General features: G+C 43.2%; 7 protein-coding genes across 14 annotated transcripts; 5 read left to right on the forward strand and 2 right to left on the reverse strand.

Annotated features, from left to right (window-relative positions):
• Positions 1–982: 982 nt before the first annotated feature.
• Positions 983–3,457, reverse strand: med10 (mediator complex subunit 10). The gene is made up of 4 exons (XM_056411908.1): positions 3,217–3,457; positions 3,047–3,130; positions 1,671–1,773; positions 983–1,180 (listed from the first exon to the last, which is right to left on the reverse strand). Exons 1-4 carry the CDS (start codon positions 3,336–3,338, stop codon positions 1,085–1,087), a joined length of 405 nt encoding a protein of 134 aa, XP_056267883.1. The 5' UTR covers positions 3,339–3,457; the 3' UTR covers positions 983–1,084.
• A 2,357-nt stretch (positions 3,458–5,814) lies between these two features.
• Positions 5,815–16,596, forward strand: ube2ql1 (ubiquitin-conjugating enzyme E2Q family-like 1). Of its 2 annotated transcripts, XM_056411905.1 has the most exons (3): positions 5,815–6,159; positions 6,196–6,641; positions 14,732–16,596. In XM_056411905.1, the coding sequence occupies exons 1-3, from the start codon at positions 5,883–5,885 to the stop codon at positions 14,861–14,863; spliced, it is 855 nt and encodes a 284-aa protein (XP_056267880.1). In that variant the 5' UTR covers positions 5,815–5,882; the 3' UTR covers positions 14,864–16,596. The 2 variants fall into 2 exon arrangements, with proteins under 2 accessions (XP_056267880.1, XP_056267878.1); XM_056411903.1 differs by having other exon boundaries at positions 5,815–6,641.
• Positions 16,597–27,752: 11,156 nt separating this feature from the next.
• nsun2 (NOP2/Sun RNA methyltransferase 2) lies at positions 27,753–44,634 on the reverse strand. Its single transcript, XM_056411892.1, has 19 exons — positions 44,412–44,634; positions 43,548–43,705; positions 42,721–42,825; positions 42,535–42,640; positions 42,328–42,399; positions 41,732–41,816; positions 41,446–41,638; positions 40,784–40,858; positions 40,537–40,667; positions 39,760–39,833; positions 38,652–38,782; positions 37,179–37,275; positions 36,749–36,972; positions 36,503–36,595; positions 36,260–36,395; positions 35,334–35,414; positions 28,853–28,991; positions 28,680–28,719; positions 27,753–28,506 (listed from the first exon to the last, which is right to left on the reverse strand). The coding sequence occupies exons 1-19, from the start codon at positions 44,475–44,477 to the stop codon at positions 28,128–28,130; spliced, it is 2,385 nt and encodes a 794-aa protein (XP_056267867.1). The 5' UTR covers positions 44,478–44,634; the 3' UTR covers positions 27,753–28,127.
• A 589-nt stretch (positions 44,635–45,223) lies between these two features.
• srd5a1 (steroid-5-alpha-reductase, alpha polypeptide 1 (3-oxo-5 alpha-steroid delta 4-dehydrogenase alpha 1)) lies at positions 45,224–58,123 on the forward strand. 2 transcript variants are annotated; one of them, XR_008831339.1, is made up of 5 exons: positions 45,224–45,593; positions 48,987–49,153; positions 50,596–50,697; positions 51,075–51,317; positions 51,900–52,241. XR_008831339.1 is itself a non-coding variant. In XM_056411907.1 (5 exons), exons 1-5 carry the CDS (start codon positions 45,283–45,285, stop codon positions 56,150–56,152), a joined length of 798 nt encoding a protein of 265 aa, XP_056267882.1. In that variant the 5' UTR covers positions 45,225–45,282; the 3' UTR covers positions 56,153–58,123. The 2 variants fall into 2 exon arrangements, 1 of the variants encoding a protein (XP_056267882.1); XM_056411907.1 differs by lacking the exons at positions 51,075–51,317; positions 51,900–52,241 and adding exons at positions 55,868–56,018; positions 56,086–58,123 and having other exon boundaries at positions 45,225–45,593.
• A 2,160-nt stretch (positions 58,124–60,283) lies between these two features.
• On the forward strand, positions 60,284–77,630 carry tent4a (terminal nucleotidyltransferase 4A). 3 transcript variants are annotated; one of them, XM_056411862.1, is made up of 13 exons: positions 60,285–61,487; positions 65,728–65,851; positions 68,512–68,558; positions 68,641–68,761; positions 69,544–69,651; positions 70,329–70,457; positions 72,911–73,124; positions 73,195–73,321; positions 73,650–73,738; positions 73,944–74,107; positions 74,225–74,371; positions 74,450–74,632; positions 75,049–77,630. In XM_056411862.1, exons 1-13 carry the CDS (start codon positions 60,613–60,615, stop codon positions 75,205–75,207), a joined length of 2,487 nt encoding a protein of 828 aa, XP_056267837.1. In that variant the 5' UTR covers positions 60,285–60,612; the 3' UTR covers positions 75,208–77,630. The 3 variants fall into 3 exon arrangements, with proteins under 3 accessions (XP_056267854.1, XP_056267837.1, XP_056267844.1); XM_056411869.1 differs by having other exon boundaries at positions 60,286–61,487; positions 74,450–74,503; XM_056411879.1 differs by lacking the exons at positions 74,450–74,632; positions 75,049–77,630 and having other exon boundaries at positions 60,284–61,487; positions 73,944–74,144; positions 74,225–74,314.
• Positions 77,631–79,162: 1,532 nt separating this feature from the next.
• sh3bgrl3 (SH3 domain binding glutamate-rich protein like 3) lies at positions 79,163–83,464 on the forward strand. The gene is made up of 3 exons (XM_056411909.1): positions 79,163–79,268; positions 81,014–81,181; positions 82,055–83,464. The coding sequence occupies exons 1-3, from the start codon at positions 79,224–79,226 to the stop codon at positions 82,118–82,120; spliced, it is 279 nt and encodes a 92-aa protein (XP_056267884.1). The 5' UTR covers positions 79,163–79,223; the 3' UTR covers positions 82,121–83,464.
• Positions 83,465–84,310: 846 nt separating this feature from the next.
• trappc9 (trafficking protein particle complex subunit 9) lies at positions 84,311–233,032 on the forward strand. 4 transcript variants are annotated; one of them, XM_056411827.1, is made up of 24 exons: positions 84,311–84,373; positions 86,086–86,668; positions 87,422–87,452; positions 88,480–88,625; positions 89,522–89,647; positions 91,512–91,538; positions 92,451–92,572; positions 94,265–94,390; positions 95,557–95,773; positions 99,898–100,041; positions 103,816–103,942; positions 104,612–104,757; positions 110,278–110,363; positions 113,437–113,563; positions 113,657–113,789; positions 118,125–118,288; positions 128,417–128,569; positions 135,938–136,056; positions 152,658–152,800; positions 159,217–159,327; positions 173,139–173,291; positions 179,998–180,089; positions 230,660–230,883; positions 231,926–233,032. In XM_056411827.1, the coding sequence occupies exons 2-24, from the start codon at positions 86,086–86,088 to the stop codon at positions 232,103–232,105; spliced, it is 3,480 nt and encodes a 1,159-aa protein (XP_056267802.1). In that variant the 5' UTR covers positions 84,311–84,373; the 3' UTR covers positions 232,106–233,032. The 4 variants fall into 4 exon arrangements, with proteins under 4 accessions (XP_056267802.1, XP_056267820.1, XP_056267812.1 ...); XM_056411845.1 differs by lacking the exon at positions 87,422–87,452 and having other exon boundaries at positions 86,086–86,669; XM_056411837.1 differs by lacking the exon at positions 91,512–91,538.
• The last annotated feature ends 5,133 nt before the right edge of the window (positions 233,033–238,165 follow it).

Consider the following 238,165-nt stretch of genomic DNA (forward strand, 5'->3'; position numbering starts at 1 on the left):
TTTTAAGCTGTATTATGTTTCTGTATATGAACAATAAGAGGAAAATAACTACATTTGTCAGCTAATTATAATAATTAAAAGAATAATTAGCTTTATTTTCTACTTGATATGTTACGAGTAATTCGATAAGATTTAATTTGCGTGACACGTGATTTCAAACAAAGTCACAGAACCGGTCCAACAAGGATCATTTAATAACAAAACAAAACCAAAAAAAAGTATTATAATACAAACGAAGTTCCAAATAAAAGAGAATCCCCATCAGAGAGCGCTTTGCATTCGATCGGCGGCGTCGTTTACAAACCTGCGCTCGACGAACATCGTCATAAAACCGCGTTGCCGTGGTGATAAACGCAGGTTGCGCAATCGTTTAGGAAGCGTTACAAAACAAGTGTAAAGAGTATAAATATACTGTATGTACATCTGAGGCCCCGCCCAGTGGCCGAGCCCCAGAGGGACGTCAGAACCAAATGACCCGGTGGCGAGGACCGTTTCCTCTTCTCTTCAGCGATTCACGTGTCTTCAAATTAAAAGTGTAAATGGAGAGAAAATGAAGGAACCGGATTGGCTGAGAGGAAATCCAAATCTCCTCCTCCTCCCTCGGCAACAGCGGCACAATATTTATGAGAAATAATAATAAATTGGGTTTTCATCATATTCGGGCTTTTCGATAAGAGGGTCACAGACTGCCGGTCAGAGGGGCGGCGGCGGCGTGGTGGTGGCGGCGTAATGGCGTGTAAGCGTGGTGGCGTGGGGGCATGGTGGGGCGGCAGCGTGGTGGTGGTGGCGTGGTGTGGTGGCGTGGTGGCGTGTAAGCGTGGTGGCGTGGTGGTGGTGTGGTGGTGTGGTGGTGTGGTGGTGGCGTGGTGGTGGCGGTGGCGTGGTGGTAGCGTGGTGGTGGCGTGGTGGTGGCGTGGTGGTGGTGTGGTGGTGGTGGTGGTGGTGGTGGTGGTGGCGGCGTGGTGGTGGTGGTGGCGTGGTGGTGGCGTGGTGGTGGTGGTGGTGGCGTGGTGGTGGCGTGGTGGTGGCGTGGTGGTGGCGTGGTGGTGGTGGTGGCGTGGTGGTGGCGTGGCGGTGGCGCTCACTAGGAGGGGCCGTCCTCCCCGTGGATGGCCTTGTACTTCACCATCTCCTCCGGGAACACTTTGCCCAGCTCGGAGATCAAGAGGCTCTTGAATTTCTGGAATAAAAATGTAAAAAAGACAAGTGAGTTTAACACAACAACAACAACAAAAATCGGCCTTGAATTAGCAAAATAAAAAGTGAAACATAAGACGCATCTGAATAAATGTCTCAAATAGTTGAGCTTCTACTCAAACAATAAACCATTTAAGCGCCGTGTCCCGTAACAATGACTTCATCAGCGAATCAACAGAGAGGATTAACTGGTGGGCGTCGCTCTGTATACTGAAGATTATCCTTTTGTTATCTTTTAATAGATTTCTAAATACGGTGTGGAGCTTTAACTCAGTGAGACGGTTTAGTCTGTTTGTTCTTCATTTATATAAATCTTTATTGTTGTCATCAAACTGTGTGAAGAACATATGAATACAACTAATTTACAGGACTTTTTCAAAACTTTTTTGGATTAAATTAATTTTTTTTCAATGACTTTTCCTGGAAATAACCATTTTTTTATTCCAGGACTCTTCCATGTTTTCCGTGCTCACCGTCATGGTGTCGATCTTCCCCTTCACCTGCTCGTTCCTCGCCAACGCCCTCTCCAGACACTCCTTGGTGTACAGCTGAGGGTTGCGACCTTGGTCAATGTATCTACGCAGCACACGGGGAAACATCGTCATGGGAACGGTCGTAGATCCAGATGTGTGTGTAGAAACACATATATATATATGTGTGTATATACAGGACTGTCTCAGAAAATTAGAATATTGTGATGAAGTTCTTTATTTTCTGTAATGCAATTAAAAAAAAACAAAAATGTCATTTCTGGATTCATTATTATCAATCAAAATATTGCAAGCCTTTTTATCTGATTTATTGCTGATTATGGCTTACAGTTTAAGAAAAACAAAATATCTATCTCTAAAACATTATAATATCAAAAAAAAGTAACAGTAGGTAGTAAAAATCACACTTGAATTGTCTAATTAACTTCAAACACCTGGTTTCTTTCCCTTGGAGTGACAAACAACACTCATTTATTTTAATTTTTTTTTTTTGGTTTGTAATAATATATAGGATAAATTTATTTTCTTGTTTTTTAGAATAAAGCCAGTATAAGCAATAATAAAGAATAAAATATATTTCAAATTAATGTTGATTTTAATTTTTCAGTGAATTACAAATAATTTTAATTGCATTACAGAAATTCTATATATATATCGTATGTAGATATCTATATATAGTATGTATGTATACATATATATACACACACACACACATATATATATACATACATACATAGATATATATACACACATGTATATATATACATATATATATACATACATACATATATATACACACATATATATACATACATACATATATACACACATATTTATATATATACACACACATGTATAGCTATATATATATAAGTACAGTACATATGTCTGTTTGTGTACACAGACATATATATATATATATGTGTATATATATATCGTATGTATATATCTATATATAGTATGTATGTATACATATATCTATATATACACACATACATATATATACATACATACACACAAACATATATATATATACACATATTTATAAATATATACATACAAATATATACACACATATTTATTTATATATATATACACATAATTATATATATATATATACATATATATACACACATATTTATATATATATACACACACACATATATAGCTATATATATATACAGTACATAAGTCTGTTTGTGTACACACACAGACTTATATATATATGTCTCTGTGTGTGTGTGTGTGTGTGTGTGTGTGTGTGTGTGTGTGTGTGCGTGTGTGTGCGCGCGCGCGCACAAGTCATAAACCCGGACAGGCACCAGACCAGAACAGCTCCGTGACGTCACTGGACTCACTCGAACACCTCCAGCGGGACGTTGATCTCGTGGAGCTGCTGGCGGCACTTCTCGATGTCCTGCAGGCCGGAGATCATGAAGTTCCTTCGGGGGAGGAAAGAAAAGAAAAGTGAGGAACCCAGCAGCCGGTCGGCGCGCGACGCTGCGCGCGACGGCCCGGCTCCACTCACAGCTTCTGGTTGAGCCCCGTCTGGCTGCTGGGCTGGAAGTCGCTGACGATGATCCCCAACTGTCGAATGTTCTCGATGAATTTCTCCAGGTGCTCTTCGAGGTTGTCGAATTTTTCCGCCATCTTGTTCTTAAACTACTAAAATAAATATAAAACGCCCCCCCCCCTTTTTTGTCAAATGAATCTGTATTTGCCTCTTAGACCGCTGACTCCAATGGCAGGCAAAACGCCGAAGTGCTTTACGGCAAAGGACTGACCAATCCCTGTTCCGCTGCCGTGGCAACGACCAATGACAGAGTGTCGTAAACCGACTATTAAAGACTCAAAGTGTCGCGCTGCCAGTTAAGCGGAAGCTTCTTTGTCAAAAAACATAAACTCAATTGAGTTAATGACCGTTTGAGACTTTATTGCATCTAAACTAGTATTGTACGATTACTATGCCAAATGTTATCTGTTTAATAATTTAAATAATAATAAAAGTGTCTGTTAATATGTGCCAAAAATCGAGAAAAAAAACCACTTGTTGTTTTATAAAGTCGCCGTTTTATACACGTGAGGGTGCATTTTACACATAATATAAGAAAATATAACATATTACTACAATGCAACTCGACATTAAAAATCATACATCTCATGAAGGGAAATTAAAGATGATATGCCTACATGTTGGCTTATTGTATGTGTATTCATTCATAGATATATAAGGAGAAGACTCAAGTATTTTCCAACGGACCCTCCAAAATAAAGCTGTGCTCTGCTCACCGTGTACAGTACTTTTTACTCTTTTACTTTTATTCTGTAAATTCAAATAAATTTGCAGACAGCTTTGGGGTAAATGGGAGACTAGTGAAAGTTACTATCAGTGACGTTGAGATTACATTCCTCCGGCATCATCTTCCCTGGGAGCTCTTGAATAGTCTATTCTCTACACAAGAAGGTCAAGCTGCATGGACTGAGCCAGAATAAACCCGGAAATACACCATGGAATTTCAAAGTAAAAGTTTCATTAAGATTATAATAAAAAATATACTATTTATTTCAGTAAACCTTTGTTCAACTTCTGTTGAACTGCTCATAATGTCTCATATTGTTTAATATTTGCATTATTTATCGTGGTGCATTTTAACCATTGGTTGTGTTATATACCTTCTGCTAAAAGCGAATTGTATTCTTCTGTTTTCCTTGATATGAATCATATCTTATTGTGTTGTTTGTTTATATTTTCTTTATAAACCCAATAGTTAGTACATACACCGTGGGCTATATTCCGTGTGACGTGTCACCGTGAATGTATCCATTTCGCTGCTTGGTTTTCCTTGAATGCAACTTCTGGGCTTTTATTTTGAAAAAACCAAAAGGCTTATATACGTTGCAGAGCTTCACCGGTGAGAACAGACTGGCTAAGAAGGATTACCGGGAGCTGGTTTGTCCTCGGCTGCATTAATACCGGAGCTGCCGCAGCTGCACACACATACACACACACTCACTCACACACACACACACACACACACACACACACTCACTCACACACACACACGCACATCAAAGGCTCTCCTTCTCCCTCCTCGCTGCAGCTCCCACGTCCGACCGCAGCTCTTCTTGGATGGTGGAGCCGTTTCTGCTTTCTGCTCACAACGGGACGACGTTCGCTCTACATAACGGGATATAATAATAATAATAATATATATATAGAGAGAGAGATGTTTTTTTTTAAACGGACATACTTTGACTCTCGCTCTTCCACGGTAAGCACGGGCTGATATCGTGTGTGTGTGTGTGTGTGTGTGTGTGTGTGTGTGTGTGTGTGTGTGTGCGTGTGCGTGTGCGTGTGCGTGTGTGTGTGTGTGTGTGTGTGTGTGTGTGTGTGGGCGGCACGGAGAAAGGAGAAGATCATGATAAGCATATTGTTTGGTGCATATGCTATTTATGGCATTTTAATTCCCCCATAATAATATAATCCATCGTGTTTTCATGGTGCATGCACCCCCGAAGCCTTTAGTGGCCTTATGTGTTTTAATATAGTGTTTCTTATACATGTTTCCGATAGTGTGTCTCATCATGAGTGAGAGGGTCATTTGTTGAAACAACCTTGTGATGCATTATGGTGTGTGTGTTCCTCCATTGACGTTATATGACAGCCCTGAATATGCATGTCTCTTATTAAGAGAGCCAGTTGTGAATATGTTTTACAGTGATACCCAAAATGCTCGCGCGTTATGTATTGACCTCTCGTTGAGCAACTGCAGTGACAGTCACGGTGTCTGTCGGTCCACTTGTGGGAGGAGAAGAAGAACAACATCATCATAACTTGATTCATATGTAGACAGTTTTTTTATTATTATTATCATTATTATTATCATGTGGTTAATAATTGACAGCTAAACTCTCATTCTACTGTGTTTGTGTCCTCCAGTCGAGGCGCGTCGTCGTGATGATGCTCTGAGGAGAACACCGGACAGCCTCCCCCCCCTCTCCCTCCCCCTCTCCCTCCCTCCCTCCCCCTCCCGCCGGTTCGTGTTCATCCCGCGGCTGCAGTGGGTGTTGCGGTACCCGGGTTGATCGTCAGCATCCAGGAAACCGACTTTAACGGGTGATTCTTACCCCTGTGTTGGGGGGGGGGGGGGGAGGTGAGGGGTTGGAGGATAAACAATAGATCTCTAGAAAATTATGGCCACCTTACTGCGGAAGATCGGTCTCATCCGCCTGCACGACCGAGACACCGAGGACCCGAAGCACCACCAGGGCTCGCTAAAGGGGACTAAAGGGAACCAGAAGAACCACGCCAACAAACACTGCCAGACCGCCAGCGACGCCAACATCCTGAGCACCCCGGAGATTAAGGCGAGGAAGCTGGACCAGCAGGGCAAGGACAAGCCATCCGGCAAGGATAAGCAGGGCAAGGAGACGAAGGAGAAGCAGCAGACGGGAGGAGGAGGAGGAGGAGGTGGTGGAGGAATAGGAGGAGGAGGAGGAGGAGGAGGAGGCGGAGGGAGTAAAGCCACCAGCGCGTCCTCGATACCACCGCTGGCGCCTCACCGGCAACACTGCACCCAGGTGCGGACGCGCCGGCTGATGAAGGAGCTACAGGAGATCCGCAGGTTGGGGGACAACTTCATCTCGGTGGAGCTGGTGGAGGACAACCTGTACGACTGGAACGTGAAGCTGCACCAGGTGGACAAGGACTCGGCGCTGTGGCAGGACATGAAGGAGACGGGCACCGAGTTCATCCTGCTCAACGTCACCTTTCCCGACAATTTCCCCTTCTCGCCGCCGTTCATGCGCGTGCTGACGCCCCGCTTGGAGAACGGCTACGTGCTGGACGGCGGCGCCATCTGCATGGAGCTGTTGACCCCGCGCGGATGGTCCAGCGCCTACACGGTGGAGGCGGTCATGAGGCAGTTTGCGGCCAGCCTCGTGAAAGGACAGGTGAGGGGGGAAGGGGAGAGGGGGGGGGCATCAAACCATACAGCATGGTAATCGTGTCTAGATTCATGTGCAGCCATGACGCGCACTGGATGTGACCAAAAACCAGTTTGTGCGTCATGCGTAATAAACGCGTAAAACTGCGATTATTACGCATGGGCATGCCCACCACGGTGAGGTGTTACAGTCTAGTTTAAAGCAGGATACATATATAAAAAGATGTTGTTGGCAATGCTATCTATGTTGATCTACTTTCGTTTATACTTTGTCTGGTTTTCTTTGGACACCAGTGATCTTTCACATCAACATGTTCACGAGTTTATCCGAATTGAAAATATGCCCCAATGAGAGACAGCTGCTTCATCCAAATCAAAGTGTAGCCTATTCATCTTCATGAATGCTCAATGTGAGCTATATAGTGTTAGAGTTTAAAGCTGTTATATGATAAATATATGAACATGTGTATCTATCTTTATATACTTTCATTTGTACTTTTGTTCACAGGAAAATTCACGAGTTTATCCAAAAATATGCCCCAACGAGAGACAGCTGCTTTATCTAAATCAAAGTGTAGCCTATTCATATTCATGAATGCTCAATGTGAGCTATATACTGTTTAGAGCTGTATGTCCTTTAATACAAATGGAGAAACATATGAGCATGTGTAACTATCTTTATATACTTTCATTTTATACTTTTGTTCATAGGAAAATTCATGAGTTTATCAAATATGAAATATGCCCCAGACAGCTGCTTTATCATCAAATATATATCACAGTCGAGCCTATTTATAGCATTCATGACGCTCAATGTAGATGCTGTCTTCACGTCACAGGCCCGTACAGGCTCCTCCCCTTCCTCCCCGCCGAGAGCACAACCCGACGAATGTGAACGTTATTAATCTTCATGTGACTCCGCCAGCAGCCATTTCATGCAGCGCAAAGCCTCACAACCCCCCCCCCCCCTCCCCCCGCCGCACCGGTCTGCTCTCCTTTTTTTTTTTATTGCCTCCGTAAATCAGAATCGGTTGACAAAACAAAGAGGGCGGGCCGGTCCCCACGCGGCCGGCCTCGCGGCCTCTGTGCGCCGCACACTGCAGATTATTTTTTGGAGCAAGTTATTCAAAGTGATGACGGAGACGGATTGTTGATCGAACGGAGGCAGCAGGAGGCCCGAATACAACAGGCGTCTCTGTTTTATGGATCACGTAATCCCGTCAAATCCTGTTTTCCGCGTCCTCAGTGCACTGCAGCAGCAACTCGGAGAGAGAGAAGCTGCACTCGGGGCTCCGATCGGTCAACCTCTGCATCGACCGTCTGCTTCCCTCCCCGGCTCCTCGTATCCCGTTGTCATCTCTGAGGAGAGATTCTCTCTCCTCCCCGGACTCTCCCCCAGTCTGACGTCAGCACGCATGACAGCGCCGTGACGTGACCCCCCCCCCCATCCCCCGACCCCCTCGCTGCTTCTCTTTTGGGGGCGTTGGGGGTGATAGAACTGAGCGTTGTTCCCACGAGGCCTCTCTGTTGTCAGTCAGCATCTGTAACCAAGCGAGGGCGTGCAACAACAACCCAAACTCTACACCCACGTCTGAGAGAGAGAGAGGGAAACGTGTGTGTGTGCGTGTGTGCGTGTGTGTGTGTGTGTGTGTGTGTGAGCATGTGTGTGTGTGTTCATCTTGATTTGCTGCTCGAGGCGATGAGCAGGCAGCTCCGCAGTGCTCCCTAATTATGGTGCAGTGTCTTCCCTCTCAAGTTTGCTAATGGAAACAATATTGATTAATTATTCCACTGTGTGCGTGTGCATGTGTGTGTGTGTGTGTGCATGTGTGTGTGCATGTGTGTGTGTGTGTGTGTGTGTGTGTGCATGTGCGTGTGTGGGCTTCATGTCTTTGTTCGTCTTCTTCGGTGGTTTTCGTGCCCACGCATGCGCTCCCACGTCCCGATTTTCTGGCCCGACGTCCTCGCAACAAACGAGGAACTATTTATATTTAAAGCTACACACACACACACACGGGGTGGATGTATTATTATGGGATGTGGTTTGTTTTAGACGCTTCCCGCCTATTTTTAGTGCGAGAGGAAACACGAGGTGACAAAGCGGCGAGGTGATAGTCAACAGAGACTCCACCTGCAGATGTGAGGACACACACACACACACACACACACACCAAACGAGGAGACAGTACAAAAGGTAACCACTTGTCTGGCTTTCGGATGCTTACCTTCCTATTTTTAGACGGTCACTGGCACATCGCAATCTATCTTGTGAATGAAGTCTCATTGGCGCTGTGACGCCGGTGGTCGGGCATCAGGAGGCGGGGCCACCAGGCAGGGGGCGGGGCCACCAGGCAGGAGGAGGGGCCACCAGGCAGGAGGCATCAGACCCAGCCAGGTCCGATGGACCCTATGAGACGTGGAGTCACAAGGACTCCGGGGAGGAATTAGAGTTAGTAATGTGTGATGGAGAGATGAAAATTCATCCATAAGTAGAGAGAGAAGAGGAGATAGGAGCTCAGTGTGTCCTTAAACGAGGAGATAGGAGCTCAGTGTATCCTAAAACGAGGAGATAGGAGCTCAGTGTATCCTAAAACGAGGAGATAGGAGCTCAGTGTGTCCTAACACAAGGAGATAGGAGCTCAGTGTGTCCTAACACAAGGAGATAGGAGCTCAGTGTGTCCTAAGCGTCCCCCAGCAGCCTCTCTAGGGGCTGGACCAGGTGAACCTGATCCAGAGGAACGTCTTCCGTCTCCTCTACATGTGATGATTCTGTCAAACCAGTTGCAGCCCGAGCCGCCATCAAGTGTTAGAGACGCCACACGGGGAATAAGATGAGACACTGCCCCCCCCCCCCCCATGACATTACCAGTTATTTAAATGTCATTACGCTGTTTAAGCTTCCCTTAATGTTCCCGTTTTTCGATGATTTAATTGCTCCGTCGAAAGCCGTGAACATCGTGCGCGAGGATGAACGAGAGCGGCGCGCGGCGCCGACAGGAAGCTCAGCCCACGACACCGACTTACAAAATAAAACCCCGCGGTGTTATCCCGTCATGACCCCTCCGCCGGCCCCCCGGGGCCCCGAATGATCGGGAGAGGATGACGATGACATTGATCCCTGTTTGTTTATCCCGACCCCGTGAAGCACATGTCTGCGTTATGCAATTCATTCACACACACACACACACACACACATCCTAATGCCACCAGAGCCGCTTCCCAACATGCACTTGGGCCTCCTCTGCCCATTGACTGATCTTCTCAGTTCGCACGATTACCCAGCAGCCACTTCACAGTGTGTGCCTTTCAACTTAGCTGGAATAGATAAACACTGACATGGCACTGTATCGGCCCGGGGCTCCCACTCAGCTGGCACACACACACACACACACACACTCATTCTTTCTCTCATTCTCAGATATTTTGTACTCTCTCTCTCTCTCTCTCTCTCTCTCTCAGAGCCCCTTCTCAACCAATGGCACCAGTTATTGCTCAATTTCCCCTTTTCATGCTGAAGTCATAGACTCTGGAGCAGGCAATAAACACACACACATATACAAATAGAACAAATTTGTCCACACACACACACACACACATACAAATCGAACAAATTTGTTCACACACACACACACACACATATACAAATAGAACACATTTGTCCACACACACACACACACACATACAAATAGAACAAATGTGTCCACACACACACACACACATATACAAATAGAACACATTTGTCCACACATACAAATCGAACAAATTTGTCCACACACACACACACACACACACATATACAAATAGAACACATTTGTCCACACACACACACATACAAATAGAACAAATGTGTCCACACACACACACACACATATACAAATAGAACACATTTGTCCACACACACACACACACACTTTTTAAAGTGTTTCCCTGTGAGTCGCGTGGCTCGTTTGCGGCGGCGGATGTTTATTGCGGACGGTCGATTTTCAATATCGATTTAAATACGAGTGGGAAAAAACAATAGAGCACGGATCTCCATTATGCATGAGAGCGTCGCTAAGCCCCCCCCCCCCCCCAAAAATCCCTGTCTAGTTCAACTGACAGCAGCTTTTTCTCTTCTTTTTATAATTAATATTTATTTAAATGCATCACTAACGCTTCCCCCCTATTGGCTATAATGTTAAAGATTATTCAGATACTCTTATCTCCTTTAATCTCTCATAGCCTTCATCTAAGTCTGTTTTATATTTTTATAATATATTATTAGACAAGAAGTTGTAAGAATAATAAACATGTGAGCTGATTCGTTTTTTCATGGACATTAATTGTATGTCCTTAAACCACGAATCAGTAGTTTGCTAATCTTTCTGTATTAAGCTTGCAGGGTTGTTGTTGTTGTTGTTTTACCAGGTATCAGCGATTAATACAAATCAGTGTCTTTATAGATTATTTTTAAGAGAGAATCGACCGTATTGAGGAAAAAACGGCCGATTCATAAGCAAATAGCTTGTTTTTGTTTACTAGATAAAGACAACAAAGGTTCTGACTATTTCGTGATGTTGACGGGAATGAACTCGTAGTCCCAAGAAACGGTCAAGACGGACGTAACATAACATAAGCTAGCAGTTTCCACCTGCTGCCAGTCTTTATGCTAAGCTCAGCTCACTGGCTGCTCGCTGTAGCTTTACACACACACACACATGAGAGTGATGTCTTCAATATCACACGTCACAAAATGTCTTCAAGCACCGGATGGAAAATGAAAGTGCTGTTTTTGTGTGTGTATGAGACTTTGTGTCACAATGGCCGACCTCAAAGCGGCTCCACCCACCCGGAGCCCCCCCCCCCCCTCCTAACACACCAGACGTGGATCGCACGGCTGCAGGAGTTGCGTGCAGACCGTGGGCGTCTCGCAAAATGAGGCTATTTATCTGCACTGCAGCAGGCGGAGGAGCTAAGCATGTCAAATAATGTCATTAGTGGTGGTTTCAGCGGCTTCTCATTCCTCCCTGCCAAGATGCATTCTGGGTAGAGGGGAAGTGGTGCAGTGTGGCGATGGAGCGCATGTACAAACAATTACAGGAAGGTACAAGACATATTACATCTGTGCTCATAGAGTATATATATATATATATATATATATATATATATATATATCCCATCGAGTTGTGGACGGTTTTCCTGAAGCTTTGAGTTTGAAGTTGTAACCGTCGCCATCTTGTTTTTAGGGAATACTGAGAATAAGAAATGTAGGTGACCAAACATTTTCCAATTCATTCACATTGAACTGAAAACACACTGGATTAAAGTGTTAAAATTGTAAGAAGGAAACACTCACAACTCATAGACCGGAAAAAAGACCACGTTGTAGCGACCTGTCAATCACAAGGTAGCCCCGCCCTAAAGCATAAACGCTGCTTTATGGCCTATTTGACTCTAAATGGGACCATAGTTTGCTCAATGAACATCACTCTGTACTGAAGAACACTTGAAACTAAAGAATAAGATCATAAACTCGTGTTTATAATGTGTAGAGAAGTAATAAAGTGAGAATTAGGGTCATTTGGCTTGGATTTGGCTCTCTCCGAAGGCGGTCGCATTTTTCTCTCCCTCTCCTCCCCATGACCTTCCCCTCCCTGCTTGGCTTCTCTCGTCATGTCTTGTCTGTCTCTATACTTGAGAGACTCTCTCCGCATCGCTCTTCGAACTAAAAACCATGGACGTAATCAACTGGTCCTTAAACGCAACTGACACCATCTTCTCGACGAGAAGCTCGGGTTCGGGGGAACCTGCCTGTCCTGCTGGGACGAGTGTTGCTGGTTACACGATGGGCGTGGGGGTGGCATGTCTTGTGCCTAGCAGCCCTTTCCGTGGAGGCGTGAAGACATCTACCTATTCGGAACTTTGATTACAGGATTTCTGCTGTTTGGATTTGGCGCTGCCCTGGCTTATCGGAAAATTAAGGAAACGGTGACAGCTGTTAAAAGCCCCCTAAGGCTGCCCGACATGATTGACGCGTTGGGCAGAGTTGTTGGCACTCAGACTTTGGCATTAAACCGTCAGAATGACAACATCGTGGAGAAGCTGACGGCTCTGCAAATGAAATTGGATCGATTTGAAATCCTATTGGCAAACAGGAGGAAAATGGAGGAATAGTGGGTGCGCAAAATTGAATTGCAGCTACTGGAAGACCAAACAATCCCAATCTTATCTGCTTTCGGCTCCCTCTACCAGGACGGGCCTTGGCCAAGGCCGTGACTGGAACAACAACTCCCCCGAAGATCACTGAAGCGAGACTCTCTCATTCCCTTCCCCCTATCCACAGACACCTGTGGTTGTTTTCTCCCCAGGACCCTTCAAGGCCATCTCCATGGCAACGACCATCTTGTGGACTGAGAACTTTGTCTGTTGTGGACTGGGGGAGGACGATACATCAGGCCACTTACACACACAACCATCACACTGAAAAAGCACTCACTACCCCCCATCCCACGCCTTCGCCTGCTTTGCCCCCCCAGGGTGACAGGACGGGGTCTGCGTCCGGCGCCGTGGCGAAGGACCGGGCTGGCTGCTTGTCGGTGCTGGTTACCTTCTGCCCCCAATGACGGGGCTATCGCCCAGTCTTTGGATTACCTCCCCTCCCCCCCTTCCTACTCGTTGCAAGTCATGTCTAAGATGTATGTGCTTATGTGCAATGGTGTTTTTTGTTTCTCCTGCTCCCACACTGTACCCCTCTAGGGGCATAGTCGGGGGGTGGCTTTTTCTTTTTCTCGCCTCTCTTCCCTCATGTTATGCTGTCATCTTTCATCCACCCTTTCCTAGATGGCGCCGCGGACGGCGCCTCGGTGTCTTGGTGCGCGATTCTTGCACCTTCCGCCAAAAAAAGTTCCTCGTTTGTTTGTGAAAACATTCTTTGGCAATAAACCTGTTTCTGATTCTGATTCTGATTTTCTCATACACTTCTATACAATCGGAGCGGAGGAGTCGCCCCCTAATGGCCATTAGAAAGAATGCAGGTACAAGCGGCCTCAGTGTAGCTGCAATTTACATTCCATTTCTCATGTTTCTATCATTCTGAGGTGGTTTTTATTCTACATTTCTCCTTGTTGTCATGGCTCTGTGTCTCTCAGGGAGTTCAATGGGAAGCTTCTCCCACAGGCTTTTCTCTTTAAGGTTTAGAGTTAGCCAACAGAATACGGAATAAGCAGCTTTATCGTCACGCCGCTTTTCTCCATTCCATTTGATTAAATTTGTGTAGCCCGTTGTCATCCCACGCTCCATTATTAGCTCCAGTGTGTGAAGTAGGAGGAAGAGGAGGAGGAGGAGGAGGAGGGCTTCATCGAGGTGTTGCCCCGGCTCAAAATGTCCCTGTGAGATGTCACGGTGCCCCGAGTGTGAGAAGCTCTTCACGGTCACACGCTCACGTATTTATTTTGATCATTCAGTGCAGTAAGAGGTGGTTCTGGTCCTCACTTCAGATTGGACCCGAGGTCTTAAAAGCCCTTTAAACATCGATTTATAACATTAAACTGTCGGCTATCGTGATCCCTTTAAGTCGGACACACACTGTCTCTTTAAGTCACGATCCTACACACTGTCTCTTTAAGTCATCCTACACACTGTCCCTTTAAGTCGTACTCACACTGTACCTTTAAGTCGTACACACACTGTACCTTTAAGTTGTACACACACTGTGTCTTTGAGTCATCCTACACACTGTCCCTTTAAGTCGTACGCACACTGTCCCTTTAAGTCCGATATACTGTCCCTTTAAGTCATGAACACACTGTCCCTTTAAGTCGTACACACACTGTCCCTTTAAGTCGTACACACACTGTCCCTTTAAGTCGTACACACACACTGTCCCTTTAAGTCATGAACACAATGCCCCTTTAAGTTGTCCTACACACTGTCCCTTTAAGTTGTGAACAGACCTAATGAATTAGCGTGTTAAACATTAGGTATGAACGTGTTCAGACTCCGAAACTTAAAGACAAGCTGCTGTATTTTGTTTATTTTTGTCTCACAATCCTAACCTCATCGCTCCCCCCCCCCCTCTCTCTCTCTCTCTCCCCCCCCCCCTCTCTCTCTCTCTCACAGGGGCGCATATGTAGGAAATCTGGGAAGTCCAAGAAAGCTTTCAGCCGTAAGGAAGCCGAGGCCACCTTCAAGTCCCTAGTGAAGACCCACGAGAAGTACGGCTGGGTGTCCCCGCCCGTGTCCGACGGCTGAGCGCTCGACCTCCGACCTCCGACCCCCCCCCCAGCCCCCAGCGAGCCGGAAACAAAACCCAGCTCGCCCCGACACGCTAACTCAACAATCTCCCATCTTTGTCCGTTTTTTGATTTTTATGGTTGTGTGTGTCTTGTGTTATTGTTATTTTTTGGGGGGAGGATTTATTTTAATTTTATTTTTTTTGCCCTCATCTCCCTAAAACTCAAAGATGGCCGCCATCATCCTCCTCCTCCTCCTCCTCCTCCTCCTCCACCAAGAAGACACTTTTATTCCCCTCCCTCTCGCCCAGGGAGATACGTTCCCCCATTTTGAAAAGACCTGAGAGGGAGGTGTGTGTGTGTGTGTGTGTGTGTGTGTGTGTGCGTGTGTGTGTCAGACTCGGGGTGTGTGTGCGTTACTGTCGGTGGATATTTAGTTGTTGTCATAACACACACCTCTACGAGCGTACAGGAAGAACATCGGACTTCTCCACCCATGTGAAAGACTACTGATTGAAGGAGACTCATCCCCCTCTTTCTCCCATCCCCCCTCTCTCTCTCTCTCTCTCTCTCTCTCATTTACATATAAATGGAGGTGTTAATGTTTAATAGACGGCAGCGTTGGCACTCATTCACTGCCTCTTTGCTTTTCCACTGTGTCGTTGCTCATAGTTCAATGCAACGAGATTGTAACTTACATGGAGCTGTGCTCTCTCTCTCTCTCCCTCTCTCTCTCTCTCTCTCCCTCTCTCCCACTCTCTCTCTCTCTCTCCCTCTCCCTCTCTCCCTCTCTCTCTCTCTCTCTCCCTCTCCCTCTCTCCCTCTCTCCCTCTCTCCCTCTCTCTCTCCCTCTCCCTCTCTCTCTCCCTCTCTCCCTCCCTCTCTCTCCCTCTCTCTCCCTCTCTCTCTCCCTCTCTCTCTCTCTCACTGTTGAGTCGATGGATGTTGATGATTTCTAACGGAGACGACGTGTAGCTACGATGAATGTAGAGGGGCGGTCGATCACCTCTCTTTTCTCTCTCTCTCTATCTCTACTTGGATGTTATCGTGTGTGTGTGTGTGTGTGTGTGTCTGTGGAGGAGAGGATGAAGACTATTTCCTATGATTTAGATACCAGATGTCAAGTGGCTCGTTGCAAAATGGCCGAAGACAGATTATTATGCGCTCTGACCCGCTGTGATTTACTTCACACACACACACACACACCCACACACACACACACACACCGTTACCCGAGCTCCAACCTTTTTAAAAAAGGACATTCTGAATATCTAATATCAACCCGGCGGTCTCCGTCCGCCTCCTCGCGCGTCTTGTTTTGCCGCCAGCCCGTTAAATGTCAGAGTGGAGGCCGCTGATTGGTCTGACCTTTCAGGCCGAGCTTCATTAGAGAGAAGGAGGAGGAGTGGGAGGAGGAGTGGGAGGAGGGCGGAGGACGGCTCTGACCTCTCGGCGCTGACATTTCCTAAATTTTTCCGACTCCCTGCCCTATGTTTTTTTTAGGATGAGGAGGTGGGGAGAGTGCAAAGGGCAGACGGTGGGTTGGGGGGAGGAGAGACGGGGGGGGGGGAGTCTCAGCTCAAGCCCCGCCCCCAAACCGACCATACCTTAAACCACTAAGCTGGAGGCTGAGCGTGTCAAAGCCCCCCCCCCTCTCTCTCGTGTGTGTGTGTGTGTCATGTTGTGGCTGATAACAAATGTCCGTGTGTGTGTGTGTGTTACACTCACATCATGGATAACAAAAAAGAAGAAGCAGAGTTTAAAAAAAAAAAAAAAAACATCTGGTTTGTGATCATGTGCATTAGTCCTCTTTGAACTTTCAGGGTCGATGGTGTATACACATATATATATATATATAAATATATATATTTATATATATATACATATATATATATTTATATACAGTATATATATATATATAAATATGTATATATATGTATTTATACATATATATATGTTTATATATTTATTTATATATATATGTATATATATGTATATATACATATATATTTATATATATATATTTATCTAAAAATATATATATTTATTTATATATAAATATATATATTTATACATATATATATATATATGTAGAAGTCTGTAAACTGAATTATTAGCGAGACATAAATATCTCAAACGCCGTATTGATTGTTTTTCTGGTTTTTGGGGGGAGAGTAATCGTGTGACATAGTTTAGGTAGTTTGCAGACACTAACTGGGTGAGCTGATTCTGTTGTATTATATCTGCATGTGAACACGTGATTGGTAGCTAGCTACTGTATATCTTTTTTCAAGAAAAGCCAAGAAAAAAACTTTTAAAAAACTAAAACAATGCAAATGCTTCTTTTCCTTCTTTTCTTTATTTAAATTTCCTGGTTTTCTGGTATTTTACGTGTATTTCTTTTAATTGTATTGAAAGCGTCCTGAAAAAAAATGGTCACATTGTGGTTATATGAATGTTTTGTGTTTTTAATTAATTTGTGGTTTGCCAAAATGAAGATTTGAAGCATGTTGCAGGTGTTGTGAAAAGAAAAATGAGAAGAGGGAAAAAAAGGATAGCCTATGTATTTGTGTGATGGGGGAAGGTTGTTATGGGGGGGGGGGGGGGTAAAGAAGCCTCAACGTCATACAAGGGAGTATTTTCTTCATTGAGAGTGGAATCAAAATGTCTCCGCTCCCTTGAATACTTTCCTAGTCCCCTCCGTGATGTCACTACTGTCCCTTTCCCCCGATTGGTCCTCTGCTCTAGACGGTGAAGTGGCTTGTGGGTAATTGCGGTGAACACACAGATCTAGGATCAGTATGACCTTCAAATATCACTCGTAAAAAAAAAAACATTTAAAAAGGGGGAAACGTGCACATCTGACCTGTGATCGGTTACTCCGGGGCGACTCGGTCCCGCTCCAGAGGTCAAAGGTCAAAGGTCACGTGCAGACCAAACAGGAATGTGCAATAAAAATTACAGCTTATTCAAACTCTGACGCTTCGTTGTGGTTTTTATTTCCGTTTCACACCTGAATTTATTTGAATGACCTCCGGCAGCCGTGTCCTCCGAGGTGTCTGCTGTCCTCGGCCTCCACTCTTTTTTGGGGCTTTTTTTTTTTTGGGACGGCCTCCAGCTCGATGGGAACGCCGTGTCTCGGGAAGTCGTTGCTCCGGCGGTAAGTGCTGAGAGATGACGCTCGGTGTACTCGCTCTACTCGGGCCGGGAAGGTCAGAGAGATAAGGGGCAAACTGTGAAGACAATACAAATGAAGAAGAATGGAAGATTGGGGGGTCACATGACTTGTTTTAACTCAAAAAGACAGAAGAAGAAGGAGGAGAAGAAGAAGAAGAAGGAGAAGGACAATACGAGGAACGCCGTCTTGGTAAAAGCCGTATACGTCTGACGTGATATTAAATATTGTGTGAGAATGAATTATATATATAATTATTAGTTCTTTTGTTATTATTTGAATCTTTTATTTATTTATTTACTCACTTTGATTTTTTCTCACACACAAAAAAATACTTAGATCCCTGTTGATCATATTGTGCATTATCATCAATAAAGTATAAATAGAGTATAGATACATATATCTCTACTGTCCCGGGGGTATATGCAGCATGCCCAAATACACCGAGGGTACGGTGGTAAATAATGCATTTAATGATCACAGATGTTTATGGATGAGGCAGATTGTTGTGTGTGTGTGTGTGTGTGTGTGTGTGTGATCCTCTTTTCACTGCTCTCTAACCCCCGCGGTTATTTCATCACTTCCAATCACACCGAGTGGATCGTTTTCATTCATAAAGAAGCCTCTTGGTCCTCAGCGTTGATATCAAGGGTGAAACCCGACCATCACGCGCAGGTTGTACCATTCCGCTGCAGGAGACAGCCACGGTCAATGTGAGATTATTATATTATTAAAGAAATTACATTATTCAGATATAAATATTGCAGCGGGAACATATAATGGTGCTCAGATATTTGAATAATGTATTATTAGTAGCTATGGATGTTTTCTGCATGATATATTTACAAGGGTTTCCCATTTTGGTGTAAAAAACCAGTATTTTCTAATTAGTGAGACGTGTTTTCACCCTTAAAGATGTTCGGGAAATATTTTTCCAGGGACATTATTATGAACAATTTTTTTTCATCACCATCCAAGCTAAACACGTCATATATCTAACTGTAAAATATGTTTTTGTATTAATACATGCAAGACAAAGATCCAGAGTCTGAATCAGGGCTTGGTGGATCATTCCTTTACGAATGTGGCAGGCACTAGGACCCAGGTGTAATTTCTCTTCCATCACAATCCAAGCTAAACACTTAATATATGTAACTGTAAAATATGATTTTGTATTAATACATGAAAGACAAAGATCCAGAGTCCGAATGAGGGATTGATGGATCATTCCATTAGGAATGCGGCGGGCACTAGGACCCAGGTGCAGTTTTTCAGAGGCTGATGAGGTTCAGGTGTCTCTGCTTTGGTCCTCAGACATTTGAAAAAGGTATTGTTAGTAGGTATGGATGTTTCCTGCATGCTATGTTTACAACGGTTTCCTTTGTGCTGCATATTCACATCCATGTTTAAAAATATATATATTTTCTAATTAGTGAGAAATCTTTTTCCAGGGACTTGATATTAAATAATTTCTCTTCCATCACCGTCCAAGATAAACACATAACATATGTAAGTGTAAAATAAATGCCCATTCAAGTGTGTGCATTCATTCGAATGAGGGCTTGGTGGATCATTCCTTTAGGAATTCGGCGGGCACTAGGACCCAGGCGGGCACTAGGACCCAGGGGGGCACTAGGACCCAGGCGGGCACTAGGACCCAGGTGCAGGTTTCCCCAATGAGAGCCGCTCCACCTGGAGGAGGCTGACGGGGTTCAGGTGCCTCGGCCTCGTTGACCAGGTGGAGCAGCAGCTGGTGGCCGCTGAGCTCTTTGTTCATCACGCATTGTTTTATTTATTTATTGTGTAGCCGCTGAGCAAAAACTGAAGTCCTTATTTATATATTTATTTATTTTTCTTTATATTGTATGCTTCAACTGACTCTTTTTGTTTGCACCAGTGCAAATAAAATAATGTTGGGACATTAAAAAAGAAACGATGCATTTATATTTCTAGAGAAAGAACAACAGAGTCGAGCCATCTCTCTCTTTTAAACTTCTCTCGTTCTCTCTCGCTCTGTCTCTCTCTCCTGTTCTCTCGTTCTCATTCTCTCGCTCATTCTCTCGTTCTCTCTCATTATCTCTCGTTCTTGTTTACTCTTGTTCTCTCTCATTATCTCTCGTTCTCGTTTGCTCTCGTTATCTTGCTCATTCTCTCGTTATCTCTCGTTCTCTCTCTCTCCTGTTCTCTCTCGTTCTCTCGTTCTCATTCTCTCTTGTTCTCGTTTGCTCTTGTTCTCTCGCCCACTCACTCACTCATTATCTCGCTCTCTCGTTCTCATTCTCTCTCATTCTCTCGTTCTTGTTTACTCTCGTTCTCATTCTCTCTCGCTCACCCTCTCGTTCTCTCTCGTTCTCATTCTCTCTCATTCTCTCGTTCTTGTTTACTCTTGTTCTCTCACTCTCTCTCTCGTTCTCTTGCTCACTCGCTCACTCTCTCGTTCTTTCTCGTTCTCGTTTACTCTCTCTCTCTCTTCCGGTCTGTCTTTAACCCCATGTATGTGTGTGTGTGTGTGTGTGTGTGTGTGTGTGTGTGTGTGTGTGTGTGTGTGTGTGTTAAACATGGATAGAGAGAGAGTGCAGTCATCTCTTATGTAAGCTCTGGAGTGGAGGCTACACCAGCCATGCGTTGGCAGGCTCTCTCTCTCTCTCTCTCTAACATCTCTGCCATCCTTAGCAGACGGGGTGGCTCACTATAAATATGTTATATGGCACAGTGCATGTGGGAAAAAGTTATTTTTAGCCCGGTTCAGCGCTTCCACGAGGAGGAAAAAAACCCAGACATGTTTTTTCCTCGTCTGTCAGCAGGTGGACTAATCCGGGTCGGTCCAAGATGATTGAACCGGTCCCTTCTGACCCCACGAGGCCTCTGGGGGCCCCTCACGATCAATAACGTTCCCATTTTAAAGACGTTTCCTCCCACCGGGCGATCCTTCTAGAGAAAGATGGAGAGACACCGATGATGAGGGGATGAAGAAATCTACGAGCGGGAAGCGAGAGAAAAGAGAAGAAGGGATGCGTTGTTAAAATGCAGAGCACGCCTCCCCCCGGCCTCCGAGACACACACACATGAACATGAGCGGCAGACAGCGGTCACACACACACACACACACACACACACACGGCGGTGCGTCCTTTAGCTTCTGCTGATAGACGAGATAATAGAAGGCTGTAAACACACACACACACACAGAAACACACACCATAAGCTCATTGGACACGTCGGTGATGCGATGTGTGTGTTTGTGTGTCTTGTTTCTCTTGTTTTTACACCTCATCCAGGAGGTATTCTTTTAACAAGGCTGCAGGTAACTACACACACACGCACACCTACACACACACTTACACACACCTCAGTCTCACCTTGATCACGGCTCCAGAGGGGTCATGATGGGATGGAGGCTGAGCCTCCTTCGTCTTTTTAGCAGCTCTCCGGTAAGACGGCTGCATATGTGTGTGTGTGTGTGTGTGTGTGCGTGCTTGTGAGTGTGTGTGTGTATCCAACTGCAGGACACACACAAAAAACATTGAAGAAGTGTAACGGAGCAACAAATGCCATGGCAACAACCTCGGTGGATGTTTTTCTCTCTCCTCGGTGTCTCTACTTTTTCGTCCCGGAGTCATCTCTCTCTCTCTCTCTCCCTCTATCTCTATCTATCTTTCTCTCTTTCTCTCTCTCCTTCCTCTCTCGCCCTCCTTTTTCCTCCCCACGACAAGGAGGACCGCCGCCGTCCTGACTGCTAATGAGGGACGGGGCTTTTGTTACGCGTGTGTGTGTGTCTGTGTTTGTTTGTGTGTGTTTGTTTGTGTGTGTGTGTGTGTCTGTGTGTGTGTGTCTGTGTTTGTGTGTGTGTCTGTGTGTCTGTGTGTGTGTCTGTGTTTGTGTCTGTGTCTGTGTGTGTGTCTGTGTGTGTGTCTGTGTGTGTCTGTGTGTGTGTCTGTGTTTGTGTCTGTGTGTGTGTCTGTGTGTGTGTCTGTGTGTGTGTCTGTGTGTCTGTGTGTGTGTCTGTGTGTGTGTCTGTGTTTGTTTGTGTGTGTGTGTCTGTGTGTCTGTGTGTCTGTGTTTGTGTCTGTGTGTCTTTTGATTGATTGATTGATTGATATATTTATTTGTCGTTTGCCAGAGTACAGGTACAAAAGCATCGAAATTACAAGAAAGGGTGGATGAAAGATTACAGCATAACATGAGGGAAGAACGCAACCCCGACTATGCGAGAGGTACAGTGTGGGAGCAGGAAAAAACACCTTAGCACATAAGCACATACATTTTAGACATGACTTGCAACGAGTAGGAAGGGGGGAGGGGAGGTAATCCAACAACTGGGTGATCTAAGCCCATCCATTGGGGCAGAAGGTAACCAGCACCGACAAGCAGCCAGCAGCCCCATTCGTCACACTGGGGTTAAAAGCAGGCGAAGGCGTGGGATGGGGGAGGGGTAGTGAATGCGAATCAGTATTATTGAAAGTTCGTGTGTGTGTTCTGGTATGTCGTCCTCCCCCAGGCCACAACAGACAGAGTTCTCAGTCCGCAAGATGGTCGTTGCCATGGAGATAGCCTTGAAAGGTCCTGGGAGAAAACAACAACAGGTGTCTGTGGATAGGGGAAGGGAATGAGAGATTCTCGTTTCAGTGATCTTCGGGAGTTGTTGTTCCAGTAACGGCCTTGGCCGAGGCCCGTCCGGGTAAGGGAGCCGAAAGCAGATAAGATTGGGATTGTTTGGTCTTCCAGTAGCTGCATTTTTTGCGCAACCACTATTCCTCCATCTTCCTCCCGTTTGCCAATAAAATTTCAAATCGATCCACTTTCATTTGCAGAGCCGTCAGCTTCTCCACGATGTTATCATTCTGGCGGTTTAATGCCAAAGTCTGAGTGCCAACAACTCTGCCCAACGCGTCAATCATGTCGGGCAGCCTTAGGGGGCTTTTTACAGCTGTCACCGTTTCCTTAATTTTCCGATAAGCCAGGGCAGCGCCAAATCCAAACAGCAGAAATCCTGTAATCATAGTTCGAATAGGTAGATGTCTTCACGCCCTCCACGGAGAGTGGTGCTACCGAGCTTCTCGTCGAGAAGATGGTGTCTGTGCGTTTAAGGACCAGTTGATTACGTCCATGGTTTTTAGTTCAAGAGCGATGTGAGAGTCTCTCAGTATAGAGACAAACAAGACGAGTGTGTCTGTGTTTGTGTCTGTGTGTGTCTGTGTGTGTGTCTGTGTGTGTGTCTGTGTCTGTGTTTGTTTGTGTCTGTGTGTCTGTGTGTGTCTGTGTGTGTGTCTGTGTGTGTCTGTGTGTGTGTCTGTGTGTGCGTAGGTGTGTAGGTGTGTGTGTGTGTTGGGATGTTGAGGGTTCGTCCAGGAGCAGAGAGATAAAGAGAGAGATGATCTCTCCGTCTCTCTTCCCTCGATCTGTTTCCTCTCTGTTACTAGGCAACACCTTCAGACATGCACTAAATAAAGCCTTGTACCCACGACTCCTCCCCTCCTCTCTCTCTCTCTCTCTCTCTCTCTCATCATCGGCCTCATCCATCTCTCCTTTTCTCCCCCCCTCCCTCAACCCTTCACCCCTGTCATCCGTTACTTCCCCCTCACACATCCTGGTCCTCTGTCATCCACACAGCGGTTCTGGTTCTGGTCTTGACACTGAACAGGACCGACGGCGCTCCTTCAGGTTCAGCGTAGACAAACAGAGGGTCGGGTGTGCGTCTCCAGATATTTAGAGATCCACTTGCAAACGGGTACACACAGAAAAATTATGGTTCTTAAATGGTTCTTTAAAAGGCTTTGTGGTTCTACTGAAGAACCATCACCTACTGGAGAACCACTTGGGAAATGGTGCCTTAAAGAACCATTTGTTGAAGGTTCTTTGAGACACCTTTATAGGTTCTTTGAAGAACTCTTTAAGGAGTTGGTTCTTTAAACAACCCTGGTTTGAAAGGTTCTTTGAGGAACCAGAAATGGTTCTTCTTTGGTATCACTCTGAAGAACCTTTTTTGGTTCCGTATGGCACCTTCATGGTTCTGTGTAGAAACTTTCACATTACATCTGTTTAGTTTAATGTACGCGTCGAAACTAAACCTCCAAGTAACCACGGTGACCTTTTTTGGGGTCACTACAGTGACAATTCATCATTTGTGAGAACCGGTTTGTGAGTCATCACTGAGTCAACACTCCTGAGCTGATGCCACCGCCTCCCGCTCGCCGGTGGCTAGCTAAGCATTTCCGAGGAGGCCTTAATGAAACCCTCGGGCTCTGACTCACCAGCACATTTCGATTGCCTCTGGGAAGCTGCAGTGAGGGCTTCAGAGCACCTTGTGCAGCAAAAAGCCACGAAGACGCTTTTATTGAATGGCTAATAAGAAGTAGAAGTGGTCTTCATCATGGCGATGAAGTGTGTGTGCATGTGTGTGTGAAAGTCTACAAGCTTTTCTTTCGGAATGGGAATACAGGATTCTTTTATTCTACTTGTGCAATATTATTATCTTATTATTCCATTTTTACAAAAAACATCCAGTAATCCAATAATTTCATTTATTTGTTTGTATTATTATTTTAAATTATTATTATTTATTTTATTATTATGCTATTGTTTATTAGTATTATATCTGTGCTACTGCCTCTTGGGCATCATTGTAAATGAGAATTGGTTCTCAATTGATTTTAACCTGGTTAAATAAAGGTCATATATTATTTCTAATGTGTATTTTAATTATTATTTGTCCCGCCGTGCAAAGATCCTCGACATAAAATCAACAAACACACTTCTTTCCCTTTTTTTTTTACCCTTTTGAGTTACTGGCCCTTTAATTCAATCTGCTACATGGAGCATGTCATGCATTCTTAACGGGTTCTGCGGCGGTAAAAAGCCTCCAGAACCGTTTTCTGTGCAGCAGCACGTTGATTTCATGGCATTTGCCACTTAGTGAGCAGTAAAATGCAGAAAGTTGAGCGGTGTGAGTTTTATCTGTAACGTGGACCAGGATGGAGCGTTAACGGGCGAGAGCCATGAAGCCCTTGTCATGTGCAGCAGGAGCAGGAGGCCCTCACCTGGATTCCATAATAACCCCTCGATGCATCTGCCTGGAGAATAGTATTCCTCCTTTGGTGGTTACGGCCACGTTTACAAATAACCCCAAAATGTGATCCGGACATATCGCCCAATCGTTGAGGAAACGACCGTTGGACCCGGATGTGAGATGACAGGACAGAACGGTTGGTCGTAAAAGTAAAACCTCAATATATACAATTTAAAAAATCCTATTCATATATATCATAATATAGTGGTGCACATTATGATACATGACATTTGGTGGAGTTGTTCTCCAGAGGTATTTGGTCAAATCTGACAAATTGGCCATTAAAAATAGCCACCATATTGGATTATTTTATGGCCAATTGGGTCTCCAAAAAATTAGTTTTCTTCATAAAACTGTTTGTATTCCACCCCATCTCCAGTGTAACATTGTGTTATCGCCTTAGAAGACTAATGGAGGGGTAGAAAACCCTTTTTATGTGAGCGCAGCTGAAAACAGTTATGCTGCTGAGAAGCTATAAAACTGGCCTTCCTTTGAGCCACAAGAACAACATTAATATTTACAATAAAAATCATTATTTATAACCTCCTCAATGTCTTGACTAGATTTTATATTCATTAAGAAATTAATTTGATAAACTAAAGTGAGTTTTCATGGAAAACACAGAATTGATTTGAATTTGAATCACATTGGTGTCTATTCATAGGTAATAAAATACGCTTTAATAATTATCCAAAATTAGAGCACTAGAATAATGAATATGTTGATGTAATTGGACATTTAGTGGAAACAAATTACAACTATAAGTGTCAATTGATCATTAAAAAAAAAAAAAAAGATTCCTTCAACTATGTTCAAATTGAACATCACAAGAATATGACGTCAAACTGAACAAAACAAACTGACACCTAATTCATAACAATAATATATTATTTTATATTGAAATGTAAATGTGTAACATTGCCAGACTAGTGCAGTCACGAAAACCTTAAAACATATGTAATGTGGGGAGAGGACTCGAGGGTCCCTCTTGTCTTTAATTCAGCCTCTAGGGTTAAAGCCCCCCGATGCAGTCCTGGTGGTGCCTTGACACACACACACACACACACACACACACACACACACACACACACACACACACACACACACACACACACACACACACACACACACACACACACACACACACACACACACACACACACACACACACACACACACACACACACACACACACACACACACAGGCTTTGCACAATGACCAGAGATTTACAAGCAGTTTTTTCAAAGGGCGAGCAGTTTGTGTGCGTAACAGCTTGATTACATAATCCCGAACATATATGCATGTCCACGAAAAAAAGGCCAGAGTGCCAGAGAGCATGAATCCACGCGGAGCGACGGAGAGGAGAACAGAGGAGAAGGGTCAAAAAAAACACGGCGCCGAGGGTTCACCGGGACCACGGTGTAGTATTATAATGTGGTTATTTTTGGACACACACACACACCACATATACACGCATATATGGACACACACGCTCGCTCACACTTTAAACACACACACACTTCCATGCAAACACACACACATCTCCCAGTCCCACACACACACACTGATATGAAACAATGAAACACCATCAACACATCTTTAAAAATAAATCTCACTCTTCTCCTCTCCTTCCCTCGGCCCTCTGGCTCCCTTTAGAGGTCAAAGGTTATAAAAGGGAGCGAGGTGACATCACAGCATCGAGAGGCACGTGGTGAGAATAAAAAGAGGAGCGACGCTCCCTCTCTCTCTCCGGTCCCCCACCGTCACCGGAGAGAGGGAGCAGGTTGTCATGACGGCCGTCGTCATGACAGCAGGACCGGGTGATCAACAGGAGGAGAGGACATCCGTCCGTCCGGTGACGCTGCCGTGGCAACCGCCGGCGAGGTTCGGCAGATGGAGGCGTCACGGTTCAGATCTTCACTTCAGGGAAACCCACGTCTGATAGATAATTAAACAGATCGATTTCCACAAATAATCAGAGAAAAACCCCACGATAAATATCGTGTTCATGTTTTAGTTTTTTAAAAAAAAAAAAAATTACGAATTATTCGACTCATGGATGCAGAGGAAGTTGTTTGACGCGTTCCTCTCTTATTGGTTATAAATGAAATACAAGACAATAAGTGCCTGAGGAGACGTCGTGTGGTAACTTTGTGTAACAGACGTCTTTGAACTCACCTCATCGTCAATAGCAAAAAAATATACATCACTGTTGCCGGGTAGATTTATACGTTTACAGCTTAATGCACTTCTTTAAATAACTCTGACGTCATCGTCGTGCTCCGAGGGCGTACGGACGCACCGCCGTGCAGCCGCTGTGACGTTTACTAGAATAACGAAATAAAGTATATTTTTTTATATTTGGGGGTATATTTCTATATATTTAAACACCATTTCTGTCTCTTCACCTTCATTTTTCGGTTTAGTTCTATTAAAAAAAGGCAAATCCGATCCCGTGCCCACTAATCTTATTCAACTATTCCCTTGTTTAAAACACTGAACACTAACATGTATTTAATATTGTTTTCACTTTAATTTTGGTGTGGAAAAAACCCACTTCATCCCCCTTTAGGGATTCATGTTTCACATCTCATAACCCGTCACGACGCCTGATGAGTTGACGAAGCTTCGTCTTTAATACTTCAGATCAAGAATGAAGTCAGATCCTCTGAACTCGGTCACGCTTTTAATCGACTCCGTTACAGGCGGAGGGAACATGTGAGTTGTTAGAAACTTCTAGAAACACGACGGAGGAACAAACTAATTATTCGACGCCGCTTGTTTGAGTGGCGTAAATTTGGTAAAAGAAAATTTTTTAAAAAGAAAAAAAAACATCCCAAAAAAAGGAGTTTGTCTCTGTGGTGAGCAGAGAAACCCGTAGAGGAGCGTCGTCCTCCTCTTCCTCATCTTCCTCCTCTTCCTCCTCATGACGCTGTCTTGGACCTGGTCCACAGCTCTCGGAGCTCCGATACGTCTCCAGTCCTCTTTTCTCTCTCCCGCCTCCCTGACAAGCTCTGCCTCCCCGACAAGCTCCGCCCCCTCTACTCCTTTGGTTCCAACGATGTGTTTTTGTCGCCGTTCTCCAAGTCCATCTCGGCCTCTTTCTCCAACGCCGGTGCCGTTTCCTCCCCGGCGACCTGTCCCGGCTCTTCCTTCTCTCCATCCTTGCCTCCGTCCTTCCCTTCCTTCTCTCCGTCCTTCCCTTCCTTCTCTCCGTCCTTCCCTTCCTTCTCTCCGTCCTTCCCTTCCTTCTCTCTGTCCTTCGCTCCCTCCTTGCCGACGCCCTGCTTCTCCCTGAACACCTCCACGCCGAGCAGCCGCAGGTAGTGGAACCGCTCGTTGCGCGGCACGAAGGCTCGGATGGACGTCTTCCCCCTCCAGCCGCACAGCTGGATGGGGCACTGGGGCTCCTCTGTGTTACTGACACACACACACACACACACACACACACACACACACACACACACACACACACACACACACACACACACACACACACACACACACACACACACACACACACACAAGTGATATCTTAATTTTTTTAAGAGAAAACATGCATGCACATAAAAAAAGAGGGAGAAACAACTCACTTTGGGTTGGGGACGTACTTCAGCACGATGCTGCCCATCACTGTGGAGACGAGCAGAACATTCAGAGGGGGGGGGTCAGTGCCTTGCTCAGGGGCAGCTCAGCACCTGTTATCGAGCATTACTCGTTCACATAACCCAGCTCCCTGACCCCCCCCCCTCTCTCAGAGTCTCACCCAGCTTCTTGGCCTGAGCGTAGGCGTCCTCCTCCAGCTTGCTGAGGTACGGGTTCTCCTGGGTCAGCAGCACTTTGATGTCCGCCACGCTCACCCGGATGATCCGGGAGCGGATGTACAGCTGCAGCGTGTAGATCCCCTGGTGGACAGAGGGGGGAGGGCGCGGGGCGACGCGCGCGGTGAATACAGGATCCTTCGTGTGTTCACGGAGCGCACCAAATGAATCCATGACGCGAGAAGAACTACGAGCTAAAGTTTACATTTAATAACATACAAGGCATTAAAGTCCGTCCTAAAACCATCAGCATGCATATGAGCATGCATAAAGGCATATGAGCATTAATATAAGCATGCATAAAGGCATATACGCATTAATATGAGCATGCATAAAGGCATATGAGCATTAATATGAGCATGCATAAAGGCATATACGCATTAATATGAGCATGCATAAAGGCATATAAGCATTAATATGAGCATGCATAAAGGCATATGAGCATTAATATAAGCATGCATAAAGGCATATGAGCATTATTATAAGCATGCATAAAGGCATATGAGCATTAATATAAGCATGCATAAAGGCATATGAGCATTAATATGAGCATGCATAAAGGCATATGAGCATTAATATAAACATGCATAAAGGCATATGAGCATTAATATAAGCATGCATAAAGGCATATGAGCATTATTATAAGCATGCATAAAGGCATATGAGCATTAATATAAGCATGCATAAAGGCATATGAGCATTAATATGAGCATGCATAAAGGCATATGAGCATTAATATAAACATGCATAAAGGCATATGAGCATTATTATAAGCATGCATAAAGGCATATGAGCATTAATATGAGCATGCATAAAGGCATATGAGCATTAATATGAGCATGCATAAAGGCATATGAGCATTATTATAAGCATGCATAAAGGCATATGAGCATTAATATAAGCATGCATAAAGGCATATGAGCATTAATATAAGCATGCATAAAGGCATATGAGCATTAATATAAGCATGCATAAAGGCATATGAGCATTAATATAAACATGCATAAAGGCATATGAGCATTAATATAAACATGCATAAAGGCATATGAGCATTAATATGAGCATGCATAAAGGCATATGAGCATTAATATAAACATGCATAAAGGCATATGAGCATTAATATAAACATGCATAAAGGCATATACGCATTAATATGAGCATGCATAAAGGCATATAAGCATTAATATAAGCATGCATAAAGGCATATGAGCATTAATATGAGCATGCATAAAGGCATATGAGCATTAATATGAGCATGCATAAAGGCATATGAGCATTAATATGAGCATGCATAAAGGCATATGAGCATTAATATGAGCATGCATAAAGGCATATAAGCATTAATATGAGCATGCATAAAGGCATATGAGCATTAATATGAGCATGCATAAAGGCATATGAGCATTATTATAAGCATGCATAAAGGCATATGAGCATTAATATAAGCATGCATAAAGGCATATGAGCATTAATATAAGCATGCATAAAGGCATATGAGCATTAATATGAGCATGCATAAAGGCATATGAGCATTAATATAAACATGCATAAAGGCATATACGCATTAATATGAGCATGCATAAAGGCATATGAGCATTAATATGAGCATGCATAAAGTCATATGAGCATTAATATAAGCATGCATAAAGGCATATAAGCATTAATATGAGCATGCATAAAGGCATATGAGCATTAATATGAGCATGCATAAAGACATATGAGCATTAATATGAGCATGCATAAAGGCATATGAGCATTATTATAAGCATGCATAAAGGCATATGAGCATTAATATAAGCATGCATAAAGGCATATGAGCATTAATATAAGCATGCATAAAGGCATATGAGCATTAATATGAGCATGCATAAAGGCATATGAGCATTAATATAAACATGCATAAAGGCATATGAGCATTAATATGAGCATGCATAAAGGCATATAAGCATTAATATGAGCATGCATAAAGGCATATGAGCATTAATATGAGCATGCATAAAGGCATATGAGCATTAATATAAGCATGCATAAAGGCATATGAGCATTAATATAAGCATGCATAAAGGCATATGAGCATTAATATAAGCATGCATAAAGGCATATGAGCATTAATATGAGCATGCATAAAGGCATATGAGCATTAATATAAGCATGCATAAAGGCATATGAGCATTAATATGAGCATGCATAAAGGCATATGAGCATTAATATAAGCATGCATAAAGGCATATGAGCATTAATATGAGCATGCATAAAGGCATATGAGCATTAATGAGCATGTGAGGCGAGACTACTGACTACTTGGATCCTGCTAAGTATCTTCTTTAAACTAGTTTTATCTGCTAAAGTTACTGTTGTATTTGTTGTTTAAAGCTGCTAGATTGTTAGTCTGTCCTGTTTTAAGGAGTTGTTTTGGTAGAGAGGTGTGTCCTGTGTTCCGACACCTGAATCTTCACTGATTGGACGAGCGATCGTCACCTGGTTTCTATTGAGTGTCATTTGAATACCAAAAGCCAAGGGGCGGTGTCAACGCGGCTGGAGGTAATTGGCACTAACTTGGGCTCATAACCGGGTGGGGTTTTCACGTCAGCTGTAGCGTCAGCGTGACTCATCGGACGAAGACTCGGAGGACAAAGACATAGGAGTCTTCCGTTGGAGTCGAGACTCGGAGGACAAAGACATAGGAGTCTTCCGTTGGAGTCGAGACTCGGAGGACAAAGACATAGGAGTCTTCCGTTGGAGTCGAGACTCGGAGGACAAAGACATAGGAGTCTTCCGTTGGAGTCTTGGGTGGCTGAGTATTTCCCATTTTTGAATATGTGTATTTTCCATACCTGTGCGTATCTCTACTCGTAGTTACTATAGGACTCGTTCATTCATGTGCGGAACCCCTCCTCTGTTATCCTTCCTACCCGTTCTACTCACACCCAGCACCTGGTCACAGGAGGCCTCTGGAACTGTCAGTCAGCCAACCGCAAGGCTGACTTCATCTCTGGCTTTGCTGTGGAGCAGTCGCTTGACTTCCTGGCTCTCACTGAGACCTGGATCACAGCAGACAACACGTCTACCCCGGCTGCTCTCTCCTCTGCCTTCTCCTTTAGCCACACACCCAGACCCTCTGGTCGGGGTGGAGGTACAGGTTTACTCATCTCACCCACATGGTGTTTCTGTCCCTACCCGCTTCCACTCTTTATCCCACTGACTTTTGAGTTTCATGCGGTGACCGTTACTCATCCGGTTCAACTACACATTGTTGTTCTCTACCGTCCCCCTGGTTCTTTGGGAGATTTCTTGGGCGAGCTAGGCGTCCTCCTGTCGAACTTCGCGGAAACACGGCCCCCGCTCATCCTTCTGGGTGACTTCAACATCCAGACAGAGAAGTCATGTGATCTCTTACTCTTACTGTCTTCCTTTGACCTCTCACTCAGTCCCTCCCCTCCTACTCACAAAGCCGGCAACCACCTTGACTACATTTTCACAAGAAACTGCTCTACCTCTAACCTCACTGTGACTCCTCTCCATGTCTCTGACCACTTCTTCATCTCTTACTCTCTCTCGCTCTCTGGTACTGACAACCCACCCATATCTACAGACTCTGCACCTGTACGCCGCAACATTCGCACCCTCTGCCCCTCCTCCCTGGCCTCCTCTGTCCTATCTGCTCTCCCCTCAACTGACTGCTTCTCACTCATGCATCCTAACTCTGCCGCAGACACTCTCCTCTCTTCCCTGTCTTCATCTCTTGATTCTCTTTGTCCTTTTAAGACACGACCGGTTCGAAATCCTCTCCGGCTCCGTGGTTGTCGGACTCGGTCTTGGCGCCGAGAGAGCCACCCTCTGCGGCGGAAAGAAAATGGCGCAATCGAATCTAGCGGAAGACTTGCTCTTCTATCAATCTCTACTCTCCTCCTTCTCTTCCTCTATCTCTGCAGCCAAAAGCTCGTTCTACCTGACCAAAATTCAGTCTTCCTTCTCTAACGCCAAAAAACTCTTCTCTATCTTTTCCAACCTCCTTGATCCCCCCTTGGCCCCTCCTCCTTCCACCCTTTTGCCGAGCCACTTTGTCGACTACTTTACAAACAAGATAGGCGACATACGCTCCTCCTTTACAAATCCATCTTCTATCACCTCACCAACACTAACTTCTTCATCCCCCTCTCTTTCCTCTTCCACCCGCTTGTCTCCCAATCAAGTTCTTAGCTTGGTGACCTCCGCCCGACCGACCACCTGCGCCCTTGACCCCGCCCCGTCTCCCATGCTCCACGCTATTGCCCCTGACCTTCTGACCTTCCTCACCCATCTTATTAACAGCTCCCTCTCAACTGGCTGTTTCCTAACTCTCTGAAGGAGGCGAGTCAACCCTCTCCTGAAGAAACCCACGCTCGACCGTCTGAAGTCAGCAACTACAGACCGGTCTCTCTTCTTCCTTTTCTCTCCAAAACTCTGGGCGAGCTATCTTGAGCCAAGTGTCCTCCTATCTCCACAGTAACAACCTTCTTGACCCTCACCAGTCTGGATTCAAGGCCGGCCACTCGACAGAGACGGCCCTCCTTGCTGTCTCTGAGCACCTTCACACTGCTAGAGCAGCCTCTCTCTCCTCTGTCCTTATCCTTCTCGACCTTTCTGCAGCATTTGACACCGTGAACCACCAGATCCTGATCTCTTCTCTTCAGGACCTGGGATCTCAGGCACTGCACTCGCTCTTTTCTCTTCCTACCTTAAAGACCGCACCTACCGGGTAACTTGGAGAGGATCTGTGTCTGATCCTTGTCCTCTCACTACTGGGGTTCCTCAAGGCTCCGTCCTGGGTCCCCTCCTCTTCTCTCTGTACACAAATTCTCTCGGCTCTGTCATTCGTTCGCATGGCTTCTCCTACCATAGCTATGCTGATGACACCCAACTGATCTTCTCGTTTCCACCGTCCGAAACACGGGTGGCGGCACGAATCTCTGCCTGTCTGACTGACATCTCTCAGTGGATGTCTGCTCACCACCTGAAGATCAACCCTGACAAGACTGAGCTACTATTCCTTCCAGGGAAAGGCTCCCCACCCACGACCTGACTATCACCTTCAACAGCTCTGTGTTGGCCCCTACCCGGACTGCCAGGAACCTCGGGGTGACACTCGACAGTCAACTCTCCCTGACGGCCAACATCGCTGCGACGACGCGTTCCTGTAGGTACATGCTGCACAACATCAGGAGAATACGTCCTCTTCTTACTCAGAAGGCGGCGCAGGTTCTGATCCAGGCTCTGGTCATTTCACGCCTCGACTACTGCAACTCCCTCCTGGCTGGTCTACCTGCTAAGGCCATCCGACCCCTGCAGCTCATCCAGAATGCAGCAGCTCGACTGGTCTTCAGCCTCCCGAAATTCACCCACACCACTCCGCTCCTCCGCTCTCTCCACTGGTTACCGGTGGCTGCTCGCATCCGCTTCAAAACACTGGTCCTGGCGTACCGTGCTCTAGACGGATCGGGCCCCGTCTACATCCGGGATATGGTCACACCGTACACCCCGGCACGTTCGCTCCGCTCTGCAACAGCCAATCGACTTGTGACTACTGCACCTCGAGCTAATCACTCGAAATCCAGACTGTTTGCTGTCCTGGCTCCTCAGTGGTGGAACGAGCTCCCCACTGACATCAGGACAGCAGAAAGTCTCTACATCTTCCGTCGGAGACTGAAAACACACCTTTTCCGACTATATCTGGATTAAAACACAGATTAGCACTTCAGTGGCACTTAGATAGCACTTACTTATGGTACTTTTGTAGTTCGACTATGTTGAGGAAATGTTACTTCCTGTATTCTTGTTGTTCTTAGTTTGTACTCTAGGTTGAAATGCACTTATTGTAAGTCGCTTTGGATAAAAGCGTCTGCTAAATGACATGTAATGTAATGTAAAATGCATAAAGGCATATGAGCATTAATATGAGCATGCATAAAGGCATATGAGCATTAATATGAGCATGCATAAAGGCATATGAGCATTAATATGAGCATGCATAAAGGCATATGAGCATTAATATAAGCATGCATAAAGGCATATGAGCATTAATATAAGCATGCATAAAGGCATATGAGCATTAATATGAGCATGCATAAAGGCATATGAGCATTAATATAAACATGCATAAAGGCATATGAGCATTAATATGAGCATGCATAAAGGCATATGAGCATTAATATAAACATGCATAAAGGCATATGAGCATTAATATGAGCATGCTTATATGCATATATGCCTGCATCTCTGGGCGTCGCCCTTCTAGTCACCAGGTGCATTTGCATACAAAAAGAGGATTTGGGGAAAATGTGTTTTCACAAGACAACTTTGGATTCACAACACACTGCTCAAGTGTGTGTGTCTGCTGTCTGTGTGTGTCTCTGAGAGTGTGTGTGTGTGTCTCTGTGTGTGTGTTACCTCCTGAGCCAGTCTGAAAGGACAGCCGAACTCCTCTCCGTCACTGTTGCGGGACCACACCTTAACGCCCGTGTTGATGACCTGAGGAGAGGGATAACACACACACACACACACTGCGATCACAAAACATGGCCGACTTTAACGGCACCAATCAATATCCTAAAAGGTAGTGATGTTGGATTTATTTATGAATAAAAAAAAGGTGCTATAATCTAGTGAGGAAGTGACAATGACCTTCAGTCAAGGGAGGAGCACGCTGTGATTGGCTCTCACGCTGTACACACACACAACGATCAATAACACATCAATCAATCACCGGGAAGTCATGGATCATTGATTTGTTGCATCTATTTGTTATCGCAGTTTAATTGGAGGAAATACTTCATCATCATCATCATCATCAATGTGAGATTATTTTAACACTGTACCAGAACACACACACACACACAGAGACAGCAGACACACACACACAGAGACAACAGAGACACACACACAGACACTCACACACACACAGACACACACACAGAGACAGCAGACACACACACAGCAGAGACACTCACACACACAGAGACAGCAGAGACACACACAGCAGACACTCACACACACTCACAGAGACACACACACTCACAGACACACACAGACAGCAGACACACACACTCAGACACACTCAGAGACACACACACTCACAGACACACACAGACAGCAGACACACACTCACAGAGACACACACACTCAGACACACACACTCAGAGACACACACACTCACAGACACACACTCACAGAGACACACACACTCAGACACACACAGACAGCAGACACACACAGACAGCAGACACACACACACAGACAGCAGAGACACACAAACACACACAAACACACAGACAGCAGAGACACACACACACACACATACACACTCACACACACACCTTCATGCGCTCACTGTTGTTGAGCAGCACGTTGCGCAGCTCCTTGGAGACCATGTACAGGTTCCTCTTCTTGCCGTCGTGGGTCCGGGTCAGAACGTTGAGCTTCGGGAAGTCTGGGGACAGATCGTAGAACGACCTGCAGGAGGAAGAGGAGGAGGAGGAGGACGGGGGGATAAACAAGTTGTTGTTTTATTGGGGGGGGGGGGGCACCCAAACAATGCAGAATGTCCTGGAGACGCGTACTGTATGGTGATGAAGACGGGGTCTTCCTCCGTGAGGAACACGAAGGGGTCTTCTTTATACCCAAACAGCTTCATCTTCTTGGAGGCCGGAGGCCTGAGAGGAGACGCTCCGTTAGGACCCACATTATTTAAATGAACACAAACACACAATTTATTTGGGTTGTGTAAACATCTTAAAACGTGCAGCGTCCTCGGGGCCGACGGCCGCCCGTTGATCTCTCATTATAACGACGCCTCATGCGCTCACCTGCACGCTGCCTCTCGTCTGGCGGCGCGCTCCTGGAAAGAGGACACTCCGTTGGGCGCCTCCTCCTCCTCTCCTTCTCCCTCCGGGCCTCCTCCTCCTCCTCCCCCCTCCCTCTCCTCCTCCGCGGCGCTCTCGGGGAGGCGGGGGGGAGCGTCCGCGGGGGACGAGGCCGCCGGGGAGCCTTCGGCCTGGACCGCCGAGCCGGACGAGACGTCCTTCCTCATCTGGAGGCGACGGACGGGGGGGGGAGAGAGGGAGGAGAAAGAGAGAGAGAGGGAGGGAGGAGGAGAAGTCCCAGCTGTGGTTAGTAACAGGTGAATGATGCATTGAATTCTGCTTCATTTCCCTCAAGTGTAGTTAATCATCCATTAGGTGTGTGTGTGTGTGTGTGTAGGTGTGTGCGTGCGTGTGTGTGTGTGTGGTGAGGTACCTTGGGATATTGTCTGTTCCAGGGCATCGGGGCTTTCTTCACCAGCACAGCCACAAAGAAACCACCAGTGTTCTGGTGATGGGGCAGAATCCTCATACTGAAAAGACACACACACACACACACACACATTGAGTTTGATAGTGCCACCTACAGTGATAATAAACAAGGATAGATTTTTTCCCCCTCCCCTCCAGGATTACATAAAAAAGAAGAAAGATGGCAGACAAGGCGTGACGGTGTCACCCTCTGCTGGCCGTCGCCGAGTAGAGATGACATCATCATTCACCATTAGGGAGAGTGCAGGTGTGTGTGTGTGTGTGTGTGTGTGTACATGCATGTGGGTATGTGTGCCAAGAAAATAAATCAAACCACATTACTCAGCTAATGAAGTTGGAGTCAATGAAAAACAGAAGAGTGTGTGTGTGTGTGTGTGTGTGTGTGTGTGTCTCTGCTTTCATGAGAACAAAACAGCGTCCAGAAATTAAGTTAAATGAGAGATGGTTTTAGGGGGGAAGAGTTTGTATCGCCAGAAAATAGATTTTTTATTTATATAGAAAAACAAAAAATGTATCAGAGGAATACATAATATCTATACTTATTTTTAGATAACAGAGATAACATTAAATTAATCATAAATACTCTCTCTACATCCCATGTGTCAAACACAAGGCCCGCGGCCCAAATCCGGCCCGCCGCAACATTTTATGTGGCCCCTGTTGGCTTGAAAGACACGTGATCCCCTTTTCTTAAAGAAATTGGAGAAAAATTTCCCGTGCTTTTATTTTGAAGGTTTCAAATTAAATGGATTCATATTGTAATATTAGAGAGATTTTCTTATGTACAAGATTTCTACACTCCAATAAACAATAATCAAATGCAAAGAGAGTTATTTAACAATATGTTCGAGTTTATTAAGTGTTTCCGGCCCTTTAAGAGGGCGGCCATGATGCTGATGTGGCCCACGGGGAAAATGAGTTTGACACCCTGCTCTACATATTTAATGTGTCGATGACTATTCTCTGGTGTTTAATGAAGTCTCTCCAGAGGTGTGTAGAGGCCCATCTCCAGTGTTCTAGTGGTACATTGTGTTATCGCCTTCGAAGACTAGCGGAGGGGTAGAAAACCCGTAAAAAAACTTTGTATGTGAGCGCAGCTGAAAACAGTTATGCTGCTGAGAGAAGCTATAAAACTGGCCTTCCTTTGAGACACAAGAAGAAAAACATTAATATTTACAATAAACATAACTATTTATAACCTCGTCAATGTCTTGACTAGATTTATATTCATTTTGCATTTAATAAATAAAAGTGTGAGTTTTAACGGAAAACACCAAATTGTCAGGGTAGAGTAAATCGCCCAGTTGTTCCTGAACTCGCTAAAAAGAGCTCAGATTATTTGGGCTCTCAACCGGGCCGTTAAGCCGCCCCACGCCTTCAGAACCGACTCGGACCGTTCCACCGTAACGGGTCGTACCATCTCTCCAGATGCATGCCGGCGAGTTTCTCCGGCTCCGTGGGCGGGAACATGGTGGGGCGGATCTGCGTGCGCCGGTGGCTCGGAACCTCGGCCCAGTCGGAGAACCAGTGGCCCTCTTTGGTCATCAGCTGCAGGGAGACGGGCGACCCACGGAGATATGAATAATAACAATAACAATACTAGAACATTTCACAAGAAATTTAGATGGTGTGGCTTCTACCGAGAGGTGTTTATATACATGTATATTATAAACATGTATATTATAAACATGTCTGGGAATGAGATGTGTTCCTGAGGTCAGTTTGCTCCTGTGTGGGGTGGGGGGGCATAGAGCGAGCACAGGGGAGGGGGGGTCCTCCCTTTCTTTCCTCCTTCATGCCTATCTTTCTTTTCTTCCTTTCCTATCTTCCTTCCTTACTTTACTTCATTCCTTCCTTCCCTTCATTCCTACCTTTCCTATCCTCCTTCCTTCCTTTCCTTCATCCATCCATATCTTTCTTTTCTTCCTTTCCTATCTTTCTTCCTTACTTTCCTTCATCCCTTTATTTCCTCCTTCATTCCTATCTTTCTTTTCTTCCTAGCTTCCTTCCTTACTTCATTCCTTCCCTTCATTCCTTCCGCACTTTCCTTCCTCCATTCATTTCTACCTTTCTTTTCTTTCTTTCCTTCCTTCCTCCCTTCATGCCTACCTCTCTTTCCTTCCTTCCCTTCATTCCTTTCCTTTCTCCCTTCCTACCTTTCCTATCTTCCTTCCGTACTTTCCTTCCTCCATTCATTTCTACCTTTCTTTTCTTCCTCCCTTCCTTTCCTATCTTCCTTTCTTCCTTCCTCCCTTCATGGCTACCTCTTTCCTTCCTTCCCTTCCTCCCTTCCTAATCTTCCTTCCGTACTTTCCTTCATCCCTTCCCTTCCTCCATTCATTTCTACCTTTCTTTTCTTCCTTCCCTTCCTTCCTTCCTTCATTCATTCCTTCCTTCCTCCCTTCATGCCTACCTCTCTTTTCTTCCTTTCCTCTCTTCCTATCCTCCCTCCCTCCCTTTCCTCTGTCCCTCCCTCGTAGTTTCTGTAGAAGAAGACAACATGGCGTGGTGTGATCTCTCCGTACCTTCCAGGCCGAGACCCCAGCCATCCTCCTGAGGCCGGGCAGATCCTCGGAGCAGTCCACCAGCTGCAGCGCTCCTGGCGACGGGGGCAGACGAGAGACTCAAACTGATATCTATAAAAAGCCGTTTGACTTAGCGACGCATTAAACTGGACCTCCTGCTGACGCGTTTCACCGAGCAGAGCGATGAGAACACGGCGCTCCACGGGACGGACGTCTCAGAGTCTCATCAGCTCTTCATCGGTCCCACACCCGGCCCTCGCAGCCATCAAATGACACCAGAAACATACGCTCACAATACTTAAATCTGCTTTTCTAAAGTAGGATACTTTTAAACTTACAGACACTTTGAACTCAAAGAAAACAAGACAGAATGTTTTGAATTGAATTGAATAAAAAGTGCCTCTTTAAGAAATCAAATTTCCTCTTTTAGAACCAAATTTTGTCTTTTAGAAACCAAATTCATTCCCATAATGAACTGAATATTGTTAGTTTTATACAAAAAGAGCGACGTGAAGACGTCACAGTGGAATAAAACCAGAAACCTACTTTTACAATACTCTATGTGCATTTCTAAAATAGGACACTTTTAACAGACAGATATACTGAACTTGTACTTAAAGCCGAAAGAAGACATAAGAACAAAGTGTCCAGGGCCTGAGATCTAGAGCTTCTCATTGAGATAATAAACTGAATATTGTTGGTTTGATACAAAAAGAGCTGAAGACGTCCCAGTGGACCGTGTGTGTGTGTGTGTGTGTGTGTGTGTGCGGTCGCTACCTTCGCTCTTCTCCAGCAGCGCGGCGATGACGGCTTCGTCCTCGATGGGGTTGAGTGAGCAGGTGGAGTACACCATGCGGCCGCCCACCGCCAGCTGCTCCACGCCGCGCACCGCGATACGCAGCTGGAGCCTGGTGAACACACACACACACAAACTCTCTGTAGTACCGCCAACTTTCTTACAATTAGGAGCAAGAAGAACCCACTCCCTCCGACCACACGGCGGCGTAGAGCCCCCCCCCCTCACCCGTGGAGGTGCAGGCTGTTGCTGGTCGTCCATTTCTTCCACACGTCGATGTTCTTCCTCATGGTGCCGTCACCGCTGCAGAACACATACAGAGCAGCGGTCACACACACAACCCTCCTCATCACCACCAGAGACAAGCCCCCCCCCACCCCACAAGAGACCCCCCCCCCACCAGACACTTTCTCGGAGGGCAAAAAATGTCTGCCAAGCCCAAACTGTCTTAACGTCTCTCTCTCTTTCTGTATGTGTCTCTGTGTGTGTCTCTCTCTCTGTGTCTGTGTGTGTGTGTCTCTCTCTCGCTGTCTGTGTGTGTCTCTATTTGTGTGTGAGTGTGTCTCTGTGTGTATGTCTCTCTCTCTGTGTGTGTCTCTGTTTGTGTGTGTGAGTGTGTCTCTGTGTGTGTGTGTCTCTCTCTCTTTCTGTATGTGTCTATGTGTGTGTGTGTGTGTGTGTGTCTCTCTCTCTGTGTGTATGTATCTCTCTCTCCCCCCCCCCCCCTCTCCCTCTGATGTTTTACCACTAACCCCCCGTACCCAAACATTATCTACAGCCCTTAAATACGCGGCCTTTGACAAAGACAGGGGGGGGGGGTCTCGTCTCCGGCCAAACCCCCGGAGCGTCATCGGCCGTGTTTCTTTTCATCCTCCTCTTCCTCCACAGACCTGCAGGGCACGTCGCACAGGATGCGGTCGTAGAAGAGGTGGCCCTTCTTGCCGCCCGTCTCGATCTGCAGCGTGGGGATGCAGGTGGCGTCGTGGTTCACCACCATGATGCACGGGCTGTTGAGGCGCTTGGCCTGGTGCACCAGCAGGTAGCAGCGCTTGTTGTCCACGTCGTTGGCGATGACGAAGCCCTCTGGGGAGGGGGGGGGGGGGACACACGGCATTAGAGGACAGGGAAGAAGAAGAAGAGATAGCGCTCCCTTTTGTTTCCCCCAAGCGGCGTTACCTGGAAACGGCACATCCATGTCGGAGTGGAGCATCTCGATCAGCTGGGCCGTCTTCGACCCGGGAGCCGCGCACATGTCCAGGATCTGAGCGGCAGAACACGTGCACGTCAACACGGGGTTCATCCCCATGGTAACCAATAAACAGGGTTCATCCCCATGACCAATGAACAGGGTTCATCCCCATGGTAACCAATAAACAGGGTTCATCCCCATGACCAATAAACAGGGTTCATCCACATGACCAATAAACAGGGTTCATCCCCATGACCAATAAACAGGGTTCAACACTTCAAAGCGAAAGCGTTCTACAAAAGGGGAGAAGAAGTAGGAGGGGAAGAAGAAGGAGACGACGGAGGTGGGGGAGAAGAAAGACTAGTAGGAGGAGGAGAAGAAAAAAGAGTAGTAGAAAGAGAAGAAAAAGAAAGAGTAGTAGGAGGAAAAGAAGAAAAAGAAGAGTAGGAAGAGAAGAAGGAGGAGGAGAAAGAGTAGTAGGAGGAGAAGAAGAAGACAGAGGAGTAGTGGGAGGAGAAGAAGAAGACGGGGGAGGAGGAGAAGAAAGAGTAGTAGAAGAAGAAGAAGAAGAAGCGTGTGTTACCTTGTGGTGCGGCTCAATCTTCAGGAGGAGAGGTGGGATCATGCTGACCGCTTCCTGTCGGCTGATGTTTCCCTGACGGGACGGACACAAACACATTTTTATATAAAAGGTGAATTTTGTGACTGCATCCAAAATGTAACATTATTTAGGGCCCAGATCAAAGTCCCGGGGGGAAACTTTCCTTCTTCTTCTTCTTCTTTAACTCACCGACTCAGTCTCGCTGACCAGAAACTGGTGGAATTTCTCCAGCAGGGGAGACTTCCTGATGATCTTCCTGCTCATGTTGGTGTGCCAGGCCTGCTCATCGGGGTACCTGCGGAGGACAGACGGCGTGAACTCAGCTGCAGGTCTGAGTCTGTTTCGTTCAGCCTGGAGTGAAGCAGCAGAGCGTACCAGCACAGAGGCTGCGGAGCCTCGATCTTCTGACCGTCGATCTCCACCTCCTGGATCTCCTTGAAGTACTTGTCCTTCAGACAGTGCAGGATTTCCTTGGCGTGGCTGGAATAAGACAGAAAGGAGGACAACGACAACAAATATCTGGATCAGGGAGACGTAGTCATGGTTACAATGAGTTCAAACCCCTGACCTCACACATCCAAATTGGAGCGTGGATCAAGGCGGTGATTATTTCACATCTAACATCATACACATTGTTTAGAAGCACTTATAGTTAAATAACAAGGGCCAACTGATAATAGTAAACACATTAGACATACATATACATATAATTTTTTTTCAATTATATATATATATTATAACAATTATAATTATATTATAAAATATATATATATATATATATTTTTAATGTCCCCACTGTGGGACAAATAAAGGAATATCATATATATATACATACACACATATATACATATATATCAAACTTTTATTTCAGACTCAATGTTTAGATAGTACAAAACATGAAATAGAATAAAGTAAAATACATAGATCCTTTATAAATAGACAGCTGTACCAATGTCTCCACAGCTGGGACTCGTAGCGTGTAGTACTAAACTACTACATATATATATATTTATATACGTTTTCGTGAGATGGAAGTTGGGAAAATATTTTGTGTCCCAAAGAAATTTGAATTAAAATAGTTTAAAATGTACAAAAGATGACGTTTTCTCCAATTTCTGGGGGAAATATGCCGGGCACTGCTTTGAGGAAGACACGTTGTTGTTGACAAATGAGTCTGAATCCAGGTGATGACTCGGCCTCACCTCTTGTACCCGGTGATGCGGATGGTCGCTGGCAGCGGCTCCCTCATGGCATCCATAAACTGATCAAACTCTCCCCCGGGCACCAGGCCCAGCTCCGTGTAGTAGTGCTCAAACAACTTATTCTCCTTGACAATGTCGGCATAGCCAGTCCCCCAGTCCTGAAGACACACACACACACACACACACACACACACACACACACACACACACACACACACACACACACACACACACACACACACACACACACACACACACACACACACACACACACACACACACACACACACACACACACACACACACACACACACACACACACACACGGTCATTGTAAATGAGAATTGGTTCTCAATTGAATTTACCTGGTTAAATAAAGGTCATATATACTGAATATTAGACTAGATAAGCACCTACTCATGCAGATGTGAATTCCTATTTTGCATAATAATATAGTTAAATCAAATGTAATTCAAACATTAACCCCATTACATGTTTAGTAAAGACCTGATCCAATTTAGTGTCTTCTAATAATCCAAAATCCTAGCTTCTAAGAGGGTAAAAAACAGTGTCCTGTACCTGCACCCATGAGCACAACAACAACGATATTAAACTAACATGACAAACATAGCTTCGTGAAATAGCCACGTAGCTCGCTAACAGCAGAGCTATGTGAAGATGCAGCTGTTTAGCTTAGCAGCATGGCTGCACACGTTTAGCTTGAGGAAGGAAAGCCTCCGGGAAACTCGTCCTAGCTGTATTTTGCATTTATTTAGTCAATAATAATAAACAAACGTAATATAATAATGTCTTGTTGCGCACGTTACATCAAACATTAGCTACACACAGCTGCATGACTCTTACTGCGTTGTCTCTGTCGTCCTTTCCAGTGTTCTGGGTTTTCTGCCGCTGCCTGCTTCTCTTCCCCATGTTGTTGTTGTTTATGTTGTTGTTGGTATAGCAGACGACTCTGGAGAAAAGTCTGCGGAACGTCGTGGTGAGGAATGTAGTCTGTAACTCCGGGTGAAAAAAAATATACACCGCGAGTCCCGCTGAGGATGAAGTGCGACGCTGCGTATCCGCGCAACGTGTTGCGACCGACTCACGTGAACCAGGACCCAACCAACCGCCCTCTCGAGGTGGCCATCAAACGTGCCTGAAATAAAGTAAACGTGCGATTCTTTTATGAATTATAACACTTAAATAAGACTTTGGATTGTGTATTCCTTTAGTGCAACGTACAAGTATTACGCTGTTGATAAAACTCACTGAAAAATACTCGCTAATTTCGTTTATTTCTTTATTAAAAAAGGTATAAATAGCCCAACCAGCTGCTCGGTATACACTAGTTACAAGTTACAAATGCATTTATTCCCGCTTGAATGGCATATAACGTTAAAAAAAGCCTACATTTAATTATAATCTAAAACCCAAGTGCCCATTGTGATGTATTCAAATTAATCTTTAATATTTATTTTAATATTTAAATGAATCTTAATATTTATTTTAATATTTAAATGAATCCTACTGTTTACCGACGACGTCAGACGTCACACCGTGTCGATTAACTCCTCCTGCGTGCGTTCTGATTGGCTCGGACCTCATGCGCGTGTGTCCGTCCGCGGACTGCGATTGGTCCTGGAGCGAGGAACCACGTGACTCACGTGTATATACAGTGTCCACTGTTTGTATTTATTTATTTGTGTTGTTGTAGTTTTGTAGCGCTTCTCCCGCGATGGACGCGCTCCTCTCCCGGCTCTTCTCCTCGGAAGAAGAGGAGCTGCACACGTTGGACTGCATGGCTTACGCGATGGTCCTCATGGCAGCGTGCACTTGTGTCACGCTGCTCTTCGAGAACGTCCCGTACGGCCGCTACGCCACCAGGAAGTACGGGTTCCCGGTGGATGCCCGACTGGCCTGGTTTATCCAGGAGCTGCCCGCCTTCATGCTGCCCCTGGGTCTGGTGTTCTGGACGTCCTGTGCGAGAACCTCCATGCTGCCCAACCAGCTGCTCATCGCCATGTACTTCTGCCACTATGTCCAGAGGTAACACGGTCAATTACTACGTCATGTGTTTACAGCTGGAGGTGAACTAAAGTGATGGCCATGTCACTTTGTCAAATATAATAATATCATCTTACACAATAAAGGACACAGGAGAGTGCATTACATTTCATTTTGTGTGAACTAATCTACGTTAGTGTAACATGTGTTTTGGTGTTGGAGATGATATGACCCTTCGGGGTTGCCGTAGAGAGGACAAGTAAAAGGGAATCCGTGGGCTGAATCTCTCTGCGTTTCTCAACATGCGTACTTGTGCGTACTTTCCTCTACTTGTGAAACGTCATCAGTCTCAGCCCGAGTACATGTTAACATCAGTGGCGGCTGGTGACATTTTTGGGGGGGGGGGGGCGCAGTTGGGCGACGTGGTTTAAATATCACTCAACAATGAGAAGAAGAGAGGTTTTGAGTAGAATATTGTAAAAAACAAAGCTTTATTTCAAGAACACAGCGTGCTCAACACGGTCCAATAACAACTATCAACACACTGTAACTTTGGGCATGGGAGGTTCAGAGCAGCTTTAAGGAACATTGGGTTGGGTTTCAGAGGTTTGCAAAATAAAAGAGTTTCACCCTCACATGAAAGAGGTTCAGAGCAGATGTAACTGATGTGGAACGGGCATGGAAGAAGTCGGCTCAGATGGTGGATTTTCCCAGCACTTATTTATTCTGCAGAAGACAACAGAACACACACATTTGCCTTGTGATTTGTCTCTGCACTTCCACTTCCCTCAGCAATAAAAAAACATTGTCCATGGAAGACAGGACCACATTAAATCTAAATAATAACAATTCTCATCAAAAACCATGACATGTAACATACAAGGGGAAAACAGAGACCCCTAATGGACAAAATAAATAACTACATGAGCTAGAAAGTGGCTCAATGAAACCGCCACCAAACGTATTTTTTGACAGTCTAAATGACACGACAGCTGGACGCCGGGATCGTATTAACATTCCATTACTGTATGTAACATAAACGGTTAATTTTTATTAAAGAATATAGCCAAAATAGTGCAAAATCGTTTTTCACTCAACTCACCCTCGGCAATCTAAAACCATTGTGACGGAAAGACGGACTCAGGAGCAGGAAGTGCAACAGATGGAAAGCAATTTCCGCAGGAAACAGATTTTTAAAAATAACGCTAAATAAAAATAGCTCATTAAAATAAAATTCACAAACACTCAATAATATCGTTGAACAACAAACTAAAATACAATACAATGAAAACAAGAAATGACAGTGCATTTCTAACTGTTTGACAGAGTAGACCCACTATATGTAAAGAAAAGTAGCCTCCTCTCTTTAAAGTGGTCAAACTTCTCAATAACTCTGGTTAAAGTCAATCATGTCTGTAACCAGCCTGTTTCCATTATTCTGGAGGGAATGTGTCTGTTTTTCAGAACTTCTTCGTTGTGTTTTCGATGCCAGTTCGGTCTGCAAACAGGGTTAGCTTCATGCTGTTAGCGAGTTAGCTCCATGTTCTTAGCTAGATAACTGCGGCAAGATTCGTGCTTTCCACTTGTCTGAAGCTCTGTAGATCCCTCACCCCGTTGTAGTCCAGAGAGTTTCCGTCCCAGGACTTTGGAAAACAGACAGGGGAAACAAAAAACGAATTACTCATGGAGCATTCAGCTAACCAGCTCCGGTTAGCATATCGGCTTGAGGAGCACCTCCGGGTGTACGTCCTCCCGCGGTCAGCGCTTTGCTGCACAATTTTTAAATCCGGATGTTCGGGTCCCAACTCTTTCAGCCTCTTCTTGTCAATATCTGACCGTCGATTGAAAGGTGTTTGGTGTAGAGATACCAGAGTGTTCAGTCGCCGACGCCATACTAACATAAAGCTTCTGCTAGCTATGTTGCTCGCGTACCTCCGTGGAGCTCTGGGCAGCAGGGTTGCCAGGTCTGTGTGACACAACCAGCCCAAAAACCAGCCCAATATCAGAACTCAAAATATGCCCGTGCCAAACCATATACACTGCTTTTAAAGTCCAACAGCATTGCTATCATTGCCAAATGTATTGTAATATCTACAAAGTAACAACATATGTTTAGTTTGCCAGCATTAAAAGCAGTTTTCCCTCGAGTTATTTCACCTAGGTCCTAAAATGGCCTTGTGTAATTAGATACAGTATATTATCATAAATAAAATGTGTATACGTGCTGATCTGGAGTCAGTTTGGTAGGATTTGGGTATGAATAAATTATTTCATTTAAAATATGGATTTTTATTGAAAGATATTCATGTAATTTGCATGCAAAATAGGTCTACCCGAACCAAGGACAACAAATTCAACCCGCGCAACACTTCAAAAGTGGCCCGATTCCGCAGGAAAACCGCGGACCTGGCAACACTGCTCTATGGGCTGAGGGAACATACGGGTCTCTGATCTGCCGAATAATCCAATCGCGTGCGCACATTTGTGCGCCCCAAGATTCCCGGTTTCATCCGCCAATGTGAAGCCGGTCATTGCCAAAACGACTGACATGTTGTATCGATGCCGTACACACACGTTAGACCAGCGCCTCGGAAAAGGGGAGGGGCTTCTCCGTGATAATGGCGATATATTATATTTTTTCACATTAACTTAAGTGGTTGTTGACAGGGGCTTCCGGTCTCCCACACACATTTAGCGCGTCAACACGGTATATTTACTATTTAAATGATTTGGCATATAATGTTTTTTGACAGAATTTTTTTTCTTCTTTTTTTTTCATCTCCAAATTTTAAGAGGGGCGGCGCCCTAGCGCCCCCTATGGACGAACCGCCACTGGTTAACATTCAAAGTTCGCTTCTCGCAAAGCACGGTCAAAATGCCCGGATGTGACTTGATCCTCCCACTTTCCGGAGGATGCATCAGAGGAGATTTGTGCGTACTCTGGCCAGCATATATCCCAGAATGCATTTCACCAGCAACCGGAAACAGTAGCGGAGGAGAAAATAAACTACTGACTGTTGACTTTTTATAAATACGACTGTTGTTGAGTCAGGGAATGTAATTTTAGGATGTTTTGTTTATTTGACTGTAAAAAAATAATTTACAGTGAATAATTAGAGTAAACCCAGGAGCAAGAACATTTGAGGTGGTGACGTCATCAAGTCAGCTGCTGTTCCAATCGCAGAAAGACCGTCCTCCGGAGTCTGGACTCCCAAGACCAGACTCAAAAGAACACAAGTCTGTACTCGTGTACTTTGAATTGAGAAACACCGTCCTTTTATTTATTTTGTCCCCCTCTACGGCAACCCTGAAGGGACATATCATCTGCAATATCAAAACACATGAAACGGTGTGTTACATTAGTGTGTCAAGCGAGTATTTGAAATAACTAGTTTGTGTTATTAATATATATGTTCTTCATTCTCTCCGCTACAGATCCCTTATTTATCCATTATTAATCCGAGGAGGTAAACCGACCCCGTTCATCTCGTTTGCCCTGGCCATCGTGTTCTGCACGTATAATGGCTTCATGCAGGTGAGGTACCTGAGCCATTATGCAGACTACCCTGCAGGTTGGGTGACACGGCCGTCCTTCATTGCAGGTTGGTGCTCCGAGTCTGCAACCGGGAATTTTTTATTAATGCATAAGAATTTATCCTCTTGTTTAACATTAATCTGTTTTGTGTGGACGCCTCTCAAAGTTATTACTTGGTCTCAAAAATCAAAATAATTAGTTGGTATCTATAATTACTTTATATACAAAAAATAATGAGTTTGTATCTTCAAACTAATAAGTTAGTAAATCAAAATGATGGCGTTGTATCTTAAATATAATGAGTATCATAAAATAAAGATTTAGTATCTTAAAATAAAGTGTATCTTAAAATAAAGCGTTAGTATCCCAGAATAATTTAGTATTTCATAATGATGACTTATCTTAAAATAAGGAGTTCAAAATAATTCTTATTTATAGTTAATCTGGTTTGTATGGATGCCCATTTCTTTAAATCAAAATGAGTGAAAGTACACGTTGCCTTGTGATTTAATCTAGTTTAGTGTAAAACTCTATAAAATAGCAGTGGCTTAAACATGTTTTATTAGTTTATATTTTAAATAAATAAAAGGGCAATTCTTTTCTTAAATTCATAGCTTTTACCTCTGGCTCCCCTGCAGGTGTTTTCCAAACCTCAAAGTTTTTTTTGGCTCCCGTTCAAACTAACGCAGGAAACGTGGTTCACTGACTGTGCAGTTTGGGTAAAATGTGCAATAGAAATGTATTATTATAAACTGTATGTGTGTGTATATATATGACTCTTACCGAGCTAAAGAAAACATGTCATTAGAGCCTCACGGTTAGACAGAGTCGCCGTTTTGTACCCCAGAGAAAATGTGAGGTTTTGGTGTAAATTCAGAGTTCTGTACCCAGGCTGCCAAGTGTGTATGTATATTCTATTTAAAATATATACTTTCTAATTTTTTTAATGAAAAAATAAATACATTAAATATGTATTTTTTCATAACAAATGAAATTAAATAATATATATATTTTAAAATAAATAATATGTGTATATATAATATGTATGTATATTTTATTTATAGATATAAAACATTTGATAATTATATACATGCATTTATTTATATTAAATATATATATGTTAAATGTATATATATAATAATACATTATTAAACGTATATAATATTATTAAACATAATATTTATTATGCATATATGTATAATTTTTTTATGTCAAAGACACTCAAGTGTTTACAAAAAATATTGTATAACTTTATTCATGCAGTGTGCAATGAGTTGAATTTATTGCAGGCTAAAGTACTGCAATGATACTGATGAATACTTTGTGTACTTTTATATAAATGTGTAAAGACACATGCTCATGAGCTTTCTTTTTGAAGCTGGAAGGCAGTAGGCCGAGTTAAGGATAGAGATTTGAACCAGGGGTTTTCCATCTGCTCATTTCACTCGGCATGTCAGAAGTATTTCTTCATGACTCGGTGACATGTGGTCCTAAAGCGGCTCTCTCCAGGGTCCGTGCTGTGGCTGCTCGGCTGGCTGGTGAATCTGCACTCTGACCACATCCTGAGGAACCTGAGACAACCCGGGGAGACCGGCTACAAGATTCCCACAGGTAAAACCGCAAACACTCGTCTTTACTCCTCATGCGGAGCGTCTGACCTTAAAGTGGAGAGAACCTGATGAGACGTGGTGTATAGTAACGAAGTAGAAGTACTTCGTTACTTTACTCAAGTAGTTTTTTTGGGTATCTGGACTTTATTTTACTACTTATATTTCTTTGTACTTTTACTTCACTACATTTTGCAATGAAAACTTGTACTTTTACTCCGATACATTTCCCCTGAAACAGTATCGTTACTCGTTACTACGGAAAAAAATAATCATGAGAAACATCGGGGACTGTTGTGGAACACACCGCAGCGCACCTGAACGCAGCACGAGCACCAGGTTGGGGATCAGTGGTCCTTGCCGCGTGTTTTCTCTTCCCAGTGATGCCCAGGATGCTAGCGAGCGAGCGGCTACAGATACGACTCATTTCATGTGGAGCAGCAGTGGAAGCTACTCGAACAACCACGGGGACCAAGATCAACGTCCGTGGCCATATTTGGGCGAACTCTTTTCTTTTGTCGGAGTGAAAGTTCCTTCCTCCCGGATGAAGTGCCTCTTATGCCGACCGAAAGCTACGGAGATACTGGCCTTCAAAAACTCACCAACCTCAGGAAACACATTGAGGTAAATTAAGATTCATCCCATGAGCCGCAACGTTAATGTTTAGTCATCATAAACCTGTTAACATATCTAGCAGTGTTGTCCTCAGGATTGGAGTAAGTTATATCTTTGGCAGGAGAGGGGGAGGCAGGTGTCTGATTGTCCTCCGCATGTTGTACGTTAGGCGAACGTTCGCTAGCTATCGTCAATTAAATGAGACAATCAGCGTGAGTGGAGTAGACGGATCTCTAGCGAGTTAATGAGCTGAAGAAGTGTTGACAGTTGTGAGAATTTGTTGATTTGAGTCGTCTTAGCTATAATATAATGCTAATCATTACAGCATTATTATCATTATTTGTATTAATATTATAAGAGTGACGGTCCAGTAATGGCGACGATATTGATTTGGGACTGTTGTTGTGTTTAACTACAGAGATACAAGTACATATTCACAAATCAACTCTGGATGCACGGACAGGGCATGAAACTAAATGTATAAACCTCAAATTAAAACAAATTATTTAGTACAAAACTGTTGGTTGGGGTCATGACATGTTAGGAAGTGTTATTAATTCTATCATGTCTGTAATACTCACTTTATTTCAGGAATGGACTACATCACGCAGCACATGGAAGAACCCTCCCTGCAGGTAGGTGATGCCTCCAGGTCCAGTTCAACTGATGAAGAGGACTTCTTCTTCGTCATCTCAAGCCGTGACAGCAGCAAACAGCTGGATGGAGACGTGGATCACGTTGACTTGCTGAAATGCTTCCCAACTGTGTGCTGCTGTCTGTGAAGCTAGACACACTCTACCTGCACCAGGGCCTGTGAAGCTAGACACACTCTACCTGCATCAGGGCCTGTGAAGCTAGACACACTCTACCTGCACCATCAGGGCCCGTGAAGCTAGACACACTCTACCTGCACCACCAGGGCCTGTGAAGCTAGACACACTCTACCTGCACCATCAGGGCCTGTGAAGCTAGACACACTCTACCTGCATCAGGGTCTGTGAAGCTAGACACACTCTACCTGCACCATCAGGGCCTGTGAAGCTAGACACACTCTACCTGCACCAGGGCCTGTGAAGCTAGACACACTCTACCTGCACCAGGGCCTGTGAAGCTAGACACACTCTACCTGCATCAGGGCCTGTGAAGCTAGACACACTCTACCTGCATCATCAGGGCCTGTGAAGCTAGACACACTCTACCTGCATCAGGGCCTGTGAAGCTAGACACACTCTACCTGCATCATGGCCTGTGAAGCTAGACACACTCTACCTGCACCAGGGCCTGTGAAGCTAGACACACTCTACCTGCACCAGGGCCTGTGAAGCTAGACACACTCTACCTGCATCATGGCCTGTGAAGCTAGACACACTCTACCTGCACCAGGGCCTGTGAAGCTAGACACACTCTACCTGCACCATCAGGGCCTGTGAAGCTAGACACAATCTACCTGCATCAGGGCCTGTGAAGCTAGACACACTCTACCTGCACCAGGGCCTGTGAAGCTAGACACAATCTACCTGCATCATGTGAACGGCTCTTCAGCACTCGTCTTGAGTCCAAGAAGAGCGACACTGAAATCTGTCCATTTTGAAAATCAACTTCTTTTGAAGATGAACAATACATTTTTCACTTTAAAGTGATGATTCTTGTTGTTACTTTTGGTTCTGCTTTTTTCTGTGTTAATCGTGTTTTTATATTTTAGTAATTTCATAGTATTCATATATTGCTAAGTTCATCCTAGCTCATACTCCTTGTTCATGGCGGCCACTGCACCCAAACAAATAAACTTCATAATTCTCAAAATTCTGACCCTTTGTTTTTTTTATTAACATTTAATATCAGAAAATTACTTTTGATACTTAAGTTAAAAAAAAATCAGATACTTTTACTCAAGTAGTATTCTCATAGGTGACTTACTTTTACTTGAGTAATTTTCCAGTCGAGTATCTTTACTTTTACTCAAGTAAGACTTTTGGGTACTTTACAGGACTGTCTCAGAAAATTAGAATATTGTGATGAAGTTCTTTATTTTCTGTAATGCAATTAAAAAAACAAATGTCATGCATTCTGGATTCATTACAAATCAACTGAAATATTGCAAGCCTTTTATTCTTTTAATATTGCTGATTATGGCTTACAGCTTAAGAAAACTCAAATATCCTATTTCTAAATATTAGAATATCATGAAAAAGTATACTAGTAGGGTATTAAACAAATCACTTGAATTGTCTAATTAACTCGAAACACCTGCAAGGGTTTCCTGAGCCTTGACAAACACTCAGCTGTTATAAATCTTTTTTTTAACTTGGTCTGAGGAAATATTAAAATTTTATGAGATAGGATTTTAGAGTTTTCTTAAGCTGTAAGCCATAATCAGCAATATTATAAGAATAAAAGGCTTGCAATATTTCAGTTGATTTGTAATGAATCCAGAATGCATGACATTTTTGTTTTTTTAATTGCATTCCAGAAAATAAAGAACTTTATCACAATATTCTAATTTTCTGAGACAGTCCTGTATACACCACTGCTGATGAGACGTGTAAAATAACAACAGTGCTGCGTACACATTTCACTTTCACGTCAACAGCCCGTATATCACGACACGGCATGCTATCATAAAATATATACCTACATACTCTATATGCAAATAACAGATGGGTTGTTTACTTGTGTGTGAATTAAATACTTAACGACTATAAAAATGCTTATTTTATGTTATCAGTGAATAAAATTAATGCAGACATAGTCTATCTTTAAATATTTCTGACGGTTGTGTTACTCCTGTGTTAATTAAATTCTATATAAATGGTTATTTTATGTCACCTGCTAATAAAACAAATGCACACATACTCTATATTTAAATAACTGATGGTTTTGTTACTGTGTTAATTAAATACAATATAAATGTTCATTTTATGGGTGGAAAACTCCTTCCCCCCCCCACACACTTTTCCTCCCACTTAAGTGTTTTCCAGCGCGGCCTCATGATTATACAGAATCTCCCCGTGAGCAGAGAATCACAGGTTGTCAATAGTCCTCGTCTTCTCTCGGCCTCTCTGAACCCTCACATTAGCGTTTAAAAAAGGATCTCGCCGCCTTGTCTTGTTCTTTGTGTGTGTAGTTTATCTTGTGAACCGCACGGTTCATGGTAAGTTAAGTAGTGGGAACATGGACATTATGTGTGTTAAATAAAGCACTCTTTACTTATGTGCTCCATGTGACGTGTGTGTACAGCAGAGATGAACCTGCAGCAGCTTAGCATAAACACAGGAATCAGAGCAGTGTGCCAACCAGCGGAGCTAAACACGCCCCGATGCTATGTGGTATCTCGTTTGTTTATTCCACACACATTTTAAGTTTCCGTTAAGCTAACTGGCTCTATATTCGCATCCAATTACTTTTAAATTTCTGCAAAAATTCCTAAAACGAGTCGATTTGAACCAGATTTTGGGCCGTCTCCAAATTGCTTTTCGCAAATAACTTCAGGTTGAATCTGTTGGAGAAGCAAAAATTTTGTTTTTTTGTTTAATCACATAATGGAAATAAATCCCATTTGATGTCTGAATTTATCAAATTGAGTGAGTACTCCTAACAGGTTCCCGACTGAGAACACAGAGGACGAGGTAAATGAGACTTTTGTCCGTCTCTAGACAAATAAACTTCAAGCTGAAAGTTTTCTTTCTTTTTTCGCATGACTTAATAGGAATAAATCCAATTTACTGTCTGAATTCCCCCCCGACTAAGAACACATAGTCCCATCACTATAGCACCGTGAGCCTGAACTTGGGGTGAACCCGTATAAACAAGCCGCCCCCCGGGGACCCTCGAGGGACAATAGAGAGGGGGCTGGAGAGAGGGAGGGCGAGAGGGCGAGGCGGGGAGGAAGCCGTGAACTTCCAGGCACGGCCGGAGTCTCCTGGGCCAAGAATGTCACTTTCACGATGGGCTGCAGAACCGAGCCGAGAGGGTCCGGCCCGATGCGTCTCCTAGTTCACCGGTACCGCTTTTCCTATTTTTATCGGGCTCCCCGAAAGCCTCCGAGAAACTGACTGACGCATTTAAAAAAAAAAAATTATGTAGGAAATAAGTTTCCCTGCATGCACAAGCAGAACAAATCCTTAAAAAAGACTTAATAATAATAATTTAGATTAATTAAAAAGACTTAATCATAATTGATCTTAATTAAAAAGACTTGATAATAATTTAGATTAATTAAAAAGACTTGATGATAATTTTGACACATTAAGTATTTTTAAAATCATTTTCAGGGATGCACAATATGGATTTTTAATATGTAATTAAATTTTTCTATTGATAATCGCCTTCTCCTTACGCCCATTCTAATAAGATCACTGACCATCTTCATCTTCTCCTTCCGCCTTAATTTTTCTTCTTCTTCTTTCTTCTTCTTCCATCTTCTCCGCCTTCCTCCTCCTCCCATCTTGATCATCGTCTTCTTCTTCTTCCATATACATTCATCTTCTCCTCCTCCATATGTAGCACAATAAAACAATCCTTCTTCTGCTTCTTCCCGTGTCTCCCCCCCCCCACCCCAGGAGGACTCTTTGAATACGTGTCGGGGGCCAACTTCCTCGGGGAGATCGTGGAGTGGGTCGGCTTCGCTCTGGCCGGCGGCTCCGCCCACAGCTCGGCCTTCGCCCTCTTCACCGCGGTGGTCCTCAGCAGCAGGGCTCTGGCCCACCACAAGTAGGAACACACACACACACACACACACACACACAGAGGTTTTCAGGTACTTTCTCTCCTCCTTCAGATGGTACCTGGCGAAGTTCGAGGACTACCCTCCACGCAGGAAGGCGCTGATTCCCTTCCTGTTCTAGAAGCTCCACGGGAAGCCTGAGCATGTCTCCTGGTTCTGGTTCTCCTGGCTCTGACAATGCCAGCTTAGAAGAATGCCACAGTGCTTTCGTGTAGTTTTTGACTAAATGACATTTAAAAAGGTCCGGTCTGTTATCGCTGCAAACCAAATGAAACTCATCTGACAAGCAACACATAAAAAGCCTTAATCTCGCATATATATATTTTTACGTGTGTGTGAATGTACTGGGTCTGCTGGTGATGCAACATTTAGTTGCCAGGAAATGCAAAGCAGACGCTTTAAGTGTCTCCTTCTTTCAAGCGAGTCGTCCGGTGCGACCGCATCGCTTTCCAGGAGGCGGATTCCCCCACACATTTTTCTTTTATCTTTCTTTGGGTGGCATCAGAAAGACTTCTCATCGCCTCAAAGTCCAGAGAGGAGGTCAAGCGAGGAGCTCAATAACTCACTGTTACCTGAAATGACTGAGTGTGTTGAGCATCGCCAACGTGTGTGCGTGTGTGTGTGTGTGAGACTGAATGAAAGACGAGGGACAAAAGATGAGAGAAACACTGCAATCGATCTTAACAGCTCTCTTCTATTCCGTTATCGTGTCATAATCGCGTTTACATGTAACCGGATCACTGTGGGTCAGGACTCTTCTGGATATATATATATTAGGGCTGTCAGCGTTAACGCGTTAATCTATGCGATTAATGTGGCCGCGTTAACACACTAAAATATTTTAACGCAATTAACGCAATTTTTTATTTTTTAAATATACTTTATTAATCCACAAGGGGAAATTAGTTCTCTGCATTTAACCCATCCTTAGTTATTAAGGAGCAGTGGGCTGCAGTGATGCAACTGGGGGTTCAGTGCCTTGCTCAAGGACACTTCGACTTGCTTCCGGTGTGCCTTGAAGTTTTTACACTCCTCTGAGTGTCAAACCGCGGCAGTGCGGTTTGACACTGTTTCCGTTTTTAAAACAATTATTTCTCCGCGAAAATAAGGAGCAGAAATCAGTTTAACTCGTGGATGAATCAGTCGGGTTTCCTCCTGCTCCTCCTTCCTCCCGTCTCCCCCTCTGATACACAGAGGAACAGAGGGGCGACGTGTCGGGTGACGCGGCGCGGAAAGAACCGTGTCACCGTGATTGGTCAATCCGTTTGTCTGTCAACATTTTGGGAAAAAACAACCAATGAACACTCAGTAAATCACAAAGGACCTCCCACCTCACAGGTGAGGCTCATTTAGCAGCCTGTCAGTCAGAGAACACGGCACCAGGACAATGAGCCTAATTACAGAGCTGAGATTGTTCTGGAATGTTTGATGTATAACACGTGGGGGTGTGTCACATGCAAAAGACTTTAAACGGTGAATTTAATTTATTTTGTAAAATGTATAAAATGAGCCCAGCCTCCAGAGGGTTAACGTGACATATGTGAATGTCAGTCAGTTACCAAGGCCACTGGTTCTGCTGTTCAGTGTTAAAGATGACAGGACCAATGGGGTCTCAATATACTTCTTTTTTTTAACTAATCTGATGTTTCACTGAAGAAACAATTTATCATCCACGATATTAAATACCTCGCTGGCACTTTATAGGTAGGAGCCTCTTTGAAACACAGCTCTGTATGAAGTTTTGTCTTTAAAAAGAAGGAACAAACTTTTAATCGCGATTAATTAATCGCAATTTCAAAATGTGCGATTAATTAGTTACATTTTTTTAATCGATTGACAGCCCTAATATATATATATATATATAGCGTCTTTATACTATCCAAGCTAACGATGTGATCTGCCTCATATTCAGTGTGCCTTTTAAAAAAATAGATTTAGACGGGAAACAAGTGCAATTAGTATTAATGTTGAAAATTAAACTATGAATAAATGATGTCATTGCGTGTTTATTGAAGTGTTTTTGAAAAGATTTTGGTCATCATTTTATTTTTTTCTTCCAATAAACAATCGGAGGTCTTCTCCCTGCATCCTCTTCGTCGGACGCCTTTTTGTTGTAATTGCATCATTATATTGCACAGCTGAGATTTACTGAGCCATCTGAGGATATTTCCCTCATCTTCAGGCCACAGTGGGTTTTTATTTTCTTGTGTGAATTGTGTTGTAACCATAGAATGTATATTGGGTAATGTGTTCTGCAGTTGTGAGGCCTCTGTTTTGCTGTTTTTGCAACCATCATGTGACAAGGGGCGGAGTTAAGCACAACTGAATGCTGAATAAACACCAATTATTAAAAACAAACTTTATTGAGCAATGTATTGGATGCAAAGAAGTAAGAACTTGGTCAAATGTTCAATTAATCTATTTTGACCATTTACTGTATTTGTAGAAATTCAGTAAAAGGTGTGAATTCCATTATTTCACTGGAAAATATCCTCCAGTTAAGACACGTGTTGCTAGTTTTAAATGTGTAAAAAAGGCCGAACTCTATGCATTAAAACAAACGTTCAGCTCATCGCCTGCAGGTGGTGCAAGTGTTAGAATGTAAGGAGGTGTGTTTCCCCATTACCCGTGAACGTCACACATCAGCATGGCTGCAGCTTCAGGCCCGAACAGCTGCTGCCGCTACGCTCCTCTTGCATGTCGGCGTTCTGGACCTGCAGCTCCACGTGTGGAGCTCCGCTTGCTTCATATTTGAGAAATATTAGAAGTCAAAACAGAAGAAAAACACGCAGCTCTCCACTAATGTGGGTTAAATATCTGGAACATGCTGCGGCCTCATTAACATTCAAGCCGCGTGCAGTCTCAGACTGCCTGAGAGCTGTACTCTTGACTTCTCCTGCGCGTGCGCGAGTGTGTGTGTGTGTGTGTGTGTGTCGGGGGGGGCATCTGTCAGTACACGGTCTGGTTGCCACCAATGTGGTAATCCTATAAAAAGATGACAATGAGGCAAACCAGCCTTGAAATGGTACCCCCACCCCACCCCACCACACACACACGCATACAGTCAGTGCTTGAGCCGACACTGACATGATATATATATATATATATAAAACAAATATATATATATTATATATGTATATATATTTTTTATTTCACTCTAACGCCTGTGTTTCACACGGTGTCGGATGGAGGAGGAGGAGGAGGAGGAGGGCGTATAGATGCATACAGGCGAGCAGCTGTGTGTGCGCGCGCGTGTGTGTGTGTAAGTGTGCGTGTACATTATGTCTGAGTGTGTTGTACAGAGAGCTGCACGTCCTGGCTGGCACATAGATTGCTCTGTTTTTTTTTCTCCCTTGACTGTCACATGCTGCACGTGAGTAGGAGGTGGGGGGGGGGTACATTACGCAAGACGCGCTTTTCTTCGCTCTCTTTTTTCTTTTTACGTGCACACCCATCGCAGAAGGTGCCGGTTGCGCCTGTATGCGCGGCCACGCCCCCTCCGTCACAGACCCTAATGGGCTGGGGGTGAGATGGGGCTGTTGCTGGGGCCGGGGTGGTTTACAGAGTCCGGGGTGATCGGCACCACCTGCTGCGTGTTGAATATGAGCGTTTTGGATGTATACGGGGCCGCAGAGTACATCTGAAATAATAAACAGAAGAGGGAGAAGAAGAAAAAATAAAATAAAAGCCCTGTGTGTGTGTGTGTGTGTGTGAGCGAGCAGCCTCTCAAGGGCCAGCGGTTGTGATTATGTCAGTGAGTGAGATGCCAGCTGACAACACAATGTGGTCACCCTCTCTGTCTCATGTAAATTGTATTTGGTTGAAGAGTAATGTTTCCTTAAAAACAGATTTTATTTGACTTCAAATGTTTACAGCATAGGTATGTTCTAGTATTGGTCAGGCATATTCCCTTAATGGACCTCATATTTCACAGCTTTAAATATTCATATATATATATATATATTTCATTTAAATATGTACAAATACTGGAATTTAAACAGTTAATATGCCCTGCCGCATGTTGATGGGGGGATGCCCTATGAACCCACTCACCCCTTCCCGTTGGAGATATAGGCTTCACAAGGACCTCTGGCCCTGCTTCAAGACCCTTAATCATGATTGACGAGGACTTCAATAATTGTTATTTTATTATTTATTAAGTGCTTATGAAATGAAAACTAAATACAAATATATATTTGTATTCCGTGTAATTCATCGACCCGTCGTCGGGATGAAGGTGTGGGCGTATGGGGGGGGGGGGGGGCGCAGTCGTTGTTTAAGAAATCCCTCGTAGTGCGCATGCGCATAGATTTGAAGCGAATACGCCATATTGAATTCCCGTAGGAAACGGCGAGCATTTTTCACCCCCCCCCTCCCCCTCCCCTCAGCTAGCGGTGTAAAGGGGGACACTTCATCAATGGTCCCGATTCGGTTTCATGTTTAAACATTTCTCTTCTCGTCGGAGCACGCTGGGGTACAGAGGCAGCGGCACCGGCTCACCACGGGCTCGGTAGAGACTTGTAGTGAGGGGGGGGAGAGGGGGGAGGAGGGGGGGGGGTGTTACCAGAGAAAAGAAGTTGAATGGATCCGAGGGTCGCTTGGATTCAGCCCGAACAGAAAGGACCTGCGAACGCCTTATGGATGCACGTCTGGGAGACCTCTCAGGGAGTGCGGACGCTCTCCGCGCAGCACCAGCTCCTCCACAACCAGAACCGCAACCAGTGCGTGAGTTACGCGGCGCTGGACGTTTTAAAAAATGTGGCGGCGGCCGCGGTGGCATCGAGCAGGAGCGTCTGCGGCAGTAACGGTATCCTCGCGGCTGCCAGTTCGAGCAACGGCGGCGGCGGCCATCGCGGCGGCGTCATGAACGGAACCGCCGCGATGTCCTCGCTCGGTATCGCGCTGTCCAACGGGAACGTACGGAACTCTTTCAGCGCGACGAGCGTGGCCGAGCCGGGCGAGGGAAAGACCCCGACCCAGAAGACGTCGGGACCCGTGTCCTCCTCCTCCTCGCAGGAACCCCGGGCCGACAGCCCCCCTTCCGGCTGCTCGCTCGACAGGACTCCCGGTGGAAATATGCCGGGCGCCGTTCTTAATAATAATACTAACGTCGGTGCTGCCGGTTTGCTCTTCAACGCGAGGGACGTCATGGACAATAATGTCAACCTCTACCATCTCCACCATCTCCACCACCATCACCATCACCACCACCACCACCGTCACCTACAGGAGCAGCCGGCTTTCAATCTACAGCAGATTTGTGTGAAACGCCATCAGGTCCAACCGTCAATTTTACCCGTAAACCACACACACAATCACCACCCGGGCCGGAGGAAAAGTGACAACAAGGCGAGCACTTATGGGATGAATTACTTGCTTTCAAACTGCACTAACGGCAACTACGCGAGCACTTGGACGCCCTGGAAGACGAGGAAGTACAACCCGGGGGTCCTCGGGTGAGTGGAGCGCTGCGTTTTGACATCAGCCGTTGCGTTGGTTCGAATTGTTAAAAAGCCGTTGGTCTTTTTTAGCAATTTTTTAAAATTGTAATTTCCTGCGTGATTTTTTAAAAATACATGTCAAGTGTTCTTTTACATGGCCTTACGACATGATGTAGCTATTCCTTTTCCTAACGTAGTTTACGTAAGGCAGCGTAAACTGGAGTTCGGCTGTTAGCTTTAAAAAAAAAAAAAAAGGAGAAAAAAGCTGCCGTTAACGTAAAGCGACCGGAAGTGCTCAGATTTTTTTTGTCTGCTCAAGTTTGAACTGGGCCGTAAAAAAAAAAGAGAGATATAAATGTACAACAAACGATTTTTTAGTGAGATTAAAAGACAGGCGTTGTTGGGAAAGTGTAAATGAATATATCTACTTAGCGTTAATCTCAGCCTCGTTCGTCGTGCTTTCCTTTTATCACCTGGTGATTTATTTAGAAGGTTTTGACCGGATATGACGATTTCCTCCTTTTTGTCTCCACATGGAAGTTGTGGAAAATAGCAATTTAACAACAAATAAATGTAATAATCGATAAGACGAATTAACGATAACATGCTAAATACTTATAAAATACTCCAACCTGCCCAGATGTTAGCTTATAGAGGTTGGATAACACTAAACGTCCGTTAATCTTGGGTGCATTTAACTGACCTTTGGATCCCAGTGACTTGACTTATGAAAGTGACGTTAATCAGTCTGCTTAAAGGTGGAGCATTGCGAGAGAATGTTTCAGTATATAGCAATCCGTCACATTTTAATTATTATTACAACCTTAGGTTGTGCAATCATTATATCTACATATTTTGGCCTGGTTAAACCCTGGTTATTCTGGTACAGTTATGGTGTAGGTTACTCTTTCACAGGGTGACATGACAAACAGGCTGGCACTGACTGCAAATAGTACTACATCGTATTATTGCTAAAATCGTTTAATATACTTATATGTGCACACTGAGTCCAGCTTTGCTGGAGCATATATTTGAGCTTGAACCAGACATTTTTGTAGTTGTTTCTGAATGATTATACCGGGACCGGGTGTAACTGAATATATTCACATTCTTTTTACATGTCATACGGGTGGGTATTATGCTCTGGCAGATCCATCTCCATGCAAGATAAATGACAGAAGACCTCCTCAGATGTCTTGCGGGACCTTGTGATATGTGTAATGGCCGGTTGCTCTCATCTGAGAATGTTCTGGACATGGAATCGGTGTTTAACACAAAAGCACTTCTACATGCTCGATGTTTAGTTTCTCGGAAAATCGTAGGTTTCGTAATTAATACTAAATCCTGCAAGTGGTGAATTCATGTTTCACTTTCTCTGGGTGTATTTGTGTTTTGTACTAGTTTTTTCTTCTTCCTGATGCAAGTGTGGGCCCTGACATGTCTTGCAGTAGGTTGCCTCCAGGGACTCTGTTTACGTCCCACCCAGAGGAATTTGCCCTTTCAAAATTGGAAATGCATACGATTGTGTGTTCGCGCTCTCTTGAAATCGTGAAGATCAGTCCGGGTTGATAGGCAGGGTTCGTACGGTCATGGAAAACCTGGAAAAGTCATGGAATTTTAAAATGGTAATTTCCAGGCCTGGAAAAGTCATGGAAAAAACTTAAATCACAAAAGTTTAGGAAAAGTCATGGAAATGTGTTATATCCACGTGTTCATTTACGTCGAGTTTAAAATAATTCACATGTTTTTGAAAGGAAGACTCTCAAATTATAAGCCGGCATACGCCAAGTCCAAACCGATTTGCACATAAAGGATAGAATAGAATAAACATTACTATACATTTTTATTCTTAGAAACACTTATATAAATGTTTATTCTTTTAATCAAACTATTGTCTCATTAGTTTCATTTAAGGTATATTGTATGCTTTGTAATTCTCATTGTTTGAATACTACATTGTCACAAAGTTTTCATGTACACACCGAGATTTCAGTTTGGTCATGGAAATTTGGTTTGAAGCCCTGGAATTCCATCGGTCAACATGCGTACGAACCCTGAAAGGGAACTGGTCGTGGACTGCACCTTTTTTTTTTTACAATTTCTTTTTTAACACCTTTGACCCTGCAGTTGTTGAAGTGACATCTGGCCCCAAACTAGCTTTTCAGCGACGGCTGCGACGCCCGTTCATTATCCTGACGGTCGCCGTGCCCTCTGTCCGCCGGCCGACGGCTTCCACCAGCGAGCGGGCCCGTCGTGGCGCCGACCGCGTTTCCTCCAGGGCTCTGGTAACTGATTGCGACAGCCTCCCTGTTCTGTGTTTCACACTAACTCGCATTCCAAGAAAACGAAAGACAGAATGGCTGCAGGGGTTGAACAGAGTTCCTCTGTTGTGAGGCATTTGACTGCTCGGCGATCATCACATGCACCCCCCTGTTACCAAACACAACATCCCATATGGGAAAAACTTCTTCCGGCGCCCTCCGGTTGACCCTTTGCATTAGTAAAGTCGAGGTGAAACACTAAAGGCCTCTGTCATGGAAAACCTGGAAAAGTCATGGAATTTTAAAATGGTTATTTCCAGGCCTGGAAAAGTCATGGAAAAAACTTATCATAAAAGTTTTGGAAAAGTCAGGGATGTGTTATAATCACGTGTTCATTCACGCCGAGTTTGAAATAATTCATATGTAAAAAAAAAAGAAGAAAGACACTCAAAATATAAGCCGGCGTACTCTCTCAATACGCAAAATGTTCTATAGTTTTAATGTTTATACCGAGATTTCAGTTTGGTCTGGGAAATTTGTTTTAAAGTCCTGGAAATCCATTGGTCAACATGTGTAAGAACCCCGCTCTGTGAGGTTTAAAATCCTCCAGAAGACCTTTTTAAGGTTTGTGTTGTCGTACCGCTCTCTTGATGTAAAATAAGACTTCTACAAAAACTCCCTCCCCTCCCCCCTCCTTTTTTTTATTATCATTTGTAAAAACCACGACCACTTTTGTTCCGTCTTATTTCTAGCTTAGCGGTTTTGTTTAAGCTCCTGCGGTTACGCTCTCGGTTCTGAACAGGGCAGAGTGTAGTATTACGGGTTGGGTTCGAGGAAGAAAATAAAAAAGGCCCGCGACTCGAATGCCATGCGATCCTCACAAGAACAACGTGTTTGGATTCTCAGCGGGGAAAAAAAAACATGTAGTTCGAGGCTGTAATTACAAATGTAATTATACAGAGTCGTTTTGTTTCCCTGGGTTCCCCCTTTTATTTACTTTAAAAGTGACTGAAATAAAATAATTAATGTGGGCTGGGCGATACGCGACGAGGTGCTTGGGCCGTCCTTTGATCGGGAGGTCGTGGGTTCGATCCCCGGCCGTTTGCACGTCACGCTGCTGACGGAGTAAGAAACTACAAGCCAAGTTTCCTCCCAGTCGGCCGGCCAGTCACACAGTCTGACTGGGTGATGGAGAGGTCAATTGCAAAAAAAAAGTGCACTGTCCAGTCAGTTAGAAAAAGAAGACGCTACCGAAATGAACTCCATTAATGTATTTGATAAGTCTCGTGTACTGCGATGCGTCTTGTCCAGCAGGAAAGCAGAAGCTACTGACACTCACAGACTTTCATGTGGAGCAGCGTGCGCTGGAGTCGCTCTGCTTCCTGGAACGATGGGTGTTAAACCGGCAGTGATGAGGATGCATTATGGGTAATCTGGCGGGAGGAGAGATATCGTCATGCGGTTGTTGTCAGGGTTGGAAAACGGGCAAAGGGCAAAACTGCCCCGAAGAAATATATAATGTTGCACCCTGATGTCACTAGAGGGGCGACAGACGCCCCGTAATTTAGATGATGTGATAGCATGTTGTTGTCGTTGTTGTTGTTGTTGTGTCTGTCCTGGCTGTATTGCCTGTACTTGGTAGGTACACACAAATAAAATCAATAAATCAATTTAAAAAAACAAAAAAAACAAAGAAATAAGTTGTTTATGTTTATTTAATTTTTTAAAATAAATAACCACAAAGAAATAAATTCAATATGATTGTCTGATTTATGTTTTCAGTTTAAAATTCTTTTTATTGCTCATATCCTGAAAGCCTAAATAAGTATATTTATTATTTTTGAACAAAGGTTGAATGTTGTTTCACAAGTTTCAAAAAGGCTCCCCAATTTTCAAAAATGTACATCATACAAGCGCCCCTTTCTCAATGCAGGTGTCCTACTGCTCTGTGTGAAGCATATCCTTACCTGTCCTCTTCCTCCTCCTCTCTCCAGACTCCACGAGGAGGTGATGGACCTCTACAACTTCATGTCTCCTCGGCCAGAGGAAGCGGCGATGAGGAAGGAGGTGGTGAACCGGATAGAGACGATCATAAAGGAGCTGTGGCCCACTGCAGATGTAAGAGACACACACACACACACTCACACTCACACTCACACTCACACACACGCCTCTGTTTATTTCAATGAAGGGGATGAATTATTGAATTTAGGGCTACAACTAACGATTATTTTGATAATCGATTAATCGGTTGATTATTTTATCGATTAATCGGATAAAAAAAACTTTAATTTTCAACCCTTTATTCAAAACAGGGTCCGTACGGTCATGGAAAACCTGGAAAAGTCATGGAATTTTTAAATGGCTATTAGCAGGCCTAGAAAAGTAATTGAAAAAAATAATGCAAATTTGATTCATTCAAATGTTAATTTACACGGTATATATACGGTATGCTTTGGAATTCTCATTGTTTGTTTAAATACTACATCTTCTCACTTTGTCAGGTATCGACAGAGTTTTCACAAAATGCTTAATCATGGAAATTTGGTTTAAAGTCACGGAAAGGTCCTGGAGACCCACTGGTCACCATGGTGATGAACCAGTTCACTGGTCACCATGGTGAGGAACCCGTCACAAACAGACTGACAGCTCTCCTCTCCTGAGCAGTGGTCCCCATGTGGCTCCGCCCCCTGAACAATATCAGAGACGCGTTCCCATTTATTATTGTGTTCACCTGGCCCGCTGCCGTTGAGATTGCAGTGAGACGTGGAAAAAATGTGAAGTGGTGCTCCTCACAATAAAACATCTTTGATGGACGTGTCGCGTCTCGGCCAATCAGCGTTCAGATGTCCACAGCGTTTGGGAAGTTAGGTTAGCTTGAATGTTAGTCCGCTACATCTGCTGCTGTCACGCTGCACGGTGTAGCGATACTAACAAAGTACCCGTACGTTAAAAACGATGTGATTTAGCATATTTTTAGTATCGATACTTCATTAAAAGAGCGATCAGAGCGCACGCGCTGCTCCGCTCCGTTAAATGTTGTCTGCACGCGCAGCGCAGCGCTCACAGCGAGTCGTGGCTTATCTCCGTTGCCTTTCTCCGCGGAAAAATATTTTCCGCTATCCGCCACGGAATAAATAACCACGTTTTCTACGTTATACTCTTGTGGAAATGCCACACACGTGGTGACATGTAGCGCCCTGGTGTCTGGGGTCATGACGTCACCCGGAGGCGCACTTAGCTCCGTGAATGTCTCCGACGACGTGAAGGACTTCCGCTTCCAGCGCCACGTGAGCAGCAGCAGCCAATTAGATTCATCAACAGAGGAGCAGCTCAGCGCTGATTGGCTCTCACAACGCAGCGTTCCTCCGCTCTGGTTTCTCCTGCGCCGCTCTGCGCTCAACTCAACTTTGTTTATACTCCGTGACTTATTGAGCGCCGTAATAATCGCGCGACACAACGAATCGAGAATGAAATTCGTTGCCAACTATTTGAATAATCGATTTTTATCGATTTTATCGATTCGTTGTTGCAGCCCTAAGTGAAATGTGATCTCACATTGCTCATAACTCTTTGTTCAACACTGTTTTACTTATTCTACATTATTTACTGTTGTTTGGTCACATTTCGTATTTGTTTGTTTTTAATAAACCTAATTATGGTAAAGAAGTAGTTTAGTCCATCTGGAGTCGGACACGTCTCTCTTCTATAGCTTCTGGCATTTTTGTGGAAATCCGCCTGTTTGCTTGAATGGCGGATGTTGGAGGAGCTAAGCATGAAGCTACATCCGTTAGCCGGATAACTTAAGCTGTTTTGTCTAATAACAAAATTCACATTGTTTCACGGGGGTCCAGACTGCTTCACGGTCAGTGACCTCCTGGAGGCTCGACCGGTTCCCCTGGCAACCACGTCTCAAAGGAACACGTCTGCCACTTAAATATGAATAAAGTTAAAGTCTTCGCGGAGAGGACGCCTCACCGACGCCGCGCTGACGCTTTAAGCTGCTCCTCGCTCGCTTCTCATTGGTTAAAGGCATCGACCAACGTTTAAATGGACTCAATGAACAAGTCGTGAAGCTAAAGTCATGATTTGATTTGGATGTTTATTGTCATTGTAAAAATATACAATGACATTTATCTGGCGACTCATCAGTCAGTCCAGCAGTAACGGGTAAAAACATGAGTACGAATATGAAGACGGGACATTCTGATTCAAAACAAGACATTTAAGAATAAGTGAGAATAAATAAAACGTAAAACACATCAGCGGCTTAACTGAACGAGTGGCGTTTAAATAAGATCATTTAGATTTAGAGGTGCGCCCCCTAGTGATGGAGGACCGTAGTGCTGATGCAACGCCCCTCTTTTCTTCTTCCTTCCTTCCGTTCTTGTTCTTGCTCTTCTCCTCCTCCTCCTTCTTCTTCTTCTTGTTCTGCTTCTACTTCTTCTTTTCCTCCTCCTTCTTTTCCTCATCCTTCTTCTGCTCTTCCTCCTCCTTCTCCTCCTTATCCTATTCCTTCTTCTTCCTCCTCCTCCCCCTTCTTCTTCTTCCTTCTCCTCCCTCTCTTCTTCTTCTTCTTCTTTATCTTTCTTTCTTCCCTTCTTCTTCCTTCTCCTCCTCTTCCTTCCTTCCTTCCTTTCTTCTTCTTTCGTACATGACAGCATCTGGAACACGTGGTTTTGTGATGATGCTTTACGTATAAAGTGCGATCTGAATGAATGGAAATCACTTTCCGGTCATCGTTTTCATATTCCTTCAACATTTTTATTTCTTCCCAGGTTCAAATATTTGGCAGCTTCAGCACCGGCCTGTACCTTCCGACCAGGTGAGAGCGTCACCGACGCCACGCCTTCCGCCCGCCGCATCTCGCCGGTATTCTAACCTCTCGCGTGGTTCTCCGCCCTCAGCGACATCGACCTGGTGGTGTTCGGGAAGTGGGAGCGCCCCCCGCTGCAGGAGCTGGAGCAGGCGCTCCGCAGGCACAACGTGGCGGAGCCGTTCTCCATCAAAGTGCTGGACAAGGCCACCGTGAGTAACCGGGGGGGGGGGGGGGGGAAGGTGATGTCACATCCCCCGTCTCCAGGCCGATGACTCATGATCTGGGAGGAGTCTGACGGCGTGTGTCGGTGTCATTCCCCAGTCGGTAATGGAATAAGTCTCCGGTACACGGAGAGACGATTGTAACGCACTCAGCCAAACAGATTTGCAAACAATATAAATTATCTTGCATATAAAGAAAAATAGCAGGCATAATAAATATAACGCATTCACAAAAAAATAAAGTAAAAGTAAACAGAGGTAACCTGTTTGGTGATTCATCTCCATGATCTGAGGCGGTCAGGTGGATGAAGCATTTACTCTTTATCTCCATGGAAACAAGGGGGGGGGCTCTCAATTAGTGTCGTCCATCTGCGAGCGCACGATGTTTCCTGTCGACCCGTCGGAGAACAGTTCACCCTAAATATTAAAGAACGACTCCTCGACCCCTCAGGTCAACGATGCTCCTCCGTTTACTATTTGTAGTTTTTTTAAATTTTCTTCACTCCATTGTTTGAAGTAAAAAAACATTTATTTCGCAGCTAATGGCTGAACTTTTTTTTATTTTTATGAGCGATTCGGTTCTAAAAAAGGCTGACGCACACACACACGCACTAATACAGCCTCTCTCTCTCCCTCTCCCTCTCTCTCCCCCCCTCTTTCTCTGTCTCCCCCTCTCTGCCCCCCCCCCCCCCTCTCTTGCTCTCTCTCGCTCTCTGTCTCTCCCACTCTCTTTTTCTCTCTCTCTCTCTCTGTCTCTCCCCCCCCTCCAGGTGCCCATCATCAAGCTGACGGACCAGGAGACCGAGGTGAAGGTGGACATCAGTTTCAACATGGAGACGGGCGTCAAGGCGGCGAGCTTGATCAAAGATTATGTAACGGTGAGGTCTGCCATGTAGAAATGGAGGAAGAGGAAGAGGTGATGAAGACTTTATTAAAAACCCAGAGGAGTCTCATCTTTTACTTTCGGGGTCTGAGTCCAGCCCTTTGGAAAGTCGCCCCGAGAGTCAGCGAGCCAGCAGTTCATAAAGCGTGACGCTTTACCTGCCAAATCCACTCTGAAGCGGGCGGGGCTTAAACGCACTCGAGGAATTCCAGGAGCCGATGTCCCAGTCGTGACCCGTTGTGCGTCGGTTGTGTTGCGGTTGTCGTGTCCCGACGCGCCGGCTGGGCGTGGGCGCCGCTCTGGGTTTCTAAGGCGTGTCGACGGCCCCGCTGCCGTCGAGGGGTCACCTGAGTGTTCATCCTCACACGTCTCCATGGAGACGGGCGTTGGGCTCGGCTCATTGAATTCTCTCATCTCTCCGGAAACTTTTCCCTCCGTGACCCACAGCGAGTCACTGAGGTCGACTTTATCTCCAAGGACGATTAGAGATGATGATGATGGTTCTCTTTTGAACTGCTCGTTCTCTCTCTCTCATTCTCTCCATCGTTCTCTCACACTCTCGTTCTCTCTCTCGTTTACTCTCTCTCTCATTCAATTTCTTATTCTCTCTCTCATTCTCTCTCCCCCCCCCCCCCCCCCCCCGTTGACCCAGCGTCTCCTCCTCTCTTCCAGATGTTCCCCGTGCTGCCGTACCTGATCTTTGTGCTGAAGCAGTTTCTGCTGCAGAGAGATCTCAACGAGGTTTTCACCGGAGGGATCAGCTCCTACAGCCTGATCCTCATGGCCATCAGCTTCCTGCAGGTACACACACACACACGCACAGACACACGCACACACGCACGCACGCACGCACGCACGCACGCACAGACAGAACTAGACTAGAGAGTGTGTGTAGACTAGAGGATATGTGTGTGTAGAAAAAGGGTGTGTGCTTGTGTGTGTGTAGAATAGAGGGTGTGTGTGTAGAAAAATGGTGTGTGTTTGTAGAATAGAGGATGTGTGTAGACTAGAGGAGGTGTGTGTAGAATAGAGGATGTGTGTAGACGAGAGGTGTGTGTGTAGACTAGAGGAGGTGTGTGTGTGTGTAGAATAGAGGAGGTGTGTAGACTAGAGGAGGTGTGTAGAATAGAGGAGGTGTGTGTGTGTAGACTAGAGGAGGTGTGTGTGTGTAGAATAGAGGAGGTGTGTGTGTGTAGACTAGAGGAGGTGTGTGTGTGTAGACTAGAGGAGGTGTGTGTGTGTGTAGAATAGAGGAGGTGTGTAGACTAGAGGATGTGTGTGTGTGTAGAATAGAGGAGGTGTGTAGACTAGAGGAGGTGTGTGTGTGTAGAATAGAGGAGGTGTGTAGACTAGTGGAGGTGTGTGTGTGTAGAATAGAGGAGGTGTGTAGACTAGAGGAGGTGTGTGTGTAGAATAGAGGAGGTGTGTAGACTAGATGAGGTGTGTGTGTAGACTAGAGGAGGTGTGTCTGTGTGTGTGTAGACTAGAGGTGTGTGTGTAGAATAGAGGATGTGTGTAGACTAGAGGAGGTGTGTGTGTGTAGAATAGAGGATGTGTGTAGACTAGAGGAGGTGTGTGTGTGTGTGTGTGTATACTAGAGGAGGTGTGTGTGTGTGTGTAGAATAGAGGAGGTGTGTAGGTGTAGACTAGAGGAGGTGTGTGTGTAGAATAGAGGTGTGTAGACTAGAGGATGTGTGTGTGTGTAGAATAGAGGAGGTGTGTAGACTAGAGGATGTGTGTGTGTGTAGACTAGAGGACGTGTGTGTGTAGAATAGAGGTGTGTAGACTAGAGGAGGTGTGTGTGTGTGTGTGTGTAGACTAGAGGAGGTGTGTGTGTGTGTGTAGAATAGAGGAGGTGTGTAGGTGTAGACTAGAGGAGGTGTGTGTGTAGAATAGAGGTGTGTAGACTAGAGGATGTGTGTGTGTGTAGAATAGAGGAGGTGTGTAGACTAGAGGAGGTGTGTGTGTGTAGAATAGAGGAGGTGTGTAGACTAGAGGAGGTGTGTGTGTGTGTAGAATAGAGGAGGTGTGTAGACTAGAGGAGGTGTGTGTGTGTGTAGAATAGAGGATGTGTGTAGACTAGAGGAGGTGTGTGTGTGTGTGTGTAGAATAGAGGATGTGTGTAGACTAGAGGAGGTGTGTGTGTGTGTGTGTGTAGAATAGAGGAGGTGTGTGTGTGTGTGTGTAGAATAGAGGATGTGTGTAGACTAGAGGAGGTGTGTGTGTGTGTAGAATAGAGGATGTGTGTAGACTAGAGGAGGTGTGTGTGTGTGTGTGTGTAGAATAGAGGAGGTGTGTGTGTGTGTGTGTAGAATAGAGGATGTGTGTAGACTAGAGGAGGTGTGTGTGTGTGTGTAGACTAGAGGAGGTGTGTGTGTGTGTGTGTGTAGACTAGAGGATGTGTGTGTGTGTGTGTAGAATAGAGGATGTGTGTAGACTAGAGGAGGTGTGTGTGTGTGTGTGTAGAATAGAGGAGGTGTGTGTGTAGACTAGAGGAGGTGTGTGTGTGTGTGTAGAATAGAGGATGTGTGTAGACTAGAGGAGGTGTGTGTGTGTGTGTAGACTAGAGGAGGTGTGTAGACTAGAGGAGGTGTGTGTGTGTGTGTGTGTGTGTGTAGAATAGAGGATGTGTGTAGAATAGAGGATGTGTGTAGACTAGAGGAGGTGTGTGTGTGTGTAGACTAGAGGAGGTGTGTGTGTGTGTGTAGAATAGAGGAGGTGTGTAGACTAGAGGAGGTGTGTGTGTGTGTGTGTGTGTAGAATAGAGGAGGTGTGTAGACTAGAGGAGGTGTGTGTGTGTGTGTAGAATAGAGGAGGTGTGTAGACTAGAGGAGGTGTGTGTGTGTGTGTGTGTAGACTAGAGGAGGTGTGTAGACTAGAGGAGGTGTGTGTGTGTGTGTGTGTGTAGAATAGAGGAGGTGTGTAGACTAGAGGAGGTGTGTGTGTGTGTGTGTGTGTAGAATAGAGGAGGTGTGTGTGTGTGTGTAGACTAGAGGAGGTGTGTGTGTGTGTGTAGACTAGAGGATGTGTGTGTGTGGTCCTGGGTGCTGAAACAGGCATCTTAGCCGTGTTCTTTGTCTCATACTCTGGCGTCGGCTCAGCCTATTAATGTATTATTAAATAAAAGCCAATTAATGACCTCGCCTCCTATTCGCCGTCACAATTAATTGATTTAACTGAATTATCGTCTGAAGGGAAGCAGCTTGAGACGAGCTTCAGGTGTAGAGGTGGTGTAACCCCCCCCCCCCCTCCAGCTCCACCCTCGCATCGACGCGCGGCACCCCGGGGAGAACCTGGGCGTGCTGCTCATCGAGTTCTTCGAGCTGTACGGGCGCCACTTCAACTACCTGAAGACGGGGATCCGCATCCGGAGCGGCGGCGCCTACATCGCCAAGGAGGACATGATGAGGGCCATGACCACGGGCTACCGGCCCTCCACGCTCTGCATCGAGGACCCGCTGCTGCCAGGTGTGTGTGTGTGTGTCCGTGTGTGTGTGTGTTCTGGCCTGTGACGCCATGTTGTTTCTCCTCGCCGTAGGGAACGACGTGGGCCGCGGCTCGTACGGCGCCATGCACGTGAAGCAGGTGTTCGACTACGCCTACACGGTGCTGAGTCACGCCGTGTCGCCGCTCGCCCGCTCCTACCCCAACAACGACGCCGAGAGGTCGGTGACCCCGCGGCCCTCTGTTGAACTCCTATCTCGTTCTTTCTCTCGCTCTCACTTTCTTTTTCTCGCTCTCGCTAATCTCGTTCTCCCGCTCTTGTTTTCTCTTGTTCTCTCTTTCTCTCCCGTTCTTTCTCTCTCTCTCTCTCCTTTGTGTTCTGAAGGACTCTGTGCTGTTGTGTTTTCTTGGTTTTGTTTGTGTTTGCGTGATGAAGCTTTGGAGGTTGTTGATGACACTTTAACTGAGAAATAAAGACTCTCTCTCCCCTCTCTCCCCTCTCTCCCCTCCCTCTCCCTCGCTCCCCCCCCCCCGTCCCTCCCCCTGCAGCACCTTGGGGAGGATCATCCGGCTGACCCAGGAGGTCATTGACTACAGGGAGTGGATCATCAAGAAGTGGGGGGGCAGAGACAACCGAGGTACGGGTCCACACACACACACACACACACACACACACACACAATAAGCCCTGGGTTCAGAGTTTCATCTTCACATCTTAACGTCTTCCATTCGACCGCTTCCAAGAATCTGGAGTCGGTCATTTCTATTAAAAGAAGCATTTTTAAAAAAGTACTGAACCTTTCATCTTTGTGTGTGTGTGTGTGTGTGTGTGTGTGTGTGTAGCGGCCCCTCCCAAGGAGCCGGAGCCGGAGCCCGGCGTGCTGGGCGGCGTGGAGGAGCAGAGGGACTCGGCCTCGCCGCACAGCGCCGACTCGCCCATGTCCGTCTCCAGCCCCCAGCAGCACTCCTCGGCCTCCTCCGTGTCCTCGCTGTCTGGGTCGGACAACGTGAGGAACACACGCACACGCAGGCACACACGCACACGTGTGTACGATCAGCAGATGCAGGCTCCCTCTAGTGGACACATTGGGTACTCGTGGCTCATCGCGCCTCCTCTTTCCCAGGACTCTGACTCGGCGGCGCCGCCCCCCGCCATGCCGCCGTACCCCTCCTTCCCCCCTCTGGGCCTGGCGTTGCCGCCGGGCCTCAACATGGCCGCCTGCAAGCCCGGCATGGGCGGACCCCACCTGCTGCTGCACCCAGGCTCACAGGTGAGCACGATCAGACCCGACGGATCAATAACCAATCAGTATGTTATTGATTGTGAGTCTGGTTTTCTCGTCCTCCAGGCTCGCGTCTCGCTGCCCGGTGGTCTAGCGATGCACTCCATACCTGGCAGACAGGTGTGTATAGACACCGGGCTCCCCCCCTTCTTCCACATGCCCCCCCCAGCCCATATTTATGCCCCCGCCCCCTCGAGCCCCCAGGCTCCGCCCAGCCCCCACCACTCCTCCTCCGGCCACGCCCACAAGGTAAGGCGCCGGACGCCACCAAGAAACGCTACTCGTGTCTTCTCTTCCGTTCTCTGGGATGTCGTTTGTTTCTCTCTCGTTCTTTCTCTCGTTCTTTTTCTCTTGGTCTCTTTCTCTTGTTCTTACATTCTCTCGCTTTCATTCTCTCGTTCTCACATTCTCTCGCTCTCTTTTTATCGTTCTCACATTCTCTCGCTCTCTTTTTCTCGTTCTCACATTCTCTCGCTCTCTTTTTCTCGTTCTCACATTCTTTCGCTCTTTCTCTCATTCTCACATTCTCTCACACTCATTCTCTCGCTCTCTTTATCTCTCTTTCTCTCTCTCTCGGCATGAGATGGCAAAGTCGTGCATCATCAGAAAAGAAGATGGAGGATAATTATTATATCCCCCCCCCCTCTCTCTCCTCCCCCCCTCAGAACGGAGCCAAGTTCAACGTGAAGGGTTTCCACAGCCCTCCGCTGGTGAACAACCCGGTGCTGGTGAACCGCGGACACACTCACAGCCACACTCAGTACCACCGCAGCACCTGGCGGCGCCGGAAGAGGGAAAGCCTCCCGGTCAGCCTCAGCAGATAGAACACCCCCCCCCCCCCCACACACACCCTCTTTAGCTCCGCCTCTTCGGTTGCAGAACCCATATCTCTCTTCCTTTTTCTCCTGCATGACTTCAGTCCATACTTTAGTAGTTTCAGTCGTTTGTCCTCTTTTGTTTCAGGTCTTTTTTGGGGGGTTATTTTTTGTCAGACTTGGTTGAGACGCCATCGCCAAGGTCACGAGACCTCATCTTGACCCCTAGTCTTGACCTAGTCTTGACCTAGTCTTGACCTTGTCTTGACCCTATCTTGACCCCTAGTCTTGACCCCTAGTCTTGACCTTGTCTTGACCCCTCACAGCCGAGCTGTTTAAACACTTAAGAACAAAAATGTTTTTCATTTTTTTCATTTGTGCAATAATGTTATTTTTCATTTTTTGGGGGGGAACTAAAGTAAATGCTTATTTAATTTTGTGTGTTTGAATGTAAAAGCATTTTTATACAGTTTTATTTTTGTAGAGTTTTAAACTTTTGTTTACGAAACATTTTCCCCAGGCAGCACATCTCTGGAGTGTGTGTGTGTGTGTGTGTGTTGAGAGAGACGCCCCTTCCCCCTGCCATCTTTTGACTCCCTTCCTTACTCGTGTTGTTGGGTTTGATAAAGAGAGGCGGGGCCAGGAGGGGAGGCGGAGCTCTTCTCCTCCATGGATGAGTCGGGTTGACTGAGTTGAGGATGTAATCCCCTCGCGGCCCACCAGGGGGAGCTCTCCAGTGGTTTGTGTGTCGTGTCCCTCGTGGCCTGCTCGTTTGTGTCTTTGCCAACTTTCTCTGCGCGGGCGGCGAGTTCTTTTTAAAAGAACGGCGTCCAGAGCGCAGAGTTAAAAAGAAAAAGAAATATATATATATATATATATACCCGCTCGTGTCCTTTAATTTACGTCGTCGTCTTCCGTGACGCATCGGAGGAGGAGGAGCGGCTCGAAGATGAAGAGTTAAAGGGGTGGCGTGGCGGAGGAACGAGGTCAGCTCATCAACACGCGACACGGTTTCCTCCTCGTGTTCCTGGACAGAGGGAACGAGGAGCGCCGGTCTTCCTGAGCGTCGGACCCTCGCGATGAGAGGAACTTTCTCTTGATTCCTCTCCGGAGTCTCGTGGACATTTTGATCGCCAGGTACTTCCGCCAATTGTTTCCAACGCCTTCCTTTGTGTGTTTTACTTGGAGAGTGTGTGTGTGTGCGCGTACACACGTCCACGAGCACAACGCGAATTACACACACACACACACACACACACACTGGTGTTATTACTATGCAAGTGGATTATTCTAATTATTGTGTCAAATTTTTTTTAAATGACAAACTACTTGTTGGACTGAGGTCATGTGACTGACTGTCTAGACTTACACAAGCCAACTTGTGTGAAGCTACAAGTCCATCCACTGACCCCCCCCCCCCTCCCTTAGTATCTCTAAGAAGGTCCTGCTGTGCTTCAAAAGTCTAGTTTTCTACATCAGTCAGTCAAACGTGAGGAATGCTTGTGTAAGTGGTCTGGGGTCTGTGTAGTGAGTGTGTGTGTGTGACAAAGTGAAACGCGTGTGTGAGACCTTTTAATTAGACCCTCGAGTGTGCGAGTGCACCCCCCCAAGAGAGAGAGCGACTTGCCCTCTGCAGGTGCACTTCAGCAGGGCCCCCCCCCCATGTCATCTCCCCATCTCTTTGTCGTCTTTTCTTTCTTTTTCCTAAACCATGGCAACTCTGACCCCCCCCCAGTCACAACTGCACCTCCCGCTTCAGTCACATCTCGATGAGTGAGTTTTGTTTTTGACCAGCGGCTCAAATCAGACGACGAGCTCATCGTCACGCCACTCTCACCTTTTAAAGACTTTGACTGGGAAGAAAAACATAACAATAAAATCATTTTGGACCCTATGGGGGGGGGGGGGGGGTATTCCCATCACGTTGGCGCATGAAATGCTCCGTCACAAGAAATCCTACGTATTATAAACGAGGTTAAATGTAGTTTCAGGCCTTTTTCACATCTGGCTGAATTCATAAAAAAAAAAATATTTAAAAAAAAGGAGATTAAATTGTTGATGGGAGGTTGTTGACTGGGTTACGAGTTGCCTGCAGCAAAACACTTGCAGTAATCCGAAGGAAAGTCTGTACGGCATTCCCACGTACATATAGATGCAATGTAATATTACTCCCCCCCCCATCCCTTTGCAATGAGGGATTTTAAAGTGGCGGCTGCTGTTTAGCGAGAGGTGGCAGCCCCTCGTTGTCCTGGCTGATACGTGTGAGCAGTGGCCCCTCTGGATGAGCACGGAGCTACCGGTGCCAGAGGGAGACGCACTGCCCAGCTTGTGGTGGTTGTTGTTGTTGTTGCTCTTTTTTTCTTTTTTTGGACATTTTTATGTAAATATATTTTTTTCTATTTTATTTTTTAATAAACATTTAAAAACTGCCAGTCAAGTGTGTGTGTGCGTGTGTTGATGGATCACATTAGCATTTATTGTTGCATTAATACTTTATGTCCTCTTTTTGGTGCAAAAGTAATGTTAAAAATATCTATAGATCTACATTTTTAATTTATATATTTTATATATATATATATCAATTTATATATATATAATTTTTTTTAATTTTTAAAAAAAATATTATATAACATCAAATATAAATATAAAATACATCCATTCGTGTCTCCAACTCATCAGCCTGTGATTCCTCTCATCACCACTAGGTGGTGCGCATGTGCTGCTGGTGGGGCTGAATTAGGAGGACCTCTAAAAATCAATGAAATAAACAGGCTACTGAGCTCTCTGGTGTCTCCATTACACTTTGACTGATTCACGTTATCAAAGTGGTGCATTTTCACAGGAAATCAGAAAAATGAAGCAGTATTAATTATTGTAGTCAATAATAATGTAATATTATTTCAAATATATATTTTGAAATAAACTGGACAGTGTAAAGCAAATAGGTTCAAATTAACACAATATTGACCGAAGAAAGATCATAAGAAGAATATGTGTTATAAAAAAACAAAAACATCTGAGTTGGATGGAGCAGAAACAACAAAATGAGTCAAAAGTTGTCTGACGAGAAGAAAAGAAAATAAGTAATAGTTGGACAATTATCAAAAGTAAATTAATTATTATAAATATATATTAGTTTATGAGGAGTTTTTTTAAAGGCAATGAAACATCTCAATAAAGTTGTGCGCTATCTCTTTAAACTGAGCAGCCTAGTACACTTTTAGGAGAGAAAAGTCAAGTTTCCCAGAACACAACCAGCCACTTCCGGTCATTGTTTCCAATTTCAAACATGTTTTGAAGGAGAGGAGAAGTAAAGTCTAAACTGATGAGCTCATGTGATAATTCTTTATATTCCGGATTGATTACATGAAACTTAACTTCAACAATCAATGTATTATCGTAACGGTTGTCTTCTGTTGATCGAGTTACAATCACAGAATAGTTTGACGCTACTTATTTCTAATTATTATTACAAAATAAAAAACATAGTTTGTTTATAGACTGTCCAACAAGTGTATTTGTCTCGAAGCCCTCCTGAAACACCACTGTATAAATATGTGTTTATTTGTCTTATAATGAATTAGCTTTGTTTGGGAATATGGAATTATATGGTTTTAAAACACAATATCAACATCCGGATGTTTCCTTCTTTATTTAGTGGTCCTTCTATGTCCTCATTTCTTGAAGAGGCTTCCGGTTCCAAAGTGTAGACTTTTATTATTTAGCTTCTCACTATAATGACTTACAACTTAATGTTGTGTCAGTGTCAGACATGAGTTTCCATAATTAGTGCCGTGTTTGCTTTTTAATTGTTTTCCCTCCGTGTTTTTGACTTTTGTAATCCAACTTTCTATTCGATCTTCCTCTAGCTGTGAAAAAAACTCCGGTCTTTTATTTTGAAAATACCGTTTGACTTCCTTCGCATTTTTATTGTTTAATTCGATAACGGTCGAGCTTGACGCGAGAGAGGAGAGCGACTCAGCGAGCAGAGAACACACGAAAAGGGAGCGGAAGAACCTGCGGCCATGGGAATCAAACTGTATTACACCACCGTCACTGCCTCGCGGACGGTGAGTCGATGTCGCCCCGGAGTTACTACTATATTTTATTTGTGCTCCGAGCTCCAGCGGCGGCGGCGGCGGGCAAACAAAAGCCCCGTCCAGCCGACACACCCCGCGCGCGCTGTCAGTCCCCGCTGAGCGACGCGGCGCGCGGGCCTCAATGTGTGCTCGTCAACGGCTGTAACTGGAACGTCGGCGTTGCCTAGTTACCGAGCGGTCAAACGAAACGTAAAGTGTTTGCAATGGCGTGCACGAAACATTGCAATACCAGTTAGCTAACTAACGAGCCGTTAGACCGACAACAAAACACATTTGTTATTATTAAAAATTAAAAAAAGATGACACTAAGGCACACATTTTGATTGTATAGCTAATTAAAAACGCAACGTTATATCGTAAGTAACGGATATCGTTACTGTTCTCACGGCCTTTTTGTTTGAAAAGCCTTTCAGCGCGAGGGAAGTTGTTTCTATATAGCGTGTTTTTGCTAGGTCAGCTCGTTTTGTTGTTGTAGAAATGTCCCCTAAAAATCTAACGTTAGACCGTAATATACACATATACATATAATAAAACAATACAGTTGTCGTAGCGTCGTCTTGGTAATGTGTCGCGCTTCCTGTACGACAAACGTCAGTTTAAGGGTTTCACGTGTATTGTTTAATTCACGACAACGGTAAAGGCGTTTTTTTACACGACATGCACCGAGCAATACTTGTTTTATGATAATTTTACATATTTGCAAAGTAGCTCACTTTCTTAAACCTTCTTGTTTTAAGTTCCTGTATTTTGGTGGTAAACGTGCACGAGCACCGTGACTCGGAAGAGGAACTCGAGTAAGAGCTGCGTTGTCGTACTTTTTAAAAATTCAGGAAAATGTTAATTATTTGATTTATGTGCTGAGTTTTAAAGCAATAAACTGAGGTTGTAGTTAATTATTCAATATATAATCAAGTCTGCAGATGAACTAACATATTAGCGGTGAGGCAAAGCGCATGCGCAAACACATCTGGAACCTATTAAGTGGGAGGAATCCACCACGGAGTGAACACAGTGCAGCGACGTGCACGAGCGCGTAACTCTCACGTGCACCAGCGCGGCGTGGTAACCCGAAGAAGTCTGTGATCGATGACGCGTCTCTCTGCCTCATTGTTCCGGGCTGTCGTTTTATCCTGTCAATTCTATTCTTTCTTTTCTTTTTTAATTAGTTTAAAAATCAGATTCACTCTGGAAAATGTATTTATTATGTTTTTAATGTGTTTTTAAACATGCCGGCCTTTTTAATCCCCATTTTTTTTTAAATGTGCTCCCTCTCTTCATGCATCTCAGAGAAGTTTAATATTCGCTTCCCACGGCGGCACTTCCAGAAGGTTTTTCCACTCCGTGCCTCAGACATAAAAACAAAATACTTTGTCGACTCCAATAACTTTGTGCTTCACACGATTCAGCGACTTTTTGTGGAAAGCTATTTTTTTGTTTTTGCGAGGGTGTGGTGACTGAACTACCCCCCCCCCCCCCCACACACACACACAACCAACTTCCTCATTCGCCACCACAAGATAGCAGCATCACAGCCGAGGTCAGTTAATCATCACCGTGAGGCGGATGACACCGCCGCTTTTTAAAGGCACAGCCTCAAGAAGTACTCACGCCATTTCTATTGCGCCATGAAAAAAAAAAATGTTTAAATGACCTTGAGGAGACGCGACATTGACAGTTTGACCTTCTTCTCATGATCGATGTCGTCGTCTGTCCAGGTGAAGTCCCAGCAGGCCGACGTGATGCGGATCCTGGAGAGCAAGAGCATCCGGTACGAGCTCATCGACATCTCCGTGGGCCGCGAGCTGTGCGACGAGATGAGGAGCAAGGCGGGGAACCCCGCGGCCGTCCCCCCCCAGCTGTTCAACGAGGACCAGTACTGCGGGGTGAGGGGCGCACACACACACACACACACACACACACACACACCTGCGGGCGGCGCCCGGCGGGGCGAGCCGTCACGGTATCGGCGCGAGCGTCGGACCGCCGAAGATCAACGTTCACGAGACACAGAGACGACACCGCTGGATCTAGAACTGAAGAAATCCTTTAGTTGACTTCCTCTGCTCACGACAGACGAAGAAGAGTTCCTGTTTATGTTTACTGTGTGTGGGTGTGTGTTTGCTTTGTGTGTGTGTGTGTGCAGTTGTGTTTGTGTGTGTTTGTGCGAGCGTGTGTGTGTTTGCGTTTGTGTGTCCGCATGTGTGTTCGCGTGTGTATGTTCATGGTTGTGTGTATTTGTGTGTGTGTGTGCATGTGTGTTCGCGTGTGTGTGTTTGTTTGCAAATTTGTGTGTGTGTTTATTCTTGCGCGTGTGTGTGATTGTTCGTGTGTGTGTGTTTGCGTGTGTGTACGCGCGTGTGTGTTCATGTGTGTATGTTCATGGTTGTGTGTATTTGTGTGTGCCTTCATGCGTGTGTGTGTGTGTTAGCGCATGTGTGTGTTCGCGTTTGTGTGTGTAACGGTCAGTCTTGTCCCCACGTTGTTGCACACATGACCTCTTGTGGTTCCAGTGTGATGTCTCTCTCTCTCTCTCTCTCGCTCTCTGGTCTCAGATCAGTTCTGCTGAACGGTGACGACTTGAAACGGTGAAACTGTTCCTGAGCTCAGTTTCCAGAACATTTGCAAACCAAACCTCTTCTGAGGCGACGCAGCCGTCCAATCAGAACGCGTTTGCCTGACGCTCTCTCTCTCGCTCTCTCTCTCTCTGCCTCTCTCTCTCTCTCTCTCTCTCTCTCTCTCTCTCTGCCTCTCCGCAGGACTACGGCATGTTGTCCGAGGCGGTGGAAGACGACACGGTGGACCAACTTCTGAAGCTGGCGTGAGGAATGCGGCGCGTGACTCTCAGTCTTACCCCCCCCCCCCCACACACACACACACACACCCGCACGCACACACACACACACACACAACCCTAATGGAGGCCCTTCTCTTTCTCCACCACTGTTGGTTTCCACTCACTTTCAATGCCATAATGAAGAATGCCAAATATCAACACGACCCCCCCCCCCCTCCTCCTGCACCATGTAGACTGAATCTGTTTGTTTCTTCCTCTTCTTCTTGCTGATCCTTTTTGATTTTGTTCTCTCCGTCTACCAGACTAGCGAATTATGAAACTTAAAGATGTTTTTTTTTGGCCTGTCGCTTCACGCAGTATTTGAGGAACGGTTTGGTTCTGAGGTGGGAACCCACTGACGGGTTTCGAGGGGCGATGATGCCAACGGAACAAAAAGGACAAACGTTAAAGAGTAGAAATTACATCGATTAAGACACAAAAACGTCTCGGATACATTTCCTTCCTCACTTTAAATCATGTATTGTAGATGGTAGTTTGTGATCTTTTAGGTTTACACCAAAAGGAATCAGTGTACTTTGTCATCACCCACAGTGTCTTAAAATATATATATATATATATCTAAATATGAATATAAATATATAATATAAATATGTATATAAATATATTTATATAAATATATATATAATATATATATATTCCCATATAATACCGCCTGAGATCTCATACCGCCTTAAATCTGACATTTTCAAATTGTTCTCACTGTTGCTCTCAAGGTTCAGAATGTGGGACTTGGCGCCATCTAGTGGTGAGGTTTGTGAATTGCAACCAACTAAAACTCAGAGGCTGACTGCAGTGGTAACATAAAAAGGATGTGAACTTTTTTTTTAGCTTTCAAAGTAAAGGTCTTACTCGCCGCAGGGAAACATGAAGGCTTCACTTATTGGCGCTGTCATGTCTGCACATTAATTCAGTTATAAATATACATCACGTTCATGTTGTTGAGTTACTTGTGTTGTTTTTTTAAATATCGAGAACCTCATGTTTACCTTTTTATCACTCTTAACTTCTTTCCAACCCCCCACCCTCCCTCCTTGCAGACGGCCTTCACACACAATGTTTGCGCTCGGTTTAGTGCGTCGATGGTTGTCGACGTTCGCCTGTGTCTGTTCACTCTGAATCATGTTTTACACATTCCATATCTCTCTCTCTCTCTATCTCTCCATCTCTGAGCTCCTACTTTGCTTTTGGACCAACTCCCCGTGACCAAAAAAAAGTGAAAAAGAAAAATGGGGGACTAAAATGCTGTTGTCTTCCAAGAAGATTCTGAGTGATTGATTGGTGAATGCAAATTAATAAAATGGAGTTCAAGCTACATGTCTGGAATATTTGTTTTTACTTTTTAAATGTTTTTATCCGTGGGACTTTGAATACAAAATAAGTGTACAAATCAACTGTGGCCCAATACAAAGGAAAACTATACTTAGTTAAAATGAGTTTTTTTCTATTCCTAGTCCTTGTTTTAATGGAGGATTCACCGAGCTGGTCACGAGGGCGTCACTTTCTATTTTTGCAAGCCAGTGAAATATTCTGCCAATAAAAGTCACATGAAGGACGTCTTACACTCTGATCTTCAGTGTCAGCACTTTTATAATGCTCCATGTAAGCGTCACATTATTTCACAACTGCAATGCAGACTATCATTAATATGTTCTGTGTAGTGTAAAATATGACTGCAGGTTTCTAGAAATGGATCTAGTTTGCTAGTTTAAACTTAAATTCATACAAACTAGTTAAATATGATTGGATAATATGAGGTAATTCATATGAAATATGTATTCTAATTAAGAATAATCCGTAATTATATCATCATGCATGTGAAGAACAACTTTAATCAATATTCTGCTCCATCGCAGTACCTCATTTGTTCGTTAGGTGGTGCTGTTGTGGTTTCTTCTTTTACAGAAGAAGAAGAGATGCAACCGGAAACCTTGATGCTGATTTCAAACTAAAACCAAAACGTCGTAGTATGTTGAACACGACATTGCATCTTGCTTTAGTTTCACGAACAAGATACACATATAAAACTCCACAAAATCGTGGACATACTACTTGGTAAAAGTTGAGAAAGAAACAGCTCGCACCGCAGCTTTGTCGTCACACGTCCCCCGTTATGGTTTTACTTTGAAAATCCCCACCGGATGTTCCGCGGTTGATTAGCTTCAGGTGTTGCAGAACATCCGAAGAAGGAAGCTGTAAACATTTTTGACAGGTTACGGCCGAGGTAAGCTGAATATATTAATGTATTTTTGTGTATGGAAGACAGAAAAAAAAGAACAAAATACGTCACCGAGCTGATTAATGACGTAGTTATTTCAGTCTGCGTGACAACTAATTCATATGTCAGCTAGCTAAGCCAAGCTAGCTAAAAAAACAAACGTTTTGAGACTAATATAACGTTAGTTAACGTTCATTAAGACATGTCTCACGATATTAAATTATATAAATACACCTTAACGACACGGGGGGCACATTTAGCCACTGTAATAATGTAAACTGCCAAATTTAGCTGTCATTTCTTGGTTGTTTATATCGGCAAAGACAGCAGCAGGTGTAACGGTGACGTTGTCTTTTATGTTAACAAAACCATACAGTTTGTAAATAATTATTTAGGAGTCGCTGGAACCATAGTTTCCATCCTCTACGCTTTATAGTCTCCAAGCAGCACTTCTTCATTCAAACGTTAAAAGGAGACACATCAGGTGTTGATCACCGGAAGTAACCATGGACCAAAACATATTTAACTAGAACGGGCACTCGGTAGAGCGCATACCTTCGCATATCACAAGATTGGGCATTGAATTATGAACATGTTGGCATTAGTTGCATGCCAATTGGATAAAAATGGATCGTGCTATGGTAAAAAGAAGATTTTGACCTTTTCTTGACCTTGACCTTTGAGCCGATCGATCCCAAAATCTAATCAAATGGTCCCCGGATAATAACCAATCATCCCACCAAATTTCATGCGATTCGGTTTAATACTTTTTGAGTTATGCGAGTAACATGCATACGCATAAATAAATAAATACACAGCGATCAAAACATAACCTTCCGCATTTTCAATGTGAAGGTAATTAGTGTATTTATATCTCTGCAATGTGTTATTCTTTTTTAATTAGATGTCTCACTGCTCAAGGATCGGTGCACAAAAGAAATCAGATAATTTCTACTGCCTAGCTCTAGAAATATTGACTCCTAAACGTCCCTAAACAGTGTTGATGATTTGCATCTCTTTGATGTGATGCTATTCATCTCTTAGATAGAAATGAATATAAAATAAAGCTGGCAGCCTTTAAGCCAACATGTTGGTTATCAACTGGAATTCATGATGGACGGAGTTTGAAGACAGACGCTCGATACAAACTTGGTAAAATCGCTCTTCAAGTCGAGGATCTTTAAACGTATCGATCCTAAAAAGCTAAAAGTCATAAACGTCTAGAGAAATCTAAAAGCACACGCCGATACCAATTTCCTGTTTTCTCCTGAGTAAGTTGTTCTGCTTTTATTGGAACTCCTTTATTAGAATTAACAGGGTTCGTACGGTCATGGAAAACCTGGAAAAGTCAAGGAATTTTAAAATGGTCATTTCCAGGCCTGGAAAAGTCCTGGAAAAAACTTAAATCATAAAAGTTTTGGAAAAGTCATGGAAATGTGTTATAATCACGTGTTCATTTACGCCGAGTTTGGAATAATTAATACGTTTTTTTAAAGAAAGCCGCTCAAAATATAAGCCGGCGTACGCTCTCGATACGCAACATTTTCAAACATGTTCATGTTTATACCGAAATTTCAGTTTGGTCATGGAAATGTGGTTTAAAGTCCTGGAAATCCATCGGTCAGCATGTGTAAGAACCCTGAATTAAGTTGCGTTAATAAGACGCTCAGAGTGTGTCTCGGGTGAATACGATGACGCTGTTTTTTCTTCTCCCGCAGATGAGCGTGCCGGACTACATGCAGTGTGCCGAGGACCACCAGACGGTCCTCGTGGTGGTCCAGCCGGTCGGCGTCGTGCCGGAGGACCAGTTCTTCAAGATCTACAAGCGGATCTCCAGCGTGAGCCAGGTGAGCATCCGGGACTCCCAGCGGCTGCTCTACATCCGCTACCGCCACCACTACCTGCCGGAGAACAACGAGTGGGGCGACTTCCAGACGCACCGCAAGGTGGTGGGCCTCATCTGCGTCACGGCCTGCGCCTCGGCCAAGGAGTGGCCGCAGACCGCCGAGCGCTTCCACGGCCAGAAGGAGGTGTACGGCGCCACGCTGTACGACTCCCGCCTGCTGGTGTTCGGGCTGCGGGGCGACGTCGCCGAGCAGCAGCGCACCGACGTGGCCTTCTACCCCGGCTTCGAGGACTGCCCCGACGTGGAGAAGAGGGTGGACGACTTCGTGGAGTCCATCTTCATCGTGCTGGAGTCCAAGCGGCTCGACCGGGCCACGGACAAGTCCGGGGACAAGATCCCGCTGCTCTGCGTGCCCTTCGAGAAGAAGGACTTTGTGGGGTTGGACACGGACAGCAGGTGAGCAGTCAGAGGAGGCTTTCGCGATCTCCACGGGCGACGGGATCGGCTGCGTTTGCTCGTTACGGTGTTCCTACGCTCATGGAAAACCTGGAAAAGTCATGGCATTTTACAATGGTCATTTCCAGGCCTGGAAAAAACTTAAATCATAAAAGTTTTGGAAAAGTCAAGGAAATGTGTTATGATCACATGTTCATTTACGCCGAGTTTAAAATAATGAATATGTTTTTTAAAGAAAGACGCTCAAAATATAAGCCGGCGTGCGCTCTCGATACGCCAAATGTTCTATATTTTTTATGTTTATACCGAGATTTCAGTTTGGTCTGGGAAATTTGTTTTAAAGTCCTGGAAAAGTCCTGGAAAAAACTTAAATCATAAAAGTTTTAGAAAAGTCATGGAAATGTGTTATAATCACGTGTTCATTTACGCCGAGTTTGAAATAATTAATATGTTTTTTAAAGAAAGACGCTCAAGATATAAGCCGGCGTACGCTCTCGATACACAACATTTTCAAAATTTTGCATGTTTATACCGAGATTTCAGTTTGGTCATGGACATTTGGTTTAAAGTCCTGGAAATCCATCGGTCAGCATGTGTAAGAACCCCGTCGTTACGTCTCAGCCTCGCCTGCTCTAAGAATTCTCCTCTCAAAAAGCATCCGTCTCTTCAACATTTTTTGCTGCGTTCAATTTCATTTATTTACCTTGCTTTGTGTGTGTTTCTTCTTCTTCTGTTTTGTTTTCTCTCACACTGCCCCGTGAGTTTATTGTTGGGTGCGAAAAGGTGAGACGTCAGATAAGTCGAGTGAACCCACGTCCCGATCCCGTCGGCTCGAGCCCGACCTCTGCGCTGTTGTGCATTTTGCTCACGATTCCAAAGCCAAAAATTCATCGCTCCTCCTGCAGCTTTCAATTCACACACAAACTCACGGAAATATCCCGACGGCTTGTGTTAAATTCCCGCTTGATGAGTAAAAACTGTCGGCTAAACGGTCCGTTTGGCCGTAGGTACTGGCCACGGATCATGGATCTTTTTTGAGACGTTGCCTTCCCGGCGACTCATTAAAAAAACACATTCCTTAACGGCCTCCATGTCCAAAGATCCAGTTTAATAGCTGAGGATCGGCCTCCTTTTCATTTGACTGTCGACTCTCTGAGCTGCGTTCTGAGATGTTGCGTATGGCTTATTGTCCGAATGTTGAAGTGGCTTTGCACAACGGGGTTCATATACCCCCCCCTCCCCTCTTATCCTGGTGTAGCCGCTCCTCCCTTAGTCCCCGTGTCTTTTGGGGTCGTAGGTCGGCTCCGGCTCCGCCCCCTTGTTTCCGTTGCTCCGCCCTCGTGCTCGTGCTTTCCCCCCCGCTGCGTACATCTCCTTCTGTCGCCGACCGGTAGGACTCACTCGAGTCTCCTCTCCCGGCTCCCTGTGCAAGTCGCAGCTGTTTTCGTGAGAATAGATTCACGATATGAATAAAACCAAAATCTAAGTCTGAAAATATGTATATAAATATATATATATATATATATACACACAAATAAATACACATATAAATATATATTTATTTATAAATAAATATGTATTTATGTATATATATATATATTTATATACATATATTTATATTAATATATATTAATATATTGATAGATAGATATAGATGTATAAATATATATACATATTTATATACATATATATATATATATATTTAATATATATAATAAATATATATATATATATAATAAATAAATAAGTCTATCTACACTGCCGTTACCTGAACATGTCCCCCCCCCCCCTCTACCTGCTGCTCTCTCAGGCATTATAAGAAGCGTTGCCAGGGCCGGATGAGGAAGCACGTCGGAGACCTGTGTCTCCAGGCAGGCATGTTGCAGGACGCCCTGGTCCACTATCACATGGCCGTGGAGCTGCTCAGGGGCGTCAATGACTTCCTGTGGCTGGGGGGTAAGTCGGGAGGAGGGCGGCTTGTTTGGACTTCATTGTTGTTGACGGTTTACTACATGTGTCAGCGCCTGACCTTTAGAGGTCAATGCCGGTATTACGATTTTATAGTTAGTTTTTTTAACGTTTTTAAAGTTTGGTTAATCAAGATTTGTGACACGATTTTACAGTTAATAAAAAATAATCTACATAAATACCTCCAATGCAGCGTAGGAAATGTACATATTTTTTAGCGGTAAATTGTTCCCCCACTGACTGAAACCCAGGAATTAAAAAATAAATTGGGGCACTTTTTGAAACTTATGAAATAACATTTAACCTTTTTTCAACAATAATAAATATACTTATTGAGGCTTACAGGATATGAGCAAAAAAGACTATTAGACAATAATAAGACTATTAGACAGTACAGAATACACATTCAAAGTGTTTTCTTCGTTTCTTTTTACAAAAAACGTAAATCCGACAATCCTATTCAATTTGATTCTTATTTCTTTGTGGTTATTTATTAAATTTTTCAATTATAATATTTCTAATTAAGAATTTTTTTATTATTTCTTTGTTTTTTTATAATTCAAAATTATATTTATTGAATCTTTTGTTTACTCACCCAGTACAGACAATACAGACAAGACACACAACAAAGAACAAAACACTATTAAATTATCTAAATTATGGGGCATCTGTTGCCCTCCTGGTGATATCAGGGGCAATATTATATTTCTCAGGGGCAGTTTTGACCTTTGCCCTCGTGTGTTTCCGACGCTGCTCAGTGGTGCAGTTCCACCTGTGCTAAGCCAAGAAAGACCAATACTTTGACCGCGTCAATTTCCAATTTTAGCTTCCGATCTATAAGAGAAGGAATGATGGGAGCTTCTGTTCCTCTGTTCCCCTTCCAGCCGCGCTGGAGGGTTTGTGTTCGGCCTCCGTCATATTCCACTACCCAGGGGGCACGGCGGGGAAGACCGCGGGCCGGAAGCCGAGCGTCTCCCAGCCGGCCGACGCGGGGAAACGCCACAGGCCAGGTGAGCGTCGCTCTGAAGCTTTATTTTGAAAAACGTCGCCCCGGACGCGACGGCGGTCGCGAGAGCGTCGCCGCCGACTCCAACGCCGCGCCGCTTCCTTTGTGTTCACACGTAACTTCATCGAATCTTTTCCCTGTTATTAACACGCTGTGACTCGCTGTGTGAGGCCGGCATGTTTCTCTGAGGATCAGTTTAAGGTTGCTCGTAATAATTTATTGCATCATTAATAATGTACTACAGGTGGTTATTGTTGAAGTGTTGTCAGCTTCTACTTAACCAGGTTGTGCCCGTGTTCTATTTTTAAAATGTAGATATACACTTATTTTTATATATTTAATTCATGGAATTTGTATCAATATATATTTAGAAATGTGTATATATATATATATATATTATTTTTATTTTTTTTATTTTTATTTATATGAATAAATATATTTATTTATATATATTTATATATACATAATTATTGATATATAAATGTATTTATATATTTATATTAGGGCTGTCAATCGATGAAAAAAAATTAACTAATTAATCGCACATTTTGAAATTCATTAATCGCGATTAAAAGTATTTTTTTCTTCTAAAGACTAAATCTTCTAAATGAACGAGTAATCCCTTCAGACAGCGTGCATTTTAGACACTTGTTTAATTGAATTCTTTTTTAAAGACAAAACTTCACACAGAGCTGTGTTTTCAAAGAGGCTCCTACATATAAAGTGTCAGTGAGGTATTTAATATCGTGGATGATAAATTGTTTCTTCAGTGAAACATCAGATTAGTAAACAAGGTGTATTAGAGACCCCATTGGTCCTGTCATCTTTAACACTGAGCAGCAGAACCAGTGGCCTTGGTAAACTGACAAATATGTCACGTTAACCCTCTGGAGGCTGGGGGCATTTTCTCGATTTTACAAAACAATGTAAATTCACCTTTTAAAGTCTTTTGCATGTGACACATCCCAGTGTTTCCCCCACCATTCTATCAGGGTGAGGCCCCGCCCCCCTGTCATGTTCTCTATAGCGCCAGATTACAGCAGAAGTAATGTACGGTTCTTTCCTTAAAGACGTCTTTGTTCTTTTATTAAACTAAACGTCTGTTGTTGGTCGTCTCTCCAGCAGCATGTCATTCTGTCTCCACGTGTCGGTCACTCTTCTCGGCTCTCCGTCTCGCCGCAGAGCTCCATGCCGGCGTGTCTGCTCGGGGCGGAGAAGAAAAAAAAAGTCCCCTTTACCTTCCGCCCCGCGTCACCGACACGTCGCCCTCTGCTCCTCTGTGAATATCGAGGAGCAGACGGGAGGAAGGAGGCGGACTGCCGCGGCTTGACACTCAGAGGAGTGCAACAACTTCAACGACACCGGAAGTAAACAAAGTTGCGTTAATTGCGGTAAAATATTTTAGTGCGTTAATCGCGGCCAAATTAATCGCATAGATTAACGCGTTAACGCTGACAGCTCTAATATATACATATATATATATATATTTATTTGTATACATACATACATTGATTTATGTGTATATTTTTATTTATTTATATATACACACTTTAAGCGATATCGACGCCGCCCCTTTGCTCCCTCTTTGCCCTGTGTGCACTCTGAAACCATCGGCTGGACCGTTTATCGCACACCACTCGTGTGTGTGTGTGTGTTCTCCTGCACCTGCCAATCAAAATCCAGGACGGCCTCCTTCAAAAACGAAGCCACTAGAGATTTATTAAAAAGCGTTCCTTTTTGTTTTGCGTGTCAGGAGTTTCTCGTGACTCTCGATTAGTTTTCTGGGAGAGCGTCTGCAGCCACTCGGCTCCCTGTGGGACTAACACCGCGTCACCCAGTGAATCTGCATTCTTTGTCTCCACCTATAGGAGCTCAGGAGGTTCTCATTGACCCAGGTATGGTATGCCTAACCCACCTGTAGCTCTTGTAGACAACAACCTGCCTCATCTTGTGGTCACGTGTTGCCCTGTGTTTCATCCTCCATCATCAGCTTCCTGATTGCTATGGTTTATTATTTTCTTTTTCGAGAAGTGATTGATGTGTCCCCCCCACACACACACACACTTCTCCAGGTCGTGTTCCCTCCTGTGTTGGTTTCCTGTCACCTTTTTATTTTTTCTTAACTCACCTGCTCTCTCTCTCAGCCATGCATTTGGGGATCAGTATCACACGACTACAAATAAAAATGCATGAAATAGTCACTCTGAGGAGCCTCTATTTTTATAAATATTATTATCTGACATCCTCTTGATTTATTATGATTATGAAAAAAAAATCTGACATTTAATGTTTCTCCGTTGCATGTCTCTCAAACCACCAGCAGGTGGCAGCACCAGCGGTGCATACTTTAATTTCCTCACTTTCGTAATCTAAAGAAATTATAATCGTACTTTATTATCGGCGCAATCATCGCCTGAAACTGGCCTAAAAAGTCGTGCAACGCGGCGTCCCAGTAGTCTCATTTCGGAGGCCTCCAAAATAGTCATGACATCTCTTCCTGCTTGCGTCAGGGAGGGAGGGGGGGGGGGGAGCGAGGGACGATTTTGGTGTTTATGATTTTTAAAACATTTCACAGTTTCATTCAACATCATAAACGTTAACAGTCTTCTTGTGAACACCATTTTATATATACATTTATATATATATGTGTGTATATATAAAATGCATGTGGCGTGGTCGTAATTGGTGGATTTAAGTTTCCCCTCCTTCCCTTCGCCATTCGTTTCCTTTCCTTTTGTGAAGGTCCGGTCACATCAGTGGCGTTCCAACGCTGACCGCGTGCCGCTCTCTTTTCTCTCCGAGTGCAGGCGCCCTCACGGCCAACGGCATCAGCGCCGACACCAGCACCGAGATCGGGAGAGCCAAGAACTGCCTGAGCCCCGAGGACATCATCGAGAAGTACAAAGAGGCCATCTCCTACTACGGGAAGGTAATTACACACGCACACGCACACACACACACACACACACACACACACACATGCTGTTGTTGATTAACTCAGTGGTTCTCAAATGCTGAATTATTATTTAAATAACAAATGTTTGTGACTCCTCCATCTTTGCTTAAAAAAAGAATATAATTATTTTGTAATCACTTTCAATTAAACCAGTTTCCTCCGTCAGGCAAAAAACGAATACAACTCTCCAATCACTTTATGAGAATACAAATACAGTTTATATATATATATATAAATATATTTTTGTCTTTATATAAATAAATAAATAAATATATGCTTACTTATTTATATATTTATTTATATATATATATGTATAAATATATTTTTGTATTTATATAAATAAATAAATATATATTTATTTATATATATAAATATATTTTTGTATTTATATAAATAAATAGGTATTTACTAGTGCTGTGAAAAATAACGCGTTAATTAAATTACAGGTTTAACTAGTTTTTTTTTTTTTTAACACATTTAACGCATGCGCAGAATGAGCTTCCAATCCGTCTGTTGTTGGTCGTCTCTACAGCAGCGTGTCATTCTGTCTCTAGTGTCGCGTTAACACGACTCCGATCTCCGTCTCGCGTGCCGCAGAGCTCGGATGCCGGCGTGTGCGCGCACATCGGGACGAAAAAAAGTCACTTGCACCCCCCCCCCCCCTCCTCCCGTCAACAACTCTTCTCGGAGCTCTTGCCTGTCTTGAGAGCCCTGTAAATGTATATATGTGATTAATCATGATTAATCCACAGAAACCTGTGATTAACCTGATTAAAAATTGTAATCGTTTCACAGCCCTAGTATTTTCTTATAAAATAAGCTGTATTGTTTTATACTGCTGGGGATCTCTGGGAGAAAAGGGTAAATATAAAATAAAAATTAAGATGTATACATTTTATTTTGTTATCATCCACTTTTTGATTTTTAATCATGCTTCCACAGTATTAAATAGATAAATGCTCCATGACGGTGTGAGGAGTTTGTGTGTGTAGTACTCACCCGTGCCACCAGGGGGCAGTGTTTGATTATGTTTGAGTGCAGAACTAACTTGTTTGAGCGGCCTCAGACCACCACGTGCTTGTTTCTGAACGTTGGGACTCATGAACAGGCACGAGAGCTTGTGTAATCTCTGGAAATAATACAACTTTATATTTTTGATACACTATATCGCAGAAAACATGAATAATGTAATCTCGTCAAAGACACAAAGAATATTATTGACGTATCCTTAATGCTCCGGGAAGGAACCCTGTGTTTTATCTCCATTATTATAATTGACCTTTTTCTTTTTTTTCTTCTTCACACTGACCTCCCTCGGCCCTTATTACCTAATAACCGGCTCATTCATAATTCAATTACCTCTCATAGCCACTCAGATATTAATTGAATTAGCGGACGCAGTGAGTGGAAGTTTAAGGGACTGTGGGATAAAAAAAGAAGAAGAAATAAGTGCTTTCAGTGTTAAGAAGCCTCAGCTCAGGTTATTAAAAAAAATCTATGGAAGGAAATCCCTTAAAAAACAACAACACTGGACAGTGAGTGATGAGGCTGCTCGCATGTTAATGAAAACACATTCTATCTGATCACGAGGTCGCAGGAGTCAAGGCGACCCTCATCGACTTCGTTTTTCATAAACCGAGCACCCCCCCCTCTTATCTCCCTCAGTATAAGACCGCCGGCGTCATCGAGCTGGAGGCGTGCGTGAAGGCGGTCCGGGTGCTCGCCATGCAGAAGAGGGCGAGGGAGGCCTCCGAGTTCCTGCAGAACGCCGTCTACATCAACCTGGGACAGGTGAGGCGGCAGGAAGTCGTACACACAACCCTCGCCCAGGGATTTAAATCATTATATTTCTTCTGTAGCTCGAGAGTTTCATCCTTCAGGTCTTCTTCTTGTGTGTCATGTGACCGACGGCACCCAATTAGAAAAATATACTCTGATGTGTTTCCCCCCCCCCCTCAAAACTATTTTTTCCCCCTCATACAAGAATCCATAATATATGAACATGTTTGAGTTAAACTTCTAGACATCAGGTAATAATACTGACAACAAGTACGATAATATACATTTATATGAACAACAATAATATTGTATATTTGGAATTCCTCCTCTTTTTCCAATTTAATCGATAGGCCAAAAATAAATGTATTTATTGTTGCATTTATGTATATTTTATTGGTATATTAAACAAAAAGTGTATGTAGCTATTGATACAAAAATGTCCGTTTATGTTCAGATTTTTAAAATGTATGTAATGAAATGCATCCAGAAGAAGATACGCGTATAATAATGAAGTCCAATACACAGGAGGCAAGGTTATATTATTAATAATAATAATAATAATAATAATGTATTATATTTGGAATTCCTTCTCATTTTCCAATGTAATCTATAGGCCAACAGATGACATTTAAAATGCATTTATTGTTGTATTTGTGTATATTTTATTGGTATATAAAAACATTTTATTATGTAGCTATTGATACAAAATGTCCATTTATGTTCAGATATTTCAAATGTATGTTGCACGTGGGCCTAATAGATGTAATGAAATGCATCCAGATGAAGATACACGTATAATAATAATAAAGTCCCATACACAGGAAGTGAGGTTATATTAATAATAATAATAATAATGTATTATTTGGAATTCCTTCTCATTTTCCAATTTAATCTATAGATCAACAGATGACATATTTAAAATACATTTATTGTTGCATTTTTCTACATTTTATTGGTATATAAAAACATTTTTATATGTAGATATTGATAAAAAATGTCCATCTATGTTCAGATGTTGGCAATGCGTGTTGCATCTGTAATGAAATGCATCCAGATGCTTTAGAAGATGTGCGTACGATAATTAAATCCAAGAGCAGGAGGCGAGGTTATATTAATAATAATAATGTATTATACTTGTCACTAAATCCTGCTTTACGTGGTCTCCGTTGCCCCCGCAGCTCTCGGAGGAGGAGAAGATCCAGCGCTACAGCATCCTGTCCGAGCTCTACGAGCGGATCGGCTTCCGGCGCAAGTCGGCGTTCTTCAAGCGCGTGGCGGCCATGCAGTGCGTGGCGCCCAACATCCCGGAGCCCGGCTGGAGGGCGTGCTACAAGCTGCTGCTGGAGACTCTGCCCGGATACAGCCTGTCGCTCGACCCCAAGGACTTCAGCCAAGGTACCGGAGACAGCCTTAAAGGGCCGGGTCCTCAAAGAGTTCTAAAAAACATGGCTCTTTAGGCACCATTTCTGGTTCCACAAAGAACCTTTCAAACCAGGGTTCTTAAGAGAACCTTTTCCTTAAATAGTTCTTCAAAGAACCTATAAATGTGCCTCAAAGAACCTTAAAAAAATGGTTCTTTAAGGCCCCAATTCTGGCTCCAATAAGAAGCTTTTAAACCAGGGTTCTTTAAGGCACCATTTCTGATTCCACAAAGAACCTTTCAAACCAGGGTTCTTTAGAGAACCATTTCCTTAAATATTTCTTCAAAGAACCTATAAAGGTGTCTCAAAGAACCGTAAAGAAAAGGTTCTTTAACCCTCCTGTCGCCTTCGGGTCAATATGACCCGATTCAATGTTTAACCCTCCTGTTACCTTTATATTTACTAACATATTTTACCCTTGAGGTCAATATGACCCCAGCTATTAAAATCTCCAGAAAATTATTAGAATTAATATTGTTTTCCAAGTTTAAGTGTGAGGTACTTTATGTTTGTTTGTTGACTCAAAGAAACACGACATTAAACATTGAATCTTCAAAGACCCAAAGACAGGAGGGTTAAGGCATGATTTATGGTTCCTCAAAGACACTTTCAAACCAGGGTTCTTTAAAGAACCATCTCCCTAAAGAGTTCTTCAAAGAACCTCTAAAGGTGTCTGAAGGAACCTTTAACAAATGGTTCTTTAAGACACCTTTTCTTGTTTGTAGACTTCAGCCAGTTTGACGTGTGGTATCAGAATCAATAACATTTGGTTCTGGTTCTGGTCCACTGAGTTCTAGTGTTACTCATACCGTAACAACACACACACACACACACACACACACACACACACTCTACACACACTCATACGCTCTGTGGCTCGTCCTCGGATAAGAACCTTTTATCTCTCTTTCTGGACTCGTGCGTAGACAGCGGTCGTAATGAGATTGAAATCCTTCCGCCGGAGAGCGAGTTACCGTATTTATTATTTTAAGAGCGGCGGCTGATTTAATATCAGCGAAGAGAAGCCGTGTGAATGTCACGGGAGTATTATCATTTTATTCTATTTCTTTATGACGTCCTCTCGCATGAACCCGGCGGTGTGCGTGGCATGAAGAAGACTCCTCTCATAGACGGGGGATGAAGAGCGTCCCGTGAGTCCGACTCGAGGGCCCTTCCACCGCCTTCGGGGTCTTTTGTGGCGAGGTCCTCGTGGTGAGCCTCTCGTTGGGGGTCGTCGTCTCTCGAGGTTAAACGTTCGCCCGTTTGACAGTTTTCTTTATGCAGGGTTTATACGGTCATGGAAAACCTGGAAATGTCCTGGATTCTTTTCAATGGTTATTTCCAGGCCTGGAAAAGTCCTTTAGCTATTTTTATTTCCCAGAAGTTTTGGTAAAGTCCTGGTTATGTGTTATATTCATATCTTCATTGACGCAGTTTGATTAAAAAATTTAACTTATATAAATATTACAAATATTTAAAACATTTTGGGGTAAATTTGGTTTAACGTCATGGAAAGGTCACAACAGGGTAATTGAAAGGTCATGAAAACGTCATGGATAGGTAATTGAAAGGTCATGAAAAGGTCATGAAAAACGTCATGGAAAGGTTATGAAAACGTCATGGAAACGTCATTGAAAGGTCAAGGAAAGCTCATGGAAATCCATTTGTCCACATGTGTATGAACCCTGTAACTAGGCACCCGGAGACGGGCAGGAAACACACAGAACCCCAATACAACATTTCTATTGCGTAACGCTATCTAATATCCATGAGAAAATGGGCGGAGCCACCCCCGTACGTCAGTCGAGTTGGACTCTTCCAGTTTGGCCAACCTCTCCCCGTACGAGGCTGCGCCCGCCTCCATGAGAGGTCGTTCCAGTTTAATCCAGTCGGGCCTCTTTGTGGTTTTCCTCGTGGAGTCGAGCTCTAAATCGAGGACATCCCGTTGTGCCGGCGGCGGATCAATAAACTAAACGGCGCCCGGGACGGCGGCTGGAATTAAAGTATCGAGTCGTTCGGCTGCTCCACCGACCGGTTTGACCCCCTCGCTCCACAGAGTCGCTCTCAGAGAGGATTGTGGGTCAGAAGGGAAGTTCCCCTGGAGGCCTTTCTGCCACGAAGACTTCATTTGATCCCAGAACTGTGAACCCCCCCCGAGGGGGGACTTCTCCCGTGTGCTCGGAATAAACCTGCAGCCGGACATCCCGGTGCTTTACACAAATCCAATATTTAGAAACCGGCTGCATCAGAAGAGGAGCTTTTGGTTTGGAGGTCGTACATCATGTAGACGGGACACTGTTTCATACGAGTGGTTTCTGGGACTGGAGTTTAAAGTTATTTCCAGGCCTGGAAAAGTCCCTGGAAATTTTATTACAGCCTGTGTAGAGGTCATGAAGAGGTCATGGAAAGGTCATGGAAATCTATTGGTCAAGGTGTGTATGTATATATATATATATATGTGTGTGTGTGTGTGTGTGTGTGTGTGTGTGTGTGTGTGTGTGTGTGTGTGTGTGTGTGTGTGTGTGTGTGTGTGTGTGTGTGTGTGTGTGTGTGTGTGTGTGTGTGTGTGTGTGTGTGTGTGTGTGTGTGTGTGTGTGTGTGTGTGTGTGTCCTCGCTTATTATCTCGGCGACGCTGTGACACCTCAAGTTCAGGTCTGAAAATACCCAAATGATGTAATTCACCCCCTCCTCCTCCTCCTCCTCCTCCTCGTGTTGGAGTGAGAGAGCGACAGTCTGAGAAAATCCAAAGTGCCCTTTTGGATTACTGTCCTCCAGATAAGCTCTGGGTTGTTTTGGCAGACGGGTGGAAAGTCGGCTATTTTTAGACTTCTTCGTGGGTGCAGTTTCAGGACGGGGGAAGAAAAAAATGAAGGATATGCATCTCCAGTTGGTTCCGAAGAAGAAGAAGAAGAGATGAAGAATAACCGCGGGAGAGAAGACAACGTTATTTGGAAAGTGGTGTTTAAGCCGAGTGTTTACCAAAACATCCTCCCTCTCGTCCCTCCGGGCCCCCGCGGCCTCCTCCGAGCTCGTCTCTCCTCTGGTCCTCTTTCCCACTTAGTGAGTCAACAGTGGACAGCTGGGGGGAGGAGGACGAAGAGGAGGAGGAGGGGGGGGGGGGTCTCGTAGGGGGGGCTGAGGGTGTTACGCAAGACCTGGTGTCAGGGAATGCTATTAAGATGTCTGGTGGAGCTCCGCAGTGCAGAGAAGATGAAACTTTCTAAATTAGTAATCACTGAATTACTTACATTTATGTTTTTATTTATATATTGTTTCCAATATCAGGATGTATTACAATGTGCAGAGTTGGTCGAATTCATGTAAAGGTATTTATTTGTGTCTATTTATCATTCACATCAGATGACGTGTTAAACTATAACTTCACGAGGCTACTTTATTATTATTACAACCTACTAAAATTATGTATTTATTTATTTTTTGCCATAATATTAATATTATAAAATTAAGCTAAAAGTTCAGTTTACTTTTTTTTTTAGTGATTAAAAAAGTTTGATAAAAAAAAAGTGACAATTTATTTTGAGACAGAAAACAACCTCCAAATATTTTGTTTACTTTCACTTAACACAAAGAAAAGCAACAAATCCTCGTCGTTGAGCCTTAATATTGATCATAAACTGATCAAATTACTGAATTTATTACAGTTAGAAATGATAAAAAATAATTGCAGATTGTCGACAAATTAATAATGTAATCGACTCGGCATTTCAGCTTGAATATGTATTTATTATTTATTTATCAAAAAATGTAAATGAAAAGGTAAACTAATGACTTTGACATTAAATACAAATATGAAAACGTGCTTCAAAGTTTCCATAAATAAATAAAATAAAATAAATTAAATTTAAATAAATAAATAAATAAAATAAATAAATAATATAAAATATATAAAATAAAATATATAAAATTGTTCAAAAGTGCATTAGGATATATATGCACATCAATACTAAAGTGGTGAAGCAGCATTGGCTGCTACCTCCCCAACATCAGAAAACACGGGGACACAAAGTATAAATATCCTCCTTCAGATGGTTTCTACTCATCTGATGTGAAACATTAAATGTCCCCCTCCTCCTCAGGTACCCACCGAGGCTGGGCCGCCGTTCAGATGCGCCTCCTGCACGAGCTGGTGTACGCCTCCCGTCGCATGGGCAACCCCGGCCTGTCGGTGCGCCACCTGTCCTTCCTGCTGCAGACCATGCTGGACTTCCTGTCTGATCAAGGTGGGCTCACAACAAAGTGACATGACACTTACATTTTTTCATTGGTTGAATTTTTAAACCCGTATGTCTTCATGAAATTTTAATTAAAAAACAAACAAACCCAATAAGAGCACAGCCTGCCTTTGCTCTGGCGATAGCAGCGTTACACTTAATAGTATGTGACGCACAACAAAACCAGTTTTCTCTTGGCAGCAACAGTGAGCTGCGACCAGAAATCCTGTCAGCCAGGAGATAGTTTCTACTGATGGTCCACTGGCCACACAATAGAGGCCGGCGTAATCCTTCGTTGGCTATGAAGCATGAGAAGGGAGAAGGGAGGAGGGAGGGAGGAGGAGGAAGGAGGAAGGAGGAGGAGGGCAGATAAAAAAAAAAGAGACTTAGACATTTACATAGTTTTAAGGGTCAAATGTTTACCATCATACGACATATCAAACAGTTAAATAGGATGAATTTTAAAGTAATACTTCACCAAAGAAGAAAAAACAGAGCATCCTCTGACACTTAAGAAATAAACCAATTGCACATATGTTTCAGCCAATGGGGTATTTACACTTTTTAAATATGTATTTGTATTATGTATATATATATATACTTAATTATTATATTTATATATTACATATATATAATAAAATATATATATATATTTTATATATATGTGTATATATATTTGATTTCTGTATATATTCTTATTTCTTATATATAAAAAAAGATTTATAACAGCTGAGTGTTTGTCAAGGCTCAGGAAACCCTTGCAGGTGTTTTTGTTAATTAGACATTCAAGTGATTTTGTTTAATACCCTACTAGTATACTTTTCATGATATTCTATATTTTGATATTTATAGATATTTTTTTTTCTTAAGCTTGTAAACCAAATCAGCAATATAAAAAAAAAAAAAAGGTGCAATATTTTTGATGATTTTTTCAGAAATGCAATTGCATAATTTTTTTTTTTTTTTTTTAAACAAAAAAAAGAAGACAGTATATATATAATTCATTAATTATTACATTTAGATATTACATATATAATAATAATAATTCAAACTTCTATAGCGCTTTTCTAAGTACACAAAGACGCTTTACAGGGGACATATATAATAAATGAATAAATAAATACATATATATATATATTTGCGATGCCTTCCTGCTACTGGGTCAGGAAAAAGCCCAAAAGCTTTTTAAACTCACAAAAATAGCAAAGAATACGATTGCTTACTGTTTTCGTCGTGAATCTTCCTCCCAGAGTGGTTCTCCTCTTTCAGTTGCTCAGCTTCTACTCTACAAGGAGTATTGCTGTTGTTTTTATGTGTTTTTTTCAAATTTATGCTCTTGGCATCCTCCTTTTTTAAAACAAGCCGGAGACGAGCTCTAAATTATTCATACGTGAATGTAAATGTTCTGTGTGTTGTTGGTTCTGGAGTATTGCTGTTCTTTTTATGTGTTTTTTTCAAATGTATGCTCTTGGCATCCTCCTTTTTTAAAACAAGCCGGAGACGAGATCTAAATTATTCATACGTGAATGTAAATGTTCTGTGGGTTGTTGGTTCTGTTCATTTCACAACACGACGTGATGGATCTCCCTTCGTCGTTCAATACACTTGAAGCTCGAGACTCGCCTCTTCTTCCCGGTAGTGTCTATAAAATAGTGTCTCCAAGCACAGCCAATATAGAGATCTCTGGGAGGCGGGGCCTTAACTGCAGTGCTGAGTTTCTTTCTTTTTTAACATATTAAAATATCTCATAACATTTCAGTGATCAATGCCTGCTTTTCCATTGGTTACTGCGCCGTCATTCACTCTGCCGTCAGCTTCTTGTTTACATTGTTTTGATACCAAAATTACACTGACTGATTTATTGTGCTCCAGCATGTTATCGTTCTACTCTATAGCGGTTGTTTGCATTAAAAACAAGTACATTTAAATTATTAAGGAATAAAAGATTGTGTTTTTATTTAAATACTTTAAAATCCTGGCATTAGTAGTTTTGTTTAGATTTTTGGAAGTTAAACGGGTCACGGTTTCATCTTGTCTATTTTAAATTCCTTTTTTATATTATATATATTTATATATATACATTTACATATATGTTAATATATATATTAAATATGTATATTAAATATGTATATTTATATTGTATATGCATATAATACATATATTTGCATTTATATTGTATATATGTAAATATATATATGTTAATATATATATGTATATATGTAAATATATATGTATATATGTAAATATATATATATATGTTAATATATATATGTATATATGTTAATATAAATATATATTATATATGTCGAATATATATATTTTATATTATATTTGTGTGTGTGTATATATATATATATACATATATTGTGTGTGTATATATATATATATAAAATAAATGTAAATAATATATTTTGGTTTATTAATTGTCCAGCGCTCGTAGCTTGAAGGCATCATAATGCAAGTCAATGCAAACCTCTGCTAACGTTAGCTGCTTAGCTCGGTGCGAGCGGCGCGATGTGAATGAGTTGCAATATATTAATGATCAGTTGTTCCTCCAGTCGAATTTCATTTTAGTTGTGAAAGACTTTGTTTTAGTATGTTTAAATTTTTTTTTTTAATACTAAGAGTAAACTCATTCAGCTCAAACCATTTAGAAATTTCATTCCACAGAGCTTAAGCTTGCGAAATAGCCCCCAAAAATGGAAAAAAACTCAATTGACACCTGATGCCTTTCGTTTTATGTCCCATCTCGCCAAATCGAACAACATCAATATTATGAAGTAACCAAAATACCCCCCCCCCCCCCCCCAATCGTATAACATAGTGACGTAAGCTCAGTTTCATCCACCCTTTTATTGTTATTCTTCCCCTCTTTTCGTCAAGTGTAAGACACAAATAAACCCTTTTTTCCCTCTGCTCATCCGGACGTGTGTTCCAGCCGTCGGCCCCGTGATGCGCTCCGTGGCGTTTCCCTCTCGTGGGTTTGATGATCCGAGGGCCCCTGACTCGTGAAGCTAAAAGCATTTCCAAAAATACAAACTGAACCAACTGCACCTCTTCTCACCGGCGCTCCGGTTTCATTGGCCCCCTGAAGAAGATGTCACGGCCAGATATAAAAAATTTCAAAAGAGATCGCACTCCACTGAGCAGCCTGTCGAAGGAAATTTAAAAAATGGCGTCCGCCAGCGATCGCTCAGACGAGAGAGAAGCGGACGGATCGCGAGAAGCTTCGAGCCGTCGCGTGTTCACCCCCCCGTGCTTGATCTGCTGGTTCCTGCCTCCCAGTCCGTATCAACACGGTCACGCTGGTACATTACACATATTTGATGTTTTATTTTCCACTGTTGCTAGGAGACGAGAACGCCCCGGGACTCTAAACCCCGTCTCCTCTCGTGCGGATGACGCACATCTTTTGGATTTCGACTTATAAGGACGCGTTCTCTAGTTAAGTCACATAAATACACAAAAGTCTTGCCCTCGTAGGACTTTTATATTTCTGCGTCGCGTCCTTCTCCGCTTGATCTGCTCTCAGAGACCGAAGCAGATTGTTTGGCTGGCTGAGCAGTAATGTCCCCTCCAAGAAGGTGTTAATGGTCCTATAAAACCTTCACTTGAAGGCCGGGACGGTGACATTAAAGTACATTTATATCACGGGCACGATGTCGAACTCGGGCTTCGGATTCTTTGGCTCCAAAGGGAATTGAGCGGAGTCATAACTGAAGTGTGTACTTTAGTTATGTTTCCCCGTGCTCATTGTGTTCTCCTCTTGTTCGACATCTCTAGAGAAGAAAGAGGTGACCCAGAGTCTGGAGAACTACACCGCCAAGTGCCCCGGGGGGATGGAGGTCATCACGCTGCCCGACGGCCTGAAGCTGCCCCCGGTGCCCTTCACCAAGCTCCCCATCGTGCGGTGAGGCAGCCATCTTTGTTTTCATGTCAATTATTGGTTGATAAAATCTGTATAATGTGTGCCGCTTAATGTCAATTTTTAAATGTATGCTTCTTCTTCTTTTTTCCCCCACAAAAGTCTGTAGCATCGGGTACATTTGAATTATTATTTTTTTCTTTCAAAATGGTTTGAAAAACATCCAAATGTTTGAATTTAATTCAAAAATTAATTAGATTTTGTCAACAAATGCGCTAGAAAGACAAAACAAACAGCGTTGGTGAAACTCCCCCTGTGGGACGGGTTGGTACTGCACTCCCGCAGGTTACCGATGATGATGATGATAATAATAATAATATTATTTATATAGGATCTTTAAAAACAAAGTTTACAAAGTGCTTTACAGAGAGTCAAGGCAAAACAAATAAAATAGTAAGAAACTAATGTATAAAATATAGACAAAAAATATTTATATATATTACAATTAAAATAAAAAAATAAAAACAGACAAACTAAATTAGGGGAACCAAATTTCTGCATAAAAGGTCGAGATCTCTTAAAAGCTGTTCTATAAAAATGGGTTTTAAGAAGTGATTTAAATGATGAAATGGTCCTTTTTTAAATCCGTCTAACTCGTATCATTGTTGTGCTTCTTCTTCTTCTTCTTTTGTTCCTTCCTTCCCGCCACGCCAGGTCGGTGAAGCTGCTCGACCTGCCCGTCAGCCTGCGCCCGCACAAGCTGAAAGGCCTGCTGGAACAGAACATGTCCACCGCCAGCCCGTTCATCTACTCGCCGATCATCATGCACAACCGAGGGGAGGAGCGCTGCAAGAAGATCGGTGAGCCGTCGCCAGGAGTGCCCGTATTATTCATTATAAACATACTTTAAATATGTTATGATCTGCTCATAGAACTGTGAGTAAAGATAGAAGCACTCGGACATATTCATATTGCTTCATAACTATCACAATGCATTATTAAGCATATTTTCAGAATCAGGGTTTGTACGGTTGTGGAAAACCTGGAAAAATCATGGAATTTTAAAATGGTCATTTCCAGGCCTGGAAAAAAATTAAATCATAAAAGTGCGAGTTCATGGAGTTTGAAATAATTAATATGTTTTTTAAAGAAAGACGCTCAAAATATAAGCCGGCGTACGCTCTCAATACGCTAAATTTTCTAAATTGTTCATGTTTATACCGAGATTTCAGTTTGGTCATGGAAATTTGGTTTAAAGTCTTGGAAAAGTCCTGGAAAAGTCCTGGAAAATTCATTGGTCAAAATGTGTAAGAACCCTGCAAAATAACTCATAATTGCAAGAATTTTGCAGGCGTTTTTCTGATTTTTCATAGTTGTAATGCATATTAAAATTGCATTATAACTTGATTTATGAGTTAGTCTTATTGGTCACTGTTTGCTTGAAGTAAACATCTTTACAACGTGCTTGTATGAATTGATTACTTGATAGATTATTTAAATCCAGACGTTCACGAATCGATAACTTCTTCTTTCTTCTTCTTCTGAACAAATAATATAGACCAAGGGACGCTGAAAATTAAAAGCCTGGATAATATGTTGAACTGCTGATTACTCCCCCCCCCCTCTCCCCCGCTGCAAGTTAAAGAAGTCCCGATTATCCTTTACCTGTAGAAGGAACAGGTGTCAGCGTGATGGATGGACTGTGCAGAGCCGCCCGTTAACGGTCCTCACAGCGGGGGAGCGCCCAACCTGGAACACAGACATGTATTCCTCTTTAGTCTGGCGTCCCCGAGGACTCCGATGTGTAAACACTGAGAGCCACTTCCCACTCGTTCATCTCACTGATGGTCAAACACTAAAGGAATCCTTTGGAAATGAAGACGTGGTTTTTATTTGGGCTTTTTATTCCAGTTCCATACGGGCGTCGAGGGAGGCAGAGCGTCTGATTTTAAATGTTGCCGACTTTTTGGAGGCGTCCGGCCAGAAGGAAACGTCCCGATGTGGAGAGGTCATCAGAGAGGATGTCATAGTTAAAGTATCGGGTTGCTGCGTTTTTGGGTTATTGGATGGATTTGTAAAGTGGCAGAAGGCGTAAAAAACAACTGGCTTCACTTGAAGGAGCATTAGAGGCAGAGTTAACACACTAAGGAGGTTCAACCGTGTTCTGAGGTTTGAGTTGTGGGCTCTTTGCTCAAGGGTCAGAGCGGGTCGTCCTGTTTAACGCATGGTTGGTGGGTCAATCCCAGGCTCCGCCCCCAGGGTGAATGAAAAAAACAGGAAAAGTCATGTAATTTTTTAATGGTTATTTCCAGGCCTGGAAAAGTCTGTGAAACATTTTTTTTTTTTTTAGAATAAGTTTGGGAAAAGTCCTGGAAATTTGTTATATTGACATTTTGGTCGTCCTTTTTAACGCATGGTTAGCGGTGCAATCCCAGGCTCCGCCCCCAGGGTGAATGGAATTTTTTCTTTTAAACAGGAAAAGTCGACATTTTAAAATGGTTATTTTCAGGCCTGGAAAAGTCCTTGAGAAGTGTTTTTAATTTAGAATAAGTTTGGGAAAAGTCATGGAAATTTGTTATATTGACATTTCGGTTGTCCCTTTTAAAGCATGGTTGGCGGTTAAACCCCAGGCTCCGCCCCCAGGGTTCGTACGTTTATAGAAAAAACAGAAAAAATCATGGAATTTTAAAATGGTTATTTCCAGGCCTGGAAAAATCCTTGAAAAATGTTTTATGTAGAATAAGTTTGGGAAATTTGTTATTTTCACATAATTCAAAATAATGAATATGTTTTTTAAAAGTATAAGTCGGCTTACGCTCTCTCATACGAGTGAACGCACCTTAACTGGAAAGTTTGGTCGCCAGAGCAACCCCTCCGGGAAGCGGCTGCGATAATCCAGCATGCCAGGGAAGTGTAGATGCACGTCGTTTAAATCCGACATCTTCTCACTTTTTCCATGTTTACACCGAGATTTCACCAAATATTTGGTGATTGAAATTTTGTTTAAAGTCCCGGAAACTCGTTGGTCACCACGGGTATGAACCCTGCTCGCTATCTGCATAACGAAGTGCCCTTGAGCAAAACTCTGAACCCCCCCCAGTGGCTCCCCAGGTGCTTCACAGCAGCCGGGTTACATGCACAGAACAAATTTCATGTATGTATGTAAAAATATGTCATATGACGAACTAAGAAAGTTTTTCCACAGCCCAAAAAGGTTTTGGGGGCCAAGTGAAATTAAACTGGCAGGAAAAACTAACGGGAACGTCCAGCAGGGGGCGCACGACGTGGAGGAAAAGCTTTTTACTGATTGACGTTTTTATTCAAATGAATGTGCGGCTGGGTCCGCGGCGCCTCCAACGCAAACGTTTTGTTGTGACGCCTTTTGTGGCAGTTTGTCCTAAAACTAACTTCTTGTTTTTACGGCCCAAACCTTTTGAGACCATTTCAAACCTAAACATCGTCCCCCAGAAAAAGGAATGACGAGCAACGCAAATAAAAAAGCATGTTGTGAGTATTTTGGGAGCAGCTGTGAGACTCAACGCAATTATTTATGTGACAAGGATGTTTTGTTCAGTGTTCAAATGTTCTTCTGTTATAATGGTTCACATGTTCTCTCTCTCTCTGTGTCTCTGTCTCTCTCCCACTCCTTATCTCTGTCTTTCTCTCTCTCCCCCTCTTTCTCTCTGTTTCTCTCTCCCTCTCTCTCTCTGCCTCTGTCTCCCTCCCTCTCTCTCTCTCTGTCTCTCTCTCTCTCCCTGTCTCTCTCTCTCTGTCTCCTCTCTCTCTCTCTCTCTGTCTCTGTCTCCCTCTCTCTCTCCTTTCTGTCTCTCTCTCTGTCTCCCTCTCTCTCTGTCTCTCTCTCTCTCTGTCTCTCTCTCTGTCTCCTCTCTGTCTCTCTGTTTCTCTCTCCCTCTCTCTTCTCCTCTCTCTCTCTGTCTCTCTCTCTGTCTCTCTCTCCCTCTCTCTCTCTCTCTCTCTCTGTCTCTCTCTTCTCTCTCCCTCTCTCTCTGTCTCTCCCTCTCTCTCCCCTCTCTCTCTCTCTCTCTGTGTCTCCTCTCTGTCTCCTCTCCCTTTCTCTCCCTCCTCCTCTCTCTCTCTCCTCTCTCTCCCTCTGTCTCTCTCCTCCTCTGTCTCCCTCTCTCTCTCTCTGTCTCCCTCTCTGTCTCCCTCTCTCTCTCTCCCTCTCTCAGTCTCTCTCCCCCTTTTTCTCTCTCTCCCTCTCTGTCTCCCTCTCTCTGTCTCTCTCCCCCTTTTTCTCTCTCTCCCTCTCTGTCTCCTCTCTCTGTCTCTCTCCCCCTTTTTCTCTCTCTCTCTCTCTCTGTCTCCCTCTCTGTCTCCCTGTCTCTCCCTCTCTCGTACTTTTTCGTTGCCTATGAGCTCCTCTCTCTGCGTGGGATGTATGATCATGAACTCTGTGTATTCTTGTGTTTAGAGTCCGATCTGTGAAACAGGATAAACTTATAAACATGTCCCCCGCTGCCTCCGTCCGAGATGATGATTTATTCCACATTTTCTTTGAGAAGCCGAGAGCTCGACAGCTCGTTGCCGTGACTCCCTCGGGCTTCGGGGGTTTGGCTTCGTTTGGCTTCTCCGACGCTCCGGTCCTCGGCGGCCGTGCTGCCGATGTATAATTCAGTCTGAAAAGAACGAGCAGAAACACGAGTCAACATCCCTCGCTTCTCTCGCTCCGCTCAATAAAAGATGAAATGACGTCTCCTCTGGCGATGCAACGCGTTTGACCAGAACTAGAAACGGACGAGGGCTTTTATTTTGTAGTACCTGTTCAAATCCTACACATTGCACCTTTTTATTCTGATCCATATTATAAGGAACCGAGCGATGGCGCTGAACGTTCCTTGTTGCTCCGCGCGACGCCGTCTGAGCCCGTGGAGACCTCGGCAGGATCTCCACGGCCACTCGAGGAGGTAGGAGATGCCTAAGATGCCGACAATCCACTCCCTGTGTTTTCTCGTGCGTTTCACACTTAATTGCCGGCCTGAGGTTGTGTGTCGGGGTCTCCAGACATCCACTTCCTAGTTATCTCTCTTCTCCACTGACTTAATTTCCCGAGGTGCGTGGCTCGACTGTGCCCTCCAGGAGATCTCCCCTCCTCCCCGGGGGGGTCTGGGTGGGATTTCCAGGCCCTCTTTAGCCCGTCTATATATTCGCCAATTGAGCCACACATATGTTGTGGCTCAACAGTTGAGACGGGGTATGGATAATGCAGTCGAGGCTATGATCCCCCCCCCCCTCCCCTTTTTAATTTAAAAGTACGCCTTTTTCTCAAAGGTTGTTTCATAAATTCTTTTTACAATCTGCTTTGAATCCAATGCAACACACATCTACCTGTTGCTTTCTCCAGATGCCATTTAATGAACACTTCAATATCCCTTCTGTTGGCTCATCACGACAATAAAAACATCATAAATGTCATTATCTGACTCAATTATATGATGAATACTAAATCTTATCTGTGTATTCACAGTATTTACCCTCTAGCACACGTCGGTCCATCACACCCACCGGATGGGCGTCAACACGCCGCTCTAAAGTAGAGAAATGACGACTCACTTGTAAAGTGTTGCTCCCGTGTGAAGTCGTCGAGCCAGACTTTCTCTTGGCAACTTCTCGGCGTCTCGGCCGGCCGGCGGCGGGCAGGACGACGGGAAGCGAGCCGCTCCGCGCCAAGAAACAGTCCGACGTGGAGGATTATGACGCTGACCGTAAACCGCAATGTCACTTCTTCAGATCGGTCATCAAATGCCCTAAAAATACAAATAAAAAGATGGAAATGGGACATTTTGGAAATGCGCTCGCTGAGAGTCTGGCGGGGAAAGATGGATTCTGCTAATATCTCTCTTTTCTGTCCGCTCATTATGCAGCTGGAGTCAACGGGTGACTTACGACAGATTAGTTCTGCTCATAAGTAAAATATACAAATGTTACATTTTGGTTTGCATATGATGAAACAAACGAGATGGAACCGTAGTGAAATTTCGGGGGAATTAGCAGACATATTACAAATGTTTTATTTACCAACGGAGCTTACCCAGTCTTTATGCTAAGCTAAGCTAACGGTGGCTTTCTATTGGACAGTAAATACGAGGCTGGTTTGGAAAGCAAATGATTTCCCCAAAATGACACATGGTTGTTTAAAGTAATATAAACTGGATGAGCAGTCACTGCTGATTTTGGTTTTGATTTTAAATTATTTAAAACATTTTTTATTTTGATGGATAAAATATAAACCGAATGACATCATCTCTGACTGTTGCCTTTCTGTATTCATCAGATGATTAACCACAAGTAGGTTTAAAAACCAGCGACATCTTAATTTAATGAATTCATGTCTCTTCTCCTTCTTCCTCTTCTTCTTCTAGACTTCCAGTGGGTTCAAGGAGACGTGTGTGAAGTGCAGCTCATGGTCTACAACCCCATGCCGTATGAACTCCGCGTGGAGAACATGGTCAGTGACACTTACTACACCCAAACTTCAAAATACCACAAGTAGCCCCGCATTTAGTGAGCGCAGCTCTCTAGTGGTGCAACATGGTACTACAAGCTCCGTCAGAGATGATGGAGCATCACCAATCAAAACTTTGGAGGTGAGGAGAAGGATTTTAAATGTGATTTTTTTATTGAATTCACTTTTCATGATCGGAAAACATTGCCTTCAACCGTCGTGCGGACGTACAATGTAAAATACAGAGAGGGCGTTCAAAATTAGGGGAACAGGGTGAAGGGAACAGGGCGACAGGGAACAGGGCGAAGGGGAACAGGGCGAAGGGGAACAGGGCGACAGGGAACAGGGTGAGGGGAACAGGGCGACAGGGAACAGGGCGAAGGGGAACAGGGTGAAGGGAACAGGGTGAGGGGGAACAGGGTGAGGGGAACAGGGTGAGGGGAACAGGGTGAGGGGAACAGGGTGAAGGGGAACAGGGTGAGGGGGAACAGGGTGAGGGGGAACAGGGCGAAGGGGAACAGGGCGAGGGGGAACAGGGTGAGGGGAACAGGGTGAGGGGAACAGGGTGAGGGGGAACAGGGTGAGGGGAACAGGGCGAGGGGAACGGGGCGAGGGGGAACGGGGTGAGGGGAACGGGGTGAGGGGAACGGGGTGAGGGGGAACGGGGTGAGGGGAACGGGGTGAGGGGAACAGGGTGAGGAGAACGGGGTGACGGGGAACAGGGTGACGCCACTGCCGGTAGACAAAGTGACTGCCGGTAGACCAGCAAGCCGCCGTACGCGAAGCCGCTCTCAAGGTCATTTCCCCTCCTCCCCGTCTCCAAGGTGACCCTCGTGGTTCGGCGAGACGGGGCGCTCATTCTCAGCCACCGCTCGACTTCAGCGCTCGTACCTCGTTGCTTTGTGTTCTGTTGATTGTCTGTTAAATGGGTGCTTTTCTTCTATTTTTCATTTTCAAACGGGTCACCGTCTGTTTATTTTCCAAAATGACAAATCATGCTTGTAGTTTTCTTTCACTTACAAAGCTTAGGTCAGATAGGTTATTTGCACTAAAGAGATATATATTTATATATATATATATATATATATCTTAATATTCTATGATTAAGAAACCGATACAAATTAGTTTTGTGCCAATACAAATTAATACAACGTCCGTCCTATTTCGTCTGGCTTTCTCTTTGCTGTAATAAAAAAATAATCCTCATAAATTCTAATAACCACACCATTACGTCGGTATTAGTTTAAGCCAATCTAAAGGTTAACGCCAAACTGCCGCCAACGACACGACGCTCACGCTCCGATCGTCACCGTCGGCCACGCGGGCTAATTGGCCTTTTACGAGGCTGAATGCAAATAAGCTTTTTTTCCCTTACCCTGATAGTTTAATACAGAAACACTTCTGCTCTCCAATAAAGGCACAAATAATGTCCTGGAGCGAGGAGAGTTTTTTTTAAATCGCAGCTCCTCGCACGGCCTCCCCCCCCCCCCCTCTCTTCTAGTGAGGTAGTGTCTGCTGTCGGGGGATTGATGCAGTCATTACGTCACCTCGGTCTGCCTCGTGCCAGGAGGAGGGCTGGGGGGCTCGAGTGGTACATTCAAAGGCGGATTCAAAGCCACCGGGAGGGCTTTCCTGACTACAGATGAGGCCGAGGTGACGTCACCCACGCGCTCGTCTTTCAGTTGTTTTCACGAATGCAACTGTTTAACCCTCGTCGCCCATTGGAGAGGTCCTGCATTTGAAGTCGCAGACGTGTATGTAAATGTCTCACTCCTCCCAAATATCAGAGACATTGTTGGGTTGGAGGCTTTTAAAATGGATGCGGAGGAGAGAGGAAGAGTCCGTCGTTGGAGGGACCGTCGTTGAAGGGACAGTCGTTGAAGGGACCGTCGTTGAAAAATAAGTCGTTGAAGGGACCGTCGTCGAAAAGACCGTCGTCGAAGGGACAGTCGTTGAAGGGACAGTCGTCGAAGGGACAGTCTTTGAAAGGACCGTCCTCGAAGAGACAGTCGTTGAAGGGACAGTCGTCGAAAAGACCGTCCTCGAAGAGACAGTCGTTGAAGGGACCGTCGTTGAAAAATAAGTCGTTGAAGGGACCGTCGTCGAAAAGACCGTCGTCGAAGGGACAGACGTTGAAGAGACAGTCGTCGAAGAGACAGTTGTTGAAGGGACCGTCGTTGAAAAGACCGTCGTCGAAGGGACAGACGTTGAAAAGACAGTCGTCGAAGGGACAGTTGTTGAAGGGACCGTCGTTGAAAAATAAGTCGTCAAAGGGACCGTCGTCAAAGGGACAGTCGTCGAATGGACCGCCCTCGAAGAGACAGTCGTCGAAGAGGTCGTCGTCGAAGAGACAGTCATTGAAGAGACCGTCGGTGAAAAGACCGTTGTTGAAGAGACGACCGTCGTCGAAGGGACCGTCGTTCCGCCGTCAAAGAGACAGTCGTCAAGGGACCGCAACTTTTTAATTGAGCACAAGTCAGTCTTAACAGTTCGTCAACTGCAGTATCGCCCAAATCGAGCATCATTTTACTCATTTTGGCCTCATGTCCCACTAACTCTCAGCGGAACGAAGCTCCATCGATGCCGTCCAGCTCTCTTTAGACAATTATGCTTTTCATTTATTTTTCACGCACGCTGGAGTGTAAGTTGGGTTCAGTGCCGTTGAGGGATTTAAACAAGGCGTGAGTAATGTGTGCAATATGTAGGGTTCCCGTAGAAGACACTAATCTCTACCAGGGCAGTGAAGGCATCACATACATCGCCCCTTATTGTACTGCTGCTATCTCTCTACACGGCACTTGTATGAAGCTCAGATGAAACAAGTGGTTGGGGGGGTAAAAAACCCATAAAAACAGCCCCATTTAATGACCACCGTTTAGGGCGACGTCACCGCAGAGGGCGACGTCACCGCAGAGGGCGACGTCTTTCGAGGCTTCATTATTACGATCTCGGCTTTATTTTCAGTAGTTTTAGAAGTTTAATTTTAATTTGTGTTTTGCGTCCACTTCCGTGTACCGTGTTTACAGCATTCCTGATAATCGTTCCGATAATACAATCGCTCCGTCTTGTTTTCCAGGGTTTGCTGACATCCGGCGTGGAGTTCGAGTCCCTGCCCGCCGCGCTGTCCCTGCCCGCCGAGTCCGGCCTGTACCCCGTCACGCTGGTCGGCGTTCCGCGAACGGCCGGCAACATCACCGTCACCGGTGAGTCCGACGCCGCGCACCCAGAAACTCTTTTTTAATCGCGTCATCCGGTGGAGCTAAACGTTCCTCTGTGACCTCCGTCCGAACCGCCAGGCTACCACACGTCGGTGTTCGGCGTGACCAGCGACTGCCTGCTGGAGGGCCTGAGCGGCGTGAAGACCGGCGGCTCTCTGGTGGAGGTCATCCCCGCCCTGCCTCGCCTGCAGCTCAGCACGTCGCTGCCACGGTGAGCAACGCTCTGCGCTCGTCTCTCGTCAACGACTTCACGTAGAGTAGACAAACTATTTCAAGTCAGGGTTCGTACAATCATGGAAAACCTGGAAACGTCATGGAAATTAAAAATGGTTTATTTCCAGGTCTGGAAAAGTCATGGACATTTTTTATATTCATATGTTCATGTACGCAGTTTGATTAAAAGAATCCACTTTTATTATTCTTTCAATCAAACTATTGTCTCTCATTCTTTTGTCATTTAAGGTATACACTCGTGTATACACGGGGATTTAACAAAATGTTTGGACATTTTTGTTAGTCATGGAAAGGTCCTGGAAAAGATATGAAAAGGTCATGGAAAAGATATGGAAAGGTCATGGAAAAGTTATGAAAAGGTCATGGAAAAGATATGGAAAGGTTATGGAAAGGTCATGGAAAAGATATGGAAAGGTCATGGAAAAGTTATGGAAAGGTCATGGAAAAGATATGGAAAGGTCATGAAATGCTCATGGAAAAGGTCAGAAAAAAGTTATGGAAAAGTTATGGAAAGGTCATGGAAAAGATATGTAAAGGTCATGAAATGCTCATGGAAAAGGTCAGGGAAAGTGATGTAAATCCATTGGTCAACATGCGTATGAACCCTGTCAAGTGTCTTTCTTCCTGATGACACTCAGTTTTACAGATATGCCAACACATTTGTACGAGTAGAATTTCTATAGTCGAGGATGAACTTGAGTTCATGGGTTTAACTAAACGCCAACACAATAGAGGCGAGTCTATTTATAGTCAGCGCTCTACTTGTCGGATATTCCATTAGAAATAAGATTAACGTTGTGAGACGCAGCTTCAATGTGAGGGTCAGAGGAAGTGATTCAATGGGGCAAAATGTAACCCAAAATTAAAAAATACATATTTTCCACTTAGCCGTTACTTGTCAAGCGAGATCGTTTAGTTGTTTTTTAAATATCCACCGTGGAGACGTCCGCCTGAACCCCTCAAATATCAGCATGTCTCTTTCCAGAGATTATAACCCTTTTTTTTAATCAACATAATCCACCCACGCTGGAACTGTTTGAGGGTGTCGATTGGTAGGAATAAAATGGTTCCTACCTGACAACAAAGCGTGGGGATTATCTTGAGTCACCGGCTTTTATGGAAACAGACTTTGCTGTTGAGTCTTTTTTTTAAACACTCAGCAACAGGCACCATCACTCCAGTCAATCTCTTTTTTAAATAGAAATGAGAAGTGCGGCGCTGCTCCGGTGGGGACCCTTTGGCCTCGTCCTGGTCTTTGGCGAGTGAACTCGAGGTCATGTGACCGCGCAGATGAGAACATTGCTCCGTCCGGCCGGTCACCCGGGATTGATGCGAACGCCCTCGGACCTCGTCGCGGCTCGGCGTTTCAACCTCACCGTTATTGTTTCGCTTCGCGGCGCCGAGGCAGAACAATGAACACGGTGCCGCCGTCACACCGCTCCGCCATTCTGAATTGAATTGAAACATTTGTACCGCGGTGGAAACTCAATTTTATAACGCGGAAGAAAAGATAAATGTTGACTCGAGTCACCGGCCTGTTTGACCTGTTTGACCTGTTTTTGAAGTGTAATCAACGTACTGAGCAGGTAATAACTAACTCTTTGTAAATGTTCTATACAGTTACTGAACCCTTATGGGGGAGGAGCTTCAAAGTCTCACGTTGTTATTCTATGATTAGTGGCTCCACTAAATCTTACACACCGGACCTTTTTTTAAACACTTTTTTTTTGGCACTCTGAGATTCTTGGATGAAGAGAGCCTTATACATGGAATCTATTATTATTATTATTTAAAAATTCAGGACCAGGTGTCTGGACCCAGCATTTTAAATTCAGAAACCAGAGAACTCTCTCTAACATTAATTTAGTTAATTAATTAAATAATTTATACATTTTTCTGTTTTCTTGCCATTTTTTTTGCCATCAGTGTGATGATTGTACTCAAAGTAATGACTTCTTGTTAGATGATGTCACTGCATCCCCAGATCTCAGCCATTACATTGGTAGAATTAGCATTACGATAAAAATAAATCAACACAAAAAAATGGACAAAAAAAATACTATTTTAAACAAAAATATCACTTCTAAATATAAATGCCACCATGTTTTGTGAATGAACACAATGCCAGTGACAACCAGTGATAATAGATTCAGATTTAGAGGCGTCTGTGACTCGAATGGTTGAGTTAGCATCAGCGTTAGTTTAACTGGTTTAACTTTAAAATACACGACGACGAGCCTTCTTCTTTCATTTCATCTGCTTTCCTTTCTTCTTCTTCTTCTTCTTCTTCTTCTTCTTCTTCTTCTTCTTCTTCTTCTCCTCCTCCTCCTCCTCCTCCTCCTCCTCCTCCTCTTCTTCTTCTTCTTCTTCTTCTTGGCAGGAGAAACGCGAGAGAGTAGAAAAGCACGGGTTCAATTCCGACTCGTGTAAGCGCCCCCCCCCCCCCCCCCCCCGCGCTTGGAGCGCTGTAAATCATTCTGACAGCGAGAGCGGCTGGGGAAAAAAATCCACTATTTTAGGTCACGCCTGTAAGTACAGCACTTCAGCGGCTTTTGATGTGGAAAATCTTTTTATTCTCCGGCGTCGGGTTTAAGTGCCGTTGCGGATACACAAAGCAAATATCATCCAAATGTGATGCGCCGCGCCGGCTCGCTCGACCTTCAGCGGCGACCTCTGGCGAAGAGGTGCCTCATTGACTTTTACAATATCTTTTTTTTCTCTCCCTCCAGCGAAGAAGCGGGTTCTCTTACAGTTTCTCTCCTTTTTTTTTATTTTTTAAAGAAGTCCTTTTTTTGTGTGAAATATTATCTTTCATTATTTCTAACATTTCGAAAGTGCACAGGTCTACCGTAACGTAGTTGTATTTTAACATCCATTTTGCATTTAAAATGTCAGGATTATTTTTGCATTGTTGACCTTCCTGTCCCTCCTGCTCGTCGGCAGTTGTCGATGACGTGCGATGTGTTCCCGAGTTTTTGTTGCATTTAAAGTTATGCAGATGTGCTAAAGTCGAAGAAAACACCTGCATCGATCTTTCATGATCTCGTACATCCCCGATGTTCTCCAGTCTTTGCTTCAGGAAGAAACCGATGCCAACAGCTGCAGAAGTTTTGCTTCTGACAGCTGATCGGAAAACTTCTCCACGATGTCATCGACTGTAATTCGGACAGAAATACAAACTAGTCGATCAGCTCTCTGCTGTTTGTGACTTTATACTCGTCAGGGTTCTTACGGAAAAGTCCTGGAATTTGAAAATGGTTATTTCCATGCCTGGAAAAAGTCATTTTTTATTACTCAAGGTTTTGGAAAAGTCATAGAAATGTGTTATATTCATATTTTTATTTACCCAGTTTGATTTATATACATATTTATTATTTTAATCAAACTATTGTCATGTATTTGTTTCATTTAAGGTCTATAAACTGAGATTTCACAAAGTCATGGAAATTTGTTTTCAACGTCATGGAAAGGTCATTGAAAAGTCCTTGAAATCCATTTGTCAACATGTGAACCCTGAATCTTTTAAAAGACTATACATTTATTTATTTATTTAATGTGACTGGGGGTCAACATGCTGGACACTGTGCAAGCCGTACTGCAAAACATGACACATGAAACGAGGCTCTTCACGACGGACGTCTTTTCATACATCTCTTGATATTTATCCATACATTTGGTCACATAAATTTTTCTGTTTTAACTACCACCCACATGAGGTTTGATGGCGAAACCCACAAATAATTCACCAAGACTCCCTTCGGCGTGGAGAAGAAACAACCCCATCAACAGACGACGCTCCGGCTAATGAGATTCCAAGAAGCACTTATCATTTTCATTAAAATGTCAAGCGAGGGCATGCAACAGAAGATCGGTCTTCACACGTCTGGCGTTGATTTATGCCTTTGGAATTGTGTTTTTTTGTCGAAAATCACGATAGAAGTCTAATGGAACTGTTTGCTTCTTATCGAGCAACATCAAACTCGCCTTCGCCACGACCGGCCATATTGACCCCCTCAAGAGAATTAATTAAAATAAACTTGTCGACTGTTATTCCTTTTGGTCGAGCGATCAGTTAGGGACCGGCACCAGGTCTCTGAGACCCCTTTCAATCAATATGTTTTCAACTGGAACAGATCATGAGAGACAGATGTTCAAATGCTATGTTTTAATACTTTCATAACCCTTTATATAAAACATACTTAAGTATTTAAAGCCTTTGATCATTGTAAATCCTCTAAATACATTTTCCTTCCACAAAATTTGACTTTAAATCATCCCTGACAAGTTCTCCCTCCTCCTCGAACCCAAACAGGTCGGCCCACGCGTCTCAGCCGACGTCCAAAGAGGAACTGTCCAGCAGCGTCTCCGTCCAGCTTTTTAACGGCGAGACCCAGCAGCTGACCCTCACCTTGGAGAACATTGGATCCGAGGACATCGAGACACTGGAGCTCACCTCTAAGATCCTCAGCACCAAAGGTGAGTACCCCCTGGTCATTTGACCACACCTGGTCATTCAACCCTACTTCCTCTGGGAGAGTGCTGAGCTATAACGGGGTGTCGTCGGCATAGCGGCGGATGTCCAGGTTGAAACGGTGGATCATTTGACCCGACGGGGAGGATATGGATGTTGAAGTGGGCCGAGTACAGAACCCTGAGGTACACCTGGTAATGCGGGACGGGAGCCGGCTTGAGCGCAGTGCCTTTGTTGATACGAATGGTGTTTTGAAGTCATTGATGTGTGGACATGTACGTGTGATCGGTGCAGTTTTTAAGTCGGGACACTTTTTTGGGGCGGATGTACTTCACCCGCTGAGCTCGGGCTCCGTCTCGCCGCAGGCTCTGTCTGCAGGACAACAGAAGGCCACTTCCTGTTGCCTTTCGTTCCACATCTTTTATGCCCCTCCCCCCACCCGTGGCTTTTCACTCTCAGGGCTCCAGACTAACTTTTTTTACTAGGAGCACAGTGGCCCCTAACTTAAAATTTTAGGGGCGCAAGCAGAAAATTTAGGGGCGCACACAGGGTTTTTCCTGGGTCAAAATGGGTCTTCGGTGCTCCCCAAAAAAAAATTTTGCGCGCTGTGCGCGCACCGTCTATTCGTGCAGGTCGAGCTATTGAGTGAGTGATCAGCAGCTGGCCGCTCTGTCCATTCACGCACCCTACTTTTGTGTATTGATCAGACAAGAAGACACGCTTATCAACTCCAGTGTTTCCCCTACCATTATAACAGGGTGAAATCTCCAGCCGCCACTCTGTAATTTTCGTCTACCCCCCCCCCCCGTCAACAATTCTCGGCTCGCGTGACAGAGCGATGCGCGCGCCGACATCGAAGTTCTGCCGTGATGCGCGTACACGGGTGAGCACACTCACCACCCCCCCCCCCACCCATTGATTGAATGCATTCATAGAAAGCAGTTTCTTTTAGGAAACGGAATCAAAAATAAATATTACTATGCAGCATGTTCTCTTTTCAATACCATCTAGGGTTTGATGATGTTATGATTAGAGATGCACCGATCAGGTTTTTGGTGCCGATCACCGATCACTGAAATCAGTATCTGCCGATCACCGATAATACCGATCACCGAGTCGATTGAAGCATTCTATTTATTGTGTAGCATTATTGCCTAGGACTATGAGGAAATACATATATAAAGCAACTCAAACATTAAAGAAATTACAGATTTCTTTAAACATTTAGGACTTTTACTTTGAAAAATGTCCTAATTGATACATTAAAATTGTTTGATTGCTATTGTAGGGGATTTCAGATATGTATGGAACACATCTGCATTATTCATTTCCTGGAACTCTTGGGGAAATCTATATACAGGACTTTTCTTAACATACAAAAGTAATTTTTATAAACTCTTCCTTGGTCCAGTAAAAATGTTTTAATGTTAGCATAATTTAAGCTAAATCTCAGAAATGATCTATAAAGATATATCAGTTCATTGTTTACTTTTATATGTTCGTGTATGATTTGTCGACATCTTATTTTGATAAACGGATGTTGTTTCACGTGGTTCTTTCCGCTAACTTTGCAAAACCGGATGTTGTCACTTAGATCCTTCCGCTAACTTTATCAAAATCCTCGCGCGCTCCCGATCGAATGTGTTTACCGTGAGCATCAGTCTATAGGGGCTGACATGTGAGTGTCGGCTGAGTTGACCCAGTGATTCAACTCGGGGGACGGGGACGCCGCTCGGTGGTGAGGATCCCCTCGTGGACCTCTCACTCTGCGGCCCTCGCCCTCGTTGCGTCTCCGTTGCGGTGCGCCTCTTTTCACACATTAGCCCCCCCCGCTCTCACACACAGGCCAGCCTTCTGCTTCGGTTTTCGTCTCCTTTCTTCTTCTTCTGGAGTTAATGTCGGTTAGCAAACCAGTCATTCAGGCATTACCGCTAACTATAGTGGGCTGAAGTGTAGAACAAGTTTGTCAGCAACAAAAATATTTCATAACAAAAAAAAGAAATCTGCTAATTTACTGGTCGCGCATGCGCGAGTTGATGAAAAATTTACTCGCACTGTGTCTAATTTTAGGCGCAAAATGCGACCATTTGGTCGCAGTCTGGAGCCCTGACTCTGTGTTTTCATGTCTTTGTTCAACACCTGCTCAGGTCCTCAGATCTCTGCAGCCCCCCCCCCCCCACCTCTCACTCTGACGGGCTGTTTCTGTCTCTCTCTTGCTTTTTTTGTCTTTGTTTCTCGGTTTGTGTGAACAAAGCAGCAACGTTTCCAATTTTGCACTCTATAATATTTTCTGGATGATAAGATAAAGGAGGAATCATGCTTTGAAAAGCTCTTTCCCAGTGGAACTGTGGTTCAAAAGTCCAGCCAGGTGATAAATAATTCCAAAATAAGTCTATTTAATGAATTTAAAACCTCTGTGACAGACTTCCAATGTTGACGTGTCATGCAGCATTATCATAACGTTGGCATTGTAAACTCCCTCTGTACTTTTTAATTTAATCTTTAATGTAGACTTCCTTTAGTTCTAAATAATGTCATTCTATTTTTACTGTTTAACATTTTGCTAAGTCTATAAAGCCCAACTGATACCACGATGGAGGGAACGGTGGGATTCGTACTACAGTCACGACAGGACGACATTGAAGTCGAATAAATAAGCATTGGCCAATTTTTGATTTTTACATTTTTTATATTTGTAACAAATTTCTTCGATTGACGAGTTGTATAGGGAGTCACAGATTTACTTTATCGGACGATAATCGCCAAATAACAGTCAGTGAGGAGCTACGACCGGCTAATAATATGACTCATACTGATAACTACTTTGGTCTGTAATACTATTTTCAAAAAGTTTTTGTGATATCTAATTATTATTATCTAGAAACAAGTGTTTTCTAATTTGTATAAAGTAAATACAACATAATCAAAACCGATGTTTGGCTGTCAAAGCACAGTACAGGAGCGTTTTTAACTGTCATCTTTATACATGCACGAACTGTGAGGCCTGGAGGTGTATCGCCCGACACACTTTTCTCAAGAAGTCTTAAACTATTGAAACATACGGAAAAAATATGATATATTTCATCTTTTTCCACCTTAAAAAAAAAATGCAGTAGATTCCGAATGAAACCAAGAAACGTCTTCTGTCTTTTCTTCTATCCGTTCCCTCGCTCTCGGCAGCAGTTGGGTCGCACTGTGACGGCAGGAGAGGCTGGAGGCCGGCGACGAATGGATCTGACATTTCCCCAAATAGCCGAAAAGGGTTCCTCGTCTAATCGAAGACGAGCTGCACTAACGTATCCTCCGTCGACGGGTTAACACTCGTAGATGCTGTCTCACACTGCTCTCCTTTTCCATGCATTCTCTTTCCTCATGTAGAGGGGGGGGTAGATTTAATGACCCAATGACAGTGAGGTGAGAGAATTACTGAGTCTCGCTCGTTGCCTGGGAACTTCTGCACCGATGCTCCGTCAAGACCTCGCCCGAGGTGGATCAGAATTTGCCCGTCAGTGCTCACTAGTTCAGACCTCTAATTACACTAGCCTGGGATTTGACACCCTCTTAGTGCACTCTGCCCCCTGCTGGCCGGACAGGGGACACACAGTTAACTCTTTGAAATGAAGAGACTTGTTGTGGTGGTTGGGAATGCTTCGGGCTTTGCCTCCAAGGCACTGATATTTTTTTTGTTTTTCTTGGATAAACAAGCAAAAATAAATGTCTTCTCTAGAGCTGAAAACGAAACGCACCACCTCAGCTTTCCGTGAAAGACTGTTGGCGAACATCTTTAAACTTGAATAAATATCCTTCAATCATTGTATTCGGAAACCAGTATTTATAATATTATACTTCTAGAATATACTTAAATTAATTACAACAACAAAATAAGCAAAGCACGAATCTATTTAAATTGGTGTAATTGAGTGTAAAACTTCGGTAAATGTTCCAACAAATTATTCCGCTTCCCAAAGGTTGGTTAGATATGTTTAAAATTCAACGAGCAAACAGTTCACTAAAAATAACGAGTCCAAACCCAATAATAAATCAATATTTCCAAAGTTTTTGGCTGCTGCTCTCCAGCTAAAAGTATATTTAAATCACAAATGTACTGGCTAAGCTTGTTTCATTCCATTATAACATTTACATATTCTAGAGCAGATGAACCGAATGATGTTGTTTTTATATTAACCAGCCTGAGATTAATGTTGAGCAACATGCTGGTTCAGTTTGCCTCCTGCGGCCTCCACGACTCACTGCTGTGGGACATCGTGCTCGGCCCTGATAAATGATGCCCACCTCTAATTTAATAAACAACTCGGATAACTTGTATTAGTGCTCCTGCAACGTGAAATAACTCTTTAGACGTAAAGTATCTCCCTATTAAAATGAACACCTCGCCTGTGACATTAGCAGTTAATTATATGTGTATTATTTTTGTATCGATACATCCAAATAGTCCAAAAAACGTAAAAATAACTTTATTTTCTCTCTATGTTGTTGTCCTTCTGGGAGCGTTGCAGCAGTTATGACAATGTTATCAGAATTTGACCTCTTTATCTTTGTAATCTGTATTTTTCTGGCTTTTTTTGGATATCTAATACACATAGAAACCGGTTTTAAAATGAATACAATGCATATTGTTATTAATGCATACTTAGTGTTCTCATTAAGAGGGTACAGCAGTGATTCTTATGAAGTATAAATGCCTACATCTTGTTTCGTAATGCTGGATGTGGCATTCAAGCACGTGCAACAACGTGGGTTTATTCATCTCATTGTGACAGCGGTTAAGATTCTCTCCTCGTTTCCTCTGGCGTCTTCTTCCAGTCGGCTTCATTACGCCGCAAAGGAAGAACCCCTGTAAGCAATTAGATGTACCACATATGAACCGGGAGACCTTTGAAGGCCACTTTAATGTCAGACCAGCTTCCGTCTGGAGTGTGCCACACGAGTCGTGTTTTAAAATAAAAAATCAGTGAGAAACTAGAATGGGCACTCGATAGAGCGCATACCTTCTCATATCACAAGATTGGGCATTGAATTATGAACATTTTGGCATTAGTTGCATGCCAATTGGCTAGAAATTGACCGCGCTATGATAAAAACAAGATTTTGACCTTTCCATGACCTTGACTTTTGACCCGATCGATCCAAAAATCGAATCAAATGGTCCCCGGATAATAACCAATCATCCCACCAAATGTCATGCGATTCGGTTTAATGCTTTATGAGTTATGCGAGGAACACGCATACAAATAAATAAATAAATAAATACACGGCGATCAAAACATAACCTTCCGCATTTTCAATGCAAAGGTAATTATGTGTTTTTTGAAGGATGTATCCAGGAAATCAAACATATTTTTTCTACTTTGGTTTATTTGATAAGGGACAGTGCACATTAATAATTAAATTCTGTAAATGTGCCAGAGTTATTAGCCAATTGGCTATTTTTCATCTGTCGTCCCCGTCTGTAGATTCAGCAGCAACAACAGGTACAAAAAGATAAGATAGAAGCTAAAGCTACAGATCAGTGGAGAAGTGGAACTCTACTCTGCAACCGTGAATCTTAAATTACAGAACGACACTGCTCCTGTAAATACGTTGGACTTTTATTCACGGATACAAACGTTAAAAGGCAAAAGCAGCACGTGTATACATTCAGAATACATTCAGTAACTAGCTTAGAAATGCTAGCGTTGGTTAATGATGTGCTTATGTTAGTTCCGCAGATTTGCATCTAGAAATGGGAATTTAAAAAATTTTTTAAATGGATATCTGCTTCCAATCTCTCTGGACCACGAGCATCACTATTACGCAACGATTAATGATGGCTAAGTTAAAATCCACGAAAATTAGCTGGAAAAAAACAAAAACTGCAACAATTGCACAAGGTTGCCGAACCCTGGTAGGAGTTAGCCGGTGCTGCGCTATGATTGGCCGGTCCGTGTCAGAGGGTGGGACTGAGAGGGAAGTGTTGGCTGTAGCTCAGTGGGTAGAGTGGGGTTGAAAAGCCTCACTTATCCCCTCAGTTATGAGTCAAAGTGGACACCATTTCATTTCATTGGTATTGCAATTTGAGAAGATCCACCTTGAACCACCCGACGACGCCAATGCTGAGGGAGGATGTGTGTATTTGGGAAGATCCTGAGTTGGCTAGAACAAAGAAAAGCTTGTGAACAGCTTTATTTAGCTGGTAGTCGGCCTAGAAACGGTGTCGATGGCCGAGTGCCTTCAGCTCGACGCTCGCCGGAGTGATCCCCGGAAAGCTGCTGGTCCTTTTTGAGAGAAGCAGTATTTACGGGTTGGCTCACAATAGAGGCGTGTACTTGCTTCTCGCACTGCAGCTTAAGTTTCCACGTCCCTGTTCTAATAATTGCCGTGTTCCAGGGTTCCGTCCGTGTGAATGACCTTTCTGCGAGTGTCCTCGTGTTACTCGACGGCGTCTTTTGCAAAAGGCTCTCGAGCGTGAACGCCACGGTTCTGCCAGAAGCAGCTCACTTATTGCCTCGGAGGAGGAGAACAGCGTGGCTGCGTTACAGTTATCCTTCTCTATGGAAATTCATCTTTTTTCAATTTATTTTTCGTTGGCCACCACTTCAAGAAAGCGGCTTTTAAAATAGGCCTCGTCCTTGACGATAACAAATTCCCACGCGGGCATATCCGAGAGTGTATTTTTAATCCGGTCGATCTAATTTTGACGTGTTTTGCCACCTCATAACCTTAATGATGAGGAATCATCCACTTTAAAATGGTGCTATTTATAGGTGGCGTCTGCATGGATCTCTCCAATTGGGCTTCTAAATGTGATTTGCTTGACATTCTGAGAGATGACATCACCGTAACCCTTCGACCGTTCATTGATGATCTCAATCAATATGAAACTCGATTTCAACTCATATTTAACATGGACCGAGACTTCAACATGTCGTCCTCTGGCCTCAACATTTTTCCAATTTCTTTAAATTTCTTGTACAATTGTCGCACGTGTAAAACTGCAGCACCATGGCGACGGGAGCTGCAGATTTGAACCTTAAAAAAAGTTTTAATCTGAAAAAAAGTTTTTAATCTGAAAAATTATTTTAACCTGAAAATAAGATTAGAACCCCCCCAAAAATGTTTTACCTGAAAAAAACATTTTATCCCGAAAAAAGAAGATTTGAACCCGAAAAAAAGAGATTTTAACACAAAATATTTGTTCTACATAAAAGATTTTAACCTGAAAAAAAGCCCCCACATTTTTTTCACCTGAAAAAGTTTTTAACCTGAAAAAAAGGATTTTAACCCCCCCAAAAAAACTGAACCTGGAAAAAATGAAATTAGGAATATGAATATCCCAATTTCATTTCATGTCTTCTAAAATTGAGTGTAAAACTGCAGCTCCATGGCGACGGGAGGATCCATCCCCCGGGCATCGTATCGCCTCGTCTAATCCTGTGAATCTGGTATTGAGTATAGTTCTCGCTTTACCTACGCTTCCTGAAGGCAGCGTACGAGGCAGCTCCATCAGCCTGTCATGGCGTCTCGATGAGATCCTCCACGTCTCACCGTGAAGCGACCGGATGATTTCTCTTTGGCGTCGCCGGCTAACGCTTCTCGATCGCTTTAATTGGACGCACCCGGTGCCGCCTGTACCTTCACTAGCCTCGTGCAATTGTAGCCAATCAAAACGCCCCGATACCCGACTGCAGCGTCTGTGATTGGTCCCTGCCGTGTGACTCGAGGTGTGAGATGAGCTCCAGGAACAACAACCTGAGCGTTCCCGACGGACGGCGTCTGAACCGGGAAGGTTGTTTAGTATTTTCAATACAAGTAAGGAATGTGTCAGGCCCGTATTTTAAATAATGCATGAAAAGAACATTTTCTCGTGACTCCTAGTTTCCAGTGGCGATAATAACATGTCACCCTCACTCCGGATACCTGGTGACACGCGCTGCATTGTTAAGTGAAATGGTTTTATTCCCCCGTCTCACTTCTTCATCTCCCCAATGCCTCACTCGCCGTTTTCCTCTCTCTCTCTCTCTGTTACTATTTCTCTCTCTCCCCCTCTCTCCCCCCCTCACTTTTTCTCTCCCTCTCTTTCCCCCTCTGTCTCCCTCTCTCCCCACTCTTTCTCTCTCTCTCTCTTACTCTCTCTCTCTTACTCTCTCTCTCCCTCACTCCCCTCTCTGTCTCCTCTCTCCCCCTCCCTCTCTCTCTCTCACTCCCCTCTCTGTCTCCCTCTCTCCCCCCTCTTTCTCTCTCTCTATCTTACTCTCTCTCTCTTACTCTTTCTCACTCACCCTCCCTCACTCCCTCCCTCTCTCTCTCTTACTATCTCTCTTACTCTCTCTCTCTCCCTCGCTCCCCCACTCTGTCTCCCTCTCTCCCCCCTCTGTCTCTCTCACTCCCTCTCTCTCTCTCTTACTATCTATCTTACTCTGTATCTCTCTCCCTCACTCTCTCTCTCCCCCCTCTGTCTCTCTCCCTCACTCCCCCCCCCTCTCTCTCTCCCTCCCTCTAACTAACCTCTCTCCCTCACTCACTCTCTCCCTACCTCTAACCTTTCTCTCTCTCTCTCTCTCGCTCTCTCTCTCTCTTTTAATTCACTGCAAGCAGCTCTGGAGTTTATAAATATTTTAAAGCGCGGCGTTATTCCCCCCCCAAAAAAATAAAAAGCGGTTATATCTATTTAAAGCCTCGTTTCACTTCCACTCAGAGGATTTTTTTTTGGGGTTATGAATGGAGCGCCGAGTGTGAACCGTTCCTCCTCCTGTGAACCTGCATCACCTCCACCTCCTGTTCACATCAGCCTGAGAGCAGGAGAGGCTCACCTGCACAGATGGAACACACACACACACACACACACACACACACACACACACACACACACTTAATTCAGGTGGCGCTGTGTCATTCAAATGGAGGCTGCTGCCTCGAAGTGGATGCAGCTGAATCTTTCATCTCGGGTGGAGGGACGGGGCTTTGGAGGCGTAGCGGCTCTGAGCCAATCAGCAGCTTTGTTGCAAAGGAGACGTCGTCGTAGCACGGCGGCCTCAACTGTGTGTGTGTGTGTGTGTGCAAGCAAATTGACTTCTGGGTAATTGCGTTGCGCAGCAGCGTCTTGTTTTTTGTTTTTCTTTTGTTCAGAAAGCGTATTTGCGTTCAGAAACGTTTGCGTGAGCTCGGCGAGTCTCTCTCCGTCTTTTATCCCGACGGCGTCATCGCGCCAAGAGATGACTTAATCCTGTTTTTATGATTTCATGCGTTTGATTTTAATCAGCCTACATCTCCCTTCTGTCTCCCCCTCTCTCTCTCCTATCTGTCTCTATCTCTCTCTGTCTCTCTCTCCTTTCTGTCTCTATCTCTCCCTTCTCTCTCTCCTTCCTACTGTCTCCTTTCTGTCTCTCTCTCTCCCTTCTGCTTATCTCTCTCTCTCTGTCTCCCTCTCTCTCTCCTTTCTGTCTCTCCCTGTCTCTCTCTGTCTCTCTCCTTCCTACTGTCTCCCTCTCTCTCTCCCTTCTGTTTCTCTCACTTTTTCTCTCCTTCCTACTGTCTCCTTTCTCTCTCTGTCTCTCTCTCTCCCTTCTGTTTCTCTCTCACCTTCCTTCTGTCTCCTCTCTCTCTGTCTCCCTCTCTCCTTTCTGTCTCTCTCTCTCCTTTCTGTCTCCTTTCTGTCTCCCTCTCTCTCTGTCTCTCTCTCCCTCTCTCTCTCTCCTTTCTGTCTCTCTCTCCTTCTGTTTCTCTCTCTCCTTCCTCTGTCTCCTCTCTCTGTCTCTCTCTCTCTCTCTCTCTCTTCTCTCTCTCTCTCTCTCCCTTCTGTCTCTCTCTCTCTTCTCTCCTCTCCTTTCTCTCTCTGTCTCTCTCTCTCTGTCTCTATCTCTCCCTTCTGTTTCTCTCTCACCTTCCTTCTGTCTCCCTCTCTCTCTGTCTCTCTCTCTCCTTTCTGTCTCTCTCTCTCTCCTTTCTGTCTCTATCTCTCCCTTCTGTTTCTCTCTCACCTTCCTTCTGTCTCTCTCTCTCCTTTCTGTCTCTCTCTCTCTCCTTTCTGTCTCTATCTCTCCCTTCTGTTTCTCTCTCTCCTTCCTACTGTCTCCTTTCTGTCTCTCTCCCTCCCTCTCCCTCCCTCCCTCTCCCCCCCCTCTCTCTCTCTGCAGAGAAAGTGTTCGGGGAGTTCCTGAGCTGGCAGCTGGATGAGGCGTTGTCCCGCCTCCCCCTGAAGGCCGGCCAGGCCGTGACGCTGACCGTCGACATCAAAGTCAAGCTGGACTTCTCGGGCCAGGAGAGCCTCCTGCAGGACCTCAACGAAGGTGAGACGCAGGGGGGCGGCCATTTGTAGTCCAACGACCTGCCCATCCACGTGGGAGGGAATTCAACCCGGGACCTGTCACTCACAGAGCTCACGGTGCACTTTAGGGGTGGGGGGGGGGGGAATGGCCATGACAGGCGCTCAGTGGCACCAGCAGGTTGATGGTTTTTAGATGACATGTTCCCATCCCCCACTTCTACCTTCTCGGGGTTCCTACGGTCATGGGAAACCTGGAAAAGTCCTGGAATTCAAAAATGTTTATTTTCCAGGGCTGGAAGAAGTTATGGAAAAAAAATCATATCCTAAAAGTTTTGGAAAAATCTCGGAAACGTGTTATATTCATATGTTCATTTACTTTGATTAAAAGAATAAACATTTATGTACAGATTTATTCTTTTAAACAAACTAATTTAACTGGTGATGTAATAATACGAGTTCACACACTTATAACATTATTCATTCAAAAGTGTCACCCTTTATCGGGTAGTGAATGTTCAGATTATTCAATAATCATGAACACATCCTCATTGATGTGTTTCATGTCTGGTATTGAACTTCACCAACTAATAATAATAATAATACATTTATTTCATAAGGCGCCTTTCAAGGCACTCAAGGTCGCCGTACAACACATTAAAATCAGTTAAGACAACTGTGGTCAAAGTGACCATGAAGTTGAGTCGATGCTCTTCTGATTCATTGCGGCGCTGCTGACCTCATTGATTTCATCCCGGTGTTTATTGAACTGGCGTTTTGAGGCTGTTCTTCCCTCGTTCGCCTCGACGTGGACCGCAGGAGAACCGCAGGAGAACCGCAGGAGAACCGTTCACGCCGCCTCGTGGCGTCCATGGACCGGCGCCCTCTGGATGTGAGCGTCCTCGTTTGAGATTCATTGGTAGTAGCGGCTGCCGGCTTTGCCCCCACTTCAACCGGCGGATTTCCTCTCTTCTTATTCCTGATACCCGGTGAAAGAGGGAATGCAGTCTGACCTTCTCCTCTCCCTCCATTCATGGCGTTCCCTCGCCGGGCTTTTTCTCACGGCTCACGCTCAGCCCCGCTTCACTTTCTGCCCCCGTCGAACCCTCCACCACGGAGTCTGCAGGGCTGAATATTAATGATTATAAACACTGTGTGTGTGTGTAATATGAGAGAGAGAGTGTGTGTGTGTGTGTGAAATGAGAGTGTGTGTGAAATGAGAGTGTGTGAAATGAAAGAGAGAGAGAGTGTGTGTGTGTGTGAGAAATGAGAGATAGTGTGTGTGAAATGAAAGAGAGTGTGTGTGTGTGAAATGAGTGTGAGAATGAAATGAGAGTGTGTGTGAAATGAAAGAGAGAGTGTGTGTGTGTGAAATGAGAGAGTGTGAGAATGAAATGAGAGTGTGTGTGAAATGAAAGAGAGAGAGTGTGTGTGTGTGTGTGTGAAATGAGAGAGTGTGAAATGAAAGAGAGTGTGTGTGTGAGTATGAAATGAGAGTGTGTGAAATGAAAGAGAGAGTGTGTTTGTGTGTGTGTGAAATGAGACAGTGTGTGTGTGAAATGAAAGAGAGAGTGTGTGAGTGAAATGAGTGTGAGAATGAAATGAGAGTGTGTGTGAAATGAAAGTGTGTGTATGTGTGTGTGTGAAATGAAAGTGTGTGTGAGTGAAATGAGTGTGAGAATGAAATGAGAGAGTGTGTGTGTGAAATGAGTGTGTGAAATGAAAGAGTGTGTGTATGTGTGTGTGTGAAATGAAAGAGTGTGTGTGTGTGAAATGAGAGTTTGAGAATGAAATGAGAGTGTGTATGATATGAGAGAGCGAGTGTGTGTGTGTGAGAAATGAGAGAGAGAGTGTGTGTGAAATGAGAGAGTGTGTGAGAATGAAATGAGAGCGTTTGTGTGTGTTTCTGAGTGTGTGTGTGTGAGTGAGAGAAAGTATGAGAGTGTGTGTGAGACAGTATGTGTGTGTGTATTTTCTCGCAGCCTCGAGTCGGTTTGTCCTTTTTTAAAAAGTGTGTGTGTGTGTTTTGTGTGTGTGGATTCGACTCGGGACGTAAACAAATGTTTACCCGGCGCCGCTCTCCCCTCACGAGGTCATTCCGGCGATACCGTTTCAATGTTTTAATTAGCCGAGTAATAATTGTGTGTGTGTGTGTGTGTGTGGGGGGGGGGGGGGCCTGAATTAAGGAGATAAGACGCGAGTCCAAACGGCAGCTCCCGAAGTCGGTTGTTATGGCGACGTCGCGGGACGCTGAACACATTTGATGCTCTCCGCCACTCTCACGCGTTCACACCATTGCGTTTAATAATGTTGCGTAATGAACTCATTTGCATAAGGACCGCTTGGCTCTCTGTGCCGGGAGATTAGCGCCGACGTCTCGATTAGGCTCGCGTACGCACTTAATAATAAGACGCAACAACATAACGGTGTTTTGTTTATTTCGTACATATAAGAAATGTAAAAAATAAAACCGGAACCTGACAATCAGCCGGTTCCTCGGGGCTTCGGTCGCGACCGAATTCTGAATAAACTCCGATGTTTTGGGTTCTTCTAAAAAACGTTATAACTTTAATATAAAACTTTTGATGCAATTCATTATTATGACTCTGTCAGTGCAGTCCAACCTAAACGGCCGATACATAATCAATACACCTGTTCCACGAGCATAAAAGCTGAGAGAAGCACATCCCCTCCGACTCTCTCGGACAGTTAGCTGGAACAGAAGCCGTCTGCATCAAGTGTTCATCTCAGTTCGCCTCGGATCTTTAAACCCTAATTCTAGACGAGGGTGTCAAGGATTATTGATCGTAGTCGTAGAATCTATAGAATCCTCACAATACTTCCTCGCTAATGACGAGTGGTTGTTTTCCGGGTTATTGAGTTCAGTCACTGTTGTCCAAGTCCAGTGAATACCACATATTTATTTCATTTATTTTTTACATTTGTAAATCTTTTTAGTAAGACAACAAACCAGCGTATATTTTTTCGAACTGTAACTTTATTTTTTTCTTACAATCTAAAGTGTGAGAAAACATTGAGAGATTGAGTCACACAGAGGGAACATTGCTGTGTAGCATGCAGACGTCTCATCTGTGTAGATATGAAGTAATTAACTCTGAGCGGGTCACGTTGAACTGAAAGTTAATTAAACTCTAACTACAGTTTTGTTTAGTCATTTAAACGTTGTTCCATTTTATTGGTAAACTACTGTCTCTACTTCCTGTTACAATGGAGACAGGGTCCAAGAGACAGGTAGACGGGGTCCAAGAGACAGGTAGACGGGGTCCAAGAGACAGATAGACGGGGTCCAAGAGACAGGTAGACGGGGTCCAAGAGACAGGTAGACGGGGTCCAAGAGACAGGTAGACGGGGTCCTAGAGACAGGTAGACGGGGTCCAAGAGACAGATAGACGGGGTCCAAGAGACAGGTAGACGGGGTCCAAGAGACAGGTAGACGGGGTCCAAGAGACAGGTAGACGGGGTCCTAGAGACAGGTAGACGGGGTCCAAGAGACAGATAGACGGGGTCCAAGAGACAGGTAGACGGGGTCCAAGAGACAGGTAGACGGGGTCCTAGAGACAGGTAGACGGGGTCCAAGAGACAGGTAGACGTGGTCCTAGAGACAGGTAGACGGGGTCCAAGAGACAGGTAGACGGGGTCCAAGAGACAGGTAGACGGGGTCCAAGAGACAGGTAGACGGGGTCCAAGAGACAGATAGACGGGGTCCAAGAGACAGGTAGACGGGGTCCAAGAGACAGATAGACGGGGTCCAAGAGACAGGTAGACGGGGTCCAAGAGACAGGTAGACGGGGTCCTAGAGACAGGTAGACGGGGTCCAAGAGACAGATAGACGGGGTCCAAGAGACAGGTAGACGGAGTCCAAGAGACAGGTAGACGGGGTCCAAGAGACAGGTAGACGGGGTCCTAGAGACAGGTAGACGGGGTCCTAGAGACAGATAGACGGGGTCCAAGAGACAGGTAGACGGAGTCCAAGAGACAGATAGACGGGGTCCAAGAGACAGGTAGACGGGGTCCCAGAGACAGGTAGACGGGGTCCAAGAGACAGGTAGACGGGGTCCTAGAGACAGATAGACGGGGTCCAAGAGACAGGTAGACGGAGTCCAAGAGACAGATAGACGGGGTCCAAGAGACAGGTAGACGGGGTCCTAGAGACAGGTAGACGGGGTCCTAGAGACAGGTAGACGGGGTCCAAGAGACAGGTAGACGGGGTCCTAGAGACAGGTAGACGGGGTCCTAGAGACAGATAGACGGGGTCCAAGAGACAGGTAGACGGGGTCCCAGAGACAGGTAGACGGGGTCCAAGAGACAGGTAGACGGGGTCCTAGAGACAGATAGACGGGGTCCAAGAGACAGGTAGACGGGGTCCAAGAGACAGGTAGACGGGGTCTAAGAGATGGTTAGATGGGATCAAAGAAAAAGGTAGATGGTTTAAAAGTCGAAACTTTACACACAGCAACAGCCTCTTTGTAGGTGTACTTTAGTTTTGAGATTTTTACTTGTGCAACAAAAGAAGTCTTATTGTGCTTATGTGGCACACACATACACACACACACTTATTATTATGTTTCCGTCTGTTCTTCTTTCACGCCTTCTCTTTTTCCAGCTCCGCAGCCTGATGATGGCTCAGTGTGTGTGTGTGTGTGTGTGTGTGTGTGTGTGTGTGTGTGTGTGTGTGTGTGTGTGTGTGTGTGTGTGTGTGTGTGTGTGTGTGTGTGTGTGTGTGTGTGTGTGTGTGTGTGTGTGTGAGTCTCCCTGATGTGTTGCATCAGCGTCGCTCTATATTTAATATAACTGTAAGCACAGATGACTTGCAGCCGTCACATGACCACGGTTCACATTTCTTTCTGTGTTGCTCGTGTTGCCTTCAGGAGGTCGGGTGATATCAGTCGTGGAATATTTCCTTAATTATTTGCCGCCGGCATTCCTGTTGTCTTTGCCGTTCCACAGAAGATGTCTGCCTCCTAAGTGAAGACGTGCATCGTGCCCACTGACGACAGGAATTAAAGGAAGATTCAGACTCCTTTTAATTGAAGATGTCCTTTTTAGAAGTTTGTTTTAAATCCCCTAAGTGACTTTATTATTATTTTATATTTACTGTTCTAAAACTCTGTAGTCTAGTTCATATTTTCTAGACTGGGAGGAAGAAAACAACAACAACACCCTTGTGGCTGCTCATCGAAACCCCTCAGTACTTTTTGGTATGTTGTATTTAAAACTGTTGAAAGCTGACAGATTTATATATATATATATATATATATATATATTTGTTATTTATTTGCATATTCCTTAATCAGAAACATCTTGATTTTGAATGGAAAGCCTTGTTTGCTTCCAGTCCCCTTGTTAGACAGACAGATGGACGGATTAACTTTATTGCCGTTTCACGGGGCGAGTTCACACAGCACGATTAAATTATCTCGCATCTGGCCAAAGAGTGGAATATTTTTTTGCTAAACGAGTAAAAGTATTAAGTTAATCGTTGTAAACATTGTGCGTCGATAGCTTTCACATCTCCCAACAGGCTACCGATGACTCCCAGAGGCCTTCAATACACATAATAAACGTTAACTTTTTGGGGGGCTGTTGCTGAACAGCTGCATTGCTCCGACCTTCTGGCACATCTGGATTTCATCCATTTGTCAAACACATAGTAACTTTGAAACATGCCCTGCTCTATCTGCAAAGTGAGTTGTGGTGTTCTGCTTCCAGCATTTTCACTTTGATATTGATAGATAGAAGGATGGATGGATGGATGCATATATATATATATATGCATCCCTGTGTCCTTTTTCCTTTTTTTAAATGCACTTGTCATGCAGCCACCGCCCAATTGACCATTTCACCTCTGAGTCGTGCGTGGCTCGAGTGTTATCACGGATAAACTTACCCACATCACACCATCAGGGTCTCTATCATTAGCATTAGGTTTAAATTGGCTTTTTATTGGTTGATTGTGGGCACTGATTAGTTTTATGTATCCGTAAAACAAATGGAGGTAAAAGGAAGTAACGCAGCGATCGGACCACCGATGGAAACCTCAACGCCACCTCATTCTCCCCGAAGACGGTTAGACAGAGAACTAGACACAGACTGATTGGAAGGAGGGTATATAGAGGAGGGGGGGGGACTGGTGAGAAATGCCATCGTTAATCACGGCTCCCATTACTCAGGCGGCCTCGGTGCCACGGGACACGCCGAGTCGTCTTTTTCTTTCGAGCAGGTAATAAAAGTTCTCCTTGCGGCCGGTTACATTTTGACCGTTGTGGTTCGACAGTCTTCCAATTCGTCCGTCAGTCTTTCGCTCCGTCTCTCGGGGCGAACTCACAGAGCGACGCCCAGAGCCCGGACCCCGACGTCAGAGGGAGCGTCGCTCTCTGACGTCGGGGTCCGGGCTCTGGGCGTCATCACGAGAGCAGCAGCCCCCGTGGTGGTGCAGCTGCTCATCTCAAGGTCACACACACACACACACACACACACACACACACACACACGTAACATCGCTCACACGCTCACGGCGCCACCACTCAGCCCTATAAATAAGTCAGATTAGATTTGCTTTTGTTGTTTCAAAGATCACAAACTTTGTGGAGTCCAGCGTGCCGTTAGCGGATCTTACCCGACATCGTGAAGACGATATATTTAGACGATAATAGAACGAGTAATCGTAATATTATCATTAGTATTAACATTATGATTACTCGTGCTATTATTATCTAAATGAATTGTCTTCTCTTTGTCTAAACGGTTGCTTCACATATTTACTTGCACACATTTAAATAAAAGTATACAGATACTTACTGTACATACATACATATACTGTACATACATACATGTGTACATACTGTACATACATTCATACATACTTACTGTACATACATACATACTTACTGTACATACATACATGCGCACATACATATGTAGGGTTCATAAACGATAATTAAAACACACAAACAAAATGAATAAAACTAAACACAGACATGATATTCAGAAAATTGGTAACTTATAGAAATCAGAATGTATACTTATTATTATGTATTACTCTATACTTATTATTATGTATTACTGTATACTTATTATTATGTATTACTGTTTTCTTATTATTATGTATTGGTGTAATACTGAGCCATCATTGACCAATCAGTGCTCTGGGAAGGTGTCTCTAGAGTGTACTCTCTCTCTCATCGCCATACGATAGAGAAAGATACAATCTTGAACACTACAATCAATTATAATACAAATATCAAACACAATGTACAGGAAATGGTAACTATATAGTAATAATATAAGTCTACGTTTCGCTAAATCACCGAGTAACGAGTAGTTAAACTCCGGTGTGAAGAACCGCCAGCGTGACGCCGCCGTGTCTCCTCAGACGGGATCAGCGTGGCCGGCCTGCCGATCTCCAGCCCGCTGAGGCAGCTCCTCAAACCGCGGCCGGAGAACAAGACGCTCGGCAGCGAGTCCGGCAGGACGGAGTACAGCCACATCAAGGTGAACACACACACACACACACATACATATATATATTTATTATGTATATATATACGTGTGTATATATATACACATAAATATATATACAGTATATAATATATATACATAATAAATAAATATATATATACATACATAATATATATACAAATAATATATATACAGTATATATGTACAGGACTGTCTCAGAAAATTAGAATATTGTGATAAAGTTCTTTATTTTCTGTAATGCAATAAAAAAAACAAAAATGTCATGCATTCTGGATTCATTACAAATCAACTGAAATATTGCAAGCCTTTTATTCTTTTAATATTGCTGATTATGGCTTACAGCTTAAGAAAACTCAAATATCCTATCTCTAAATATTAGAATATCATGAAAAAGTATACTAGTAGGGTATTAAACAAATCACTTGAATCGTCTAATTAACTCGAAACACCTGGAAACACATTTTCAAATGTTTGATTTTGTTTTGCTGTTATAAATCTTTTTTTTTACTTGGTCTGAGGAAATATTCAAATTCGGTGTACTTGGAATTGATAAACGGCTGAAGTCAAAAAGCTGTCTAGGCTAACTTCTGCTAACGGTTAGCTGAGCGAGCCAACTTCAGCTTCATGTGCCAGGCAGAAGTAGTAGAGCACAACACACCAGGTGCATCACACTCCTGTGACCAATCATGCTTCAGACAGAGGTTCGGACCGCCCAGCTCATTTGAATATACGGACACGTAAATGTCACACATAAATAAATGAAGAAATACGTGTGGACACGTAAATAGAGAAATAAATAAATGAAGAAATACAGAAATGCAGAAATATATTTATTTAATGATGTCCTGTTGATTTATAACTTATATTTATTCATTCCTGTATTTATTTATTTATTTATACATTTATTTAAGAATTTATTTATTTATACATTTATTTAAACATTTATTCATTTATTCCTATATTTATTCATGCATTTATTTATTTATACTTAAGTCATTTTGAGTCCTCCATACAGGGGCACTCGGGTCATTACTCGGCTACAATGTGTGTGTGTGTGTGTGTGTGTGTGTGTGTGTGTGTGTGTGTGTGTGTGTGTGTGTGTGTGTGTGTGTGTGTGTGTGTGTGTGTGTGTGTGTGTGTGTGTGTGTGTGTGTGTGTGTGTGTGTGTGTGTGTGTGTGTGTGTGTGTGTGTGTGTGTGTGGTAAAATATTACTTTACATTCCGACTGTACTGACAAATCACCCTCATGCAACAATCCTCTCCCCTTTGTATTCGTTGCATAACCATTACCTTCCGAGCAAAGGGGGGATTGGTGGAGGAGAGAGAAGAAGAAGAAGCTGGCCATGTTGATCAGCGGTCGGTCTTATTACCTCCACTGAGGAATTCACCAGAGACAAAGATTTTCCTACATTCTTGGTAGTTTCTCCTGCCGAATGACTCATTGTTGTTGGGCTCCATTGTTTGGACAACAATGGCCGATCGGTGCGCGTTGCATAACGGACGTGTCGCCAGTCGGCGTAACGTTCTCCATCTTCTGAGCCCGTAATAGAACCACCGGGCGACGGTCTTTCGTCTGTTTTTTTGTGCCACTTATCTTCCACCTTTTCACACTTTCCTTTGTACAAAATAAAAAAAAAATCAAAGTCAATTTCGGCCGGCCGGGCTGCCGGGCGTCTGATACTTTGGCGGCGACTCCGCCGAACCGGCTGCCGGCAGTAACTCGACAAACTTCGGCATTGGACGTAAAAACCCCCCAAAATGTTTTGCCGCTGAACGCAATCTGTCCAGCACCGACGCCCTTCGTCTCCTGGCTGCTTGTTACTGGGCGGCTGATTGGCCGCTGGCCGGCGCCGGCGGCGCTCTTCCTGCCGTGTTTCACCATCTTCCATTCATTGTTCGTCTCTGGAACAGGAAGTGATGATTTGTGGCTCGAGTCGTCTTTTTGCCACCTTTTTTTTCTCCCGAGCTGTGTCGCTGCATATGTTGGGCTGCTGTCCGTACGCGTGCGTGCGTGTGTGTGTGGGACTTGATTTGTCAGTGTGTGTGTGTGTGTGTGTGTGTGTGTGTGTGGGACTTGATTTGTCAGTGTGTGTGTGTGTGTGTGTGTGTGTGTGTGTGTGTGTCTGTGATGGAACGAGTCTGCTAGCTGTCGCATGGACAGATGCAAAGGAAATTGAAAACCTTCTTGCCAAAAAAAAATAAAGAATCTTGCCAAACTGCCTGGCAACAGCATCGGGGTTTGTTCCCTGCTTGTCGTTGGACAATCAAATGTGAATCCGGCTATTTTTATTTATTTTTTACCACCGAAAACCCAAATTTAAATCATTATTATCGCTCCGGCCTGATTTTCGACGTAAGTTTTTCTTCGATTTCAGTCACCAGAGTTCGGCAATCATCTGGAATCGCCAACACGTTTATCCCCCCCCCCCCCCCTCACACCTTGACAAATGTGTACGCTGTTGGGGTGGGTCGGAGGTGACGGAGGTCCGGCCGCTCAGACGTGGGGGTTTTGCCGATTTCTCTTCATATATTTCCACATTTCCAATGACTCATCCCCTCGGAGAGGCAGCGGGGGGCGGGGGGGGGGGCACTTCCACAACTCTGTTTATTTGACACTGTCAATCACTCCTCTCGCCGCCATCAGCGCGGCGTCATGTCTCACTTACCCATCCTCGGCGCCGGCGGTTTGATTGCGTCTGCAAAGAGTTTCTCTGTGAGCATGTGACTGGAACGGACCAATGGAGGCTCACGAGAGGGGGAGAGGGGCGACGAGCACATTGTACAACCTTTTTTGTCGATATTATTGATTAGAAAGAATCTCGGCATGAGTAGTATTCATGATATAAAGTTAGACGTGTCTCATTCATGCCGTGAAATCTTCTCCCTCAGGCGGGCTGTATTTAAAACTTCACTCTACGGGATTTGAACGCATCGTGACACGGTTATAATTCACCGTTATAATTCACAGTTATAATTCACCGTTACCCCCCAAGAGCCTACTGAGCGGCGTGTGGAAGAAGAGTCTGTACCCGGGTGTCCGTCACACTCTTCTCTATGAACAATACAAGATGAAATGTTGCCTTCAGGGTCATCGGGAGTGATGAGAGCTTTCTGACAACGGCTCTCGAGAAAAGGCTTTCGGAGACTTTCAGGAAAACTGAGGAATAGTTGAAGAACTTCTGCTTCTATGTGTTTGGTATTATTTCATACTTCATTATCTACGACTGAAGAAACCCAGTAATGTGAAAAGGTGTCATTTGTTAAGAGGGAAAATGTCTCAGGATTATAAAAAACGTTTCACTTTGACCAAAATCAAAGTATAAAATGATTAATGATTATTATTTTATATATGATTATATATTATTATAAATGATTATTATATTATTTTTAATATACCCGTTGGCAGTTTGAGTTTGATTATGGATGTTTGTTTATGGATGTATGATTATGGATGTTTGATTATGGATGTTTGATTATGGATGTATGATTATGGATGTTTGATTATGGATGTATGATTATAATGTTTGATTATGGATGTTTGATTATGGATGTATGATTATGCATGTTTGATTATGGATGTATGATTATGGATGTTTGATTATGGATGTTTGATTATGGATGTATGATTATGGATGTATGATTATGGATGTTTGATTATGGATGTATGATTATGGATGTTTGATTATGGATGTTTGATTATGGATGTTTGATTATGGATGTATGATTATGGATGTTTGATTATGGATGTATGATTATGCATGTATGATTATGGATATATGATTATGGATGTATGATTATGCATGTATGATTATGGATGTTTGATTATGGATGTATGATTATGGATGTTTGATTATGGATTCATGATTATGGATGTTTGATTATGGATGTATGATTATGGATGTTTGATTATGGATGTATGATTATGGATGTATGATTATGGATGTATGATTATGGATGTATGATTATGGATGTATCTGGCAGGCTTGATGAGTGAAAGTCGCCGCTCTCCTTCTAGCTCCGTTTTGGTCTCCACCACATTGTAAGGAATATTTTTTTTATCACAAGAAATTGAGTTTTCTAATCATAAATCATACAATTGAAGACTCAAAGCTTCCCAACATGAGAAAGAAAAACAGCCAAATGTTGCCCTTTTTATTTTGTGCCATTATATAACGAGATTCTTATTAAACATTTTCTTATATCGATGCAAAATGAGTCGCGTGTGCACACGCCCAGACATTAACCCTGAACGCGCTGGAGGGAAGATTAGATCACGCTTCAGAAAAACGCCGACGTAAGCATTTTCTTAACAAAGAAGAAGTGCGTCTGTGGTTGTGTGCAGTGAGAGAGGACACACACACACACACACACACACACACACACACAGAGACAGAGTGTCAGTGGTAGAGGGTTGGGGGGGGGGGGGGCTCAGAGTTTCTTCAGGGCTAATCACATCCAGTGGAGACGGAGACGGAGTCGGCAGCTATTTTTAGCTGCCCGGCCTCCCGATGGCAGCTCGGCTCTCTTCATGGATACAGATCCCTGCTCGCGATACGGATATTTATAACCAGCCACAGCTGCCTGCCCGAGTGTGAAAACTCCGGCTTAACCACCAAATGAATTTATTTCCCCTGTCTCCCCCTTTTCACCTCTCCTTTCGGCTTGTTCGCCGGCAGCTTTATATCCAGCTCTATCTCCTCCCCAACGATTATTGGCTAATGAAAGACCGTCTTAATAGGAAAGATGCCTATCGTCACCTTCGCTAAAATGTCAGGCTCCTCCAGAGAAGCCTAAATGAAACCTTTTAGTCACAGTGTGGACGTGGACCGTTGTACGAGAGGGGTAGAGTCACATGACCTGCTCAACTGAGGATGGACGATGAGAGGATTTTAAGAGATGATTAGGGCGACGGCATCATGCTTAGGAAGGTGACCCTATGGAAGGTGTTTAAATCATTATAAATACAGGTGCTCACACGGTTTGAGGTTTTTTAGGAGCGACTCGGGGCTCGCTGTCTCGCTCGAGCCGCGGGAATCGAACCTCCGTCGATAAAAGCACGAGTCGCTCTGCCGACGACGAAGCGAAAACAGATTCGGCCGTCGGCGTCTTTTATTGAACGCTCCATTCGCCTTTATTGAGTCTTGAATCGAATTATGACCCCCCCCCCACACTCCAGAAATCCAATTTGAATGAATTTCTTCCCAAAGATTCCCCCTTTCTAAATAAATGCATTTGATATTTCCCGCCGGTAGTTTTATTTCCTCCCAGGATGAAGCGTATGGATCCGGCAACCACGCGCTACAGTTTGTCTCTGAAAGGCAAAAAAATTGCCGAGCAAAGAATTTAATCGTTTTTATTTTCAGGCTCTGTTTGGAGCCACGTCCAATAGTTTTTGCAAAAATCTAAAAAATCCTAATATCGTTTTCTGAGCGGACGCGTTCGTCACACACGATGCGTTCAGGGATCGTCGGGAAGATAAAAAGCTGCTAAATAAATAATTTTTTTGTTAAAGAAAACATGCTTTTCCATCCAGGTTTCGGGGTTCGGAGGGTTAAATAAAGCGCTGAATGTAGCTTGATTAGCGTAACAAATTTGTATTCTTCCATAAAGTTTAAACGCCTCACCAGGTCCTTTCTTAGTGCTCTGCTCTGAAACCTCCCCGCCTTCCAGGAATCGGTGAAAGATTCATCCTTATTTAGGATAACTGTCTCCACACTGACGCTCTAGGTAGGGGGTGGGGGGGTGTACACACACACACAAATAGACATCATCTCCCATCCATCCTCTCGGGGCTCCGGGTGTACTATGCCACTATCTGTCAATGTCCACTTTAATATTTTGGGGGCGTCAGGCCTTGAAAACTTCTCTCCCCGGAGGAGAGGCGGGGGATGGGAGATGATTGGGGCTAATCAAAAGGCGTAATCATCATCATCGTCGGGACGATGCTGGGTCGCCGGCTGTTTGCCGACATCTTTATCCCTCCGAGCCGCTACAATCTCCGAGAGCCCGATTTACCTGATTTGGAAGTTTGAAGCTGCAGCTGCAAACAAAAATAAAAAAATAAACCCCCCAACAGCTGTCACTTCCCTCTTTGGGCCACGGCGATGTGAAGCGTCTCCCCGGCGTCTCCGTGATGGATGAAGGGAGGAATGGCGAGTGGCGAGAAATAAGATGGATGAGGCGGGAGGAGAGGGAGGGGCTATGAGCAGTTGTGTGTCTCGTATTGGAAACCCACAGGGATTTAGTTTAATTATTTTTGCTGTTGGCGTGCGAGTCACACACACGAGGTGGTGTCTGGTTGCGGCCGCCGGCCCGCCGCATCGGCTCCTGCCTCTCGTCCAATCAGAGGGCGGCATGTCCGAGGCAGTAGTTCAGATGTAATCATGAGCGCCGCTCGTTCACCGGCACCGCCGTCATTACATGAGGCGCCGTGTGTAATTCACTTCGCCGATACCCGCAAGACTCGAGCGGCGTAATTTGCATGCAACGTTTTTTGGGGTTATTTTAGCATTTTTATTAACCTCCGTCGTGATTTTTGCATTTCCTGGAGAACTTCCTCGAATTTAAATCATCGCTTTCTACAGTTGTTAATATTTTAGCGACATTCTGGGAGGATGGCGCCATGAGACTCTCTGTGTCTTAACTGATGGCCAAATGATCCGGTCCATTTTCCTTGTTCTTGTTCTTGTCCTTGTACTTGTATTGGCATTTTCCTTGTACTTGTCCTTATCCTTGTCATTATCCTTGGACTTTTCCTTGTCCTTGTACTTGCTCTTGTCCTGGCCTTTTCCTTGTCCTTGTCTTTTTCCTTGTTCTTGTTCTTGTCCTTGTTCTTGTCAGTTTCCTTGTCCTTGTTGTTTTCCTTGTTCCTGTCCTTTTCATTTCCTTGTCGTTGTCATTTTCCTTGTTCTTGTTCCTTTCCTTGTCCTTTTACTTGTCCTTGTTCTTGTCATTTTCCTTGTTATTGTCCTTGTTCTTTATCTTGTTCTTGTCCTTGTTGTTTTCTTGTTCCTGTCCTTTTCATTTCCTTGTTCTTGTCCTTGTTCTTGTCATTTTCCTTGTTCCTTTCCTTGTCCTTGTTCTTGCCCGTGTCATTTTCCTTGTCCTTGTTCCTTTCCTTGTCCTTTTACTTGTCCTTGTTCTTGTCATTTTCCTTGTCCTTGTTCTTTATCTTGTTCTTGTCCTTGTTGTTTTCCTTGTTCCTGTCCTTTTCATTTCCTTGTCATTTTCCTTGTTCTTGTTCCTTTCCTTGTCCTTTTACTTGTTCTTGTCATTTTCCTTGTCCTTGTTCCTTTTACTTGTCCTTGTCATTTTCCTTGTCCTTGTCCTTGTTGTTTTCTTGTTCCTGTCCTTTTCATTTCCTTGTTCTTGTCATTTTCCTTGTCCTTGTTCTTGCCCTTGTCATTTTCCTTGTTCTTGTCCTTGTTCCTTTCCTTGTCCTTGTTCTTGTCATTTTCCTTGTCCTTGTTCCTTTTACTTGTCCTTGTTCTTGTCATTTTCCTTGTCCTTTATCTTGTTCTTGTCCTTGTTGTTTTCCTTGTTCCTGTCCTTTTCATTTCCTTGTTCTTGTTCTTGTCATTTTCCTTGTCCTTGTTCCTTTCCTTGTTCTTGTTTTTGTCATTTTCCTTGTTCCTTTCCTTGTCCTTTTACTTGTTCTTGTCCAAAGGAAGGAGGTGTAAACGTCGGTATTATCTTGACTATGAAGCGATGAGATGGGAGATTATGTAGTCGTGCCTTCATGCCCGTCCACGGCTAATCTCACATCCTGCCGGACCCGTCGGCCTCTCATATTTTCTGGCCTCGAGCTCAAGGAGCTCTCGGTCGAGAACACACTACTTACACGCTCCGCCGAAGAAATATTGTATCGTTGAGGATGAATTTTTTTAAAGGAAATGAATTCTTCTCATCTTTATCGATTCAGCCAAAGAACTGCAAAACCATCTTAAAAATTATATTTTTTCCTGCCTCGCCTCGGAAAAAAACTTCAAACTTTAAACTTCACTTTAAACTAAGTCATCGTGTTTTTTCGCAGTCTTTCCCCCTAAAACATTAAATCTCTGCTCTGTAAAACTTTGAGCTCACAAGTCAAAATGCACTATAAATTTAAATAATTTACTTGTTAGTTTGTACTCAAAGACTACGTATTTTATATATTGTTGTTGTATTTGTGTTTGTTGTTTTATGGACCCATGAGTCTGGAATAAAGATATATATATACTAAGAATGTCAAAAAATCTGAACAAAATATCAAGAACAATGACCTACAAAGATGTTGGCTTGTGTTTGTGCATCTGGATGGACGCCCAGCGGGGGAATTAGTAGAGAATCATCATTTCATCATCACGCCGACTGGACTGCTAACCATGTGTGAAGCCCAGCGAGCCGAGCTCATACATGCTGTGGCTCCATATGCCATACAGGACTGTCTCAGAAAATTAGAATATTGTGATAAAGTTCTTTATTTTCTGTAATGCAATTAAAAAAACAAAAATGTCATGCATTCTGGATTCATTACAAATCAACTGAAATATTGCAAGCCTTTTATTCTTTTAATATTGCTGATTATGGCTTACAGCTTAAGAAAACTCTAAAATCCTATCTCATAAAATTTGAATATTTCCTCAGACCAAGTTAAAAAAAAGATTTATTACAGCAAAACAAAATCAAACATTTGAAAATGTGTTTCCAGGTGTTTCGAGTTAATTAGACGATTCAAGTGATTTGTTTAATACCCTACTAGTATACTTTTTCATGATATTCTAATATTTAGAGATAGGATATTTGAGTTTTCTTAAGCTGTAAGCCATAATCAGCAATATTAAAAGAATAAAAGGCTTGCAATATTTCAGTTGATTTGTAATGAATCCAGAATGCATGACATTTTTGTTTTTTTAATTGCATTACAGAAAATAAAGAACTTTATCACAATATTCTAATTTTCTGAGACAGTCCTGTATATATATACATATATATATTATATTTAATATATTATATATTATATATGTATATTATATATTATATATGTTTATAGGCCTATGTATGTATGTACAACACCTGGGTTACATACAGGTGCAGCTTGTTTAGCGCCGCTCTCCTTTTTAAACAAAGCGTGTTGCCGGGTTCGTCCTCTCGCCGCCACCTTCGTGACTCGACAACGTGTAATGGGATTTAAACGGCGTGTAAGTGAGTTACTCGACACTCGGAGGATGAAATCGAATCGCTTTCCACCAAGCGGTTCGTTATATTATGAGAATTCACGGGTGAGAAACGTAGAAGCGTGAAGCGGAACGCGCCTCTGGTTTTCCATCAACAGGCGGCCATTTTTAACCGGTTGAGATTTAAGATTCATGATTGTGTGAGTTTGAAACTCTAGCAAGTTCCTAATGTTTTGGGTTTTTTATTAAGAAAAAATGCTCCAACGGATCCATTTCAGTAGGAATCTGTTACTTAAAATAAAGATTGTCGTCTCTCCGCTACAGTGAACCTCTTTTATCTAAAATGTCTCTCGGCATTAACGATATCCTAAAATGTGTTCTTGTGTTTTTTTCTTCTTTTTCTGAGTGTTTTCGTGAATATTATCGGAGCATACGTTTTATTTTAGATGAAGTTTAGGAAGCAGAAGAAAGGCTTAACGATGCCCTCGGCGTCCGCGAGCCGACAAGTCTGCCGAGTCGTGTGTAATCCCGTTAAGGGGGAGGAGTTACGGATCCGTTGCGGCGAGAATTCTCAGACAGGATTTCGACGCGATATTCCTTAATCTGCGTTTTATATTTCTCACCGTCAGTAGATGTGATGAGCCCAAAAATGGAGTTGGAGTAGCGAAACAAAGTCTGAACAACATACGCGGCGTTTAAACAGTCAAGACGTGACGGTTTCTGTTTCTTTGATGTTGAACATTAGTTTCTTACCACTTTATTTTAAAGTACATAACTAAATCTCTCATTTACTACTTTCAAAAGAGCGCAGCAGGATCATAATCCATTAAAATTAACAAAGTATGCAAAAAAACTGGCTTTTTATGAATGCGATCCCGCGGTATAACTGTGGATTCTCCGGTAACTGGAACTCCTGCATAATTAGATAGTCATTGTCAATTAAGTGACGCAGTATTCCTTTTGGTTTGAAGGTTGCCCATCAGTAGTCGAGTGTGGTCCCGCAGTATGTTTAGTCGTTGACCCCGGTGTTGGAAACCAAACCGGGTTTTTAAAAATATTTGCACAAGCCGAAACGCCGCTTGTTTCAAGATTCAAGATTCAAGATGTTTTATTTGTCACATACACACACAGGGTGTGCAGTGAAATGAAAGTGGCAATGCTCAGCAGGAATGTGCAAGGGCAACAAGTACACACTATTTACAAATAAAAAACAACACAATATTTACAGTAAGTGTGTGTGTGTGTGTGTGTGTGTGTGTGTGTGTGTGTGTGTGTGTGTGTGTGTGTGTGTGTGTGTGTGTGTGTGTGTGTGTGTGTGTGTGTGTGTGTGTGTGTGTGTGTGTGTGTGTGCCTAAGAGGGGCAGTTGTGTGGGTCTATGTGGGGGTCCTGGTGAGGTCGGAGTTCACAATCCTGATGGCCTGAGGAAAGAAACTCCGTCTCAGTCTCTCTGTTCTTGCAGCGTGACTACGGAGGCGCCTGCCTGACCGCAGCAGCTGAAACAGTCTGTTGTTGGGGTGGTGAGGATCCTTCATGATCCTGCCGGCTCTGGTTCTGCACCTCCTGGTGTACAAGTCCTGCAGGGTGGGGAGTGTAGTCCCAATAGTGCGCTCAGCCGAACGCACTACTCTCTGCAGAGCCTTCCTGTCCTGAGCGGAGCAGTTGCCAAACCAGGCTGTGATGCTTCCTGTCAGGACGCTCTCTACAGCTCCAGAGTAGAAGGACTGAAGGATCCTCTGGGAAACTTTAAATTTCCTCAGCTGCCTGAGGTGGTAGAGGCGCTGCCTTGCCTTTCTCACCAGAGTGTCTGTGTTTGTTGACCATGTCAGATCCTCGGTGATGTGGACTGTTTGGGCGATAAGCAAACTGCAGCGGGTCCATGGAGGAAGGGAGGAAGGCGCAGATGTAGTCCTTTATCAGCCTCTCAAAGCATTTCATGACCACCGAGGTGAGGGCCACCGGTCGGTAGTCATTCATACATGCTGGAGAAGCATTCTTGGGCACAGGGACAATAGTGGATCTCTTGAAGCAGGCGGGGACCACGGACTCAGCCAGGGAGAGGTTGATTATTGTGGTGAACACTGGAGCTAGCTGGTTAGCACAGGTCTTCAGTACTCGCCCAGATATGCCATCTGGACCTGCAGCTTTCCTGGTGTTCACCCTCAACAGAGCCCTCCTCACACTGTGCTCGGTCACAGAGAGTGTGTTCATCCCCAGCGGTAGAACTCACCTCGGCTACGCTAACGGTGTTGTTGTTAGCCGGCGAGCTAGCGCTGTTGTTGCTAGCCTCAAACCGTGCATAAAATGAGTTCAGGTCGTCCGCTAGGGATGCGTCGGCACTCACCATTGCGCGGGGTCTGCTCTGGTAGTTTGTGATAGTCCGTAGCCCCTGCCATAGGCGCCTGGTGTCGCGCTGCTCCATCTGTGATTCCACTCTGTCTCGGTACCTCCTCTTGGCCTCCTTCACCGCCCTCCTCAGTCCATAGACCGCTGCCTTGTACTCGTCCATGTTGCCGGATACAAGACCGGAGTTATAGGCAGCAGTACGGGCGTTCACAGCTTCACGGATGGATCCATCAACCCACGGCTTTTGGTTAGGAAAGACCCTAACTTTTACCGTGGGACGATGGTGTCCGTTAAGCGTTGCTATGAGGCTCATTGCTACTTCCAAAACTCACTGACGTCACTGGAACTGGATTGGATCATGTCCCAGTCGGCGACACGAGGCGTCCTGTTGCTCAGCCCCTGGTTGGGCAGACCACCGCATTACGTTCCCCGTCCCTACCGCTTCCCGCCCGATCCTTTGTTTATACTCCGGAAGCAGAAAAATGGCGGCATGGTCTGGTTTCCCTAACCGCGTCAGAGAGTCTGCCTTGTAGCCTCTCTTGAATGGCGTATAGCAGTGGTCCAACGTTCTTTCCTCTGGTAGCACACGTAATGTGCTGGTGAAAGTTCGGCATGACTTTTTAGGTTTGCCTTGTTAAAGTCCCCAGCCACCACCACAGCGCGTCGGGATACTTGTTCTGATGCCGACATAACACATCATGTAGGTCCGATAGTGCTACGTCGGTGTCCGCTTGTGGTGGAATGTGACGGCTGTGGTGATGACCGGGCTGAACTCCCGGGAAGGTAGAATGGACGGCATGAGATCGTCAGATGTTCCAGGTTCGGCGAGCAGGAACGAGAAAGAGTCTTAATGTTCTTGGGGTTGCACCACTTGTTGTTAGTCATGAAGCAAACCCCTCCACCCTTAGATTTACCAGACTCTTCCGTTCTGTCTGCACGGAAAACAGAGAAGGACTCGGTTGGACATATGACTCGATCCGGCACCAGCGGGGTCAGCCAAGTTTCCGTCAGACAAAAGATGTTACAATCCCGCATGTCCCGTTGGAATCTGATCCTTGCCCTAACATCATCCAGCTTATTTTCCAGAGACTGGACGTTAGCAAGAAGGATGCTGGGCAAAGGTGGACGGTGGGCTTGAACTCTCAGTCTGTTCCGAATTCCGCTCCGTTTCCCTCGATGTTTTCGTCGTCTCCCCGTAGTAGCGGCTCCACTGTTGTTGTTTTGGTTCGCTCGTACAATCTCTGCCGGCCACGCTGGATCGATGGAAAAAGTGGACAAAAACCCTTGTTTTGCGCAAAAGTTTATGTCCAAAAGTGTGCTGCGGTCGTATGTTGTTAGTGCCGATGTGTTTGTGGCAAAGAAAATATTAAAAATAAACACAAAAACTAAAAGAGCGCACAATCTCCGCGGAGCTGCCGCGACGGCGACTGGACACAGCCGCGCCACAGCCGCGCCATCCTCCAGTTTCCATGGTAACCCGATGTTGTCGGATGAGGATTTTGTGTGCACGGCGGTGCTGAAGGGATTCGGTGAGGTAAAGAGAGACTGTCTTACTTGGCTTTTTGATTTATTTATTTATCTACGGAAACTGTGTCCCAGATGTTTACGGAAACAAAATCAGGTGAAACCGAAACGGCCAAAAAATTAGCACACACAAAAAAAAGGAACAATTAAATATCTGAGCCAGTTTGGGGAAATGAGATTTTAATCTCCTGCCACAATAAATGGAAAGTTTTCCTTGCAATGACAGATTGATTGCAAACACTTTGAGTTGCTTTGAGAGGTTTCAAAATAAAAGCATGTGTCTAAACTATTTTACACTTCTTTCGAATTTAATTTGCTTATAGCGTGAAACCGTGTGTCATTTCATCTTTTTAAATGTCCCTTAATGCCTGAAACAAAACAACAATGATTGGGCATTCCTTCAAAATAAGACGCGTCTTGAAATGAGATATGGTGGTTACCGTGGTTAACGGCTCACCGCGGACGCTTAATGACGATATCCATTAATTTCATAATTTCTGATGATTCGGTTGATTCAAGATATTTGAGTTCAAGCTCAAGAGTTTTCTTTATCTTTTGGCAAACACTATTGGATAACAATCAGATCACCGGCCAGCTGCGAGGGAACTCGTGTCGTACCGGTTCTTTTTTTCGGCACATTTTTCAATCATCAGGACGCACGGCGCAACGTCGGTGTCACGGAAGTCGGTGTCTCGGCTTCGACCAACCAGGTCTCCCGGATGCCTTTCCCACCGTCTGATTGGCTCGTTGACTGACAGCCGGCCCACGAGTCGTCTCCCCGTGAGGTCAACGCCTCGTTTTAAGGACGGTTAGGCACACGGGCTTCCACTTCACCACATCATCAACGTTCACCGTGACTCGCCCGCCGCGGCGTTGCAGATTCAAGAGGAATGTTTCTGAGTCGAGGTTGGAGAGTCTTCAGCCCGTCGACGGGGCTGTACTCCGTTCCCAATGTGTCCGTCTGCGGGAAGATAACGGCGTTCCACACCGCCGCCTTTTACGGGGGCTTTTTGCCGACACTGTGCGAGAGGCGTGGTGAAATAAATCGATATATATATATATATATACAAAAAATTTTAACCCCGCTTGCAATTATTTCCATTAAGCTGCCTGTGAGCGCAAAAAAAAGTCATTTTATTTTTAAACATTTGTCGTTCTCTCGCGGCCTCAAGCCGGTTTGTCCTTCATTAAATGCTCCATTAGAGTGTGTGAGAATTAAATGAGAGAGAGAGTGTGTGTGTGTGTGTGTGTGTGAAAAATGAGAGAGTGAATGTGTTTGTGTGTGTGAAATGAGAGTGTGTGTGTGAGAATGAAATGAGAGAGTTTGTGTGTGTGTGTGTGTGTGAGAGAGAAAGTGTGTTTCTGAATGTGTGTGTGAGAGAGAGAATGAAAGTATCAGTGTGTGTGTGTGTGTGTTTGTGTGTGTGTAAAAAGGTAGTAAAACCGTGAATTAGAGGGAATAAGTGAGCAATTTTCGATCATCTTAACGCCACTTGCTCGGCCCCCTCAGAGAGAGAGAGATAAAAATAATAATAATGCATTTCATTTTTATCGCACTCTTCCTTCAAAGAATCTCAGAGTGCCACACATATAGTAAAAACAAATCAGATCAGGTCACCCTCCCTCCTGTCAGGGGGGAGCGTCCCCTACACTCTGAGTGAGTGGTACATTCCGACAGGTTCCAACGCAGAGAACCAAGACCAACGATGCAGGAGGTCGTTGTTGTTTTTTTGGGTGAGTTTCACTTGAATTACGTTCAGATTAACTCGATAACATCTCGCGTCATCCTCGGCATGACGGACACTAAGCCCCGCCCCCTTTCCCTCTACCTCCACGTCACTGGGTCAGGAGGCGTGTCTCCACAGCCATAATCTACTCAGAGAGATGTCAGGATCTCTCTTTCTGTCTATGTCTCTCTCTCTCTCTTTCTGTCTATGTCTCTCTCTCTCGGTCTATGTCTCTCTCTCTCTCTTTCTGTCTATGTCTCTCTCTCTCGGTCTATGTCTCTCTCTCTCTCTTTCTGTATGTCTCTCTCTCTCTCGGTCTATGTCTCTCTATCTCTTTCTGTCTGTCTCTCTCTCTCGGTCTATGTCTCTCTCTCTCTCTCGGTCTATGTCTCTCTATCTCTTTCTGTCTGTCTCTCTCTCTCGGTCTATGTCTCTCTCTCTCGGTCTATGTCTCTCTCTCTCTCTCTTTTGTTTGCCATCATGTGTCAGAGAGAGAGAGGGGCGTTCCTAATAAACCTCTATTGTCGAGCGCTGCATCGTTTGAGTGGCCGGGCGTGATGGATGGTCCACGGAGGCGTTGTTGTGACACGGCCAATCCATGTTGAGTGATGGGGGTAAGAGCCGGAGGGTCTCGGCTCGGATTACACCAGCCTCTCAAAAAGATGAAAGGAGGAGGAGTGGAGGAGTGGACCGTGTTCTGGGGTCTGTGGTCGGGGTTCAAGCCCCCCCGAAGAAATGTTCAGTCCTCGTCCGACGTCCCGTCGAGAAACGGAAAGTTCAATTGAGCGTCGTTAGATCGAAACGGCGACGCAGTCGAAGGCCACGCCCACATCATCTTACTTCCTGTTCGAGCTCCAAGACGTCGCCTTTAATCTTGGCACGTTGTGTGTGTGTGTGTGTGTGTGTGTGTCACTGTTCGTTACAATGAGTTTCTATTTTTAGCGACGATGTGATTGAAATAGAGTCCCGAGGGGGGATTGGAAGGAGGGGTGGGGTCAGCCCCTCCCCCCCTCGTGGGATTTATCTTCCAGGAATCTTGAGAGATTTCAGTTGATCGTTTTAAATGAGACGCTCCACGTGTGTGTGTGTGTGTGTGTGTGTGTGTGTTGTTTTTAATAAGCAGGTTCATGACATCATGTTTGGGGTCTTAAAGAAACACAAACAATAATGTGCGGAGAGGTGACGCAACACTACCGTGTTCTCTCTCTCTCTCATTCTCGTTCTCTCTCTCTCTCTCTTGTTCGCTCTTTCACTCATTCTCTTTCTTGTTCTCTCTCTCTCTCTCTCGTTCTCTTTCTTGTTCTCTCTGTCTCTTGTTCTCTTTCTCGTTCTCTCTCTCGTTCGCTCTTTCACTCATTCTCTTTCTTGTTCTCTCTCTCTCTTGTTCTCTTTCTTGTTCTCTCTCTCTCTCTCATTCTCTTTCTTGTTCTCTCTCTCTCGTTCTCTTGTTCTCTCTCTCGTTCTCTTTCTTGTTCTCTCTCGCTCTCTCTCGTTCTTTCTTGTTCTCTCGCTTTCTCTCGTTCTCTTTCTCTCTCGCTCTTTCTCTTGTTCGCTCTCGTTCTTTCTTGTTCTCTCACTCGTTCTCGTTCGCTCTTTCTCTCGCTCTCTCTCTCGTTCGCTCTCTCTCTTGTTCTCTCTCTCTCGTTCTCGTTTTCTTTTTCTCTCTCTCTCGTTCGCTCTCTCTCTTGTTCTCTCTCCCTCTCCCGCCATAAACTGCCGCTTGTAATTGCCCCCTTCCCATCAGCCACTCGGCTGCTGGTCCCATCGCCCACTGTGACCTCTGACCCGACCCCCGCTCTCTCTTCCCAGCTGTCTTCTGCGTTCACAACCTTCTTCTCCTTCTTCTCTTCTTCTTCTCTGCAGACGTTGGAGGCGGTGCTGAGCTTCAGGTACTCTGGCGGAGCGGGCAAAGTGGAGGGCTACCACCGCGAGCTGACTCTGGGGGTCCACGTGGACGTGGAGCCGTCGGTGTTCTTCACCAGAGTCAACACCTTACCGGCCACCAGGTAACAGACCGCTGACATCACCGCTAGGAGAGGTCAAAGGTCACTCGGCCACAGAGGGAAGAACCCAACCACGTCTTCCTCTTGTTCTTCTTCTTCTTCTACTCCTACTTCTTCTTCATCTTCTTCATCATATTCTTTTTTTTATTCATCTTCTTCTTCATCTTCTTCTTCTCGTACTTATTCTTTTCTTCATATTCTTTTTTTTTCTTCTTCTTCTTCTTTTCTTCTTCTTCAGATTCTTCTTCTTCTTCTTCTTCTTCAGATTCTTACGTTGGTAGAAACAGGATCTGTCCCAATAGTGTAAATTAATCTTTTGAGCTTTTAAAACCTGAACATTTTGTGTAAATTAGCTTTTTTTAGCAGTTAATTTTGATACGATAGAACTAACCCTGAGAAGAGGAGAAGAACCTCTCCCCCCTCCCCCCCTCATTTGATGCTAATGCAGCTATATTATTATTAATTTGGTGAACACACATCTCAACCTTCTCTTCAGCCAGAGAGCAGGACTCGCAATGACATCATCGCTCCTCAAAACCGAGGGACTGAGACACGGCATTCTGGCTGGAACATGAATATATATGAGATTATAATATGAATATATATAAGATTATAATATGAATATATATGAATGGATCCCGAAAGAAGAGTCAGTCCTTTGTACTCCTGTTCTCCCATTTTCGACATGCACATACATTACTGCACACACACACTCACACACACTCTCTCACACACTTTCCCGGTGTCTCGCTTCACTTTTCCAGCTCTCATGAAATATAAAAAGGCGAGGGAGACGGATTGTAGCCGAGTAATGGCCACTTGAGGTGAGTCATTAGCTGTGATAATATCTACAGTTGGAGTCATCCATCTTGGCTCGGTGTGCATACTTAGAGGTTCTGCACCGCCTCACCTCCACCGCCCGGTCGCACCGACTGCCGAGCAGACCTCATCTGAGACGGGTTGAGCTTGAAGGAGATTACATGCAGACCTTAATTCTAATAAAGTTTATTTGTGTTGCTCAATATCACTTTTTTTTCCTTTCTTTTTTTCACAGGCTATCATAATAGTGTAATAATAATACTGGTATATATATATTTATATATATATATATTTGTATGTATATATATACACATATTATGCATGATTATATGTATATATATTATAAATGATTATATATAATATATATAACATATAATATATATAATATATAATTGATTATATATTATATTATATTATATATATATATATAATGTAATATATGTATAATCTATATTATATATATATAATATATGACTGTTTATATATTGTGGTCCTGTCACCCTATAGTGCTGGTTTACAGCAATTGCTCAGTGTGCTCAAGGTATGGGGTGGACTATGATATCGAGTTCAACTATAAAAAGAGTGTTATCATGATAGCAAAAACCAGGGAGGATCAGAAGCTACATTTTCCTTCATTCTTTTTGGGAGACCAGGAGCTAAATGTGGTTCAAAAATACAGGTATTTGGGTCATATCATCAGGAACGACCTCAGTGATGATGACGATGTGCAGCGGCAGTGTTGCAAACTGTATGCACAAGCCAACATGCTGGCACGTAATGTCACATGTGTACAGAAGACGTTCAAACTGCTCTGTTTCGAGCCTACTGTACCCCTCTGTATACAGCCCACCTGTGGTGCAGTTATAGTAAAGGGAAAATGAAAAAGATGCAGGTGGCTTTCAATGATGCTTTCAGAATCCTGCTCAAGCTTCCGAGATGGACAAGTGCAAGTCAGATGTTTGTGAGCCGGAATGTTCCCACTTTTCATGCTGTTTTGAGGAATTTTATGTATACATTTAAATGTCGACTAAATGTCTCAGAGAATGTAGTTATAAAAGCCTTGGCTGACCCAGCACTGAGTGATACCAGGTATTCATCTTGTTTCTGGAAGCAATGGAACAAATGTTTGTATGTTTTTTAATCCCGAGTGATTTTTTTTGGCTGCAATGACTGGACTGGTGTCCTCGTATTGTATTTTGTATATTGTTGTTGTATTTGTGTTTGTTGTTTTATGGACCCATGAGTCTGGAATAAAGATATATATATATAATGTATATATACACATATAATATATACATTATTATATTTATATTATATATATATATTATAAATGATATATTGTATTTTTTTAAAGATATATATATTATATATATTTTGTAATATATTCTATATATATATATATTAGTACTATTATCACACCATTGTCATAGTCTGTAAAAAAATAAAATAATAAAAAGTGATATTGAGCCATACAAATACACTTTATTAGACTTAAGGTCTTTATGTAATCTCCAAGCTCTCCGAAGAGGCCTTCAAGTTCACCGCGTCTCTATTTAATATATATTATATATATAATATATATTAGTTTTGGCTTTCCCTGCCATGTCCTCGTGTCCATGAGCGTGCCGTAGTTACTTCCAGTAAAGGAGAGGAAGAAGACGTTCTCCCTGTGATCCGTGAGCATGTTCTCTCCTCCTCTTCCTCCTTCACTCTTTCTCCTTTCCTTGTCTCATTAACTTGTTCCGCATGGCGTACTTTTTCTGTACCCTCCTCCTCCTCCTCCTCCTCATTTCCATTGTCTTACTTTCCGCTCTACCGCTCTCATGTTCCCGCTTTATCTCCTAGTTCTCTGTACGAGGTACACGGCCTTCTGCAGTTTACTAATCCAAAAAAGAACTATTGACTTTAACACATCTATATATCGAACTAAAAGGAACAGATTGGAGCGTATTTTAAAAACAGACTGTAGCAAAGTATTCGTGGTTTAAGTGAGAGATATATGTATAAATATATATGTATATATATATATAATATATAATATTTATATATAATATATATATATAATATTTATTTATAATATATATATAATATTTATTTATATATAATATAAATATATATATATATTTATAATATATATATATATATATATATATATATATAAAGAACATAAAGTTGTTATTGTTCTCATCATGTTTTCATCTCGCTGTGATATTAATGACCCTCGTGGATCGTCCACTCAGGAAGCTCCTCGCTGTGAGATGCATCGCACCTCAACAAAGGCCTCACAGAAGGAAACGGAGAGGAGGTGTTTCTCTCAGGGCTCCCGGGAGTGTTTTTACATTCTCGTTTACCTCTCGCCCTCCTTTTGTTACTCTCTCTCTCTCTGACTCTATTGTATTCACTGCTCTCTCCTCTCTGGGTACCGTCTCCAGCCGTCTCTCGTTGAGCCGTATGCGAGGTGACGGATGTGTTAGAGGAAGTGTGTGAATTACTCGGTGATCCATATGTCTAGGGGGGAAGCTGCTGGAATCCCATTGGTCCACCGCGGCGTCGCCCCGGGATGAGGCCGGTGGGTTGCTACAGTTATCCACCGGTTTTAATTTGGGTCGCCAAATAAATTAGCGGAGTTTCTTCCGAGTCTTTAAAAAAATAGTTGTACCTGCAGTACACCTTCGAGCCACAGGAGGGAGCCTGAATGTTCTTAACGTTTAAATAAGCGTAGCCTGCTCACGACATAGCATAGCTGATAAGAAACGCTGGTGTTAATTTATTATGACTGTACATGATTTAGTGGATCCTTAGAAGAAGAAAACAACGTATTAAATTATGATATATATATATATAGTTATATTCACTCCTATTGTTTTTCTCCGGATGCTAACATCTCGGGAACGAAAAGAAGAAAGAAAAAGTCTGAGGATAGAGTATTTTATTTAATATCTATTTCTGATTTCGATTTTTTTATTAATTGCCAAATAAATCGTTAAACATTGACGTTTAAGTTTGAATAAACTCGTTTATCTAGTTAAAAGTATCCCGTTGTTGACGCTACTCTCAATCTAACCCGGCTAAGTGTGTGTGTGTGTGTGTGTGTGTGTGTGTGTGTGTGTGTGTGTGTGTGTGTGAACATCGTCACTTATTGATTATAGATTTTGTGTGGGGCCCAGCGCCATCGATCGCGTTGTCGACGCGCAGGAACAAAGATGATGAGACTCCGGTGTGTGGGGGGGGGTCCTATTTATATATTTTTTAAATCGATAACGGAAAACCACGCCGACCTCGCGGCTCGCCGTGTTTCCAGCGTTCTCGGGAATTCTCGTCTGGCATTTATTAACCGGCTCGTCCTCCCACCGGAGACGACGTGTTCATAAAGTTCTCGCTCGTGGCCGCCTGAACGAGCGATGAGCCCGTGCTCTGATTGATCGCCTCTCGGCCCGGGAATCGGTTCCTCGGTTCCTCGGCCCGATAATCACGTCTGCCAACAAAGACGATAAAATGCAACGCGGCTTTAAAGAAATCTGCTGCTTTTAATGGCCACGGCAGTTTATTAGGGACGTGTGCAAACTCAACTTAAGCTTCCATTTAGTCTGTGATTCAAGAGGGGGGGAGGGGCTTAGTTTGACCTCGCAGGGAGGACGGTGACGCGTCTCATGTAGATCTGCTCTCTGCTCGTTCGGGTTGATTCCTCTTATTGGGAGCGATGGCGTTCCTGAAATAACGTCAGCCAACACCAGGCGGGATATTTTCGGGAATTATTTTTTTTTTTTACTGAAAGACGAGACACTGGTGCAACATTCACACTCAGACGTTGTTAGTGGAGTAACACTCGTACGTTTTTTGGTGGACCAGTCGGTTTGATGGACATGAGGCTCCTCCCCCTTTCTTCTGCTTTGACACTAGACACTCGAAGTCAGCCACTCATCGTGTCTTACAACGTATTCTCTCGCTTTTCTTCTACTTCACAGCATGTCATCACATCTGTTTATCAATGTTTCTATGTATTTATATAATATATATATATTATATTCACTACCGTTCAAAAGTTTGGGGTCATCCAGACAATTTCGTGTCTTCCATGAAAACTCACTTTTATTTATCAAATGAATTGAAAATTGAATAGAAAATATAGTCAAGACATTGACAAGGTTAGAAATAATGATTAATATTTGAAGTATTAATTTTGTTCTTCAAACTTCAAGCTCAAAGGAAGGCCAGTTGTATAGCTTATATCTCCAGCATAACTGTTTTCAGCTGTGCTAACATAATTGCACAAGGGTTTTCTAATCATCCATTAGTCTTCTAAGGCGATTAGCAAACACAATGTACCATTAGAACACTGGAGTGATCGTTGATGGAAATGGGCCTCTATACACCTCTGGAGATATTTCATTAGAAATCAGACGTTTCCACCTAGAATAGTCATTTACCACATTAACAATGTATACTGTGTATTTTTGATTAATGTTACCTTTATTGAAAAAACTGTGCTTTTCTTTGAAAAATAAAGACATTTCTAAGTTACCCCAAACTTTTGAACGGTAGTGTATATATATAATAATCTTCCAACAGAACACACGTTCCCTCGCTCTGTTCTCCTCGTCTCATTTGATTCGTATGTGCGTCTCCGTCTGCATTATTGATCACGTTCACACACGCACATCGCTACCCTTATGCGTGTGTGTGTGTGTCCTCTTCTGATCGTCTGGGTCGTGTTCTGATTCACGATCCAAAAGCCTCGACGAAAGAAAGCGTGTAATACTTTTCATTTTTTTTGGAGTCTCCCGTACGCCGACGTGAACTATTCATGACGGAGATTCATTCCTTTCATCCATCACCAATGGGACAACAACAAAAATCACCCAAAAAAAAGGCAGACTTGTGGGTTAAAACGAACTCCCGGCGTCTCCTCGTCTCGATCTCAAAATCACAAATTGGCTCTTTGTGTGATCTGCATGAGAAAGGGAAGACGAGGTGGAGACGTCCGGATGAAGGCACCGCCGCCTTTTATTGATGTTCACGACGAGGCCGACTCCAGACTCTCCATCTTAGTTATAGAAAAGACATTCTGCATATATGTTGTGTTACACACCACCCGTCAGACCAGGTGGTGTTGTCCATGAAAACTCACTATTATGTGTTAAATGAATTTCAAAATGAATATAAAATCTAGTCAAGACATTGATGAGGTTATAAATAATGATTTTTATAGTAAATATTAATGTTGTTCTTCTTGTTCTCAAAGGAAGGCCAGTTTTATAGCTTCTCTAAGCAGCATAACTGTTTTCAGCTGCGCTCACATAAAAAGGGTTTTCAAGAGTTTTCAACCCCTCCGTTCGTCTTCTAAGGCGATAACACAATGTACCATTAGAACACTGGAGATGGGCCTCTACACACCTCTGGAGAGACTTCACTAAACACCAGAGATTAGTCATCTACACATTAACGATGTAGAGAGGGTATTTATGATTCATTTAATGTTAAAAAACCCAGTGTTTTACTTTGAAAAATAAGGAAACTTCGAATTGACCCCAAACTTTTGAACGGTAGTGTACGTTATGTAAACGGAGAGGTCGTGACCCTTTCCCCCGTCTGTCCCGCAGCACCCGCCAGTGTCACCTGCTGCTCGACATCTTCAACCCCACCGAGCACGAGCTCTCCGTCAGCGCCGACAACAACCAGGACCTGGTGCTGCACGCCAGCGAGTGCCAGAGGTGAGTGGAAGGTCTCGGATGCTGTGTCTGTGGATTATTATTGTTTTTATTCTGGATTCGGGAACCAAAAAGGATTCTCAAAATATATCTGTCAGGGTTCGTACGGTCATGGAAAACCTGGAAATGTCCTGACATTTTTGAATGGTTATTTCCAGGCCTGAAAAAAAATCCCCAAAGTTTTGGAAAAGTCATTGATTTTTTGTTATATTCATGTGTTGATTTTACGCTGAGTTTTAAATAATGAAAATGCTCTTAAAAAGAAAGAAGCTCAGAATATAAGCCGGCATACGCTTTTTCATACTTGCACATTTTTCCCGCTGCAAGTGAACGCACCGTAACTGAAAAGACGTAAATGTTTATTCTTTTAATCTAAACTATTTTCTCATTCATTTGAGTCATTTAAGGTTTTATACTGTATGCTTTGGGATTCTCATTGTTAGTTTAAATACCACATTGCTAAATGCTAAATATATATATATTTATATTTATATATATATATATATTTTTTTAAATGTATATTTTATATATATATTTAAAAAAAATTATATATCTATTTATTTATATCTATTTTTATTATATATTTCTATTTTGATATATATGCATTTCTTTTAAATATATTTCTATTTTTTAAATTATATATTTATATATATATATATATATGCATTTTTTTCATACATTATTACTGTTAGGTTTTCTGTAAAAATGCCCTTTTAACCTTTTTAGATCTAATCCCTCGTCACGTCCTGGAAAACCTGGATAAATCTTTAAAAAACTGTAGACTGTTCTATCCATCAGATCTCCCCAAAAACAATAATAACAACAAGTAGCACATGCGTTGAGTAGGTAAGAGGACCAGGAAAGCAACGCTGTGGTTATTGTATATTTGCATATTATTATAAAGTTATTTCTAATCTTAACCGAAGCCAAACATGCAGCTCTTATCATGTTTGTAAATCAAAGATTTCACATCGGACTGTGTACCATCAGATAATATAGAATATTAAATATAAAATCACTCGGATCGTCCAGAGAGTTTAATACTTTGATTTATTTGAAAATAGCAGATTTCATAAGCATTTATATTTATTACAAACTGTGAGTGAGATGGCAGAGTCGGAATGATGTTGGTTTAGCGACAGTGTATATATATATATATATATATACACAACATTTTACAGATTGGATTAATTCCACCCCAATATTTTGTTTTAATCTTCGGGTGTTTCTCACTAATCTGAGCAGAGCTGCTAATTCAACGAAAATTATTTCCTCGTCTGGTTTTCAGTTTTTAACCGTCTCTAAGAAATATGGGGGAAATCAGACACACACACACACACACACTCTGTTGGTGAGTCAAAGGCCTTCCTCCTCGGGGGAGGAATGTTTATTATTCGAGGGGAATTAGGGGGCGGGAAGAGATCTTTACAGCTGGAGCCAAACGGTTCATCACTCACTCACAAATAGTGTTGCGACGCATCGGACTCCAAAAAGATCAAAGACAGGGATTTAAACAATGTGACACAATGAGGCAAGAAATGTCAAGTCTGGTGACAACTATGTGTGTGTGTGTGTGTGTGTATGTAGATGTATATGTATATACAGGACTGTCTCAGAAAATTAGAATATTGTGATAAAGTTCTTTATTTTCTGTAATGCAATTAAAAAAACAAAAATGTCATGCATTCTGGATTCATTACAAATCAACTGAAATATTGCAAGCCTTTTATTCTTTTAATATTGCTGATTATGGCTTACAGCTTAAGAAAACTCTAAAATCCTATCTCATAAAATTTTAATATTTCCTCAGACCAAGTTAAAAAAAGATTTATAACAGCTGAGTGTTTGTCAAGGCTCAGGAAACCCTTGCAGGTGTTTCGAGTTAATTAGACAATTCAAGTGATTTGTTTAATACCCTACTAGTATACTTTTTCATGATATTCTAATATTTAGAGATAGGATATTTGAGTTTTCTTAAGCTGTAAGCCATAATCAGCAATAAATCAGAATAAAAGGCTTGCAATATTTCAGTTGATTTGTAATGAATCCAGAATGCATGACATTTTTGTTTTTTTAATTGCATTACAGAAAATAAAGAACTTCATCACAATATTCTAATTTTCTGAGACAGTCCTGTATATGTATATGTATATATATTTATATGTGTATATATATGTACATATATATACATGTATATATGCATGTATGTATATATATTAGGGCTGTCAATCGATAAAAAAAATTTAACTAATTAATCGCACATTTTGAAATTCATTAATTGCGATTAAAAGTGTTTTTTCTTCTAAAGACTAAATCTTCTAAATGAACGAGTAATCACTTCAGACAGCGTGTATTTTAGACACTTGTTTAATTGTATTCTTTTTTAAAGACAAAACTTCACACAGAGCTGTGTTTTCAAAGAGGCTCCTACATATAAAGTGTCAGCGAGGTATTTAATATTGTGGATGATAAATTGTTTCTTCAGTGAAACATCAGATTAGTAAACAAGGTGCATTAGAGACCCCATTGGTCCTGTCATCTTTAACATTGAACAGCAGCAGAACCAGTGGCCTTGATAAACTGACTGACATTCAAATATGTCACGTTAACCCTCTGGAGTCTGGGGGCATTTTCTCGATTTTACAAAACAATGTAAATTCACCTTTTAAAGTCTTTTGCATGTGACACATCCCAGTGTTTCCCCCACCATTCTATCAGGGTGAGGCCCCGCCCCCCTGTCATGTTCTCTATAGCGCCAGATTACAGCATAAGTAATGTACGGTTCTTTTCTTCAAGACGTCTTTGTTCTTTTATTAAACTAAACGTCTGTTGTTGGTCGTCTCTCCAGCAGCATGTCATTCTGTCTCCACGTGTCGGTCACTCTTCTCGGCTCTCCGTCTCGCCGCAGAGCTCCATGCCGGCGTGTCTGCGCGCGCATCGGGGGGAGCAACAACAAAAGTCCCCTTTACCTTCCGCCCCGCGTCACCGACACGTCGCCCTCTGCTTCTCTGTGAATATCGAGGAGCAGACGGGAGGAAGGAGGCGGCCTGCCGCGGCTTGACACTCAGAGGAGTGCAACAACGTCAACGACACCGGAAGTAAACAAAGTTGCGTTAATTGCGTTAAAATATTTTAGTGCGTTAATCGCGGCCAAATTAATCGCATAGATTAATGCGTTAACGCTGACAGCCCTAGTATATATATATATATATATATATATATATATATATGTATGTATATATTTATATGTACCCACTCATCCCTGGCATTTTTTTCATATTCAATAAAAAAATTTAAATAGCAGAATGAATGTAAGAATTTAAATAATAAACAAAAACACAAACCAAAATAAGAAAAAAAATGAAAGTGTAAAAAACTAAAAATTACTTTGAAAACATATTAAGAGGATGTCCCTTTCTATTTTACATTTTTTACATGATAACGCTCCAAATAGTTGCATTAACTCAGAATGCTGCCTATCAAATGTTTGCATGAAGCACAACCACGTTCTCATCTTCCTCGCCCCCCCCCCATCTTCCTCGCCTGCACCTGAGCCCGGAGGAACGAGCGCACCTGGCCAACATCCCCCGGAGCTGAAGTGCTCCGCTGGCGTCCAATTTGCAGCCCATTAAAAAAAAAAAACGTGTAAACGCACCCGGCACACCTCCCTTCCATCGGGCGTGATGCCGGCGTGGCCTTCGCTCTCCACGGAACGCACGCCGTACGCGCCCCATGTGACGTGTCCAAGTGTTCTGTACCAGCTGCTAGCAATCAATCATCTATTGACGCCGCCGGCTTCTCGGATAGTCGATGACGTCATCGCCGTTCCTCTTGAACTGCGACGCGACGATTTGACTTTAACGCAAACGGAAAATACAAATGTTGTTGTTGTTTTTTGACGTCGATACTTTAAAAACAACAAGCGAGCTCTCGCCGGTCGGTCCTCTTCGCCGTGCACATTAAGTCTGCACGAAATGACTAATTCACCCTACAATTATTCCCCCGTGGCGTCTTTTTTTACACCACCTTGGAGCGGAGACGAATGATTACGTCTCTGCACCAGCAGCATGTAAACCAGCACGACTTCACTTCTTCTGCTTCGCAGGAGAAAGACTCGGATGAGCGCAAATTAAAGTGTCCGTTTATTCGTATAAATTAAAAAAACTACATTTCCGTGATGGCAGCTCCGGCACATCGTGAGTAGGCTGGTCCGACTGCACCATGCCGGGTGATTTCGTTTGTGTGGACTAGATTTGATGCAAGTGTTTGAACAGTATCTAATTATCTGAATTGAGGAGCAGAGGCCCCGAGGACCCGAGGCACTCGTTTCTATCGCCTGAATAAATATAAGCGGTGAGGGAACGTCCTCGGCCTCCTCCTCGGTACATACAGTATCCCTCCCGGCACCTTCCGAGGAGATTTATTCTGCTCCTTCCAGTCCTCTCTGCTCGTCACGATGTGCTTCTTAAACAACTGGCAATATTTGGAATATTTTATTCTTATTCTGTTACTTCAGATTAAAATCAAATTTTTTCCAACATTACAGCTCTTAAAGTAAATGCAACGTCATGCAATAAAATCTGATAACAAATGCAACTGGGAAAATTAAAAGACGGAATTTCTAACATCCTTTCATGTCGACGCCGAGATATATATTTATATCTATATATTAATATATACATATGTATTTATTAATACAATTTATAAATATATATTTATATTTATATATTTATATATTTATATATACATACGTATTTATTTATACAATTTATATATTTATTTATATATATTTATTTATATATATTTATGTTTATATATATTTATATAGATTTTTTTTATATTTATTTATTCCGCGATGTTTTAAGATATCTATCTCCTAGATTTCTGCTCCCAATGTCATAATACTTTGGGAGGACTTCCATTTCCTCTCAGGTGCTCATGAAATTGGATAAAATGACCCCAGAACCAACAGAACACTGCGGTGTTTCTCACGGGAACAATGCGCCGCTGTCATAAAGTATTTCTTTCTTCAGGGAAGGTGTTGCATCTTCTGCACTGGAGCTCCCAGGAAGGTCCACACAGTCACTGGGACGTTGCTGTTATTCAAATGACCTCATCTTATTCAAACACCTCTGCAGCAGATGCAAAACAACACATCTAATAACCTGCATTGCTAGATACATCTATCTATAGATACATATCTATATGTATTCTTATTTGGGTGAACCATCTCTTTTTTCTTAAAACTGCTGTTTGAACATTTCTGGCTATTTTTCGAGCTTGGCGTAATTTTTTTTTTTGAAGCTCAATATTTTCCCATATTTTCCACGGCAACCAACTCGAGGCTCAGTGGATGCTCTTGAACGTCGCCCTGTCACCGTTTCCTCGCCAGCGGCAGGGTCGCTCCTCAGACTCTGCATCAGCAGCGCGGCTGTGCGTCTCCCAGGGGATCCAAGCAGGCCATTGGGGAGGGAGGGGGGGGGGGGGGTTACATCTCATCCCAGCATCAAACGGGCTGTCACGCATCCCATCATCATCATCATCAGTAATACCCTCGCACTGCAGCAGTTCGCCGTTGCCTTTTTTTCCCTTCTTCGCCGGGATCGATGCAGGCACGCCTCGCTGCATGAGCTTTTCAAACAGAGCTTGTTTCCATGGTGACCCCCCCCCCCCCCTCCTCGTGCTACGTTTAATGGCAGCGGGGCGCATAATGCATTTGGGAGTCGTACATCCCATCGTCGGCAGGCGCCGGCCGAGCGTCGGGGTGTCATCGTTCTGACGGCGTGCTCATTGCACGTGTTCCTTCAAGTCTGACGAAGACATCCATAACATGCACTTGTTGAGCAATCTTTTCCCGACAAAGATGAGAGCCGACCGGCGAGCTGGACGTCCGCTGCAGCTCTGCCTCTCGATGGCGTTCAGCTCCACGCCGCTGTCACTTTTTTAATTTTATTTATTATTTATGAAATGATGCGTTCCCTGGGGTGGGGGGGGGGGGGGGGCGTTGAGCCCCATTGGCTGTCGGGTCAGTGAAGATCTTTTTTTCCCTTCCTGTATAAATACTATATTCGTGCTAGAATCGCTCCATCTGGCGGCCTTTTGACCTCGCCGGCGTCTGCCTCGATCCCGCTCTGATAGTTCTCGGTGTTCTCGGAAACGTGAATCCACGCGACGGATGGAGTAGATTTATCTGACATTTACCTCTCAGTCACCTTTAAATGCATCGACTGTATTGACCGTTTATACTTCCAAAGCCCCGCCCCCTGTTGTGGATCATTATCCACTCACACTCACCCTAGCACATATTGTACATGCATGTTGCTGCTCTGCTGTCTTCAATCAGCCAATAAAGCTGATTCTGATGATGACGTATTATTATTATTATTTACAGCCTGTCATTTCCTTCTATCTGCCGATGCCCAGCGCTGTTTTTTAATATTAGCAAAACGCCACTAAAAAAAAAAAGAGCTCGGAGGGTTTTTCAACACCAGAGCCAAAAATAGCTCTCCGTCATCCCCCAGTGATGGGCTGCAACGACTCGACTCCAACGCCAGCCGGCGCATTACGAGGTTACACGGCGGCGTTGCTCCATAACTATGCTCACGCGGTAATCGGCAGTAAAGGGTGTAGTTTGTTATTTATTTTCTTACCGCAGCTCATTATCTCGAGCGAGAGGTAAGAGGCCGGATGGAGCTGCACACAAAGGGTTACGCCGAGTCAGCCGCAGTCTAAAAATAGTCTGTTGCTCTCGCCTGCCTCTGCACAGGCCTCAGTGGATCTCCGCCCCTTAAGCTCTTGCACGTGCGGTAAAAATAACCCTCTGTGTGAAAACACACACACGCTCACACACACTCTCTCAGTATGTTCTTCGCTCTCAGCCTCTCTCCCCTGTGACGTAACACAATCTCTGGCTGTTAGAAAAGATGCAAAAAGGCTCCGATGAAAACATGTGCTGCACATGATTTGCGCCGTGGGGGAAAATGTTAAACTGCATTTTGCTCCCAGCCTGCTGGAGGCAACACCTTTCGCACGATGTAGTACAAGAAAAATACAAAATACTATCGCACATGTACGTTTAAGTACCTTTAGTAGTAGCTGAAATGACACGTCGCCAGTGGCGGCCTGGAGAAAAAGCGTATGCACGTTTGATATTGTGTGTCCGTGTTGTGCGTCTGCTGACCTCCAGGTGGACACGGCGTGTGGCTTTGCAGCGGTCAGATTGAAAGCGTCTCCATTTGCTTTGATGGGATTACCATGCTCATGATTTTAAACTTCATGATTTTGAAGCAACCTGCTACTGAACACCTTTCGCACAATGCAGTACAACAAAAACACAAAATACAATCGCACATGTACGTTTAAATACCTTTAGTAGTAGCTGAAATGACACGTCGCCAGTGGCGGCCTGGAGAAAAGCGTCTGCACACATGTTATTATGTGTCCGTGTTGTGCGTCTTCTGACCTCCAGGTGGACACGGCGTGTGGCGGTCAGATAAAAAGCGCCTCTATGTGCTTTTACGGGTGTTATCATGTACTTTTTGGGTTCCGAGGCAACGCGGCATTTAATTAGGAAGAGGGTCATTTTCACTGTGACCTGCTCATCCTGAGCTGCTGTTATTACTGCCATTAAAAAAAAGAGAGGCTATTAAGGTTGAAAAAAAAAGAAGATTATTAGCGATACAGTGTCAGAAGTCACAGCCGGTGGACCGGATGATGTTTAGTGATGGCGGTTTGCTTTGCTTTTAGATGTTTTAAATGAATATATTTTGTAGGCAGAAGAACATGAAACACGTGGAGCTCAGTCACATAAATTATTAACCTTCCATAGATGCTCATACTATAGTTATGAGGTTTAAGTTATATGTGTTCATGAAGGCAATGGTGGATGAAGTAATACGTGTCTCTATCAGATGATTACACACAATGCATCAAACCATCGTTAGTCTCGATGAAAAGTGATCAAATAAACAGCCAAATAAGTCATAAGTCGGATAACCGTTGGAGTATTCCCATTGGGCGTTGACTGTTTGAGTATCCCCATTGGGCGTTGACTGTTGGAGTATCCCCATTGGGCGTTGACTGTTGGAGTATCCCCATTGGGCGTTGACCGTTGGAGTATCCCCATTGGGCGTTGACCGTTGGAGTATCCCCATTGGGCGTTGACTGTTGGAGTATCCCCATTGGGCGTTGACCGTTGGAGTATCCCCATTGGGCGTTGACTGTTGGAGTATCCCCATTGGGCGTTGACCGTTTGAGTATTCCCATTGGGCGTTGACCGTTGGAGTATCCCCATTGGGCGTTGACCTTTGGAGTATTCCCATTGGGCGTTGACCGTTGGAGTATTCCCATTGGGCGTTGACTGTTGGAGTATCCCCATTGGGCGTTGACCGTTGGAGTATCCCCATTGGGCGTTGACCGTTTGAGTATTCCCATTGGGCGTTGACTGTTGGAGTATCCCCATTGGGCGTTGACCGTTGGAGTATCCCCATTGGGCGTTGACCGTTGGAGTATCCCCATTGGGCGTTGACCGTTGGAGTATTCCCATTGGGCATTGACTGTTGGAGTATCCTCATTGGGCGTTGACCGTTGGAGTATTCCCATTGGGCGTTGACTGTTGGAGTATCCCCATTGGGCGTTGACTGTTGGAGTATCCCCATTGGGCGTTGACCGTTGGAGTATCCCCATTGGGCGTTGACTGTTGGAGTATCCCCATTGGGCGTTGACTGTTGGAGTATCCCCATTGGGCGTTGACCGTTGGAGTATCCCCATTGGGCGTTGACTGTTGGAGTATCCCCATTGGGCGTTGACTGTTGGAGTATCCCCATTGGGCGTTGACCGTTGGAGTATCCCCATTGGGCGTTGACTGTTGGAGTATCCCCATTGGGCGTTGACCGTTGGAGTATCCCCATTGGGCGTTGACCTTTGGAGTATTCCCATTGGGCGTTGACCGTTGGAGTATTCCCATTGGGCGTTGACCGTTTGAGTATCCCCATTGGGCGTTGATCGTTGGAGTATCCCCATTGGGCGTTGACCGTTGGAGTATCCCCATTGGGCGTTGACCGTTTGAGTATCCCCATTGGGCGTTGACCGTTTGAGTATTCCCATTGGGCGTTGACCGTTGGAGTATTCCCATTGGGTGTTGACCGTTGGAGTATTCCCATTGGGCGTTGACCGTTTGAGTATCCCCATTGGGCGTTGACCGTTGGAGTATCCCCATTGGGCATTGACCGTTGGAGTATTCCCATTGGGTGTTGACCGTTGGAGTATTCCCATTGGGCGTTGACCGTTGGAGTATCCCCATTGTGCGTTGACCGTTGGATTATTCCCATTGGGTGTTGACCGTTGGAGTATTCCCATTGGGCGTTGACACCACTAAGTGCCCATGTTACATTTTATACTATGTTCAGACTCTGAACACTCGGTTAAAGTTCGTAAGAGGTCGTGTTAAGATTTGCTGACATTTTGAAAAGGTTATTCCTCAACTAACTGAAGCCACAATCATCCATGAACTTAGTCGCCTTACAACCATAATAAACAACATCATTTAAAATGTGTGTGGCTCTGAGCAACTACACATCTCTGTTCCACTCCTCTGCTGTCATGGAGTCGAGCTCATTGTGAGTCATCAAAATACTAAAATGGATACAGGCTAGAAAACTAAAAACAGGCACCACCCAAAAAAAATTCAAACATTCTTGGCGTATACTCCAAGAGAATAAGCTGCTCCATCTGTATGCGTGGGCAGGAATAACATTGCTCATCTCTTCAGATGTCTTTCGCTCGTGCATGTCGTCGCAGGATTTATTCAAACGCTAACGCAATTCACGGCTCACTCTTTTTCGAACGTATCGAAATTTTCTGCCAAATCCGTCCAATCTTCCATCTACCCCTCGCCGCCTTTTCTCCGCCGGGGGAAAATAAAGGCCGAGCAGGCTGTTATCAGCGGGGTGGGGGGGTGAATTGGAATGGAAATCAGACCTAGAGATGTTCATCGCTGGCTCCCAGCTCGGACACGCACGTTATTATTAAAAGCCTTGTGATAGGCTAGATTACTCTCCAGATATGGGCTCCGCCTCGCCGAGACGCCACAATCAAATCAATTCTTCGCAGAAAACACCTCCAGGGGTGCTTCATATTGCATTGTGCTTCACCTGTGCACCAATAGGGTTTATGATGTAATACTTACTGAAATAAGCGTTGCCGTTTTTCCATTGGGTCTCCATTAAGTTTCACCTGCCGCTATGACCTTGAGAACCACAACGACCTTCGCACTTTTTAAAAGGTTTACAGTTTATCGGTGGTCTCCCGGGCCTCGTGCTTTTTCCCTTATTTGTTGCTTTTCGGTGGTACATATTTTTATGAATTGCATAACTTTGGGTTTTGTAATGTCGGTTATACACAAAAACATATCGCCGCATTTGGATACGACCCAACGACTCAAATTATTTAAGTACTTGAGCAGCTATTCACAGCGTTGTCCTCTTGATGTTTTTAGATCCTTCATAAATGTAATTCATGTAATGGTCATGTACGAAGTTATAAAACGGTCATTTAAGTTAATTTAACAGTTGTTCACACTGCTACCAACTCCTGCCTTTGCTCAGATACCAAAAAATACATGACGGATATCATGGAGCCAGTTTCACACGAAGGCAGAATTCCAGTAAAATGACATTTAAAAGAAATAAGAAAATTCCTCTTTTTAAAGAAACTATTTTATATTCCGACTGCGACGCGACATGAAAACATTCCTGTCCTTGATTCTCCTCATTTGAAGTGCTAATTCGAGTTTGTCCTTCTGGCTCTTCGGTAATTACCTGTACGAAGAGAACGGGGCGCCGCCGTCCCGCCCGGGGGCCCGTGTTGCATTGTGGGCCGGCGCGGTATTTTTAGACTTAATGCGTCGCATGCGCTTTTGAAGAGGACGTCACGAAAAAGGCCAGCGACCGTTTGAAGACGGGTCTTCAGTCGGTGACATAAGCCCGGCGCCGCTAATCTTCAAAGGCGTCTGTGTGTGTCACCAGCTCTCCTTTTGTTTTGAAGTCCTGGTTGTTATTTAATTCGTGCTCTGCTCCGATGAAAAAGGCCACGCGGTGATAATTACGTTGCCTTCTTTCTCTCATCCGGCCTCGCCTTGATGTCCCCGAACTCGTCGAGGAGTCTTTTAATTTCATTAGTGACGTCGCGATAAGGTACGAGGGGGGGGGGGGCGGGGCGGGGCATGTCACCTGTGACGATACTCGCGTGATCGCCGCTGTCGCCGTGCGTCTTCCCTTTGAGGCGCTCGCCCCCCCCCCGATGACGCAACGCGCTGCGATCACATCGACCCGCGTGTCGATCTATTTTTAGATTATTTTGGGGAGCGAATCCTCGTAGTCTGAGAGTCAAATTCACCGTTTTGATATCGTCCGTGTACCTTTTTCATCTTTACAGCCATAATAATAATAACCAATGTGTTCATATATACGATGTGCATCTCGACGTGTCTTCCCCGTTGACGCGTGCGATCGTTCCAGTGAACCAATCGGATCGCTCCGAGGTGCTGGACTGTAATATCGAGGTCAAATCTGTCTTTTTGAAATGCATTTTGTTATTATCGAATATTTATTTAGTTTGAGTTATTTCTTATTAACTGACTGAGTGATAAACCACGTTCACCGGAAGGTCACTTAAAATGTGGATTTCCACTCCAGAGAGATGGAGGGGGGAGGGGGAAAAGGAGAGAGAGAGATAGAGGCTCCTGGAGCCGGGGGGAAAACAACAAAGCACAATGTCGCTGCAGCTCCTGAATGTTTTGTGAGAAGTCAGATTCACGTTGGTCAGCGAGAGACTTCAAAACAGAATGTGACGCTCTGGAGTAAGAGATGGATAGATGGATGGATAGATAGGTGGATGGATAGATAGATAGATAGATGGATGGATGGATGATAGGTGGATGGATGGATGGATAGATGGATGGATGGATAGATAGGTGGATGGATAGATAGATGGATGGATAGATAGATGGATGGATGGATAGATAGGTGGATGGATAGATAGATATGTAGTTGGATAGGTAGGTAGATACGTTATGTATCCCCAGGTATTAGGTTGGTTTGTTGCAGCATCAATCAAAGTTACATCGTATAACATAACAACATGAATATGAAGTATGAAAAAAGCCCAATATATACAATAAAATAACAAATGAAATCCTAAAGAGCATATGTACATGTCCAGGAACCTCATTGTGACGTCCAGGTCCTTTGCAGCTCGAGGCCACGTTGTGTGACTTCTCCAGGTGAGGGCTGAGCTCTGTGTGAGGAAGACTCTGATGAAGGCTGTTCCACTCGGACGTCCCTCCTGTGAAGGTCTCTGCTCCGCTGAGCGAGGGCTCCATCTGCGTAGCGACTAAACTCAAGAGCTTAACCGTTATTACATCCGTGATCTCAGACACCGGCGTGGGATTGAATCGGCGCGGCTAACGTCTCCCTGAGCGCCGCGGCGGGGAGACACGGCGAGGCTCCGGGAATCATTTAGAGAGAAATCAGTTTTAAATCTGCCGGATGAAAACGTAATACTCACATTTCCTTCGTCTCGAGAAGGTTTCACCTGTTCACTGTTTTATCAGATCAACTGTCATGGAGAGACGCGCTCTTGTTCTTCTTGTTCCTGATCCTCTTGTTAGTATTGTTCCTGTTGTTCTTGTTCCTCTTCTTGTTCCTGGTCCTCTTGTTTTTGTTCCTCTTCTTGTCCTATTTCTTCTTGTTCGTCTTGTTCTTATTGTCTCTTCTTGTCCGTGTTCTTCTTGTTCCTCTTCTTGTTTGTCTTGTTCATGTTCTTCTTGTTCTTCTTCTTGTTCCTATTCTTCTTCTCGTTTGTCTTGTTCTCTCTTTTTGTTCTTCTTCTTCTTCTTGTTCCTGTTCTTGTTCTTCTTCTTGTTTGTCTTGTTCTTGTTCTCTCTTCTTGTTCTTCTTTTTGTTCCTCTTCTTCTTGTTCCTGTTCTACTTCTTCTTCTTGTCCTTGTTTTTCTTGTTATTCTTCTTGTTCCTCTTCTTCTTTTTCTTGTTTTTGTTGTTGTTCTTCTTGTTGTTCCTGTTCCTGTTGTTGTTGTTGTTGTTGTTCTCCTAACTGGGGTTCCAGGGAGCAGAATGTATGAATGACGACTTAAAGACGGTAGAATCTTTGTAGCTGCAGAGTTCCGTGTGTTCGTTACTCCGAGCTCCGCCTCCTAAACACTGGAATAAAGAACCGATCCGATTGGTCGGGCCGGAATGCTTCCCGGTGTTTAGTTTCTCGGCTTCTGGTGCGGCGAGACTTCGATCCTGCCGGTGGACGGTTCCTTGGGCCACGCTTGTAAATAACGTGACGTAGAGCGGCGAGCTCGGACCCGAGGGTGTGGCTTCAGATACGTCAAATAAACGTGATAAAACTCCCAGAGCAGCACGGCGGCTGTCGTCAGGCAGAAATGCGTGACAACATATTCTGCAGATGGGAAGTGATGATGGGCATCCGTTAGAAAAATACAATAACGGAAGCAATCACTAGTTGAAGAACGGCAGTACACTAAATGATTTATTTTATTTTAAAAATACCAAAACTAAGCACAGACTATAACTATCAGCAAAAAATAATAATTTCAAACTTTTTGCCGTTTATGATTGTGATCCTTCTAGATGACGGTTATGTAACTGTTATGCAACGTCACGTCTTCCCCAGAGTGAGGAGACGCGCTGCGTTGTAATTTTCCCTTTTTTTTGGCCGAATCGTAAATGACGATGTAAGCATAAAGTTGTGTCTTTAAAGTGCTTCCCCCCCCCGCCCCCCGTTTGCAGGATGGCCATCCAGGTGGACAAGTTTGACTTTGAGAGTCTGCCGCAGCCGGACCAGGAGACGGCTCGCTTCACCAACCCCAAGCAGCTGGAGGAGGAGCGGCAGTACGCCCAGGGCTCCCAGATCAACAGCAAGCTGGGCATCTGCTGGAGCATCATATCCTTCCATGGAGCTGAATATATACTAATATATATATATATATATACGTGTTTATGCTAACGGTTTACATTCTCTGGTCCCGCCTTGAAATTCCTCGGCACCGCGTCGGTTGGTTGTTTCCATCGGTTGACAGTCGGACATCTGGATCCCACATCTGGAGACCCTCCGGCCGTCGGGGAGCTCGACAGACGGCAAAGTGTTTTCCGCTCTGACGCCACGATGTGCAACGCGCCGCGTGCTCGCTTCGATACGATGGGAACATCTCCCCACGACGGGTGCTCGTCGTCGGGCACCGAGGGTAGCGCCAGACGACTCTGTCCGTCTCTTCGCGTGCCCGTTATCTTCTGGCTCGAGTAGAGCTGGCAGTTGAACCGCGAGGCGAGCCGTGTTTGAGGAATTGTTAAAAAGTCCTCGTCTCACGCCGGACAACGAGGTGGTACAGCGAACCCCGAAGAAACAGATCTACCGAAACGTCCATATATGGGTCTTCAGATTTATATAACTCGATGCCAGGAAGACTTTTTAACTATGTCACCGTCTCACGAAGGTTTCGCAAGTCGGGAACCTTAACTCGACAAAAATTAATCTTTCACCCTATGCCGATGACACTGTGTACTTTTATGTTGACCAGAGACCCTGGAACCTTATCTTGACCACCATTTAAATGCTACCCTATGCCGATGACACTGTGCTATTCGTTTAGTGACTTCTAGTGTTAGCTCGCAGTGAGATTGAAGGCTGCGTACGTTTATGTGACTCTCCACACCGGGGTCTCCGCCCCGCCCTCCTATCTGGACGCTCTATGCACAGGGTTCGTACGGTCATGGAAAACCTGGAAAAGTCATGGACTTTTAAAATGTACAGTCCAGGCCTGGAAAAGTCATGGAAAAACCTTAAATCATAAAAGTTTTAGAAAAGTCATGGACATTTGTTATAATCACGTGTTCATTTACGCCGAGTTTGAAATAATTTGTGATTTTTAAAGAAAGACGCTCAAAATATAATCCAGCGTACGCAATCAGTACGCAAAATTTTCAAAATGTTTCATGTTTATACCGAGATCTCAGTTTGGTCCTGGAAATTTGGTGAGAAGTCATGGAAATCCATTGGTCAAAATGTGTAAGAACCCTGTATGCAGGTTTCACAAAGTTTTTTTTAAAGACATTTCTCATCAGTTTTTGCCGGTGAACATGATTTACAGATTTTTTAAAATTATTTTTTAAACTGCCTGTCAGCTTGACGGTGAGCACAGCCGTACAATTAGTGACGAATCCAATCTCCGAGCTACTGGAGTTGCCATTTATATTTCTCTTTTTTTATGAAGGCCCAAACACCCCCAGTCATTACGAGCATTGTGTTATCTACGAGTGATTTGGCAGCGTGTCGGCAGCGGATAAAGAAAGAAAGCGACGTACAAATATATTCCCCAACAGCTTTTTTTGACTGTTGCTTGAATCCGCCTGAAATGGCCGTTTGAGTGTAATTTGTGGATTTGAACGAGTTTCCCCCGAAGCTCGAGCAAAGACATCGACGGACACGTTCTGGAGCGGCTCGGTAGTCGGCGACATAAGGAATCGTGGCGGTTATAGGGACAAAAACATTTAGATTTCGGAAATGTGCGGAGTAAAATATATAACTCATGTGAGAAAAGAAAAAGTACCGCACTCTCTCAAAGAGAATGTTAACAAAAATGTGACATTTGAAGCCCCACGTTAACATCCAGATAAAAGAAGAAGTTTATACTGGCCAACATGCTATTCGTGTTAGTATGGCAGGTTAAATTCCACCCAATTTAGTTATATTCTTACAAAATAATCAGAAAGGTCCTCTTTTTTCTTTTTAAACACCAGTATTTTTGGTATGTGCCACAGAATTCCTCTTCCTTTTTTCTTTTTAGCTTCTCTTGCTCTTTCGCTGGATGGAGGCGGCCATGTTTTTACCCATTGGCCTTCATTTAGCTTCATTTATATTATATATAGAACTTGAGAATTTAGAATAAAAAAATGTAGAACTTGAGAATAAAAAAATGTAGAACTTGAGAATTTAGAATAAAAAAATGTAGAACTTGAGAATTTAGAATTAAACATTTTTTAACTTGAGAATTTAGAATTAAAAAAATTTGAATTTAAAAGTTTGAATAAAAAAATTAAGAACGTGAGAATTTAGAAGTAAAAAATTTAGAACTTGAGAATTTAGAATTTAAAAATTTAGAACTTGAGAATTTAGAATTTAAAAATTTAGAACTTGAGAATTTAGAATTTTAAAATTTAGAACTTGAGAATTTAGGAATATAGAACTTAAAAATGGACAACTTAAGAATATAGAACTTGAGAATTAAACAGTAAACAGTTTATACTGGCCAACATTCTGTACCTATTCGTATGGCAGGTTTAATTCAACCCATTTTAGTTATATATTATATATTATTACTAAATAATCAGAAAAGTCATTTTTTTAAAAAAACAAACAAAAAAACACCAGTATTTTTTTATATGCCACCTTCTTCCTCAGGATCAGGACAGAATTCCTCTTTTTTTTTTTTTAGCTTCTCTTGCTGTTTGGCTGGATGGAATATCCCAAACATGACGTACGTCGATGTATTCCTGTAATGAAGCGAGGTCTGGATGCTCATCGTGACTCATCAGCTCCATGTACCTTCTGCTTCGGGCAGGATTTCCCCTTCTTTTCTTTTTTTTACGACGAGAGTAAAAAAAAATTTTTTTTAAAGCGATGATTACTCCAAAGCGCTCGCTTCGGCCCCCGGCAAAACTACACTGTCCCTTTAAAGAATGACTTGTGAGTCCCCTGTGTTGTAGTTCCTGTCGTGTTGATGACAGGGTTCAGTTCATACTGGAAACACGGCTTACTGCCACGTTCATGAACCTTCTCTGGGCATCAGGTGTGTCCTTAACCGGTGCCATGATACCCACATCTCAGGTATTATTATAACGCCCCGTATAGAGGAGGGGGGGGGGGGGGACATGAAGTAAAGCATTTCTACTACAATCATCTTGATTGAAGAGCTTATTACATACAAGCATAAGCACTAAATACGTGCCACAACTTAAATATGAATGTAAGCTTTTAGCTGGGGTACCATATATGTATATATATATATAGGTATGTATATTTATATATATATATATATATAAATATACATACACACATATGTATATTTGATGTGGGAGTGTGACCATGTGAACATAAATAATCTATAATGCTAAACCCTCACCCTGCTTAGCTGGCCTTCGCATCGCCCCCTCCATTTATTTATGTTAATACTTCTCTATCTTCTACTTTTATTTACAAGTTATTTAACAATTAGCTTCTCTAATATATTTTTTCACACGTCCCCTTTTGCCTTAGTATTTAGTTACAAGGTCTAACTTGTCTCCTTGTTGGTGCGGAGCCTTGTTCTATGTTCACTGCACGTGAAGTCAATCGGTTTAATTGTTGCCCTGTTGCCACGGTGACAGTGATGTGGTTAAATGCCAGAAGAGGGACGGATGGATGAGAAGAGGAAGAGGAGGTGGCCATGTTTTTACCCCCTGGCCTTCATTGAGCTTCATTTATACTTAAGAATGTAGAACTTGAGGCTATAGAACTTGACAATATAGAACTTGAGAATATAGAACGTGAGAATATAGAACGTGAGAAAATAGAACGTGAGAATATAGAACGTGAGAAAATAGAACGTGAGAAAATAGAACGTGAGAAAATAGAACGTGAGAATATAGAACGTGAGAATATAGAAAGTGAGAATATAGAATTTGAGAAAATAGAATTTGAGAATATAGAACGTGACAATATAGAACTTGATTATATAGAACGTGACAATATAGAACGTGAGAAAATACAACTTGAGAATATAGAATTTAAGAAAATAGAACGTGAGAAGATAGAACTTGAGAATATATAACTTGATTATATAGAACGTGACAATATAGAACGTGAGAAAATAAAACTTGATAATATAGAACTTGATAATATAGAACTTCAAGAATGTAGAGCTTAAGCATTTAGAACTTGAGAATGAAGGCGCCGTGCGGTTTAGTTGGAAGGATGCCAGCATCGGCGTGCTCATCAAATCGTGAACTGACCTCATGGGGGGCGGAGTCTGAAGGAGTCTTTACGGTTGATCTTCTGGGGACCTCGGCGATCCGGGGGAGATCTCACCGGTAGTCCATCCAGCGGCCGTGGAGACGTCTCAGACTCTATGATGTATAATAACGGCTCACACGATGCTACGATGAGTGAGTAGAATAACAAACAGAACCCCCTGGTGGTGGAACGGGGCGTTTCAAGGCCTGTGTGAGGGTCCCGGGGGGCCGAGCCGGGCTCTGATGGCGGCGCTGCGGCCGCGCGGCGCTCCCGGTTCCACCGGAGCCTCAAAAGAAGGAATCCCACTTTTCCCAGAGATCAAAGGGCGATGACATCATGGTTCATTCTGGAGAAAAGGAACTTCAGGAGACTCAGAGAACTCTCAGCTCCGCTCCGTCTGGAGAGGACTTCTGTCTCTCTCTCTTCTATCTCTCTCTCTTCTGTCTCTCTCTTCTGTCTCTCTCTCCTGTCTCTCTTCTGTCTCTCTCTTCTGTCTCTCTCTTCTGTCTCTCTTCTCTCTCTGTCTCTCTCTCTTCTATCTCTCTCTCTTCTGTCTCTCTCTTCTGTCTCTTCTGTCTCTCTCTCCTGTCTCTCTTCTGTCTCTCTCTCTCTTCTGTCTCTCTCTTCTGTCTCTCTCTTCTATCTCTCTCTCCTGTCTCTCTTCTCTCTCTCTTCTCTCTCTCTCTGTCTGTCTCTCTCTCTCCTGTCTCTCTTCTCTCTCTCTCTTCTGTCTCTCTCTCCTGTCTCTCTCTTCTCTCTCTCTCCTGTCTCTCTCTCTCTCTCTCTTCTCTCTCTCTTCTGTCTCTCTCTTCTGTCTCTCTCTCTCTCTCTCTTCTGTCTCTCTCTCTCCTGTCTCTCGCTCTCTCTCTCTTCTCTCTCTCTCTCTCTCTCTCTCTGTCTCTCTTCTCTCTCTCTCTTCTGTCTCTCTCTCTCTCTCCTGTCTCTCTCTCTCTCCTGTCTCTCTTCTGTCTCTCTCTTCTGTCTCTCTCTCTGTCTCTCTCTCTCCTGTCTCTCTTCTGTCTCTCTCTTCTGTCTCTCTCTTCTATCTCTCTCTCCTGTCTCTCTTCTGTCTCTCTCTTCTGTCTCTCTTCTGTCTCTCTCTCCTGTCTCCTCTCTCTCTCTCTCTCCTGTCTCTCTCTGTATCTCTCTCCTCTCTCTCTTCTGTCTCTCTTCTGTCTCTCTCTGTCTCTCTTCTGTCTCTCTCTCTTCTGTCTCTCTCTCCTGTCTCTCTTCTCTCTCTCTCCTGTCTCTCTCTCCTGTCTCTCTTCTGTCTCTCTCTTCTGTCTCTCTCTATCTCTATCTCTCTCTATCTCTCTCTCTCTCTCTCTCTTTCTGTCTCTCTTCTGTCTCTCTCTCCTGTCTCTTCTCTCTCTCTCTCTCTCTCCTGTCTCTCTCTCTCTCTGTCTCTCTCTCTCTTCTGTCTCTCTCTCTCTCCTGTCTCTCTGTCTCTCTCTCTTCTGTCTCTCTCTCTCTCCTGTCTCTCTTCTCTCTCTCTCTGTCTCTCTCTCTCTCTCTTCTGTCTCTCTTCTGTCTCTCTCTCTCCTGTCTCTCTTCTGTCTCTCTCTCTTCTATCTCTCTCCTGTCTCTCTCCTCTCTCTTTTCTGTCTCCTGTCTCTCGTTCTCTCTCGCTTTCTTCCTTTCTCGCTCTCTCGTTCTCTCTCTTTCTTGCGCGCTCTCTCTCGTTCTCACTCTCATAGCTCTCGCACTCTCCCCCTACCTTCTACCCCACCTCCCCCCCTCTGCATGCCCACACCGTCCTCTCCCCCTCACCCTCTCTCTCACCCCCCCTCTGAATGCCCACCGTCTCCCCGCTTGCCCACCGTCCTCTCCCCCCCCCCCTCGTGCCCACCGCCCGCCCCCTCAAAGGTTAATAGAGCGAGGCCGGGTTCCCCGGGCGCTGCTCATCTCTCCATTATTCCAAATGTCAGCTGTGTAAATGATCAGCTGTGTGTCGTCTCACATTATCTGGTAATTGCTCGGTGACAGCCATGTTTGTTTTGAAGCAGCGGGTCACGGAAACACGCTTCACATGAGACTCTGACACCAGAATAATTGATGCAAAATGCTGATGATTAAAGTAATGAATCGAGGTTTATTGACATTTAAAAATCAATCACGTGTTTTATTTTTTATCAAGCTCCTAGTGTTGCAAGTAACCATGTTATTTATGTATATTATATATATTAAATATATATGTTTATATTATATATTTATATTATTTACATATATTTATATTGTGTAAATATATATATTTTTAAAGAACATATATACAAATATATGTTATATATATATAACATATATAAATGTGTGTTATATATAATATATATATTTTTATATAACATATATAAAAATATATATTATATATATATATAAATATGTGTTATATATAATATATACATTTATATATTTTTATATAACATATATAAAAATATATATTATATATAGATATGTATTAAATATATATAATATATAAATATGTTATATATAATATATATATTTAGTTATAATATTTATATATATATATATATATGTTAGTTTTCGTGTTGATGAATAGTTGAGCTGCTCCACCCTCTCCGTCATGTCTCCTTAACCTTACCTCCACCCTTCCCTGCGGCGCCGTGGAGAAGCCAGCGTGGAGGGAGTCCTGAACCAGCTGGTCCTGGAACACCTTCAGCTGGCGCCGCTGCAGTGGGGTGAGTCGCCCGACGTGACACACACACACACACACACACTAACACCACTTTGAGAACTCTGAACTCCCAGGTGGTGCATGCACCTCCACCTTTGTTATCTCCATTGTATTTGAAGTGTCTGTGATCGCTTTGAGTGCCTGGATCGGTTGTCTGTGATTCTTCGGGCCCTGCCAGCGTTGTGATTGGTCAGCTGGGGCTCCAGTGGATAATTTAACCCCTCGAGGACGTGAGAACTGATGATGAATATCGTTCTCTCTCTCTCTCTCTCTCTCTCTCGTTCTCCCTCACTCTTAAAAACCTTCATCACATGTTAAATTGGGTCAGCCGGCCACTTTCTGGGAAGCAGAAGTCAGCCAGGGGAGTCATTACCCCCATATAAATATATATATCCATATTTATATATATCCATATATATATCCATATTTATATACAGGACTGTCTCAGAAAATTAGAATATTGTGATGAAGTTCTTTATTTTCTGTAATGCAATTAAAAAAACAAAAATGTCATGCATTCTGGATTCATTACAAATCAACTGAAATATTGCAAGCCTTTTATTCTGATTTATTGCTGATTATGGCTTACAGCTTAAGAAAACTCAAATATCCTATCTCTAAATATTAGAATATCATGAAAAAGTATACTAGTAGGGTATTAAACAAATCACTTGAATTGTCTAATTAACTCGAAACACCTGCAAGGGTTTCCTGAGCCTTGACAAACACTCAGCTGTTATAAATCTTTTTTTTTACTTGGTCTGAGGAAATATAAAAATTTTATGAGATAGGATTTTAGAGTTTTCTTAAGCTGTAAGCCATAATCAGCAATATTAAAAGAATAAAAGGCTTGCAATATTTCAGTTGATTTGTAATGAATCCAGAATGCATGACATTTTTGTTTTTTTAATTGCATTACAGAAAATAAAGAACTTCATCACAATATTCTAATTTTCTGAGACAGTCCTGTATATCCATATATTTATATGTATGTATGTATATTTATGTATGTGTATATATATATACACATATATATATGTATATATATATATATATACACACGTGCACCGTGAGTATTTATTTATAGCCGCTGAGCCTCAGGCCTCAGTTGTATAAGAGACTCAGTAAAAAATTAATATTTCATCACGCGTGTCCCAGTAAATGGAGAATCATTTATATTGTGTTGAGGGTTTTGTACAGAAGCTCATTATTATGATAATTATATTATTATTATTATTGGAAATGGATCAAACGGAGGACATTAGTAAATGATTCTTCCTCTGGGCAGAATCACAAATGTAATGTTGGATCATACGCAAGTAATTACTAATAAATAATGCAATCTATATTTATTTTTTCTTTAATCGGCGCCACATTCTTCTTGTTGTTGTTGATGAATTTCTACGTTGCGCTTCAGCGGATGTCTGTAATTCACTGAGTGAAGCGGATTATGTTTCATGTTTACGGAGGAAGCTTTAAAAAGATAAATAAAAAATAAATAAACAAGCGGCTTCCTACGACATCCATAACAAATATGCATATAAATATACTCGTAATGCAAAATAATCTGCCTACAAATATTCAGCATTATTTACAACAATAAGCATTTTATATTGATTTATCGGTCCGAGTATCATATTGCTTCATAATTGGGATCCATACGAGTGTGTATAACTATCAATGCAATGCATAAGCAGCTCGTAATACATTAAACAAATGTTTGCAGTGGGTTATGGAAGGGGGCGTGGCCTATTTAGTTGATGCTATTTTAAACTTTAACAATATTTAATTTAACAAAAAAGTATTAATACCTTTAAAAGCATAACGAATATGTACACGTGTGTATAAGCATCAGATCGTAATGCATTCTGCGAATGTTTATAATCGGTTATAGAAAAAATACCTCCCATAAGGGGGCGTGGTCTATTTATTCGCCCTCTAAAGACGCATTTCTCTTCTTGATACTATTTTAAACTTGAACATAATTTTCTGCATTTTTCCCAAAGAAATCAACGTTGGATATGAAGTGTGACCTCGATACACTCATAATAACCAATTATGAATTATAGTTATAATTATGATGATAATCAATTCACGGGGAGATTTGTTTTACCTTAAAACCCTTGAAATAAAATACTTAAAATACCTTAAAATAAAATAAAAAATAATTAGTAATAAATAAAATAAATATTTAAAAAAATGAATATATAATAATAATAATAAATACCTTAAAATACTTGGCATCGTTTACCTCTTTGCGAGTACCAATTTCGAAGGTCTTCTCCGGAGTCTCCGAGATTTTTGCGTTTTTCCTGCGTCCACTTCGCTGTAACCCGGGTTACCAGAAGATCCCACTTCCCCCTCACAAGGACAGGTGGCGACATTTTCTTCAGTTTTGGGTTTATGTAAACAAACCGAGTCGATTTACCGGTTCTGCTGCTGTGGTTCAGATTAACGGCAACGTGGTGGAGTCAACACCTCGGAGCGAGACGCCATCGTAGCGAGACGCCATCGTAGCGGTGTGATGACGTGGAGGAAGAGCTCTGCGTCACACAGGAAGTGCACGGACATTTTATTAAGATAACATTAAACATGACGACATTTTTAATGATAACTTTGGCGAGGTGGTGGGGATCAAGTGTCTTTTTACAGAACATACAAGTAGTAAAAAAAAAAGAGTAATTATTCCATATCGAAAGCAACACTAACATACATTATAATAGTATTATTATTATTATTATTATTATTGGAGTATTTTTGTAGATTTGACTAAGAAAAAAGTAATTATTCCATATTTAAAGGCACACTTAAAGAAATTATTATAGTATTATTATTGTAATATTATTATTATTATTATAGTATTATTATTATTGTAATATTATTATTATTATAGTATTATTATTATTATTATAGTATTAATATTATTATAGTATTATTATTATAGCATTATTATTTTTATTTATTATTCCAGTATTTCTGCGTGCCAGCAGCAGTAGAATATATTAAGATAAATGTCGTTCAAATGCTGAATATGTTAAAAATAATTTTAATAATTTGAAGTGATCGATACAAAAAGCCTCATTTGAAGCCGCTTTCACTGCTTTGATGTTCCCGAGTACCGTAACCAGGCAGTGGGATGGACAAACAGCTCGAATGCGGACTTTGCACTCATCCCCCCTCCTCTCCTCCCCCTCTCAATGGGATACAAATTCACCCATGAATGGAAAGACAAATGTTTAGCCTGGGAGAGAGATGGAAAGGGAGGAGGAGGAGGAGGAGTGATTGCTGTAAAAGGCGGACAGATAATTTAATAAGATGTCGCTTCTGAAGTGTTCTCTCACACACACACACAGGTGGACATTTGGAGCGGTCACAGCCGGTGGCTTTTCAAACACATACACACACACACACACACACACACATACACACACACACATACACACACACACATACACACACACACAAGTGGACGGACGCCTTTAATCTTTGTGCTGCATGTTTGACAAACGGTGTTCCAGCTAACACTGAAGTCCTGTTGGGGATGATGGAGAGAAGGAGAGAGAGAGGGAGAGAGGTAGAGAGAGAGGTGTAGTGGCAGAGAGATAGGTAGAGTTAGAGAGAGAAGGAGAGAGAGAGAGAGAGAATGAGTACATGACTGAAATGAAAGATGCGTCTCCAGTGTGAACACGTCAACGCTCTGCACAGCGGTGACGAGGCCCGTGGGAGACGGCAGTAAGCCTGACTTGAGCCCGACTTGAGCCCGATTTGAGCCTGACTTAAACCCGACTTGAGCCTGACTTAAATCCGATTTAAGCCCGATTTAAGCCCGACTTGAGCCTGATTTAAGCCCGATTTGAGCCTGATTTAAGCCCGACTTAAGCCCGACTTAAACCCGATTTAAGCCCGACTTGAGCCTGATTTAAGCCCGATTTGAGCCTGATTTAAGCCCGACTTAAACCCGACTTGAGCCTGATTTAAGCCCGACTTGAGCCCAACTTGAGCCTGACTTACTGCGGGATGACACCAGTCTGCTCAGAGGAGCAGGCATGAGAATTCCTCACCTTTCGGCGAAATTCGCCGTTTTGAAACCAAAATAGGTGGCTTACGTGAATCGTGTAGATCTGAAGAGTTTTTGTTTTGGGGTAGGGGGTCAATTGGCCGGCCGATGTTTATGAGATCGGAGTGGGACACGGAGAAAATGTGGAGTGGTGCTCTTCGCAATAAAACATCTTTGATGGGACGTGTCGCGTCTCGGCCAATCAGCGTCAAGATGTCTTCAGCGTTTGGTGGTTTAGGTTAGCTTGAATGCAGAGCTACCAACTCTCACGGTTTCGCCGTGTGACACACGCTTTTGCATGTTTTCACACGCTCTCACGCCACACAACCAATTTCTCACTGCAAAAGAAATTCTGATTTGGGGCCGAGGCACGTTGGTTTCTTTTCAAACTCCGCGACGATAGATGGCGCTAAGGAGCGCATCTGTAAACCTATTCGCTGCATAGACATCCTATTTACCCCAAAGAGTCCCGGAGTTAGCAACAGAAGAAGATTTTCAAACCGACACAACGAGCAGAGACCAGTGGCGTCCCGAGGCTAAAAATGTTTAATTAGCCCCGAATGTTAAAAATGTAAAAAAAGATTTGGCACACAAGTGGTTAACACCTCCAGGTCGCACGTGACGTCATTCACCCAAAGCAGCGGAGTCAGGCTGGCAGCAGGCGCAGGTAACAGCAAGCTGCTGTCTGAGAGTGTTTCTATGTCTACAAATGTCGCTGCTTCACTCTTCTGGGCTAAGCCCAGCGCCGCCGCTCCCATAACGCGCACCAAGTCCTGAGGGGGCTCCGCAAAACAGAACAAGAGATCTATTTAATCGCTCAGCACCCCCCCCCGTTAACACTTCTCGGGTTGCATCGCTCTGCCGTGGGTCACTTTCCTATCTCAGGGGGGCATCATGAAGGAGTTATGCTTAGGGCACCAGCATGGCGAGCAGCTGCACTGGCTAAGCCCCAAATGTATCAAAATCCTAGAGACGCCCCTGGCAGAGACTACGGTATGTTAATGACATGTGGTTCAATTAAGTTCTCACTCTCTTAAACTTTAAATCTTGAAAGAAATAATGTGTTGTGTTTGTGCGTGTGATTTTGTGTGGTGAATGTAAACTCAGCTGTCATAACAAGCAGCAGGAGAGCACCGTGTTAACCTCTTGGTATCCTGCATGCTCAACACATCAGAGGATTGTTTCTTAAGGCTGCTCACATAGCATTTATCTCTTTATTTGCAGGCCTAGGAAAAGGACCCTCTAAATTTTTTTCCAAACAGCTCTTTGAACAAGTAAGATGTATTATAAAGAATTTAATATAAAGACAGGACATTTGTGCAATAGAATTAGGCATGTTTTTGTCAATGAGTTATTAAAAAAGATTTTATTTCTTTAAGGTAGCAAAGATGTCTCGTAAAAGACCTTTGCCAGGCCAGAATGCAGGGTACAACATGGGTACAACGCCACATTAATTCAAATTTCCTGATATTTGAGCCACCAACGTGTGTGGCTGCGTGCGCGGCAACATTTTGGTCACCCCCGACAAAATCTCACTCCAAGGTTTTTTGAAAAGTTGGCAGCTCTGTGAATGTTAGTCCGCTACATCTGCTGCTGTCCCGCTGCACGGTGTAGCGATGCTAACAAAGTACCCGTACGTTAAGAGTGATGTGATTTAGCATATTTTTAGTATCGATACTTCATAAAAAGAGCTCGGGATCAGAGCGCACGCGCTGCTCCGTGTCGAGCTGTCTGCGCACACTGCGCTAACAGAGAGTGGCGTTAAGTGGCGGAATTTTCGGCTTTAAAAATAAAAAAGATGCCAGAAGTGAAATGTTTCAGTCTGTAAAGTTGTGTAACTCTCCAGCTGCTCATCCTGATGAACTGTGGATCATCTGGTCAGAGACTAACGGCCTCATAGTGATCATCAATGCTATGACGGCTCCATGAAGTTTCATTCATATCTTGTAGGCTAATACTAATATTACTGCCATTTGTTAAGTGTTGAAAAAGTTTTATTTATTACTATTATAGATAAATATACCAGTGTCTTATTTATGGTATACTGTTTTTATGGTATTGTATCAGCATCATGATATTTATGGCAGGTATGGTATAGAAGATCATGAAAACCAGGTAGAGGCAGAACAGACTCAAGGAACAGACTCAAGGAACAGACTCGAGGAACAGACTCAAGGACCAGACTCATGGAACAGACTCATGGAACAGACTCGAGGAACAGACTCATGGAACAGACTCGAGGAACAGACTCAAGGAACAGACTCGAGGAACAGACTCATGGAACAGACTCGAGGAACAGACTCGAGGAACAGACTCGAGGAACAGACTCGAGGAACAGACTCATGGAACAGACTCGAGGAACAGACTCAAGGAACAGACTCGAGGAACAGACTCATGGAACAGACTCGAGGAACAGACTCATGGAACAGACTCAAGGAACAGACTCAAGGAACAGACTCGAGGAACAGACTCATGGAACAGACTCGAGGAACAGACTCGAGGAACAGACTCATGGAACAGACTCGAGGAACAGACTCGAGGAACAGACTCATGGAACAGACTCAAGGAACAGACTCAAGGAACAGACTCAAGGAACAGACTCGAGGAACAGACTCGAGGAACAGACTCATGGAACAGACTCGAGGAACAGACTCGAGGAACAGACTCATGGAACAGACTCGAGGAACAGACTCATGGAACAGACTCGAGGAACAGACTCGAGGAACAGACTCGAGGAACAGACTCAAGGAACAGACTCGAGGAACAGACTCATGGAACAGACTCGAGGAACAGACTCGAGGAACAGACTCGAGGAACTCGATCACTGACTTGGTGTCAGAATGGAGGACCTATAGATTATCATACAACGTCCAACATCGATGTTCGTGAAAGTCACCCCCCCCCCCCCCCCCCCCCGCGCGCGCGCGCGCCTATCCTTCTCACCTTTTTCACCCCTGACCCGTTTTCATGCCTGGAGGAGGCGGACTCATCCTGCGGGGCACGGCCGAGGGTCATGTGACACGTCTTGAGACCCGGTAGACTGGTTACACTGTGACACTTTGTCATTTAAAAGTATTTAAAAGAGTTTGTAGCAATTTAGTTTTTCTAAACTTAAAAAAGAAATGTTTTATTAGTTATTTGTAAAACTACAACGGTAAAGAATGCCGTTGTAGTTTTTAAGTTTAACCATTGTTGCACTTTGATGAGGTGGCGAGGTTCTCCGAGTTATATATGTATAAATATATATATTTATTTCAAATATATATATATGTATTTAAAAAATAATTTAAATGTATTTTAAATATATCTTTTATATTAATAAAAAACAATATATATATTTTAAAAATATATATTTATTTTAAATATGTAAAAAAAAAAATTTACAAAAATATGTATTTTTTAAAATACCATTTTTCAATAACTCCTCACCTCCTTAATGTGTCTCCTAGTTTTTCCTTTCCTGCTTGAAACCTTTTTTCTCCCACTCTTCTGCTTTCTCTCAAGTGCCCCCCCCCCCCTCATTGATTTCTTCAGAGGAAACACGAGTTTCCCCGGCGGCGTCCTTTTCATCACCGAAAAGACAGATTACCTTTCTCAAAGCGGGCGAGTAGTCCGGCCTTGTGGGCTCCACGACGGAGCTCCTCCAGGTGGCTGATGAAGAGGAAGAGGAGGAACTGTTTGTGACGCAGCGGCTTTTCACCTGCAGGAGGTGCAGAGAAAAGGAGCGTCGCCCTGGTCTCGTCACATGTGGCTCTGCAGCGGCAGCATGAGAGTTTGAGAGAATGGATGTGTGTGTGAGAGAGAAAGTGTGTGTTTCTGTGTGTGTGTGTGTGTGAGTTTGAGAGAATGGATGTGTGTGTGAGAGAGAATGTGTTTCTGTGTGTGTGTGTGTGTGTGAGTTTGAGAGAATGGATGTGTGTGTGAGAGAGAAAGTGTGTGTTTCTGTGTGTGTGTGTGTGTGTGAGTTTGAGAATGGATGTGTGTGTGAGAGAGAAAGTGTGTTTCCGTGTGTGTGTGTGAGTTTGAGAGAATGGATGTGTGTGTGAGAGAGAAAGTGTGTTTCTGTGTGTGTGTGTGTGAAAGTTTGAGAGAATGGATGTGTGTGTGAGAGAGAAAGTGTGTGTTTCTGTGTGTGAGTGTGTGCGTGAGAGAGAAAGTGTGTTTCTGTGTGTGTGTGTGAATGTGTGTGTGTGAATGAAATGAGAGTTTGCGCGTGCGTGTGTGAGTTTTAGAGAATGAATGTGTGTTTGTGAGAAAGTGTGTGTGTTTCTGAGTGTGTGAGAGAGAATGAAAGTATGAGTGTGTGTGTGTGTATGTGTGAGAGAACATGTGTGTGTGTAAGAGAGAATGAAAGTGTGTGTGTGCAGCCCCCCCCCCCCCCCACCCCAGTGTTGTACTAAATAACGCCGTGTGTTCACAAAGGTTAAGCTGTGAGTCAGAACCAGTGATGACAGGCGGAGCGATGAGTCTCAGCCCAGTCTGCTACACACACACACACACACACAACACACACTACACACGCACACTGTCATCCTCGCAGCTCACTGGCCATTATTGGATTTTGAAGCACTGTCTCGATGAACTATAAATCTCCCCTGGAGCTCCCGGCGTTGACGTTGAGGTCGTAATGATCGTTTTACTCGTCTCTCGTTTCGCTGACGTTTCATTTAATTTCTCACTTGTCTCTCGTGTCCACGCCCATCGAGCTCCTCATGGGGGGTCCACCGGATTAGAGCTATATGTTGGAGGTATGCACCCTTTAATTAGCATACCTCCCTTGAACGTGACCCACAGCCTGGACCCCCCATTACCGTGATGTCACTGCATATGTTCTGGTGAACGTGCATTATTTTGACACCAATTACAATAATTGTATGATATATATATATATATATATATATTTTAATTTAAGAAATATATATATATTGATAATAATAATATATATACAATAATATACATAATGATAATATATAATAATAATAGATATAATAATAATAATATATAAATATATAATAATATATATGATAATAATATATAATAATTACCATATATAAATATATAATAATGATATATATGTAATAATAACATATATATATTATATTAATATATAATTATACATATCATATATTAATTCATGACTGTTGCATATTTATTCCGGAACATATTTCAACTCAAACACTAAATAAAGTTCTTTAATATAACTTTTCTTTGTGCCTTAAAGTGCCTCAACAGCGTCTTTTGTTCTTCTTTTTTGTAATGTAGTTCCAAGAGCACCGTAAGCTTTCCTCGACTATATGTGGGAACTGATTTATGCCTCTGAATTCGTTTTGTGAGAAAATGTTTCTCTCCCAAAATTCTGCTGCAGAATCTGAGGCACAGACTGTTCTGCGGAGAGGCTTCGGGACCTTCTCCAGAATAAATCTATCGGGTCTATTGTCATCGTGTTCGAGTCTCGGGCTCAAGTTGTGAATGAACTGATGGGAGGAAAAGCGTCCTGAGACAGAACTTTTGTGATCAGGACCTTTTATGCTTATTGTGGGTACATAAATATAATTATAAATACACCTTTTGGAGGTTTTGGGGCCATCCATATATATATATATATATATATATATATTTGAATACATATATTTATTTAGATATACATACATATTTATATTAACATTTATTTATATATTTATTTATATATTTATTTATATATGTATATAAATATATAAATAATTATATAAATATATTTATTTATAAATATGTATGTATATATATAAATATATATATATATACAAATAAATATATTTATATATATTTGTGTGTGTGTATATATATATATATTTATGGAGTCATTAGGGAGGACTTTTAAATCCTCTGAACAATTCGACAACATATTCTATATATATATATATATATAAAAGATATAACTTGTACACTCCATCATTGCAAATATGTTGGTTCCAAGCCCATCATCAATCCTTCATGTGTGACGTTGCTCATCTTTCCATGAGCATTTGGGTAATGCTCCGAACGGTTTTCCTTGTGTGATGTCAGTGCATGAAGCCCAGTGCCTTTACAACATTATGTGCATGATAAGATTTCATATTCATCAAAACATCCGAGCTCTCATACCGTATCTTTCTTCACACATTTTAGTGTTATACATATTTATAGCAAGAAGTGAAAAACAACATAGGATAAAAAACAACCCAAAAAAACAAAGTATAACTATGATCTATTCTCTATTGTACATTCATCAATTTATGAAAATAAAACCATGTCTGTGAGGTGTTACGTATGTATTTCAAACTCACTAGTGTGTTAATATGCACAATAATGCAAACATCTCTGTCCAATGTGTATAAATATTTCTTTTAATTCTCATTTTCTACAATTTACAGATGGAAAATAAAGAATCTATTAAGCTTTCTAAAAACTGACCATTCAGGTTTCTGCTCGAAATAACATACCCAAACTAAAAAGGGTGTATCTCTGCAACCACAAAGGCAATTTTAATAATGCTGGTGTTATAATAAAGGCAACGCATGTGAGCTTTTGTTCAGATGTGTATATGTTAGTATCTCAGAATACAGATGAAGTTATTTTCTGTAATGCATAAAAACAAAAACATGCATTCTGGATTCATTACAAATCAACTGAAATATTGCAAGCCTTTTATTCTGATTTATTGCTGATTATGGCTTACAGCTTAAGAAAACTCAAATATCCTATCTCTAAATATTAGAATATCATGAAAAAGTATACTAGTAGGGTATTAAACAAATCACTTGAATTGTCTAATTAACTCAAACACCTGCAAGGGTTTCCTGAGCCTTGACAAACACTCAGCTGTTATAAATCTTTTACTTGGTCTGAGGAAATATTAAAATTTTATGAGATAGGATTTTAGAGTTTTCTTAAGCTGTAAGCCATAATCAGCAATATTAAAAGAATAAAAGGCTTGCAATATTTCAGTTGATTTGTACTGAATCCAGAATGCATGACATTTTTGTTTTTTTAATTGCATTACAGAAAATAAAGAACTTTATCACAATATTCTAATTTTCTGAGACAGTCCTGTATGTTAGTATACAGGACTGTCTCAATTCAAGTGATTTGTTTAAGAATAAGAATAAGAATATACACTTTTATTAATCCCCAAGGGGAAATTAGTTCTCTGCATTTAACCCATCCTTAGTTATTAAGGAGCAGTGGGCTGCGGTGATGCGCCTGGAAGCAACTGGGGGTTCAGTGCCTTGCTCAAGGACACTTCGACTTGCAACTAATGGGGAGAGCGGGGATCGAACCCACAACCCTGCGGTTGCAGGACGGCCCTCTTACCCCACTGAGCTAAAGCCGCCCTAATACCCTACTAGTATACTTTTTCATGATATTCTAATATTTAGAGATAGGATATTTGAGTTTTCTTAAGCTGTAAGCCATAATCAGCAATAAATCAGAATAAAAGGCTTGCAATATTTCAGTTGATTTGTAATGAATCCAGAATGCATGACATTTTTGTTTTTTTAATTGCATTACAGAAAATAAAGAACTTCATCACAATATTCTAATTTTCTGAGACAGTCCTGTATATGTTACTGCTTAAGAGTAGATAAAGATGAAACACAGCAAAAATAGAATTTTCAGGTTCGCCTAGGAGGGAAAAAAGCACTTTCAGGATGAATATCTCTTGGAAGGATGCACAGAAAAGGTTTAAACTAACACAGATCATAACACTATGTGTGAACAGTCTCTTTGTAAAGTTGGACTTAGAAAAAATGAGGCAAAACTAAGTTAGAGAGGTTTTAGTCAAGAGAATTTAGCCGACGTCTAAATGAATGCCTAAAGCTATAAAACGTAGACAAAAAAACATACTTTATGCTAATTATTCGCACGCTCTTCCCCTCAGGACGGTTAAATCATCACCGGGGTTGTGTGACTAATGCGTGCACTCCTGCCTAATGCAACACTTACATTTTTAATGACTGTTTTTATTTAGTTTGGAACCACTTTTTTATTTTTTTTACCAATTTGCATAGTTTAGCAGCAACAGCTGTAAAGCCTCCCGACTTCCTTCGGGAACGTCTCACAGAGGTGAGGGAGGGGGTCGCGGAATGATACGGCGTCCTCGGTTACTCGCCTGAATGCAACTGTCCCTCATGTTGTCTTTATGGTTGTGTCGTAAATCTAGATGCACGCCGGTAAAGATGAGGAAACGCTGCTTTCATGAATATCCGACCAGCTGAGTCAGCGTTACATCTGCTGCCGGAAAATCTAGACTCAACTCCCGAGCTCGGAGTTAAGTCTAGATTGTCTCGATGCTGGGTTATTTATTAGATTTACTGGGAATCTGCATCCAATCCTTAGCCTCAATAACTGGAGCTACATTTCGTTTTGGTAGACAGGGTTTATACGGTCATGGAAAACCTGGAAAAGTCATGGAATTTTAAAATGGATAATTAGCCCTGGAAAAGTCCTTTAAAAAAATGAAATCCTAAAAAGTGTTGGAAAAGTCTTCCTTATATTCACATGTTCATTTATGCCATTTGATTAAAAGAATATACATTTATATACATGTGTATTCTTTTCATCAAACTATTGTCTCTCATTCATTTGTGTCATCTAAGGTACTCCTGAGATTTCTATCACAAAATGGTCATGGAAATTTGGTTTAGTCATGGAAAGGTCATGGAAAAGCGACTGACTCCATTGGGAGCAAAACAGTCTAATTATTTAGAGATTTATGAGAAAATGATGTGACTTCTCAAATGATTTATTAGCTCTGTAAATATGGTTATGTGCGCATGATTAGCATGAAATGCTAATGTCTCCCCCTGAAAGTCCCCTGTGGCCTGAAACCGACTGTCTAAAGTGATTTGAAGATAACCTTCTGCGTCTAATGTGTTTCTATCTTAATATTAATAAAGCATATTTAATTATGTTCATGATTATTTGTTCCCGTGATCTTTTAAAGCTACTTACAGGTCACTTTTTCACGGATGGATTTTAGGAGCCCGGCAAACGTTATTGTTTGTTTTTTAAAGTTATGCTTGGATGTCGCAGATTTTCTCTCCGTGCATTTTAAACATCAGATGGAAATATTCACCCATTTTGTATTTACTTTTTGGTTAGAGTGCTTTTGGGGGGGGGGGGGGGAGGGGAACACATGAATAATGCAACTGCACTCAGTGGCAGCGATGGGGCCTTAATGAGAGTTTATTTGGGATGGGGGTAGATTGTGCTCTGGGCTAAAAAAGGAGAACTTTTGAAAGGAAAGGAAAGAGTGAAGGTGAGAGAGATTCCGGTGTGTGAGCCGCGGTTAAATGTAATTACGGAGCAACGGGCCTCCACGGATTATCCTGTCAACGGCTGATTGGACACTTATTATTATCAGTGAGATTATTATTACTACGAACGCTACTGCTTTATTATCCTTCTGTAATATCCACGGCTGCTATTATCATTAGAAGTGATAAATATATATTATATTTATTACTCCTATTGTTACTCCTGCTGCTATTTTTCCTCACTCACAACATCACCGGATATCTTACGATGCAAAGCCCTTTGACACAAATTTGTGATATCGGGCGATACAAATAATAAATGTGCATGAATTTAAATAGTTTATTGGCCCCAACAACATATTGTTGATGATTAAGCCCTCTAAGTAGCTCTGGCATGAAACCAGCTGCAGCAGGGGAAGCGGTCGTAAACATATTTTATTTATTTTTATTTTTAAATGTTTTAAAATAGAAATGTCCTGTTTTAATGTTTTATAGATGTTTTTACCTGTTTCTGCTGTACCGGCTGATGAGTCACCAACTTAATTTCCTTTTATGTTTTTACAATGACAATAAACATCCTTATCCTTATATTCCAAAGCAACTTTAATTTGTAGTGCTCTCTTAAAGAGACAGCCCCTCTCTCAAAGAGACAGTGCTGTCTTAAAGAGACTTCGCCCCTCTCTTAAAGAGACAACGCTCCCTTAAAGAGACTTCGCCCCTCTCTTAAAGAGACAACGCTCCCTTAAAGAGACTTCCCCCCTCTCTTAAAGAGACAGTGCCCCTCTCTTAAAGAGACAGTGCTGTCTTAAAGAGACTTCCCCCCTCTCTTAAAGAGACAGTGCCCCTCTCTTAAAGAGACTTCCCCCCTCTCTTAAAGAGACAGTGCCCCTCTCTCAAAGAGACAGTGCTGTCTTAAAGAGACTTCGCCCCTCTCTTAAAGAGACAACGCTCCCTTAAAGAGACTTCGCCCCTCTCTTAAAGAGACAACGCTCCCTTAAAGAGACTTCCCCCCTCTCTTAAAGAGACAGTGCCCCTCTCTTAAAGAGGCTGCACCTCTCTCTTAAAGAGACTGCACCCCTCTCTTAAAGAGACAGTGCTCTCTTAAAGACACTGCGCCCCTCTCTTAAGGAGGCAGCGCTCTCTTCCAGAGGGACAGCGCCCCTCTTAAAGAGACAACGCTCCCTTAAAGACACTGCCCCCCTCTCTTAAAGAGACAGCCCTCTCTTTCAATCACTTTCCTCCATTCACAGTTAGTATGTGCACAGGTGATCATCACTCTAAAATATAGGAACAACACATGAATGAACTTAAACATACATTCAAAGTACAGCATAAGAAATGGACACAGTTGTATTTTAATCGGTAAGATATTTGACATAACATACGAGGCGCGTACATCTAGCTTGACTTCTTGTTGTTTTTAGGATAATCGGAGCACTGTGCTCACCACAGCTCGCTCACGGCGCTCCCTCTGCAGGATTTAATCGAGGCGTCTCGATCAATCCGCCGTAATGTATTCTATTCCCGGTTGAAAACGCTCGCGGTCTGAACTGGCACCTGCCAGCTGTGACCAAAGTTAATCACTTAGAAAGCGAAAGGCTTCAAGCTTTTATTCTGTAACGCTGCTTTTTTCTTTTACAGCGTCGACGTAATTAAATAATAGAGAGGCTTTTTTTCCCGTCGATGTGTTTTTAGAGCTTCCAGCGGTGTCGCACCTCGCTGTGGCGTGACACCACGAGCACACAGGGCTTTGTAACGTGTCCGGAGCTGGCGGGCAGCAGAAGGTGCAATTCAATTCAATTCAATTCAGTTTATTTGTATAGCCCAATTTCACAAATTACAAATTTGTCTCGGAGTGCTTTACAATCTGTACACATAGACATCCCTGCCCCAAAACCTCGCATCGGATCAGGAAAAGCGGCGTCCGTTTGACACCAAAACGTCAGAGTGGGGATGTCACGTCACTCAGCTGACGGCGTTATCCAGAGAGACGCACAAAGGAATCCACCAAGAGGACAAACCCAGAACTACAAGAGTCAGGACTTCAAGTTTATACAAGAAAGCCATAAATAATACCATAAGTAATACCACGAGTAATACTATAACTACTTCAATACCATAAGTAATACCACGAGTAATACCACGAGTAATACTATAACTACTTCAATACCATAAGTAATACCACGAGTAATACCACGAGTAATACTATAACTACTAAAATACCATAAGTAATACCACCTAGTAATACCACAGTATACCACTATAACCACTTCAATACCGTAAGTAATACCACGAGTAATACCACCAGCAATACCAAGTACCAAATACAACTACCACTAGTAATACCACAACCATAACACTTCAATACCATAACCACGAGTAATACCACCAGTAACCACCTACCATAACCAGTAATCAACAACCACTAAGTAATACCATAGTAATACCACAACTACTAAAATACCACGAGTAATACCACGAGTAATACCACAACTACTAAAATACCATAAGTAATACCACGAGTAATACCACGAGTAATACCACAACTACTAAAATACCATAAGTAATACCACGAGTAATACCACGAGTAATACCACGAGTAATACCACAACTCCTAAAACCACCTAATACCACAAGTAATACCACCACTAATACCACAACCCCAAATACCACAAGTAATACCACGAGTAATACTATAACTACTAAAATACCATAAGTAATACCACGAGTAATACCACGAGTAATACTATAACTACTAAAATACCATAAGTAATACCATGAGTGATACCATAAGTTATAGTCTAACTACTAAAATACCACGAGTAATACTATAAGTACTAAAATACCATGAGTAATACTATAACTACTAAAATACCATAATTGCCACTGAAGCCTGATGTGTTTTTACTCTGCGTGAAGTCAGAAGAGAAGATGGTAGTGGGTCGTTTCTCCCTCGGTCTCGAGGGTCCTCAGTTCAATCTCATGGATCCAATCAGATGCTCCGGATGTTCATTGACTTAACGGGCGCTCAGCGGCGGCTCTCCCCTCAAAATCCATCGCTTTTCTCTTTTTCCTGACGTGTACATTCATTTTTTTTCTGCCAGCCATTGATTTATTTGATCTTTTCAGTAAAACGTTTCATTTTAAGCTCTGTGTGTCTCCCTCAAGGGAGGAAGCAGAGATAGTAAAGATGGAGAGATGTGAATGCATCCATAAGGTGAGAGAGAAGAGGAGATAGGTGCTCAGTGTATCCTACAACGAGGAGATAGGTGCTCAGTGTGTCCTAAAATGAGGAGATAGGAGCTCAGTGTATCCTAAAACGAGGAGATAGGAGCTCAGTGTATCCTAAAATGAGGAGATAGGTGCTCAGTGTATCCTTAAATGAGGAGATAGGTGCTCAGTGTATCCTAAAACGAGGAGATAGGTGCTCAGTGTATCCTAAAACGAGGAGATAGGAGCTCAGTGTATCCTACAACGAGGAGATAGGTGCTCAGTGTGTCCTACAACGAGGAGATAGGTGCTCAGTGTATCCTAAAATGAGGAGATAGGTGCTCAGTGTATCCTAAAACGAGGAGATAGGTGCTCAGTGTATCCTAAAATGAGGAGATAGGTGCTCAGTGTATCCTAAAACGAGGAGATAGGTGCTCAGTGTATCCTTAAACGAGGAGATAGGTGCTCAGTGTATCCTAAGCGTCCCCCTCAGCCTCTCAGCCTCTAGCAGCATCTCTAGGGCTGGACCAGGTGACCCTGGTTCAGCCCTATAACTATCAGACCATCCAGAGGAACGTCTTCAGGTGAGTCCTCGTCGTCTCTCGGTGTGTTTCGTCTGTTCCACGTCGACAGGAGCTGTTTTTTTGCTGTATTCTTGCTCAAAATGTTAAACACAGCTCCATGAAGGGCGGCGTTTCTCAAACACCCAAAACCATTAGCTGGATGCCACCAGTACGAACTGTGCTTTATTTAATGGTTTTTAATTAGCTCATGAATCACCTCTCGCTACATTCCGTCTCCTTTTTTTTTTTTTTTACCCCCCGCCACACTGGAGAAGTTCTTGTTGCCCGCGTTGCCTTCACTCCTAAAATAGTCACTGACTATTATATTCATGGCAAAGGAACGGCAAACTGTCAAACAGACATTTTACACTTGCATCCCTTTTAGAGGCGCCAGACTAAGGAAGCAAAAGAAACAACACTTTGTCTAAATCTCCCATGATGCATCTCTGCTCCAGGTACACGAGACGCTAAACGTCGCCGGGTTTCGCCGTAATGTTCCTCCCGGCGTCGCGGAGAAGAAACCGAGTTAACACGTCCCTCCGGAGTCACACCGAGCCTCGCGCTGAGCATCGCGCCGCGAGGATTGCTAATGATGATGATGATGGCGGCCATCGCGGCGGCTATTCTGAGGAGCAACACTTTTTATATTTAGAAGCAGAGGAACGAACGCGTCGGCGTTGGCGCAGCGTCAGTTCTTTTTTTTTCTCACTTCATTATCATTTTCTTCATTTATTCAGCGGACCGCTCCTCGTCTCGTTCCCCCCCGTCTCACTCGTTCGTCGTAGCGGGCGAGTTTTCATCCCTCGGTTTCTCCTCCGCGCCTCCATCGGCGCTAATACCGAGACCCCGACTGCATCCGGGCTCCGTGAGTCCCACCCGGGCCCCTTTTCCTGGAGTCACGACAGAAACACAACGAGTCGGTCGGAAGCAATCGAGTATTTATTTCAGTCGCTCGCCTCTGCAGAATAAACACGAGGTCGAACGCGGATCGGAAGGGGAAACTCTTGGCGGAGGAAGTGAGCCGCTAACAACCGTGTTGCGATGCCAGAATATCTCACAGGACCCGGTCTGTGATTCCATTTTGAAGAAGGCTTTTATTCCTTCCATGAATCAGTTCGTCCTGTCTGACGTCACATCTAGATTCATTTCTGCAGACTCTCAGGATAACCTCGTCGGCGCCCACCTGCCGGTCGTTGGAGACGTTGAGCGGTTCTTCAATGGAGTCGAGTCGTTCGTGGATTCATTGAAGGTCGGGGGTCAGGCCACCTGATCTGAGGTCTGTGTTTACCGGCTCTTCTCTTCTTCCGCCGACCAGTCGGGACTACGTTGGGTTTCTCGAGCTCGTTGTTTTTTAAGTCTACTGCATCTGGAACCCATCCTGACGAGACCGGCAACACCTCCCGACAAATATATTGATAGTTCAAAGTCAGTCATCTTCAGTGTCTACTTTTCAATGCTGAACATACAGAAAATAGAAAGTATGTTTTTTTCTTTTTTTCTGACATAAAGTGAATAATAGTAATAAAAAGTGACACGGTAAAAAAGTGCTAACAGTTAACAACAACAAAGAACATTTAGACAACATATATTTGATCATTTAAATTGTTAATTTAGTTGTTAATATAGACATATTTATCATATCAGTGTTAACCGTAAACTAGACGACCCCGACTGGAATAGTTCTTTCATGCCCGTCCTCACATTTCAATTATATTTTACGATTTTCCATCGATTCGTTCAGACAAACTTCACTTTCATCCCTTATTGTATTTGAATTGATCCGACCGTAATTACAACGTCCACTTAAACCTCGAGCGGTCCCTGCGGACCTTTTGGTGTCCGGAGTCGGCTGCGAGGGGTTCTGACCCGCTCGTTTAACTCTGCTGCTCTCTGTCGTCCAGGCGTGTGAGACCTCCCAGGTACACGGCGAGCGCTGCAGATGCTTTGTGAGAACAAGGGCGGCCAGCTGCTGTCGACTGAACCCATGCACCTCCGGATCGGTTGGAGAGAGAGAGGGAGAGAGACTTTGAACGTCTTGAGCGATCCTTGAGGCCACGATGACAGGTCTGGGATCAGCCGTCTGAGAGCGTCGCCTCCTCCTCCTGTGCCTTTCTGTTCTGCGTAGATCTGGTTGATATCCAGACGATATACCGCGAGTCAACACGCTTTGTTTACTTCGTGTCACATACATTGAAAGAGAACTGCAACGCCTGCCGCATGATTCAATTCGACGGATCAAACGTTCTTTTACGACCAGCCCTCTCTGGTTGCCTCCTCCCACATCGTGCAACGGGTTATTATTTATCCTCGTAATGGATTTCCGATGCGAGGAGCACCTCTCGTGAATCTCTTTCCACAGTTAACGGGCTGCAGATTTGTTGCACAATTACAAGCTTTTTAGCCGTCTAAGTGGCTTTTTTCTATGCTTCCATTAACGGCCCCGACCACCAGCTCCTAAAATGCTCATTCAATTGATGTTTATGGAAGTGAATACTGCAAACTGCAAACTGTTTGACGTGTAATCGGCTGTTTTTTTAACCACGCGATTATGTCATCTTACCGAATGTCAACCGCTGTATTTTACGGTGTTTAGAAGCGAGAGTAAGAGTCATACCGGCGTCTCCCATTGTTCAGCAAGTATAATATTAACTATGTTCACCATCTAAATGTATCGCGTTAGCATGCTAACATGAGCGAGTTAGCATGTTAGCATATTCATGCTTAATGTTCTGCACTAAGTAGTAGAGCGTGATTAGTTTAGCAGCTAATTGGTAATAAACAATATATTTGAGTACATGTTGGACCTGATGATTAATGTTCAGCAGGTACATTATTAACTATCTTCACCATCTAAATTTAGCGTGTTAGCATGCTAACATTAGCATATGAGTGCTAAACCTTCTGCATTTAAAAGTGTAACGTTTATTGGTAATAAACAATATATTTGGGTACATTTTTGACCTGATTAATGTTCAGCAGGTATAACATTAACTTTTTCACCATCTAAATGTAGTGTGTTAGCATGCTAACATTAGCATATGAGTGCTAAACCTTCTGCATTTAAAAGTAGAATGTTTATTGGTAATAAACAATATATTTGGGTACATTTTTGACCTGATGATTAATGTTTAGCAGGTATAATATTAACTATGTTCACCATCTAAATTTGGCGTGTTAGCATGCTAAAATGCTAATCTTAGCATATCTGTGCTAAATCTTCTGCACTCAAAAGTAGAACGTCATTAGTTTTGCAGCTAATTGGTAATAAACAATGTATTTGGGTAAATGTTTGACGTGACGATGACGCTGAATGAAAATAGGGGGATTGCCAAAAGTTAAGATAGTTAATTATGCCATAAATAATATGTAGCTCGATGCTACGCTGTGGTAGACGATAACCGTCTATCTTTACATGGCGAGTAGTTTTGCTGTTGTATTTTTAATCAGAATGTTAAATACAGCTCCATTAAGAGCGGCGTTTCTCGAAATACGTCCCGCCCGGGTTTATTATTACAGAAATCCATAAATCATTCAGTGGATTTTCGTAACTCGGTGCCCTCATTGGCTGTTTTTAGAAAGTGTGAGCTATTTCCGAGCCAGCACTTACACAACTTGTATTAAAATTAAATTATTCAAGAGGGAAGGAAAAAAGGAAAACGGATTGAAGGATTTTGTTAATGCGCAGTTTCTTTCACTTCATCTGTCTTTCACCTAAATTAGAGGTTTTTTTAGATAAAAAATTCTTAAATGTGTGTATCATTCTAATATTTTTATGAATGACGGTGAATATTTATTCAAGATTGAATCCCTTTTCTAACATTTGAAGTTAATCATTTGTTAATAAAATCCCCAGTCACCCTGTAATGCGGTTCTCATGAGACTCCAGCCTCGGCACACGCACTATAATATTTAGAGAAATAATTTCCGGCTTCAAATTACCAAAATAAAATGCTGGCGTGGACGACGGCGCCCCGTGCTCTGATCCTTGTCCTCTCTACCTTCTTAATTATATCAAGCGCAGACTCCAACCCGCTCTGTGCAATCAGACGTTGGCAGAGGTTTCCTCTCAAACCCCTTTTGTAGAATTGCGTCTGATATTCGCTCCGTAACAAAGTTTTACTAACCTTCTGTCGACATTGAGAGAATGAAGTCTCCTCCCGTCTTGTCTTTGCTGCAATATCAATGCACATTATGCATATTATTATGAATAACTGTCAGAAAGTAGGCCTTGGATGAGTTCCATCATATCGCTTATAAGTTGTGTTAATATCATTCAAGTCTGTCTCGTCACTTTGTTTCATCGGTTTGATGGAAGAAGAAATGAGAAGAGACTATAATGTTTAGTTCTACGACTTTAAATATGAATACACCCCAATTTAATCCCAATTTTGAAGCTTTTTTACGTGTTAGTAGCTAACGAAGGACTAAAATGAAACGATTGATCGTCGTGGCGACCTCTTCCCAAAAAAAAGAAGGAAAATGTCACCCTTTCAAGATGACATGATGGCATGATAAAACAAACCGATTGTCTTTGTTTCGCCTTTTAACTTAAACAACTTTTTGGGGGGTTGGCCAACAGAAAGTACGTCTCTAAATACGCACTCTGGTCCGGAAGTGATGACACTTTAAATGTAATAAGCAAAGTCCTTCCAGGGAGACGACTTCCTTTTATTATGACACATATGTCACTCTTTTTGCCGGACGCCCCTCAGCGGTACTTTTACTTTACCGGTGACGTCTCAGCAGCTCTGTCAGGACACGAGTGTTCCTCCATGGAGGAATCCTTCCTGTTGAACCTCTATTGGGACTGTACTGGAACAAGAAGGGTGCTATAAGCTTTACAACGGCTATTGTATTACATTGCATTACATTGTATTACATTGTTTCACCTTGTATTACATTGTATTACATTGTCCTACATTGTATTACATTGTTTCACATTATATTCCATTGTATTACATTGTTTCACATTGTATTACATTGTTTCACCTTGTATTACATTGTATTACATTGTCCTACATTGTATTACATTGTTTCACCTTGTATTACATTGTCCTACATTGTATTACATTGTTTCACATTATATTCCATTGTATTACATTGTTTCACATTGTATTACATTGTTTCACCTTGTATTACATTGTCCTACATTGTATTACATCGTTTCACATTGTATTACATTGGATTACATTGTTTCACCTTGTATACATTGTATTACATTGTTTCACATTGTATTACATTGTTTCACATTGTATTACATTGTTTCACGTTGTATTACATTGCATTACATTGTATTACATTGTATTACATTGTTCAAGATTCAAGATTCAAGATGTTTTATTTGTCACATACACACACAGGGTGTGCAGTGAAATGAAAGTGGCAATGCTCAGCAGGAATGTGCAAGGGCAACAAGTACACACTATTTACAATAAAAAACAACACAATATTTACAGTACAATATTTACACTAAGTGTGTGTGTGTGTGTGTGCCTAAGAGGGGCAGTTGTGTGGGTCTATGTGGGGGTCCTGGTGAGGTCGGAGTTCACAGTCCTGATGGCCTGAGGAAAGAAACTCCGTCTCAGTCTCTCTGTTCTTGCAGCGTGACTACGGAGGCGCCTGCCTGACCGCAGCAGCTGAAACAGTCTGTTGTTGGGGTGGTGAGGATCCTTCATGATCCTGCCGGCTCTGGTTCTGCACCTCCTGGTGTACAAGTCCTGCAGGGTGGGAAGTGTAGTTCCAATAGTGCGTTCAGCCGAACGCACTACTCTCTGCAGAGCCTTCCTGTCCTGAGCGGAGCAGTTGCCAAACCAGGCTGTGATGCTTCCTGTCAGGACGCCTCTACAGCTCCAGAGTAGAAGGACTGAAGGATCCTCTGGGAAACTTTAAATTTCCTCAGCTGCCTGAGGTGGTAGAGGCGCTGCCTTGCCTTTCTCACCAGAGTGTCTGTGTTCGTTGACCATGTCAGATCCTCGGTGATGTGGACTCCCAGGTATTTATACCCGCTCACCCTCTCCACAGTAGTCCCGTTAATCCCCAGTGGTGAGTACGCCTCTGTTGTTGTACCCTCCTAAAGTCCACAATCAGCTCCTTAGTTTTGGTGACATTCATGAGGAGGCTGTTGTCCTGGCACCAGAGTGACAGATCAGCAACTTCCTCCAGGTAGGCCTTCTAGGCGTTGTCGCAGATCAGGTCCACCACCTCTGAGTCATCAGCAAACTTGATGATGGTGTTGAGCTGAACCTGGCCACACAGTCATGTGTGTACAGGAGTACAGTAGGGGCTGAGGACGCAACCCTGGGGGATCCTGTGTTCAGGGTGAGGGGTTGAGGTGTGTCTGCCCACCCTGACCACCTGTGGCCTGGCGGTCAGGAAGTCCAGGATCCAAGCACACAGGGGTGTTCAGTCCCAGCTCAATCAGCTTGCCGGCCAGTCTGGAGGGACTATGGTGTTGAAAGCTGAACTATAATCAATGAACAGCAGTCTCACATAGCCCCCTCTGGCTGTCCAGATGAGAGAGTGTGGTGTGCAGTACCTGGGAGACAGCATCATCCGTGGATCTGTTTGGGCGATAAGCAAACTGCAGCGGGTCCATGGAGGAAGGGAGGAAGGCGCAGATGTAGTCCTTTATCAGCCTCTCAAAGCATTTCATGACCACCGAGGTGAGGGCCACCGGTCGGTAGTCATTCATACATGCTGGAGAAGCATTCTTGGGCACAGGGACAATAGTGGATCTCTTGAAGCAGGCGGGGACCACGGACTCAGCCAGGGAGAGGTTGAATATTGTGGTGAACACTGGAGCTAGCTGGTTAGCACAGGTCTTCAGTACTCGCCCAGATATGCCATCTGGACCTGCAGCTTTCCTGGTGTTCACCTCAACAGAGCCCTCCTCACACTGTGATCGGTCACAGAGAGTGTGTGTTTATCCCCAGCGGTAGAACTCACCTCGGCTACGCTAACGGTGTTGTTGTTAGCCGGCGAGCTAGCGCTGTTGTTGCTAGCCTCAAACCGTGCATAAAATGAGTTCAGGTCGTCCGCTAGGGATGCGTCGGCACTCACCATTGCGCGGGGTCTGCTCTGGTAGTCTGTGATAGTCCGTAGCCCCTGCCATAGGCGCCTGGTGTCGCGCTGCTCCATCTGTGATTCCACTCTGTCTCGGTACCTCCTCTTGGCCTCCTTCACCGCCCTCCTCAGTCCATAGACCGCTGCCTTGTACTCGTCCATGTTGCCGGATACAAGACCGGAGTTATAGGCAGCAGTACGGGCGTTCACAGCTTCACGGATGGATCTATCAACCCACGGCTTTTGGTTAGGAAAGACCCTAACTTTTACCGTGGGGACGATGGTGTCCGCTAAGCGTTGCTATGAGGCTCATTGCTACGCAAAACTCGCTGACGCCACTGGAACTGGATTGGATCATGTCCCAGTCGGCGACACGCAGAGCGCCCTGTAGCTCAGCCTCTGATTGGTCAGACCACCGCTTACGTCCTCGTCACTACCGCTTCCCGCTATCCTTTGTTGGTACTCCGGTAGCAGGAAAATGGCGGCATGGTCCGATTTGCAACGGAGGAGAGAGACAGCCTTGTAGCCTCTCTTGAATGGCGATAGCAGTGGTCCAACGTTCTTTCCTCTGGTAGCACACGTAATGTGCTGGTGAAAGTTCGGCATGACTTTTTTAGGTTTGCCCTATTAAAGTCCCCAGCCACCACCACAGCCGTCGGGATACTTGTTCTGATGCCGACATAACACATCATGTAGGTCCGATAGTGCTACGCCGGTGTCCGCTTGTGGTGGTATGTAGACGGCTGTGGTGATGACCGAGCTGAACTCCCGGGAAGGTAGAATGGACGGCATGAGATCGTCAGATGTTCCAGGTTCGTGAGCAGGAACGAAAGAGTCTTAATGTCCTTGGGGTTGCACCACTTGTTGTTAGTCATGAAGCAAACCCTCCACCCTTAGATTTACCAGACTCTTCCGTTCTGTCTGCACGGAAAACAGAGAAGGACTCGGTTGGGCATATGACTCGATCCGGCACCAGCGCGGTCAGCCATGTTTCCGTCAGACAAAAGATGTTACAGTCCTCATGTCCCGTTGGAATCTGATCCTTGCCCTAACATCATCCAGCTTATTTTCCAGAGACTGGACGTTAGCAAGAAGGATGCTGGGCAGAGGTGGACGGTGGGCTTGAACTCTCAGTCTGTTCCGAATTCCGCTCCGTTTCCCTCGATGTTTTCGCTGTCTCCCCGTAGTAGCGGCTCCACTGTTGTTGTTGTGGTTCGCTCGTACGATCTCTGCCGGCCACGCTGGATCGATGGAAAAAGTGGACAAAAACCCTTGTTTTGCGCAAAAGTTTATGTCCAAAAGTGTGCTGCGTTCATATGTTGTTAGTGCCGATGTGTTTGTGGCAAAGAAAATATTAAAAATAAACACAAAAACTAAAAGAGCGCACAATCTCCGCGGAGCTACCACCACCTTGTATTACATTGTCCTACATTGTATTACATTGTTTCACCTTGTATTACATTGTATTACATTGTCCTACATTGTATTACATTGTTTCACCTTGTATTACATTGTTTCACATTGTATTACATTGTATTACATTGTTTCACATTGTATTACATTGTTTCACATTGTATTACATTGTTTCACCTTGTATTACATTGTTTCACATTGCATTACATTGTTTCACGTTGCATTACATTGTTTCACATTGTATTACATTGTTTCACATTGTCTTACATTGTTTCACATTGTCTTACATTGTACAGGTGTTCAGTAATGGCCGTAACATCATCTCTCAAACAGCCCTTGGGTTGGCGGGTCAATCTCTGCCTTAGCCGATGTGTCCTTGAGCAAGACACTTAACCCTGAGTAGCTGTGTCTACGGCGTAGGAATGTAAAATGCAACGTGTCTTTGCGTACCGTAAAAAGAGCGCTATGAATAAAATGTATTTTTGTTTCCTGTTGGCAGACCACACCTCCAACACTGGAAACGTTCACACAGTGAAGCGACTACAGAATGTAAATATATTCAGAGTATTGCTTTAAATAACTTAAACTAAAAATAACTAGTTGATGGCATTGCTTTTAGACATTATTATTAGTGTGATTGTTTGATTTCCAAACCGAATCTGATGAACGGCCAAGTCATCTGATGAATTAGTGCTTTTAGTGCTCTTTACTTTTCATTCCTAACAGCTCGTTAAAGAACGGCCAACCGGAGCACAATCTGGGCGACGTGTAGAGGACATATGGAGTGGAGGCTGCTGGGAGTTATTCTTTGGGAGGGACGTCGGATCAATTTCAAACATCCCAGTTCAAAAAAAAGTATCTAACACGCATTTCTACTTTTGTAGTTAAACATTTAACATTTATTCCAACAATCACATAATAAGGATCTTATTCATACAATTTAGTATATTAATATATATATATATATATATACATATATACATGTGTATATATATATTTATGTATGTGTATATATATATTTATATATATATTTATATATGTATATTTATATATGTATATTTATATATATATTTATATATGTATATATATATACTTATATAGGTGTATTTATATATATTTATATATATATTAATATATGTATATGTATATATATTAATATATGTATATGTATATATCTGTATATATGTATATGTATTTATATATGTATATATATCTATATTTGTATATGTATATATTTTTGTATATATATATGGATATATGTATGTATATATATATTCATGTATATATATATGTGTTTATATATATATAATATTCAGCATTTAATGATGTATAAATACTATATAATATAAATATTGTATAATACGAATCACTTATATATGTATATATAATCTAATAGAAGATGTTTATATATTATGAGCCTCATAGGGTTAAAGTGTTTTTACCCTCATTGTGTTTCTTCACCTCCTCCGGTGTCGTCGTCCAGCTGCTAGTGACGTTCACTTTGCCCAATACGCTGAATCTATTTTAGGACGCTGATTGGCTGAATTGTATAGCACTCCTTTATATCTTTAATCAGTAATTGGCTCAACTGCTTCTTAGACCCGCCTCTTTTGGGCAAAAACATTTCGAAAAGCATATATTTTGCGCAGATATCCTATTTTTAAAATATGACTGGATATATTCCATATTACCAAAACACAAATATAGATTTATTTTACTATAATAAAATAAATCAATACCTCGCTGGCACTTTATAGGTAGGAGCCTCTTTGAAAACACAGCTCTGTGTGAAGTTGTGCCTTTAAAAAGAAGGAAAACAAACTTTTAATCGCGATTAATGAATTTCAAAATGTGCGATTAATTAGTTACTTTTTTTTAATCTATTGACAGCCCTAGTATTTATGTATTCAGGGATCATGTGGGGAGGAGGCGGAGCGACTCGTTAAGATGGATACCATCCAACAATGCTTGGTAATGAGTGTGTGTGTGTGTGTGTGTGTGTGTGTGGGGTGGGGATAGAGTCGTAGAGAAGTAACGGAGTGAGAAATGGTGACAGAGTTTGGTGCGGAGGATGTGAAGAGCTCCACCGGCTGACTGATGGACTGGAGGAGGAAGAGGAAGAGGAGGAGTCATGCAACCCCGACTGACGGAGCAAACGGAGACCTGGTTTATTTGCGTGATGGATGGCGGGCGGGTCAGGGTTGTAATGGAGGTTCAGGATTGTTTAATTTCGACGCTGCGTTTGCTTAACACGGGGCGGTTCCCTTTGACCTTCCTCCAAGTTGTTAGAGAGGTTTCACATTATTCCGCCATTAATCACGTCGGGTAAACAAACCCACGCCGGGCGGATTAAGCCGAGTCCACTGAGCCGAGAACTGGGATAACGGAGGTTTTATAAGGATGTTGTGCGATGTTTACCGAGGTCACGGAACGAGGGGAAACTATGTCGGGTGGCTAATTGTAAAAAAAATATATATTAAAATGAAGTAAAAGATCATAACGGTGACGAGAGCTGGACCTCCCCGTCTGATTGATGTTTTTAATTCTTTATCTTATTTAAAACCTTGGGCAACCCGCCTTATAAAACCTATTAACGGTAATTCTGTTAATGAAACAACTTAAACCCTTTAAAGTTGTATTTCGCTCCCTTTAATGAGTGTTTTGTTAACGTGGAGAATCTCTGTGTGATTAAGGTGGTGGAGCACGTTTTTTAACGACATGCCTTTAGTTGTTTTTCTACCGCATCGGCCCTCGACGCCCCCTGCTGGTGACTGGAGGGACTTTTTCGAAAATTGGTGTTTCCCCATTCAAGGAAATAATAATAACCTTTCCTATTTTAGTTTATTTCCAGTCAAAGTCCTCGCTGTCCACAGCGTTGAATGGTGCCAACGATAACGTCCATTGAACTGACCCTTCAGACCTTGATGCTGTGGATAATTTGGGAATTGTGAATTTTTTCGTGACGATAAGTGAGAAGAAACTTTTGTACAAAAGATACATTTGAGATCATTGAAGTCGTGTTTCCATGACATCGTTCGCTTACCAGAGAGCGTTGGTGCGCTTATTTTTTTAGAGTTTTTACACCGTAGAAGTCGGGATCACAGGGTTCGATGTTCATGAAAATGTATCATAACATTTTTTATTTTTGTTTTTATCCTAAACATGACTCGTCATGTTCGTACGGTCATGAAAAACCTGGAAAAGTCATGGAATATTAATATGGTTATTTCCAGGCCTGGAAAAGTCATTGAACATTTTTTTTATTTAAATATGTTTTTAAAAAACTCCTGGAAACTTGTTATTTTCATATACAGGACTGTCTCAGAAAATTAGAATATTGTGATGAAGTTCTTTATTTTCTGTAATGCAATTAAAAAAACAAAAATGTCATGCATTCTGGATTCATTACAAATCAACTGAAATATTGCAAGCCTTTTATTCTGATTTATTGCTGATTATGGCTTACAGCTTAAGAAAACTCAAATATCCTATCTCTAAATATTAGAATATCATGAAAAAGTATACTAGTAGGGTATTAAACAAATCACTTGAATTGTCTAATTAACTCGAAACACCTGCAAGGGTTTCCTGAGCCTTGACAAACACTCAGCTGTTATAAATCTTTTTTTTACTTGGTCTGAGGAAATATTAAAATTTTATGAGATAGGATTTTAGAGTTTTCTTAAACTGTAAGCCATAATCAGCAATATTAAAAGAATAAAAGGCTTGCAATATTTCAGTTGATTTGTAATGAATCCAGAATGCATGACATTTTTGTTTTTTTAATTGCATTACAGAAAATAAAGAACTTTATTACATTACATTACATGTCATTTAGCAGACGCTTTTATCCAAAGCGACTTACAATTATCACAATATTCTAATTTTCTGAGACAGTCCTGTATGTTAAATTACGCATTTTTGTCATTGTTAGTTTAAAAACGATATTTTCTCACTTTTTCATGTATCCGCCTGATTTCACAAAATGTTTTGGTCATGTAAATTTGGTTTAAAGTCCTGGAAGCCCATTGGTCGACATGAGTATGAACCCTGATGACGTTGAACCAGCGTTCCTCGTCGCTCTCTCAGACTCATCACACTTAAAATACAACAAGTAGTTTACGCTTTCCGCCCCGAGAAACTTCCCGGTGTGACTAGACGGTTACAGACGACTCCATCAGTGCCCTGAGGGTTTATTTATTCAAGTCGCCGGTCACACTTTGAGGGGGCGCTAGAGAGCAATTTTTCCAAAACCCAAATTTAACGTCGATACCTTACGTTTATTTTCACCAAGCCCGACAAGTTTGTCAAATTTGGTGACTTTTGTGGTATGTTACATACCCCAATATGCGCTCAGTGTTCTGGAATAAGAATGATAATCCCCCTATTTCAATTTTTTACGCCGGTCACACTTTGAGGGGGGCGCTAGAGAGCAATTTTTGCAAAACCAAAATTTGACGTCTATGTCATACGTCTATTTTCACCAAGCTTGACACATTTGGTGACTTTTGGGGTATGTTACAGACCCCAATATGCGCCCAATGTTCTGGAATAAGAATGATAATTCCCCTATTTCAATTGTTGACGCATTAAAAGTACTGCACACAAAAAGAAGCACATTGTGTGGAGGCGGGGCTTCTTTTCTTTTTGACGTTCCCTTCAGGCCTGGGAAACCCTCGTCTCCTCACTGCTCCGTGTGCGTCATTGGGGGCATTTTTTTGTTTTTTTTGTACATCCTCCCACACGAGAGGCAGCTTGAAATACCAAAGAGAAGGAGGAATGGGAGATTGCTTCCCCTGGCTTTTTTTTCTTCTCACTTTCTCCACAATTTGAAACTGTAGAAACTTCTTCGGCGACGGGAAGTTTGTTCACTCCGTCGACACACGGACACGTTTTTAGATTTTCCAACCTCGACCCGAGAATCTCGCCCGGTGACGACGATGAACCTCGCGGAAAGCTCATCGCGTCGCCGGGCGTTGATTCTTTCTCCGCCTCATTAAACAAAGATCAATGTAGATGTCTTCAGCCGGCTTCCAAGGTGGAGCCTGAAGGCATCGTGCAACGCGTGTTAAGAGAGTTTTAATGTGGAAGGTAGAGTGGATTTTTAGTTGCATAATTAGGTGTTGGGAACATATTAAGAGGAAGAGGGAAGCGTAATGAGGCGGGGAGACGGGGAGCGCGGCATGCGACGGCAGCCATGTTTAGACCACACTATTTGTACCAAGGAACTATTTTTCTCTAGCAATGAAAGAGTTTTCGGGTCCTTTATCGTATCCCAAACGTTCGCAAATTTGACATACATATCAGGACTGGTGAAAATGTTAAAGTTTTAGAGGTCTCGCATTTGTGTAAAAATGCGATGTTTTAATTTTTATTTTAGAGCACAGGTGTCAAACACAAGGCCCGCGGGCCAAATCCGGCCCGCCACGTTTTTTATGTGGGCCCTGACATCTTGAAAAGACACGTGATCACATTTTCTTACAGGAATTTAAGAAAAATATGCTGTGCTTTTATTTTGAAGGTTTCAATTTCGTTGAATTTATGTTAGAATATTAGAGAAATGCTCTTATGTACATTATTTCTACACTCAAATAAACAATAATCAGATGCAAAGAGAGTTATTTAACAATACGTTCAGGAGTGGTTAACACAGTGTTTCAGTAACCGGCCCTTTAACCCTTGTGTTGCCTTAGGGTCATTTTGACCCGAATCAATATTACACCCTCCCCCCGCCGTTGGGTCATTTTGACCCGATTCAATGTTTCACCCTCCTGTTACCTTTATATTTACTAACATATTTTACCCTTTGGGTTCAATTTGACGCCAGCAATAAAAACCTCCAGAAAATTATTAGAATTAATATTGTTTTCCAAGTTTAAGTGTGAGGCACTTTATGTTTGTTTGTACCGAAAGAACACCGACATTAAACATTGAATGGGGTCAAATTAATCCTAAGGCGGGGGGAGGGTGTAATATTGATTCGGGTCAAAATGACCCTAAGGCAACACAAGGGTTAAGAGGGCGGCCATGATGCTGATGTGGCCATCGGTGAAAATGAGTTTGACACCCCTGTTTTAGAGGTTTCGCAGTTGGGTACAAAAAAATGTCTCTTTAGCGCCCCCTTATTTTTATTTTTATTATTTTTTCGGAGAGGAGTCAAATCGAGGGCTCCTTCCTCCTCCTCCTCCCTCCCGCCTCCTCCTCCTCCCTCCCGCCTCCGTCCTCCTCCTCCTCCTCCTCCTCCTCCAGGCTCCTCCGCCATCTGCTCGGCGTCCTGGTTGTTCCAGGGGAAGCGTGCGTATCGGGCCTTGTTTGGTTTTCCATTCTCGGGGGATTATGTCGGAGCTGGCCCTTCGCGATGCGTCGTCCCGTCGCCCCGCTGAGCAAATATTTGAGGGTTGTGCACACAAGCTTTTGTTCTGCGTTGAAAGCCAACGCGCCGCTCGAGTGCAGCGCTTTACGACCGCTTGTTGTCGCGCTCTTTGTGTGTTTACAGTCCTCAGCGCATCGTGTGTGTTTGTGTTGTATATTATGTTTTCTGAAAAGTTAAGCGGGTTTTTACAAAGATTCTGACTCTCGCCGATGTCTCCTCTGGGATTTTGTTCTCACGCACTCGAGAGCACGTCTTCCAATTTCTCCAGTTGTTTTAATATATTATTTAAATAACATCTATATTTGTGTCATTTTGCAACCGTTGGTTGTCGTACTTCTCTTTGTTTACAGTCCTCACTGCATTGTGTGTGTGTGTTTGTATATATATATATATCAAAGTCATCTTTATTGTAAATTTTCCATTTGTTGAACATACAGCGGATCGAAAGTATGTTTGTCTCTTTTGTCCAACATAAAGTGAGTAATAATAATGACTCCAAAAAAAAGATGTTTGGTCTGAATATATATAGATATATATATATAAATATATATATAATAATTGACGATGAAGATGACTTTGATATGTATGTAAATATATATTTATTAATATATAAATATTAATATATATATATATATTTGACAATAAAGATGACTTTGATATATATATATATTTATATATATTTATATGACAATAAAGATGACTTTGATATATATATTTATTTATACATAAATATATATATATATATTCAGACGCAACTTTTTTTTAGAGTTCTTAATTTATAAATTACATGTTGTCTAAGTGTTGTTGTTGTTAACTGTTTGCACTTTATTATTTATCACTGTTTATTACTATCATTATTACTCACTTTGTCTGACGAAAGAGACCAACATACTTTCGATCTTCTGTATGTTCGATTCTGCCCCTCGTTTTGATTTAAATGACATTTATATTCTTGTCATTTATTTGTTGTATTATGCTCTCTATTTATTTATTTATTTATTCTGCCACAGGAATCGTTCACATATTACCTCGTTGGTTTAACAGTAGTAGCGCAGTGTGTGAGAGATGAAGGGAAGGTGGGGGTTATCTTGTGCCACACACACACACTATTTTAATCCGTCAAACTCGACATCTGTGTTATTTTATTATCTACTATTAATGCAAACTTAATCTAAAAGCTCATTTGAAACTGATGTCGACTTTTCTCAAGAATAAAAGACGTATATTTGGGCAGCTGCTGGGTGGAGCCCATTGTTCTTCCATTGACAATGCACTCCTCCCATGACTGTCCACAACAACAGGTCCTGTTTGTTTAGGCTGAGCCCAGTTAATCCAATTATTTTACAAATTAACAATCAAACAATGTTGAGGTGGGTACGTACTGTAAACTGTTATCTGAGTTCTCTGGCTCGTCAGACCAGTTTATTGTGTATTAAACCCAACGAGCCTCCGTACCTCCCGGGAGCGTCTGCAGCCTCGACCAGCGACATAGCACCCAATTAATTATAACGATCCCAAAACATGTTGCACTTCAAGAAGAAGAAAAATAAGTAATCCAAATGTAATCACGGATAATCCTATATCCTATCACGTTTCACCGGCAAGCAGATTACTGTACGTTCAAAAGAGTTTTTACTCAACGAGAGCAAAGAAAAGACGAGAGCTTGAAGCGCCTCAACGGAGATATGTTGGAGTTGGAGAAGATACCAAATAAACACAGCGAAGGGGTGAATTAACCCAGACCTGGATGTTAAAATGTTGCCATTTTCATGACTTTTGCTCATTAGTTTTCTTGTACAGAGTTGATTCAATTCCACCCCTCGTATTTTAGCATTATATTTAAAATATATGAGAATAGTATTCAATTCAATTCATTTGGGCGGGGCGCAATGGACTCGATGAGACGTGAAGTCACAAAGACTCCGGGGAGGAAAGCAGAGTGAGTAATGTGTGATGGAGAGATGAAAATTCAACCATAAGGAGAGAGAGAAGAGGAGAGAGGTGCTCAGTGTATCCTAAAACGAGGAGGTAGGTGCTCAGTGTATCCTAGAGGAGATAGGTGCTCAGTGTATCCTTAAATGAGGAGATAGGAGCTCAGTGTATCCTAATATGAGGAGATAGGAGCTCAGTGTATCCTAAGCGTCCCCCAGCAGCCTCTCAGCCTATAGCAGCATCTCTAGGTCTGGACCAGGTGACCCTGGTTCAGCCCTAACTATAAGACGATTGGATGTTTATCTTCTCTTCTACCACTCCAGCACAAGAAAGCAAATTATTATTATTATTAACTCAGTGGTTCTCAAACTTGTTCTATCGCGCTCCACTTCGGATGAAGTGGAGCAAAATGGTCCAGGCTGAATTTTTAGTGAAATAACAACTTTCTGTGACACCTCCATCTTTGCCAGATTGACAACAATATAATACAAGTTTTAAATCACTGTCTTAGAATACAAATACAGTTCTATCTGTGCAAAAAATAACTCCTTTTTGGAAACAAACACAAGTTTATTGTGACTGTGAGTAACATGTGTTGCACTGAATATCTTTTCAAAGATAGGAACAATAAGAAACTAAGACAACACAAACTTCTCTTCCTGTGAACGTCTATGAACGACGACAAGGATGATTGACTCGTTTTATATGAACAAACATTCTCGACCGACTGTCTCCCAAAAGCAGCAGATCAATGATGTCGTATCAGGAGTGACAACAAGCAGAGGAGTGACTTCATGCTCCGCGGCCGAGTCAATAACGGGGACAACTTTGTAATTACATTTTTTGTTTGTGGCCCGACTCCCTGGACCCCCTGATATCATTGCAGTAAGAATATAAATATATATATATATATTTACATACAGGACTGTCTCAGAAAATTAGAATATTGTGATGAAGTTCTTTATTTTCTGTAATGCAATTAAAAAAACAAAAATGTCATGCATTCTGGATTCATTACAAATCAACTGAAATATTGCAAGCCTTTTATTCTTTTAATATTGCTGATTATGGCTTACAGCTTAAGAAAACTCAAATATCCTATCTCTAAATATTAGAATATCATGAAAAAGTATACTAGTAGGGTATTAAACAAATCACTTGAATTGTCTAATTAACTCGAAACACCTGCAAGGGTTTCCTGAGCCTTGACAAACACTCAGCTGTTATAAATCTTTTTTTTACTTGGTCTGAGGAAATATTAAAATTTTATGAGATAGGATTTTAGAGTTTTCTTAAGCTGTAAGCCATAATCAGCAATATTAAAAGAATAAAAGGCTTGCAATATTTCAGTTGATTTGTAATGAATCCAGAATGCATGACATTTTTGTTTTTTTAATTGCATTACAGAAAATAAAGAACTTTATCACAATATTCTAATTTTCTGAGACAGTCCTGTATATATATTAGTGCTGTGAAAAATAACGCGTTAACTCAGTTAATTCAATTCCAGGTTTAACTATTTTTTTTTTTTAACGCATTTAACGCATGCTCAGAATGAGCTTCCAATCCTTCTGTTGTTGGTCGTCGGGAGGTAAAAAAAGTCACTTGCAAAGTGAGCTTCCAATACACCACTTCAATCTGAACTCTGTCCGCTCTCATGCAGACGGTCTGTTCATCGGTAATGATCCTTCCGCAGGTTCACCTCCGGAAACCTTGTTACGACTTTTACTTCCTGTAGATCAGGGTCTCAACACGTCGATCGCGACCTGCCAGTCGATCGCGGCGTAGTGTTGGTAGATCGCATGACATTAAAGAGATTGGCCCGCCCCCTGACATGTTCTCTAGAGCACGTCTTTGTTCTTTTATTAAACTAAACGTCTGTTGTTGATCGTATCTCCACAGCAGCATGTCATTTCTGTCTCTTCGCGTTGCGTTAACACTTATCGATCTCCGTTTCGCGCCGCAGAGCTCCGTCGCGCGCATCGACCGAGCAAAAAAGTCACTTGTCAATCTGTCCACCTGTCCGGGCCGGTGAGGTTTCAGCTTTGCAGCGGTGTCCCCGCCGTCCCTTTCATCACGGCCCAGTTCATGAAGAAAACCCACACAGTCAGTTTGCCTCAGCAGCTGCTAGAGGAAGACTAGAGGCCTTTAGATTGTGTCATGGTGGAGTTAATGGTTGACAAACAAGAGAAAGATGCTCTGTTTAACCCTCCTGTTACCTTTACATTTACTAACATATTTTACCCTCGGGGTCAATTTGACCCCAGCAATTAAAACCTCCAGAAAATTATTAGAATTAATATTGCTTCCCAAGTTTAAGTGTGAGGTACTTTATGTTTGTTTGTTGACTACCTAAATAGCCCTTTAAATAAATAAAAAAGTTGATATTTCTTATATGTTTGACACAGTGAAAACAGCCTGGGGTCAAATTGACCCCAAAGAACACCGACATTAAACATTGAATGGGGTCAAATTGACCCGAAAGGTAACAGGAGGGTTAAACATTCTGTTTCGGATGAAGATGTATTAATGTTCCATATGGAAGAAAACTGCTAAATAACTGCTGAGTTGCAGCACCATTGTATAGAAGAATGTATAAATGTATATATCCGTCTTTTGTCATAAATCTATATGTTCTCACAAAATATACCGAGAACATCGGTAATATGTGATTAATCATGATTAATCCACAAAAACCTGTGATTAACCCGATTAAAAATGTTAATCGTTTCACAGCCCTAATATATATATGTAAATATATATATTTACATATATATTTATATATATATATATTTAGATATTTATTTATATATACATATATATGTGTATATTTATTTATATATATATGTATATATTTATATATATGTATTTATTTATATATAAATATACACTACCGTTCAAAAGTTTGGGGTCACCCAGACAATTTCGTGTCTTCCATGAAAAATCACACTTTTATTTATCAAAAGTAGTCAAGACATTGACAAGTTTAGAAATAATGATTAATATTTGAAGTATTAATTTTGTTCTTCAAACTTCAAGCTCAAAGGAAGGCCAGTTGTATAGCTTATATCACCAGCATAACTGTTTTCAGCTGTGCTAACATAATTGCACAAGGGTTTGCTAATCTGACATTAGTCTTCTAAGGCGATTAGCAAACACAATGTACCATTAGAACACTGGAGTGATAGTTGATGGAAATGGGCCTCTATACACCTATGGAGATATTTCATTAGAAACCAGACGTTTCCACCTAGAATAGTCATTTACCACATTAACAATGTATAGAGTGTATTTTTGATTAATGTTATCTTTATTGAAAAAACAGTGCTTTTCTTTGAAAAATAAAGACATTTCTAAGTGACCCCAAACTTTTGAACGGTAGTGTATATGTATATATTTATATATATATATGTATATATTTATTTATTTATTTATATATACATATATATGTATATATTATATATATATTTATTTATATATATATATATAATTATTTTTATATACATAACAAGATATACAGAACAATCTTCCACTCATGAATAACTCCTCACATTCTGTAACTACCTGGGCTTCCTGGTCACTCTGCATCGTTTACTTTGAGCTCATCTCATTGGCTGTCGCTGTCATCCTGGCTCTCTTTGAGAGAGACTGAGAAAGCCAGCGCGGCAGCCTCCCCAAGGTCCTAGTGCCCGGGCATTATGGCCGTTCTTTAAGACTATTTTTAGAACATGCCTTGCGGGCGACTCACGCGGTCCCCGCAGGCGACCAGGGCCCCGCGGGCACCGCGTCGGCCACCTCTGCTCTAGAGAATGAAATTACACAAAATCGCTTACTCAGTGTTTTAGTTCAAACTTCTTCTGCTTTTGCATTTGTTTCACTTCTTTTCTTTCCAATTCAGCAGAAATTGGGGATGTGCGGTCGGGAAGGTCAAAGGAGACGCGAGGCGCCGGCGCTCCATTCATCACGCAGAGCGAGCGTCTCCTCTTATACACATCGCAGTTATTCATATTGTTGTTTGCGCTGTGTTCCTGATTTCAAACATGAATAATGCAGATTAGTTTTCCCAAACCGAAGCAGCAATCAAGAGTTGGTTAATTAAGCTCGGGGAATGTAGAACAGTCAGCCCGCGGCGGCGTTACGGGGGAACGCGTTGAGCTCACACGCCGGTCACCGTCGCCATCGGGAGAGAAGGAATTAAAAATATAAAAATAGCACACCTGGGACAATGAACCCCCGTGAGCACAGACTGCTGGACTCGGTGGACACTTCCTCCCACGACGCGGCAGGTGATCCTCCTGCTGCAGAGCGAGGAACGGCAAGCAGGAATCACTCGCACCTAAACCGATCCTTCAAGTAATTGTTTTCATCACTTGAGATCTGGAAGTGTTTGTTTTCCTGCTGCTGAAGGAGACGTGAATGCATGGCGTGGGATTCGTTGTCCCGGATATATTTTTCCATTTCTTTATTTTTTTAGTAGATCAAAGTGCTGCTTTCAGCCCATGACGTCATACTGTTGTACTTAACGCAACATGCATGTGTTTCAAGTCCTCAAAAGGCCTTGGAATGGTCCATTTTCACACATCGTTAGATATTAATAATAATAATAATCTAGAATGCAATTCTAAAAAAAAGTGTTTGTTAGTAAATACAATGATCTTGAACTTCATTGTCAAGATGTTATCTAACTAAATAAATTCAGTTGAATTTTTTTTTTGTAATAGAATAGACATTGATGATATTATAGGAATGCGGTTTTCTCTCTCTCTCTCTGTGTGTGTGTGTGTGTGTGTGTGTGTGTGTGTGTGTGTGTGTGTGTGTGTGTGTGTGTGTGTGTGTGTGTGTGTGTGTGTGTGTGTGTGTGTGTGTGTGTGTGTGTGTGTGTGTGTGTGTGTGTGTTTCAAGTTTCAAGTTTCAAGTTTTTATTGTCACATCCCCTTTTATACAAGTATAATCGGTTCGTGAAATTCTTATGTGCAAAACACCCGACAGCAGTAGCAGACTAAAAAAAGAATAAGAATGAGAATAAACTATACAATATCCACACACACAAAAAAGAAGAAAGTATTAACAATATATATATAAAACAATGTAATAGAATATACATCATGGCAATATATATATATAAAACAATGTAATAAAATATACACTTTTTTTGAGACTATATATATATATATATGTATATACATACAATATATATATATATACAATATATATATATATAAATAATGTAATAAAATATACACCATGGCCATAGATATTCACAGAATATGTTCTGGTGTGTAGTGTTAATGAGGGTCTCAGTCCTTGTTCAGCAGCCTGATGGCCTGACTGAAGAAGCTGTCCCTCAGTCTGTTTGTGCGGCACTTGATACTGCGGTATCGCCTGCCTGACGGTAGAAGGGTGAACAGTTTGTGGCCGGGGTGGTTATTGTCTTTCAGCATCCGTTTGGCCCTGGCCACGCACCGCTTGGTGTATATGTCCAGGATGGAGGGAAGCTCACCTCCAACGATGTACTGTGCCGACCGCACCACCCTCTGTAGTGCCCTACGCTCCAGGGCGGTGCAGTTCCCGTACCAGACGGTGATGCAACCTGTCAGAACACTCTCGATGGTACTGGTGTAGAATGTTCTGAGGATGCGGGGGCCATGTTGAATTTCCTCAGTCGCCTAAGGAAATACAGGCGTTGTTGGGCCCTTTTCACCACGTGAGTGGTGTGCGTGGTCCATGTGAGGTCCTCGGAGATGTGCACGCCGAGGAACTTGAAGCTGCTGACCTCTCTACTGCAACTCCGTCTATGGAGATGGGGTGTGCTCTCCTCTCCGCTTCCTGTAGTCCACGATCAGCTCCTTGGTCTTCTTGACGTTGAGGACGAGGCTGTTCTCCTGGCACCACTGTACCAGTGATCCAACCTCCTCCCTGTAGGCTGTCTCGTCGTCGTCGGTGATCAGCCCCAACACTGTTGTGTCGTCAGCAAACTTGATGATGACGTTGGAGCTGTGCATGGCCGTGCAGTCGTGGGTGTACAGGGAGGAGAGGGCTCAACACGCATCCCTGAGGGGCTCCCGTGTTGAGGGTCAGCGGTTCTGAGGTGGTACCGCCCATCCTCACCACCTGGCGGCGGCCTGACAGGAAGTCCAGTATCCAGCTGCACATGGTAGAGTGCAGGCCTAGACCTCTGAGCTTGGTGTCGAGCTTGGCGGGAACAATAGTGTTGAACGCTGAGCTGTAGTCCACAACCAGCATTCGCACACAACAGTTCCTCCCCTCCAGGTGGGAAAGGGCGGTGTGAAGTGCCATGGCACCAAGCGTCGTCGGTGGATCTGTTTTGACGATATGCAAATTGCCATGGGTCCAGCGTGGCAGGCAACATGGAACAAATGAAGTCCTTGACCAACCTCTCAAGCATTTACTGACAATCGAGGTGAGGGCTACGGGTCTCCAGTCATTCAGGCAGGTTACCTTGGGGTGTTTGGGGACAGGCACAATGGTGGACATCTTGAAGCTCTCAGGAACAACAGCCTGGGACAGGGAGAGGTTGAAGATGTCTGCGAAGACTCCTGCCAACTGGTCTGCACATGCTCTGAGGGCGCGCCCGGGATGTGGTCGGGACCTGCCGCCTTCGGATGTCCACCCGCTTGAAGGCTCTGCGCACGCCAGCCTCTGAGATGATCAGCAGGCTGGTCTCCTCGGCGGCGCTGCCTTCGGCGGGCTGCCGTCACGCCGAACCGAGCAAAGAATGTATTTAGCTCGCCTGGGAGGGAGGTAGAGGAGTTCTCTTCACCGCTGGTTCTCCTCTGAAGTCCGTGATTGTCTGTAGCCCCTTCCACACACCTCTCACGTCATGGCTCTTGAGCTTTTCCTCCACCTTGTTCCTGAACTCCCGCTGGCAGAGCCGATGGTCTTACGGAGGTCGAAGCGGGCTCTTTGTATTCCGCCATATTCCCGAGTCAAGGCGGTGTTACGCGGGAGTGCAGCGCGAACATCGCCATTTATCCACGGTTTCTGGTTGGGATAACCGAACCGACTTGGTAGGAACAACGTCATCTATGCATTTCTTGATGAACCCGGTGACTGAGGACGCGTACTCACTGACGTTGTTGTCCGACGCGACCCTGAACACATCCCAGTCAGTACGTTCAAAACAGTCCTGTAGCATAGACTCCGATTGGTCCGACCAGCGTTGCACTTCCTTCACAGCGATTGGTTGCTGCTTCAGCCTCTGCCTGTAGGCGGGAGTAGTTGGATGGAGCGGTGGTCCGATTTGCGAACGGTGGGCGGAGGAGGGCTTTGTATCCATCCCGGAAGGGAGTGTAGCAGTGGTCGAGAATCCGCTCCCCCCTCGTGTTGCTTGTTATGTGTTGGTAGAACTTCGGGAGAACTTTCTTCAGGTTCGCTTTGTTGAAGTCCCCGCCACAATGAAAGCAGCCTCGGGTGTGCCGACTCCTGCTCGCTGATCGCCCGTAGAGTTCCTTCAGCGCTATGTCCGTGTTAGCTTGAGGCGGAATGTACACAGCAGTTACGGTGACTGCTGTAAACTCCGTAGCCAGAATGGTCGACACATGAGCATTAGGTACTCCAGGTCCGGGGAACAGAACGACTTGAGAGTATGTACATGACTTTGGTTGCACCAAGATCTGTTTATCATGAGACATACCCCTCCACGATCTTTACCAGAGAGAGTCTTTGTTCTGTCCGCGGTGGACGGAAAATCCTGCCGGCTCGATGGCTGAGTCGGTAACCTCCTCCGACATCCATGTCTCCGTAAGGCAGATGATGCAGTTGTCCTTAGTTTCCCGGTGGAATTGAATACGAGCCAGGAGCTCGCATAGCTTATTGTCCAAAGACTGTACATTTGCCAGTAAAATGGTGGGTAGTGGGGGTCGATTGGCTCGACGTCTCAGCCTAACCAGCACGCCAGCTCGCTTCCCCCTCCGTCGGCGACGTTTGCGTGAGATCGCGCCTAAAATGGACGGAGATAGTTCCGCTACTGTTCCTGGCGGGACGTCCGAGTAAGAGTTGTTAAACTCTGGTAGGCGGCGAGCAACTGCCGATCCAATCTCCAGAAGTGTGCATCTGTCGTACGTTAACTGGCTGCTAACGTTTTGTGCAAAAATAGTCGCAGTGTGTGTGTGTGTGTGTGTGTGTGTGTGTGTGTGTGTGTGTGTGTGTGTGTGTGTGTGTGTGTGTGTGTGTGTGTGTGTGTGTGTGTGTGTGTGTGTGTGTGTGTGTGTGTGTGTGTGTGTGTGTGTGTGTGTGTGTGTGTGAAATCTAGTTCATCCATCAGAATAATGGCAGAAATGCTGACTCAGCAGAAAAACACATGCTCAGTTCTAACATGTTGAAGATGACTTTGAGCAAAACGGAGCAAAACTATGGCGGAAGCCATTTTCTGCCGTCGCCGAAACGGAAGCAGATTTTTTATACGAGCATCTGAGCTGAAAACAACATTTAACATCTATTGTTCATCTGGTCACATGACGTCTATCGTTCATCTGGTCACATGACGTCTATTGTTCTGTCCATCCTGGAGAGGGATCCTCCTCTGTTCTCTCCTGAAGGGTTCTTCCTCTTCTTCTTCCTGTTGCGATGTGAGGTCAGAAGTTGTCATGGATACAGATCTCAGGCACATTTGTGATTTTAGGGAACAAAAAATATATTTCACTAAAGTGAGAGTTGCAAAGTGACAACAGTATTTCTGGTTCTGCAGCTTCCACTGACATCAACATGCCAGGTTCTCACATATCGCCTCTTTTTCTGCACACTCTCCTCATTTCTGATCCAGAGAGACTCCCGATGGTCGATCTTTTCTTTACCATGATTGCAATATGTTAGGATTTTAACGTGGAGGTTTTTTTGGAGGCAGTACGCAAACAGAACGGTTAACGTACGTTGTTAAGAGTCGTGTGTCGTCTCGACACTCGGTCTGGCAGCGGGTCAAGAACTTTGTGAGAGTTTCACAAAGAATCGAGAGGCAGTCGACACATAAAGTAACAGAAGATAACGTGTGAAGACGAGGTGAGCTCGTTTTGTTTGTGTGTATGTGTGTGTATATATATATATATATATAAAACCCTCAGTTCAAATCCACAAGTGCGGTGCAGAATAACAATCAGCATTGTCTTCTCATTTAGAGCGACGGCTCGAGGCCGGGTCAATTTAATCAGCGCGTGCAAATGCTGTGCGACTGAGGATCTGCGTCGGGGTTGTGGGCGTAACATCCCGTCCACAGATTGATTTGATTGTTCAGACTCGGGGACGTAATACTCGTTCCTCGGCTCCGGAAAGAATATCGAGTTGTAGGTGTAGTTCGGAGTCAGATTGAGGAATTAAAACGACCGCGCGGCAGGAAGCCCCGAGCCGAGAGCGCCGACGCAGCACGGGGCCATTAACGTTTAACGGCATCCAGCCGACGCACTCGCGCTCCCTCAGACTATTGATCGGTTCTATTTTGGGATGTTTGCCGTGTTGTTGTTTTTGTTCCTGATCGGCCACGCTCACGGTTCAGCGCGAAGAAAACGCTGGAGCTAACGTCCACGTCGCCGTGCAACACACCGCGATGTACACATACATATATATGTATATATAAATATATTTATATATATATATTTATATATATATACAGGACTGTCTCAGAAAATTAGAATATTGTGATAAAGTTCTTTATTTTCTGTAATGCAATTAAAAAAACAAAAATGTCATGCATTCTGGATTCATTACAAATCAACTGAAATATTGCAAGCCTTTTATTCTTTTAATATTGCTGATTATGGCTTACAGCTTAAGAAAACTCTAAAATCCTATCTCATAAAATTTGAATATTTCCTCAGACCAAGTAAAAAAAAGATTTATAACAGCAAAACAAAATCAAACATTTGAAAATGTGTTTCCAGGTGTTTCGAGTTAATTAGACGATTCAAGTGATTTGTTTAATACCCTACTAGTATACTTTTTCATGATATTCTAATATTTAGAAATAGGATATTTGAGTTTTCTTAAGCTGTAAGCCATAATCAGCAATATTAAAAGAATAAAAGGCTTGCAATATTTCAGTTGATTTGTAATGAATCCAGAATGCATGACATTTTGTTTTTAATTGCATTACAGAAAATAAAGAACTTTATCACAATATTCTAATTTTCTGAGACAGTCCTGTACATATATAAATGTGTATATATATATAAATAAATGTATATATATTTATATATATATTTATTTTATATATTTATAGATATATTTATTTATATATATACATATATAAATGTATATATATATATTTATATATTTATTTATATATATATAAATGTATATATACATATATAAATGTATATATTTATATCTATATTTATTTATATATACATATATAAATGTATATATATTTATATATATATATACATTTATATATGTGTATATATAAATAAATATATAACATATATATATGTGTATACATATATTTATATTTACATATATATATTTATTTATATACATATTTAAATGTATATATCTTCATATATTTATATATATATATGTGTATATATATGTATATATATTTATATATCGGCTTCTTTTGAAAAGCGAATGAAGTATTGTGACGAATGACAGCGTAAAGAAGTTTAAACGCGCTCCCTTTTTTAATCTTCACATCGTGTGACGTGGCTCGTCTATTTTCAGAGATTAACGTAAAAAATTGCCGGATGCTATTCCGGCCTCTGAGCGGTTATCCGGTGAGTTTGGGACAGCGCTTGCTGACCGGTACCCAAACAGGAGGCGATGTTTTCCCAGTTGACATTAAATAAGGCCCAGCGGGCGTCTATTAGGGCGAACAGAGACACCTGTTGCACTTTGACGCGTTCAACGCGTTTCCTCGACATCGCTTTACGGATTCAAATGAAGGGAGATGGAGTCTTTGTGTTCGCCTACATCACGATTCATTATGTTCCCACTGTGAAGAGACTCCACAGCCCCACACTCTATAAACACAACAAATGGAATTGTCAAAGGCCTCAATGTGTGTGTGTGTGTGTGTCTGTGTGTGTGTGTGTGTGTGTGTGTGTGTGTGTGTGTGTCTGTGTCTGTGTGTGAGCATCCTAATCCGTGCAGCCTCACCCTCCTCTGCAGCTGTGTAGAGAAGGATAACGACGCTAAACGTCGATAACCCGGGGCGCCGGCGAAGCCCGGCAGCACCGCGCACTCCTGGGCTAGAAGAGGAAAACAAGAGAGAGGTAGAAATAAATGGTAGAGAGAGAGAGAGAAAAGAAAAAAAGAGTTATTGGAGTAAACATCAGACGGGAAGCCGACGGCGGGGAGTGAAGGCGATGTCGACTGTTTTGATGAGTAACGGTCACGATGCTCGAGGAATGTGGCTGCGAGCGGCGCCACTCGGTTCGGCGTCCCGTGTGGAGACGAGCCAATATTGGTCTCCCACGACAACCCCCCCCCATCTCTCCGCCACAGGCTACTGCTCACTGCTGATTGGAATCACAGCCCCCCGAGCTGATCCGCTTGTTCGGGGGGTGAAGCTTCTTAAATATGTGCCGCTCACAGCCAGATAATTAACCGCGGTCGGCGAGGCCCGGGCGGACCGCGCCGACTCGGAGCTTTGGAGAAAAATGAAAGGAAAAAAAAGGGGAAAGACACCTCGGACACTTTTCGCTATCTATAAAACTGCATATGTTGCCGCGGAGAAGTCCGATGTTAATGCAACTCCGCAGGTTTAAAGAGGTGTGCCCGGCTTCCTGGCCCCCGCTGATAAAGGTGGAACCTCAAGTAAGTGGGAGGGTGTCCAAACATGTGCCTGATGGAATGTGTAAATATGGGACTTTTGGAGTTTCATTAACATCGGACTTCTGGAGTTGCATCATCGGACTTCTGGAGTTGCATTAATATCGGATTTTTTGAGTTGCATTAACATCAGACTTCTGGAGTTGCATCAACATCGGACTTCTGGAGTTGCATTAATATCGGACTTCTGGAGTTGCATTAATATCGGACTTCTGGAGTTGCATTAATATCGGATTTTTTGAGTTACATTAACATCGGACTTCTGGAGTTGCATCATCGGGCTTCTGGAGTTGCATTAATATCGGATTTTTTGAGTTACATTAACATCGGACTTCTGGAGTTGCATCAACATCGGACTTCTGGAGTTGCATTAATATCGGATTTTTTGAGTTGCATTAACATCGGACTTCTGGAGTTACATTAATATCGGATTTTTTGAGTTGCATTAACATCGGACTTCTGGAGTTACATTAATATCGGATTTTTTGAGTTACATTAACATCGGACTTCTGGAGTTGCATTAATATCGTATTTTTTGAGTTACATTAACATCGGACTTCTGGAGTTGCATTAATATCGGATTTTTTGAGTTACATTAACATCGGACTTCTGGAGTTGCATCAACATCGGACTTCTGGAGTTGCGTTAACAACGGACTTCTCGGAGAAGTCCGATGTTAACGCAACTCCGCAGGTTTAAAGAGGTGTGCCCGGCTTCCTAGCCCCCGCTGATAAAGGTGGAGCCTCAAGTAAGTGGGAGGGTGTCCAAACATGTGCCTGATGGAATGTGTAAATGTTCCTCGACGGGGAAAGACGACGCGTATCGAGAGAGAGGCCTCGTTAAGGGGAAGGTGATGAGAGGGGAAGTTATTCTTAGACTTCCTGCGGCTCCTCGGGGCTCCGGCGACCTGGTCATCAACCAATCTGATGGTTTTATTCTGTCGGAGGAAAAGTCTCAAGGGTTTTCCACTCCAGTGAAATCTTGGAATAATGTAAACGATGTAAAAATCAAAACTCAGTTAACATTTAGTTTAGTTCTCCTTTGTGTGTTGTGGGTTTCACACGGTTGTTATGTAACGCTGTGCGGCAGCTCTTGTTTTAGCTCTTTCTTTCATCCTCAAAGGCATTCATTATCCTTCGATTTCCTCCCTCTGAGGAACTGTTCTGTGGGGTGATTTATTCACTTCAATCAATAGTTTTATTAACTCCATATTGATATTTTTGGAGTGTTTGTGTATCTGTGGGTGACATTTCTTCACGTCTCCATTGTGGCCAATGAAGTGAAAGTTAATTGTATTCACTTTTTTAATGTGCCGGAGGGAATTATACAACAGCATTTTTTTGGCACACTTCTAACTGTAAGAAAAACAACAACAACAACAACATCATGCCTTTCCACTAACTCTACACACTGAGGTATGCACTAAACACCATCATATTGATGATGCAATATGTTCTGTGGCGGCAGAGTACCCCCCCCCCCCTTTTTGTATTTTATTTTATTCACGCCACATTTCAGGAGCGCCGTCGTCCCGTGAGCCGCGCCGAACATCTGTATCCATCCGGGTGTCATTTGTCTGACTTCTCCTCGTTTCCGCGCTCGCCGTTTGACGAGCGCGTCCTAACGAGCCGACTCGGCGTGAAGCGTGAAGCGCGGCATCCGTCTCGCCGACGGCTGACGAATCTCCTCCAGAGTGACGGGCCTCGTCTTCATCTTCGGCGGAGGGGAGGGGCTCGTTTAATCTCTGAGCGGCGGATTGATCTGTGGCTTTCCTACTCGTGGGGGCAGTCTCTCTCTTTCTCTCTCTTTCTCTCTCTCTCTCTCTCTCTCTCTCTCTCTCTCTCTTTCTCTCTCTTTCTCTCTCTCTTCTCTCTCTCTCTTTCTTTCTCTCTCTCTCTCTCTTTCTCTCTTTCTCTCTCTTTCTCTCTCTCTCTCTCTCTCTCTTTCTCTCTCTCTCTCTCTCTCCTGGTTGCTGTGGCGACGCCTGCCTCAGCGCTTTGCCTCTGCAGACTCCAGCAGCAGCGTCTGGGCAGAGCGAGGAGTCGGAGTCGGCTACACGTGTTGCGCAACGCGCCGCACCGGCCCGGCGGGGCGTCAACCAATCGGATCGCTTCCTCTCGTTCCCGACTCTTTATTAACGAGCCGTCAACACGCAGAACGTCGACGCTTCCAGAAGTCCGTTCTTACGTGCAGCAGTTTCCCCCTTAAAGGAAACGCATCCTGACCTTTGACCTCTTCAGTATTTCGTGGCCTGTCTTCTCCACAATTCTTCCCCCCGCTGCTCTTTTCTCTACTATTCTCCTCTCCAGCTCCCCCCCCCCCACACACACACACACAGACACACCTCCTTTTCTTCCTCCATCCAGGTGGAAACCGCTGTCTTCGTTTTTCGATGGTGCTCCCTCTTTGCGGTTGTCGACGCTGTTCCTTTAAGAGAAAGGCAGCTAGGAGGGCTCGGCTTCTTATTGGACGGGACGCAGCGACAACCAACATAAGTGAATCAGCTGCCGTCGAATCAACCCGAGTGTTTAGAGTCCTAATAGAGACGTTCTGTGTCCTCTTTGGTGTTCGGGCCTTTTCTGAGCGGTGAGTCTCTGACTCAGACGACCGCCTCGCGTCAAACGGCTAGCAGGGAGCTAACGGGAGCTAACGGCCGCTAACGGGCAGCCGGGCCGTCGTTGGGCAGAATTATCCCAAAACGCTCGGTTGAACTTTTAATCTCTTAGGTTTTACGGTTTTATGTTCACTTCAAGAACTCCCAGGATGCACAGCTTCGGGTTGCCTCCGCGGGGCTGTTGGCTTTCCCAGTAAAGGTCGTCAGATTGTAAAAAACGACGTGGTTTGAAAAGCGGGCCGTTGAAGAAATGAAATGCCACTTTTAAACGTCATTTTTATTTGAACGATGATCATTTTAAAGTTTACGGTCCCCCAAGTTTTCACTGTCAGCTCGATCATGACTGTTAGCGCTGTTCAAGCCGTTAGCAACATTAGCTGCTAGCGTCAGGCCGTCTTTAAATTCTTTCAAGCATGTTCTAATATTTGAATAAATATGAGAAACTTCTTTTTGGGACTTTTCTCAAACTGTCTTGTTTTTATTAATAATATAAAATATATATATTTGATTCTTCTAGAAACGAGATACGTTTGTACGTTTGATTCTTCGTGTAGTCTGAGAGGTCAATGTCAACCCGTGTCGACTCCTCGAGTCGGTGCAATTATTTTATTTATTTTTTTACTTCATAATAAGAATTATTAAACCAAATCACACGTTTTATTTTTACACATTTGCAGTTTTCCTCATTAGAGTCGGCCGCGGCTTCTTCCCACTGCTTGTTTCTCCACGTTGGTTATCTCAATCAGCTGATTGTGTGTGTGTGTGTGTGTGTGTGTGTGTGTGTGTGTGGGCGTTCATCAGCTCATTACAGACTAACCGTTCTCCTTTGTTCGCTTTAATGTGAAAGAATGTATTTCCAGTTTTTGAGTCCATGTGGGCTACCTAGAATTTGCACATCTCCTAGCAACAAGACTTTGAAGGAACTAAATATAACCGCGTGCCAAGAAGGTGTCACTATTAGGCTTAGTGCCGCCGGCTATGAGAAAGGATTGTGTTATGTGTATGTTTGTGTGCGTCTCAGTAAAAAAAAGCTGAATTCGTACGTTTTCATATGCAAATCACCGCGGGGAAGGAAAGGTAAAGCAACTCGATGTTCTCCTGACGCCTCGCCGCCGACGGTTCAGGGAACCCGAGTTATTTCTGGAGCTTCATGAATCGGAGCCCAAACGGCAGCGATGTGAAGACCCAGTGTGTTCTGTTGGCTCGTCGTTCAGCTGGGCAGAAGAAGCAGAATGTTCACCGGCGTGTTAACTTTGGTCTTTAAGCAACTGGGTCTCTTTCATTGGCAAATCTCAGTTAAAAGTAAAACATAGATTATGTTCTCAACTTTTAATGCACGTTTTCTTTTTCTTTATACTTATATATTATTATTTTGTATATATATATATATATATTTATACTTATATATTTATATTTATTTATACTTGTATATATATATATTTAGACTTATATATTTATACTTTTATATATATAAATATTTATACTTATATATTTATATATATTTATACTTGTATATATATATATTTATACTTATATATATTTATACTTATATATATATTTATACTTGTATATTTATATATATTTATACTTTTATACTTATATATTTATACGTATATATATATTTATCTTTGTATATACTTATATATTTATATATATATTTATTTATATATATTTATACTTATATATTTATTTATATATATTTATACATATATATATATATTTATACTTATATTTTTATATATATAATGTGCCATTGAATTCAGTTGACAGGATTTTTAAAGAAATGAAAATGATTGACTGCTTTTAGTGCTATCACGTGTGACTTGATCATGTATGAATGTCAGTATCTAGGATCATGCTTTTATAACTTTGCGGTTTAGAAACATGGATTCATTCAAACTTCTCAGAGTTTAACGTTGGCTTAAGAGCAACACGCCGAGTTGACACCTTTTTTATTTATTCGTTTGCAAATTCCTGGCTTGAATCAGAAAACCTGACATCAAAGAACATTCAAAACAACAGCTGAGAGTCTGTTATTAATAATTCAACGCCGCGGACACGTTTACGAAAAGCAGCGCATTAAATAATGTAAACTCAATAAATGGCGGTGTCGGCAAAAACCGACACGCTATTCACACAAAGTCTCCCGAGTCGTCCTGAGTGCCGCCGCCGGCTTCTGATACAGACGAGGAGAACTGAATGTCCTGGGGGGGGGGGGGGGGGGCTCCTGCTGGATGCTCTGTCTATCTTCACCCCCCCCACAGTTCCACTAACCTCCTCCTCCTCCTCCTCTCCAGACGTGCTGGTGAACGGGGAGCCGTGCGACTGCGACGCCGTGGCCGACTGCCGGGCCGGCGACGCCGTGGCGCTGGAGGTGCGTCTGACCAACCGGAGCAAGAACCCGGTGGGGCCGCTGGCGCTGACCGTGGTGCCGTACCAGGACTTCCAGAACGGCGTGCAGAACTACGACCTGGGCGACGCCGTGACCTTCATCGGCTCCAACACCTTCTTCATCGACGCGGTCAGTGGGGGGGGGGGGGGGGGCGTCAGATTATTACAAGTGTGTTTTACTGTGTTACATCATTTAAATACTCAAATAGACGCAATATTTTAAGTTGAATGCAATATTTCCACCGGTGGTAAACACACACTCTGCCCATTTAAACCAAACCATCAATATTTTATATATATTTAGGCAAAACGGCAACTGGAAATTCAGAAAATGTCCCTTCCTTCGTGTAAACTCCATCTTTACTCCAGCAAAATAGGCCAAAAGGCAGAGGTGTGGTTCTGTCGTCAAGAAAAGGCCTTCATGGTCAAACTAGCTGGAAAACTTGTGAAATAACATTTAACCTTTGATCAAAAATAATAAATATTCTTATTTAGGCTAACAGGATATGAGCAATTATCATAAAAATGGCAATAATAAGACTACTAGACAATAATAAGACTATGGCAATAATGAGATTATTAGGCAAAAATAAGACTATTAGGCAAAAATAAGACTTAGAAAATAATGAGACTATTAGGCAATAATAAGACTATTAGGCAATAATATAAGTGTTTTGTGATTTTCTTTTATTAAAAAAAACTGGATTAATGAGTCAAACAATAATATTCAATTTTATTCTTATTTATTTTTGTTTTTTTATCGTTATTAACATTTTTTTTAACTATCAAAAATGTATACTTATTTATTCTTTTTTTCAATAAAAATCATATTTATTGATTGTGTGTTCCTAGTAAAGACAATACAGACGAAACGAAGAACAAAAACAAAGCGCTATTAGATGATCTAATGATGGGGCATCTGCTGCCCCTCTGGTGACATCAGGGGCCACATTGTGTTCCTCAGCGTGGCCCTCGTGTGTTTCTGCTGTCGGCCAATCAACGAGCTGGAATCCTGAAAAGCAGATAAAAGCCAAAATGTTCAAACCAACTTCCAGTTCGGGAATCGTTCTGGAGCGAAAGGGGAACGCGAGTTTCCATCGCAGCCGGTTCCTCTGAAGGCGTGCCGGGCCCCGCGGCGGCGGCGGCTAACGCTTCCTCTCCTCCGTCTGCAGGTGCAGCCCAAAGAGAGCTCGCTGTGCGTCGGCGCGCTGCTCTTCCTCTACACCGGAGACTTCTTCCTGAACATCAAGTTCCAGGACGACAGCGCCGGGCGGGAGCTTCCTCTGGCCTGGTTCACGCTGCCCAGCGTCCACATCCGGGCCCTGGACGGCCAGCCAGGGGCCGGGGCCTGAGTGGGCGGGGCCTGAGGGGGCTTCAGGGCCTGAGGGGTCTGGGGGGGGGAATTGTGTTGATGTTGCTCTCTGTAAATACAACATTCTTGTGAATTGAATCACATGTAAATATCATTTTGTGAATGGGCAACCGCACACGCACACACACTCCTGCGCGCGGCCAGCGGCGTTAGCTGCTAGCCGCTTCTCTCTCTTCGAGAACACTTCTTAAAGGATCCGCACATCATTTCCTTGTCAGAGGACTCGATGCCGTCGGTCGACTCTGAAGTCTTTCACACAGTCAATGCCAGACGGAAAACAGACGCTAAAGTCGCGCTGAATTAATGCGTTTTACGGTTTTCAGCCATTTTAGCTAGCTAGTGTGCTAACCGCTAGTTAGCTAGCTGCTGGCGGTAGCCGGGGAATGAAAAGCAAGTCGTTAACATGTTACCACGCTTCTCGTTTATGCGAGGACGTACGAAAGTTAGCTTTCCTCTGCGACCGAGCGTTACATCACTGTCACACTCTTTCTCGTCTTTAGCGTGCTAACGGATAGCTAGCGTGCTAACCGCTAGTTAGCTAGCTGCTGGCGGTAGCTGGGGAAGGAAAAGCATGTTACCAAGCTTCTAGTTTTTGCGAGGACGTATGAAGGTTAGCTTTCTCATGCGACCGAGCGTTACATCACTGTCACGCTCGTTCTCGTCTTTCGCCGTCGGGTTTTAACGTTTCTTTAGTTCGTCATTTTGTTTCTTTGCAATCGCAAAAATATCTTCTGAAGGGAAGAAAACCTCCGAGCTACAAAACCAACACTGGAAATCGGACCATGTCCACGTGAGATCCATTTATTTCTGCTGCCGTTTGGATGTTTTCACTGATTCCTCCCGGTTGTCCTCGACTAGCCGACTTCATGTGTGACGTATCGCTGTAAATAAATTGTAATAGAAGCAACCCGTGTATATGTTGACCTTATTTTAACCTAACAGTTTCTATTTTTTTGTCCATCCATATCGTCTCCATTGTAGCCGGGAGTCCATCTTCATCTTCTGGCCGCTGAGTTGACCTTTCGTCACATTTTGGGAAGCTCGAGTCTGACATTCACGTCCGAGGAAAAAAATCCATAAACAGATTTCCGAGGAAAACATCTCCGAGTAATAATAATAACTTTGCATTTTTATTTCGGGTGGCCGGGTTCAACACCGATATGTTTCGTTTAACTGGCTCTTGACCTTTTGAAAGAACAGTTCCTCGAATAATGTCGGCCGTCACCACACTGGGCCGACTGGGAGTCGACCAGTAAACCCACAACGAGAACTCGTGATCCGCCTGGCAACCGGAACCAGCCGGTCCCTCGAAGTACCAACAGACTCCAGCAGTAAACGGCCCCTCCAGGATCTCTTTTAGTTTTCTTCCCCCCGTGAAGGTCACCCGTGAAGGTCACACGTGAAGGTCACACGTGAAGGTCACCCGTGAAGGTCACACGTGAAGGTCACACGTGAAGGTCACCCGAGCGGCTCCTCATAAATAAGTAAGTTTCCATATTGTGAACAACACATCGGTGAATCCACTCACATCCGTTGGTTCCAAAGTCACGCCCTCGCTCCGCGCTTATTACTGTGTTATATATTTATTTATTTAGATTAATAGGAAGAGAAGGTGTGTGACTGTGTGTGCACCGGCCTTCTGAAGTGAGAAATGAACTCTGAACACACAGCGCCGTGTCGTCGGCGTATCGTTGAACCCTCGTAGCGTCTTAATAATAATAATAATAATACATTTTATTTGGAGGCGCCTTTCAAGTCCCCCAAGGTCACCTGACAATACAATAATACAGGATGAAAGATAAAAGCATGAAAGATAGAAACAACATGAAAACAGAACATCAACATAGTGCACAGGGTCCAGTTATAAAGAGTCAAGGCAACTTTAAATTACACATGTTTCACTTATTGAAGCACACATTCACCGTATGCACTTATCTACATGATGGGGTCTGGTTTGGACAGCTGGAAGTATAAAAACATTTAAACAAATAAACATCGACAGACGGAAACTCAATTCAGGGGTTCACACACACGTTATTTTTTCCTTTTTATTAGCGTTTAATTTGAATAATTCCCTCAAACTCCTTAAACTCAACTAGATTACATCAAAGTTGCCGACTAAATAATTGGGAAAGAAGAAAATAAAAGTATGCTTACACCTTAAGGGGTTTTTGAGGGTACCTTTTGCGACGGTATCGAGACCCAGCGCTCACGTGTTGGGAGAGAGAGTCATATATTATCGTGCCTCTGATTGTCTATGCTCGTGCACGGATGAATTTTTTGTGACGTTATTCCAACATCTGAGGGTTCAGCCGCCAGAGCGTGCGTCATTTAAAGTTGGCTATCCAGTAAATGTTTTTTATTTGACATTTAGTTCCACATGTTATCTGGTAAATTTGGTTTTAGACATTTATTTACATGTATCTAGCATTCTATTCATATATTTCATTGCTGTTGTGAACCAATGACCTTTTGGTAAACCAATAAACACCAAAACAGTTCCTCCACCTCAGTAAAGGTGTTTTCACAAGAGATGTGAAGAATTAATAAAAAATCAAACTTAAATTTTCAGCTTTAAGGCCATATTATCATGTTCCACTTGTGCCTGAGGACAATTGTGCCTCATTATATAGAGAGATAAGATTTTTCTGTAATTTTTTATTTAAAACATGTGTGTGTGTGTGTGTGTGTGTCATATGCAAAGTGCCTTTAAAAGATGAATTTAAGAAATTGTGTAAAATCGAGAAAATGACCCCAGACTCCAGAGGGTGAAACACGGAGCCAGATGACATCATCGGGGTTTAAGTTCTGAAAATGGCTCCCTTCAGGGGCCACAGGAGACCGGGGGAGTCCCCCTTCAAGGGCCGTTTGCAACGCGAGACCTTTATCTGAGTATCAGTTCTTTGTGTCCGACGGTTTTGTCGCTCTGCACCGACACGATCCGTCACATCTCTCTCTCTCTCGTGGTCGGTCACATCCATTTCTGTTCATCTGTTCATCTTCATGCTCAAATGGCGTCGCGAGTGGAGCGATGTGGAGCGGTGGTGCGTTCAGGGTGCGCGTGCCAGAGAAAGACACCTGCGCCGCTCTCTCCCCGTCACGCCTGGCAGCCGAACGCCTGTTCAGCGATCCGCCGCGACGCTCCGACTCCACGACCACGCGACCTGCAGCAGCACGGCGGCAGCTTCAATGTGAAGGAACACAAACCCGAACTCTTAGAAACGTAACTGCAGCTCGCCGCGTGAAGGAATTTCAGTTATAGTCCCCGTGACGTGACAAAAAGATAATTAAACTAGAACGGGCACTCGGTAGAGGGCATACCTTCGCATATCACAAGATTGGGCATTGAATTAGGAACATGTTGGCATTAGTTGCATGCCAATTGGATAGATATTGACCGCGCTATGGTAAAAAGAAGATTTTGACCTTTTCAGGACCTTGACCTTTGACCTTATCGATCCCAAAATCGAATCAAATGGTCCCCGGATAATAACCAATCATCCCACCAAATCTCATGCGATTCAGTTTAATACTTTTTGAGTTATGCGAGTAACACGCATAGAAATAAATAAATAAATACACAGCGATCAAAACATAACCTTCCGCATTTTCAATGCAAAGGTAATAATCACATTTATTACCTTTCAATTCAATTCAGTTTATTTGTATAGCCCAATTTCACAAATTACAAATTTGTCTCGGAGTGCTTTACAATCTGTACACATAGACATCCCTGCCCCAAAACCTCACATCGGACCAGGAAAAACTCCCAAATAACCTTCAGGAGAGCAACAGAGGAGGATCCCTCTCCAGGATGGACAGAACAATAGATGTCATGTGACCAGAAGGACAGATTTAGAGTTTAAATACATTCAATGAATGTGACAGAGTGTATTCAGGTGCATCTCAAGCAGTATTTAAGATCAATCCTCCTTTTGCTGTGGTTTGATTTCACATTCTATAATTCACAGACGTCAATGAGGATCTAGAAAAGTGAATATGACGTAAGCTTTCAGTTGAGTTGAATAATTTCAAATACAGATTGTTTGAAGAAGGAATCACGTAAAATATAGATTGTGATGTCCAGTAATTCCCTTGAAGGCGAGTCGTTTGTTGAAGGAACGCCGAGTACGATCTTAAAAATAAAACACGATGTTCTGTGACGGCGGTAATCCCTCAGGCGTCGCGTCAGACCCTCTAGGAGTGTGTCCTGTGGAGGGAAAATGTTTTTAGAGGTGTTATAATCATCTAAACGTTAAATACTAAAGTGTGTCCTATCTGCAGAGAACCGAGCGTCTGCCTCTACGTCCTCTCTTCTTTTCATTCTGCTGTGTTTCTGATCTTTAATCCAGATTAAAACATTGAAAAAATCAAAAATCAAAATGGCCACCAGGCGGATCGTAAACACGCCTCAAAGAAGAAAGGGTTAGGGTTAGGGTTAACCCGTCAAAAGCACTTCTATAAAAACGTGTTTGAAGAAGTGATTCAGACGAAGTCACCGAGACACGGGGAGCGCTAACTCGCTTTGGTTTGAGCCGGGGATCGTCCTGCGAGTTCATCGCCATGGAGACGGAATCTATAAGCGGTCGCCATTATTATTATTAAACTTATTCTGAGTTCTGGAGATGTGAGGAAGATCAGGATAGAGCGAGGGCTCATCGGACCGGAGCTTCAGGAAACAAAGACCGCCGTGTTCCTCGTTAACTATATATATATATATAGTTATATATATATAACTATATATATAGTTTTATATATATATATTTATGTATATAGTTATATATTTAGTTATATTATATAGTTATATATATACTTATATTTATATAGTTATATATATATAGTTATATGTATAGTTGTATATATATATAAATATATATAGTTGTATATGTATATAGTTATATATATATATATATATAATATGTATATATAAATATATAGTTATATATATAATATATGTATATTTATTAGAGCTGTCAATCGATAAAAAAAAATTAACTAATTAATCGCACATTTTGAAATTGCGATTAATTAATCGCGATTAATCGCAATTAAAAGTTAAAAGTTAAAAGTTCATTATTTTTAAAGACAAAACTTCACACAGAGCTGTGTTTTCAAAGAGGCTCCTACATATACAGTGCCAGCGAGGTATTTAATATCGTGGATGATAACTTGTTTCTTCAGTGAAACATCAGATTAGATATATATGTTTTTTCCCGAAGAGAGTAAGAGAGAGAGAGAATAATACTTGGGCCCATAATTTGGATGCATCGTGACACTTCGGAGAGGAGCCACGCCCACCGATTAGAGTCTGGAGCGCGTGGGATGTTAAACTGTGGAGCCTTCACCGGGCGAGCAGTTCGTGACACGCGCCCGCGGAAGCCCCCCCTCCACCCACCCTCCACCCCTCCTCCCGCACGACTAAGGGAAACACATGTATTCTTCTTTTTCTCCTCCTCTCTAACTCCTCATCAGGAGCGCGAGCGGTTCACGTGTGGATGCGCGTAACGGAGCATGCGCGCCACTCCGGTCCCGGAGCGCACCGGAGCCTTTCATCCCAGCTCTAAAGTGTTTTTATTCTTTTTATTTTCTACACATCCAAACAAAAACAAACACAAAAACAAGACATCCATCGGGGAGAAACTCTTGTTATATATATTTATATATTTATATTTATTTTTTGCCATGGATCCTTTTATCGACGATGATTTGTTGCGCGCTTGGACTATATTCATGTTTTTGGTTGTATTCCTCTAACAAGTGATGAGTTGATCCCGGAATACAGCGGCTGAGTGGAGGAGGAACGATCAGAGGTATCGAGCTGCCGCGCGAGGCTCCGTGACCCCCCGAGGTCTCACGAGGAGGATGTCCGAGCAGAAACTGGATTTTTATTGAAATGTATTTTTGGGGGTATGTGGGGGGAGAGGGGGGTGGAATAATAATAATGGCTCCTAAAAATAGCCTGCACGCTGATGAGCAGCTCGATGTTTAGCTGAAACTTGTGAGACGCGAGGAGGGGGAAAAAATGTCCTGGAACATTTTA

The sequence above is a fragment of the Pseudoliparis swirei genome, chromosome 1 (assembly GCF_029220125.1).
Source record: "Pseudoliparis swirei isolate HS2019 ecotype Mariana Trench chromosome 1, NWPU_hadal_v1, whole genome shotgun sequence".
NCBI classification, from domain to species: Eukaryota; Metazoa; Chordata; class Actinopteri; order Perciformes; family Liparidae; genus Pseudoliparis; species Pseudoliparis swirei.

Excerpts from the sequence above, each read along its gene's own strand:
- med10 (XM_056411908.1), bottom strand. The coding sequence starts at position 3,338 with ATGGCGGAAAAATTCGACAACCTCGAAGAGCACCTGGAGAAATTCATC. Across the intron at positions 1,774-3,046 it reads GTCCCGCTGGAGGTGTTCGA|ATACATTGACCAAGGTCGCA; the intron begins GTGAGTCCAGTG and ends TGTGCTGCGTAG. Across the intron at positions 1,181-1,670 it reads GGAAGATCGACACCATGACG|AAATTCAAGAGCCTCTTGAT; the intron begins GTGAGCACGGAA and ends TTTTTATTCCAG.
- sh3bgrl3 (XM_056411909.1), top strand. The coding sequence starts at position 79,224 with ATGGGAATCAAACTGTATTACACCACCGTCACTGCCTCGCGGACG. Across the intron at positions 79,269-81,013 it reads CCGTCACTGCCTCGCGGACG|GTGAAGTCCCAGCAGGCCGA; the intron begins GTGAGTCGATGT and ends TCGTCTGTCCAG. Across the intron at positions 81,182-82,054 it reads ACGAGGACCAGTACTGCGGG|GACTACGGCATGTTGTCCGA; the intron begins GTGAGGGGCGCA and ends GCCTCTCCGCAG.
- tent4a (XM_056411862.1), top strand. The coding sequence starts at position 60,613 with ATGGATCCGAGGGTCGCTTGGATTCAGCCCGAACAGAAAGGACCTGCG. Across the intron at positions 69,652-70,328 it reads TGATCAAAGATTATGTAACG|ATGTTCCCCGTGCTGCCGTA; the intron begins GTGAGGTCTGCC and ends CCTCTCTTCCAG. Across the intron at positions 74,372-74,449 it reads TGCTGCACCCAGGCTCACAG|GCTCGCGTCTCGCTGCCCGG; the intron begins GTGAGCACGATC and ends CTCGTCCTCCAG.
- srd5a1 (XM_056411907.1), top strand. The coding sequence starts at position 45,283 with ATGGACGCGCTCCTCTCCCGGCTCTTCTCCTCGGAAGAAGAGGAGCTG. Across the intron at positions 49,154-50,595 it reads ACGGCCGTCCTTCATTGCAG|GGTCCGTGCTGTGGCTGCTC; the intron begins GTTGGTGCTCCG and ends GGCTCTCTCCAG. Across the intron at positions 56,019-56,085 it reads AGGGCTCTGGCCCACCACAA|ATGGTACCTGGCGAAGTTCG; the intron begins GTAGGAACACAC and ends CTCCTCCTTCAG.
- trappc9 (XM_056411827.1), top strand. The coding sequence starts at position 86,086 with ATGAGCGTGCCGGACTACATGCAGTGTGCCGAGGACCACCAGACGGTC. Across the intron at positions 110,364-113,436 it reads AACTCCGCGTGGAGAACATG|GGTTTGCTGACATCCGGCGT; the intron begins GTCAGTGACACT and ends CTTGTTTTCCAG. Across the intron at positions 173,292-179,997 it reads CTGGGCATCTGCTGGAGCAT|CCCTTCCCTGCGGCGCCGTG; the intron begins CATATCCTTCCA and ends ACCTTACCTCCA.
- ube2ql1 (XM_056411903.1), top strand. The coding sequence starts at position 5,883 with ATGGCCACCTTACTGCGGAAGATCGGTCTCATCCGCCTGCACGACCGA. Across the intron at positions 6,642-14,731 it reads CCAGCCTCGTGAAAGGACAG|GGGCGCATATGTAGGAAATC; the intron begins GTGAGGGGGGAA and ends TCTCTCTCACAG.
- nsun2 (XM_056411892.1), bottom strand. The coding sequence starts at position 44,477 with ATGGGGAAGAGAAGCAGGCAGCGGCAGAAAACCCAGAACACTGGAAAG. Across the intron at positions 43,706-44,411 it reads AGGACGACAGAGACAACGCA|GACTGGGGGACTGGCTATGC; the intron begins GTAAGAGTCATG and ends GTGTGTCTTCAG. Across the intron at positions 41,639-41,731 it reads CATGGATGTGCCGTTTCCAG|AGGGCTTCGTCATCGCCAAC; the intron begins GTAACGCCGCTT and ends CCCCCTCCCCAG.